The sequence below is a fragment of the Aethalodelphis obliquidens genome, unplaced genomic scaffold, assembly GCF_003676395.1.
Source record: "Aethalodelphis obliquidens isolate GAN/ISIS:26980383/991018 unplaced genomic scaffold, ASM367639v1 scaffold37, whole genome shotgun sequence".
NCBI lineage: Eukaryota > Metazoa > Chordata > Mammalia > Artiodactyla > Delphinidae > Aethalodelphis > Aethalodelphis obliquidens.
In genome coordinates this window covers 14,882,623-15,167,522 of record NW_020837981.1, presented here as the reverse complement: position 1 = coordinate 15,167,522, position 284,900 = coordinate 14,882,623, and the positions used below count along the sequence as shown (strand labels likewise).

At 47.3% G+C, this 284,900-nt stretch overlaps 5 protein-coding genes across 20 annotated transcripts; 4 read left to right on the top strand and 1 right to left on the bottom strand.

Moving 5' to 3' along the window:
• Positions 1-2,724: 2,724 nt before the first annotated feature.
• SUPV3L1 (Suv3 like RNA helicase) lies at positions 2,725-27,336 on the top strand. Of its 4 annotated transcripts, none has more exons than XR_003437907.1 (15): positions 2,725-3,074; positions 8,676-8,753; positions 9,144-9,251; positions 10,604-10,718; positions 11,870-12,038; positions 14,026-14,137; positions 16,234-16,311; positions 17,753-17,844; positions 19,043-19,223; positions 19,995-20,088; positions 20,829-21,048; positions 22,715-22,795; positions 23,228-23,328; positions 25,820-25,968; positions 26,626-27,336. XR_003437907.1 is itself a non-coding variant. In XM_027130060.1 (15 exons), exons 1-15 carry the CDS (start codon positions 2,801-2,803, stop codon positions 27,059-27,061), a joined length of 2,364 nt encoding a protein of 787 aa, XP_026985861.1. In that variant the 5' UTR covers positions 2,725-2,800; the 3' UTR covers positions 27,062-27,336. The 4 variants fall into 4 exon arrangements, 3 of the variants coding, with proteins under 3 accessions (XP_026985861.1, XP_026985862.1, XP_026985863.1); XM_027130060.1 differs by having other exon boundaries at positions 23,152-23,328; XM_027130061.1 differs by lacking the exons at positions 2,725-3,074; positions 10,604-10,718; positions 11,870-12,038 and having other exon boundaries at positions 23,152-23,328.
• A 10,349-nt stretch (positions 27,337-37,685) lies between these two features.
• On the top strand, positions 37,686-82,476 carry HKDC1 (hexokinase domain containing 1). 4 transcript variants are annotated; one of them, XM_027130058.1, is made up of 19 exons: positions 37,686-40,425; positions 41,277-41,440; positions 46,067-46,229; positions 52,606-52,754; positions 52,857-52,976; positions 56,614-56,709; positions 57,825-57,927; positions 60,121-60,304; positions 62,994-63,149; positions 64,477-64,710; positions 65,778-66,082; positions 67,667-67,812; positions 67,906-68,025; positions 74,292-74,387; positions 74,564-74,663; positions 76,054-76,237; positions 78,185-78,340; positions 78,849-79,082; positions 81,533-82,465. In XM_027130058.1, exons 2-19 carry the CDS (start codon positions 41,378-41,380, stop codon positions 81,678-81,680), a joined length of 2,757 nt encoding a protein of 918 aa, XP_026985859.1. In that variant the 5' UTR covers positions 37,686-40,425; positions 41,277-41,377; the 3' UTR covers positions 81,681-82,465. The 4 variants fall into 4 exon arrangements, with proteins under 4 accessions (XP_026985859.1, XP_026985857.1, XP_026985856.1 ...); XM_027130056.1 differs by having other exon boundaries at positions 41,267-41,440; XM_027130055.1 differs by having other exon boundaries at positions 41,260-41,440.
• Positions 82,477-125,380: 42,904 nt separating this feature from the next.
• On the top strand, positions 125,381-196,123 carry HK1 (hexokinase 1). Of its 4 annotated transcripts, XM_027130054.1 has the most exons (19): positions 125,635-125,739; positions 129,064-129,211; positions 145,253-145,415; positions 155,514-155,662; positions 161,430-161,549; positions 163,944-164,039; positions 164,671-164,770; positions 164,884-165,067; positions 172,363-172,518; positions 175,123-175,356; positions 177,554-177,858; positions 179,464-179,612; positions 179,914-180,033; positions 181,395-181,490; positions 183,215-183,314; positions 187,362-187,545; positions 189,425-189,580; positions 193,366-193,599; positions 195,237-196,121. In XM_027130054.1, exons 2-19 carry the CDS (start codon positions 129,185-129,187, stop codon positions 195,379-195,381), a joined length of 2,718 nt encoding a protein of 905 aa, XP_026985855.1. In that variant the 5' UTR covers positions 125,635-125,739; positions 129,064-129,184; the 3' UTR covers positions 195,382-196,121. The 4 variants fall into 4 exon arrangements, with proteins under 4 accessions (XP_026985852.1, XP_026985855.1, XP_026985854.1 ...); XM_027130051.1 differs by lacking the exon at positions 129,064-129,211 and having other exon boundaries at positions 125,381-125,739; positions 195,237-196,123; XM_027130053.1 differs by lacking the exons at positions 125,635-125,739; positions 129,064-129,211 and adding an exon at positions 139,744-139,880.
• Positions 196,124-198,435: 2,312 nt separating this feature from the next.
• Positions 198,436-208,759, bottom strand: TACR2 (tachykinin receptor 2). Its single transcript, XM_027130050.1, is given in 6 exon segments — positions 198,436-198,652; positions 201,524-201,720; positions 202,326-202,476; positions 205,792-205,877; positions 205,879-205,987; positions 207,518-208,759. Coding segments are annotated over 6 exon segments (1,152 nt in total). The 5' UTR covers positions 207,910-208,759.
• On the top strand, positions 204,549-283,617 carry TSPAN15 (tetraspanin 15). Of its 7 annotated transcripts, none has more exons than XM_027130047.1 (8): positions 204,549-204,722; positions 262,658-262,843; positions 264,098-264,172; positions 273,327-273,422; positions 276,006-276,122; positions 280,723-280,766; positions 282,109-282,395; positions 282,791-283,617. In XM_027130047.1, the coding sequence occupies exons 2-8, from the start codon at positions 262,778-262,780 to the stop codon at positions 282,946-282,948; spliced, it is 843 nt and encodes a 280-aa protein (XP_026985848.1). In that variant the 5' UTR covers positions 204,549-204,722; positions 262,658-262,777; the 3' UTR covers positions 282,949-283,617. The 7 variants fall into 7 exon arrangements, with proteins under 7 accessions (XP_026985848.1, XP_026985845.1, XP_026985847.1 ...); XM_027130044.1 differs by lacking the exon at positions 204,549-204,722 and adding an exon at positions 234,015-234,223; XM_027130046.1 differs by lacking the exon at positions 204,549-204,722 and adding an exon at positions 234,030-234,223 and having other exon boundaries at positions 280,719-280,766; positions 282,279-282,395.
• The last annotated feature ends 1,283 nt before the right edge of the window (positions 283,618-284,900 follow it).

The following is a 284,900-nucleotide window of genomic DNA, read 5'->3' as shown; positions in this document are numbered from 1 at the left end:
AGTAAATTCTTAAATTGTTCCTTTTATATTCAGCTGGATCTGTTGAACACATACACAGGCACTCTCCAGGGGGTTTATACTAGCCTGGATTGAAATGTAACACATTTTACAGTTTCAAATCAAAGATACAGTGAGGAAAATGTGCACTCTCAAATATGACAGATCCCTTTTTAGGCTTGGGATCTTCTATGAGCATAATTCTTATGTCACTCCCCTATTTAAAATCTTTCAGTGACTCGATTCCAGGAAAAGCTTAAATTCCCTATTACAAAACACCTTAAGCTCCAGCTATGCCAGACTCCTTGAAGAAGGCGTGCCCTTGTGCTGGCACTTCACTTAAGTTCTTGTAAGACTCTCCGGGCCACTCTTGTCTGACACCATCTCCACCTCTAAGTCAAAGACATGTCCCTTTGTTGTGCTTCCAAGTCATGCTGTGCACACCTCCAGGACTGTTTACCACACTTCTAGAAGACTTTTTAATTGTATGGACTTAATAAGCCTCTTGAGGGCTCAGCCTGTTTTGTTTTGGTATACTTTGTGCTTATCACATAATACATTCAATATCTGAATAAATGGATGAAGCTTATTTTCCTAGTGTTTATAAAATTAAAGGTGTCCTCCTTTAGAAAAAAAAATGTGTCTAAATGTAATAAAATTACGGATAAGAACTGTTATGCAACTTAGTATTGGAATAAAGGAAATAGACTAGGCTCTCTAGGAGTCTTATCAGGCTGGGGAGAGAAAGCAAGACAGCAGAGCAGGACCATGTGGACACTATCTACAAGTTCTACAAATGCATTTGATAGTTGCTCCCTCCCTAGTTCTGGGGAAACTGGACCAGATAATCTCTAAGACCCCTTTCCTGCTCTATTACTCCATGATTCTAAGGGATAAACAATTTGTTATCCAGATCATGATAACCTTACATTAGAAAAATACTCTAGAAATGTCAAATTACAGAATCTGTAGGCAAGATGTGAGGGGGAGAAATCTACTAGAATGTGCTTTTGAGAAAACTTATAAACCAGGTTTTGTTAATAGCAAAGGCAAAGAAGAGAGAACTTAGTTTATTCCCTACTGCCAAGGATATCTTTACTTCTCCCACTTCCTTTCCCTGTCCCCCATTTATTCTCTATTTATGCATTCATTCAGCATTTTCCTGAGTATTTCCTTAGTGCTATTTTATTGCCCTACCCTGAAGGAACTATAACCCAGAGCAGTGGTTCTCAAAGTGTGGTTCCGCAGACCAGCAGGGTCAACATCACCTGGAAACATGTTATAAATTCGTACTCTTGGGCCCCACCCCAGACCCTATGAATCAGAAACTCCAGGATTAGGGCCCCAACAATTTTAACAAACTTGCCAGATGATTCTGATGCACCCTGAAGTTTGAGTACTACTACTCTATAAACACAATTATGATACAGTTTTAGTGGTTTGATAGCAGTTGTACTAGGCACCCAATGTGTTCAGAGGTATGTAGGTGAGAAACGATGACATAACAACCGGCCTGTAGTTCTGGCATGAATAGTTCTTTGAACTCTCATTAGCCTAAGAATAATAAACATTTTCATTAACTTAACGTTAACCGTTAGTATGACCAAAACCAGATCAAAAACTCTTTGAGGGCAAAGGGCCGTCTACTTGAATCCTTGATGTTTAAAAAGTATTCGGTGACGGGCTTCCCTGGTAGCGCGGTGGTAGAGAGTCCGCCTGCCGATGCAGGGGACATGGGTTCGTGCCCCGGTCCGGGATGCAGCGGAGCGGCTAGGCCCATGAACCATGGCCGCTGAGCCTGCGCGTCCGGAGCCTGTGCTCCGCAGCGGGCGGGGCCACAACAGTGAGAAGCCCGCGTACAGCAAAAAAAAAAAAAGTATTCGGTGAATCAAAGGCACAATAGCAAATTGTTACTGAAATCTTATTTGACATGCAATATTACAAATCATATGCCGTGCTCCTTCAAGTTGCAAGACCTTAATGTTTTAAGTATAATAAGAGATATGGAAAATCCAACGGCATATCTTGAATTTAAGATGTTGCAACCTCAAATGAAACAGTATCCAACTAATGCAAAAGAAATTAACCTTTGCCCCGAATACAGGGTACATATTTTTGCTACGCGGCTGTGACATACCAGCTGCTAGGATGATGTATACAAACTGCTCATATTAAAGTATAAGTACCTACACAAGTCATACAAGGGGTGTACCTAAGAACTTGTGGAACAAAATTCCTTAACAACGGTCCTGAAGGGCAGATCAAGTTATGTTCTCTAACGCCTTCCATCAGGAAACGAAAGTTAATAATCTAAGGAACTTTCGGGAAATGCTCTTCAAAGCTTCGAGTCCGCAAGCCACGGTGGCGCCACAACCTAGAAAGTTGCGTCTCTCACCAGTCGCACCCACAAGGCTTGGCCGCACTGACCACGTGCTTCCGAACACTTACCCGCAGGGCCAGCTTGCGTCATGTGACACACCTCGCAGGTCCCGCCTCTCATCTGTGACATCCCCAAAGGTGCCAGATTATTTTTTTAAAGAAAGCTGGCTCCAATCTCCAATAAAAAAGAGAGAGAGAACAAGGACTTGCAAGCACTTATCTTCTGTGATTTTCGCTTCTAAGCTTTTCCTCCCCTTTACGAGCAATCTTCCGGCACTACTTTTTCCTTATTGATCGGGCGTCTTCCTGGGCAGCTCCGCTGTTCTGGGTCTTTGCGGGCTATAGGCACTGGCGCTGTGCGTCACTGCCCGCCGCCGTGTCTGCAGGCTGCTCCAGCCAGCCTCCTCTCGAGTCTGCGGTCTCAATGTCCTTCCCCCGGTGTGCCCTGTTGTGGGCTCGGCTTCCCCCGGGGCGCCAGCCTGGCCCCCGGGCAGCCATCTGCTCTGCCCTTCGCGCCCACACTGGGCCCTTTCCTGGGACTCTGGGGCGCGTTCCTGCCGTTGCCTGCGCCTCTTCCTCTGCCTCAGGAGGCTCCAAATCTCCGAACACGTCCTTGTTCGTGCCGCTGACTGTGAAACCGCAGGGCCGCAGCGCTGACGGCGATGTCGGGGCCGAGCTAACCCGCCCTCTGGACAAGAGTGAGTGCAGGAGCTGGCGAGGGCGGCGCGGGTGGTGTTGCAGGGCCAGCGAAGAAGCTTACCCCCGCCCTTCCCCTGGAGACCCGAGGTCCCCTCGAGCGTTGTCATCGTGCCTGTCACTGTCTGCCTCCCTTACTGGCGTGTGAGCCCTTTCAAGGCTTGGGACTGTGTCTTATTGATCCTTTGATGTGCTGCTCCAGAAGTGGCCTTCTCCCTTTCACTGTTGTCCTGTGAATGGTTTAAGCCCTCTTGTGATGGGACGATTCACCTTTTTCGAGTCGTTAGGTGGACGACTGATTCCTAGCGTACTCTTTCTCCTCCCCCGCTACCCAGAACTATTGCTCCGAGAAGGGACAAGGGAGTGGGGCATTGAAAAGCCAGAGGAAGATTTCTTTCAGGAGTTTTTGTCATTGACTGGGTACCTAGGCAAACCAGACACTGTGTTAGGCTGTATGGTGGTTGCCAAGAGGAACCAGACTCACATCCAGATCTCTTCCGCTCCAGAAACTTACAGTCTCGTGGGGAGGAAGGACATATGAATGGCCAGCTGTAGTACAAGGTAGAACGTAAGGGTGTGCTCACCGAAAGTGGTAGGTTCCCTGGTCATCCGGGGCTCCAGAGGGAAAGGAATCGCTTAGCATCAGCAAGTGGCAAGATCTAATCCTATTGCTCCCTTGCAAAACATTGTTTAATGTTTTTCCATTGTTCCCAGTTTAAAAGGGTCCTCAATCCCTGCCTGATCTGGCGTGGGTACCTGTTGGAGAAGCGTTGTTGCGAGCCACTCTCCTTGTTTCAGTCAAACTGATGAAATGTGCACTTGTGCCCCAGGGCTTTTACACATGCTACTCCCTCTGCCTAGAATACATCTGTAATTCCATCTTCTTCTTCTTTTATGGCTAATACTCAGTGTTTGCTAAAGATAGGTACTGTTTTAAGCATGTGACCTGTTTAATCTTTCCTGTAACTCTTATGAAGTAGACAGTCTTTACCCCTGACACTTATCTAGTCATGCAGTAGCACATACATATACTTATATATTATGTAAACATATATATTATATATATACTTTTTTCTGGTTGATTGTAACACATACATATATGTATATGTGTATTTTTTCTGGTTGATTGTAACACATTTAGCCCTGTGAACATGATTGACTACAAGTAGAAAGATGGTGCATATTTGTGATAGTCATTACAGCACTTAAGTGACTGGCCCGATTTACAGTTTACTTACATTTTCTCCATTTCCCAAATGGTAAAATGAGAGTAATATTTTCTTTGCTTACATCTCTGGATTGTGAAAGTCATGATAAAGAGTTGGGCAAAGCACTTTGAAAAGTGTAAAGGGGTGAACAAATGTAAACTAGTATCACTTGTACTAAACATTTGCTATTTGAAAAATGGAATTACCCTGCAGTAGAATCTGTGATGTGTGGAAACTGGGAAAACTATCACCCTAGGAGCCCAAATAATCTATCCCAACTATATGGCATAGGTTGATGTGAGGATTTAACAAAATACTTATTTTTGGGGTATCGTATAAATAAAGGTTCTAAGCCTCTCTTTCTTTAGGCTGTTAATAGCTGGTGTAAAATTCCTTGGATGTATTTTTACTCATGATCAGCTGGTCTCACCAGATTAGTGTTTTGAAATCTTTGGGGCACTGTTATGAATTTTTAACTGTTTGGAAGTTCTAACAATGAAGTGCAGCTACCTTTGATGGCAGAGTGGCCCTCCCCTTTCTTGGACAGCTGACTAAGCTGGAAGTTTTGGGTGGTCTCAAGTGGAGCAGTGAAGGAGGAAGGTAGCACCCAGGCACTGAGGTAAGCTAGGTGAGCCCTGGCTGACCATGGGTGATTGATGCACCTCACATGATCTCTTTCTGATTTTTGATTGATAACTGGTATGTTTACAGGACGTGACAACAACAAATAATATTCATGGTGAATTTTATTAGCAGTTGTGACTCCTAGGGAAGGTATCAGATTAATTGATTGATTAATCAGATTAATTAATTGATTAATCAGATTAATTAATTAATTAATCAGATTAATTAATTGATACCACAATTGAGGTTGTGGTAGTTTCCTCATAGATGCTAGTAGTTCTAGATGGGTAGATGCAGATTGGAACTTGGATTCGTAGGGTTGAAGCCACTCAGCTCCATATTAGTAAAGTGAACTGGAGTCAGAGTTTTTGGGGAAGCTTGCTTGTCAAAACACCTGGATTGGTATGTTCTGGCGAATCACTCACGAAGTACAGAATTACGGTGTAATGCTAAGGGGATCAAGATTATGGAGACAGTTTCTGCATAGGGTATTAGGCAACACTTTTCTGCCCAGAACACAGCTAGCTTCCTGGATGAGAATCATGCTGTTGGTTACAAGGGGAACCTTAAGAAAGAACAGAAGCCTAACGAAGTCATTGTAATTTGATGTAGGTGTATCAGGTATAGATGCATTTGAGGGTGTAGGGAATAGTCATCTCTCACACCCATCACCTGAGAGAGATGCAGAAGGGTCGGAGGCATTTGGCCTAATGCAACTGTCTGCTGCAATAGGGACAGTTTCAGTAAATCTAGTACTATTTTTTATAATTCCCTTTGTGATGATACAAAAGGTTCATCATGAGTCCAACCACTACTAGAACAATATTTCAGTATTTCTTCATATTCAACAAGAGTGGTAATACTAGTTGTAATATTAAAGGGGTGGAAACTAAATGCCACTACTAGGTGGTCTTTGGTACAGTCTCTTCAGGATTGATTCTCCCTTTCCTTTTTGGATCCTAGAGATGTTCTGATCTATTCTGATCACTTCTCCCCACCTGTGTTTCCACTGTAACTTTGGCATTTCCAATTCTGTTTTGAAGAGGTGGAGTTTTGTACCTTTCCACCTGCTTCTCCAACCCTCAAGTGATCATAGAGCTTTGATGTATTAAGTAATGGGCTTCTAGTTAATTACTGATAAGTACAGTGGAACAAGCAAAGTAAAACATTTTAACAAAATGGGTAAATCATAAGGTTTAAGCAGTCCCAACCATTAGTAGTAGCTACTTCATTCTTCATCGAGATGTACGTGGAGTGAGTAAAGTGGATCATTTTTGTGTAAAGACTCATGTGAGGTACATTTACATTTTAGAAGAGAAGCTGTTATTAAATCCCAAACTCCCACTGTAGGAAGCTGGAAGAAAGCTATTAATTGGTTAAAAGTTGTAGTACTGAGTCATTTCTACTGTGGCTGAAATCTAGAGAGTCTCCTTTAATCACCGTTAATTTAAATGAGAAGTAACTGTGATCCCCAAATCAGGTCATTCTGTTAAGAACAATGAGACAGGGACTTCCCTGGTGGCGCAGTTGTTAAGAACCTGCCTGCCAGTGCAGGGGACATGGGTTCAAGCCCTGGTCCGGAAAGATCCCACATGCCGTGGAGCAGCTAAGCCTGTGTGCCACGACTACTGAGCCTGTGCTCTAGAGCCTGCGAGCTACAACTGCTGAGCCCGTGTGCCACAACTACTGAAGCTTGTGCACCTAGAGCCCATGCTCTGCAACAAGAGAAGCCACCACAATGAGAAGCCCACACACCGCAACGAAGAGTAGCCCTCGCTCGCCACAACTAGAGAAAGCCCGCACACAACACTGAAGACCCAACGCAGCCATAAGTGAATGAATGAATGAATGAATGAATGATTTTTAAAAAGAACAATGAGACAGTTAAAGCTTAATTTTTATGAAAAACAAAACTATGTTTCCATATACTTCTGTAGTAGATTAAATTTTTTTCCGTGCTATTTCCATTGTGTTAATGTTTTTGCAGTTATCTTTTAAATTTTAGATAAAAGAAAGTATTGATACAGAGAAGCTTCACTTTTAGTATGTGGGTAGTATTCATTTTTTAAAACAGCTGTACAGTATGATTTACATATCATAAAGTTTATCCATTTAAAGTGTGTAATTAAATGGTGTATTTGCAGGGTTGTGAAACTATCACCATAATCTAATTTTAGAACATTTTCATGACCCCAAAAGAAGTCCCATACCCAGAAACAGTGACTCCCCATTCCCCTAGCCCCCACTCCCCTCTGCCCAGCCCGTGGCAACCACTAATCCACGTTCCCTTTCTGTTTGGACCTTTCATATAAATAGTATACAATACGTGGGCCTTCCTGACTAGTTTCTTTCACTTAGCATGAGAAACCTCATATTTCTGAAGCATTTTAAATTGAGTGAAGTATCATAATTCTTGCATAACACTGGAGTGTTAGTTACAAAAAATGGATTAATTCTAATAAATGTGATGTCTTCAGTTTGTATTGAGTTTATAGGTCAGCAGAATTTCCCCAAGCAATTGCATGTGCCTTTTTTGTCACTGATTTTTCCACTATTGTAAAGAAACTGTTGGACCCACTGGGTACAAAGTAACAGAAACCCAGAAATATCAGGATAGCTGCCTGTGATAGTAGATATATTTGTATGCATCTTACATTTAGTTGTGGGCAAACCTAATGGCTAAACCAGCGACTTTGAAATTCTCTCATTCTGCAAAACAAAGTTTTGATAGTGAGATGCTTTATTCAGGCTTAATTTCTTCAGTGAGTGTTGTGTGTGTGTTGTGGTTGGATGCAAGTGCAGTTGGTACTCTGGTGGGAGGCAAAAATACAGGCCACCTGGCCTTTCTGTGTTTCATGAGCAAAGACTGTATCAGTTTTGGCCTGCCTTCCCAGAAATGTAGAGGGTGTGGCTGGATTAGTAAAATGTTTATCTCTACAGAATAATGCAGTAGTGTTTTAACATGTGCAATGTTAATACAATCTCAGCTTGATTAAAGTATTTTCCAACGTACCGCAAAAAAAAAATAAAAAAAAAAAGTATTTTCACCTGTAAAATTAGGGACTCTTAGTGGCATGTTATTTCAGCAGGTATCTAATCCAGCCTCCACTATAGCACAGTAATTTCTCTGCTGTCACCCTTGAAATACAGTCATCTAAGCCTTGCTTGAGTACTTTTCAGTGACAACGAGCTGGCACTTTTGTGAGACAACCCCTTTTCCCTGTTCTCATTATTAGGAAATTCTTGTATAAATTACACTGAAATCTGTTTCCTTCACTTTGCACTGACTTTAGTTATGCCATCTAGAACAAAATATGTTCTCCCTAAAATCATCTCCAAGCTAAAGATCATCCCTGGCTCCTTTAGTCATTCACACGAAAGCATAATGATCTGGCCCTCACAGTATTGGTTATCTTTCTAGATACCTTTAGCTGCTCACTATTTGATGTTCAGAATGGTTGTAAGTAAACAAAACAGAACATGGTTATCTAAAAGTGGTCTGATGGAGGCTAGGGGTGATGCTAATCCTGTAGCACCTTGCTTAGTCTTCTGCAGTATTACAGGAATATTGCATTGTTTGACTTTATACTTTTTCTAGACACTATTAAACTATAAAGAGTTTGTGATCAACTAAAACCTTCAAGTTCTTGCAACACTCAGTAGACTGCTGCCTTGAGTGTTATGACTTCAGGTTTCTTTCGCTCTTTGGGTATTTCTCTATCTGGAAAACAAATGTTAAACATATGTTAAATTTTTATATCTTTCTTCCAGATGAAGTAAAGAAGATCTTAGATAAGTTTTACAAGAGAAAAGAAATTCAGAAACTGAGTGCTGATTATGGACTCGATGGTAAGGCTAATAAGATTTCCATTAGAGACATCTTATTACTGCTTAGATTACAGCTTTGTCATTGTTGTGTGGGACCTAGTGTGGCCTGGACATACGTATTAATACATAGTTGTAATCTAGAGAATGTCCCTGACTTTTGCTTCTCTGTAGGCAGGAGATCGGCAGGAGGCACCTGGGGAGCCAGACACACGGCAAGGGAGCTGTGTGTTCAGCTTTCCTTCATGCGCTACTAGAATATCAGTTTTAGCCCAGATCATAACAAACCAGCTGTACTACAAGAAAAGAAAAAGACACTTTGATGAGTTAGGTGTGACGTGTATATGTATTTTTTAAAATGAGAAATTAAATGAAAACTAAGTCCTACCTGTTTTGATTTTGTGTTTCCCACAGCTCGTCTCTTCCACCAGGCTTTCATAAGCTTTCGAAATTATATCATGCAGTCTCATTCCCTGGATGTGGACATTCACATTATTTTGAATGATATTTGCTTCAGTGCAGGCAAGTATTTAGAGACTTTTTAAAATCCTGTTGAGCATACTTTTTATTTCTTCCTATGTTTATTTCTCTAGTTAGGGCGTATTTGCTTTAGAATAAGCCCTGTTAATATCCTCTGTAAATAATTCAGTGCTTTCGTAGGAGGCCTTCTAGGTCCTTTTGCTTTTATAGTGGGTCCCTGAACTGGTTATTAAATCACCTGTATGTCTTAGGCTGGAGGAAGACTGGGGTCTTCATCTGTCATTATCTGCTCTTCACTATGTAGTAATATATAGGCTACAGTGAAATAAACTCTCACACAAGACAGAATTAATACATAACAGATTCCATCTGTTTCTGCCACTGGCTTGTTTCTCCCTCATATTAGGACAAAGCTCTTGCTATAAAAGATAAAAATGTAGGAACATCGGGCTTCCCTGGTGGCGCAGTGGCTGAGAGTCCGCCTGCCGATGCAGGGGACATGGGTTCGTGCCCCGGTCCGGGAAGATCCCACATGCCGCGGAGCGGCTGGGCCCGTAAGCCATGGCCACTGAGCCTGCGCGTCCGGAGCCTGTGCTCTGCAACGGGAGAGGCCACAACAGTGAGGGCCCGGCGTCCCGCAAAAAAAAAAAAAAAAAAAAATGTAGGAACATCATTATTTTGTTCCCATGGGCAGTTTGGCTTTGGTTATATTTTTAAGTATTTGACTATTATGCCCTGGGCCAGGCACTGAGGTAGAACCTGGACACAAAGCAGAATTGGACACAGCCCCACCCTCATCAGAGCCACTAAGGTGTGGAGACTTCTTGCTGAGGCGTCAATTCACTTTCATGTTTTGTCTCTTAGTGGTCTCTGTAGTTTAAAAAATACTTGGCACCTGTATTTCTCTTCAGTAACCACAGGCCTTCTCTCTAATGTATATTCCCAGGTCATTTGTTTTTTGTTGTTGTTTGTTTGTTTGTTTTGACCGTACCATGCCACTTGCGGATCCTAGTTCCCCAACCAGGGATCGAACCCGGGGCCCCCTTGCAATGAGGTGCCGAGTCCTAACCACTGGACTGCCAGGGAATTCCCCCAGGTTCTTTGTTTTTAACTTAACTTTCATCAATGCTGATCTTTACCTGTTTGCATAGAAGAAGTGGAACGTGGTTGTTGAAAGCCAATTTTCTGTTTTCCTGGAAAATATAAGTGAAATGAGGAGGAAAATGTAAGACAAAGCAGGACCTCAGGAAAGGATAGAGTTCCTTGTTTTAGGGTTTTTCTTTTTATTCTGGCAATGCCCCCTTAATTTAGCTAACTAAGAGTAAAGTTCTCATTCAGTGCAGTTATGGATAGCATTTAGATTGCACATATTAATGCAGTGTTTTATTTTCCAGCTCACGTGGATGATTTATTTCCATTTTTCTTGAGACATGCAAAACAGATATTTCCTGTGTTGGAATGTAAGGATGATCTACGTAAAATCAGTGACCTAAGAATACCACCTAACTGGTTAGTTTCTTTATTTGTAGATTTGAAATTTTCAGTTTCTAATCTTGGAAAATTAGTGATCATTATGTACTTTTATTGTATGCTGGATGATAAATCATAAGTCATCTAGATTGTTTTGTTTTCTCTAGAAAAGTGGGCAGTTTTGGCAGGCAGTTAACTGGTATCGCCCCTTGAATCCTAATCAAGTTTGGTTTAAGGTTTTATTAGGGCAGATCTAGAGTAGCCCTTTAGGGTGTCATCCTTACAATTCAGGTGTGGCCTTCCTGGTGTCTCAGCTGAATACGCTATTAATGAGCTCTCCCCACCACCACTGTGGCTGGAACTCCAGCATCTCCTAGCACTTTGCCACCTCTTTGAGACTTTCCACTCAAACTCTTAGCAAGCTGTCCTCTGTTAGGAGGACATGCTCAGCCCAGCCCTTGGCCAAGGACTCAAGGAACTCGCACACAGACTTCAAGGCTCCCCCTTTATTGCACCCTTTTTTCTCTTTCACACGCTGGCTTTCAAATTCCAGCTGCTTCAGCAGCTTTGAACTTGATCTCTACTGCTCAGCTCAGTGGGACTTTTACCTTGCTTGGGTTCCACCTCCCTATGCCCTACTGGGGTACAGCAGGGCTCATCTCAGGTGTTCCTTTCTTTTGGGGCTTGCAGTCCTGCACTGCCTCCTGTCCATGTCCCTAGGCAGCCGCTGTATATATTTTGTCCAGCTTTGTACTTGTTTATGGTGAGAGGGCAAGTGCTCATGGCCAGAAGCAGAAGACTCAGTCATTTTATTGTATATGCTGAAATTCAGAAGCCTAGGAATATTTATTTATAGGGCATATGTAGAGCTGTGGAAATAATGTGGACAAATCTCTGGAGCTGTTAGCAGTTTAAACTTATTTTAGGTAACTCTTGGGGAAGGGGATTTATACAGTGGCAAGAATATCCAATAAATTAATTTGCATTTGGATTTTTCTGTCCTCTAGTTAGTAAATGCTATTCTCGGAAAGCAGTCATTTTAGTGTGGATATGAAGCTCATCATTTAATTTTTCAAAGATGCTATCTTATGAATGTTAAGAGGATGTTTCCTTGGAATTTTTTTCATTTAATACCTTTGCCAGGATTTTGAGGTTAATGGAATTAAGCTGTTTACCTACTCATGTTTTAGGTACCCAGAAGCCAGAGTCTTACAGCGGAAGATAATATTCCATTCAGGTCCCACGAACAGTGGAAAGACTTATCATGCAATCCAGAAATACTTGTCAGCAAAATCTGGAGTATATTGTGGCCCTTTAAAATTACTGGCACATGAGATCTTCGAAAAGAGTAATGCTGCTGTTAGTATATTACCAAATATTCTCTCTTTTTCTTGTTAATTTGGGGGAGAGTAGAGTGAAGGGGGTAGAGGGGGAGGGCGTATGTAGTAATTTACTGTTAACAAAAAGTGCCATCTTGCATTGCATCTAACAAGCCATCAAGTGTAAGATGTACTGTTATTTTATGTAAAACTGAGAAGGAAGATGATGCTGCCGACTGAATTCTGACATGCCATCCATTGTTAAGAGGTATCCTGGTTTCAGAGATACTAAAATGTGAAAAAACGTGTGTATCAGAATGAGTGAAATACAATATTACAGAATATTTCACATATACAGAGGAATGCAGGGAATAACATTCAGATAACCTGAGTCCACTACCCAACTCCCATCAGATTCAAGAAATAAAATATTGTTGGGGAATTCCCTGGCGGTCCAGTGGTTAGGACTTGGTGCTTTCACTGCGGAGGGCCTGGGTTCAATCCCTGGTGGGGGGACTAAGATCCTGTAAGCCACGTGGCACAGCCAAAAAAAAGAAAAAGAAAATATTGATATAGATGAAACGCCCTCTGAACCCCTTCTTTGTCTCCTCAGAGTTACCCACCTACTCTGTTGTATTCAATTTACCTTTTTTTAAGATTAGACCTTTGGTGCTGTCAACTAGAACTAACGATAAAGACTGAGAAAAGGACTGAATGCCCTGTGGTCTGAGGCATCATTTCAGTAAAGGGGCCATATTTTAGTTCATTGTTTTATTATGATTTTATAATGAAAGATTAACCCGTTTTGGTAGGCGATTTGCATTCTCTTTTATTATCTGAATAATTTGTGTAATTTGCATACATAATGCCTCCTTATTCATAAATACTTAAAGTATTTCCACAGAACAAAGACTTTCTTTTACATAACCTCAGGATATTCATCTAAAGTAGGACATTTAATATCGATAGAATACCATTATTTAATCCACAGTCCATATTCAAATTTTGCCAATTGTCCTATAAACACTGCCACCACTCCATTTCCCCATCCCCCCCCACCCCAGCATTCTGTTCAGGGTCTCCCGCTGTGTTTTATTGTCATGTCTCTAGTACAATTCCTCAGTCTTTCTGTCTTTCATAACCTTTACATTTTTTTTTACATCTTTATTGGAGTATAATTGCTTTACAATGGTGTGTTCGTTTCTGCTGTATAACAAAGTGAGTCAGCTATACATATACATATATCCCCATATCTCCTCCCTCTTGCGTCTCCCTCCCACCCTCCCTATCCCACCCCTCTAGGTGGTCACAAAGCACCGAGCTGCTCTCCCTGTGCTATGCGGCTGCTTCCCACTAGCTATCTCTTTTACGTTTGGTAGTGTATATATGTCCATGCCAAACCTTTACATTTTGAAAGACTACAGGTCAGCTGTGTTGTAAGTTGTCACTCAGTTTGGATATGTCTGATGTTTCCTCATTAGTTTCAGGCCACTGTGGAGACCAGCTGTTCCAGTTTGCCTGGACTTTCCCTGATTTAGCACCAAATGTTCTTCATCCTGGGGAACCCCTCAGTCCTGAGTGGACGGGGGTGGTTGGTAACTCAAATACACCATAGCATTGATGTTGGTCCTTCTCAAAGAAATATATTAGGAGGTCTTTATATTCCTAAATTTTATTTATAATATTCTTCTTGAACATAGAAACAATTTCATTTTAATAAACTAAAATGGTACAGAAACTACTGAAATAGTACAGAGGTAAAAAGTGAAACTGCTGCAATTTCTCATGCTTTTGTTACCTGAGAATTTAGCTGATTTGAGATGTTTCCAAGTTTACATAGGTTATATAAGAGAGTGGCTTTTACTTTCTTATTAAAATTTTTTTTAAAGGATTGGGGATATTTTGTTTCAACTATTAGACAAATAAATTTGATGTAATGGAGAGAATACTCTATTAAACATCCAAAACTTCTTTTTGCTATTGCTTTCAAGGTGGAAATAATTCCAATTTTCTTTTTGTCATCTTAGGGTGTGCCATGTGACTTGGTAACAGGTGAAGAACGTGTGACAGTAGAGCCAGATGGGAAACAGGCTGCCCATGTTGCTTGTACTGTTGAGATGTGCAGTGTTACAACTCCTTGTATGTATACACCATTTTAAAAACTGTATGGTTTAGTATTTTTTTATTTTAAAATTCAGATGAACATATGGAATGTGTTTTTTATTGTGAAAAAAATTTTAAATTGAGACAAAGAAAAGAATAGTACAGCAAATACCCAGGACTTACCACTACTTAAAAATGCCAAACTTTCTGTTATGTTTGCTTTTGAATTTCTTTCCCTTTTTCTCATAAAAGAACTGAAATGTCACTAAGTATGAATCTTCCTTTGTGTCACTCCTCAGTTCAATTCCTCTCTCCTCTTTTGATCCAGTTGCTATCAAATATTTGGTATATACCTTTCCTTTTTTTTTTTTTTTTTTTTTTTTTTTAATTTTTTTGTTTTTCCTTTTTTTTTTTTTTTTTTTTTTTTTTTTGGTATCACTGTTATGTATTGCCTATCAATACTGTGGATTGTGTGTTTTAAAACATTTACATGATTATCATATTGCATTATTATTCCACAATTTGCTTTTTATTTTACACATTTTTTAGATCTAGTCTTGTATACATATATATGTATCATGAATATATATCACATTTATTCATTTAAATTGTTATGTAGTATTCCATATTATGACTAAAATTATTCATTCCTCTATTAAAGAATATTTAGGTTGTTTAAAGTTTTTCACTATTACACATAGTACCACAGAAAACTTCTATTTAATTACTGTAGTTTTGAAAGTATTTTAAATGAAAATTACCTTTTTCCTTATTATATAGGCAATCATTTCTTCATTATAGAAAACATAAAAATAAATGCAAAGAGAAGGAAAAAAAAAAAATCTCCCAATTCCACCCATCCAGAACAACAAGTATTAACCTTGTGGTGTATATTTTCTAGACTGTGTTTGTATTGTGTATGCATTATACTTATGTGTGCATCGTGAGTGTGTATATTAAATAAAATAGGGATTATATATTATGTACTATTTGGTAGCTTGCTTTTTTCATTTTAATAATCTTAACTTTCTGAGTAAATGGATAGTTTTCAAAAAAATCCATTTATTCTAAAAGTAATACATTGTAAAAATTAAAATAGCACATATAAATGAAAATTCCTTCTTCTGTGCCCTCTTTTCTAATCTTGTTTGTATACGCTCAGATATGCTAGTAATTTTTAATCCGATGGTTTTTCAGTATAAAATTAGCTTTCTTTTGTTTGCTAAATGTCGTTGTGGGCACATTAAATTTTTCCTTTTTTTAAAATATGCTCCTTGCAACTTCTTGGTATTTTGGGAAGCAAACTAAAATATAATTTATATGACTTAAAAAGAATAAAATAATATGGTTGGAAGCATTTTGGCATTAGAAAATAAAATGAGCCACTATTTTTTTTTTACCATAATAACCTTTAAAACCCCTAAGAATAAGCAGAGCTGGAGCTCAGGGAATTACACGTTCTTCTCTGGTTCTCCTCCTGACACCCATCTGGATTCCTGAGGTGCTTCGTTTTACTGCAGGGTTATCTACTCCTTGGTCCCAGGAGCTACTTCAGTTGCTGTGTGGATGTGTTCTTATTAGGCAGATTCTCCAGGCTGCCTCTGAGATTGCAGAAAATAGGACAACTGAACCTGTTCAGTTTGGGAGGCAGTGCAGTAGAGACGGTCTGGGTTTGAATTTCACGGTTTTAAATCTTACACTAGGGCCAGTGACTTAACTTCTCTGGGTCTCAGTTTATTCTTCTGTAAAATGTAAATGTAGGGGAATTCCCTGGTGGTCCAGTGGTTAGGAGTCCTCACTTTCACTACCTAAGGCATGGGTTCAGTCCCTGGTTGGGGAACTAAGATCCCGCAAGCTTCACGGCGTGGCCAAAGACAATTATTTTTAATTAAAAAAAAAAAAGATGAGATTAAAAAAAAGGAAATGTAAGTAATAATGATACTTACCTAATGGGTTTGTTGTGAGGATTAAATGAGTTGTAAAGCACTTAGAACAAGCCTGCCAGAAACGAAGCACCTAATAAGTAATGATGATGATTATGGTGGTATTGAAAGCTTGAATTTTGGTATTGCGGATTGTTTATAATACTATTGAAGTAGATTGTCTTGCTCATGATAACTTTTTATTTTAAGATGAAGTGGCCGTGATTGATGAAATTCAAATGATTAAAGATCCAGCCAGAGGATGGGCCTGGACCAGAGCACTACTAGGTTGGTGGTCTTATTGCTATAAAACCTGTGCTTTGTGACATCTGCACTGGGATTTATCTGCATTTATCTGCTTGCAGATATATGTATATATGTATATATGTAGATATATGTATATATGTATATGTAGATATGTAGATATGTAGATATATGTATATATGTATATGTATATATATATGCAGATATATCTGCATATATCCGAGTATCTGCTTATTCGGCTCTATTGCCAAATAGAGCCAGCTAGATTCTCTCTTGACACAAATCCATCAAAAAAGTCAGCTAAGTGTGAGCTTTAATTTTCTAAGTATTGTTCTAATAATGGGAAGTCCATTTCTTCTGTCATAAAATTAGCATAATCACTTAATTAAAGTGTTCAAATCTTGCCATATTTACACAACCACTATTAACATTTTGGTGTTTCATGGCAGTCTTTTTTCTCATGTATATGGTGTTTTGTGAATATATAATTTTTATCTTGCTTTTTTTTTCAGTTCTGTTGTTTCATAGACTTTTTTTTCATACCACATATTAATGTTGCATGTTCTCCATTGAAGAACTGTACTACACAGTCGTCCTTTTGGTATTTGTGGGATGTTGGTTCCTGTACCCGCACAGATACCAAAATCTGCAGATGCTCAAATCCTTTACAGTTGGATGGCTTCTGCAGCCATGAATTCAACCAACCACGGATTGAATATGCTCAATCTGCGGTTGGTTGAATCTGCAGATGTGAAACCTGTGGATGTGGGAGACCAGTTGTAATTTGTCCCAAAGAGTTGAACATTTTTCTCTATTATTAATGATGCAGTAAAAATCTTTGTAGGCGTTAACTTTTTATTCATTTTATTACTTCTTTAGGATAGGCTCCTGGAAGCGAGGTCCATAGACATGAATGAACGTTTCTCCTGCTTGATATTGGAGTGAATTTTTGATCAGCGTGTTGTAGGGCAAGTGTTTTCAAATTTAAAAACATAGGTAAACTTTCTGTAAACAAAGAGTATACACTAAAGTCTGTAATATAAAATAGATGAAAGTGGATACACTCAGGGGTAAGGAGCTTGGAGTTTCTTCTACCTACCAGCCCCCAGCCTCTGAGGCACCTCAGTGATTCCATGGAGCCTAATTTGAAAAAAAAAGTATAGGACTAATGTTCAGTATTAACCATCAAAATGCAGGTTCTAGTACAGGCTGGCTTCATCCTCTAGTAGACTCAAAACCTTGGCCAAAGCAATTAAAAAACGCCAAGATTTATAAAAGTGGTGATAATTTTTGCCTACTAGAAGGTTTTGTTTTGAGGTTAGAATCATAGAGACAATATGAAAACACTTGGTGAAGTTGTAAAGCAATAGGTAAGCAAACTTAAAGTATTTTTGGTATGTAGAGTATTGCATATTTAATTTTATATCTTTAAAATTTTAAGAAATGCCAATTTTGCATTTAACAGGACTCTGTGCTGAAGAAATCCATTTGTGTGGAGAATCTGCTGCTATTGACCTGGTTACCGAGCTTATGTACACAACTGGGGAAGATGTGGAGGTACTAGATTATACACTTTTTTTTTTTTTTTTTTGCTGTACACGGGCCTCTCACTGCCGTGGCCTCTCCCGTCACGGAGCACAGGCTCCGGATGCGCAGGCCCAGTGGGCCATGCTCACGGGTCCAGCCGTTCCGCGGCATGTGGGATCCTCCCGGACCGGGTCACGAACCCACGTCCCCCGCATCGGCAGGCGGACCCCCAACCACTGCGCCACCAGGGAAGCCCCTAGATTATACACTTTGTTCTCAAGGTGGCATAGCAAATAGCCCAGAGTACCCAGGCAGTGGCTTCATAGGCCCCAGATGGTGGCAAAATCAGAACTTGAAAGATTAGCATTTCCTCGTAGTTGACTAGATCATACATAGTTGGTTGACCCTCATGAACTAAAGTTCTCACTGCGTGGCTGTCACACCCTAAGTCTCCAAAAGTATAAGGAGATTCCTTATCTTTTCTTGACAAAACCTTTTGGAGTTTAAACAGAACTCTTTAGAATTAAATAAATCAGGAATGTTGGAAGTTGGAGGCTCCAGCAAAAGTTTGTGATTTTCAAAGTCTCAGGTGTCAGATATTGGGGACATTGATATATATCTGATTGGTAGAGATAGTTTGTACCCTTTTTCAAATTCCTAAAGTAGGAAGCCACTCCTTTCCATTTAATCCTACTTTTTGTTTTCTTTACCAGACTTCTGTAATAAAATGAAGAAATATTTTTAAATTGGTCCATTACTTTAGTTTTGTGCTCAGCTTTCAGGGAGAGATAGTGGAATGTAGTGGAAGAAATTCTGGGTTCCAGTCTTGGCTTTGCTGTTATTCACTTTGTGTTTTTAAGCAAATCACAGAAGGCTAGAACTGGAAAAATCCTCATCAGACCTGATCTTTTATTAGACTCTATTTTATTCTTTCATAAAAGGGAAATAATATTAACCTTTCTGAAATTACCACGTTGCCATAAAAATCAAATATGTATGAAAGTGCTTTGAAAATTTATGAAATCCTGTGTAACATTTTGTTAATTTAGAAATACTGGTGAGAATGGATGGTAATATTTGTAATATCAAAATAAATGTTTTTCTGTATTTTCTCCTGAAAAAGTTGGAACTTATCAGTTTCTAGCTACTCTTGATTGTGAGTTTTTCACAATATTAGAAGAAGCTGAGTTAGGTATGTTATTTTACAATATCATATCGTTTATTGTAGGTTCGAACCTATAAGAGGCTTACCCCCATTTTTGTGCTGGATCACGCATTAGAATCTTTAGACAACCTTCGGCCTGGGGACTGCATTGTCTGTTTTAGCAAGAATGATATTTATTCTGTGAGTCGACAGATTGAAATTCGGGGATTGGAATCAGCTGTTATATATGGCAGTCTCCCACCTGGTAATTATTGGCTTTCATCATGACAAGATATGAAATCTCTTGTTTTTGCCATTTATGTTGCGATATGTCTAGAAAACACAGTAAAAGATATGAATTAAGTTGCTTGGTGTGTAATTTAGTATAGGTCATATAAAATAAATATTTCTCTAGTTATCTTTGTGGTGATAGAAGTATTTTAATTATTTATAGCTCTTGTTACTTGCTATTATTAGACTGTATTTTTAAATGTTGAGCTGATGATTTTCTTACAGAAATGTCATTAAAATATGAACTTGGTAATATTCTTAAAATATTACCAGAAGTCTATTGATGAGTGTCCTCAGAAATGATAAGAGGATTGTGTTGCTCTTTGTGGGTATACTTAAAGGAATGGAAATAAAGGATAACTGGCTCCTTGAGAATGTAAAGAAATAAATTTGAAACAATAAGAGTTTTATCCATAAAAATGGAGAGTAAGAGGTAAGGGTTTCCAAGATTTAGTTAGTTACTTAGTTACTTAGTTAGTTAGCGGTACGCGGGCCTCTCACCACTGCGGCCTCTCCCGTTGCGGAGCACAGGCTCCGGACGCGCAGGCTGAGCGGCCACGGCTCACGGGCCCAGCCGCCCTGTGGCATGTGGGATCTTCCTGGACCGGGGCACGAACCCATGTCCCCTGCATCAGCAGGCGGACTCTCAACCACCTGTGCCTCCAGGGAAGCCCCCAAGATATATTTAGTGTGATGTAGTAAAAGATTGAGAATACTGATTTAACATAAACTGTTGCTGTTTTAGGGACCAAACTTGCTCAAGCAAGAAAGTTTAATGATCCTGGTGATCCATGCAAAATCCTGGTTGCTACAGATGCAGTTGGCATGGGACTTAATTTGTAAGTAATCTGTTTTTAATAATCATGGATATTCAGTGGGTTAGATGGAAATTAAAAAAACTTATAATTGGCATTAGAATGACCAAACACTTTGATTTAGGAGAATGGATATTATAGTATAGGTCTGAGATTTATCTTGCTCACACCTGTTGAGGGAATAAAATGAAAATATCACATAACATTTGGACTTTTGAGTGCTGCTTCCTACCACTGCTAACCTATTACATTACCTCACTTGATTTTCACTGTCTGAGTCAACAAGGGTGTGTGCCTGTTGGGTGTGCGGGGCCAGCCACTGTGTTTAGGGGTTAACAATATTAAGCCTGAATATTCCTCTCTGGGGAATGAATGCAACTGTACCTTTATGCATGAAAGAACTATTCAAAGCCATTAACAGCAGTCAGTGTTTAAAAGTAGCCTAAGAAGGCTTTATGTGGTTTATTTGTAAAAAAGTTATTTTCTAGAGGCTTACTGAGGTATAATTTACATATTATACGGTTCATGCATTTTAAATGTACAATTTGATGATGATTTTTAGTAAATGTACACAGTTGTTAAAAAATGCTATTTAAAGGGAAGAAAAAGAATTACCAACAAACCCTTTTACCTTACTTTGTAAATAGTGGGCAATATTGCAAGTAGGCCTAAACTAGAATTAGAGTGAGCATTTCTGTAATGAATCAAATGATGGATGGTTTTTCAGACAGCAGTCCATGACATCAGTTGTATTTCTGTTTCAGGAGCATAAGAAGAATTATTTTTTACTCCCTTATGAAGCCCAGTATCAATGAAAAGGGAGAAAAAGAAATAGAACCAATCACCACCTCTCAAGCCTTGCAGATTGCTGGCAGAGCTGGTAGATTCAGTTCAAAATTTAAAGAAGGAGAGGTTACAACAATGAATCGAGAAGACCTCAGTTTATTAAAGGAAATTTTGAATAGGCCTGTGGATCCTATAAAGGTAAGGTGTAACATAGTAATTGCTACTTCTCTATGGAGGACAGTCATTCCTTCCTTCACTTACTTTCCAGACTTTTGCCTCAGACACCTGGAAACAAATAAGCAAAAGAAAATTTTGTGCCATGAAAATCATGTCAAGAAAACCCTGCTTTGGACTTCCCTGGCAGTGCAGAGGTTAAGAATCCACCTGCCAATGCAGGGAACACGAGCTCGAGCCCTGGTCCGGGAAGATCCCACATGCCGCGGAGCAACTAAGCCCGTGCACCACAACTACTGAGCCTGCGCTCTAGAGCCCGTGAGCCACAACTACTGAGCCTGCGTGCCGCAACTACCGAAGCCTACGTGCCTAGAGCCTGTGCTCCGCAGCAAGAGAAGCCACCACAATGAGAAGCCCGTGCACCACAGCAAAGAGCAGCCCCCACTCACTGCAACTAGAGAAAGCTCGTACACAGCAACAAAGAACCAACGCCGCCAAAAATAAATTAAGTAAATAAATAAAAAAATAAAGAAGAGAAAACCCTGCTTTATTGCTTTTGAGAGGCCTAATAGAGACCCCTTTGTTAGAGAATGGTATGCAAGTGAAAGATTCAGATTTTACAAATGTAGCCATAATATAACAAGTTTAGTAAACCTGATTTTCCTTTAGTTCTTCCCATAATCTAGCAGTGGGTGGGGATAGGGGCACAGTTGCTTCAGGTGGGCACACACTATATCAGCAGACTGAAAATTGTGAGAAGCTCGGAAGTAGAAGAAACCTTTGTGTGGGGGGCAAAAATAGCATTAAGCTATACAACTTCGAACCAGTAAGGACAGGGTTAAATTTTGGTTAGTGTAGTTAATGAGGCAGAAGTGTACATGTTTTAAACAAACTTACAAATTAAAGTTTGCCTGGAAAATTCACTAATTAAGGCTCATCTGATTTTAGTGAACCCAGGTAAAAGGGTATATAAATGAGAGAATGCAAGGAAAAGCTCCTGGAGGAAAGCTGTGGTTGAAATCATTTCTGTAGCTTTTGTTAAGAGTGCAGCTGATAATGGATCTCCCCCACCTCCCTCCTGTGTAGCTCCTTTCTTTTTTTTTTTTTTTTTTTTGTAGCTCCTTTCTTGTGTTCATCGTCTGCCTCCCTCCCATGACTCATCTCTCTCTCCTCCTTTCCTCTTTCTTTTTCCCATTCCTTTTCTCTCTTATTTTCTTGCTTATACTTATTGTGGGCAATTCTTAACATTGTGTAAATATACAGGTAAAGAGATAGCTGACCTTCAATTTAGACATTTTCTCTTTATGTATGTATGTCAGTTTTATTGCCCTGGATAAAGTGATTGGGTTTTCCTTTTTCGTTTTTGTTCAGTGGAGAGAATTGGGACCCTGGAAACTATTTGTGGTACTCTATCAGATCATCATAGATTTTAGAAATATAACTAAAGTATAAGCAAAAGATTAATTACTCAATGGGTATACTTGATTAGTTTTACTAAATCATCTCGTCAGCTTTCCCAGTTGGTAATAAATGGCAAAGTATGATGCTTTTCTCTGTTTTACTTAAATTCTTGTCCCTTAACTCGTTTGGCAATAGCTTAACCTGAATATAGGACTTATCTTGAAATAACTTAAGAAAACTTATCCTTAAAAAAAAAAATAAACTTATGGTCGTTTTTTCTTTACTAAAGGCAGCTGGTCTTCATCCAACTGCTGAACAGATTGAAATGTTTGCCTACCATCTCCCTGACACAACGCTTTCTAATCTCATTGTAAGTAGAAACTCTTACATCGCTTTTCTAAAAAGGTCAGTATGTCAGACAATTACTGGTTAACCTTGTGGACATGAATGGATAGTCTGTTTTTGTGAAGTTGCTGTTTATGAAGTTTATCTTGAAAGCGGAAACTTTCTCTCAAAATCTTTTGGGACTTTTGTCCTGAGTAATTTTCTGAGTATTTTAGGTCGGGAAGGCTATGGGGGAAGTCTGTTAGCTTGAGGAGGCAGTGAATTAAGCAGGCCTTTCTGGAAGTCTGTTAATGGATTAAAGTGATTGTCATTTATAGACTTGAGTACTTTATTCATGCCCAGCTAGGTAGTCCAGTAATTTAATATATTTTTTCCCCCCAGGATATTTTTGTAGACTTTTCACAAGTTGATGGGCAGTATTTTGTCTGCAATATGGATGATTTTAAATTTTCTGCAGAGTTGATCCAGCATATTCCATTAAGTCTACGAGTGAGGTATGTTTTCTGCACAGCCCCTATCAACAAGAAGCAGCCTTTTGTCTGTTCTTCATTGTTACAGGTAAGCCTTTATCTTTGTGATATTTTGAGTTGTTTCAGGTTGATGCATTTTCCCCAAACAACAGTTTGTTATTCAAAATAAAGAAATAAGAGAGTACCCTTTAATATGAGGTACTGTGTACGAACTTAAATAAAAATGGCTCTTTTTTCTTACAGATAATTTTTTGGGGGAAGGAGAAGTCTTGCTTTGTATTTGGGCTTATATGGTAGCCTTTTTGAAGAAGCTAAAACAAAAATAATTAAACAGTTTTTTCGAGGAAAGGGGTCTTTGCCTGATGATATACTTTTTCCTTATTGGTGTTGGGTAATATGTTTTGGAAGGGAGGTGGCTTTGGGGTCAGTAGTGGCCATAGTATTCCGTTTTCTTAACTATCAGGCATTGGGCCGGGGATGGCTGTCTTGTGTGAATTTGGTGCCAAGGTTCCAGCCTCTTTTCTTTTAACTCATTTGGGTAGGGATACAGATCTCTAACTTCTGAGCACAAGATTCACCCAAACAGGGGGACTAGGCAAAGGCAGTAGAAGCTGAACTTCCAGTCTCCTGCCGTGTCTTCTCACATCTCTGGGCCCTTGCTGTCCCTCTTGCTTCTGCTTGGAGCGCCCACCCCGCTAAATCCAAAGGTCTCCTCTTTGCATCTTTTCCTGATTCATTGTTGTAGTTTCACTGCCATCTTCTTAATAGATGTTAGCTTTCTGCATACTAGCTCTGTTTTTACCAAATTTAGTTATAAGCTTATGTTTTAAACTACTTTAAAATTACACAAATAATACATAAGTACTTTTTTTGTGTGAGCAAAATTAAAACATTAGAGAAGGTTAAATTGGGCTACCACCTTCAGTCTCAGTCCTCTGGCATAACTGCTATTATCAGTATTGTGTATCCTTGCAGACCTTTTCCGTTACATTTGCCTACATACCTGTATGAGTAGAAATTCTAGTTTTTGTTGGGTGGGTGTGCTTTCCCATAAATGTTACAATGAATTAGTCTGTAGCTTGCCTTTTTCTTTTTTCCTTAATGTGTCTCAGAGGTGTTCCGTGTCCAGCTATTTACTGTGTCCAGCTATTACCAGCGCTCTGTTTCTTAGAGCTGGTGTTTGTGAGAGAGCTAACTAGCATAAGGTTGAAGTTTATGGAACAAAGTCTTAAACTTAAGAAACTGGCCTGGATGGAGCTGGAGCCCATGGCCCTGACCCCATTTACACCATCCTTCAAGCAGCTACCCTAATAAAGCGGAAGCATATTACTAAGGAGTAAGGAGTCTGGAGCAGTACAGGTCAATAGTTGTTATGTGTTGTGTTTACAGATTGAAATGTGAAATCTAGAGATATTTCTTTTTTCTTGATCTCCATTATTACTGAAGTATAAAGGAGCTCAATCCCACTGATGGTCTCTGATGCCCCTTAGGAAGTTGTTTTGAAACTGTGTTCCATGGCTCCTGCATGGGCCTCTCTCCCTCCCCGTCTCTGAGCAGCTCCGTGCTTAGCTGTTTTACATATGGGCTTCCATTAGTTGTTTGTGGCCAAAAATATTAAAGCCACTGCCTTTATAAGAGAACTTTTTGGCATGTCCTGCTTATTAGTAAGTTAGCGTGGTCACATTTACATTCTTCATGGCTGTCCTACTTGGCATTTATTAAACCTAGAAGAATGCACCAGACTGAAATTAATAAAATTGTGATATTATTTAACCACAATTATTTGAAAACTGCCCTGCCTCTCTAAAGTACTGACCTTGCTTAGGTTAAGTATTTAGAGATAATTTTCCCTAATTAGGAAATGAACCATTTGAAATCACCTTATCCTTGAAGCTAAAGATTTTAAACTTCTGCTTGATAGTTCTTGCATGGTTTTATTTCTGTCTCCTATAGTATATTGTGATGCATAATAATGCCTAGCATTGTCTGGGAGGCGGCATATTCTCCAAGAGTGTCGTGTGGTTCAAGAAGGAGGTATGATGGTCTTATGGTAATGAGGAAGCTGAAGCACAGTGGTGACTTGGCCAAAACTATATAACTAGTAAAGAGGTAGTCTCTTTACTAGTTTGATTGACTCATGACCAACCTTGCACGAAGCCACCTCAAAGAGTTTCTTTATAATAAGTGAGGATATTAAAAAATACAAGCTCACATTTGAAGCTATAGGACTGTTGCATGAAGGAATGAGAGTCTTTGGGTACTGTCTGCCTAGAACTTAGAACATTAATTGTTCATAAAAGTTAATAGACAGTCCCTGGAAAGCTAGTTCATGTATATATTGTTGCCCTGGTTTTGGAAAAAAGAAGGAAATCATGTCTTTTTTTTTTTAAAGTACCTTTATAAGATATTAAATGTTCTCTAAAATACAGAAAAGTATAAAGAAGGAGAGAAACCAGCCTGCCTGTTGAGATATAGCCGCAGTTAACATTTTGTTGTGCTGTTTTTTTTTTTTTTTTCTGGTCACAGACTGAAGTGAATTCTGATTGTTTTACCAAATTCGTTTCTTCTGTTTCTCTCAGTTTGCCAGGCAGTATAGCAGGAATGAGCCCCTGACCTTCTCATGGTTACGACGATATATTAAATGGCCGTTACTTCCACCTAAGAATATTAAAGACCTCATGGATCTTGAAGCTGTCCATGATGTCTTGGATCTTTACCTGTGGCTAAGGTACCAATTTTTTCCTGTATGCACTCTCATTTTTTAAGTAATAGGGTGAATCAAAGGTTTTATGATGGTCTTTTGCACTTTCAAATTAGGGACATATTTGCAGGGTGCTCTATTTTATGTTTATTGTCCATTAAGGCAGTTGAGCCTGGTTTATACCTATTCCAAAAATGACTTAAGGAGTTCTTACGATTCTAGTTAAGATAGGTAGGTGAGAAAGTCCCCTAGATCCTTGTGACGCAAATGGTGATCCCTGGACCAAAAGCATTGTTATCAACTGGGAGCTTGTTAAAAATAGAGAATATCAGACCCACCCAAGGCTTAATCAAATTCTGCATTGTAACAGGATCCTGAGGTGACTCATGTATACAGTGTGATTTGAGAGGTACGGCTGTAGATCAGTGATTATCAAAGGTGGGGCATGTCCCATTAGGGGAGCATATTGGAATCATTTAAGATATGAGCAAGGACCGACTCTCATAACAACATCTTCCTTAGGTGTGTTGGCCGAAATAAAGGTTGAGCAAAGGCACTGGACACAGTTTTGCAAAAGCAGAATATTTGGAATGAGTCAGTGTCAAGATGTAGTTACTTCATTGATATTAGTCCAGTGACTGCGGTAAGAGCTGTTCCTATAATGTAATATGTCTTTTTTTCCAGCTACCGGTTTATAGATATGTTTCCAGATGCCAGCCTTGTTCGAGATCTCCAGAAACAATTAGATGGCATTATCCAAGATGGTGTACATAACATCACCAAACTGATTAAAATTTCAGAGGCACATAAACTGCTGAATTTGCAGAACTCATCAGCAGAAAGCCAGTCCCGTTTGTCAGGAATAGTAAAGAGCCGAACTAGAAGGAATCATGGCACCAAAGCTTTAGGGAGTAAAGCTGCTGAACCACTTGGCTCTGGTGCAGGAGAGAAATCCCTTGCTTCCAGATTGGTGCAGCAAGGACTCCTCACTGCAGACATGCTGAAACAACTAGAAAGAGAGTGGATGACACAACAAACTGAGCATGGCAAAGGAAGAACAGAATCTGGGACTTCCTTAAAAGGGACAAGAAGAAAGAAGAAGGAACCCGATTCAGATTAGTTTTATTTTTATTTTTGCAAATAAAAATCTATTTTAAAATCCTTTTTTTCCTCATATGCATTTACTGCCTGCTATGGTACTGTGGCTATCTTTTACTGGTCTTTTTTTTTTTTTTTTTTTGCTAAGAAAAATTAACTGTTAAGGATAACCAAACTGCTGTTTGTTTTGTGTCTTAGAGGATTTATTTAAAGATTTATTTAATGGCCATTTGTAGTATAGCACTAAGACAATGCACTATAAGGAACTCTGCGTGGGAATAAAATCAGTTTGGTGAATTGTTTTGACCAGTTTCCTATACCTTTGCTGAGGATGTCACAGGTAGAATTCTTTGACAGAGGTTGCTGTCTGTTGTACCCATGTACCAGAGGCTGTTCTAGGTGCTGGAAATACGCAGTAAGTGAGACAGATAATGTTCCTGCCCTTGTGGAGATTATATTTTGGTATGGTGACTGACAGGAATAAGTTAAATAAATAATGTCAGCTCTGTGAGGGCAAATATTGTTGTCTGTGTAATTCACTGCCATATCTATGGTGCCTGGAATATAGTAGAAGCGCAAATGAATGTGAAATTAATAGATGTGATTTCAGAGATAAATGCTAGAAAGAACTAGAATAAGGGAAGAGAGTGGTAGTGGTTGGTGGGCTATTTTACATAGAGTGAGTGGTCTTCCCGTGTCCAAAGGCCAGTCTGATGCATAGTGGCCTTTACTTGTCCAATAAAGATTTTAAGCCTTGGTTAGAGATATAGCTAAAAGGAGCTTAAGGACATAGTCTTTGGAGTTGGATAGATCTTGGTTTAGCTTCTCTCATCACTACCAGTTCAGTAATCTTACCTTCTCTATGACTTGGTCTCCACATCTGAAAAAGATGGACAATAACACCTACTTAGTGTTGTTTGGGAGGTTAAATGTGATGAGGTGCCATATAGCACAGGACTTGGTATACAGGAAGTGTTTTATAAATGAACCTGAAGGTTTGGGTTCATTCTGGGCTGTGAATTGAGCTCTTAGGTCATTCGAAGAACTAAACTAATTTCTTGAGCAACTGCTAAATCGAGGCTGACTTCAGACTAGGGATTAAACTGATTTGGTTGTAGTTGGGTCAAGGAGTAGCCAAGTTTACAGTTAGTCATCTCTCTGACTTTTTCTTCAGTAGTTCAGAGTTCAGATGATATTTAATTGATAGCAGTCTTTATTCTTCTAACCTTTGCCTTCATAAAGATAAAGGCTGAACAGGCAGCACTGACTGTATATCTCCCTTACTTGTGGATAATCAATAGTGAAATGCCTGGAACGGCATATTTCTTTTGATATTTTGCGTTTGAGCAACTTTAACTTCTAGGACTTGCTTTCCGCTGTGAATTAACGTCATGGCAGACATAGTCTATTCTTGCCCAGATGGTCTCAAGAAATACCCATGAACTGAACTGGATAATGGGTTTGGTCTCGTATTTACGTGGTGAGATACATCAATTAAGAGGGTTATTTTTTTTTTCATAAATTTATTTTATTTTTGGCTGCATCGGGTCTTCATTGCTGCTTGCAGGCTTTCTCTAGTTGGCGGCGAGCGGGGGCTACTCTTCATTGCAGTGCGCGGTCTTCTCACTGCAGTGGCTTCTCTTGTTGCGGAGCACGGGCTCTAGGAGCGCGGGCTTCAGTAGTTGTGGCGCACGGGCTTAGTTGCTCCACGGCATGTGGGACCTTCCCAGACCAGGGCTCGAACCCATGTCCCCTGCATTGGCAGGCGGATTCTTAACCACTGTGCCACCAGGGGAAGCCCTTGGAGGGTTATTAATTCTCTCACTTTCTCCAGTTTAGAAGCTAGAATTGGTAAGTCAGAGAGGACACTTAGGCAAGACACTTGCAGGTTAAATGTTAGTGAAGCCTCAGATAAGAGGAGTGGGGGTGGGGTGCTGTCAGAGAGGGGCTGCTTGAACATTGAGCTGCAGAGTGTTTATAAATACTGGTGATAGTTTACTTTTCACCTTTCCCGTGTTTGTGGGGGAGGGAGAGCTCTGTGGTTAGGCAGAAGAAGAGATTAAAAGAAAGATGAAATCAGGTGAAACAAAACAGGAAAAATATAATTGGAATGGCCCTGAATAACTCTGCAGCGTGTTTAAAATTGTCACTGTGAAATCAGGTCTTCCTTCTCTGCTACAAGTTGGACATGTCACTTATCTTTCTTTGTGGGCTTATGGGGCAAGCTAAGTTCAAGGCATACACTTCACTAAGGTCATGTTTTCAATATTTCCAAAACTTCTTTTTTTTCTTGCAGTTTTCTAGCAGGTTTTGAAATACTTGCCTGAAAACCCTCCTTGGACTATTGTGGATTCATCCGAACATCAGCATTGGGTATGGACTGAGGCTTAGATGCCGACCTCAGTTCCATCAGTACAGATCTGGGTAATTTAGTAAAATGTGGTTAGTACGTAAGTGGTTAACAATAATAACCAATGACTTGTAATGCTTTGTACATTGTTTATGGACGAGTGTGAGTATACAAAATGGAATTGGGTCTTTTGAAAAATGACTTATTGTGAATCACAAACAAAACTGTCATCACAAATCACCAAAAATTCTTACACCTCAGACCTGGGAGTCTGTAATTATGATGCAGTCATTCTTTGTGTGTCCAATTGAAAACAAAGCTCTGAGGATATAATGAAAAGTTGTGGTTTGATAAGAGAAGCAAATGGATAAATGAATTAGGCTGTTAACCCTACTCTATTTTCAAAGGTTGTAAAATACATAAACTTGAACAGAGATAACAATGTTTTTAAACATGCTTCGGAGCACTATTATCTAAAAGTCTGTCACTCAACATAGTAGGACAATTCCAACAGAGACGATAAACAGTAGTTGTCTTACTGGGCAGAAAGATGCCGGAGAAGGGGAAAAAAGCTTTTGAAGTAGGATCGGGTCTTGAAGACTGAATTTAAGAAGGTACTTTCGGCAAATTTGGGTTGAGGAGGCGTTTTGAAGTCCTTTAAAGCTACGCTCTTAGAATCTGCCCAGAGATTCAATATCATGTGCTCCTTAACCAGTCCCGGCCTTTGAAAAGCCCTTGGTGCTTATAGAGGCTTGGGAAAGGCTTGTAACCTCAGTGACTACTTTGTTGTTGTTGTTGTTTTAACATCTTTATTGGCGTATAATTGCTTTACAGTGGTGTGTTTCTGCTTTATAACAAAGTGAATCAGTTATACATATATCCCCATATCTCTTCCCTCTTGCGTCTCCCTCCCTCCCACCCACCGTCCCTATCCCACCCCTCTAGGTGGTCACAAAGCACCGAGCTGATCTCCCTGTGCTATTATGCTATGCGGCTGCTTCCCTTTAGCTAGCTATTTTACATTTGGTAGTGTATATATGTACATATGTACATGCCACTCTCTCACTTCGTCCCAGCTTACCCTTCCCCCTCCCCGTGTCAAGTCCATTCTCTGGTAGGTCTGTGTCTCTATTCGCCTCAGTGACTACTTTGAACTGCTATTTGAGACACCTGTAAAGTGCAGTGAAATTGATAATTCCCTGCTGGGAGATCGTTTTTTTTTCAAGTGCTTGTAATTAGGTCGAGATCATATATATTTTTAAAAGTTCCTTAAGTAATTTGTAATGTTCACAAATTGACTTATTCTTTCCTCTTAACAGCTGCATTTTCATTTTCTTAGCATGTTTATCACTCATTGTTATTCTTTAAAAACTGATAAATAGATGTTGATCACATATAATTAAAAGTAGTATATAATATAAATTCAAAACAAAGGTCACTTGGAAATAAGAACTTTCCCCTAAGCACATTAACTTACCTCTAACTCTATATACATAAGCCAAGTAAGCTTAAGCCGTGTTTTAAAAATTAATTTTTGTCAAAGGAATATATACATAGCTTTAAAAACCAGAAACAAGCATTTTCAACTCTATTATCTATTTCTTCTAATATTTACCTCATTGACTCTGCATAATATACATCTCCTACTGTCTCCTGAGTCATCATTTTAAAGCATTAGCTGCTGATTTCCTGTTATAGTAGGTGAGGATTTAGCTTTCTTAAATCACTCCTTAAATCATTCCTTTTCTCCATTTCTCTTTTGATATAGCTATTATTCCTTTTTGTGGTTGTTAAATCAGTAGTTTAAAATTATACTCATGACTTTTCTGCTACTTTCTAGGCAATTTCTCCAACTTTATCTTCTAACCTACTGAAAATTTAATTTTCTCTATGTTAGTTTTCATTTCTTAGAGCTCATTATTTGATAGTTCCTTTTTTCATTTTGAAAATAAGAGGAGTAACAATAAACAGTGTAATGTCTACATCTGAGAAGAGATTCAGATACACATTTGAAAAGAAAGAGAGTTAGAGAATTCAGAAGAATAAAGGGGAGTGTGGCAATATGCGAGAAAGAAGGTAAGACTTGTTGCTTATTATGAGAATGTTGGCATTCTCTCATTTTTTTTAAATTGAAGTATAGTTGATTTACAATGTTTTGTTAGTTTCAGGTGTACAGCAGAGTGATTCAGTTATGTATATATATGTGTGTGTGCCTGTGTATATTCTTTTTCAGATTCATTTCCCTTATAGGTTATTATAAAATATCGAGTATATATAGTTCCTTATGCTATACAGTAGGTCCTTGTTGGTTATCTATTTTGTATATAGTAGTGTGTATATGTTAATCCCAAACTCCTAATTTATCCCTCCCCCCCTCCTTTCCCCTTTGGTAACCATAAGTTTGTTTTCTATGTCTATGGGTCTATTTCTGTTTCGTACTTAAGTGCATCTGTAACATTTTTTTTTTAGATTCTACATATAAGCGATATCATATGATTTGTCTTTCTCTGGCTTACTTCACTTAGTATGATAATCTCTAGGTCCATCCATGTTGCTGCAAATGGCATTCATTCTTTTTTATGGCTGAGTAATATTCCATTGTATGTATTTACCATATCTTCTTCATCCATTCATCTGTCAGTGGACACTTAGGTTGCTTCCATGTCTTGACTATTGTAAACAGTGCTGCAATGAACATTGGGGTGCATGTATCTTTTCAAATTATAGTTTTCTCCAGATATATGCCCCAGAGTGGGATCCCTGGATCATATGGTAATTCTGTTTATATTTTTTTAAGGAACCTCCATACTGTTCTCCATAGTGGCTGTACCAATTTACATTCCTACCAACAGTGTAGGAGGGTTCCTTTGAGAATATTGACATTCTAACAGCTGGCAGTCCTGAGTTCTAAGAAAGTAGATGCTTTCAGCTCTGGCCTTTTCTTGGGGGCTTTCAGCCACTAGAAGAGTCTATCTTGAGATGATAGAAGAAAAACCGCCCATGATTTAGTCTCCTAAGTTCTGCACAGTGATTTAATTTCGTCACCATCTGGTCCATATACTGTGGCTTTTTGCTCAATTATATGTGCAAATTCACATAAATGATTTCCAGCTGAATTATCAATTCTGACTCCTGTTACTTAATTTTTAGTAATATTAGAACTCATATATTTTCACATATTCTTTTAACTATAAATCTTGCCTTGATCTTAAAACTTTTTAGCTTCTCTTATTTTCCTCAGCTAATGCTCTTCTTCCCTTACCAACTTAATACATCATATTGTATTGTTACAGCAAAGTTTGCAATGTATGCATGTGTGTATTATCCTTATTCATTTACAGACAATCCTAGTACAACTGTATGTATTTCTCAGAGGCCATTATCTTATTAGTGGAATTTAAACCACTCAAAGCTAATTAAGAGTGCTGTAAAATGTAACCAGAGAATATGAATGTTTAATACAATAAAAAAATATTGGAAAATGCCTTAGAGAATACACCTTTAAATTATTCCCAGAAGTTTTATTAGGACGTTCCCTATAGATTCATATAAGTTTTTTTATCAGTTATGGCTCAAAGTTAAATTTCTCTTTTTGAGCTTAAAACTCTTGCTAGGAAAAAAGTACTGAATTTTTTTTTTAAGTGTCATATAGTTCCTCTCCCTCCCCCCTGCTCCCACCCTTGTTTGTAGTTATCCTCTTGTTCTTGTTTCATGGATACAATCAATATCTTATTTCCCTAAAGATATTATAGTTTTTGTTTTAAGTTCTTTTCTGTTTCCTACTTTTTTTTTTTTCTTGCTTGGTTTTTGCTTTTACCATTGGAAACTTTTCTTTAGTGTCTAGTAGTCTTTGGCTATGTTCATATTTAAAAGTGAGGAATTATGGGACTTCCCTGGTGGTCCAGTGGTTAAGACTCCATGCTTCCACTGCAGGGGGCACAGGTTCAATCCTTGGTTGGGGAACTAAGATCCCACATGCCTTTCAGTGTGGTCAAAAAAAAAAAAAAGGGAGGAATTAAGCTAATAGGAAGCTCTGTTTACAAGGGTAAGGCTTTTGGGTTTTGATGTAGGTTGATTGGATCGTAAGCTGGCTTTTTTTTAAATTGAGAAATAATTGACATATAACACTGTAATTTTAAGGTATGCAGTGTGTTTATATATTGTAATATGATTACTTCAGGAGCATTAGCTAATACCTTTATCATGTCACATATTTATCATTTCTTTTTATGCTAATAGTAGGTAAGATTTAGTCTCTTAGTAACTTTAAAGTTTATAATACAGTATTATTGACTATAATCACTATATTGTACCTTAGTTCTCCAGAACTTATTTATTTACTAGTTACAAGTTTGTACCTTTAGTATCGCCCCAATTCCCCCATCCCCAGCCCTTGGTAACCGTGTTCCAAGTTTTTACAAGTTCAGTTTTCCAAGTTTTTACAAGTTCAGTTTTCTTAGATTCCACATATAAGTGAGATCATACAGTATTTGTCCTTCTCTGATTTACCTCACTTAGCATAATGCCTTTAAAGTCCATCTATGTTGTTCCAAATGGCAGGATTTCCTTCTTTCTCATGGCTAAATAATATTCCGTTGTATATATATATACACCACATCTTCTTTATCCATTTAGCTGTTGACAGACACTTAGGTTGTTTCCATATCTCGACTATTGTGAATAAAGATGCAATGAACATGGGTATGCAGATACTGCTTTGAGATACTGATTTCAGTTCCTTTGGATGTATACCCAGGAGTGGGATTGTTGGATCATATGGTACTTCAATTTTTAATTTTTTGAGGAACTGCCATACTGTTTTCCGTAAAGGTCAACTCAATTTACCATCCCACCAACTGTGCACAAGGGTCTCCTTTTCTCCATATCCTCACCAATGTTGTTATCTCTTGTCTTCTTGATAAAAGCCATCCTAACAGGTGTGAAGTGAAATCTCACTGTGGTTTTGATTTGCATATCCCTGATGATTAGTGATGTTGACCATCTTTTCATGTATTTTTTGGCCATTTGTATGTCTTCTTTGGAAAAATATCTATTCAGGTCCTTTGCCCATTTTTAATTGGATTATTTTCTTTTTTTTGCTGTTGAGTTGTATGAGTATATATTTTGGATATTAGACCTTTATCGGATATATGGTTTACGAATTCTCCCATTCTGTAGATCGTCTATTCAATTTATTGATGGTTTCCTTTGCTATGCAGAAGCTCTTTAGTTTAATGTAGTCCCAGTTATTTATTTTAGTTTTTGTTTCCTGTGTTTTGGTGACTTATCTAGGAAATCACTGCCTGGACCAATGTCAAGGATCTTTTCCCCTATGTTTTCTTCTGGGAGTTTTATGGCTCAGGTCTTACCTTTGAATCTTTGATTGATTTTGAGTTAATTTTTGTGAATGCTGTAGGGTAAGTTTCATTCTTTTGCATGTGGATATCTAGTTTTCCTAGCACCATTTATTGAAGAAACTGTCCTTTCCCTATTGTGTATTCTTGGCACCCTTGTCAAAAATTAGCTGACTATATATATGGTACTATATATATGCCAGTACCATACTGTTGTTTTTTTTAAATAAATTTATTTTATTTATTTATTTTTGGCTGCAACGGGTCTTCGTTGCTGTGCGTGGGCTTTCTCTAGTTGTGGTGAGTGGGAGCTACTTTTCCTCGAGGTGCGCGGACTTCTCGTTGCGGTGGCTTCTCTTGTCGCGGAGCACGGGCTCTAGCACGCAGGCTCAGTAGTTGTGGCTTGAGGTCTGTAGAGCACAGGCTCAGTAGTTGTGGCGCACAGGCTTAGTTGCTCCGCAGCATGTGGGATCTTCCCAGACCGGTGCATGAACCCGTGTCCCCTGCATCAGCAGGCAGACTCTCAACCACTGCGCCACCAGGGAAGCCCCGCTTTCCTTGCTTTTGATGGCTTTGACAACTTTGAGGAGGACTAGTCACGTATTCTACAGAATGTCCCTCAGTTGGGATTTGTCTGATGTTTTTCTTAGGATTAGACTGGAGTTATGGGTTTTGAGAGGAAGACCACAGAGGTAAAGTGCTGTTCTTATCACACCGTGTCAAAGGTACATACTATCAACATGACCTCCCTGTTGATGTTAACCTTGATCATCTGGCTGACTAGTGTTTATCAGGTTTCTCCACTGTAAAGTACTCTCCCCGACCCCTCCCCACCGCCTTTCCATGTCGTATGCTTTGGAAAGCAGTCACTATGCACAGCCCACACTTCAGGAGTGAGGGGTGTATGCTCCACCTCCTTGGAGGTGGGGGGGTATCTACATAAATTATTTGGAGTTATTCTGCGTGGGAAATTTGTCTTTTCTCCCATATTTATTTATTCATTCAATTTATTTGTATTAGTATGGCTTGATGGGTATTTATTTATTTATTTATTGGGTATTTATTTTATACTTTGGGTTATAATAAAGTAATACTTCATCTTGTTGCTCAAATTGTTCTAGCTTTGGTTACTGCAAACTCTTTCAGTTGGCCTTGTGTCCCTTTGATATATCCTCATCATTTGTTTTTGTTGTTGTTACTGTGTTTCGTTTTTTTAGCATTCTTACTTTTTTTGGCACTACAAGATGCTCAAGACTCATCTTGTATATACTCTGCCTAGTTCTAGAATCAGACATTTCTCCAAGGATCCCTGGATTCTTTTTTTTTTTTTGCTGTGGGGGTGTGGAGAATGATACTAGAAACCAAGATCTGAGTGCTAGGTATTCTTGTTGCTGCTGGGTATCATTGCTTCCAGGGTCTCTCAGCTTGCAGAGCAAGGAAATATATATGAGTATACCAACTTATATATATATATACATATCTACAAGTATTTATGTATATATATATAGTGTGTGTGTGTGTATATATACAACATATCTAACCATCTGTATTTATATTAAGCTAATCGTGAGTTTATACTAATGGCCTCAACTCTAATCCAGAACCTGGATCATTCTAGCCTTCTCTACTCGCTTGTCTGTGGCCTCCCACTCTCGCAGAGAGAAAACAACCTCCTGCCATCCACTCTTCATTTACTTAATTGTCTAATTCCAGTATACATTCGGCCCTCTGTATCTGCAGACTTGAAAGCTGAAAGCTTTTCATATACACTTTTAGCCAATCTTTTTTTTTTTCAGCCTCTTGTTTTTCTGAAGTATCAAGGCCTTCAATTCCTGAGCATTTCTAGAGTTATAGATGTCATTGCTCGTTTCTTGGTGCAGTCACTCTCTGCAGGCACTGAGGTGTCAGTGTTTCCTCTGCTAAGCTGTTACTTCTCTGTCAGCTTTCTGTCTTCCAAAATTATGTTAAGCTCTCTTGTCCTTGTGGGTTTATGCCACACTTATGTATTTTGCAAATATAGCTCTTAATGTACAGTTGTGATAAAAAATAATTGTGTGCAGTTGATGTCTTTCTTTTCCCCCCCTTTTTAAAAAATCAAATTTATTTAGGTATTATTTACATACAGAATAATATGCACCCATTTTTTAAATTATTAAAGATTAATTAATTGATTTTTATTGAACTGTAGTTAACATACATGCTCATTTCTTCATGAGCATTCCCTGACTGCTCTTGGGTCAGGAATAAACCTATAAAAAACTATCAGTAGTATTCTTTTCAAACTTGCTGAAGTTAACATTTCTGCTTCATTTGTGGTTGCTCCCATGGCAACACCATAGTAACTGTAACTGCTGGCAGGGTTTGAAAGTTTCTACTTTGACTTTCTTTTATGGCAGTTTGCTCTTTCACACACACTCTTTCTTATTCTTTTGCAGCATGTGGAATACCAGCAGGGCAGACTGTTTTATATTATGGACAACTAACTTTGGACATATCATTAAAAAAATAGGGGACAGAATTCAAGATCTGTTTTCTTTAGTAACAGGAATAAAATATTTATAAAATTCCTAATTGTTTCTATAATTCCAATAAATGGAACTGGTACCTTCTAATGGTTTACAGTTATGGTTTTTTAAAAAGTTCATTCAAGTTTATTTATTTGCTTATTATTGAGGTATAGTTGATGCACAATATTATATAAATTTCAGGTGTACAACCTAGTGATTCACAATTTTTAAAGGTTATATTCCACTTGTAGTTTTTATAAAATATTGGCTACATTCCCTGTGTTGTACAGTATATCCTTGTAGCTCATTTATTTCATACATGGTAGTCTGTACCTTTTACTCCCCCACCCCTCTCTTGCCCCTCCTCCCTTCCCTCTCCCCACTGGTAACCACTAGTTTATTCTCTATATCTGCGAGTCTGTTTCTTTTTTGTTATATTCACTAATTTATTTTTCAGATTCCGTATATAAGTAATATATATTTTATGTTTTACTGAATGTACTGAAAGGGCTGCATGCGTTTTTTTTATCCTAAGGGTTAAATGGGATGAGATAAAATAGCAATTTTAAGAAGGGGTACTGAACTAGGTGAAGGCTTAGATTAAAGAGATGCTTTTAGTGTGCCCACTATGGGATGCATGACTTCTCTTATGTGATCTCATTTACTTTTATTCTGCAAATGACCACAATGGAGCTATGAACCCTTTACAGATAGGAACTTGGAGCCTTTGTCTTCAGTCAGGGCAGAGCCAAAGTGGGAAGTCAGGGCCTGTGCACTTTCCACTGGGCTTAGGTCCTGTATTTCTCTAGCTTAGGTTTCCCTAGCTTAGGTCCTGTATTTCCCCTGTGCTTTGCTTCCAGGTTAATGAGAGCCAGTGTAGCACAGTGGGTAAGCATGGACTCTGAAGCCACACTGCCTGCATTCAAATATCTATACTACCATGTACCACTTGGGATCTTTGCCTCAGTTTCTCTATCTGTAAAATGGAGAGAATGATAGTTGTGGTGGGAATTAATATTGTAAAACACCTAGTAAACATTATATCAATACAAGTGTTTACTAAATAATAGGTAAATTGTGTTGCACTTCTTGTCCTCCTATTGTGCTCAATACCAAAAGGAAAGCAGATATTGTCTTTAGGTCTTCCCATAAGGGCCAGCTCTGTGGAAACAGAAATGTGTATAGATGTGAGAGAGTTCCTTCTTACATGGACGGTTTGGGCCAGGCAGGTAATACGTTTTAACTAAAATGTCACTTAGCAGCGCTAACCCTCAAATGATGTTCTTAAGCAAAATCTAAGTGCTTATAAGACTTGTATATCGTTGAATAGCTACGTAGAGCTTTAATAAGGGTGAAAAATTCCAGTGGTTGAACTGAAATAATCAGATGAGGAATGGTAAAATGATCTAATTATTTTTTCTTTCTAAAGTGAGGGGGCTGAGCTAGATGACTTCAAATACATGTGATTTTTATAATCATTAAGCTTCTTGGTTTAGTCAGCTAGCTCAGACCTGGAATGTAGATGCTAATGTGCTTAGATTAAAAAATGGAATGATGTAATAGCTGAAAATCCTCTGGTGTCATTTGCCTAATTAAAATCCCCAAAGCTGCCTATCTGGCACATAAAAGCAACCACTAGATTGCAGAGATCTTTGGTTATAACTTTGTGTCCTTTTGTCCATGAGCCATTGTAACCCCTTATCCCTATGTTGAATAAGTCAATGACCTTGGTGCCGTACTGCACCTGAGGTTACTTTTTAAATGAAGGAATTAAGACAATATTGTTATCACCTGTAGGCGGGTGACCTGCCCAGGATGTTATCCAGTGCAGACTCTGGGACGGCACGTCTGTTTCAGAATACCAGTTCCACATGGGGAATTGAATAGTGTCAACAACTAAAGATTAGCCTTTGCTTGTTTGTAGAAACGACAAAGTAAAGGAGCTAGAAGAGTTCATAGTCTGAGGGGTAAACACACTGAAAAGGATAGTGTTTCTCATTCTGGGAGACGGTTTTATATCAGTCTGAGAAAAGCATCTGAGTAGTTTTAATCAAACACCCTGGGCTTAGGCTAGATTTCCAGTGGCTCATCCACATGATGGATGGATAAAGAGCACTGATTGGAGAATCAGTGGCTCCTGAAGAGGCAGCTGTTGAAGGTTCTCGCCAGGCAATTGTCTGGCAATTGTCTTGATAAATGAGACTATGCAGTTGCAAAGCAAACAAAGCCGAGGCCGCTAAGTTGACCAGGAAAAGTCATTTTTTTTTCTGTTTGTATTGTAGCGCAGGTGCCTATAGGAGCAGAGAGACACTGGGGTGCCCAGCTGACCTTCATTAACATCAGATCAGTTGCTAATTTTAGTAAGCATTTGATTAGTATTTGGGATGTTATGGTCAGGAATTTCTTCATTTTCCCCCACTGGGAAGATCCTATTGAAGTGATATCTGTGTGTTTAGTTTTCCAAGTACTATTGACCCTTGAACAACTCAGAGGTTAGGGACGCTGGACCTTCCACACAGTCAAAAATTTACTTATAATTAATAGCCGGCCCTCTGTACAAGTGGTTCCCCCATATCTGTGATTCCACATCTACAGGCAGATTCAACCAACCCTGGATCATGTAGTACTGTATTATTTACTACTGAAAAGAATCCTTATGTAAGTGGACCCATGCAGTTCAAACCTGTGTCGTTCAAGGGTTAACTGGGTTGGAATTCTTGACAATAACCCCACAGAATGCTGCTGCTAGTAGTAGCTATTAACTGAGTATCTATTGCATGGAAAAGGAAGAAAGGCAATACTATGTATTGTTTAAGAGCTGGGCACTGAAATGAAACTCCTGGGTTTCATTCCTCACTGTACTATTTACAGGCTTTGTGATTTTGAGCAAATTAACCTTTCTGGGCCTCAATTTTCTCATTTATAAAATGGAAATAGTAAGTGCTCCATCCACGTTAGCAGCTGTTGTTAACAGCATCGTTGTTGTTGATTTCTTCAGCTGACCAATGACTGCGGGAAGAGTGCAAAGTCTGTTGTACCCATACATTGACCCCTTTCTGGGTCCTTCTCACATCAAGTATGATGGAGGGAGATAAGTGAGTGAACCAAATATCCTGGTGGTCTGAGACATTTCCCGTCTGTGACTTCAGTTTTTCTCTCCAGCAGCAGCTTCCCAGTGAGTACGGGTGAATTCATTCTTTCTCATGGATAATTTTTTTCTGGTTCATTAGCTGGGATATCAAGGTTTTCTGGCTTACCACTGTGAATAGATAAACCTTTATTGATTTTTTTTCCATTACCAATGGCTGTAAGCTAAGACATTTGATTGGTCACAAATTAAGGAGTTTGCCCCAACATTCTTTTTTTGGGGGGGCGGTATGCGGGCCTCTCACTGTTGTGGCCTCTCCCGTTGCGGAGCACAGGCTCCGGACGCGCAGGTTCAGCAGCCATGGCTCACGGGCCCAGCCGCTCCGCGGCATGTGGGATCTTCCCGGACCGGGGCACGAACCCATGTCCCCTGCATCGGCAGGCGGACTCTCAACCACTGCGCCACCAGGGAAGCCCTGCCCCAACATTCTTGAAACCTCTCTGACCAGGGCAATACTTAGTCTTAATTAAGATAGTGCCCTTGAGGAGCAGAGAGTTAGGAGTTATATTCCTGTGCTGAGAAGAAAAGGACTAAAGAGAAAAGCCTGAGACTAGACGTTTGCAGAGCAGCTCAGCTGGTTGAGAGTTGGCTTTGTTTAACGCCCAACTTCTCAGAAGATTTTCCTCGGCTGAGTGGGCTTGGTGGGACATTAGCTTGAGAGTGTTGCTTAGCAACGAGATTTTGTGGGACCCAATTCTCAAAAGAGTCAAGCAACCCGTCCCCTGCCTACCCTCCACCAACCCTCAGCTACCATCCTGAGCCTCCTATTAGACAATCAAGTGTGTGCTGGAGGGAGGGACCAGAGACAGGGGGCAAAGTTTAATCTTTGAACTAAGCAGCCTGGAAGTATTTAATCTGTAGCACCTAGTTCCCCAGAGGGATCCAGCCTGGACTGGAAGTGGGCAGCGCTCCAGAGACGTGGGAGTGAACGCTGCACGGAAATACCTGCTCACCTTAGGAGAAACCAAACTTGGGGAGAATGTTTGCGGTACACTTGATGGCATTTTACTTCACCAAGCTGAAGGAGGACCAGATCAAGAAGGTAAGGACTCACAGAGCTGAGAGATATCTGGTCCAGTCTTCACTGACAGAGTTAATTGATCCCGTGCCTACATGTGAAGAGATTTAAGAGAGCTTATTAGAAAAGGTACAGGGTGCAGAGAGGCAGTAAAAACTCACAGAAGGGGAAGAGGAAGTAAATCTCCCATGGGCTGCACATTGCATACTGTCCTGAGCCTTCAGTTTCACTCGGACTTCAGATACCAGACGGGAAGCGGATGAGGAGAAAGTCTTTAGAAAGCTTGAAGACAATTGTGTTTGATGTGAGGAATGTTTGGGGGAAAGGCTACAAAGAAGAGTCATTTTTAAAGAAAATTTGAGAACTCATTAAAGTAATTCACATGATTCTTCACATGCTTGGAAGGATATAAATACAGATACCAAGAGGGGTGTGAGTTTTTATGTACAATATTCAAAATATATATTGTTGGCACGTGCTGTTGGCCAGTGGTGTGCTCTTAATTATGTGCATTATTTTGCCACTTTGCACAAGAAACCTGTCTACAAAATTGATTCCAAGGTCGGCTGGTTAAAAGTTGCCAAGGCGCAAATGGGGGCCAGCCACCAGCATTCTCTCCTGGCAGCCTAGAATGAGCCCAGCCTGCCCCTCTACCCACACCAGCTGCCAGTGGCAGGGCTCTGGGCACGAGCATCTCTCAATTTATAGATAACAGAAGTCCTCCCAGCAGGTGGATTTAGCCAAGATTACCCAGGTATTTAAAGTGGAGTGAGGATTAAACCCAAACCTCTGAATCCTCCTTCAGCATTCTTTCCATTGTATCATGATGCCTCCTGGCTTTTCAAACTGAAAGAAAGAAAGCATGGCACCTGACAGCCCTCCTGTGCTGGGTGGGATAACCTCCCACTACATTCTGTTCATTAGGGAGTTGGGTTGCAGGTTATAGCAAATCTTAAAATATTGTAAATCAATCAGTTATCTTAATTTTCATTTATTGATTAGATTCAGAGAGCTCTCTACTAGCTTCTTAAGGAGGTGGAAAAGTCCTACAGTACTGCTTAAGAATTCATTTTCTGTTACAACCTCTTAGTAAAGATGTAACCTGCATGGTGTCTCTCCAGCCCTGAAGGGGAGTCTTTGGACCTTTATACCTCTAGTTCTAACAAATTAGTTTCGTTTCCTTGGGCCCCTTTGTGGTGGTTAACCTTTAGTTACACCCAAGAATCAGGCTAGACATGTTTGTCCACCAGCCCAGGTGCAGGCCCAGGAGGTGGGATTGCAGCCTCCACTGATCTGTTCCAGGTCCTTCTGGGAGGAGGGTCAGCGTTTGTCAAGGCCTGGGGTTGACCCCTTTCTCTCTCCCAGGGGAAGGCAAGATAGCTAAGCGTGAGCTGAGCAGGGATAGTCAGGAGCACTTTCCAGCCACCTTGATGAGTGAGCCAGCAGGTGTCTGGGGTAGCAAGGGTGGCCAGTTTATGAGTTGCTGCGTTGAGTCATAGGTTCTGAGAACACCAACTCGTTCACTTCTCCTCGTGGTGACAACACACCTGGTCAAAAGGCATGGGCTCTTCCTCTGTCCCGGTCAGGTAGCCAGTCCCCTCCATAGTTTCTGTGCTTCCTGCTTCTAGAATTGTCAAGATCCTGGGTGCTACTTGCCTCCGAGGCTTACTATTCAGACCCTGGAACAATTTTTTAAAATTTCCTTATACGAACATTAAAACTAAACCAAAACAAAACAGGAAGGAAGGGGAAGGAAGAAGGAAGGAAGGAAAGAAGGAAGAGAAAGAGAAAGGAAGGAAAGAAGGAAGACAGAGAAAGAAAAAGAAAGGAAGGGGGGAGGGGAAGGAAAGGGGGGAGGGGAGAGGAGAGGAGATCTTTTCCAATTCGATGTAGTGACATTATTTGACCTATTGATAACATTGGACTGGGTCTGGTCACTGACCTGCAGATTGTTCATTCATAAAAGAAGAACTGGTTAGGTTTTTCCCTGTGTACTTTTTACAGTTTAGTAAGTCAACATTACGAAAAGTGGAAATGTTACCTTTAATCCCACCCTTCTCACAGACACTGTCACGTTTGCCACGTGGAAGCCCTTGTTGTCTTTTTTCACAGTGGATGTTTTTACAGTTATATTGTGTTTACCACTGTGGATCTGTATAGTTCACTTACTGTTAAAACGTAGCCACTCAAGTACATTTCTCCATAATTATCTTCCTAAAATTCAGTCAAGTTGGATATGCCATAATTTAACCTTTTCCCTCTTGTTGGACATTCAGCCACTTTCATAAACATTTTTTTAATAAATAAAATATTGTTATGATAAACATTGGTGTGTATTTAATGTTCTCCATATTTGGGATTGTTTCCTAAGGATAGATTTCCAGAAGTGACATCACTGGGTTCAAGAGTTGAACCATTTTATGACTCTGGATTCATAATACAGGATCTTTGGACTAAGTGATCTGTAAAGTCCCTTTGGGCTCCCACATCCTGTAATTCAGCAGCTCTGAGCCTGCAGTTTTGAATTTGCTCTTCATATGTTAAATGTGATGCTTGTTGGCTCTTTTGTTTAGAAGATATCTGGTGTCACATGGTTTGTGAGTCACTCCAAGAGTGGGCTTGGCTTTCTGAGCTCAAGTACCCTCCCTTGGTGCCTGCAACGTGTGGCCCTGCTTATACAGGCCTCAAATCACCTGTTTGGATTTAAAATACAGCCTTTTTGTCCCAGCATATGTTTCATTCTTCCCTTCTAACTACTGTACCAGGTGCTGTGGAAGATACAAAGAATAAACAAGAAACTGACACTAAGTTGACATTTGTCTGTGGTAACTTTAACTTACTGAAAGAGCAGGAGTAGTAACCCAAAGTCCTGAATGACTGTTAAACTTCAGCTGGCAAACTACCCCAAAGGGCCTCAAAACCACTACTTACATACAAAGGATGATGCTATAGGGTTACCTGGAGGAGGTCTTTATACTCTGGGGCTGAGCAGAAATGAGCAGTCCGTTCAGGGGCACTGTCTGAAGGGCCTTGGGGTGATAAAGAAGCAAGTTTAGGTTCCGTGTAGTACATCTCACCCTTCCCCAAACCCCAATTACTTGGGTCATGTCCCTTCTGTCGGTTTTCTCCTTGTGTGTTGCTGTGCCAACCAATTAGTCATAAACAGACTAGGGGTGAACAGAAAGCCCTTAATGAAGCATGACCTGATTCCATCCTATCTTCTCAAATATGCTGAAAGCCCAATTGTCCTCTTGTTAGTGGCTCTCTGATGGTTTTCTGGCCTCTCGCTGGGCCCCCAAGCCCCTGGAGTCATGGACCACTTCACTGGCTTAGGACTCCATACTGGCCCTGGACTGAACTGGGATGCCTGCCCTCTAGGGCTGGCTGATGACTGCATACCTGTCTTATGATAAAGGTCATGTGACCCCTGGACTTTGGTATAACTTGTCTGTGGGGCTTGTGGGTCCTGCACAAAGCTGTGAAGCAAAACCAGGCCATGGAGCGAGGAATATGGAGACTGCATTAGAGTCCCAGGGCTGCCACTTACCTGTGGCTCTCCTAATGCTGCTTAATGGCTCTGAGCCTTGGAGTCTCCCCATCTCTCAATTAGGAGCAATAATTTGGCCTTACCTGACTGCCTCCAATGGATGTCTTGGAGGTTAGATGAGGTGACATACATGAAAGCACTTTGTATACTGCAACAAATGTTCTTAGCCTTAGATAAAAGTGTGGGAGAGAAGTTCCTGCAGGAATGTGCCAAGATGAAGCCTCCTTGTGACCTGGATGAATAGAGAGGCTGTTCAGTAGATAAAGCAGGGTGGCAATACAGGGCACCTGTGCCGCTGTCCCTCCTCCTGGTACTCCATCCCAGCGAGCCCTGGGAATCTAGGCTGCCACCACCAAGTGATTAGCGTTAGCACGGGGAGGAAGGTAATATGATGTGACTTACTGCCCTCAGATGGACTGTGCACAGCAATAGTAATTTTTATATCTTCCCTCCACGGGGGTAGTGGTCCTTTGTCCCAGTTTTCTGGTTACTTGAGTGACATGCTCTCGTTTCCAATAGCAATCTGATCTGGCTTTAAAAATTAAACTTCATCTTAGTTAAAACAACCTCAGTTAAAAACAAAATGGAAGTTTAAAGCACTGGACTTTAGAGGTTGCACTTGGAAACTGAATTTAGCTCTGCTCTTCCTAGCGGCCCATAAACAAGGGGAAACGTGTGAATGTATATTGTTACCATTGCACAAAAGAAAGGTTCCATGTTTAGGAATTTGAGGTTCAAGCTATAGCTAGTCTTTTCCAGAAGAGAGGCAGTAGGACAACGGTGAGGGCCTTGAACCGGGAATTAGAAATTGAATCCTCCTTCATTTTTGCCCCTCCATTGTCCCATCAGAGAAATGGGGGAATCATTTTTTCCTCAGAGCTTGTTTTTCAGAGGAATAAGTCCCCACCTCCCTGGCTTTCCATTCCATTCTGTTCTAACTCCCCAGCTTGATGAGTGGTCAGGCAAGGGGCCTTAGGGAATCCACATCGAGAAGCTGTCCCGAGTCAGGAAGGCAGCTTCATGCCTGGAGTGGGAATTTACAGCCTGAATGGTGGACAGGTGTCCCCAGCAGCCAACCCTGATCACTATGCTCTCTGTTCCAGGTGGACAGGTTCCTGTATCACATGCGGCTCTCCGATGAGACCCTTTTGGACATCATGGCTCGGTTCCAGGCTGAAATGCAGAAGGGCCTGGGGAAGGACACCAACCCCACAGCGTCGGTGAAGATGCTGCCCACCTTTGTCAGGGCCATTCCAGATGGCTCAGGTGAGTGGAGCTGGGGGCTGCCAGGTACCCTGATCCCCCTGGTTCCCTCTTGGCTGATGGGTAACTGAAGTTTGCTTCTGTTCCCTGGCTTACCTCTCCCGCCCTCTCTCCACATCCCCCCACCCCACTGACTCTCTATGCTTCAGTCATGCTCAGTACCAAAAGTTTTTTTTTTTTTTTTTATAATAGTGTTTATTTATTTTTACTTGTGGACAGTTTGCTTTATTTATTTATTTATGGCTGTGTTGGGTCTTCATTTCCGTGCGAGGGCTTTCTCTAGTTGTGGCAAGCGGGGGCCACTCTTCATCGCGGTGCGCGGGCTTCTCACTATCGTGGCCTCTCTTGTTGCGGAGCATAGGCTCCAGACGTGCAGGCTCAGTAATTGTGGCTCACGGGCCCAGTTGCTCCGTGGCATGTGGGATCTTCCCAGACCAGGGCTCGAACCCGTGTCCCCTGCATTGGCAGGCAGATTCTCAACCACTGCGCCACCAGGGAAGCCCAGTACCAAAAGTTTTGAGCCAAAGTTCAAATGCACCTTGTTTCTTCCCTGCCTGCCTTAGCCCTACACACTCTGTTCCCTCTCCTGTTGGAGAATCCCAACACTCTTCCCCTTACGGACACCAGTTTGGCTTTTCCATCTCAGTGTAGAGGTTACTGCCTCCATCTGGGAAGCATCCCCATGCTGGATTAGGTTCTTGTCAGAGCGCCTGTCAGCCTGCTGTGTATGAGAGTCTCCCCACGGGACCATCACTCCCTGAGGGCAGGGTCTGTGTCTTCTTCACCACAGCGCTCTGAGCGCTGCGTAGTGCTTGATGCATACTAGGCCTGAAATATTTGTAGAATGCATAGTAAATGGCATTTCACTCCTAGGTATCTAGATTCTAGGCTATAGAGAGGAAGTGGTGGAAGATAGTATGACGTAGTGGCAAAAATATTAAATAATAATTGAAGAAACCTAGGTTCTAGGCCCAGCTCTGTCATATCTCAGTGACCTTTGGCAAAATGTTTAGCCTCAATTTTTCTATCTGTAACATGTGCTTTCTACTGCTGCTGTAATAAGTTAGCACAAACTTAGCAGCTTTAAACAACGCAAATTAATTTTCTTACAGCTCTGGAGGTCAGAAGTTTGCAGTGGGTCTCCCTGGGCTACAATCTAGGTGTTGGCAGAGCTGCATTCCTTCTGGAGGCTCTGGGGAAGAAGCTGTCTGCTTGCCTTTTCCAGCTTCTAGAGGCCACCTGCGTTCCTTGACTCGTGCCCCTTTCCATCTTCAAGCCCCAGTATAGCATTTTCAAATCTCTGACTCTGACCCTTCGGCCTCCCTCTTCCACATTTAAAAACCCTGTGATTACATTAGGCCCACTCAGATAATCCAGCATAATCTCCCAACCTCAAGGTCAACTCATGAGCAATTCTGATTCTATCTGCAACCTTAATTCCCCCTTGTTACATAACCTAACATAGCCATAGGATCTGGGGATTACAGTGTAAACATCTTGGGGGAGCCATTATTTTGCTTACCAGAGCCTAGAGACCTCTAGAGGGAATCTGTGAGGCCCCATCAAACTCCTTCACTCTCAGCCTCTGGGTAAAGCCATAGGAGGGAAAGGAACTGGTATCTACCAGGCACCTATTATGGTCATGCAGTGCTAGGGTCTCACTGTCTCGTACAATCCCTGTAAGAACCCCATGGTGTAACTCTTATCCTCAGGTCAGATGAGTGCAGTGAGGACCATGGGGCTTCCTCAGTGTCAGGGCCCCAGTTCTGCAACCAAGCTCCAGCAGGGGCTTTGGGGCTCTTGAAGGAGCAGGGACCGTTGATCGGATTAGCGGGCTTTGGGCCCCTCTGGGCCAATGCCTGGCCCCAAGTAGCTTGGCTCTGCCGTTTGAGAACTGGGAACTGTGATGGGAAAGACCCGTTCCCTTGCTGGTGGCGGTTGTATGGTGGGCAGTGTACCACCATGGAGGAACACAGGCTGTGGAGAGAGACAGTCCTGCTTTGAAATCTCTGCTGAGTTCTGACACTGCTCTTTGAGAATGCTGTGGGGACTCTGTCCTTGATAGATCATCTGGGGCATTCCGAGGAAGTACCTGAATCATGAGGTGTGTGAGGGAGGGAGCCCCAGGTCAGAGTCCTCCTGGCTTTTGGTGATTTGGTTCCTCTTGTAGAGGTGTGTCCCCAGAAGCAAGGGAAAGTGGCCTTTGATGGTGTGAGGCTACTGGCCAGGTGTGCCTTCCCGACCCTGGCTGCTTCAGGAAGGTTTGGAAGTGAAACTGACCAAGTTTTAGAAATTGCGTCCTCCTCAGGCCAGGAGACACCACCTCCTTTCTTCACTGTCTCCTTAGAGCCTCTCATCACACAATAAATCTCACCAGTGATCCTGCTGCAGTGAGGTCCCTGGGCCCCGAGTCCCTGTGGAGCCAGGCGACCTTGTTAAGTCCCAGAACCACTGTACTCCTGTCCTCATTAGTAAAAGGGACGTGGCCAGTTTGTCCCACCAACTTGTAGGGTCGTTAGGATCAGATGAGGTCGTGTGGAAGGAATGCTCTCAACTATTCAAAATGTCCCAAGTCCTACAGAGCTCCTGGGAGCTGGTGGTATGATTTCATAATTACATCCTAATCTCTTGGGGCCTCCATTTCAGAAATGTATTCAATTTCCAGAGAAATCCTTTTGAGTTTGCCTACTCTCTAGTTTCCCCTCTTTCATCTGAACCTCCCTGAGAGGGGGTAACCTGATTGAGCCTTAGTTACCTCGCAGCCTGTCAGTCAGGGAGCAGTAGTTGACTGTTCTTACGAGTGCCTTAAAAGCATGGTTATTGTTTGTGCCTTCTCTTCTACCAGTCACAAGGGAAGGGGGACAGGAAGTGCCCATCTTGTGATTTGAAGGTGACAGTGGTTCTTCAGGCCCCACCCCAGCTGCCTCTCTTCTTGGCCTGTGTCTCCAGGCAGCCTCCTAGGCCTCCTGGAGGGTGAGCCTTGCAAGTTGATTCCAGGAGCCCCAGTGTTGTCAGCTGATGGGCCCAGGGGTCTGCATTAGGACAGGGGTCCCGCACTTGCCTGAACATAAGACTCACCTGGGACGATTCCTAAACATATGGCTTCTTGGACCTCTCCCCCTGGAGATGGTGAATCTCCAGGAATATACACGTTCAGTCCTCCTGCGCCTTTGGGAGATGCTGCGCTAGGGAGTGGGGAAGGAGCACAAGCCCTGGCAATGGCTTAGGAGAAGGAAACCCCTGGTGTCCACGGCTGCCTGGAGCCACTGAAAGATCACTGGAGTATCATCTACAGCTGGTGGATTCTCAAGGAAACCTCACCTTCTTGAAAGATCATTTCTTTTTTTTTAAATTAGTGTTCTTTTTATTTTTTAAAATTGCGACATAATTGACATATAACATTAGTTTCAGGTGTACAACATACTGATCAGTATTTGTATATATTACGAAAAGATCGCAACAGAAAGTCGAGTTACATCCATCAACACACACGGTTACAAATTTATTTTTCCTGTGATGAGAACTTTTAAGATCGCTCTTAGCAACTTTCCAATATGCAATACAGTATTATTAACTATGGTCACCAAGCTGTACATTACAGCCCCATGATGAGAAGTCATAATGATCTTAATACTCACCGTAAAGATCCTGACGGCCCCCCTGCTGCTGTTGCCCTCTTCTTCTAGGCAGGTCCTCCTTTCCCTGGGGTCCAATGAGTCCTTTCTCTGTGTCAGAGTTACAGAAGGGATCACACCATGTGGTTTTTATTAAAATCCTCCAATCTGGGCTTCCCTGGTGGCGCAGTGGTTGAGAATCTGCCTGCTAATGCAGGGGACACGGGTTCGAGCTCTGGTCTGGGAGGATCCCACATGCCGCGGAGCAACTAGGCCCGTGAACCACAACTACTGAGCCTGTGCGTCTGGAGCCTGTGCTCCGCGACAAGAGAGGCCGCGATAGTGAGGCGCCCGCGCACCGCGATGAAGAGTGGCCCCCGCTCGCCGCAACTAGAGAAAGCCCTCGCACAGAAACGAAGACCCAACACAGCAAAAATAAAATAAATAAATTAATAAACTCCTACCCCCAACATCTTCAAAAAAAAATAATAATAATTATGGGTTTTTTTAAAAAAAAATCCTCCAATCTATCCTGGTTGGTGTCAGAGGCGTTTCCCCAAAATCTCAACCAGGTCTTGGTTAAAATCTTTCTTAAAGTCTTTCTGTGGCTCCCCCTCACCTGGATAAATCCCAGATTTCTTGGAGGTGGGGTGGCTTTTCCAAATCCTTCCTAATTTAACCCGAGACTGCCCGCCAGTCTCATTTCTGTCACACGTCCCTCCCGCTCAGAAGCGCAGACCTTTCCCACCCCAGGCAATCTCATTCCTTTGCTCCTGGCCTCCTCTCCCTGGACCCCTGCTCTCCTCCGTCTGGCTGGCTGACTCGCTCTCTTTCTTCATCACTCAGCTCTGTATCACCTCCTCTGGGGTGGTGACTCCTGCTCTGATTTAGTAGACACTGCTCCCTGTGCTTCCCACAATCAGAGCACGTGCCCTACTGTGTGGAAGTGGTTTATTTACTTGCCTGTATTTCTGATGGGCTTCCCAGGGGGCCCACAGTCTTTCGTCTTTGCATCCCTAGCACCTGGCATGTCACTTGTCACAAAGTCAGTGCTCAGTAAATGTTCATACCTACATGGATCATGTGATCGACCCTCTTTCCTGTGCAACACCTGTGATAACACCTGTGAAAGCGGCTCTTGCTTGGTACATGATGAGTGCTAATAAAGGTGCACAGGATTAGGTCCTTGGAGTCCCTCCCTGAATAAATGGCTCCATCAGGTTCCTTTCAGGGCTGATCTAGGGAGATAAAGAGTCTTGCTTTCCAGAAATCTCCACAAAAGCAAAATATCCAGCTGGCTGGGTCTATAAATGAGGACTCTAAACCTTGTTCCACGGACCTGCAGCAGCAGCTTGTTCAGAAATGTAAAATCTCAGGCCCCACCTCCACTGAATCATAGTCTGCATGTTAACAAAATTCTTGGGCGACTTACATGCACATTAAAGTTTGAAGAGCGGTGCTCCACGCCATTGGGAGGGCTTGCCGCTAGTTCCTTGATTGCTAGGAACAGAGAAACCCAGTCAAGGCAGGTCAGGAAAGGAGGCTTGTAGTACAAGGACACATAAACCCAAAAGGGAGACACACAGGACCTTGTGGGAATCTGAGGGCAGGAACCGTGGTGCACTCAGGCTTCAAGGGAACTGGAACTTAGGAATTTTCCTCCACGGTTTCAGCCTACATACATGTGGCCGCCTTGGCTACCCAGCCTACCTCTGATGTTTGGGATGCTTCCACTTCAGTTTTTACCACCTACTAGCAATTTCCCTCTATGTTTTATTTCACATTTCACGAGGAGTGAATCTGAATGGCCAGCTGGTTCCTTAGATTCATGCAGCTGTGTTTAGGGTCACATGGTACCAAAGAAAGGCCACTTGGGTGACCAGATTTGTGGTCATGGAGTTTCACTTACACGTGCCTTGGCCACATGTCATGAAGCATGCCTGGTACATGCAGCCACTTTTCCAGCACAGATAATTCTATACAAAGACTTGTTGGTTCAAGGGTTTGCACACATGAGTTCCCATCCCATATCTGTGGCTGATGCTGAAGATACTGGCAGGGTCCTAGGCAGGAACTCTGGCTGGAATCTGAGTTGAAGTCATCAGGGTGGGCTGCCTCACCCCAACACATGTGTCATTTCCACCTTTTTATTAATAGTATCTGTCTTATACTGGACTCAGTCAGGTTACATTTTTTCCTTTTGAAGTGGCTCTGGCCCAAAATATTAAGCAGCCTTGCTCCTTAAGGACCAGCATTTGGTTCTTGTCTCCTTTCCCTCCTGGAGTGTCTCCTCTCTGCCCATAAGACTGAGGCTCGTATGGGGCTGCTTTCTCTTCCCTGCACTCCCCCTGCATTTTCTGCCGTATGCCCGTTTTCCGGAGTATCAGCTCTCTCCTCCCTGTTGCCGGGGTTGTGGCGGGCTAGAATAAGCTCCACCGTCAAGGCCCATTTCTAACACCACCTGCGTGAAGGGAGTTCACATTTGCCCTCTCCAGATGAACGCGTTTATTCCCTACTGGATGGCCCGGTGGACAGGGCTGAGGCTTCAGAGGCAGGCAGACTTGGGTCACACCCCAGCTTTGCCCCTTGGAGGGCACAAATCAGCGGCCACACTTCTGGAGTCTTGGCGCGTGGGCATAATGATACCTGGCTCGTGGGGTGGTTGTGAGACTTCGTGACATTTATTACAGTTCCAGCTTCGAACACAGAGCTTGCTATTTAGCAGACCCTCAATAAATAACTTTTTCGGCTTTGTTTTCTAATAGAAAACGGGGAGTTTCTTTCCCTGGATCTTGGAGGATCTAAGTTTCGAGTCTTGAAGGTGCAAGTCTCCGAAGAGGGGAAACGAAATGTCCAGATGGAGAGTCAGTTCTACCCAACACCCAATGAAATTATCCGAGGGAATGGCACAGAGGTAGCAGGGCAGGGGCTCTGTGAAGGTGGGGGAAGGCCTTGGCATCAAGTTCCTGGGTGACCGTGCCTTAGCCCCGTGTCCTGTGCTTTCTCTTCTCTGCAGCTGTTTGAATACATAGCTGACTGTCTGGCAGATTTCATGAAAACCAAAGAGCTGATGCAGAAGAAATTACCTCTTGGCCTCACCTTTTCTTTTCCCTGCAAACAGACTAAATTAGAAGAGGTAAGGCTGGTGCAAGGGAGGGAAGGAGCTGGATAGGATTTGGGTTTGGGGCTGGAGAATGGCACGTGCAGGGGTCAGGCTGGGAACAGGAGAGATCAGCAGGAGTTTTCTTGTTTGTTTTTTCTTTTTTTTTAAACAGTGAGGTGGAATTGTGAGGCAGGGAATATGCTAACATGGCCACCTTGCTTTTACACTTCCTAGGGGCACAGCACAGGGAACAAGATGGTTTTCACCACCAAGCTCAGTGGTTCTCAGACCTTGGTTGCGTCGGAATCCCTGGAGGGTTTGTTAAACACAGATCGCTGGGCCCCATGCAGGAGTTTCTTAATCAGTGGGGCCTTAGATTTGTATTTCTAATAGGTTACCGGGTGATACGAATGCTGCTGGTCTGGCGACCACTCTCAGAAGCATTGGCACAGCTAACTAGAATAAGAGAGGGAAGACTTGGGGAGTCTCCCTCTGTAGTGAGCACTTAGGAGGAGGACTGAGGTGGGGTCACTGGAGTGACAGTGTTACTGGACAGACCCAGCACCTGGGATGTATAGTCTCAGCTGTGCCACTAGCCAGCTGGAGTCTCCGGTAATCCATCTCTGTGTGCCTCAGATTTTCAATTTGTAAACAGGGAGAAGGCAAAGCTGAGCTTATGTGAATCTGTGACAATAAACAAGGGGCCATATAAAAGGACAATGAGCTTTCTGGGGCCAGGGGGTTATTGTCACAAGTCAGGTCTCCGCAGGCTACTCCTGCCTGGGGTGGTGGTCTGTGAGCTCCTGCTGCACAGACTGGTCATGACACCCAGCTCATAATCAATTCATGGACCATCTTGACTTGGGATGTGTTTGATATTGTTGGCTTGAGCCGCTTATTGATAATGGGATAGTGGAAAGGGAATGGGTTTTCATGTTCCACAGACCTGGCTTTGAATCCTGGCTCAGAACAAGTTGCGTCCCCTGGGCAAGTTACTTAACTTCTTGGGTCCCTAGTTTTCTTATCTGTAAAACAAGGATAATATCTACTTGCTGGGCTGAGGTGAAGCTTAGACGAAGCATCTGTAATGCGCTGAGCACTGTGCCTGGTGGATCAATGGTAGCTGCAAGGTTTTGACAATTGTCCCTATACAACTTGTCTCTTCATTCTTTTGTACCTTGTCCTCCAATTCCACAGATGTTTCTGGAGGGCGGGCACTATTTTATATTGTTCTTCCTCTCCATCCCCAGGGTCTCTAGCACAATGTCGTATATTTAATAGCTATTTGATAACTATCTGACAATTGAAAGGTGCAATCAATCATTTATTAGATTCCGTTGAATGGGAATTTGCCATCATCTGTCTATATGGGAGGTGGGCTGAGGTTTACTTTTTAATTATTTTCTTGAGAAAGAATTAGAAAAAAATAGTGTGAAGAAGGTTTCAGGGAATGTTAGAAGAGGCCAGGTGGAGCTTCGCTTGTGTTTGCAGACTGGAAGAGCAGAGTTCCCCTGAGTCAGTAGGGGAAGTGGGAGGAGTCAGGAATCAGGCCTCAATTCACCAAAGTTAAACACCTCTTATTTGAGCTTAGGAGCAGAGACCTCAGGAAGAAGGAAGATGATGATGATGATGGTGATGATGATAGACTGTATCTCAGATTTTGACACTGTGTCTTGCACTCTGATGAACGCTTTATGTGTATAACCTCATTTAAATCCCAAAGCAATCGTATGAGGGAGATATAATTATTTCCACTTTATATTTGAGAAAATGCAGTTCAGAGAGGTTAAGAGACTTACCCAAGGCCACACAGCCAAGAATGGCTCAGCCCAAGCTCGCAAACTCCCTGACCACACTGACTTTCCAAAAAGACACAGGTCTAGAATGTTGTTTAAAATGCCAGCAGGTGCCTGAAAGCATTTTGACCCATTTTGTGTTGTATCCCAATGAGGGTTTTCAGAGGACATTTAAACGAGGCAAGGGTGGCTTGATTATATCGAGGAAGGGAAAAACTTTTTCTCTTCAAAGTCTAGTTGAATTACCTGCATTTTATAAAATTTCCTCCCAAGCTGCCTTTCAGTGAAGTCTAAAGTAGAAAAGCTTCAGCCACAATGAAATGCGTTAGTAATAATAACCGAGAGCGGGCGTAGCTGTTACCGTGATTCTGCTGCCGATGTAGATTTGTGACATGAAAATAAGGGCTTTGGAGAAGGTGGAGTCTGATCAGCCATGTAAGTGCAGAAGGAGGTGGGAAGGGGAAGACTTCTTATGAGGAGGTATGGCTAAGGAGGATTCTTTGTAAAACTAAAAAGTGGTTAAAGATCAGGGCATTGGAATTAAAGCAGGATGTGAGTTTGTCGTTGCTGTTGTTTTGTTTGTTTAAGTGAGGGAACGGAAAAGTCTTAGCCAAAGAGAAATTTCTTTGTGTGTGTGTGTGTGTGTTTCTGATGATAAAATGGTAATATGTTTTCAAGGTAGGAAAAAGAAGAGAGAGGAAAGAGGGTAGGAATTGAAAAGTTTAAAGAAGAAAATAGAAATCTCCTCTAATCTCAACCTTCAGAGATACGCCCTACTAGAATTGTTGGGTTTTCCTTCCAGTCATCTATATTAAATACTGGTGTTATACTGTATGTGTAATTTAAAAATATGTAGCTGTATGTATAGCTCTTTTTTCACTTAACAATATATAACATGCATTTATTCCCCACTCCCCCATATATACTCCCCCCAACAGGTCCCACATTGTCCCTAGCATCCTTTTTGGGGGGACACCACCCTACAATCTCTCACTCCTCTGTCTGGTGGGGCAGGGATGTTACCATAGCCCATGAGGGCAGAATTTAGAGCTACCACTAGGTAGCGCTGTGGTGCAGGGAAAAACCTGGTCACTGGGGGGGTGCGTCAGAGACCTATGTTCCAGTTGGTCTCTGTCCTTCACTCGCTGTGACACCTGGAACAGCTTCCTTCCTCTCTAAAGCTTGGCTGCTTTATCCATAAACTGAGGGGGTGGGGATGGTCAGGGAGTCAGTAAGTTTGGGCTCAGCTCCTCTTGACTATGTGACCTTGGGCAAGTCTCTTAATCTCCAAGTTCTCTTCCAGTCTGAAAAATTCTGTGATTATTTGCTATGTTAGACATGAAACTCTCGAGAAACACCAGTTGTAAGCAGAAAATTGATAATGCAAATAGAGAACTATTTTTCTAAGTTGAAATGAAGTCCCTGAGGGAGTCTTACAAGGTAACACGTCAGTTCTGCTTTGTGGACCTGGCAAACCAGGCATCCTGCACACATCATGCGTCTACCGTATGCCGGTACTTCTATTAGAGCAGTCGTGTGACAGAGGCAGGGAAGTGATGTTTCCATTTTACAGATGAGTAAACTGAGGCTCAGAGAGGTTAAATGACTTGGACAATGTCTTATGAATCTAAGTGTTCTGACTCTGCTGCCGTTGTTCTTTCTGCCCCTATGTATTACGTTTTAAACTGCTCAGATGAGAGTAATAAACATGTCAAAATTATTAGAAAAGGCCTCTGGAGAAATGTTGAAAGGATTGGTGTGATTCAGCTTAAAGAAGAGAAGGCCACAGGGGGATATACTTTAAGCATGAAATTTCTGCAGTTTCAGAACTGAGTGCCTTCCTTATTTTGTCTGGATCTGAAATCTTCCCCCAGGGTGTCCTGCTTTCATGGACAAAGAAGTTTAAGGCGCGGGGAGTTCAGGGCACAGACGTAGTGAGCTCTCTGACCAATGCTATGAGAAAACACAAGGTAAGGAATCCACCTCCGCGTGGGGAGGTCTCCCAGTTCTAGCCCCTTTCTCTTGCGGGGGTGAGGGGAAGATGTGGGGGAGGGTTATCTCCTACATGCCTGCCCTCGAAGGAGAATCAGAGACGGATTTGATCTTAGGGAAGGTCTCACTGTAGCACAGATGCTGCCGATTTGGATGAACCCACCTGTGAGCCTTGGCATGTGGAGAGTGTTCCGATCACTGTTGAAGGGTGACCCGCACTTCCCTGGGGCCTCCCCAGCTGCCACAGCCCCTCGGGGGTCTTGGTTAGACCTGATGCTGTGTGTGATGTTCCAACCGCCACCTTTCCTCTCTGAGGCTTGAAAGGTCACTTTCTCTCCTGTCTGGCTCTTGATCCCACTTTCCACTTCCTACTCATTGCGTATTTCTGTTTGTTGAATACATTTGATGATAATTTAAAGAACTATAAAAGTATAAAAGCAAGACGTGCTCCTTGCAGAGCTGAGAAGTACACAAATAAACCCAAATGACTTGCTACCCTGACAGCATGAGGAATATATTGATGTATACCCTTCCAGTCTTTTTTCTCTTTAAAGTTGCTCTCATGTTCTTTTGTACCCTTTGTTTTTCTCTTATTGTTTCCATTTTACTTTAAAATGCTCCCCCAGACCTTGTGGAACCATGGTGTAATAACCCGCGGTGACTTGGTAGAACGGGAAACCCATGGTGGTGCCCACGGAGTGGACTTGCCTGAGGCTGGTTCAAATGTCCCCATGGGCAAGGACTTCGGTGTTTTCTCCTGGAAGCACTATTGCTCCTAGGATAAACACGCTTTTCTCAGGGTCCCTCAAACATGGGCTGGAGTCCTGGTGATCGGTCCCTCGTATTTTCATTGCTCAGAGGCTTTCACCCGCAGAGCAGGAGCATGAGTTCCACTCTTCAGCTCCCAGCTGCTCTTTCTCTCCCCCGAACCTTGACAAAGGCCTTATTCCTTACAGGCAGACCCAGAAGGCAGGATCTAGAGATTGTCTCAACCAGGCACCTTCACTGCTTTTGCTTCCTCTGTGGGGAAACATAAACGGATAACACCTCCCTCCCTCCCACCCACTGATGCCCTCTGGGACTTGTGTTCCAGCAGGACTTAGATGTGGACATCCTGGCTTTGGTCAATGACACCGTGGGGACCATGATGACGTGCGCCTATGATGATCCCTACTGTGAAGTTGGTGTCATCATTGGTAACTCAATTTGACTTCCTTTGTGGAGGAGGGTGAAAGGGGTTGGTTTGGGGCTTATTTTCGGGGAACTCTGAGTAAATGCTGTGGGAAGGTTATTGGCACTTTCTACTCAGAAGAAGCAACATAGGGAGATGCAAAATTAATATACGCATTCATTCAACAAGTGTTTACTGAGTGCCCGTGTGTGCCGGGCCTCGTGCTCTGCATCAGATTCTCAGTGGTGAGAGTCCCAAAGGTTCCTGTGCTCATGAAGCTTTCAGCGCGGAGGTGGGTGAGAGACCGAAAAGGCCTAAACAAGTAACATAGTTTCAGGTGGTGGTTAGTACGATAAGGAATATAAAGCAGGGTGATGTGACTGAGAGTGACTGTGGTGCGGTGGTCAGGCCGGGCCTTGCTGAGAGGTGACATTCGAGCAGGGACCTCAGTGATGAGGAAGAGGGAGCGAAGCAGAGCTGGTGAGGAAGAGAGTCCCTGTGGCCTCTGAGGTGGGAATGAGTCCAGGGTGCTCGAGAAACCCTAAAAGGCTGAATCAAAGCGAGTGACGCTGAGGGTAGAAGGCCTTTCACGTGAGAGAGTGGACAGGACTGGGCAGGTGGCCTAGGAGCACAGTCGCTGGAAGGTCTTTGGCTTTTACCCCAGGGGAGACAGGGCACGGGAGGACTTTGGGTGGCGGATGGATAAGTGGGGTGTGCATTTTTATTTATTTTTTAATTATAAATTTATTTATGTTTTGGCTGCGTTGGGCCTTCGTTGCTGCGTGTGGGCCTGGACCAGGGAGGCCGCAGTGCAGCGGGGGTGTCTGGTGGGTGGTCCCAACACCTGAGCTGGGAGGGGCTCTCCTGGAGGGGTCCATGAGAAGGCTGTGCAGGGGACAGTAAGGCCAAATGGACCGGGTTTATAGGCTGTTCTCAAACATCCCTGCAGCTTCCCTTTTCCTTTACCACTATTGGGGGAAGTTTTCTGAATTGCTTTTCCTTAATTTCCAACTCACTCTCCTCAGCCTGACTTTCCCAAAGGGCAGGATCTCTACAGCGGAGGGGCTTGATCTGACTTCCTGTTTCTGGAGCCCCACACCTCTGAGTGGGCCTGGCGCTTGTCTGTCATGGCATCTGCTACTGCCCACTGTGTGCGTCTTAGCGACTGTGTCTGGTAACCTGCCAACTGGGTGCCATGCCTAAACAGTGTCTGTGCCTTTCTGAGAAAAGCGTTTTCCAAATATTCTATTACACTCTGATTCTCTACATCTCTTATTTCTCATGTTGGCTTTAAAATTCTGACACCAGAGTATCAGCCAGGGGAAGATACTTTAAAAAAAAATATTTTTTTAAAACAACTTTATTGGGGAATTCCCTGGCAGTCAGTGGTTAAGACTCCGTGTTCCCACTGCTGGGGACCTGGGTTTGATCCCTGGTCGGGGAACTAAGATCCCGTAAGCCACGCGATGTGGCCAAAAACAGAAACAAAAGCTTTACTGAGGCATAAAATCCTCTCATTTAGTTGTATAATTCAGTGATTTTTAGTGAACTTATAGAGTTTTGTAACCATCACCACAATCCGATTAGCACATTTCTATTATCCCAATAGGTCCCAAACCTACTGGCTGCAGATTGTGTCCATCTGCAGCCACTCACCACTACTCAAGTGTCTGAGGTATTTCCTTGCAGTGAGTTTGTGTTTGAATAATGGCATGTTGCTTTCTTATGTGATAGCTCATCACTGTCAAAGATAAGGATGTAGCTTATGCTAGGAACAATTTGTGGCAGGCTATGAGTAAGGAATATTTTTAGTATCAAATAGAGAAGAAGCTAAGTAGCATAGGGAAAGGATTAAAAATATGACTGTGGGTTGGTGATTTTTTTTTTTAATATATTTACGAAGTTTGGTTAACTCATCCTCCTCTTAGTAAATATACTGTCAGCTTTCATACATATTCATCAGGGACTTCTTCACAATTGACTCCACTGATAACAGCAAACCATTAACACCCTGACAAGTGTAGGCTTGGCATGTCAGCTTTATTCCTCATGAACTCCCCAGCTGGCCAAAAGCTGCTTCCCTCAGCGAGAACCAGCCCCCGGAGTGGATCAAAAGCACTTTGTGATGCGTTCAGAGGACTCGGGCAGTTGAGAGTCCCCTCTGTCTTTGTCTAGCTGGGAGCCCTCACGTCTGTTTTCTCCCTGATCCCTCGTCCAGGCACTGGCACCAACGCGTGCTACATGGAGGACATGAGCAACATCGAGCTGGTGGAAGGCGACGAAGGGAGGATGTGCATCAACACCGAGTGGGGGGCCTTCGGGGACGACGGGGCCCTGGAGGACATCCGCACCGAGTTCGACCAGGAGCTGGACCTCGGCTCTCTGAACCCCGGGAAGCAGCTGTGAGTACCCTGCGCTGTAATCTGGGCATCGGCACCAGTAAATGTCCACTTACTCGGGTATGCTGTATCCCTGGGAGGCTTCTTAGCTGGGACTCATTATCCATCACAGGGAGTTTATGAATCAAGGCTTGTATTTCAGTTTCACTGGACAGATGAGGACAGTGAAAGCCAAGGAAATTGAGTGATTCGAATTCAGTCCAGAGGGAGGGGAGATACGGCTGTGAACTAGGTGTCCTGCCTTCTTGGCGCATTTGGATGAGTGGCCACAGAACAAACCAGTGCAGCCTGAGGAAGCACACACTCCTCATTTGTGTTCCCCTTCTGCCCCGCCCCCTCCTTCTCCGAGGCCTAATCATGCAGCACCTGGTGTGAGTCCGTCTCAGTCTCAGGTCTTGCCGAGCCTTTCTCTGCTCTCATCCCACACTCGCCTGTGGTGTAAGTGTTCAGGGTCTGCCTCAGCTCTGCCTGTATGCTGAGCCCCCTGAAGGCGGCTACACCTGTGATTTTCCTTTCCTTTCTACACATAGGGTCTTACACATTATTGCAGTTCATTAAGTGTTTGTTTAAAAAGAAAGTGTTGAATGAAAAAACGCTTAAAATTTTAAAAAATAATTTCAGACTTACAAAAAAGTAGTGAAAATAGTATAAAATTCCCCTTCACTCAAATTCCCTAATAGTGACATTCTCTCTCTGTGTATATGTGTATACACAGACACATAAAATACACATATACATAAAATACACATATGTCTATATAAAATTATTTTTCTGAACATTTGAGACTAAAATCGCAAACATAATATCCCTTCACCCCTAAATACTTCAGAGTGTATTATCTGAAAAGAATTACATTCTCTTATATAATTAAAGTATAATTGTCAAAATTAGGAAATTAACACTTAATCAGTTCTAATCTCTCATTTACAGATCTTATTCAAAACTCACCTGCTGCCCCACTAAGGTCCTTTATAAAAAAAAAATTGTCCTGGTCCAGGTCCAGGATCACACATTACATGTTGCTGCGTGTCTCTTTAGCCTCCTTTAATCTTCTGTAATATCTATTTGGTTTTCATGATCTTCAAGCATGCAAGCCATTTATTTCACAGAATGTCCCTCAACTTGGAGTTGTCTGACGTTTCCTCATGATTAGATTCAGGGGATGTATTTTTGGCAGGACTATCACACAAGTGGTGTGTGTCCTCCCCTGGGCATCGGATCTGGAAGCACATGTTGTTTGTTCCGTTACTGGGGATGCTAACTCAGATCACTTGGTTAAGGGGATATGAAAGAGGTTTCTGCACCATAAGGTTATTATTATTCCCTCTATAATGAATGAGTATCTGGTGAAGAGACACCTTGAGACTATGTAAATATCCTGTTTCTCATTAAACTTTCACTCTCTAGTTTTAGCATCTGTTGATGAATTTCTAGATCCATCATTCCCTGTAGGTTATTAGTTGTTATTCTACTATAAGTAAGAGCTTTCCTATCTCCTCCATTTATCTACTTATACTAATATGGATTCTTTTTTAATTTAATGGGTTATAATTCCTTCCTATTATATTTCTTTTGATATTCAAATTCTTTTCAGATTTAGCCAGTGGAAGCTCCTTCAAGCTAGTCCCTGTGTCCTTTTGACATGATTCCATCACTCTTTAAGTACTTCCTTATTTTCTGGCACAGTAAGATGCTCTAGGCTCACCATGCACTTGCCCAGCCCCAGCCCTGAAATCAACCATTTTCCCCAGAAGCCCTGGTGAATAAATATTTTAAGTACCACCTAGAAACCACTCAACACTAGAAGTGCATACCTGGGGGGCAAATTTCTGCTTTGGATGCACCTGGTCCCCAGCACACACCCATTTCACTGGTGACATAGAGCAGCCACAGCCCAAGGAAGTGGTGCCCTTTTGGGGACTTTATCATCCTCATCCTATCCACTTCACTTAAAATAAATTCCACTCCCCCAAACCCAACCTGGATTTCTTTTGATTGTCTTGTTTCTGCAATGTTCTAAGACTTTATATGAAATAGATAAAGTTGATTAGGAAACAGGTTGCCCTTGATTTTGTATCTTATGTTTGCAGAATAAAAATTATATTTAATAGTTTACTTGGGAAACAATAAGTAATTGCTTGTTGTATGCAGACTGAGAGTCCAGGTGTAGGTAGCCTGGTGGGATATTTCATCCATATTATTGTAGAACCTCTCTGGAGCTATCCAAGCCCATCTTACAGACACAGCATGTTTCTCTCTTGGGCAGAAACATGTGTAGGAGTTGGAAACCTTTGAAATTTGGATTTGTCGTGCTGTGGTTGGTGATCCTGGGAAAGTACCTGAAGTCTCTGAAGTTGAGATTCCTTATGCCTAATATGAGAATGGCACCCCCGTGGCCAAGGGTGATTTGAGATAAAGATTTTTGGAATCAAGCACTTTGTGATCAGGAAAGAATCTTCGGTTTCCTCTAGTTTAGTCCTTGCCTTTTACAGGTGAGAAGAATGTAGCTCAGAGAGGATGAGTGGGCTCCCAAGGGTACCCCAAGCTGGGACAGGGACTGAGGCCTCCTGACCCGTAAAGAGGCCCTTCCACTACTCGTGCTCCAAACCATGGGCTGTGGCTCATGGGCTTTGGGAAAGGATGCTACATAACCAAAGGCATTGCTGCCACTGATCTGTTCACCAAATTGTAGGTTTGAGAAGATGATCAGCGGCCTGTACTTAGGTGAACTCGTCAGGCTCATCTTGCTGAAGATGGCCAAGGCAGGCCTCCTGTTTGGCGGCGAGAAATCCTCCGCTCTCCACATTAAGGGCAAGATTGAAACACGGCACGTGGCTGCCATGGAGAAGTAAGCTGCTGGCAGGGTCCCTTCCACCTTGACTCTGTGGAGGGTTAGGGTGGGCAACCAAGGAGTGGTGTGCTTGTGGTGGTGGTGCACAGAAGGAACCAGATCTTCCTTCTTCACAGGACAATTTCATACCTGGACACAGCTTCAGGTGGATTAGCAATGCCTGCCATGCCTCACATGTGGCTTCTTGTTGGTTTCAGCAGCCAGGGAGTCTGCTGTCGGAGGTCTGCACCCTCCTCATGTTTTGTTACCTTTTTCCTCACTGAAGTGGTGACGTAACTTTTTTTTTTTTTTTTTGGCGGTGTGCTGGCCTCTCACTGTTGTGGCCTCTCCCGTTGCGGAGCACAGGCTCCGGACGCGCAGGCCCAGCAGCCACGGCTCACGGGCCCAGCCGCTCCGCGGCATGTGGGATCTTCCCGGACCGGGGCACAAACCCGTGTCCTCTGCATCAGCAGGCGGACTCTTAACCACTGCGCCACCAGGGAAGCCCGGTGACATAACTCTTTTAGGGTCAAAGACTCCTTTGAGAATCTGATTTAAGTTCTGGACCCTTTACCCCCAAAATGCACATTTGCACGCCATTTTGCTTATAATATCAGGGCATCCTTGGACCCGTTAAAACCCAAGCATGGAATCCAAGTTAAGAATTCCTGCTGTAGCAATAACCTTCTCTACCTGGTGCTGTCAGGGACTGGCTTTGGCTTTGGCTTTGGTGGTTGGGGGGCTCACACAAAGGTGTGCAGTGGGGAGCTGACTGGTGGTGGTGGCTGGCCCCAGTCGACCCAGGATCCTGTTCCTCAGGCTTAGAAACCCTGGCATTACCCTGAGCTTTGCAATCAGCTTGGATTCTGAGTTCAACAGGGTGACATCTGACTTCCAGAGTCTGTGTTTATGCAGAGCTTGGCAGAGACTGAGTTTCTGTCAAAGGCAGTATAGCACAGGATGCTTAAAGGGGTGGGCTCTGTAATCGAACTGCCTGAGTTCAAATCCTGCCCCTTGCACTTACCAGCTTTGTGCCTGTGGACAGGTTACCTACCCTGTCTGTGCCTCAGATCCCTCTTCTGTGCAGTAGGATAATGACAGTACTCCCCCCAGGATTGTTGTGAGGGCTGAGTTAACACATGTCAAGTCCTTAGACAAGCACCTGGCACATAGTGTGCAATAAATAGTGGCTGCCGTGATCACTGGTGAAATCGTCATTATTATCACATGACTATGTGCCAGCCTGTTTATTTTCACAGTCCTGGGAGGTGGGAATGCTGGCTCTCTGAGGGGGACTCCCACGGGATGGAGAAGTGTGGTCCTCTCATTCCTATCCCCTGGCTAGGTATAAAGAAGGCCTGGCTAATACAAGAGAGATCCTGACGGATCTGGGCCTGGAGCCTTCGGAGGCCGACTGCGTCGCGGTCCAGCACGTCTGCACCATCGTTTCCTTCCGCTCAGCCAATCTCTGTGCAGCGGCCCTGGCAGCCATCCTAACACGCCTGCGGGAGAACAAGAAGCTGGTGCGGCTCCGGACCACGGTGGGCATGGATGGCACACTCTACAAGATCCACCCCCAGTGAGTGCTGGCCGCCGGCCACACCCCCTGCAAACGAGTCCAGTCTGTCTGCTTGGAACCGAGTCCAGTTTTGTCTCTAAACTACGCTGCTTCTCTGGGTTGCTGGACCCAACTGCCTTCTGTGGTTCTGAGATTACAGGGGAAGGGGTGAATTCAGAGATTACATTCATCTAGCTGGCTGGGTTGCTTTAGGGGATCATTCTTAAAGGAATATTCTGCTAAAACCAATTGCCCGACTAGCAAAGCCGTGTATTTATCCATCTGTCTATCCATCTGTTCATCTATCTATCCATTATTATTATTATTAAATACTTGCTATGTGGTAGGATTGGAAAGTAAGATACACCCAGTTAAAAATGGGGAAAAATCAGGATGGCAGGGGTTGCCAAGTCCACATGAAAGATACCAGTAGGAAGACAGTATCGTTTGAGTCTACTTGGGGGGAAAACAATAACAGCAGTAAAAGACACTATTCAACTATTCATTCTTTCATCGCTTTTATCCTTTTGCCTTTATTCCTCAAAGTTTCATTAAGCACCTGCTACTTGTCAGGCTCTGTTGTAAGCTCGGTAACAGAGCAGTGAAGAAAACCCAGTCCCTACCCTTATGGAGCCTAAGTTCTGTTGGGTTGGCAGACAGTAAACAAACAGGGAAATGAGAATTTCCCAGAAGGAGGGAGCACAAAAGTCCCTCTGACTAACAGAGGTGTTATTGGAAGTCAGGTGGGTACATCTGGGAAGAGCTAGGGAAAGGACCCTTCCCCCTTGGGCAGAGATGATGTTCAGCCAATACATTACGTGTGGACATGCCCTACTGCTTACAATATTAGTGATAAAATAACCACTTCTTTGAGCCTTCCAAGTGTCCCTTCCACTGTCCCAGCTGCCCTGGTCCCTACCCCTAGTCACCCCCATCTTCCCCCTCCATCCAGCAACTGAAGGGGTGAGCCTTGGCCCAGCAGGGCTCCCCGGGAGCCCGTTCCTCTGCTACACCTGTGTCTGTTCCTATTGGCTGGGCCCGGGCCTTGATGATTTTTACATATTTTGCCATCCCCCCCCCACCTCCAGATACCCAAAACGCCTGCACAAGGTGGTGAGGAAACTGGTCCCGAACTGTGATGTCCGCTTCCTCCTGTCGGAGAGTGGCAGCACCAAGGGGGCCGCCATGGTGACCGCAGTGGCCTCCCGCGTGCAGGCCCAGCGGAAGCAGATTGACAAGGTGCTGGCTTTGTTCCGGCTGACCCGAGAGCAACTTGTGGGCATTCGGGACAAGATGCGGGTTGAGCTCGAGTACGGGCTGAAGAGGGACACCCACCCGCTGGCCACGGTCAAGATGCTGCCCACCTACGTCTGCGGGATGCCAGATGGCACAGGTGGGCCGTGCACAGCTCCCTTCTCTGATGGGCCACCCAGAGCTCGTATCAACACTCCTTAAATCCAGTTAGGTCTTTTGTTTCAAGAGCCTTGGGTTCATGGCTGTAATGGAGGGAGGAGGGTTGGGGTAGAAGGTTAGTACTCTGCTCAATCTGTTTGCTTTGGCTGATCCACGGCACTGGCAGTGAAGATTACCTAAGTTAGGTTCCATGTGTGTGAAGACCCACATGCTGTTCCCAGGGGCTGCCATCTGGACACTTGGAGTGTCTGGCTTGTCTTCCACCCTCTTCTCTGGCTCTCTTCCTCTCCCCTCTCTTCACTTTCTGCCCCTGACTTTTCCGATACTTGATCCTTCTCCTGGTCCTCTGTGCTCGTCTGACGGTAGCCACAAAACAGTGAGGTCAGTTCTTTAGACAGGTTACTCCACCTCTTTGAATCTCATGAGTCTCACCCAGATATAATGACCTTTGTAAAATGCTTCATGGCTTTAATTTGCTTTTGAACGTTTAATTTCATTTTGTGCTCACACCTACTCTGTATGTTATATAAAGAGAATGATTCCCATTTTATGGATGCCAAAACTGAGACTCAGAGAGGTTAGGTGACATACTCAAGGTCACACAGTTGTACTTGGAATCTCTCAACAACAAAGATCTTTTCTAGAGCCAGTATCGTTTGAGTCTACTTGGGGGGAAAACAATAAGAGCAGTAAAAGACGCTATTCAACTATTCATTCTTTCATAGCTTTTATCCTTTTGCCTTTATTCCTCAAAGTTTCATTAAGCACCTGCTACTTGTCAGGCTCTGTTGTAAGCATGGTAACAGAGCAGTGAAGAAAACACAGTCCCTACCCTTATGGAGCCTAAGTTCTGTTGGGCTGGCAGACAGTAGACAAATAAACGCCAGGTGATGCCATGTAATGACAGGGCTATGAAGAAAAATAGACCACCGTCAGGGGTAAGAGAACTGTCTGAGAGTGAGGTCGTTGGCAAATTCAAGGAACAGCAAAATGACCAGTGTGGCTAGAACAGAGTGAATGAGGCAGGGAGAGAGGTGAGGAATCACACAGAACAGACTGACATGCTCTGCAATGTCAGAGAACCGAGAGGCACTGCACTGGGGGGCCCTGGACGGTGATGGACGTCAGACTCAATACAGTTTCTTATTAGTCAGGTGGGGGTGTGAGAATCCAGGGAAGGGGCGAGCAGGACAGAAGAATCATTTCATGCTCAGAATGAACAGCTCCTCTAGGCCATATGACAGGATGGAAGCACCTTCCCGAGTCCATTGTAGTCAGGTAGCCTGGCCTGGATTCACCCTCAGAGCCTCCCTGAGCATAAGTATCATGTGTGGCCTTTACCAGACAGCAAGAAAAGCAGGCTGGCCTCAGATGGGCTCAGGGTGCCTGCCCAGTGCCCTGACACTGTGCTTGGTGACCGCCACACCCCTTTGGCCCATGAGCCCCAGGCAGGCAGGCTCTGGATCTGCTCACTTTCAGCATCACCTCTTCCTCCCAATGCCTGCACACAAGGCCCTGCTCGGTGCGTGCTGGTGGAATGCAGCCCCCACTTTCTCCACCACAGAGAAAGGAAAGTTCCTTGCCCTGGATCTCGGGGGAACCAACTTCCGGGTCCTCCTGGTGAAGATCAGAAGCGGACGGAGGTCAGTGCGAATGTACAACAAGATCTTCACCATCCCCCTGGAGATCATGCAGGGCACTGGCGAAGAGGTAAGTGCCGGGCAGGGGGATCCGCACTCCGAGGTGCCAGCCTGCCACCCTGTACAGTGCAGGCCTGGCATGACTCCCGCTCTCTGCCTGCAGCTGTTTGACCACATTGTGCAGTGCATCGCTGACTTCCTGGACTACATGGGCCTCAAGGGAGCCCAGCTGCCTTTGGGCTTCACATTCTCATTTCCCTGCAGGCAGGCGAGCATTGACAAGGTAAGACGGCCCAGCCTGGTGGGTCCATTTCCTCCTACACCTGGGGAATCTCGAGACAGCTCTGAGTCACTGTTCATTTTATTTCGGGGTCTCAGGTTCAGGGCAGCTGGGGAGACATGATCGAGAATTTGGACCATTTAAGTTTTTTCTATTTACTGTGTCCCCTTTTCATTATTATTGTTTCTTTGATTGAAGTTTACAAAATAATTTAGTGTACTATACAATAAAGGGACACTTGGATAAGGCTACTGTTAAAAGAGAGGTCAAATCATATTATCGAGAGATAAGAAGAGGTAAGGACCAGTTAAGGCCAGTTATAACTCTTAGTCTACAATATTACCTGGGTCTTCCTGTGTAAACAGGGAAATGCAGTAGGTCGTAGGGTTTTTCTTGTCTGATGAACAAAAGCATACCAGTGCCTCAGAAGAAATGCATTTCTTTCCTGATATTAGAATTTCAGGAGTTTATCACATAGGCACTTACCTAGTTGACATTGAAGAACATCCCAGATAATGATTTTAATACATTATTCATAATAATTTAGAAATGTACATCACAAGATTTTTCTTGGAATTCTTGGATAAAAGCACCATTCACCAGCTTATGGAGAACAGAGTACTCTCTCTTGCTCTCTGATAGGCTTATGTCAACCAAACTTACAGGACTGGCATAAAAGCAGAACACCACTCCTCAATTTATAGAGAGAACTCTGGTCAGCACAGCAAGTCAGCCAGAGAGCTCATGACAATAATAAGAATGACACCAAAGATTTGTTAAGATTTTGTCTAATCCAGTCAATGTCCCCATGATGTACACACTAGTTTTGCTTTGTTTATTTTACCATTTCTTATTGTGGTAAAATAGATATAACATTTACCACTTTGACTGTGTTTAAGTGTACACTGGTACACTTAAAAAGTACAAGTGTACTGTGGCGTTAAGTACACTCACATTGTTATGAAACTGTCACCACTACCCATCTTTCGAACTCTTTCATCTTCTCAAACTGAAACTCTATACCCATTAAACAATAACTCCTCACTTGCCTCTCTCCCAGCCCCTGGTAACCTTTATTTTACTCTCTGTCTCTATAAATTTGACTGTTCTAGGTACCTCATATAAGTAGAATCATAACAGTATTTGTTATTTTGTGACTGGCTTATTTCACTTAGCATAATGTTCTCAAGGCTCATCCACGTAGAATTTCCTTCCTTTTTAAAGCTGAGTGATATTTTATTGTATGTATACACACTATTTTTTTTTTTTTTTTGCGGTACGCGGGCCTCTCACTGTTGTGGCCTCTCCCGTTGCGGAGCACAGGCTCCGGACGTGCAGGCTCAGTGGCCATGGCTTATGGGCCCAGCCGCTCCACGGCATGTGGGATCTTCCCGGACCGGGGCACGAACCCATGTCCCCTGCATCAGCAGGCGGACTCTCAACCACTGCGCCACCAGGGAAGCCCAGAAAAAACTTTTGACAAAATTCAACACCCATTTATGATAAAAACTCTCCAGAAAGTAGGCATAGAGGGATCTTACCTCAACATAATAAAGGCCACATATGACAAACCCACAGCAAACATTGTTCTCAGTGGTGAAAAATTGAAACCATTTCCACTAAGATTAGGAACAAGCCAAGGTTGCCCACTGTCACCACTGTTATTCAACATAGTTTTGGAAGTTTTAGCCACAGCAATCAGAGAAGAAAAAGAAATAAAAGGAATCCAAATCAGAAAAGAAGTAAAGCTGTCACTGTCTGCAGATGACATGATACTATACATAGAGAATCCTAAAGATGCTACCAGAAAACTACTAGAGCTAATCAATGAATTTGGTAAAGTAGCAGGATACAAAATAATGCACAGAAATCTCTTGCATTCCTATACACTAATGATGAAAAATCTGAAAGAGAAATTAAGGAAACACTTCCATTTACCATTGCAACAAAAAGAATCAAATACCTAGGAATAAACCTACCTAAGGAGACAAAAGACCTGTATGCAGAAAACTATAAGACACTGATGAAAGAAATTAAAGATGATACAAACAGGGGCTTCCCTGGTGGTGCAGTGGTTGGGAGTCCGCCTGCCGATGCAGGGGACACGGGTTCGTGCCCCGGTCCTGGAAGATCCCACATGCTGTGGAGCGGCTAGGCCCATGGGCTGTGGCTGCTGAGCCCGCGCGTCCGGAGCCTGTGCTCTGCAGCGGGAGATGCCACAACAGTGAGAGGCCCATGTACCGCAAAAAAAAAAAAAAAAAAGATGATACAAACAGATGGAGAGATATACCATGTTCTTGGATTGGAAGAATCAACATTGTGAAAATGACTATACTGCCCAAAGCAATCTGCAGATTCAGTGCATTCCCTATCAAACTACCAATGGCATTTTTCACAGAACTAGAACAAAAACGTTCACAATTTGTAAGGAAACACAAAAGACCCCGAATAGCCAAAGCAATCTTGAGAAAGAAAAACAGAGCTGGAGGAATCAGGCTCCCTGACTTCAGACTATACTACAAAGCTAAAGTGATCAAGACAGTATGATACTGGCACAAAAACAGAAATATAGATCAATGGAATGGATAGAAAGCCCAGAGATAAACCCACACACATATGGTCACCTTATCTTTGATAAAGGAGGCAAGAATATACAATGGAGAAAAGACAGCCTCTTCAATAAGTGGTGCTGGGAAAACTGGGCAGCTACATGTAAAAGAATGAAATTAGAACACTTCCTAACACCATACACAAAAATAAACTCAAAATGGATTAAAGACCTAAATGTAAGGCCAGATGCTGTCAAACTCTTAGAGGAAAACATAGGCAGAACACTCTGTGACATAAATCACAGCAAGATCCTTTTTGACCCACCTCCTAGAGAAAGGGAAATGAAAACAAAAATAAACAAATGGGACCTAATGAAACTTAAAAGCTTTTAGACAGCAAAGGAAACCATAAACAAGATGAAAAGACAACACTCAGAATGAGAGAAAATATTTGCCCATGAAGCAACTGACAAAGGATTAATCTTTCAAATTTATAAGCAGCTCAGGCAGCTCAATATTAAAAACACAACCCAATCCAGAAATGGGCAGAAGACCTTAACAGACATTTCTCCAAAGAAGATACACAGATTGCCAACAAACACATGAAAGGATGCTCAACATCACTAATCATTAGAGAAATGCAAATCAAAACTACAATGAGATATCACCTCACACCAGTCAGAATGGCCATCATCAAAACATCTACAAACAATAAATGCTGGAGAGGGTGTGGAGAAAAGGGAACCCTCTTGCACTGTTGGTGGGAATGTAAATTGATACAGCCACTATGGAGAACGGTATGGAGGTTTCTTAAAAAAGTAGAAACAGAACTACCATATGACCAAGCAATCCCACTACTGGGCGTATACCCTGAGAAAACCGTAATTCAGAAAGAGTCATGTACCACGATGTTCATTGCAGCACCATTTACAATAGCCAGGACATGGAAGCAACCTACGTGACCATCGACAGATGAATGGATAAAGAAGGTGTGGCACATATATACAATGGAATATTACCCAGCCATAAGAAGTGAAGTCATACAGAGTGAAGTAAGACAGAGAAAAACAAACACCGTATGCTAACTCATATATATGGAATCTAAAAAAAAAAAAAAAAGTGGTTTTGAAGAACCTAGGGGCAGGACAGGAATAAAGACGCAGACATAGAGTATGGACTTGAGGACATGGGGAGGGGGAAGGGTAAGCTGGGATGAAGTGAGAGTGGCATGGGCATATATACACTACCAAATGTAAAATAGATAGCTAGTGGGAAGCAGCTGCATAGCACAGGGTGATCAGCTGGGTGCTTTGTGACCACCTAGGGGGGTGGGATAGGGAGGATGGGAGGGAGACGCAAGAGGGAGGAAATATGGGGATATATATATACATATAGCTGATTCACTTTGTTATAAAGCAGAAACTAACACACCATTGTGAAGCAATTATGCCCGAATAAAAATTAAGAAAAACAACAACAACTAGAAATAGAACTACCATGTGACCCAGCAATCCCACTACTGGGCATATACCCTGAGAAAACTATAATTCAGAAAGAGTCATGTACCACAGTGTTCATTGCAGCACTATTTACAGTAGCCAGGACATGGAAGCAACCTAAGTGTCCATCTACAGATGAATGTATAAAGAAGATGTGGCACATATATACAATGGAATATTACTCAGCCATAAAAAGAAACAAAGTTGAGTTATTTGTAGTGAGGTGGATGGACCTAGAGTCTGTCATACAGAGTGAAGTCAGTCGGACAGAGAAAAACAAATACTGTATGCTAACACATATATATGGAGTCTTAAAAAAAAAAATTTCTGAAGAACCTAAGGGCAAGACAGTAATAAAGATGTGGATGTGGAGAGTGGACTTGAGGACACGGGGAGGGGGAGGGATGGGCTGGGACGAGGTGAGAAAGTGGCATGGACATATGTATACTACTAGATGTAGAACGGATGGCTGGTGGGAAGAAGCTGCATAGCACAGGGAGATCAGCTTGGTGCTTTGTGACCACCTAGAGGGGTGGGATAGGTAGGGTAGGAGGGAGATGCAAGAGAGAGGGGGTATGGGGATATATGTATATATATATAGCTGATTCACTTTGTTATATAGCAGAAGCTAATGTACCATTGTAGAGCAATTATACTCCAATAAAGATATTGAAAAAAAAATTAATACACATGGGAAGGAGGAAGCTGTGTGCAGCTGTCCATGGTCCTGAATGATCCAGGGCACAGGTGCACCTCCTGACTCAGGACACTGGGCCTTCAGGCCTCTCTCCCAGCAGTTCTGACAGGTTCATGAAGACACAGCTAAGAAGGAGGGGAGACCAGTGGACAGCTGGGAGCAAAGCCATTGATGGCTGGGGAGAAAAAAGAGAGACTTAAAAATTGAAGTAGAGTTGATTTACAATATTATATTAGTTTCAGGTATAAACATAGTAATTTAATATTTTTATAGCTTATACTCCATACAAGGTTATTACAAAATATTGACTATATTCTCTGTGCTGTACATTACATCCTTGTAACTTATTTATTTTATACCTAGTAGTTTATACCTCTTAATCCCTTTCACCTATTTTGCCCCTCTCCTCACTCCTCACCCTTCTGGTAACCACTAGTTCCCAAAAGAGAGACTTAGGTGTGGTACATATATACAATGGAATATTATTCAGCCATAAAAAAGAATTAAATTGGGTCATTTGCAGAGATGTGGATAGACCTGGAGACTGTCATACAGAGTGAAGTAAGTAGAAAGAGAAAAACAAGTATCGTACATTAACGCATATATATGGAATCTAGAATGAACTGGTTTGCAAGGCAGAAATAGAGACACAGATGTAGATAACAAATGTATGGACACCAAGGAGAGGAAGTGGTGGAGGGGGATGAACTGGGACATTGGGATTGATATATACACTAATATGTATAAAATAGCTAACTAATAAGAACCTGCTGTATTAAAAAAATAAAATTCAAAAAAAAATTAGAAATACTTTTTCTCGGTATTATAAAAATTATACAGGCTAATTTTAGGAAAATTAGAAAATATAGGCAAACAAAAAGGAGAGACTAAAAGGTACCAGTAATCTTGTACACAGAGGGAACCACTGTCAACCCCCTGGTGTGTGCATTGTTCCAGGCCTTTTTCCAGATTTGAGTGTGTGTGAGTTTTAAAATAATAATAGAATAATTCACCATCTATATTTGTTTAATGTGAGTTCACTTAACAGTGTATGGTGAGCATCTTTCTCTAACATCTAACGTCTCTTAAAGCATTATGTTTTTATGGTTGTAGAGCATTTCCTATATTGATGTACAAGATGATAGATCCATATTGTTGGAATGACAGGATGCCTCTAGTTTTTCCTGTGAAACAATGCTTTGATTAACATTTTGCAGCTTTATCACAAAGATGTGATTGATTGGGTAAATTAGAACTGGCCTTTGTTCTGTGCAGTCATGGCCAGGGAACATGCGTTGACCCTTGATAAATATGAATTGCTGCAATTATTCCTCAGCAGTAGACCTTGTCTGAGCATCACGCTCTGTGGCACCTCTGGGCCCAGTGTTAGGGCTACAGATGGAAGCACAGTCAAAAGCATTTGACTACCCGTCAGCTATAGTGTCTTGCGTCTATTTGATGCTGAGATTGTGTAGTGGTCCCAGCAAACTATTGCGCAAATGAATTTGCCCTCCTTTCTTACAGGGAACACTCATTGAGTGGACCAAAGGCTTCAAGGCTACTGACTGTGAAGGGGAAGATGTGGTGGACATGCTCAGGGAAGCCATCAAGAGGAGAAATGTACGTTATGGTGTTAAGGCTCATGCCTGACCTTGCCCCTTCCCCGAGGCCCCTCTGCTCTGCCATCCTATACCCAGCCCTGTGACTCTGGCCTCTGCCCACATCAGGCTGATGTGCCCCTCCTGAGGCTGTTTGGCTTGCACATCCTACTTATAGTAGAGCTGCTTCCTTTGCAGGAGTTTGACCTGGACATAGTCGCAGTTGTGAATGACACAGTGGGGACCATGATGACCTGTGGCTATGAAGATCGTAATTGTGAGGTTGGCCTGATTGCAGGTAAGTGATCAGGCATGTCCTATTGGCCTACTCCCATCTGATCTTTTAGAGGTTCCCTTTTAACATAGTGAAGGGCAGGGGGCCATTGTTCCATTACATAGAGGTTCTGAAGCCAGCTTTCTCCAAAGTAGAGACAGAGTTAAGGTTGGGATTCCAGGTCTCCTAATTCTCAAGTCTTTGCTTAACATCTTTTTCCCTAAGGGTCCTAAGCCAAGGTTTTCTTTTCTGTTGAGGAAGGAGAAAAATGTAGAAAGAGGGGACTTTCAAATTAGTGCCTTGGGGCAGATTATTCTGGGAGGAAGGAGACCCCAGTTGGATCAGGTTGGCACGGGGCTGAGGGAGCTAGATTTTCATGTTGGCTCCAACGTGCACCTCCTCTGTTCTCTGACCTCTTCTGGCTGTCAGGATGCACAGGATGGAGAAGAGTTGGAAAGAAACCTAGGAGAGAAGAAGGGAGTGGCCTGAGGTATGATATAGGCCTTTTAAGGGTCTTTTGGAAAAGTCTGGCAGTGTTTAAGTGCAAGGGTCGATTCCAGGGGGATACTCTAACAGGTGAGGGGACAGGTGGTATTTGAACAGGTGGAGACAGGGGTGATGGGCATTCTCAGTGACAGGCACGGGTTAAGTAATCACAGAATCTGGGAAAGTTGTTCCAGCTGGTTGTCTGGGCTTCCTGCGTTTAAGTAGTACATAGAACAGGAGATGGGGATATATTGAGATGTCTTCAATGCCAACTAAGAGGTTTCATCTCACTCCAACACTTACCTACTTTGTGACCTTGGGCAGGTTGCTTATTCTGTCTGGACTTGAGTTTCCTCATCTGTGGGAAGGGATGGGCTAGATCTAGGAGGACAAAGAGGTAAGATTTGTTTGATTGATGATAATAGTTGCCTGGACTGTTGTGTTGAGAATAGTTCTGAGACCAGGTCATGGACAAAGGAGAAGAGGGTGGCTTTCAGATGCCAGGTGTCTACTTATCCAAGACCAGGTATTCCTCATGGTCCCTTCCAGCTCTGACTGCTAATTCTGTGACTGCTTGGAGCTTACTTGGTGTGCCTGTGGCTTATCAATAATCATGAGGAGAAGGAGGAAGAGGATAATGATATCACAGGTACCAATTCTATGTGGAGGAAACTTACGAACATCGTCTCATTTTTTTTTCTTTATAACAAATCTATAAAGCAGGTATTATTTCCTTTTTACAGATGAAGTAATTGGCTCTCTGAAAGATGAGATGCTTGTCTAGGGTCACCCAGCTATGAGTGTAAAGCTAGAGTCCACACCCAGTTGTATCTGACTCCAAACCTAAATTCCTATCTACTGTACCCTGCTGGCTCTTTAAGACGTAGTGGTGTCTTTTGAAGACTAAAGTCCTATCTTGACCTTTTAGGAACAGGCAGCAACATGTGCTACATGGAGGAGATGAGGAACATTGAACTGGTGGAAGGGGATGAAGGGAAGATGTGCATAAACACAGAGTGGGGAGGATTTGGAGATAATGGCTGCCTAGATGACATCCGGACCCAGTACGACAAGGAGGTGGACGAGGGGTCCTTGAATCCTGGCAAACAGAGGTGAGGAGGGCAGATGTGTGCATTTATGCAGGTTGTGCAGTGTGCGACTTCAGCAGATCTAAGGGGGCGCCATTTTCATGTTACAGACACCATAGTTTGTGTATTTATGACAACTCTCCATCAGATGTTAGTGAAATGTCTTATTTGAACGAAAGCATAAAGTTATGACAAGTTTCCAACAAAGAGAAAGAAGGTGAGCCTCTTTCTAATTACCACAATGTACCATAAGGTCTAGTGGTGGCTTTGGAAGTGAGGCAGAGGTTGTCAAAAAGTCCATTCACTGTGGACTGGGTGTCCCAGAGGTGGGACATGGTGACTTACTGGGCCCTCTCAAGATGGGCTTCTAGTAGGTCCAGTTTAGAAGTCAACATCCTTAGTCTTTCAAGAGCAGGCTGCCAGGGTGGTGATCTCTGTTATTCTGGGGGTGGGGAAGTGGCTGCAGGTGATGGGTGGGAGTCCTGGTTCTCAGCCGTGACGTTGTGTCCCAGCATGGGTCACAGTCACTTTGTGAGGTGTATTGCAATTGATAACCATACTAAAAATACTGAAAATAATGATGGTTTAAAAAAAACACAAAACAGAGTACATGTTCACTTGCATTCTCACATACCTTCTTGAATAGGAGAGAAAGGGGTAGACAGGGATAGAGCTAGCGTGTGGTGGATTGATCATTAGCCTGAGCCCATCCATTACGACAGGGATCGGCAATCTTTTTCTGTAGAGGACCAGATAGTAAATGTTTTACTGTCAGGCCATATGGTCTTTGTCACAACTAAACCCAGTGTCTTACTATATAATATAAGATGAAAATATACATTTATCCTGATGGATGATACCCAAGTGGAAAGTTTGAGCAGATAGGAAATGTAATGGGATGTCTGGGCCACAGGTGCCTCACTGACTGTTGAACTGAGAAAACTCAATAGGAAGAGGCTCGACAAGACCAAGACCAGCCCTGGTGGTCCCTCACCTTCCTTTGGCACTAGTCTTTGTAGGTGGGAGGCAGGTGAATTGTGGTCAGCCCAGCTGAACCAGGGACCAAAACACAAGGGACCTTAACAAAGGGCCTTACCTCTAAATCCCAAGTTGGGGCATCCAAGTTTTATGTCTGAATCCACTGGAAGCTCACGGTTTTGGAGTGAGAGTTTAAGGGGGTAATATACTTGAATTCACCTGCTGTCACCATTATTTGTCTAAGTGTCAGTTCTTTAGACGGATGAGGTCCTGAGCAGTTAAGAGAACACAAGTCCAGCACGTAAGTCTCAGGCACACTCAGATTTCCATGTGACCCTGCAGGCAGTGGCAGTCCAGCTCTGCATCATTGTTACTAATACTGTCACACATACCTGGGCAGCGTGCCTGATCAGTGCCTGTCGATTGCAAAGCTCCTTTTTCTCTTGCACCTTCCGCCTTGGAGCTCACAGCCTGATAGAAAGAGGGAAGGGAGCTAACATTTTGGACCACCCTTGGTGTGTGCATACAGTTTAAATGTGTTATCTCATGGAGCAAAAGCTCTAGTGGAACAGATTTCTTCAAATACAAAGCCAAGGAGAACTAGCTTTGGGGCCAGGAAAGGGACTCACTTTAGCTTAGTGTCTACTGTGCACCAGACGGTTGCCTCCCAACAGTCTTGTGGGGTCAGGGTTTTGCTCCCTGTTTTATAGATGATGGTTTAAAGTGCTTGCTCAGGTCATGCAACTAATGTGTGGCAGAGCTGGGACCTAGTTCTTGCTCAATATGGCTCCAAAGCCTGGTCTTCCCACATCATACTGTCTCCTGCATGCACTTCTCTGGGCCTGCTGCCCACTCTGACCCACTGCAACCCAGGCAGCTGGTGGATGCCAATGGCATGCCTTCCACACTCTGACTTGTGATCCTTTCGGATCACACCACTCACCAGCACTGATTTTCCTGCTCTCGCCAACCTTATCCCTCTTCTCTAAACAGATACGAGAAAATGACCAGTGGGATGTACCTGGGGGAGATTGTGCGGCAGATCCTGATTGACTTGACCAAGCAGGGTCTTCTCTTCAGAGGGCAGATTTCAGAGCGTCTCCGGACCAGGGGCATCTTTGAAACCAAGTTCTTGTCTCAGATTGAAAGGTGACTCGTGATCAATTTCACCTGCTTGGCTTGATGTGACAGGCCCTATGTTGGATGTGCCGCTGTCACACCAGGTTCCGGCAGATTTGAAATTTAAAAATAAAAAGAATAAGGGCCTGGCTGGGCATAGGGTTGCCTCCTGGGGTTGCTCTCTCTCTCCAGCTGTATGAGGACCACAGCACCCAGCTGAGGGTCCAGCAGCCTGTCTGGGCCCCGAGGTTCCTAAATGGTTACACAGGAGTTAACTTAGGCTAAAAAATGATCCTCTTTTGATCCTGAAAAGATGATGTGCTCACACTTTATTCTTTAAAGATGATGGGACTTCCTGGGGGTGGCAGACCTTCTTGAGTCTCAGCTTCTAAGGCATCCTGCTCCAATCTTACGATTGCTTGGATCATTTTCTTCTCCCTCCCGCTTGAGCATCTAGGGATGGGGGCCTGTGAGCCCCGCGGAGCGGGTTCTAGGACCCCAGGAATAGGTCCTGACGTCCTGCTCTGCTTGCCTGCAGCGATCGGCTGGCCCTCCTCCAGGTCAGGAAGATCCTGCAGCAGCTTGGCCTGGACAGCACGTGTGAGGACAGCATCGTGGTGAAGGAGGTGTGCGGAGCTGTGTCCCGGCGGGCGGCCGAGCTCTACGGTGCCAGCCTGGCCGCCGTCGTGGAGAAGAGGAGGGAAGACCAGGGGTTTGAGCACCTGAAGATCACCGTGGGTGTGGATGGCACCCTGTACAAGCTGCACCCGCAGTAAGTGCTCCAGAGAGGCAGGGGTGGGGCTGCTGAGGCTGAGTGTGGACCCTGGGGAATCTGACAGACAAAGTGCAGGCCCTGGGGGCTCTGCTTCCTAGTGCTGTGATGTGGGGTGTTCACCACCCTCTCTGAACCCCAGGCTCCTCATCTGTAACAGGCAGGCAGTAATAATCTCTGCCTCCTAGGCCTGCATCAGGGTTGAGTGAGTTCCTACATGAAAAGTGCTCTACACAGTGCTCAGTAAATACAAGTGATTATTATTAACACAGTCTCACCTGACCTCACAGGGAGCAATGAGAACTGACTATTTTGCACAGTACAGAGCATATGACAAGTGTGAGCTCAGAGTCAGGAGGCAGAAGGATTAAGAGTGAGTTTGAATCCTGGCTTCACCACTTAGAAGCTGGGGGGCCCAGGGCCAGTTTCTTACCCCCTTTGACCCTAATTCTTTATCTCTAAAATGGTGACAAAAATCATACCTACCCCATAGGCTGTCAGGAGAATTAAGTCAAATAGTGTCTGTAGACTACGTGGCACATCGAAAAGATGGCAGTGAAAGCTTTTATTTTTATTTAATGTTTTATATTTTGTTTTGGGGATGAAGCTTATAAAAGCTTATAGAAATTTCCAATCCTGCTGAAATGTATACATGAGCATATTATTACTGTAATCCTTGATTCTTAGCCCTTCCTATGATGCTGACTAATTATCCAGAATAACTGACTAATATCTTTTCTTCATTTTCCCCTTGGGGGTCATATTTTTGGTGTGGTTCCTACAAGCCTCTTCCTTTGAACCAAGACCTGACCAAGGGACAGAAACCACATGACCATTTCAATAGGTGCAGACAAAGCAGTTGATAAAATCTAGCACCTTTCATGATAAGAGCACTCAATGACCTAGGAATAAGGGAGCTGCTTTAATCTGGTAAAAGCATCTATGAAAAACCCACAGCTGACATCATACTTAGGGGCGAGACACTGGATGCTTTTCCCTTAAAATTAGGATGAAGACAAGGATGTCCACTCTTGCCACTGCTGTTCAACATTGTACTGCTTCTAGCACTGCCTCCAGATGGTTGTGTGGTTTTGCCTCTCAGTCAAGTTTTGATTCAAGGGAGAGGCTTATAGGAACCAGACCAAAAATGTGTGACCTCAAGCAGAAAATCAAGGGTGAGTCTACACAAGGCAGTTAGGCAAGAAAAAGAAATAAAAGACATCTATATTGGAAAGGCAAAACTAAAACTGTCTTTGCAGATGACATGATTTTGTATATAGAAATCCTAAGGAATCCACAAAAAGCTATTGGAAGGAGCTGAGAAACAAATTCAGCAAGGTTTCAGGATGCAAGATCAGTGTACAAAAATCATTTGCATTTCTGTGCATTAACAATGAATAATCTGAAAATGAAATTAAGAAAATAGCATCAAAAAGAATAAAATACTTAGTAGTAAATTTAATAAAAGAAGTGTAAGGCTTGTACATTGAAAACTACAAAACATTGTTCAAATAAAGAAAACCTAAATAAATGGAAAAACATCCCATGCTAGTGGATTGTGAAACTTAAGATTGTAAAGAGAGCAACTTCCCAAATCTTTTGTTTCTAATTGAAGTATAGTTGACATGCAATATTATATTAGTTTGAGGTATACAACATAGTTATTTGACATTTATGTGATCACCACAACATCTAGTAACCATCTGTCACTGTATAAAGTTATAGCAATATTATTGACTATGTTCTCTATGCAGTATATTATCCCCCGACTTACTTATTTTATAACTGGAGGTTGGTGCCTCTTAATACCCTTCATCTATTTTGCCCAACCCTCTAGTCCCCTCCCTTGTGACAATCACCAGTAGTTTGTTCTCTGTATCTGTAACGCTGTTTCTGTTTTGTTTGTTCATTTGTTTTGTTTTTTAGATTTCACATATAAATGAAATCATGTAGTATTTGCCTTTCTCTGTCTGACTTATTTCACTTAGCATAATACCCTCTAGGTCCATCCATCTTTTTTGCAAATGGCAAGATTTCATTCTTTTTATGGCTGAGTAATATTCCGTTGTGTATATATGTACCATATCTTCTTTATCCATTCACGTATTGATGGGCACTTGGGTTGCTTCCATATCTTGGCTATTGTAAATAATGCTGCCGTGAACATAGGAATGCATATATCTTTGCTAATTAGTGTTTTTGTTTCCTTTGGATGAACACCCAGGAGTGGAATTAGTGGATCATATGGTAGTTCTATTTTTAATTTTTTGAGAAGCCTCCATACTGTTTTCCATAATGGCTGCACCAATTTACATTCTCACCATCAACTGATGAATGGATAAGCAATCTATTTTCCGTCTATGCAATGGAATATTATTCATAAAAAGGAAGAAGTACTGATACACGCTACAACTAAGTGCTGATGATGCTTCTCTTTTTCTTTCTTATAGCTTTTCTCGGATATTGCAGGAAACTGTGAAAGAACTAGCTCCTCGATGTGATGTGACATTCATGTTGTCAGAAGATGGGAGTGGAAAGGGAGCAGCTCTGATCACTGCTGTGGCCAAGAGGTTACAGCAGGCACGGAGGAAGAACTAGGAACCCCTTGGGGTTGGGCCGCATGTGCCTTGGATACTGACCAGCCTTTCCTCTGGCAGATGAGTTGGTCAGAGACCAGCAGGCAAGCTTCTGGCTGACTTCACCTTCTGGATAGCCAAAAGAGAACCCCAGGTTCTTGGGTACTCTTAGCATTTTGTTACTGGTTTTCAAGGGCATTAAATGACATCTCTGTTTGGCGTGTTTGGACCAAAGATGGGCCAACTTATAAAATCAAAGCATTGGGCCCAAGAGATCCCCTTTCAGCAAGTCTTTCAGTTGAGACCTGAGCTGTTAGTTCCCTATGGCTTTGGGTCCTGTGGCTGCTGGGCTCAGAAACAAATACACGATCTGCCCATGTGGCCTGGCTGGCTGAATTCCCCACTGGGATGCTTCAGCCATTGCTTGTAATAGATTGAGCCATCTACTTGTGGATGCACATTTGAGAGGGATTGGGGCTTAATCAACTGGAGATCGAATCTAACTTGTCATTAACTTGTCATGTTGACTTCAAGCGTGAAGAGAGAACAAAAACTTTGGAGTATTCGGCCCCAGGATGAAGAAGCGTTGATTGCCAGGGAGCCCTGTAGGAAACTTGTCATGCTTAAAGTGAGTTATATCAGCACCCTGTAGGATTTTGTTTCTCAGTAAACGTGTGTGATGGGGAGGGTGCTGTTTGGGGCACCTGTTATCATTTTACATGTGGTTTTTGTCACTGCTGATAATTGTTTTAAGGACTGTTAGGTATATGAAATCCAGTAAATGAATAAAAATATTTGATTTCCCAAGAATCTTTGCATGAGGTTTTAATATTTCATCTGGGAGGCTTGCTTGGTCACTTCACGCTCTGTTGGTGGAATGAGGGACCCATAGAGTCAGAAGTTGCTGACAGCATCTCTCTAGTTCAAACTTCTTACCAACAGGGGAAAAATATATGGAATATCTTCTATAATAACTTTGACAGATTATCCGAATTTCATTTAAATGAATACTGGTTGGGCATTTACCACATGATTCTACAGCTATTGCTTTTTTTTTTTTTTTTTTTTTTTTTTTGCGGTACGCGGGCCTCTCACTGTTGTGGTCTCTCCCGCTGCGGAGCACAGGCTCCGGACGCGCAGGCTCAGCGGCCATGGCTCACGGGCCCAGCCGCTCCACGGCATGTGGGATCTTCCCGGACCAGGGCATGAACCCATGTCCCCTGCATCGGCAGGTGGACTCTCAACCACTGCGCCGCCAGGGAAGCCCAGCTGTCGCTTTTGAACAGCTGGAGTTGACCAGAAGTCCTTTCACCCTCCAAACCTATGCCTCTCTGGAACTTGGCCCCTCCCACATGCCCCATCAGTCTCCATTCTACCCTCCAGGACTAAGAGGAATTGGCCTGTTCCTGACCATTTTCCCAGTGGACATCCTCTCTCTCTTTCTCTTCATTTCATCACCTACCCCACACCTCTCTGCCCTTTATCTGAACCACCCATAACTTTCTACCTTGTCACAGAGTTATCTGTATGCATTTCTTATTTGGCCTGGTAGATTGTAAGATCTTTGTTAGATACGTTTTTGTTTTGCCCCAGTGAACTCAGTGCTGTGCCATTCTTATTAAATACTTACTGGATGGAGGCATGATTGAAATAAAGTGTTCCAGGAAATGTTTCTTAGAAAAAGTGGAGACCATTATCATGGGAAACAAACTGAAAAGAATAATATTCCAGATCATCCAGGTTGATTTACTCTGATTTATGTACTTATTCCTAGTGCTAATTGTCACCATGTGCTGAAGCAGGATGTTCAGACAGACAGAATGGAGGAGGCTGGAGGAGGGTAAGAGAGAGGCCAGCTGAGGCCGGGGACAGATGAGGGGGCTGAGGTTCCCTGGGAAATATTTTTTCATACATTTATGAAACAGGTATGGAGATACTGTTGTGGACAGGTTCTAGATTTACCAAAATGAACTTTTTTGTATTTTAGAGTTATACCTCTCTGCAGAGATGTTGTGTAGATTTGTTAAAATTATGTTTTTGTATTTTGAGGTTATGCTTCCTTGGGGAAATGTTTCACCTTAACAGATTTTGTCTTAGTCAACCCCAAACCTTGTTGTCCTTGTTATCTTTCCCCAGTTCTCCTCTTCCTCAGTAAGACACCCCCAGCTCCAAGTCCCGCTCTCTCCTGGTTCTGCTGCGGGGTCTCTCCCTTTGCCATCCTACCTGGATGGATGATCTGGCCCAGAGATTCAGGGAGTTGCACCACCACATTCTCCTACAACCTGGTCTTTCAGCACATGTTTGGTAGGTTCAAGGTTACCTGGCCTACTTGTTTTTCAGTTTTGGTCTCTTACAAGAAAGAGAAGCCCCAAGGTATCTATCCCAAGGTATGTAGGCAATCTTGTACATTGTGAGTAATTGATAGCATCATAGAATCCTAGAACCAGAACGGAACTGCAGAGAGGGCAGACATCCATTTTGCTGTGTTTGGACAGGCCAGCCCCTGAAACACCCGGGGCAATGGAGGGCTAACTTCTCCTCAAAGTTTACTAGGCAAGACCAGCAACCATGCAACCAGGTAAACTGTCCTCGTGCAAATCCCACGGACATCCTCTTAGGAAGGGCTTCGTGATTATCTACATTTTCTACCCCTGTGGTGACTCTCTGCCAGTAACCTTTTGGCTGGAAAGAGCTGATGAATATAGATTTAAGAACTAGACTTTCCCCACGATTCTGACTCTCCAGAACAAATGACCTCATTCCCACTTGTCTGTCTTCAGACCTCTTGTTTCCTCTTCCTTCCGTTAGCTGGAATGGGCACTCCATGAGAATAAGGACTTGGGTCTCAGTTTTCGTGTTCTCCCCAGAGCCTACCACAGTGGCTGGCATTGAGTAGCCATTGGACAATTCTCTAAATGAATGAATGAATAAATGCTAAAACAAGCATGTGAATGAATTATTGCTCTCCTTTGAATCACTCCATTCTTCTGTCTCAGCCAGTGGCACTTGAGCCTTATACACAGTAGACACTCTATAAATGATAGTTCAACAAATGCTAAGCCCTGTTCTAGGCACTGAGGACCCAATGAAATGTAAGGTACCATTCCTGCTTTGTGAGAACTCGCAGGCTAACAGGGAAGGAAAGACATAAATATATGCTTTACGATATGGTAAACAGGAACAAGATGAACACACAATTCGTGACCATGTCCTGCATCCTTTAGATCGGGAACTCTCAATCTTTGTGTGTGTGCGCGCATGTATGTGTGCACGCACATGTGTGTGCATGTGCACCATAAACCCCTTTGGCAATCTTATGAAACCTATGGATCCTTTCTCAGAATGTTTTTAAATGCATTAAATACCTAGGATTACAAAGGAAGTCAGTGGTAGTGAATTACAGTTATTAGAATATTAAAGTGGTAGTATGGTAATAGATGTGCTTATTTGTTAATGCCTTCTATGACAAGTTCCAGCAGGAACCTAATAACAATCATAATTTTCCTGATGAGTGTAAACAGTATTTTGAGACATTTGTAACAACAGCACGTATATGAAAACTTCCATGGTTCCCACTGGAGACAAAGTTACAGGTGCTGCTAAAACTACTGTGGTTTGCTGCCCACATTCATAATGGATGGAGAGGCTAAATTTCAATTAGAGGTGATTGAAATAAAGTTGAAACTCTTTTCCAGAGAAGTTTATGAACTCCTTGCTTTGAGAGTCCCCCCTCTCCCCCCACACCATGGGGCCCAGGTTAATCATCTCTGATCAAAATGTTCTAATAGAACTGGCACATTTAGGGATAGCATCTTAGATGGCAGAGAGGCAGTATGCTTGGATTCAGAAGAACTAGGTGTGCTATTTAACCTTCCTGAGCTTCAATTTCCTCATGTGCAAGAGGAGACTTTATAACAGCCTAACGTGGTTATGTGAACAATACAAGCTAAACTGTGGACATGTGGATAAGCTATGAGCCGTTTGTACACGTGTGAGGTGGTGTGTTAAGGTCGGTAGCCGTTGTTGGGGGCCCGTCTTATCATGGGTATGATCAACATTAAGGTCCCTGCAAGCCTATTGTCCGAACATATGGCTGGCTAATGACTGGCAACTGGGGGAAATGCATTTCTCACAACCCCTTCCTTCCACCTCTGACATCTTGATATTCCCTCTCTTGCCATTTCACAGTTGAAATTCCTGGTGAACCATATTTTATTAGAGAAAGGAGGAGACTTGGGAGAGGTTGGGTAATAACAGGGGAATCTGGTAGCTCATATCTGGGGTGAAATAGGAGAGATGATTAGAGTAGAAGAGTTGGATTCTTTTCTGGTCCAGCCAGGGAAAGAATGAAGCTGGGGAGAAAGTGAAAATACTAAAAAATCTTCCAGGTTTTGTTTTTGTTTTTCCTAATGAGAAGAAAAGAGATAGGGAGAAAGGTAGGTTATTGACAACTTGGAATCAGCATGGCTTGAGGGATTGACCTAAAGAACAGGGATGGACTAAGCACAAAGGACAGTTCCAGCGTCTACGATTCACATCATGGTCTATTTGTGGCCCAGTTCCTAACAAGTCACCTCTGTGGTAGCTAGCATGGTCTAAAGTGGCCTTTCACAAAATACGTTCACAGTTTAACTGGATGTTCCCAAGTTCACCAGTTCCTGGAGTCAGTCACCCTTTCCTTTAATACTTAAATAAGATGGCTTATTTCTCCATCCCACTTACTACAGAGAGGTCTCTCTCCCACCCTAGTATTTCAGCAATTCCTGGAGGGAATGCTTATATCTTCCCTTTACTCCTCTAATTCCTGTCTCCAGTTTGCTTCCCCCCATCTCAATTGATCCCACACTTCCTGCAGCTACTTCTTCTCTGTTTTGCCGGCTGTGTGGAACTGTCTCTTTTTGATTCCCCAAAACACCGTTAACTCAAGGCCAGTGGCAGGAACAGACTTAGCTAAAGGTTTGGGGATTGTGGAGGGGGACTACATCACACAATAGGAAACTATTTTAGTTTTTAATTTTTTTTTGGCCACGCCACGCGGCTTACGGGGATGTTAGTTCCCCAATCGGGCATTGAACCCGGGCCCTGGCAGTGAGAGCGCCAAGTCCTATCCACTGGACCACCAGGGAATTCCCAGGAAAAAAACTTAAATATGAAATACTAGATATCAAAGTTCTATGACCATCCCTGCCCCAGAGAACTTCTCACTGGCCATCTTTCTCCATAGGCTCTGCTGGCTACATGTTTTATGGATTCTTCCCACTTTCTCTGGAGACTTCTTTCTCCTCTTCTGTGAATTCTGGACTCCTCCATAAAATGAAAACTTCCTATAGTTTTATTTTACAGAGTAAGTGATTCTCCTGTGGTCTCAATCCACTCCTAGGGCAGCCCAAGGGACCACACCTTTCCCAAACAAAAAGGCCTGTTGACGTGTTTGGATGAACACCTTTGAGAGAAATAGAAGGATTTTCTCTCTAAAAGGAATTATTCTGTTCTCTTAGAGTCAAGCTACAACGAGCGTTTTTCCTTGACATATAGTAAATTGCGTATATTTAAAGTGTATAATTTGATACAATTTGATGACATCATTACCACAATCGAGATAATGAACATTAACCACCAAAAGTTTCCTTGTGACCCTTTGTAATCCCTCCTTCCTGCCCCTCTCTTCCTCCTTCATACTTGTGTAACTACTGATTTGCTTTGTTTTTAATATAATTTCTTTTGCACTTTTTAGAATTTTATATAAATGGAAGCATACATTGGTACACTTTTTTGATCTAGCTTCTTTCACTCAGCATACTTATTTTGATACTCACTCATGCTGTTGCAAGTACGAAGTGTCCATTCCTTTTATTGCTGAGTATTCCATTGTGTTAATATACCACAGTTTGTTTATCCATTCACCTTTTCATGGGTATTTGGGTTGTTTCCAATAGCCAATAGTTTTTGGCTATTAAAAATAAAACAGCTATGAACATTGTATACATACAAGTCTTTATATGGATATATACTTTCATTTCTCTTGGGTAAATACCTCAGAATGGAAAAGCTAGGTCATTTGGTTAAATTTTTAGGCAAAAGCCAAATTATTTTCCAAAGTAGTTGAACCATTTTGTTTCTTTAAGCTCCACTCATAAATGAAATCATATAGTATTTGTCATTGTCTGGCTTAGAATGTTGATTTCTTTAAAAGTACCGTAGTAGGTTGTCAGTCTCTTAGGACTGATGTTAAGAAAGAGCTGTTCTGGTAATTGTATTGATGTTGTATTGCATCTGTAGATCAGTTTGGGGAGAATGATCTCTTTAAACTGTTAATTCTTCCTAGTCATTAACATGGGATGTCTCTCTTTTGATTATGTCTTCCCTGATGTTTTCCAAAAAGCTTTGTAATTTCCTATATAGGTCTTGCACTTTTTTTTAATCTTAGGTTTATTTTTAGGTAGTTTGTAGTTTTGTTGTGATTATAAATTAAGTCCTTTAAAAATTTTTTTAGTTCCTGATTGTTTGGTTGCTGATGCAAAGAAATGCAATTGACTTTAAGAGTAAATTGCAAAGATCATGACCCTTTACCCCTAAAAAAGTCATCCTGTATTTATTGGGAACAACAACAATCTCTTACAAAACCACAGTGCAATTATCAAATTTAGGAATATCTTATTATTTCTAGTTATTTAGATTATTTTGAATTTTATGTATTGACAATCATATAATCCACAAATAATATCAGTTTTATTTCTTCTTTTCTACTCTTTTCACTTTTAATTTTCTTCTTGTCTTAATTTACGCCATCTAAATCATACAGTGCAATGTCGAAGTGAAGTGATGTTGGTGAGCATCTTTGTCTTATGCCTGATTTTTATAGGGTATACCCAAACATTTCCTCATTTAGCATAATTTTTGTGTATTTTCTTAGGAGTAACTTTTATCAGAGTAAATAAGTTCTCTTTCGATCATAGTTTGTGAAGACTTTCTTTTCCCATGATCAGGTATTGAAATTTATCAAATTATTTTACTATGTCTATTGATACATCTTAATTTTTTCTCAGTTGCTTACAATAATGAGTACTATCTATTAGTTTAATAATATTAAACCATCCCTGCAGCCCTGAGATAGACCCGTCTTGGTCATGGTTCATTACTGTTTTTATAACTGTTAGATTTGATTTGCTAATATTTTATTTAGAACTTCTGCATCTTTATAAGTGGAATGAGCTTATAAACTTTCTTTTTTGTACTGTCATTGTCTTGTTTTTGTAGGGTTATACTAGCCTCATAGAATGAGTTTTTATTCTCTGGAAGAATTCATTGAAAGTTTTGTGGAACTCACCTATAAAACCATTTGGGCCTTTTATTTTCCTTGGGGTAAGATTTTTAATTACTGCTTCAATTTTTTGAATAATCAGATTATGCAAGCTTTCCATTTTTTCTTAATCAAGTTGGTAGATTGTATTTTTCCCAGAATTTATCCATTTTGTCTTCTTTTTAAAATATATTTGCATACATTTTTTAGATTTCTATATAATTCATGTAACATAACATGCACCACCTTAAAGTATAAAATTCAGTGGTTTTTAGAGCGTTAACAAGTTGTGCAACCATCACTAGTATATAATCCCCGAACATTTTCATCATCCTAAAAACTCCATACCCATTAGCCGGTCACTCCCGTTTCTTCTAACCCCCAGCCCCTGGCAACAACTAATCAACTTTCTGACTCTATGGATTTGCCTGTTTTGAAATTTTCATGTCATGGAATCACACAATATGTGCCCTCTTGTGTCTGACTTCTCTCACTCAGCATAATGTTTTCAAGGTATTCATTCATGTTGTAGCATGTATCAGAACTCATTCCTGTTAAATGCCAAATAATTCCATTGTATGTGTATACAACATTTTGTTTATTCATTCATAAGTCGATGGACATATGCTTGCTTCTACATTTGGCTATTATGAATAATGCTACTATGACTTTTTTTAATAAGTTCTTGTGTGAACATATGATTTTGATTCTCCTGGATGTATATCTAGGGATGCAATTGCTAGGCCAAATGGTAATTCTAAGTTTAAAATTTTTGAGGAACTTTCAAATTGTTTCCCAAAGTGGCTGTATCATTTTACCTTCCCACCACAGCAGTGTGTGTGTGTGTGTGTGTGTGTGTGTGTGTGTGTGTGTGTGTGGTGTGGTGTGGTGTGACATCACACCACCACATCCTCACCAACGCTTATTAGTATCAGTCTTTTTGATTATAGCCATCCTAGTTGGTATGAAGTAATATCTCACTATGGTTTAGATTTTCATTTCCCTAGTGACTAATGATATTGAGCATCTTATTATGTACTTGTTGGCTATTTGTGTATCTTCTTTGGAGACATGTCTACTAAAATCCTTCACACATTTTAAAAAATTAGTTATTCCTCTTTTTATTGTTGAGTTTTAAGTGTTCTTTATATATTCTGAATTCTAGACCATTTTCAGATGTATGGTTTACAAATAATTTCTCCCATTTTGGTGAGTTGTCTTTTCATTTCCTTGATAGTGTCCTTTGAAGCATATAAGGTATAATTTTCACAAAGTCTGATTTATTATTTCTTCTGTTTGTGCTTTTGGTGTTATATCTAGAAAACCACTGCCTAACTCAAGGCCAAGAAGATTTACCCTTATGTTTTCTTCTATGAGTTTTACCTAATTTGCCTTAAGCCTACCCAATGAATTCGTTTTTCTTTCTTTCCTCCCGTTTCTTTCTTTCTTTCTTTCTTTCTTTCTCTCTCTCTTTCTCTCTCTCTTTCTCTCTCACAAAATACTATATGAAAAAGGCATATCACAAGACATGACTAGTGGGAGAGCACAATAAATTATCACTAGCATAGATTAAGAGAAAATGGTTTTTGCTATTTTTTATATTGATTTCCAGTTTTACTGGGTAGTGATAAAAGAGAATGTCTTATATTGTATGACAACATAAAACAAATTGGTATTTTAAAAATTGTTATTGAGATATAATTGACATATAGTATTGTACTGTATTAGTTTCAGGTGTACAACATGACTTAATAGATGTATATATTGCAAAATGATTACCACAATAAGTTTAGTTAACAATTTTTTTCTTGTGATGAGAACTTTAAAAATTTACTCTTAGTAACTTTCAAATATACAATATGGTATTGTTAACTATAGTTGTCGTGGTGTACATTACATCCCCAGGAGTTATTTATCTTATAACTGGAAGTTTGTACCTTTTGACCACCTTCACCCATTTTACCCATCCCTTTGTGCCCCGCCTTTGGTAACCACCAATCTTTTCTCTGTATCTATGAATTTTTAAGATTCTACACATAATTGAGATCATATGGTATTTGTCTGATTTATTTAGCTTAGCATAGTGCCCTCAAGGTCCATCCATGTTGTCACAAATGGCAGGGTTTCCTTCTTTTTATAGCTGAATAATATTTCATTACACATGGATACCACATTTTCTTTATCCATTTATGCACTGATGGGTACTTAGATAGTTTCTGTGTCTTGACTGTGTAAATAATGCTGCAATGAACATGAAAGTGCAGATTATCTTTTCAAGATAGTGAAATGGTAGTTATCCTTCAGATAACTACCCAGGAGTGGAATTGCTGGATCATGTGGTATTTCTATTTTTAATTTTTTGAGGAATCTCCATACTGTTTTCCCTAGTAGCTGAACCAATTTACATTCCCATCAACAATGCACAAAGGTTCCCTTTTCTCCATATCCCTTCCAACACTTGTTATTTCTTGGGTTTTTTGTTTTGTTTTGTTTTTTAATAATAACCGTTCTAATGGGTGTGAGATGGTTTTGTAGTTTTAATTTGCATTTCCCTGATTAGTGTTGTTGAACATCTTTTCATGTATCTGTTGTTGATTTGTTGTTGTATATCTTCTTTGGAAAAATGTCTATTCAGATCCTCGGCCCATTTAAAAAAATTTTTTTTTCTATTGAATAGTATGTGTTCTTTATATATTTGGATATTAACCCCTTATCAATACATGATTTACAAATACTTTCTCCATCCTATAGGTTGCTTTTTCATTTTGTTGATGGTTTTTCCTTTACTATACAGAGCTTTTTAGTTTGATGTAGTCCCACTTGTTTATCTTTGCTTTTTGTTGCCTTTGCTTTTGATGTCAAATCCAAAAAATCATTGCCAAGACCAATGTCAAGGAAATTATACCCTGGTTTCTTCTAGGACTTTTATAGTTTTAGAACTTACATTCAAGTCTTTAATCCATTTTGAATTTTTTGTGTATAGTGTAAGACAGTGGTCCAGTTTCATTCTTTGGCACATGGCTGTCCAGTTTTCTCAGCAGCATTTGTTCAAGAGATTGTCCTTTTCCCACTGTATACTCTTGGCTCCTTTGTTATAAATTAATTGACCATATATATGTGGGTTTATTGGTCTGTTCAAATTCTATATTTCTTTATGATTTAGTCCTGGTAGTTTTATGTTTCTAGGAATTTATCTGTTACTTCTAGGTTGTCCAGTTTGTTGGCATATAATTTTTCATAGTAGAATCTTATGATCCTTTGTATTTCTGTGGTATTAGTTAAAACATCTCTCTCATTCCTGATTTTATTTACTTGAGTTCTCTCTTTTTTTCTTGGTGAGTCTAGCTAAAGGTTTGTTTATTTTGTTTATCTTAAAAAAAAACCCACACAGCTCTTAGTTTCATTGATCTTTTCTATTGTCTTTTTAGTTTCATTTATTTCTGCTCTGATCTTTGTTATTTCCTTCCTTCTATAAACTTCAGGCTTAATTTGATTTTCTTTTTCTAGTTCCTTGAGATGTAAGGTTAGGTTGTTTATTTGAGGTCTTTCTTGTATCTTAATGTAGGCGTTTCTTGCTATGAACTTCCCCCTTAAAACTGCTTTTACTGCATCCCATAAGTTTTGGATTTTTTAAAAATTAATTCATTAATTTTGGCTGTATTGTGTCTTCATTGCTGAGCGCGGGCTTTCTCTAGTTGCAATGAGCAGGGGCTACTCTTCGTTGTGGTGTACGGGCTTCTCGTTGCAGTGTCTTCTCGTTGCAGAGCACAGGCTCTAGGTGCATGGGCTTCAGTAGTTGTGGCACGTGGGCTCAGTAGTTGTGGCTTGCAGGCTCTAGAGTACAGGCTCAGTAGTTGTGGCACAGGGGCTTAGTTGCTCCGCAGCATGTGGGGTCTTCCCGGACCAGGGCTCGAACCCGTGTCCCCTGCATTGGCAGGCAGATTCTTAACCACTGCGCCACCAGGGAAGTTCCCCCATAAGTTTTGGTATATTGAATTTCCATTTTCATTTGTCTCAAGATATTTTTTGATTTGTCTTTTGATTTTTTCTTTGACCCATTGGTTGCTTGGTAGCATGTTGTTTAATCTCCACATATTTGTGAATTTTCCAGTTTTCTTCTTGTAATTGATTTCTAGTTTCATACCACTGTGGATGGACGAGATGCTTGATATGATTTCAGTCTTCTTAAGCTTGTTAAGACTTGTTTTGTGGCCTAATATATGATCTATTCTGGAGAATGTTCCTTATGTGCTTGAGAAGAATATGTATACTGCTGCTTTTGGATGGAATATTCTGTATATGTCTGTTAAATCATTCTTTTTCTTTCTTTTTTCTTTTTGTTCCTCTGATTGGGTGAATTCCACCCCCCTAACTTTGAGTTTGCTAATCCTTTCTTTGCTTCATCTAGTCTGATGTAGAACTCTGCTATTGAATGTTTCAGTTCAGTTATTGTATTCAGCTCTGTGATTTCTGTTTGGTACTTTCTTATATTTTCTTTCTCCTTGTTGAAATTCTCACTTTGTTTGTGCATTGTTCTCCTGACCTTGATGAGCATCTTTAGGACCATTATTAGAACTCTTTATCAGGTAAATAACTTATCTCCATTTCATTAAGATCTTTTTCTGGAGTTTTATCTTGTTCTTTCATTCGGAACATACTCCTCTGTTTCTTCATTTTCTTTGACTTCCTGTGTTGGTTTCTGTGCATTAGATAAAACAGCCACCTCACCCAATCTCGGAAGAGTGGCTTCCTGTAGGAGATGAACTTTATCCTTCAACCCTGCCTTAGTTCTCAGTTGTCTCTCAAGCCTTTCTGATTGTCCAGGCAGCCTTCTTTGTTCTTAGTGGCCCCCAGCAGTTGAGGGTGTGCTATGACCTGTCTGTGACTCAAAGGGGAGGATCTTAGTCAGCACATAGATGTAGGCTGATTGGAAGCCAGACCCCCAGGCAGCAGTTTTTAAAGTATGCAACTCTACGTCTTTCAGGGGAAGACTGGGAGATGGGCATTTCTATGTGCTCCCTTTGCACTGAGCCCTGGGGTAGGGGGGATAGCTAGTTAAGAACTGCTCCTTTGTTTGCTGTTGTCCCGTTGACCTGTGAACACAAGTGCTGCTGGCCACCAGAGCCGAGCTGTCAAGGGATGTCTCCTCTGGGCCACAGCCACAAAAGCCAGGATACCAGACGTGCACACAAGCTCCTTTCAAGGAGACACCAGAAACCTGGGGCTAGGGACTTTCCTGGCGGTCCAGTGGTTAAGACTCTGCACTTCCAATGAAGGGGGTGCAGGTTTGATCCCTGGTCGGGGAACTAAGATCTCACATGCAACGCGGCACGGACAAAAGATGAAGGAAGGAAGGAAGGAAATAAATAAATCTGGGGCTAGGCAGAAGGAGAGTGCAAAGATGGCACCTGCAAGTCTCCTCCAGGCAAGACTTCTCTTTCCCAAATTTATAACATTTCAGAAAAATCTTTCTCTGAATTTCCACTCTAGCCCACAGTCTCCTCTACTGCCCAGCACATAGTAAATATTCTGTGAAGGAACACTGGCAGGTGGGGAAAACCAGCTGTGCATGTTTTGTGACAGGTGCACATGTCTGTGCACCTGTCAGAGCAGGTTGGCCTCTGCTCTGACAAGTCGCATCTCTATCAGCCCATGCCCAGACTCAGCAAATGCCTTCAGAGACAAAAGCAGTCACTCATCTCCACTCACCTTGGAAGAGTTCTTTCTGCTCTGGAATGTAGTTCCACTAGACTTCTTTCTATCCATAGCTTTCCAGTGTCTCTAAAAAGAGATATGATTTTGTTAGTTTATCCATTTGTTTTGTAATTGTTACAGTGAATACAATGGTCTGCTATTACCTTCTACACCCTAACCACTGATTCTAAATATTTTAAATTCCTGTTATGATTTCTTATTTCACTTATTAGTTATTTAAAAGAGATTTTAAGTTTGTACTTTCATAATTTCCAAAACTATGAAGTTTTAAATTTTATCATTTTGTTATTAACTTCTAACTTAATTGTGTGTTGATAACAGAATATGGCCTGTATCAGGGGTTGGCAAACTTTTTCTATAAAGGGCCAGATAATAAATATTTTAGGCTTTGTGGGCCATACAGTTAGTGCCATTGTAGCACAGAAGTAGCCATGGACAATATGTGAATGAATGGGTGTGGCTGTGTTCTAATAAAACTTTATTTACAAAACCAGGTGGCAGGCTGGATTTGGCCTGCAGGCCATAGTTTGCTAACCCCGGGTTTATGTTATATTCAGAAATCTATTAAGGATTGCTTTGTATATATTTTATGTGTGCTTAAAAAGAATATATATTTTCTGATAAAGAGTTATATATATTTATTAAACTTGTTAATTATGTTGTTCAAATCTTCTATATCTTTGTTGATTTTTTTTTTGTTTGCTTGACCTAACAACAAAGAGAAATATATTTAAATTTCCTCTTAAAATATGGATTTGTCAGATTCTTTCGGCAAGTCTAACAATTTTTGCTTTAACTCTCGAAAGGACAAGGTATTAGAATTGGAAATGCCTGAGGCTAGTTAAGCCTCACCTGCTTTGCCAGCTCTTTACCCAAGCAGGGTTTATATGCTGACCTTACTCCATGGACCCCTGTACTGGAGTCTGAGATATTCCTGCCCGTAGTGAAGGAGCAGGAAGCAATTGTCTTAGGTTATATGCAGGGAGAGGCAGGAGCAAATTTTAAATAACTCTTCTCTAATCTTCACTATTTTTCACCTATAAAAATAGACATTTCACATGGTACAGTTGATACACACGGATATGGTTGTTTTGTTTGTTGCAGTGGCAATAAAAATGGGATTCTACTCTACACATTACTCTGTATCTAGCTTTTTTGGCTTAACAATACATCGTGGATAACAATTACGATTTATGTCTTTTTTATAGCTCTTTATAAGCCTAAATAAAATAATAATCACCAGGTACCCCAGTGCTGATAACAACATAGTATGTTTTATAGTGAACTGTGGAGGGACAGAGGACAGGGCTGGGCACAAAAATAAATCTGAGGGGGCAGAGGAAAGGAGATTGACATTTCCCAGAGAAACTGACAGGTTAGCCAATGTCCCAGGTCAAATCCATCTTCTTGGAACAACCTGGCATTTCCTCTGACACCTAAAGCACTTGGCATAAAGCAGGTACTGCTCACATGGTGGCTGCTTGGCTCATTTTCCTCAGGTATGTGTATGCTTAATCTGTGTTCTATCAGCTCTTTGAGGGTTTCATAGTTCTACTCTGCCCCCCCCACTCGCCACTATTCACCCATGCCCTTTGCCTCTTGTGCCTGGTACATAGAAGGCAGCACTTACTGGGTGAAATTGGAAATCCGTCTCTCCTCTCAAAGAGGGCTAGAGCTACTTGGTCAATCTCTGGGCCCCGGATTCTAGTCTACCTAGATTTCTGAGTCAGCTGGTGAGGCCAGCGAATGCTTCTGGGGGGAACACAGGCTGGACTGTCCTGGGATTGAAGCTTGGATCTGAATGGTCAGACAGTGTCTGGAGTTTTGCACAAAAGAGAATTGAATGTGGATCAGCTGGGAGGTTCTTGTGATAGCCCTGGTGCCCTGCGCCTCCAGGGGACTGGAACCCTGTGGGAGCACATAGCTGGCATTTTTTGCTTGAGATTAGGAAGTCTTTTGCTTCCTCTGTGTAGAGGCTTGAATTCAATGGACTGTTGTGGTAGGATGGAGTCTTTTTTTTCAGTATAAATGAGAGATTTGGCTCCAGTTTTTACGAGGTGGTGGGCAAATGAGCTGTCTCTCTGGCGTTGAGTGGAAAGCTGGTTTAAGAGCATGTGGTCACATTTTTGTCCGACATCGTCAAGAGCATAGAGAATCTGTGATTCCAGCCTCAGAAGAGGGAGCTTTTATCTCTGATGTGATTCTCCAAAGACCATCTTTATGCAAGAAGTGTCAGAGCCCCATTTCATAGTAAGTTTCTTTTGATGTTTTATTTTGGTTGAAGATAAATTTCTTATCATCACTCAAGGACTGACATCATCTCCAGATGGTGGTGTCCAGAGAGCCTTCCCAGGCCTGGAAGGTGCTGAGTGGTGGTGGGATGACCAGGCTGAGCGGCAGGTCCCTGTGTTGTATTTCTTCCTGGGCTTCAGTCTGGCTCTCCCTGGGCTAATCATCTCTCTGCCCTCTTCCTTGTGTTGCAAAGGATGTTGGGAGAGCATGAGAGTGCAAGTTCAAAAGAGAATTTAATCTGCTCTTTCACACTCTGCCACAATTTGTTTTCTCTGGGCCTTTTGTTAGCATAGTCTTTGGAGTAGAACTTGCCTAGGGTTTTCTTAGGTTTCTCAATTTTGGGAAGAAATCGTGTAGTGCCCAACTGCAAGTAGACTGAGGAGGGTGGACTGGGATTGGATGTGCAGAGTGGTGAGATGAATGGGTGAATGAACATACAATTGGTTGGATGTGATGAGGAACCTCAGAATGACACAAGAAACATGCTCTGAGGACTGTTTCTTCCAGAAACGAAGTAGATCCTGGCTGTAACGTAGTTACATAAGCATTGATAGTTTAAATGTATAGTCCCAAAACGTCTTCCTAACCAGCCAAGTCATGAATGCACGACCTGAAATAAACCACGTGCTAGAGGTGTCAATGAGTTAGGGAGCATGGGAGGTTTGGGCCAGAGTTAGGAATCAGACCCTGTAACCTTTGTTGAACATTCTCTAGAATGTGGGCCGGTCCGCAAGGCCACCCTCATGTCAACCAGCCCAGCTGAAGGGCATGTGTACTTGAAGTAGTTTCTATCATGTTCACTCTTGCTTTAATAAAAGCATTCATACGTCTGGGGTCTTCTCTTATATTTCGGTCGGTCAGTGATTGTGTCTTCACTAAGAACTCTGGATAAGCATGATTATCATCCTTGGGAGGTCATGGGAAAGAAGATTTTTTTGCAAGAATCCACAGAACTAAGGCTGATGAAAGTCAGAAGGAGGCAGATTTCATCTCAGACATGACCAGCCAACAACGGAAAAGGCTACTTTAAAGGGTGAGATGTCACCTACCCAGATCTTGTCTTGCATGGAGATAGGAATAGGACATGAGGTGCCAGGTTCTTTCCAGTTCCCCAAGATTATGCTTTTACCTCCTGGAGTCTCATACCCGGGGCAGTGAATCTCTGAACTGCTAAAATGTTAGTATCTTGTCCCCTATCCTCAACCCCATCAAGCCACTTGTCCCATTTCTCTCTACAGCTGCAGACCCCTACCAGGCCTACTCTCAGAACATCATCTATGAATTCCTCTATGAGGACCTATCATACTTTTAGTGGGTGAATCCACTTGACTGTAGGCATCTGGAACATGGCTCTCCACTTCAGCAGGTTGCAGAATGGCCAGGAGGACTTGTTAAACACCGATGGTTGGCTCCATCCCCAAAGTTTCCAATTCGATAGTTCTGTGGCAGGGCCTGAGAATGTGCATTTTTAACAAATTCCCAGGTAATGCCCCTACCACTGGTCCAGGGAGCAGACTTTGAGAATCATTGCCCTAGAGACCCAAGCCAGCCCACTCTCAGTAAGGCCCAAATCTGGAGGGATGGATTAGTAAGTGTTAGGGCACATCCTCCTCCTTCATTCTTCTCTCCTGTTCTTTTATCAAGGCTCACTTCTCCCTGGCTCAGGGGCCTCAAAGGAAACTCTGACAGAGGCTGATGCATCCCAGACCCAAAGTCACTTCCCCTGGGAAGCTGTCCATGCACTTCCGGGATCAGGTGTTGTGCTTCCCCTTACTTCCTCCTGATGTGACCACGCCCAGTTCACAGTTTGTAACTATAATTCATGTGACTTCTTTTTATTTTATTTTATTTATTTATGTTTTGGCTGTGCTTTGCAGCTCGTAGGATCTTAGTTCCCCGACCAGGGGATTGAACCTGGGCTCTCAGCAGTGAAAGCACCGAGTCCTAACCACTGGACCACCAGGGAATTTCCTCTTGTGACTTTTTTAAAAAATTAATTAATGTATTTATTTATTTTTGGCTGCATTGGGTCTTTGTTGCTGCACGCGGGCTTTCTCTAGTTGTGGCGAGCAGGGGCTACTCTTCGTTGCAGTGCGCGGGCTTCTTATTGTGGTGGCTTCTCTTGTTGGCGGAGCACGGGCTCTAGGCAGGCGGCCTTGGGTAGTTGTGGCTCGCGGGCTCTAGAGCACAGGCTCAGTAGCTGTGGCACACGGGCTTAGTTGCTCCACGGCATGTGGGATCTTCCTGGACCAGGGCTTGAACCCGTGTCCGCTGCATTGGCAGGTGGATTCTTAACCACTGTGCCACCAGGGAAGCCCCCCTCTTGTGACTTCTTAATTAACCTCCCTCTCCTCCAGAGACTGTAAGCTCCATGAGGGCAGGATTTAAGAACAGTAGGAAAGAGGTGGAGGGACAGTGGTAGATCACCCACAGGACCGTGGAAGAGGGTGGAAGAACAGGGGTATTTTTCCTGAAAGAAGCTCCTAGTGATGGGAGGAGGAAGGAGGTGACCTGGAACAGTCACTAGGACTTTTGGCTAAGGTCTACCCCAGCTCAGTCTGGCACCAACATATGAGGTTTACCTTCTCTATTTTTTCCACCAATCTGGTCATTTAATATCTCCCCAGATTTAAAAACCTGAGTTGGTGTTTGATTCCACTTATACGAGGTACCTAGAATAGTCAAATTAATAGAGTCAGAAAGTACATTGGTAGATGCTAGGTGTCGGGGGGTTGGGGGTGGGTAGGGGGAATGGGGAGTTAGTGTTTAAAGGGGACAGAGTTTCAATTTAGGAAGGTGAAAAATTCGGGAGATGGATGATGGTGAGAATTGCACAACAGTGTGAATGTACTTAGTGCCACTGAACTGTACAGTTAAATAGGATTAAAATAGTATGTCTTATATTATGTAACTTTTACCACAAAAAAACATTAAAACAAAATGAAAGAATGGAATGAATCTTATACAAGTTTCAAAACTTACAGTTCAATTTTTGTGAACTTGTTTAATGAATACGGTATTGAATTTGGGTTAAACATATTCACATATGTGTTTCTCGTGCTTAATTCTGTTATTTACAGGGTGTTTTCCTTCTACATACTTTAGACTATAAATGCTTGACTTAAATAAATAAATAAATAAATAAAATTAAATAAAAATAAAAACCTGAGTTAGTTTTACTAATCCTGAGCTACTTGCCAGCTCTAAGCCTCAGCTACTGCACCCGTAAAATGAAAAAGTAAAGCCCCAAGGTGGGAGAGATCCAAGTTCAAAACCTGGCTCTGCTTCTGCTGCATTTCCATGAGTACCTGACTCAACCTCTCTAAGTTTCAGCTTCCCTGGGCATAAGGAAATAGTTTTCTACTTCCTGACGTTGTTGGGAAGCTTCTGGAGTCAATACACAGGAAGTCTTTAGCACAGTGCCTGGCACGCGTGAGGGCTCAGTGCACACAGGTTGCCGTTGTCATCACCATCTTCACCGTCCTCTTCACCATTGTCACCATTCTTGTCCTCCCCACCCAAAGCTTCTGTTAGGGCCCAGTGGGACAAAGAACTTTATAACCATAAAGCAGCCTCTGAATGTCAAGGACACCAAGGGCCCCAGCCCCTAACCGTGAGGCTGCAGTAACATCCCCTTCATTGGAAACAAGGCCCACACCCTTGCTTCCACAGGATGGTGGAGCAGGCTTCACCCCTTCCAGTCCTTTGGTGACCCTTGATACTGTGACAAATGCATCTTTTGTCCCTTTCTGTTCTCAGGACTCCAACTAACCAACCAAAGAACTGTTACCCAAGAGCATTGTTCCCAAGGAAGAAAAGAGCCAAACACCCACACACACCTGCTTTGTGCCAAGAATCTACATTTGGGTTGCAAGGCAGCATATATTGTCCTTGAAAGTGAGACCAAGTGAAGAGCCAGTAGAGGTGTCTCAAGTCATCCCAAGGCAAGTGAGTAGGCGGCCAAACCCTGGTGGTCTCACTCCTCCCCAAGCCACACCCTCCCTGACCTTTGCATTAGGTACCTTCCTGTCTTTCTCTATAAAACAGGATGAATAAAGAGATACTCAAGTCTCATGATCTCAAAGGGTAGATCCTCGAGTTTAAACCCACTTACTTGACTGAAGAGGCCCAGAGAGGGACAAACACTTTGCCAGGTTACGCAGTGATTTTTAGCTGGACCCAAACTCACTTCAGTTAGGTCTTTCTGTTTGAAATAACTGGGATAATGTTAACTACAGTGTGATTTTTTTTTTAAAGGTAAATGCTGTAGTGGTATTCACCATAGCTTAATAGACTGTAAAAGGCCTCTCTCCCCTGAGTACCATAAGTACCTTCTTATTAACCTCAGTGTCTGAGCTGATGCTCTGCTGTTGAAGAAGAGTATAGTACAGGGGTAGAGAGTGCAGGAGCTGGAGCCAGCTGGATCTCCAATCTCAGCTCTGCTACTTACCTGCTGTGTGAAATTGGGAAGTTACTTGACCTCTTTGAGCCTCAGTTTCCTCATCTGTAAAATGGGATAATATTACATATGATGTGTTCTAGTGAATTAATGTCTTGACTCATCTGTAGCAGTGCCTGACAAATCATATGCCCTCAATAAATGCTAGTTACAATTACCTCCAAGTGAGTTGCTTAAGGGAGAGATGGGAAGTCAATTGATTAGGGGGTTCCTGCTCTCTGATACAGAGCCGAAAACGATTCAAAGAAAGCATAGCTGGAAACCAACAGCCATTGGTAGATGCAAATGAATAGTGGATTTTTCTGTTATTAAAATGCTGGGATATCAGGATCCCTAAATTCAGTTAAATGACACAAGAAAGGAAGCTTTTTCTAAAAAATTGAAGTAGAGTTGATTTATAATGTTGTGAAGCATCTGTTTTGAAATTGTGTCATGTTTGCCAGCTTTTTTGGGAAGGGCAATATTCAGTTTACACAGATGCTTTAAATTCTGAGGAGGGTGTTGTAGGGAGATCTGTGTGAGTCCCAGAGAGAGGGCCGATGGGCTCCCAGGGGAATTGAGTGATAGAAGAATGCTGGCTCCCAGCAGGAAGGAGGGTGTGCAGGCAGAAGGAACCACAGCGGTGGGCCAGTGGAAAAGACACCAATTTCTACATGAACTCTGGGCCAAGCAGTCTTTTGACAAAAAGCAACGCTAGTTTGAATGACCTTCAAACTGAGTGCCCTGGGCCAGTCCCTAGGGTTTCTTTTTCCCCTCACTCCTGTCTCCTGGGTAACAGCAGATAGGAAGCCAGCGAAGAAGAGGATGAGAGCATAATCTTCTCTGCCATACGACAGACCCATGGGGTCTTTAAGAAAGAAATAGCAATGGGAAATATGTAAGTTTATTCTCTGTTAGGTTGCTTTGGTGATCCAGGGCAGCATTTGAACTAGACTTGGGAAGCTGCCCTGGTATCAGAAAGTGTGCGTGTGGAATTTGTTGATGAACAGGTTTGAATGTTAGTGGGCAGCTCAGCTCCTGCAGGCTCTCCTTGTAGAGGGCCTGGAGCTGGGGAGTGTGTGATTCTCCCCACCCCAGCATTCAGGATGCTGAGGCGCGAGGAGGGGTGGATGACATGACATAGACTCTGGAGGAGAGGCAGCCCGTGGAGTGGGAAGAGGGCTCTGGACTCTGTGAGAGCTGCACCCGTGCTTGTTTTCCCATGTCCTGCTGTGTGACCTTGAGCAAGTTACAGCACCCCTCTGAATGTCAGCATCTTCATTTATAACTTAGGATCATATGATCCCCCTTGTAACGATGTTACCAGGATCAAGTGAGAAAATGTATAAGTGCAAAAGCAACTCTTTCTTCTTATGGCATTATCAGTGATTATTGGGCAACAAAGTTTCTTTATGGCCAGCTGCCATTCAGGTCATGCTAATAGCTCCCTTGAGGGATCCAGGTAGCTGTATGTGATCTTCACAATGACCCACTGAGGTAGACAGGAGAGCAGTTGATACCAGGTGACACTCTGAAGCTTGGAGGGGTGAAGCATTTTCCCTGAGACCATTTAGGTAACAGGTGGTGGACCCAGGACTAGAGTGAGCCAGCTCTCTGAATCTTAACTTAGGACTCTTCTACGACAACCTGCTCTTGGAGGGTTCAATCACCTATTGCTGCGTTAAAAAACCACCCCCATGGGGCTTCCCTGGTGGCGCAGTGGTTGAGAGTCCGCCTGCCGATGCAGGGGACACAGGTTCGTGCCCCGGTCCGGGAAGATCCCACATGCCGCGGAGCGGCTAGGCTTGTGAGCCATGGCCACTGAGCCTGCGCGTCCGGAGCCTGTGCTCTGCAACGGGAGAGGCCACGGCAGTGAGAGGCCCGCGTACCACAAAAAAACAAAAACAACAACAACACCCCCATACTTTGTGGCTTAAAACAATAAGCTCATGATTCTGTGTTACAGCAATTTGGGCTGAGCTCAGCTGGGTGGTTGTAAAGGAAGACATTTCACCTGTGTCTCTCCTTTTCCCTACTCACACTGAGCACTTCTGGTCACCAAATGGATGGGGTTTCTTTCCCAAACCAAGCAATTCTGTGACACCAGAATTATAGAATGTCCTCTAATTTAACTCAATTCTGACACCATCTACCGACCCCACAGGTTAAAGGCTCAGTCCCACAAGACTGTCTCCCCACCTCCACTTCAATGCCAGTCACAAATCCAGGTTGTCACCTGTGTTTCTGACCAGTTGACTGTAGATCAGAGTTTCCCACAACCCCCTCCTCAAGTTTGATTAAATTGCTAGAGCAGCTCACAGAACTCAGGGAAACAGTTTACTTACTAGACTACCAGTTTATTATAAAAGGATATAACTCAGGAACAGCCAAATGGGAAGGATTCATAGGGCAAGGTATGTGGGAAGGGGCATGGAGCTTCCATGCCCTCTCTGGGTGCACCTCCCTCCCAGCATCTCCATATATTCATCAACCTGGAAGCTCTCTGAACCCCATCCTTTCGGGTGTTCAAGGAGGCTTCAATACATAGCCATGCTTAATTAAATCCCTGGCCGTTGCTGATTAATTTGTCCTCTAGCCCCTGTCCTTTCCCCATAGGTGGGGTGAGGGTGGGGTGGGGAGGGGGCTGAAATTCCAACCCTCAAACCACAGAATTGGTTCCCCTGGCAACCAGCCCCATCCTCATTAACATAAACTCAGGTGCGGTTGAAAGAGGCTTGTTATGAATAACAAGACGCTCCCCTTTATCACTTGAGCTGTTTCAGGAATTGGAGCTGTTGGAGGACAAAAGACCAAATGTTATAACCAAAGATTCTCCCATAATTTTTTATCACTTAGGAAATTACAAGGGCTTTAGGAGCTATGTGCCAGGAACAGGGTTGAAGACCAAATATATATTTCTTATTGTAAATCACAGTATCACAGTGGTTCTGCAGATCTGAGGCAGATGTGACTGGTCTTGGTCGGGCTCACTCCTGTATGTCAGTCAACTCCCTGGTTGGCTGGGGGCTGGCCTCAGATACCCACCTGGGATGACTGTTTCTGCCCCATTGTAGCCTCTCATCATCCAGTAGGCCAGCAGGGGCTTCTTCCCATGACAGCAGTGGCAGGGCTCCCAAGGGCATCAAGAGAGAGTAAGTCCCTCATGTGTAGGCACTTTTCAAGTTTTTTCCTGTGGCACAGTTGCTATTGGCCAGTCGGCCAAAGCAAGTCATTTGCCAAGCCCGGGTTTTTGTGGATGGGAACTACCCAAGGGCCCGGATACAGAGAGACCTATCCATGGTTGCAACAATCTACCATGTGTACAGTGATGGGGGGAGAAGGTGAGTGCCAGGGCTCTGGTCTTTATCCAACCTAGGATTCTGTGCCATGGGCCAGAGGTTGGTGTCCTTACTCTGAGAAGTCTTTTTGGATTTCTAAGTATATATCGTTCAAAATATAGTTCCCCACTCTTTGCCTGCTACAATGCACTATAATTGCTCTTTAATTGTTATAAGCTCTGCAAGGACAGGGACCATGTCCGTCTTTTCCACTACAGTGCTCCTAATATCTAGTACAAATAAATACTTGGTGAATGGACATTTGTATAAATTCTCTTTTGAGAATTACGGAGAGGTGTTTTCTCATGCTTCATAGTGGGGCTATATCTGGCAGCTTGATATCCCGACCCGGGCTTCTTGGGGTTAGAATGATCTCTGGCCCACTGTGAGTTGGTAAGTGCAGATGAAACAAAACATTGATAATAATAATGGGCATTTATTTAGTACTGATAGTTGTCGCTTATTAAGTACTTACTGTATGCCAGGCTCTCTGCATGACTTCATCTGCAGTGCCCATCAGGAGAGTTCTAGACTCTACTAGACCTCCAGATTCAACGACTGCCACAGGCCACACTCGGCCCCATTCTGCGTGCAAGGCTGTAAGACAGGAACCACAGCCTGCCGGCAGGGCAAGGCGGAGCGCCTCTTTTCTGAGGGAGTCCGTGTAGCAGTGCACAGACAGGAGGAGACAGGATCTCACTGGGCAGGTGCAGGATTCCTCTCTTGCTTAAAAGCCTCCTGCTCCACAGGAACCAAATTCTCTTGTAGCAGCTCCATAGGGACATTTTCCAGAGTCCCTGCAGGGGACAAGTCAAGAGTCACCTCTCTCAGGAAGCCCAAAGCTATGGCATTCCATCTAGTAGTTATAGTTCTTCCAACCCAGAAGCGGTCTACCAACTAGGGGTCATCTTTACCCTAGGAGATGTTGCTCAGAAATATATTTGACATACTACCCTTACCAGGTAAGCAAGGGAACAGAGCTAAAGCACTAACCTAAGGCCACATTCTAATGCAAAAGGGAGAGTTCCCTGGTGGTCTAGTGGTTAGGATTCCTGGCCTTCACAGCTGTGGCCAGGATTCAGTCCCTGGTGAGAGAATTGAGATCCTGCAAGCCGCGTGCCGTGCGGCCAAAAAGAAAAAAACGTAGAAAAGGGTTACTAATTTTCACCTATTGTTACCCCTGCTTTATAGACAAGGAAACTTAGAGAAGCTCAGTAAGTGGCAGAGCAAGGATTGAGCCCAGGTCCCAGGCAGCATTGCTATTTTAACTGTTAGCCTATCTAGCATAATTAGGAGAACATCTTTTTATAAAAACAAAGTTAAATCATAATTTACCAAGCAAAATCTTTGTTATGCTTAGATCATGTTCTACTTTGGACTGTGCCAGCGACTGGAATTTCATTGGCACTGGGTTGAGGGAGCCTGTTACCTCCTGTCAGTGTCTGTGGAGCAAACTAATAGTGGAGCTGGGGATAAAACCAAGCAGGCTTTACACTCCCAGCCAGGTCCCTCCAAACCTTTTTTGGTCATGCCCTCTATCAGTAAAATACTTTTGTAGGCATGTTCCCAAATGCATGTGTTTTAATTATTTTGAGATTATATACATGTATGATTCCATATATGTGGAATGTTCCAAATAGACAAATCCATGGAGAAGAAAGTAGATTAGTGGTTGCCAGGGGCTGGGGACTGCTGATGGGTACAGGATTTCTTTCTCTTTTTTTTTTTGGCCACGCCACTCAGCTTGTGGGATCTTAGTTCCCTGACCAGGGATCGAGCCCTCGCCCCCTGCAGTGGAAGAGACGAGTCCTAACCACTGGACCGCCAGGGAATTCCCTACAGGGTTTCTTTTGGGGTTGATGAAAATGTCCTGGAATTAGATAGTGGTGATGTTTGCACAACCTTACGAATACACTGAAAGCACCAAATTATATACATACTTTGAAATGTAAATCTTCTGATATGTGAATTATAGCTCAATTTTTAAAAAATTATATACATTTAGTAATGTACTAAAAGAATATACACACTATAAAGAATAGCCTAAAAAAGTTATAGAGTGAGATTTAAAAAGTTGTAAATAAAAGTTCTGATAGTGTCTTCCCTCACCCCAACAAATTGCCTTGTGCTCTCCCTGTGGAGTCGCTGCTCTAAACCACCTCTGAACAGGCTGTGCCTCCAATTATAAGCCACTTATGTTCTCAGTAAAAGCCCTTTTGCTTTCACAGCTGTTGTGAATTTCAGTACATTTGCTAATCAACCAACAAGAATGATGGTTAACTAACGTTTTGAATACGTGCTAGGTGCCAAGCACTATTCTAAGTGCTCTGTTTATGTACACACACCTCATTCCTATGTGGCTCTGTTATTACAGTTATTATCCCCATTTTACAGTTGAGGAAACTGAGGTTCAGATAGGCTAAGTAACTTTTCCAGAGTCAAGGCTATTATGTAGCTGAGTAGGGCTCCAGACCAATCAGCATGACCTCGAGGCTGTGTTCAACACCTACTATGTGCCTAGAACTGGGGACCCACAAAGTCCGCGCACCCTGGGAACTTATTCTCTGATGGGAGAGGGCGGCGATTATCAAGTAAATATCAGACAAGTACTGATATTTCTCAGTTCTCTGAAGGATGTACCACAGCCAAGTTCTGTGTCTTTTCTCATCCAGAAATGCTCGGGATGAAGGAATTAAGTATGAACTTTAAATCAAATTTTGTTTTGGTAAACAAATAACAAAGCAGCCTCACAAATTTTGTTTATGCCTCTGAGCTGGGCCACGGAAGCTTCGGGGTGTCAGGGGTGCCAGGTATCCTGCCAAGACCAATTCTGGCAGAATTCACAAACTTTGAATCGGGATTCAGTGGCTGGATGCCCAGCTTACGCCAGTGTTTAGGAGCTTGGACTCTTGGCTTACCCTCTGAGAACTGAAAAAGCCTCAAATAGTAGGGAGGCTTTTGGATTTGCTGCCGCACACTAATTGTTAGGCAAATCACATAATATTGTAAGCTGTTCATGATATGTAGTGACAATAAAATTGGTACGAATTTTCAGTTAGGCTATCTGACATTTATTGAATAAGGATTCTTGAATTAGCCTTTCTGTATATGAACTATAAAATCTTTACCCAGTGTAGCTAATAAAAAATGATGAGATCTTGATTAATTTGACATGAAAAGATTTTCATAATACATTGTTCCTTGGAAAAAAGTAGTTTTTAAAGGTATATTGTAGACAGTGTGTGTAATATGCTCTCACACACAAGAGGGGGACAGTGTATATTAAGGTTTGCTTGTATAGACACAAAATACGCCTGGAAAGATATACCAGAAACTTATACCATTATTTGCCCAGTGAGGGCAACTGGGCGGCTTGGGAACAAAGGTTCAAGGAGGACTTTTCACCATGTGGCTTTTTGCACCTTTTGAATATTAGAGTGAATGTATTGTTTCCAAAATAAAAGAAGAAAAAAACGTATATTATAGCATGGTTCCATTTTTGTGTTGTTATTGGTATGTAGTCATCTGGAAATATAAAGAAGGGATATGTACCAAAATGTTAATAGAGCTTGTTTCTACAGGAGTAAAGGTGATTTAAAATTTTAAACTACTTGCCTGTATTTTCTGGCTTTTTTTTTTTTTGTTTTTGCGGTACGCGGGCCTGTCACTGTGGTGGCCTCTCCCGTTGCGGAGCACAGGCTCCGGACGCGCAGGCTCAGCGGCCATGGCTCACGGGCCCAGCCGCTCCGCGGCATGTGGGATCTTCCCGGACCAGGGCACGAACCCGCGTCCCCTGCATTGGCAGGCGGACTCCCAACCACTGCGCCACCAGGGAAGCCCGCTTTCTAGCTTTTTTTTAATTTATTTTATTTTTGGCTGTGTTGGGTCTTCGTGGCTGTGCGCAGGCTTTCTGTAGTTGCGACTACTGGGGCTACTCTTCGTTGCGGTGTGCGGGCTTCTCATTGTGGTGGCTTGTCTTGTTGTGGAGCACGGGCTCTAGGCGTGCGGGCTTCGACAGTTGTGGCTCGCGGGCTCTAGAGCGCAGGCTCAGTAGTTGTGGCACACGGGCTTAGTTGCTCCGTGGCATGTGGGATCTTCCCGGACCAGGGCTCGAACCCTTGTGCCCTGCATTGGCAGGTGGATTCTTAATCACTGCGCCACCAGGGAAGCCCAGAAAATTACTTTTTTACCCAGAGATCCTCCCTACCGTGTTTAAATTAGGGGAAAAGAGCGACGCCGTGATGATGATCACACCTCTGAAACGCTGGCCTTTGGAAGCTGTCTTGGCTAATTTCCATTCCTACGTGATTTCCTCCCCAGAGCAGCACCCAATTCCAGACCTCTGTGTAAGCAGAGGAGGCTGTAGTTGGGATGAGGCACCACCTGCAGACTAGGTTCCCGGGAATTTCTTCTGGGATGATATCCCGCCAGAAACCTTATGACAGTTTACTTGGGATTACAGACCCTTTTGGAAATAGGGGCCTGCACTCTGCCCCTGGTCCTCAGTATCTGGTGTTTAGCTCCCAGATGGGGAACAGGAGCGAGGCTGGTGCACCCCTGACACTGCCTCCTTTGGGCTTTGCTTTTCTCCAGGCATCACTGCCCCTGCTGCTGAGAGTGGAAGAGAAGAAAGGACCTAGGCACAGCAGGTGTCCTCCCCACCATGGGGCAGGCCTGCCAGCGAGGATGGGTAAGATCTCCTCTAGCTTTTCTCTAGCTTCACATGGTCACAGGCACCCCTGCCCGCTCAGCCCACTCCCTCTGGCAGGTGTTACATCAGGGTCCATTTTATAGGAGGGAAGCCCCAGGCCAAGAGCACTGCAGGGACCTGTGATGGAACAATTCAGGAGCCCCTCAGATCCGGCCTCTAATTCTCTTTGCAGTTTAATTTTCACCGGGGCCAGAAAGGTCCTGACCAAGGGGAGCCCAGAGGATCATTCATGTAAGCCCTCTGCTTGATTGCTTCTTAGACAGTCATGCTGCAGAGTCACAAATGTGTGATGAAAACAAGAGTGTGGCTTTTTCTAAGAGAAACCTTCCTTGGCTGCCTTCTACGTTGCCACGTAAAAGCTGAAGCCCGTTCTTGCCTCTCACAGAGAGCTTTGCTCCTCCTCTGCGTGTTGAAACACACCCTGGAAAACGTTTACTGGACACATTATGTTCTGAGTGGCTGGCTCATTTTAAATTAACCTGTGCTGCAGAATGCCCCTGTGGGCAAGAACTACAATTGCTCCCTTTTTCAGTTAGGGAAGTAGAGGCACAGTGGTGTTTAAGCCCAAGGGACAAACGCAAGGCTAGTGCCCTGGGGACAGAACTCTCTCACAGCAGTGTCTCAATCACTGCCGTGGCCCAGCCTGTTTGCTCTGTGAAGACTTTCCCCAGGTCAGTGCTTGGATGTCAAATTAGTTCCCAAATAGCATCTGAAAGTGGGGAGGAAGTGCTAGCTCAGGAGGGAGCCGCTTTGGCCTCCAGGTGAGAAGCTTGGGCACACAGTGGGTCGGGTGGGGTGGGGGGACTTTCCCTCAGTCCTGCAGGACTGGTTTAAAATGCCCCCTTCATCATCTCTGAGAAGGGCTTTGCAAAGTGTAACCCAGACACATCCTTCCTACCTTACAGGGCATTGAGAGAATTGGACTCGAACCCATTTCTAACCCCCAAGTGGAAGCTCAGTCTCAAGAATCCAAGGCACCTGTTTGGTTATAGTGGGGAGACTCTCTGTGGGTCCCGGGCCTCCGATGCCTCTTCCTTCTCTTCTTCTCCTTTACTCCACAACCAGGGCGAGACAAGTTTTGCTCGCTCTGGGGAAGGAGGAGCACTTCCACACCAGGAGGTTCGTCTGGGATGTCATTGCCACATCTCCTGGTCCCCACTGTCCCCTTCCTGTGCCCCCGCTTGGCTTTGCCAGCCCCAGGCAGAATGCCACCGAGCCTTTAAAGCAGGCCAGGACAGCCTTGGAGAGGTGGCACAAAGCAGCCAGTGTCAGAGGCGCCACGTGGCAGTCAGCAGGCTCGGGCACTGGCACTTGGAGTTCAGGGTCAATCTGTGGGTCTAGGGCTGGTCCTTCATGGTACTTGGGGGTCCAGAGAGAGGAACACGGGCTCTGGGGTCTCAGACACAAGCTGAAAACCTGTGAGTTGGAGCTTGGTTTGACCCCTCAAGCAGGCCGGTGTAAGTTGACGTTGTTGCCCTGTGCCTCCGTATAAATCCATGATCTTTTCTGCAGCTGCTGCCGTTTCAGGAGCAGTACCCCGTGCCAGGACTTCACTTTACATGGTCTCCTTTAATTTTCACAAAGGCCCAATAAAGTAGGTATCATTCCCATTTTACAGATGGGGAAACTGAGGCTTAGAGAGGTTATATTACTTGCCTAGTTTTGCACAGCTGGTCAGTGGCAGATCCAGGACATAAACTCAGGTCTCTCTGACTCCAAGCCTGTACTCTTTCTATCTCCACGTCAAACTCAAGGCTCAGGGCCAGGCCTGCCGCTCAGACCATAACTGCCTTAGGACAGTTATATTTCAAATTGTTCCAAGCTTAGAAATGTTGTGCTTTGAATATTGAATTCCCACTCTTAATCTAAGGAAGGGCTAGAAATTATATGGTCCATTCAGTTTCTTTCTCCTTGGCTCCCTGGCTATTCCAAGCCCCAGACAGTATTTTTCACTGTCGCCTTACTCTCGATTCTAGGGCTGTAAGTATCTGCAAGGCTTCACGAGAGCCCTTTCAGCAAGAAGTTTGCTCTCGCGGGGTATCAGTATAAAGCCTAGACTGTTTGGGCCTTGGGCATGTGGAAAATTTGCCTGGATTGTCCTGGTCATTTTATGCCGATTCTTGCTTTCCTAGCTTCCCTAGGATCGTGATTTCTATGGGGCTTCTTTGATTTGGGGCCCGCTTAGAAGAGGGCATGGCTTTTCAGTTCATGAACAGCAAACATTTACTGAGCACCTATTCTACGCGAGGCAGGACAAGAAGTGCTGAAAAGATAGGGGCTGCCCTTCAGGGAGGATGCGTAGTTTACCGCTGGTTTTCACAGGGACTGGTTGCATGTCTGTGAGCTGCTACGCAACCTTCTAGAAACCTCAGTCTCCTTCCTTGTAAAGTGGGATTTCCTCTTGTGCTCTGTCACTCTGGTTTCCACTCCTTCTCACCCACTGAGAGTGGTTTTGTAAGAGTCCCAAGAACAGCAAGAGAGGGCAAGCCCCAGCACAAGCAATTTTTCAAGCCTCCGCTTTCATCCTGTTGCTGTTGTGCTACTGGCCAAAGCGAGTCACACAGCCAATCCCAGAGTCACTGTGGGAGGAGACAACATGAGAGCATAGATACAGAGAGGTGAACTGCTGTGGCTGTTTTCTGCAAATAATTTACTATATCCTCCTTATCCCTTCAGCTGCCATCATGTAGAAATCCACATGGGCCTGTCTCTTGATTGGCATCAGCTCTCCAAATCTGTGAGGCAGGGCAAGTTGTAAGAAGGTTATGGAAGGGTGGGGTGCCAACTCACCAAGCTGGTCGCTGCTTGTTGCCCACATTCCCTCCATGTTCATCTGGGAAGCATCTCACCCTGCAATTTGGGGGACACGGTGGGGCGGGGCCAGAGGTCCAGCAGAGACAGACCCCTGTGTTCCCATAGCTCCCCTACACGCCTCTCTAGCAGTTCAGCCAGCTGTGCTTTCATTATTGATGAGCACATGCATCTTCTCTAGAGGACTGTGGATTCCCTGAGGTCAGAGCCACTAGCACAGTGCCTGGCACATTTGTAAGTACCTAATAAACGCTGATGTGAATAGATCTGTGAATCGAAGATTTCTGAGCTCTGCTGCATTTCATCCAGAGAATCGTTTGTCATTGTAGAGTTTGCTTAGGTATTTCAATGTTACTTGTAACTACTTTTGCTTTCTGAGCGTGGTTGGTTAACTATAAGCACCAATATGCTGTGAATGCAAGTTGCATGCCTTTATAACACCTTATCTTGTCCTGTCTTGAAGGGTACAGTAACTGGAAGTCCAGTTCAGCCCCCGCTCGCTCAAAGTAAGGTAAGAAACCTAAATGTTCTTTCTGTTTTGTTCTGGAACGTTTTCTGTAAGAGAAACATATTGTACGGCACTTCTCTTTGGGAATTCTGATCATGGTTTTAGTGAGCAGCCCTGCAGTAGATTCTGGGGTGAGGAAGAGCGCTTACCTCTAGTTGCTCCCGCTGGGCCCAGCGCACTGCCACAGGGCAGGGGCTTCCTGAGGGACCTTTGTTACTAGGCTCCCTTCTTAGCCTTTTCTTAGAAGCAAAATGCTAAGCATCAGAACTACACACTCCAGCCTTGGCGCTGCGTGGCACGCCGACTGTGGGAGAGACCCTGGGGGAGGGACTGGAAAGGTCTCTTCCCGCTCTTGTCTGGTCCAAAGTGCAAGGTCAGGGGCTTCCCTGGTGGCGCAGTGGTTGAGAGTCCGCCTGCTGATGCAGGGGACACGGGTTCGTGCCCTGGTCTGGGAAGATCCCACATGCCGCGGAGCGGCTGGGCCTGTGAGCCATGGCCGCTGAGCCTGCGTGTCCGGAGCCTGTGCTCCGCAACAGGAGAGGCCACAACAGTGAGAGGCCCGCGTACCGCAAAAATACAAAACAAAACAAAAAAACCAAGAAAGCTGAAGAACTCACATTCCCTATTTTCAAAGCTTATAAAGACAGTGTGGTACTGGCATAAGGACAGACATATAAATCAATGGAATACAATTGAACGTCCAGAAATAAACCCTTACAACTTCACAGTCATTTGATTTTTGACAGGGATATCAAAACAGTTCAATGGAGTAAGAATAGTCTCTTCAACAAATGGTGCTGAGACAATCAGATATCCACATGCAAAAGAATGAAGTTGAACCCCTACCTCATACCATATGCAAAAATTAATTCAAAATGGATCAAAGACCTACATGCAATAGCTAAAATTATAAAACTCTTAGAAGAAAACATAGGTATGAATCTTTGTGACCTTGGATTTGGCAGTGTTTTCTTAATACAACACCTGTTATGGAGTGAGCTGTATCCCCCCCAAATTCATATGTTGAAGTCTTAGCCTCAGAATGTGATCATATTTGGAGATAGGATCTTCAAAGAGGTAATTAAACTAAAATGAGGTCTTTAGGGTAGACTCTAATCCACTCTGACTGGTATTTCTATGAAGAGGAAATCTGAATACACAGAGACATCAGGGATGTGTGCACACAGAGAGAAGTCCGTGTCAGGAAGGCAGCCATCTGCAAGTCAAGGAGGGAGGCCTCAGAAGAAATCAGACCTGCCAACACCATGCTCTTGGACCTCTAGCCTCCAGAATTGTGAAAAAGTAAATTTCTGTTGCTTAAGCCATCCAGTCTGTGGTATTTTGTTTGGGCAGCCCAACTAATACAATACCAAAAGAATCCCCAAGGTGGAAACAACCAACTGTCTATTAACTGATGAGTGGATAAACCAGCTGTGATATATCCACACAACGGAATATTATTCAGACCTAAAAAAGACTGAAGTTCAGATAGGCACTACAACATGAATGACCCTTAAAAACACTATGCTAAATGAAAGAAGCCAGTCACCAGAGACTGTATGATGCCATTTATACGAAATGTCCAGAATAGGCAAATCTGTAGAGACAGAAAGCAGATTGGTTGTTGCCCAGGGCTAGGGAGCGCGGGAGCTTGGGTGGGAAGTGACAGCTAACGGATATGGGTTTCTTTTGGGGATGATGAAAATATTCTCAAATTGATTGTGGCAAGGATCTCACAACTGTGCAATTGTATTAAAAATCATTGAATTTTATACTTTAAATGGGTGAATTGTATGGTAGTGAATGACACTCAATAAAATTGTTACCCCAGAAAAGCATTCCTTTTTTATAGCTGAGAAGTATGATGTATGGATGTACTACAATTTGTTTAACCACTCGCTTGCTCAGGGACATTTGGGTTGCTTCTAGTTTGGGCTGTTACTAATAAAGTGTTCTGAATATTCGTGTACGAATCTTTGTAGGGACACGTGCCTCAATTTTTCTTGGGTAAATACCCAGCACTGGAATTGCTGCATCATGGGGTCGGTGTATATTGTACTTTATTAGAAACAGCCAAACAGTTCCAAAGTAGTTGTATCACTTTACACTCCCATCTGTCTCATGCATTTTCATGTCGAACATAGACATTTAGGTATGTTTTATAATATACCTAACGAATTAGTACAGTCGTATGCACTGATAGTTGTAAATTAATATACATATCGAGATACATGATCCAAACATTTTTACTACAGGGGTTTCTGAACAGACAAGTTCTGTAGCCTGGGGCTAAGAGAGAGTAGATATTGTGCTAAAGGCATTGTATTTGTTTCCTAGGGCCACAAGAACAAATTACCACAAACTGGGTGGCTTAAAATAACAGAAATGTATTGTCTCACAGTTCTGGAGGCCAGAAGACCAAAATCAAGGTGTCAGCAGGGCTGTGCTCCCACCACAGGCTCTAGGGCACTTCTTCCACATCTGGGGGCTCCAGGCGTTCCTTGGTTTATCTTCACATGGCATCTGCCTCTGCCTTCAAGTGACGATTTCTTTTTTCCTCCCTGTGTGTTCTCTTCTGCCTCTTAATCAGGACAGTCGTTGGATTTAGGGCCCACCGGTAATCCAGGCTGATCTGGAGATCCTTAATTACGCATGCAAAGACTCTTTTTCCAAATAAGGTCACATTCACAGGTTGTGAGGGTTAAGACATATCTTTTGGGGGGTGCTCTTCAACCCACTACAGTCCTGTTGTAGCAGAACGAATCAGAAGGAGAAGATGGATTCAAGAGAGTTTGTAGGTTTGATTTGTGTTGTGTTTGTTCTCAAGACACAAGTATAAGTAGACTTGGTGGGGTTTGGTGACAGATCAGATTAGACTAGATGGGGTTTGGGAGGGGAAGGGGCTCACGGATGGTATTCAGTTTTTCAGCTTGGGTGGCAGGGAGACGGTTCTGCCTGGAACACTCTTTTCCCAAGAGAGAAGAGGAAGCACAGGCACGGCATACTCCCTCATTTTATTCTGGTCTCTGCTCAAATGTCACATCCTCAGAGAAGCCTCTCTTATCCATCCTATCTAAAGTGATACATTCTCTGTTGTTCTTTATTGTAATTTAAATTTTCTCTCTCAAGTTCTAAAAATCTGGAGGTAGTCAATGTGGGGATGATATGGGGCACCTCGGTGACAGTTATCTCATAATCCAAGGTGGTTCCTGGATCTCCAGCCTGTCTGTACTGCAGCCAGCAAGAGGGAAGAAGGAGGGGTGGCCGAGGGAAAGCTGCACAATCTTAGGAATGGCTCTTGGAAGCTCCCATGAGGCCTCACTTTCTTCTTGTTACGTCCTCCCTCCTGATGCACAGCAAAGCCAGTCTACTGACAGCGGGTGGCAGTGCATGAAGTACAGCGTGTACAGCATCTACTGCAGGGCACCAAGGGGCAGCTCGTGCTTGAAAGACTTTCAGGCAAGGGTTTTTTAAAAGGAGCACTAGGGGTGAGGGTTGCAGGGTGTGTGATCAGTTAGCAGACATTCTTCTGATTGGTTGGTGGTGAAGTAACAGGGGGATGTTTCAGGAATCTTATTCATCAGCCTTCTGGTTCCAACCAGTCTGGGGTCTATGTGCTTGTGGTCAGCAAGTCACCACCATCCACTGAGTGGGGGTCTTAATTTCTGCAGAACCACTCAAAGATATGCTTCAGATGTTATCTGTATCCCTTCAGGAGGAACTAGGAAGCCTGTGACTATTGTCCTATTTATTAACTGCTCTTTGGAAATCAGGGAAGGCCAAACAAGAAGGGGGTGAGGGAGCATGGAGGGGCTTGCACCTGGGAAGACCCTGCAGGGGCCTGCTCAGTTTCAGTCCCCCCTTTTCGTTAAATTTTATTTTTATTTATTTTTATTTTTGGCTGTGTTGGGTTTTCATTGTTGCACGAGGGCTTTCTCTAGTTGCGGCCAGTGGGGGCTACTCTTTGTTGCGGTGCCCGGGCTCCTCATTTCAGTGGTTTCTCTTGTTGTGGCACGGGGGCTCAGCTGCTGTGGCTCACGGGCTGTAGAGAACAGGCTCAGCAGTTGTGGCGCACGGGCGTAGTTGCTCCGCGGCATGTGAGATCTTCCTGGACCAGGGCTCGAACCTGTGTCCCCTGCATTGGCAGGTGGATTCTTAACCACTGCACCACAAGGGAAGCCCCCCCGCTACCTTTTCTTTGATATTTCTCAACCCTGTGGGGAACAGGGGTAGGACAACAAAGGGAATAAAGTTTTGGATAGAGAGGTTAATCATAAACTTGGCAGGGGAACTCAGTTTTAGGGGGACTCAGCTTTACTCTCTGGCCAAAACTTGGTCCCCTGGCCACATCTAGTTGCAGGCTGGCTAGCCTTTATTCTGGGGCGCGGGGCCAGGGCACCTAAACATTAGAGCATTTATTAGTTAGGACACAGGGGAAATGGAAATTGTAGGATGCAGCTGTGTCACATACACTCTGATTTATTTTTCCTCCTAGCGCCTGACATAAGGTACATTTAATTTGTGATTTGTTGACTGTCTGTCTCTCTCCACAGAATGTGGGCAGAGACTCTGTTTTGCTCACCTGTGCATTTCTAGTGAACTAGGAAGTGCAGGGCACCTTAAGCGCTTCAGAAATATTTGTTGAGTGAATAAATGACAAGGGGAGGAATCGAGAAGAAGGGAAGTTTAAGAAGAAGAAATAACTGTGATGGGAGACAAATTGAGTTTCAGGTGCCCATGGGATCTAGGAGTTGATATTTACAGGCAGTTGGAAATATGGGTCTGGAGCTCAGGAGAGGGGTGGAGGCCGCAACTCTTGACAAAAGTGATTCTTTGGGTAGGGCACGTTGGGATGGACCTGCAGAAGACTGAGAGAGGAGGAAATAGTCAGCTCAGCTGATCCACCAAACTAGACGCCCCCTCCTCCCCGCCCCTGCACTGGGACGGGCAACTGCTTCCACACCTCCCTTATAGGCCCCTCTGTCACGGGATCAGCCTCACCACTTGGTTTGAGAATGCCCTTTGTAAGAGTGAAACCCCTTGGAGGCGATTCTGGGCGCTCCAAGGAGCTCCAGTCCTTTACGTCTCAGCATAGAAAGAATTCAGCGAGAGGCAAAGTGATAGATAAGGGGTGATTTATTAGAATAGGATGCTTGTGAGGCTTACAAGCAGGTGGACGAGAGGGTGCCACACCCTGAGAACTTACTGGGTTACAGTTTTTTAAAAATTAATTAATTTATTTATTTATTTATTTATTTTTGGCTGCTTTGGGTCTTTGTTGGTGTGCGCGGGCTTTCTCTAGTTGCGGTGAGCGGGGGATACTCTTCGTTGCGGTGCCCGGGCTTCTCATTGCGGTGGCTTCTCTTGTGGCAGAGCACAGGCTCTAGGCGCACGGGCTTCAGTAGTTGTGGCATGCGGGCTCAGTAGTTGTGGCTCGCGGGCTCTAGAGCACAGGCTTAGAAGTTGTGGTGCATGGGCTTCGTTGCTCTGCGGCATGTGGGATCTTCCTGGACCAGGGCTTGAACCTGTGTCCCCTGCATTGGCAGGCAGATTCTTAACCACTGCACCACCAGGGAAGTCCCTGGGCTATAGTTTTACAATCAAAGGAAAAGTGGGGATGGGGAGAAGATCCCCGTGTTCCTCATTCGTTGGTAGATGTCATGCTTCCATCATCAGCTCCTCCTCCAGGTTGGGTGGGGAAGTTTTCTTGTCCCTACGTGGTCAAGCTGGGACTGTCATGGCACTATGGAAAAATTACTTCAGGTCTCAGTACAATGAGGGTCTTTCCCTTTGAAATGTCACCTTTCCATAAATTATTGTTTTTTATGTGTGCAGAGAGCATGTCCTAGGGGTCATTAACTTACTGAGCTCACTGGGCAGGATGTGGGTCTCATGCCACTATTGTTTTATTGTTTGGGGGCATGTCTCATGCTTCTGTTGCATGGTTTTGTTGCTAAGCAAGCCTGCTTGGCTTTGTGGTTAAGAAAACTTGCTTTCTTGAGTGATCCTTAACTTACAGGGGTCTCCCATATTTTTTTCTTTACTTACAATTCCCTAGTGGGATTAACTATTTAATTAACCTGCTTTGTCCCTTTACTCTGTCCCTATCATTAGGGCTCTGCAGAGCCAGGATCCACGTGCCATGTTTTATAAATCTAACCAAGAGTGGCTCAGTACACTAGGGGAGAAGCTCCCCAACTCAGGTGCTTGGACCCATCTGTGACTGAGCCGTCACTGGCCCTGGTTAAATAAAAGAAATAAGGACAATATAGTAAAATGAATATTTCACCTTGTTAGAGCAGCAGGGTGGCCTTGAGTCAGACTGCCTGGGCTCAGATCCCGGCTGTTCCATCAGTAGCCCTGTGACCTTGGAGAAGTCACTTAATCTCCCTGTGACTCGGTGTTCTTGTCTATAAAATGGGGATAAAATTAGTTTTTACCTCATCGGGTTGTTCTGTGGGTCAAGCAAGTTAATGTAAGTAAAGAATTTAGAACAATACCTGGTATGTAGTAAGTCCTACCTAAGCACTAGTATTATTATAAAACCAAAGGATTTTGTTTGAAAACCAGCCCTTATGTTTACTTCTCTGGGTTAAAATAGTTCTTCCTTTAGGAAATTATGGTAGTGGGAGATGGAAATTACAATGAAAAAAAATCCTTTCTTAGCAAAATGAAAAGCCAGTGCCTAGGTTTTGTCTGTATGTTTAATTTGCTGGCCTGTGCAATCCCATAGCCTGGGAACCCTGCCTAAGGGTTGACATGGACTCTCCTATGTGAGCATTTCCCTCCATATTTTGGAGCTAATTCTAAGGGGTAGGATTGAGGAGGACCTTCTGTTGGACCTGTGAGCTTGGCTGTGTGTGGGCACTGGGGAGAACTATCCCAGGAAACTCGGGGTAACCAGCAGGGTGATTTAAGATTGCTCTGTTCCAACACGATATGGGCATCCTTTGGGGCAGGAGCTGGCCTCAGATAAGGAGCAGGGCTGAAGCCAGGCAGGACTCAGCGGTCTGGTTAACCCTTCTTCCTGCGGGCCATTATTCTTTATGCACAGGAGGCTCTCAGGTTCCGAGGCAATGGAATGAGGATGGGATGCCCAGGAATTGACAGGACCAGACTGGGCTTTCCTTTGGCTTCCCTGAGGGACTGTCACCCCTAAAGGGGAGTAGAAGACTTCTTGGGACAGAAGCTGAGCAAGCTGTCTCTAGGGGGTCAGGCCCTTTCTGAGCCAGGTAAATAGGTCAGGGTTGAGCAAGGGGCAGGCAGGCAGGGACCTTAATGAAACCTGAGAGGGTTGGGACTTGGGTGAAGCAAGAGAGGTGCTTAGGGTGCAAGGCCTCTCAGTCCCGGCCCTAATACCTGAGGCCTTCGGTCTACAAATTCCAGTTATCAGTTGAAAGTTGAAGTGCCTACAGGGGCCAGTCAGCTGTGTGTACCAGTGAACAGGTGGGCTGGGTGGGGCCTGGGCAAGCTGCAGCACACCTACCTTGTCTGAAGGGGGCAGTGGTGCTCAGTGCCAGCTGCTTATTGCCAGTGATAACATGGGCTCTGTGTGGCTAGACTTTAGGTGCCAGAAACCTGGATTTTAAAGTGACATGGGCTTCCCTGGTGGCACAGTGGTTGAGAATCTGCCTGCCAATGCAGGGGACGTGGGTTTGAGCCCTGGTCTGGGAAGATCCCACGTGCCGCGGAGCAGCTGGGCCCGTGAGCCACAACTACTGAGCCTGTGCGTCTGGAGCTTGTGCTCCACAACAAGAGAGGCCGCTACAGTGAGAGGCCCGCGCACCGCGATTAAGAGTGGCCCCCGCTCGCCGCAGCTAGAGAAAGCCCTCGCACAGAAACGAAGACCCAGCACAGCCAAAAATAAATAAATAATTTAAACTGACATGTCATTTTCAAGTGTTGGCTCATAAAACATTCGGTGGGCCAAATAAGATGTTTTAGCCTGGTGGTTGTCGATCTATAACTTCTGTTGTGATGTTGTTGGAGGGCAGCACTTCGGGCGAATGCGAGAGGAAAGGAGGCAGGCTGAGGTGATTTTCCAACCCCAGACACTCCTCACAGCCTTCTCACGCAGGAAGCAGAACTGTGCAAAGCTGATGAGAAAGTCACGATGGACTTGCGTCCAATGTGCTCCAGATCTGTAGGACCACTAGGACCCTGGAGGAGCCACTGGTCGGCAGCATCCACGAGAGACTGCTGAAAGTCTCCATGCTGAAATCCATTTCAGTCATTTCCTCCAGACGTCCCCGTAGAAAGTAAGGGTCTAAATCAGTCATTCTCATTCCTGGTAGTCCCTGGGACTCACCTGGGGAACTTTCAAAACGATGTTTGGGGCTTCCCTGGTGGCGCAGTGGTTGAGAGTCCGCCTGCCAATGCAGGGGACACGGGTTCGTGTCCTGGTCTGGGAAGATCCCACGTGCCGCGGAGTGGCTGGGCCCGTGAGCCATGGCCGCTGTGCGTCCGGAGCCTGTGCTCCGCAACGGGAGAGGCCACAGCAGTGAGAGGCCCGCGTAGAGAAAAAAAAAAAAAAAAAAAAAAGGATGTTGGACAGCACGCCAGGTCAATTCAGCCATCATCTCTGGGGCTGGGGCCTGGGTATCAGCATTTGTAAAAGCTCTCCAGGTCATTCTTGTTTTTTTGGCCGCACCACACGGCTTGAGAGGTCTTAGTTCCCTGACCTAAGTGATTGAACCCGGGCCCACGGCAGTGAAAGCACTGAGTCCTAACCACTGGACCACCAGGGAATTCCCAACACCACGGATCTAACTAATATGAACACTGGGTCAGGGTCCCTTCCTGGTGCTTCTTTTCAGAATGTGCTGTGCACAACAGGCCCCCCACTGTGTCAGGAGTCCAAGATGCTGCCCTGGTGTGGGCACTGGCCTTACTCTTTTCTCTTTTTGCTTTCTCTTTCTCTTTGAGACCTTAAACAAGCTCTTTAAATTCCATAACCCTCATCGACTGATTAAGTGGGGATAATGATATTTGCCCTTCTAACGTCACCAGCCTGTTATCAGGAGAAATGAGGCAATAAATGAGAAACTGCTCTGTAAACTGTCAACATTATGCAAGCATTGCTGTTACAGGTGTGCTGCCAGATGCTGGGGTACAGCTTTCATCCGCTGCAGAGAATTTCTGGTATAAAGTTCCTAGTGCCATGGGTCTGATGCAAATTGTTTCATTCTGACTTAGCTGCAGCCCTCATTCTCTTACCAGCAGGGGTGTTTTGTGGGTTGGCAGCCCAGCACTGTCTGACCCTCCACCCGTCATCCCAACTCATACAGGAGGAAGCCCAGTAAATGAACAGAGAAACCCAGGGGACTTCTGGGAGAGGGGAGGGCCATCTCGAGGGTGAGGAGAGACCTGTGGAACTAGGTTTCCCATGGTCCAGGTCTTTGCTGCTTTTCCTCAGGGTCTGTGGAGTAATCAGCAAAGGGATGTGGCTGGGGTCCAAGAGATACGTGACAGCAAGAAAAGAGGCAGAGTAATAAAGAAGTGCAAGGGATGATAACTGGCATGACAGAAAGGGGAGACAGGCCCAGCTCTGAGCCCAGTGTGGGACATAGCAGTGCAGAATGGACTCTGGCCTCAGGAAGCTGTCTGATTGGGGCAGATAAGGCCACCCCCCCAGAAGACAGTCAAAAATATCAGGCAGACTGTTATGACTCAGTGTTACTTATCTGAGAACCAGGCTGCAGTGAGGTAGTGGGGAAGGATGGACAGAGCACTGGCTGGGCAAGATGGCCCACCTGCTGCTTCTCACATTCTTAGTCTGTAAAGAAGAGTCTTGGTCTAGATCTAGATGGACTCTGAGCACAGTCCGAGTTTGCCCTGTGGAGGTGCTGAGGCCTGGGAGACTGCAGTGAGTAGCCGTGGTCAGGGAAGAGTTTACGGGGAGGGTGGGAGAGCTGGGCCTTCGGCGAGAGGGACACCGGTCAGGTGGAGGTGAGTGGAGAGGGCCGAGCAAGCAAGGAGATATGGGCAGGGGCTCCAACAGGATGGACGTGGAGTGGGCCAAGAAGAGTGGGAAGTGGCTTTGCTGTGGCCAACAGTGGAGGAAGAGATAAGCGGGGAAGAGTGGAGTCAGATTACAGAGGGCCTCAGACACCAGGCAGAGATGTTTGAACCACTCCATCAGGAGGGAGGGAGCCACGCAGGGGTTTCGGGCAGGGTTACGCTGTGATTAGGCTGCTTTTTAGCAGGAGTAGTGTGGCCGGGACCTCAGAATGACTTGGATGGTGGGAAGCCAGGAACCAGGAAGTCTTGCAATATTTCTGGCGTGGGCTGCTGAGGACTGAGGGTTGGGAGGAGGCGGTGGGGCAGGCCTAGGGATATTTCTCAGGGAATACTGATAGGTCTTGGGACATGGCTGCATTCAGGGGGTGTGGAGGAGTGAGTCACCTTAAGAAGCAGGTTCTCTCTGGAAGGCAGGGAAGAGAAAGCACTGGCAGCCTCCCTGCCTGCAAACAGAACATCTCCGGGTAGCCGGGCCGTTGGAAGGGTTAGCTTCTCCCTAGCTCCAGTTCAGATAAGACATCTCAGTTGCAGTGGGGGGCTTGGTGATGATGCTGGCTGGGCCTGTGTTAAGGGGTATGTGTGCTCCTGATCGCTGCGCTGGGCTCATTCCACCTTCGAGTGCCAGGCCGTGGGCTGAGTGTGAGACAGAGCAATTAACAAAGCACAGTTCTCGATCCTGCTGAGTCTGGCAGAATCACACTCGCAAGACGCAAACGGCACTTGAGAACAACCAAATTGTTCCCATGCGCCCAATTTTGCTTTATGGCCATGCAGGTGGTATAAGTGTTTGATGGATGCCAGGAAACCTCTCTGTTCCTGGTTTATAATGATACTATCCAGGGGGCAGATCCAGGTTTTGTGAAGCTTTAAAGCTTGAAATAATGTTGGGGAGCCTCTTTGGAAAATAATTCAAAATTACAAATATAAAATTGATAGGCCCTCTGAGGGCCTAGAATTGGGGGAATGCAAGCAAGAACCCCTGAAGTGTAAACCTCATCAGCTTCCCAGTCAATCTTATGATAATACCTACCATTTATTAATTGTATATTATAAGCAGGTATTTTATTTGTAGTATTTCACAGCAACCAAGGGAGGTAGGTGGGCATTAGTATCTCCACGTTATAGATGAGGAAGCAGGCTCAGAGAGGTGACCCTGGATGCCACAGCCATAAAGCTAGGGGGCAGGGGCTGTGCTCTGGACTGAGGGCTCTGGCCTCAAGGGCCACAACTGAGACCCTCTTCAATTGGTGATGTCAAAGCCATGCCCCTGAGGGCCGTTCTGGACCTAAACCACCCCCTCCTGACTCCACTGTACCTTTCTTAGGCCTGGCCAGGGGCCCCCAGGATCCAGGGCTGGGGTAGAGGTTATGGGGTTGGACACTGGCCATCTCAGGGCACCATGTGGTGCAGCCTTGGTTTAAGTATCATGGCCTATTTAGGCAGAGGCTACATACGACTGGGAGGACAGCAAAACCCAGGGGTGCACTCGTTCTGAAAACACACAGACCCAAAGTCTAATCCTGGATCTACAGCTTTCTGGTTGTACAGCAAGACACATGGCCTCAGCGAGCCTCCACTTGCTTACCCGTTGAATCGGAATAGTAACCACTTCTTTGTATTTTGAGCTCATTACATGTCCTTTTGTAAGGCAGTAAAGCTCCTGGTGGTGTTTGGCACACAGAAGCAATTAATCTAAGAATCCTATGTAGCCATCAGTCCTAGTAGCAGCATAAACACCTCTGATTCCTCACTTCCCTTCCCCCCTTTAAAGTCGAATGGTTTTCTAGGGATTCCTCCCAGCCCGGCTAACTTCCTCCGGGAAGTGAGAAAGGTGGCACCTAGGATGGGCGCCCAAACTGTCCCCCAGCCTCCAGCGAGCCTGGGTGCTCAGGGGGCCGGGGCGGGGGGGGCGGGGGATGGGGACAGGCCGGGGCCTGCAGCTCAAGTCCCGCCCAGCGGGCGTACGCCCTTCGGGAGGGCCGGCCGAAAGAACCGGTGACTCAGGGGCGGACGCTGTGGGGCGTCGCTCTTGGTTTAGCAACACAAATCCGCCAGCCGGGGATTAGGCCTGGAGGCGCCGCAGCACTGGCGGGCCAGGGTGGGGCGGGGTGGAGTGGTATGATGCTCCGTCGGTGAGGGCCCAGGTGGGGCTCGGCGCTCGGCCCCTTGGGCCCGCGAGAGCCGGTTGGCGTGGTGACCCGGTGCGAGGACCGCGAAGCCTCCGGGATCTCGCTTCCGCCGCCACAGGCCCCGCTCGCTTTCCACGCCCACTTCTTCGAGCCCCCCTCCGGGCGTCTCTCCTTCCACGGAACTCCCAGGGGCGAGCCCTAATTTCCAAGGAAGAGGACCGCCGCCTCTAGGCTGCCCCGTTCGGCAGCAAACCGGGCTGGGCGATGCCTCCTCTTGCGTCCCGAGCCTCCCCGCCTGCGCCCCGCCCGAGCAGGGCGCCGCCACGCGTGACGGTGCGCGCGCGACAGAACCTCCCGTCCCTGCGCCGGCTCCCTACGTGGGGGACGTGCCGGGAGATGCCGGGCTGTGGGGGATTTCGCGGCGTCGCCCGCCCCCTTTCCGGCACGGGGAGGAGCAGCCACCGAGCCCCCCCCGGCCCTGGCCCGGCCGCGACCGCCCGGCGCTGCAGAGGCGCGCGGCAGCCAATGGGCGCCGAGGAGGTGGGCCGGCTGGAGGCTGTCACCCTCGCGGGGACGGGAGCGCGGAGACTGGGAGCGCGCGAGCCGCCGCCGCGCCCCAGGTCGTGGGGGAGGAGCGGCCGGAGGAGGAGGAGGAGGAGGAGCCGCGGAGCTGCAGCCCGGGGACCACTGCTCACCCAGGCTGCGGAGGACAGACGCCCGCCCCAAGCCTGCCGACCCGCGTCCCCGACCGCCAGCATGATCGCCGCGCAGCTCCTGGCTTATTACTTCACCGAACTGAAGGATGACCAAGTCAAAAAGGTGAGCCCCCGCCGGCGCCGCCGCCCGGCGCTCTGCCCGCAACGTTGCATTCCGGTATCCGCTCGCCGCCGCAGCCGCCTCCATCCTCCCGCGCCCAGCCTCCCCCAGGCCAGCATTGGTTGGACCGCAGGGCGGTGGGGAAGGCTTCGCCCTTTGATTCTTCCCGGGATCGTATGCTGCGTGTGTGTGTGTGTGTGTGTGTGTGTGTGTTGGGGGGTGGGGGGGAGACCCCCGAGACTGGGCTGCCTGCTGCGGTGTCCTTGAAACGGGATGTGGATGTCAAATGGGCCCCCGGGCCGTGCGGGGAGGGTGACCGTGTGGCAACTGGTGGGTTGGTCCACAGGGCCTGTTTGGTACGGTCCAAGCGCCATGGGCGGAGGAGTGATCACAGAGATGCTGGGGAGGTGAGCGCGCAGCAGGCGGGGGTGCTGGCTGGAGGCCATGCATCCCATATTTGGGGTTCCCGGTGGAGGGCGTCGGGTGCCCGGAAAAGCTGTCACCCCGGCTCTCCCAGTTGCGGCTGCTCCTTAATCTGAAGACGGGGCGACCGGCACGGCTTCCTGGAACAAGGAGAAGCGTGGAGGCCACCGGAAACTTTGCTTATAGGCCTCAGGTCTGGAGCGGCATGTCTGAATGGAATTTTTTTATCCCTCTCCGTGACCACTCTGCTCTCTTAAGCTGTAATTTCCAGCCAGCCCAGGGAGCTCAAATAAGAGACTGGTCTTTTGAGTCGGATGGAGGCCTTGACATGTATGCTTGTGGCATGTGTGTACTTGCACAAGGACACATTTCCCTACCCTGAGGTATTGCTGCCTTTAACTTATGTCTAACATAAAATCCTGTCTGCTGGCAGGTGTTAAAGGTGTATCTCTCCCTTATACCAGCTTTGGCGTCAAGTTTTTGAGAAACAGCCTAAGCTGTAGGGAAAGACGCCCATTTTATCATTGCCACGCCTGACAGATCTCCTGACCCATCCACACCCAGAATGGGTGACATTATTGCTGGGATAAGCTGGGGTGGACAGCAAAGTCAACCTGACTTTGGAGTTCAAACAAAGGAGCTGTACCTACAGGTGAGAGGCAGGAGCCACAGGTCTGCAGCCACAGGATGTTCAGTGCTCTTCTTAACCACCCAAGACAGCCCCCTCCTCTGGCACAACAGGAAACGGGCCTGCTAAGGGCAGTGACCTCATCAAGGTCACCCGAGGAGTTAGAGGGAGAGCCAGGGCGGGACCCAGGTCTCCGCCTCCCTCCACTGGGAACTTGACTGAGGCTCCTCCTGGAAGTCAGCTGAGGGGGAGGTGCTGAGACAAAGGCATTGGGGATGCTGCTTGGATCCTGGGTCCTGCGCTGAGTGGGGACCAGAGTTGGGTAGTTAGGAGAGAGGCCTGGGAATCTGCCACGGTCCCTCATGGCTACAAGTGGCAGTGACTATAGAGTTGTCAAACCGTGGGACTCATGCTCACTCCCGTGGAGCACCCTGGAGCCTCCTTCTGACCACTGAGCTTGGGGAGCTCTGCACCTCAACATGTGCATTTCACCAGTTTTCTTCAGTGGTGTTGTGTATCCTTGATGTTCTTCCCATTTCACAGTGGGGGATTTAAGGCATAGATGAGTTCACTGCCCTCTCCCTGCACACGGTGCCCTCTGTAGCTCAAGACAGCGGATCACTGAGGTGGGGACCCGAATGACCTTGTAAGCCTCCAGCATCCACAGCCACCAACGTCTGTGTGGCCGCCAGGGGCCATGCTGGGTTGAGGTTTGGACTGCCCTCAGTGGGGCCTATTTTATCAGGCACGCAGTATCTAGTGTGGCCCCAGAGCCCTCCACTCTCGTGGTGGCCTGATTCACACTCTATCCACCAGGCTCCTGTAGGCATCTGACTGTGTGACTTCTGAATCAATTGATCCTCAAGTCCCTCCTCCGAGACTGGCATTCTGAAATTCCCTCCCCGCCCTCCTCTGGCGTCAGAACCTTGCTGGAGGTGGGTCTTGAGGCCAGAGCTTCCGCCAGATAATATTACTGGTCAAGGAGAGTCTTGAAAACAGGCTGGCTTTCTTGCACCTCGTGGAGGAGTTCTCAGGCTGCTTTCTATGGGGGGAGTATGTGGATTCCTGCCAGGGGGTCACCTCGGCCTTCGTGATGGGCTGTGTGACTCTGCCATCCGTGATGGTGGTTCTCAGGAAGCTTCCTGGGCCTCCTGAGCACATAGTGGGCACTTGTTCTGATGGCCTAGTCAGTTTTCCTGGCCCCTACTCGAGCAGATCCTGGGAGACTCCATGTGCTCTCCTGGGACTCAGGACTTTTTAGAGACCAGCTTTTCCTACCTACCACTTACCCTGGGACTCCAAGGTACGTCCTCCACCTACAGGACTCCAAGCCCTGTTCCTCCTGCGGGTACTGGGCCCTACCTGCAACCTGATGAGGACCCAGTGCAGACAGCCCCCACCCCGCCGCACCTGCCAGCGTGGGCAGCCATGGTGATTCAGCCCTCCAGCCCTAGGTGGCCTCTGGAGCTCTGGAGACAGCGCTGGCATCCCACACTAATCCTCATCCATCTACTTGCCCTCTGGCCTGGGTGTAGAGGGAAGATGGGGATGGTGCCAGGGAAGGTTTGTGGGATTGCTTAGGATACAAAAGTGATCGTGAAGGGGTATCATTTCTCCCCCCGTTGCCTATGAGACACATCAGTAATTCAGCCTCATAAATATATCCTGGGTTGAAACAGGCCAAGCATCTGGCTTCCCAGCCTGGAGTCCCATCTTCCAGACTGCATCTGCATAGTGTTGGATGATGTGGTGCGGTGAAAAGGGTGTCGTGGCATTAGACTGAAGTTAAGTATAAAACATAGATTTCCCTTTTACTCTTCTAGTGCTTTTAGGAGGAAAAGGATGCACATGTGTGCTTGTGAAAGGTTCCGTTCATCAGAATACCAGACATCTGTTAATTCTGCAGCTAGAGCCTGGGTCTTTTTTTTTTTTTTTTAATTATTTATTTTATTTATTTTTGGCTGTGTTGGGTCTTTGTTGCTGCACGCAGGCTTTCTCTAGTTATGTCGATGGGCTTCTCATTGTGGTGGCTTCTCTTGTTGCGGAGCTTGGGCTCTAGGCATGCAGGCTTCAGTAGTTGTGCATGGGCTCGGTAGCTGTGGCTCGCGGGCTCTAGAGCGCAGGCTCAGTGGTTGTAGAGCCTGGGTCTTTTGACCTCCAAGTAACTTTTACTTTTAACTTTTACATGCCTCTCATCTTGCCTGCTTCCTCCACTTGGGTTAGCCATTAAGAGCTCGAAGGAGGGTAAACGATTACGTAGTACTCTGTTCCTTCAGGAAAGGAAGATGGGTCCAGCAAGGTCAGAACTGGGCCTCTAAAGAAAAACTAGACGTCCTTTCCTTCAGGGTTGACAGATGGTGAGCAAATGCCGGTGGATTTTCTCTGGGAGGGATCCCCATGATCCTAAGGAATCCCCCTAAGCAGGTGAGCAACAGGTGTGATTTGTCCAATGGCTGAACCCAGAGTCCTCGAGTGGTTGGCTCAGGAAGGCAGAGGAGAGTATGCTTAGCAGTTAAAAGGCTACCAAGTTCTTTTTCCTGGGAGCCCATGTATTCCAGCGGCAAAAGCAAGCATTTAAAAAATGCCCATTTCCGTATTGCTCGGGGGTGAGAGAGATGAGAGTTAGAAAATTATGAAAACTATCTCATGCACCTTTTGATCTGGTGTTATACAAGCATCCAGTAAGAGCCTCACTCCCTGGGGAATCTTCATTTCATAATCCCTGTCCCCTCTGCCTTGGATGTTCCTTGGAGTTCTCCCCCTAAGAAAATGCCCAGCACTTCATTTGGTTTGATAATTTGGGATTGTCGTGAGGGAATAAACTGGGAAAGTGGGTGGGTATGCAGGACTTTCACATCTGGCCGTGCTGCGCTGTCCTCCCACATTCCTCCTGTTTTCTGGAGAAAAGACTGATTTGTCTCCATGTGTGTCTGCAGTCAGGGGTTCCTGCCTGATAGAATTAGCCACTGGAGTCAGCGCTGAACATGCCTGAGGAGGCCCTGGAGGAGATGCTGGATAGAGAGGCATCCATACAGCTCCGTGTCCAGGAAGCAGTCATGGCTAGACAGCAGGCACCTGCTTATTGATTTGAGGCCCTTTAGAATCAAATCCGATCATGGGAACTCAATCATTTCTTCAGAAAATGTTTGAGTCCTTTATTATGTGCAGAGTATTGTGCTAGGATGGGGTGACAGCTATAAACCTGGTAGAAATAGTCCCTATTCTCATGGAGTATAAATAGTTATTTACTGTCTTATGATAAGTGCAAAACAGAGAATGCTATGAGAGCTATAGGGGCCAGTGGTCAGATCTTGGGTGGGAAATCACTAGCCTAAGAGTTGCTTAAAGCCAGGCTGTAAGGAATTCCCTTGTGGTCCAGTGGTTAGGACTTGGCACTTTCACTGCCGAGGGCCTGAGTTCGATCCCTGGTTGGGGAACTAAGATCCCACAAGCTGTGCAGCACGGCCAAAAAAAAAAAAAGAAAAAAAATCAGGCTCTAAATGTACAAATGGAAATATTATACTTAGAAACTTCGTAAGGGAGAGTCGAATAGATAGTTACCAAAATGTAGCTTTGCTTTCTTTTTTTTTTATTATAAATTTATTTTTATTTATATTATTTACTTTTGGCTGCATTAGGTCTTCGTTGCTGCACTCGGGCTTTCTTTAGTTGCGGCGAGCGGGGGCTACTCTTCGTTGCAGTGCACGGCCTTCTCATTTCAGTGGCTTCTCTTGTTGCGGAGCACAGGCTCTAGGCACGTGGGCTTCAGTAGTTATGGCACACGGGCTCAGTAGTTGTGGCTCACGGGTTCTAGAGCGCAGGCTCAGTAGTTGTGGTACACGGGCTTAGTTGCTCCGCAGCATGTGGGATCTTCCCGTACCAGGGCTTGAACCCGTATCCCCTGCACTGGCAGGCGGATTCTTAACCACTGCGCCACCAGGGAAGTCCCTTGCTTTCTCTTTTTTTTAATGGGTTGTTGTCGCTGAGCATCCCAAGACACCTTCTGGGTGCCATATCAGCTATCAATTGTGTGTGTAGCTATATGTGTGCGTGTATGTATATATGTCTGTCTATACCTAACAATACACATAGACACACTAACGTGCACGTGTGTGTGTGTGTATGCTTTCATCTGATCTTTCAGAAACCTGAGCGATGATGTCACGATAGGAAGTATTATTCCTGAGCTCCCGGGGCAGCTCCCTCCCCCTTGCAGCTCCTCCCCTGGACATCCTGCTGCCTTGTGTACAGTGGACAGAAGGCAGAGATTTTATTCCCCATTTAGAAACAGGGACTGACTGGAGGCCCAGAGGAGATGAATGACTCTCAAGGTCTTAGAAAATCTGGAATGGGATCCATAGGGCCATTCTTGCTCCCCCCACTTCTTTCCTTTAGGAGAAAAACCCATCTTTGTTGATTTGAACAATTTAACTTAGAACCTGTATTTTAATTCTCTCCCCCACAAATCAATACATATGAGTTAATTTTTTATTATGAAATATTTGGGGTGCGTAAAAAATATTGAAATTAACACAACAAACACTTGTGTATCCACTCCTCAGCTTGCGAGGTAACAGACACAATTACAATTACATTACAGACACGACTAAAACCCCTTCTATGCCCGTCTTCAAGTCACATTCATTTCTCCTCCCAGAGATGACCTCTGTCCTGAGTTTGGTGTTTTATCATTTCCTGCATGTTTTAATATTTTTATTACATATCATGTATCTATGAACAGTATGTAGTGTTACTTTATATGGCTTTAACCTTTTGTAAGTGGTGTTATCCTGTTTGTATCCTTCTGCAACTTGCTTTTTTTTAAGCTCAACGTTTTATATTTGACATTCTTCCACGTTGATCTGTATACCTCTGTTTCATCAGTTTAAACTGCCGTATGCCCTTACATTGTGTGAATACACCAAACTAATTTATCTGTTCTTTTGGTAAGCCTTTGAGTTTCTGATTTTTCAAATTACAGACAGTGCCCCCATGATCCTTCTGTACACACGTAAGTTGCTCTAGGCTGTGTTTCTAGGGCTGAAATCGCTCAGTGGAGGAGTGAGTGCATCTTCCCACTTTTAAGATTTTGCCAAATTTCCTCCGTGGTCATGTCAGCTCCCAGTCCAGTCAGAAGTTTGTACAGGTTCATATGGTTCCACAGCCAACCCTTGGTTACAGTAAAACCTTAAAATTTTTTAATAGGTAATTTTGAAAAAAACTGTTTCTTCCCAGCCATTTCCACTCACATACAACATTTGAGCTTGGCTTAAAATTAGCCATTTCCTAGTTTACCTTATGAAGGGGAGCCCTTGCTGCCCAGTGTTACTGAGTGAGGTTGACAGCTCACTGTGAGCAGTGCCCACCCCATTGGCTGCTAACACAGTGCCCAAGTGGTGGCGGGGTAGGGCGTACAGAGAGAGGCTCGTGAAGGCTCTCTGTGTCCCCTTGTGCTCTAGCATGAATTCGTTAAACTTTTCTGGGAATTAAAACAAACAAGTGTGCTTTTGCCTGCACACACTCTCTTCCTGGGTGGATCTGACTGGGGCAGGGCTGGCTTATCTGTCCCCTAAACGTTTCTCTATTACAGAAAGCTCATGCCGGCAGCCTCTCTCAGACTATCTTCCGTAAAAGGAGAGGGTGGCTGTGCGCCACCTGCCCCCCGCCCCCCACCAAGGCACACTGCAGTGTGAGGTCTGCAGCCCAGCCCTTTGCAAATGCGGTCCCTGGGGAGGCAGAAAATGTCAGATCACGTTCATCTGATTGCATGCTTGGTTACAGGCTCTCAGACGCCGAGGCCTTGAGGGGGCCTTGGAGGGAAGGGTGCACTGAATGCCTACTAGGGGCCTCTCTTTCTTAAAATGGGTCTTATTTAATCATCAATAGTAACAATACTAATCGAAGCCAACATATATAATGCCTGTCACATTTGCTGCACCAAAGGCATTACATCCTCACAGGTCCCCCGTGAGGTGGGTACCCTTATGATCGCCACTTTTGGATGAGGACTCTGAGGCTCAGATATAAACAGAAGAGCCAGCATTCAGACGCATTAAGTCTTCTGGCAGAGCCCCTGCTTTTTTTTTTTTTTTAATTAGATATAAGTCACATACCATAAAGCATAGCATTTAAACAATTTTTTTTAAATAAATTCATTTATTTTATCTTTGGCTGCGTTGGGTCTTCGTTGTTGCACACGGGCTTTTTCTAGTTGTGGTGAGTGGAGGCTACTCTTCGTTCTGGCGCGTGGGCTTCTCATTGCGGTGGCTTCTCTTATTGCGGAGCACGGGCTCTAGGCGCGTGGGCTGCAGTAGTTGTGGCATGCAGGCTCAGTAGTTGTGGCTAGCGGGCTCTAGAGCGCAGGCTCAGTAGCTGTGGCACACGGGCATAGTTGCTCTGTGGCATGTGGGATCTTCCCGGACCAGGGCTCGAACCCGTGTCCCCTGCATTGGCAGGCAGATTCTTAACCACTGCGCCACCAGGGAAGCCCAACTTACCATTTTAAAGAGTGCAAGTCTGTGGTGTCTAGTATGTTCACAAGGTTGTACAAACGTCACCACCATCTATTTCCAGAACATTTTCATCACCCCCAAAAGAAACCCCATACCCATTAAGCAGTCACTCCCCATTGCTCCCTCCGCCCTGATATCTACTTTCTTTTTTTAATGGATTTGCTTCTTCTGGACGTTTCATATGAATGGAATTATATAATGTGTGACCTTTGTGTCTGGTTTCTTTCACTTAGCATGTTTTCAAGGTTCATTCATACTATAGCATGTTTGAGTACTTCAGTTCTTTTTATTACTGAATAATATTGAGTTGTTTCTCTATACCACATTTTGTTTATGCATTTGTTAGTTGAGGGACATTTGGGTTGTTTCCACTTTGCGGCTGTTATGATAATGCTGATGTGAACGGTTTTCCCTGTGTGGACATACGTTTTCATTTCTCTTGGGTATGTGTGTAGGAGTGGAATTGCTGGGAGAGCCCCTGCTTCTGTCCACCTGAGGAAGGCATCATCTCCATTTAGAAATGAGGACACTGAGGTCCCCACGTAGTGAACTGACTTGCTGACCACACAGCTCATGAGTGATAGGGACAGAAACACTACCAGGTCCCCTGACTCAGAAACCCATGTTCTTTCCACCATAACACATCCAACTCTGATTTTGCTGTTGAGGGAAACAGATTCAAGGAAGGAAAGAGGCGGGGCCAGGGCAGAGCTGGGCATGAGACCCTCCATACTCCCCCGATTCCCATTCCCCATCCTCCCCTTCCTCCCCATCCTCCCCTTCCTCCCCTTCCTCCCCATCCTCCCCTTCCTCTCCTTCCTCTCCATCCTCCCCTTCCTCCCCATCCTCCTCATCCTCCCCTTCCTCCCCTTCCTCCCCATCCTCCCCATCCTCCCCATCCTCCCCTTCCTCCCCTTCCTCCCCATCCTCTCCATCCTCCTTATCCTCCCCATCCTCCCCAGCATCAGCACACTGGTTTGTGCCTGCCATCCCCACCCCTCCACCCCTCCACCCCCAAGCTGCTCAGTGTTGACCAGCTCCCTCCACTTGGGCAGGAAATTGACCCAACAAAGTCTTTTACAGTGAATGTTAGGGATTTTCTCTGGTTTTCAAATTTTTCTCTGTACCCTTTTCATTTGTCCCCTTCCCTCCATCCTGTCTGCAATTAAAAGAGGACACTTGGGGAGGCCAGTGCTTTCCCTGAAAGACCTCCCCATGCTTCCTATAAGGCATTATTCTAGCTTTCTCTCCCAGCTTCTGCCTGGCCCTACTGTAAGCAGCTGATTTCCTTGATTGATTGACACGTGGGGTTTGCCTTCAGCCTTGTTATTCAGTCTGATCTCATTTCTCTAATGTCCCCTGGTGCCTTCCGGGACCCTCTCTGGGTGGGTGGGGTGAGTTGAGTTGGAGACCTGCAGGCCATCCTTGTAACAAAGACACCAAGTCACGTTTGCAGAGTTCTTTTCCACTCTCAGAATACTTTCACATGCTTGATTTAGTGAAGTCCTTCTGGCAAGCCTGGGTGTAGGTGTTTCTTTCTGCATCTTACATGTGGGGCAGGCAAGCTTCAGGAAGTGGAAGTGATCTGATCTTTGGTGGCCAGAGAACAGAGGGCTGGGATGGAGACACAGGTCTGTCTGACACTAGTAGGCAGCTGTCACTGTCATGCAGATCCAGGACTTCGGTCCAGGGCTTCAGGCTTCTAAAGCAGTGCATTGCAGTGGGCTCCCAGCAGAAATCATCACCCAAGGCTCCCACGATGGGGATGTGATTGGAGTGCTAGAGCCGTGCTGTCCACAACAGTAGCCACCAGCCACATGTGGCTCTTGAGCACCTGAAATGTGGCAAGTCTGGTTTGAGATGTGCTGTTGAACATAAAATACAGGATTTTGAAGACTCTGTATGACAAAGATATATAAAATCGCTCGTTGATCATTTAAAAAATATTACATGTGGGAATAATATGTTGGATGTATTGGGTTAAATGTTATTAAAATTAATTTCACCTGTTTTTAAAAATCTGGCTACTAGAAAATGTTAAATTACATATGTGGCTTGCATTGTATTCCTACTGGAAGCACTCTGCTAGACAGGAAATTTTATGCTTCAGAAGTTCAGGCAGAGGCACTCTGCATTTAAGGCAGTGGGTTCCTGCGGTCCTTGGGCCTCAATTTCCTCATCTATAAAGCCAGGAGCCTGGAATCCTTTATCTCTCAAGGATCCCTCTAGCTTGAGCAGTGTTGTTAGGTGGACATCAAGCTCTCTGGGGCTCAGTTTCCTTACCTGTCAGATGGGGTAAATGATTCCTACCTCACTATCTGCCCATTTATCAAATCAGAGAATGGATATGGAAACACTTGGAAAGCGTACTGAACTGTACAAATGTCAGATGTTATCATCGTTGTTCACCTGGAACACACCTGTAGGCACCTGCCGAGGCATGGTGGGGGAGTGTAGCTTCCTGGATAACAGAGGGTAAGCGGACAGAGCCCTGAGCCGGGGCAGGGATCCTGGGTACCATTCTGCTTTGCCACCATGGGATTTTGAAAAGCCTGTGTTCTGAGGAATCCATGGTGTCATGGAGCTCCTATGCCCACCATATGAAGACGAGAGGGCAGTTTTCATTGTTGCTTTTTTACTGATGGAAAAACACAGAGATGGAAGTGACTTGCCCAAGGTTATAGAAGGAATCTGTATAGCTCGAGGAGGCCTGAAGCCCTTCACTTTCCAGCCCAGTCTGCTCCCATCACTGCAGTATTTGCGAGCCATGGCTCTGGGGTCTGGTTGTCTCATAGTGAAAGCAGAGCTGTCCGTACTTCGGACCCTCTCTTCCCTCTCGTCTGGAGCCACCTGGCACATTGGGAACTGTGAGTCTGGTGCCTGGCCCTGCCAAAGCCATTGACCGTGAGGCCCAGAGCGAAGCCTGTTGTTCTTGCCCCGCCACATTCCAGGGCTGTTCTGTTCCCCTTGAGGGACTGGGTACCTCCTTTATTTTTAGCTAGTTCAGTGTGACAGCTTTGTTCTTGTCTGGGCAAGGGCCTGGTCTCTCACCAGCGGAAAGTGCCTCTTAGCTTGAGCCAAGGTCACCAGGAGGACCTTGGGCATGACCTCATGGCCTTCTGTGGTCCTCCTAGCAAGAGGAGTCTGGGGAAGTAGGGAGGGAGCACCGGGGCTGGGGTCTGAAGCCAGAGCCACCCTGGGTGCTGGATGCTCGGGCCTTTCGCTTGGCTTCACGCCCCGGGTTCCTCCCATGTAAAACAGGGCTGATAGCGCCCACCCTGCAAGTGTGCAGCTTGGATCAGGGCAGGCGGAAGTGCCCAGCAGGGGACCCATCCTTGCTGACCGTTCCATCACAGTTCCCAGAACCTCAGTTTCCTCATCAAGAATGGGGATCCCGTTTTCCTCCTGATTTGCTCTGATTAAACAGAAGTGTTGTATGCGTGAACAGTCCATGGTGCTTCATAGGTGCTGCGTCCATGCTCACTGAAATGGAACTCACTGTTCAGAGGCGTCAATTAAATGATAGATAAGGCACCGAGAGCTGTGTCTGAATTTTGGAAAAGGACTGGAGAAGGGAACCCTCCCCTCATAGTGTGTGAACATGCCGAAGGGACCCTGATGCGCTGGGGATGTTCGCACGCACAGCCTTCACTGAGAAGCCTCTAACGTGGGATTTATTTTCCCAAACACATTTCCTCTTTCAGATATTCCACAGTCTCTGAGAGCCTTGAAGAGTGGAGCCTCCTGATTATCTGTAGAGCGTTTATATGTCCCCTTGGGCCTTGAGGTGCAGATGTCGTGAGGCGAAGCAGGCGTCTGAGAGCGCCTGGAACTCTCCATCACTCAGGGAGGGGCTGTTGGCTCCACGCAGGTCACCCTGAGGCTGAAGTGAGGGGCTGGTGCTGGAGAAGGGCTGGGTCATTCAGGGAACAGGAGTCTCCGGCCTTATCTGAGCCAGCAGACCCTTCGGAGAAGACCTCCCGGGCCAAGCGTCTCCAGAGGCCTTCCTGCCCCTCCAGGAGAGCAGCCACTCAGCCCAGCTGAGAAGCCACCTGAGGGGGTGGGGACACAAGGAAGTTGGAAGCGTGGCCCCTGCACCCCTGGCACTCGCGGTCTAGCTGGAGGCGTGCACCATGCACGTGTTGCTGCGGCGCGGGCAGATCACTCCTACGTAGCACGAGGGCCGAGGGGATGCCGAGGAGAGCGGCAGCTGGTGCTGGGCGGGCGGATCATGGTACCCCCTTCGGAGGAGGTGGGTGTGGAGTGGAGTGCAGAGAGGCAGTTACAGGCCAAGCCAGCCGAGTAATAGAGGGGGATCTGTGAGGAAGGACCGTCGGGGGTGCAGAGGGCAGGAGGGTGCCGGGAGCAGATGATCCTGGTAGGGAACCCACAGGGTCCAAAATGTCTCTCCTTGTGGCCAGTGCCCTCTCTGCTCAGGTACCAGCTGCCAAAAGCAGGATAGAAATGTAGGTTCCTTGCGGCTGACACCCTTGGCAGTGAGGTGGGGCTGGGCAGGCAGGAAGAGGGTTGGACCTGCAGGAGGAGGGCTTGGGATGGGACCCACCACGGCGGAGGGTCCCATCAGGCCAGGACCTTTGGGCTTGCTATGGCCTTTGAACTTCCTTCCCAGGATTGTGTGAAAGGGGAAATGAGCAGTTCAGATCCCTGGTAGCTGCTGGAGGGTGAATGAGGCTTCCAGAATAATCAGGCCGGAGCAGCGTGCTTTCTGCAAGGCAGGGGAGCCATGCTGCTCCTGCAGTGGACGGAGCTGTGGCATTAATGCCACCATGTTCCCACGTCTCGCTGCTCTCGGAAGCCCTGGGCCTGGGTTCGCCCTGGCCTGAGCAAGAAAGGTACTGAGGAGGGACCACAGAACCAGGAACTTGGTGTCTACTCCGGTTTTCTTGCTGACCAGCGGTCACCGTGGCCAGTCGAATAACCTCTCTAGCCTCTAATTTTTCCTTAGGGCATTGAATGTGATGGCACCTGCCCTGCTTCTCTGGACAGGATAGTTTAAGGACCAGCGTGTGAAAGTGCTATGCAAAGTAGAGAGGCCTTCCTAGGTCAGAGTCAGGTGAACACACCCACATTACAGATGGAAAGACTGAGGTGCCTGCAGGATGGCAAAGCTGGAGTCTGGCGCAGGTGTTTGTACTACCCAGTCCATGTCCCATCATTGAGCCAGGTAGGGTCCTGAGAAAATCTAAGTATGGCTGGTAGTGTGAGTCTTAGAGGCAGTTCCCCGAGGAAATAGAGGAGGAGTTAAGGTTTCAAGGGAGAAACTGCTTATAATGTGATTCCATTTTTTGTAAAATGAAATACAAAAAGACCCAAGCCCTGTATGTATGAATGTTTGTTTAGGTAGGAAAACTGTCCTAGAACATAAAGCTCTTTTAGCAGGGATTTCTCTGGGGAGATGGAGGGAAGAACTTAGACTTTTTACTTTTGTGCATTTATGTATTGTTTGAATTTTTTTAATAATGAGTGTATATAACTTATTGTTACTATAATGTACTGTTAGTTTTTTTTTTTTTAAGTAATAAAACAATCCAAATGTTTCAGAGGACTTTTGTGAGAATCTTTTATTTGCTATGGTTTCAGGCAAATGACCACCTACCTTTAGTTTTCTTTTCTACAAAATGGGTCAGTAATATTTGGTAATCAATGCATTTCTCTAGGTATTTAGGTAAAAGGAATTAGGGATATGTGATTATGAGTTAGACAAGGGAGTGAGGGAGATGGATTCCCTTTCTGTCATTTCGTTGGAAGGGTGGGAAGAATCCTTGGTACATAATTAAAATTCTCTGAATAGCTCTCTGAGGTGAAAGTATAATTATCCTCATTTAAAAGTGAGGAAATCAGGACTCAGAGAGGTTAAGTAACTTGTCCAAAGTCACACAGCAAATAAATGGCAGGTCCTAGATTTGAACTCAGTTGTCTTCATCCATAGCCCTGTGTTCTTCCCGCCATGTAAGAAAAGATAGAAATCTGTAAGAAGAAGCCCCAAATGAGGGGTTAGAAGACCTGGAATGTAGATCTAGCTGCCACTGATAAACCATGTGACTTTGTGTGAGTCATGGGGCTCAGTTTCCTCAACTACCGCCTACTTTGCTGGGTTTCTGTGCCGGGAGAAGGGGAGCTAACACATTAGGCACCACTTCATGCCAGACCCCCGGCATCCATGAGCTCATTGCTTCTCTTTGTATGCCGTCCAGGTGGGATAATGTGTGTGAAAATTGTGTGTGTAAATAGCAGAGCCCTCTGCACACGTGAGCTCTTATTAAAATAATATTAACCCCCCTGGACCCATTCGTTCCTGAGTCAGTCTCCTTAAGAAAGAGAAGTGAATCTGATGTTGAAATCTCTGACCTACCCTTAAGCAAGAGTCCTTCTTAACGCTTCGCTGCCAGCTCCCCAATTTCCTTTGCAAGTAAAGTGTCTCACTTGGAACGTTCACTTCGTAGGCCTGTGCCGATCAGCTTCAGTCACACCTGTTGCTCTGCCTCGTTCTTGATCCTCACGGAAGAATGGACGAGAGAGGGAGTGAAAATTTTCCATGGCTGTTCCCCCTCCCACAGGAGGTTAGAGTGCCTGGGTCACCAGTGGTTACGGAGCCTCCTGCCATGACCAGCCTGTCCACTTGGGCATGTACAGTCTTGAATTGTTTTTTTCATACGTGTCTGTTGGGACCAGGAGGTGGGGCTGGGGTCGGGCACAGAAATGTTTGAGTTTAGACCAGTGCGGGGTCGCTGGGCTCTTCCACTGGCCGGACAGCTCTGGGCCAGCGGGGCTTGGTGAGGTTGTGTTCTCTTCTGACATCTCCTCCTGCCTCTGCTGTGTTCCTGCTTCTGGAGCCGATGAGAGCTTCCAGGCCCTCTTGGTCCGCAGGAAGGACAGCCCAGGTATTTGCACAGTAGTAGGGCACCAGTGCCTGCCCTGTGCAGCCTCCTCGGCTCCCACCCTCGGGAGAAGGGCTCTTCCCCTGGTGGTGGGTGGTGGTGGTGGTGGTGGTGGTGGTGGTGATGGTGGCGGCGGCGGCGGCGGCGGTGGTGGTGGCGGTGGCGGTGAAAGATGCCCTGGGGGCTGGACAGGGGCGTCGTCAGTCTGAGCCGAGAGTCTGTAGGACCCAGCTCGCCATGTGGTGTCTGGGACCCTGGGACCTCCCCCATTTCCTTCCCAGTCTGACCGAGTCCTGGATACTTGTGTCAGACACCATGTGTGAAAGGGAGCCCAGGAGGTTCCTATCACAGACTCCTGGAAGCCTCTGTCTCTGTCTGTGACAGACATCCTATGAGAGATGTTCCAAAGGCTTGCAGCTTGAAGCCCACCAGAAGAGGTGCTGTGCCCTCCTGTCACCAAAATGTAGCGCTGGGGGTTGGAGGCACAGGTGGGATTCTTTGGGCACCAGCGTTTGGCCAGAGCAGCAGAGTTTGAGGCAGCGTCCTAAGAGAAGAGCAAGAATTGTGGAAATGTGAAAGGGAGGGAGAGAGAGGGGAGAGGAAAAGATCTGGAGTTGCTATGGAGAGGGGACGGAAAGAGAAATGCTGAAAGGACCACAGACTTTGGCCAAACCTCCCAAAGCCAGAAGTTGTCCTTCTCCGGCCCTGCATCCCTCCTCCATCTCTCCCCTCCTGGGCTTCCGGGCCAACCTCCTATAAGAAAAGCAGCTCTTATACTGGGGTTCTTGCAGAGATCTGGAGCAAATGGGCAGGAGGACACCCTTCCTTTCTACCCCCTTCCACCTACCACCCTTTCCCAGCTTCTTTCCCAGGTGGACAGGGGCAGCCCAGCCAGCTGCGAGGCAGGGCTAGTCTGAATGAGAGGAAAGAGGCCCCTTGTTCAGTGAGGTGCTGGGCACTCTGGGCCCCTGGGAGTATTCTGCAAACGTCTCTTGTTCCAGCGCTTCCTGGGCTGCTTAAAGGGCCACAGTCCATATGGTGTGGTTCTGCTGAGTCCTGCACCAGGTGTCTGCCTGGCTGGGCAGCGTTGGGGGGTACCTGCAGCCCAGCCCCAGGATCTGTGCCGTTCAGAGGCCCCTCCTGAGCTCCTGAGGACCAGAAGGGGTGCCCCTTGGCTTCTTCTCATGCACCTGAGATCCAGGAGGCTTCAAAGTCAGTTCCAGCTCTGCCCTAAGCTATACCCTCTTTCTGGCCCCAATTTCCACATCTCTTCTGAGAAGAGTTGTACCACGTGATGATTCATGAACCTGAACCAGCGGGGGAAACCCTCCTTCCTTCTACGCTGGGGGGCCAGGTCGTCTTCTATATCCCCAGCCTGTTCTCTTGTTTGAGCTTCTTGCCTCTATTCGGGTCTGATTGGCTGTCCTGAAAACGTCTGGCTTCTGGGCTCACTGTCCCTGTGCTGAGCTGTGCCTCGAGTTAGGAGGCAGGCTGGCTGTGGAGCCCTGCTTCTTCTAGAAGTTTCTCCCTGTCCAGCTGGAAAATCTCAGCAGCTTTGCTTGGGCCTGATCTCCACACGGTAGGGGGACTGGCCTTCTCCAAGGGATGGGGACGGTTGTAGGGAGAGTGTTAGGCTCTCAGGTATGGGACTGACTCCCTGGCTGTGTGCTTCGAACTAATCACTTAGCTTCTTGGAGCCTCAGTTTTCACAACTGTAGAATGGGGATTAAGAATGTCCCCCTGGGACTTCCCTGGTGGCGCAGTGGTTAAGAATCCACCTGCCAATGCAGGGGACATGGGTTCGAGCCCACATGCCGCGGAGCAACTAAGCCCGTGCGCCACAACTACTGAAGCCCGTGTGCCTAGAGCCCGTGCGCCGCAACTAGAGAAAGCCTGTGTGCAGCAACGAAGACCCAACGCAGCCAAAAATAAATAAATTTTAAAAAAGAAAAAAAAGAATGTCCCCCTGACAGGGTCGTATTGAAGGTTAAATGACATATTGGATGTGAAAGCACTTGATATAATTATAAAGTATTATTCTAGCATCTGGCATTCACTGAATTCCTCTTTTGTGCCAGGCCACTGGGTAGTTCCACAGGTCTCCTCCGTCTTTCCTTTCCTGGGGAACTCACATGTTATCGGAGGAGATAGGCATGTCAGTAGACAGATAATTGTGATGTAGGGTGAGGAGTGTGGTAGTGGAAACACGTCCACATGCCAGAGCAGCGCCGTGACTGCTGGTACTGCTCACCCGTCCCCGCCCCAGCGCACAGCTGAGCTTTCTGAAACATGTGTCACTGTTGAATACTCAGAGTCACGTTTAGAGTCTGAACCTGCTCGCCCAGTGCACGAGACCCTGCGGGCTTAGCTCCTGGCAGCCTTTCCAGCTGCTTCACTTCTTGCACTGTGTGCTCCGTCATCCCACAGACCACCCTCCCTCCCTCACCTTTGGCCTTCACACACGCTCTTGTCTGTGCCTGGACGCACTCTCTGACATCACCCCCGCCAGCAGCCTTCTCCAGTCTGTGCTTCGTAGCCCCCATGTGCTTCTGCGGCCGCTCGTGCACGTGCGACTGCCTCTCCCGACCAGCACGTGGGCGTGGTGACAGCAAGGGCTGCGGATCAGCGCTGCCAGCCTTGGGGGTAGAACAGAGCATGTCTTCTAGGGCTGTGTTCTGGCCATTTATCTTTCAGCTCCTGGCGGTTTCTGATTGCCCTTCTCCACACGGCTTTCTCACGAAGGGGAAAGGAAAAGGTAGTTGCGGTAGAAGAGATGCGGGTGGGGGCAGGGTTGTCTCTGGCCACAGAGGACACTGGGGGACTCCTGCCAGTGCCCTGATTGTCCCTGAGACAGGAGACAGGCAGGGCCTGGGGGAGCACGAGGCATGGAGTCCAGAGCGAGAAGGCTGCCCAGGACCAAAATATGCAGAAATGACTCTGTGTCCTTGAGTCGGACGTTTCCAGCCACCCTGAAAAGTAAGCATGAGAAGCCATTCTCAGAAGCAAATCACGTCAAAGGTCTTTTCATCCTCATTGGGTCATAAATCTGTCTGTCCATCTGCCAGAAACTTGCCGTGTGTGAGGCTGCTTGTGAGACATGGGGAGGTCAAGGTGAATGGAGCAGACACTGTCCAGGTGACAGGCATAGAAAGTGATGATCCAGGCTGGACCGTGCAGAGAGATCGGTGCTGAGGGAGGCGGTATCTGCACCCCGAGGGTCTCGACGTCTGCAGGAGGGGTGACATTTGATTTGAACCTTGAAGGGGAGGTGAGCTTTGAGTAGCTGGGAAGAGAAGGAAGGGCATTTCAACAGGAGGGCCAGGCACCTCCCAGGAATGGTAGAGGTGGTTTGGCTGGTGTGCAGAGAGCCCGGAGCCACACCCGCAGAGTGTAGGCGCCTCCAATGTGGGGGGCTTTGCAAGGTTTTGAGCAGGGGAGTGAAGTGACCAGGGTCCCAGTTTAAGAAGGTGAAATGTGGGGGACTTCCCTGGTGGTGCAGTGGTTAAGAGTCCGCCTGCCAATGCAGGGGACACGGGTTCGAGCCCTGGTCCGGGAAGATCCCATATGCCACGGAGCAACTAAGCCCGTGCGCCACAACCATTGGGCCTGCGCTCTAGAGCCCGAGAGCCACAACTACTGAGCCTGCGAGCCACAGCTACTGAGCCCGCGAGCCACAACTACTAAAACCTGCGCGCCTAGAGCCCGTGCTCCGCGACAAGAGAAGCCACCGCAGTGAGAAGCCCGCGCACCGCAACGAAGAGTAGCCCCCACTCGCCACAACTAGAGAAAGCCCACGCACAGCAACAAAGACCCAATGCTGCCATAAATAAATAAATAAATAAATTTATAAAGAAAGAAAAAAGAAAAAAAAAAGGTGCAATGTGGCCGTGGTGTAGAGGTTGGGTTGGAAGGGAGAGAAATTGAAGATTGAAAACCATGACACTGATTACGCATCAGGCGTCAGGAATACAGGCACATGGTTGTCAGGGCTTCCTAAGGCAGGGAGTGGCAGAAAGAATGAATGGTGAGACAGAGAGACTTCAGTGAACTCCACAGGATCAGGCACCATGAGGACAGATGTCTAACCAAGAGCCAGACATGTAGTAGGTGCCCAGTAAATAGAGTCAGCGGGAAGATACTATGAAGGAAGAACAACAAATGACAGCAACAGGGCCTGAGGTTAGGAGCCCAGGATCCTTGAGGAGAGTGGGGAGCCCAGGAAGTGGAGCGGGTTGGTTTGGTCCTGTTGGGTCAGGAGCGGTCTGATCAGGAAGTGTGGGCACATGGGCCCTGGCACACGGGCGTGGGAACTTGGTCTGTCTCATACCTGCTGGGGGTAGTGAGGTTAAGGTCTCCGTGCTCTGGGCCTGCAGCCCCATGTCCTGAAGGGCTCCAGCCCTTCGTCCACCATTTCCACCTACCTAGAAGTCGTGCCCAAGGAAACCCACCAGCACCACTGCCTCACAATGCTAATAGCTAATGTTTACTGAGCACTTTCTGTGTTCTAAGTGCTTCTCTGTCTCCTTTGATCTTACAACATTCTGTGAGTTACGTTCTATTTATCATCTCAGTTTTTCAGTTGAGGAAACTGAAGTTCACACAGCTGGTAAGTGATGGAGCTTGGATTTGAACCCCAGGTAGATGGCCCTGGAGCCCTTGTTCTGTGGCACTGTCATCCACGTGAGGATGAGCCAGCCACCTCTCACAGAGGGAAGGAGTCACGTGGAGGCTTAAGGTGCTTTTGGCACGTACCTGGGGATTGAAGGGCAGCTTCCATGTAATAGTCAAGGATTGGAAGGGACCTTGGACGTGTCTGGTTCATTTTACAGGGGGGAACCGGGGCTCAGAGCATTTGCAAGCCTGCTCTGAGTGACATGGTTGATTGCACTTGAATGATGAGCCGGCATGGGTGTTCCAGTGCCCACGGGAGCTGGACTGTCTTAGGCAGGTGGGAACCTCACGCCGCCTGCCCCGTCCTACCCCAGCCAGACTTGAGCTGAAACGACCTTCCCCAGCCTTGGCCTCACTTTCTTTCCTTCTCATCCTTCTTTCAGATCGACAAATATCTCTATGCCATGCGGCTCTCTGATGAAACTTTGTTAGATATCATGGCTCGTTTCAAAAAGGAGATGAAGAATGGCCTCTCCCGGGATTTTAATCCGACAGCCACAGTCAAGATGTTGCCAACGTTTGTAAGGTCCATTCCTGACGGTTCAGGTGAGTCTCTCACCCAGAGATTGGGCTCTGAGGGCTGAAAGCTCTGTGAAGCCACCCTTCGAACTTACATTCGTTTGTTCATTCATTCATCTTTCATTCATTTACTCATTCATCCAGTTATTCATTCATTCACCATTCCATCCATCTGTTCTCCCATCCATCCATCCATCAATCCAATGTATGTCCATTGAGATCCTACCATGTGCTATAGGGGGTACCGTGGTTGGACCATGCTGACCTGCCTTCGTCGGCCTGTCTAGTGACTTATGGTAAGAAAGTGTAGTGTCTATGGATCTTACAGATGCTGTGTGAGTTACTCTTATGCCTTCAGAACATGAATGGCTCCACAGCACATGATTCTCCTTCATGTTAGGAGAATCTCTCCATCAGGGCACCAAGGCTTCCTTTTAGTACCCCAGATAAGTAGCGATCCTAGCGGCCAGGTGCGTCTCAGACTCAGGGGGGAGACTCAAGTCCCCATTTGTACAAATTTCATAGATGCTAAGTCAGGGTAGCCCCTCAAGCAGAGAAATGGTGAGAGGAGTAGGACTGGGAAAAAAAAAATTATCCTGTTGGTCTGCATCGTGTGGCTCATGCCCCACAGTGGGGATCTGGGGGCTCCCTGAGGATTGTCAGTACCCCCTCCCCAGGGACTGGCCTCAGCCCCTGCTCTTGGCAGGGTGGAGGCTGGGAGGGCACAGCCTGGCCTTGGCCTGCTCAGTGGAGGTCGTTCTGTCTGGCTGACCCAGGAGTGGGTGCTGTGCCTGCCCCAGCTTAGCGCACGCACAGGAATCCTCCTCTGAGCCGTGTTCTGTGCTCTAGGCGGGGGCTCGCCTGCTTTGTGAGAGGGAGGGAGAGAGATCATGAAAGTCAGGTTTCTCTTGGGGTTGTGAGTACATAGCCTGAAAGTACGGCCCTTACAACACTGTTGTGTTTCTTCCCTACTCTGGGGACTAGTTTAAAACTGCGATTTGGGGCATCTGATATGGAGCCGACAAAATGGACATCAGGAAAACTGCAGCTGTTGCAGCTGATGTTTATGAAAGGTGGGCGAGCGCACGGCTTGTTGGAGGACTGGCTGCAGTGGGAAGGCCCTGCTGTGCCTGCAGCCGGCCTTTAAAGTCCTGAACAAGATTGGGATGCCTAGGAAGGGCATGTGCTCTGTCTGCCCTGTGGCCACAGTTGGGGTTTACTTCATGCACACACATTGGTACTTACATCTCTGATGTTTCTTGACTGTTTAAAATCTACTCCACTGTTATCCTTTTGTTTTCCTTGAGGTCTTGGTGACCAGCAGTTTAGGTTTTTTTTATGACTGCCGAAGAGATTCTAGTCATCAGAGTGACCAGAGCGTGGTGTCCCCTGGGTTTTGTTCTGATGCCTCCGGCTTTCTAATTCACTCCTGCTTTTTCCCAGCCCCGAATGGCATTCACATCCAGGAGCATTTGTGCCTTTACAGGGTTAGCTGAGTTCTGTAGGAGAGGCGTGGTCAGCTGCTGTCAGCTGAGAAAAGAGGAAGGGGAGGCGAGGTGGGATGGGCAGCCCCCCAGGGCCCCTGCTCTGGCTTTGCTTGGAGAGCTCAGAAGGCTGCCTTATGCCTGGGGAGCACCTGATCCTGTGTGACTGGCCCAGGGCTGGCACATCCCATGAGAGATGCCTTCTCTTTCCTCCTGAACGCGGCTTGCAAGCCAGCTCCCCTTCCCAGGACTGTGTGTCAGCAGGGGGTGCCCTCCTTCACTCTTTCACACACCATTTCCAGGGTTGAGGGGCTCAAAGTGTGATCCACATACACAAATGGCTAGTAATCTAGTCATTTGTCCCCATTAGTTACTCTTTAAAACAGGGCCCAAAGCTCATCCTCATTTGGGAAAGACAACATTCTGCAGCCCCCTCTTAGAGATTCAAAGCAGACACCAACGTATTAAAGGCCCTGAGCAGTTCTGCAGGAGAGAAACCTGTTTAACCCGGCTACCTTCCTTTTCCCCAAACCTGTTTGATCTTTCCCGCCAACATCTATTACTATATTTCATCTATTTTGAGACACCTTTTTGTTTGAGTCCTCTGAAATCAGCAATGCATTGTACAATAGTTGCATCTTTAAATTATTATCGGCAGTATTTTTTCCTCTTTTCGTATTACGTAAAATAATGATGTGTCTGCAATCAGTGGTGTCTTAAATGTGATAACATATGTGGTAATATGCCCACGTTGGGAAACACTGTCCTAGGGTTTGCGGAACTGGAGCCAGCAGCCTGGGCCCCATGCTTCCTTCTGAGCCTCTCATCTCCAGCGTGGTTGGGGCCAAATGTTTAGGGCCTCTTGGGAGCCCAGAACAGTGCTGAGAACAGAAGGAGGAGGGGGGAGGAGGAACCAAAGCCCTGAACCACAAGGACCCGCCCTCCTATGCATGAGGCCCTGGGTCCCCCAGCCTTCCCCTACCCTGCCCACCTCTGTCCTCCCTGGTGACTGTTTCTTCTACCCTGCGTTAGTTTCCAACGCTGCTGTAACAAAGTACCACGAACTGGGTAGCTTTAAATCAGAGTGAATTATCTCACAGTTCTGGAAGCTAGAAGTCCAAAATCAAGGTGCCAGCAGGGCCATGCTCCTTCTGAGACACTGGGTTAAATCTTTCCTTGCCTTTTGCTAGCTTCTGGTGGTGGCTGTCAATCCTTGGCATTCCTTGGCTTGTAGTTTCCAGTCTCTGCCTCTGTTGTCACATGGCATTTTCCTCTTATAAGGATACCAGTCAGATTTAGGACCCACACTCATGACCTCCTCTTAACTTGATGACACCTGCAAAGACCCTATTTCCTAATAAGGCCACATTTACAGGCACCCAGAGTTAGGACTTCTGCATATCTTTGGGGGGGGCCACTGTGCAACCCTAGTAATACACCCTATACTTCTCCCTATGACTGTTGCTAATGTTCATGGGTGGGCTCGGGTCATGTGCCCAGGGGCCCACACTCCCCTTGGAATGGTCACTACAGCCCCACACAGACATTGACATTGATACCAAGGCCTTGGGCCCCTGACCCCAGTGCAGCCCCTGCCCCTTTGTGATGGAAGTGCCTCCAACCAGGAGGTCCCCTGGAGCGGCGGGATGTGGGTCTCCTTCATAGTAAACCATGGTGCTGTTCCCTTTTCGCAATGTTAATTACTGCTTCAACTGTATAATTAGTCAGCGACAGAATCAGTGGTAATCCCAAACCACCAAAGGATAACTTGGACTCACCGAGGTTGACAGATGCCCCTGCCTGTCAAGTGGTGATGTGACTTCCAAGTCAGAGGGAGAAACAAACCTTTCCTTTCCCGCTGACCTTGACCTTCATGACTGGACTCAGAGTTTTGAAACTCTACTGATTTTTCCGAAATGTTATCAGCCCATTTTTATGAATTTTTTTCCCCTTTTGACGATTGTTATGGGCAGTGTTTTTTCTTTAATTGCTCTCCAGTAATCTACACACTAGGTTTAAAAAAACCCCCAAAAACCCTAAAGTGGCTTTTAGCTGCTGCATATCCTTTCTGGAGTGGGAAAGGTATGAATAATATATAAAGAAGAAAGATATTGAAGCCTTTTTACTCCGATGACTTGGCTAAACAGAAACCTCTCTTCAGAGCTGCCCAGTCGGGGATAGGTGCCTAGCTGCGTCCAGCCTCCCTCAGAAGGCCGGGCCAACACTTTGTCTCACTTGTGAAACCTCCCCTTTTTTCTCCTCTTGTCATTTATCACTCAGGATATTGTATCCATAAATAACAATTAGATCGTAAGCTTCTCGAGGATAAATTGAGTTGAACATTTCCTTGTTTCTGTTTCGTGGTTCCTGGCAGGCTCTTTGCTCAAAGGTTAAGTTAAAGATGTTTGATTGGCAGTGTGGTCACAGTTAAATTCTGGGGGCTTAAAATATACTACTTTCCAGCCAAAGGAAGGAAAATATTTCCTTTTTCCGCAGCATTTGGGCTGGTCATTTACCTTTCTCTGCCTGTTTCCTTATCTGGGAAGGTGGTTGGATTGTCTCAGAAATTCTCTCCATTCATGAAATCTGAATGTCTAGCGTTCTGGGTGGGTTTCTGACGAAGGTATAAACTCTCATCAACTAGCTGGATTGCAGACAGGAGGGAAGGCTTTGTGTCTCATGTACAGAATTAATTCACGGAGCAGAGCAAAGGCAGGCATTTCATGAAAGCAGAGTTTTTGTTTGCCCTGTATTCCAGCGCAGGTCTGGACTCAAGAGAGACATCTGTCCCCGTGTTTGTTTTCCATTATTTGCCGGTAATAATGGTTGTCGTTAGAAAGTGGAGAGTTGCCGGGGGCCCTTCAGATGTTTTGTTTAATGAGCCTTCTCTAGAAGAGCAGTTCTTCTGGCTTCAGTGGAAATGGGAAATGTGGGACGAAGTCTCAGCAGCGGCCGGCAGGAAGGTTGAGGCCAAAGATTTGAAGAGGAAGTTAGAGGGAAGCCAACTGCTGCAAAAAGAAGCTGAACTTGAATTTAAAGGAAAAAATAGGCTTCCCTGGTGGCGCAGTGGTTGAGAGTCCGCCTGCCGATGCAGGGGACACGGGTTCGTGCCCCGGTCCGGGAAGATCCCACATGCCGCGGAGCACTGGGCCCATGAGCCATGGCCTCTGAGCCTGTGCGTCCGGAACCTGTGCTCCGCAACGGGAGAGGCCACAGCAGTGAGAGGCCCGCGTACCGCAAAAAAAAAAAAAAAAAAAAAAATCTAACTCAAAGTTATATAAGCAAGAAAGGGAATTCTAGGTTCACATAACTGGGAGATGGAGTTGTAAGTTGGCTTCTGTTGACAGGGACTCATCTGTCTCTTATCCTTTTAGTCTTTGTGTCAGCTTCTTTTGTAGGCCACCTCTCCCTTATGGTGGCAGAGACAGCCCTGGCAGCCCTAGCTGACACCTCACCTAAGAACTAGAGGTCCCAGAGGTGGTCTTGGAGAGGGTAATGATTGGCTGACGTGGATCACGTGCCCATCCTGAACCAATCATGATGGGCAAAGTGGGGGACTCTTTGGAGGGTAGTTATCTAAAGAGATGCTAGACAGCAAACAAAGCTTACCGGAAATCTTGCTGCCCTTTCCAGAAGTTGTTCCTTGGTGTCCTTTGCCTGGCAGAGGATAGGACTGAACAGACCATGCATTTAACCCAGGTAGTTCTTATCAAACTAGCAGCAAACACGTACAGATTTGCAGGACTCAGTACTGGGGGAGGGAAGTAAGCATGTTAAATTGCCCTGGCCTTCAAATTGCTTATCATCCAACTGAGGAAGATAAGACATATATACATAAAAAATTAGGAGCATCCCAGTATTTGCAAGTACATGAGTGACTAAGAAAAGGGAAGGGCCCTGGGCTTGCCACAGGCGTGACTGTGAGCAAGTCATTCACCTGGTTTGGTTGGAGCTTCCTTATCCATAAACCGAGAAGGTAAGTTAATATTTGTCTCACATTTCCTGAGGTGCAAATGTGATTTACAGAAGAGAGGCCAACTGCCATTTCTTTTAGCAATCACAGACACACCCTGGAATCAAGGTCACTGCTCAGGGACAGATCAGGAGCTGCACTGGGCTTAACAGTGACCTCTTGTAAAATGCCTTCAGGGAATGGCCCCCGTCAAACCCATCAACTCCCACTAGCAGATGTGTGGAGTATGCAGTATTTAGCATTGTCGTGACATCTTAAGGTCGCCTTTCTGGTCTCCTTCTCTGACCCTAACTCCTTGGAACCCTACTGACCTGTGTTTGTGTTTTTTTTTTAAAAAAAGGAGCAGTGGAGAGCTAGGGTGGGGCAGGGGTCTTGCAGAGCCACAGAAGTGTGGGCCAGCCCTATGCACCCTAAGGCCAGGTTCCTTCCCGACCTAGAGGCAGCTGAGACAATTTTCACTTACCTTGCTTGAAAACTTCAGGCCTGGGTCCTGCAAAGGTGCTGCGTGAAACCTGATCCCTTTCCGCATGAAGGGCTGAAAGCTCTTACCCGTTGTGTGTTGACACTGACACCAATAAGCAGGAGATGCCCCACCATCACCTGGAACTTGAGCACAAGAACCTGCTTTTACTTAGGCCTTTCATTCAACTGAAAATGAGACCTTTGACTGGGCTGGCAACTGAAAAATTTCCCAAGCTATTGTTTTTAAGTTATGATGAAAGCCAGTGTAAAACATGAAATAAATAAATGGTTTTATTTTTTGAAAACCATTAAAACAGTAAATAAATTAATTAAATTAAAATGTTAACAAAATAAAAAGTACCCATATTTTCATCCTAGCACGGTGTTTGCTTTTGTGCCTAGTATTTCCCTATGCACAGGTGGTTTATAGTTGCTTACGGGAAGGAGTTTTCGTTATCTTCATTAAAGATCAAAGCAAAAGAACAGAGTCAGAAGCTGCGAGGAATCATGGATGTTGACGAGACCCCCAAAGAGAGATGTAGCTGTTCCTGATGTGCTGAAGTATCACTTTGATGCTGACCTTGGGGATCCTTGTCCCCGAGGTCTGTCCGGGAGGCAGTTTTATCCAACGGTTATGAATTTGGGCTTTGGATTCAAATTCTGGCTCTGCCACTTACTGGCCGTGTGCTTTGGCAAGTTACCTAATCTCTCCCAGCCTTTACTTGCTCATCTGTAGAATGGGGATCATAGTAGTACCTATTTCATAGGGTGGAGAGGATTAAAAGTAAAATGAGGCATATGAAGTACTTAGCGACTGGAGTACAGAAAGGCTCAATGAATGATGGTTAAATAAAGTGCTTTTGGTGTTCTAGTAATTCTTCCTCCTGAGAGGAAGCACCTCATACCAAATTCATTTTTTTAACTGAGTAGTAGCGTAAGCACCACAGGGGTTAGGATTCTGATGGGAGCCCAAAGAAAACCCTAAACTGATTTGAGCAACCTGTAACATCAGGGTCAGAATTTCCCACAAAGCTGTGACAGCTGCTTCCCAGTATTCTCCCTTGGTCTCTTTCCTTTGGACCATAGAAGCAGTTTTTTGTTTGTTTGTTTGTTTGTTTGTTTTAACTTATTTATTTATTTTTGGCTGCGTTGGGTCTTCGCAGGCTTTCTGTAGCTGCAGCGAGCGGGGGCTGCTGTTCGTTGCGGTGCGCGGGCTTCTCATTGCAGTGGCTTCTCTTGTTGCAGAGCACAGGCTGTAGGCGCGCAGGCTTCAGTTGTTGTGGCTCGCGGGCTCTAGAGCGCAGGCTCAGTAGTTGTGGCGCATGGGCTTAGTTGCTCTGCGGCATGTGGGATCTTCCTGGACCAGTGCTTGAACCCGTGTCCCCTGCCTTGGCAGGCAGATTCTTAACCACTGCGCCACCAGGGAAGTCACGATAGGAGCAATTTAAAAACAACATCATCATGGGGAATTCCCTGGCGGTCCAGTGGTTAGGACTCCACATTTCCACTGCAGGGGGCACGGGTTTGATCCCTGGTCGGGGAACTAAGGTTCTGCATGACACATGGTGCGGCCAAAAAAAACCCCCCCAAAACATTGGCATCATGTGGTATATCTATACAGTGGAATATAACTCAGTCATTAAAAGGAATGAGGTACTGATACATGCTACAACATAGGTGAGCCTTGAAAACATCATGGCAGATGAAAGAAGCCAACCACAGGGGGCCACATATCGTAGTCCATTGATATGAAATGTCCAAAATAGGGAAATCTCTAGAGACAGACAATGGATTAGTGGTTGTTGGTGAACGAGGGGGTTTGGAAAGAAATGGGGAGTGACTGCAAATGGGTACGGAGTTTTTTTGGGGGACGATGGAAAGTTTCTATAATTAGATAGTGTTGATGGTTGCGCAACTCTGTAAATGTACTAAAACCCACCAAAGTGTGCACTTTAAAATGTGATAGGTGAATTATTTCTCAATAAAGCTATTATTAAAAAAAAAACCAACCAACCAGCGGTATAACTGCTTCCTGCTTTATGAACAACAAGCAAGGCTGCCTTGAATGAATGAATGGGCCACCAACCCTTGAGATCAAGCAGCTACCAAGCATTTATTGAGCTATCCTGGGTGCCAAGGGCAGATGTAAAGAATCCTAAGTTGTGGTTCTTCCCTCACGGAGCTTGAGAGGGTAAGAACAGAAATTCAGTGTGAGAAGACTTTGGTTCATTCATTGATTCCTTTACCATCCTCATTAGTTCAAGTATTTGTTGTGTTCTTACTGTATGCCAGACAACCATTCTAAGTTCCAGAAATAGAGCAGTGTGTCAGAACTTAAAGCTTGGTAGACTCAAATACAAAGATGGCGTCAGCTTTATAAAAGAAAAGCTGTTTTTTTAAAAAAGGCAACCACTACTTAAGAAAAAAATTAAAGAGCTCAAGGGACCCAGAATAGCCAAAACAATCTTGAAAGAGAAGAACAAAGTTGGAGGACTTTCACTTCCCAGTTTCAAATTTCAAAGCAGTAGTAGTCAAGACAATGTGGTACTGCCATAAGGATAGACATATAGATCAGTGGATCAAAACTGAGAGTTCACTATGTCAATTACGTCTCAATAAAACTGGGGAAAAAAGAATGGGGAGTCCAGACATACCCATACTTTATAGTCACTTGATTTTAAACAAGGGTGCCAATGAGGGAAAGAGTAGACTTTTCAACAAATGGTGCTGGAATTTGACAGTGGATATCCACATGCAGAAGAATGAAGTTGGACCTCTACCTCATATCATATACAAAAATTAACTCAAAATGGATCAAATACCTAAATGTATGACCTAAAACCATAAAACTCTTAGAAGGAAACATAGGTGCGAATCTTTGTGACCTCGGATTTGGCAATGGGCTTTTAGATATAACACCAAAAGCACTAACAACAGAAGAAAAAAGTAGATAAGTTGCACTTCATCAAAATTAAAACCTTTTATGCTTCAAAAGTCACCATCAAGAAAATGAAAAGATAGTGAGACAGTGAGAATGTGACATCAGAAGTAAAATTAATAGATTTTAATTGATTCTGGAGGAGAATGTGTGAGGGTAACTGGGGTAAAGAATATTAGATAGTGGCTTAATGGTTTGGAATCTTGCCCATCATGGCCTCCTCCATTGGTGCTGTATCGTGGTCTTGGCATACGGTCCCGTCATCTTTCTCTGTCCCACTGAGGTCCACCCCAATCACCGCACACATTGGTCTTGAGGAATATAACCACATCAAGCCAGTTTACTCCTATCTGACCAAGAGGGACTTCTGTTAAAAACATCCCCCGGGTGGAAACAACACAGGTGTCCAGCAACAGATGAATGGATACACATACAACGGAGTATCATCCAGCCTCAAAAAGGAGTGAACGACTGATACAGGCTGTAACATGGATGAATCTTTGAGACTATGCAAGGTGAAGTAAGCCAGATACAAAAGGACAAATACTGTATGATTCTGCTTACATGAAATATCTAGAATAGGAAAATTCATAGAGATAGAAAGTAGAATCGTGGTTGCCTGGGACTAGGGATAGGGGAAATGGGGAGCTAATGCTCAATGGTTATAGAGGTTCTGTTGAGGATGATGAGAAATTTTGGGAATGGTGGTGATGGTTGTACAACGTTGTGAATGTATTTAGTGTCAGTGGACTCTACACTTAGAAATGGTTGCGGTGGAAAATTTTATGTGATGTATATTTTACCACAATTAAAAAACAAAATCCCCTGGGGAATCAGTGGAGCTCTGGACTAGCTGGAATTGGTGTCTGAGCTGATGGGGAAGGAACCCAAGGCATGGAATGGACCTCAGATGTAGGGTTTTCTCTGACTTGAAATGCTGTTTTTGTCTTTATGGATAACATAGCCATTTGTGAAAAAGAGTAAGAAATTAGAGAAAGATGGGTAGGGCTTGGTACTTAAGTCCATACTTCCATTCTCCTATAGTCAGGAGTGAGCAGGACTGTGTGAAGCCGTCTGTCTAGGGACGCCCGGCTGGGAGAGGGTTTCTCTTCCACTCTTCCAGGCGGGGCAGTGGTCCTATGGGGTCTGAATGACTCTTCTGGCCGAAAGCACAGTGCGGTGGGGCTGGACCCTGTTGAGAAGCGGGCAGAGCATGAGACGTTCCCGGAGTGCTTGAATCTGATGTGATACTGTTTCTCCCTAAACAGAAAAGGGAGATTTCATTGCCCTGGATCTTGGCGGGTCTTCCTTTCGAATTCTGCTGGTGCAAGTGAATCATGAGCAAAAACAGACTGTTCATATGGAGTCCGAGGTTTACGACACCCCGGAGAGCATCATGCACGGCAGTGGAAGCCAGGTGGGTCCCTGCTCCCTTCCGATCAGCCCCTGTGGCCCAGGCATCAGGCCCCAGGGTACCTCCAGGAGCCAGACCCCAAAGCACTGGAAGTCCATCATAGGCACGAGTGGAGGACTCCTGGGTGGAAGAGCGTGACTGCCTGAAGAGACCCCACCATGTGCGTAAACTGGTGGATGGGAGGGGGGCTGCTGGGACTTTCAGGTAAGGGGTGCGAAGAGGAGATAAATGCATCCATTCCCTAAGGATCCAGGGGTTGGTTCCCCAGCAGAGGGGTAGCAGAGCCCTTGGGTGAAAACCCTTCTTCCAAGTCATTGTCCTCACCCAGTTCACCAAAGGCCCAGGCCTCATAGGTTATGGCTGTCACCTAGTGGGGCAGCAGGAATCTGAGCTCACAGCCCCAGGGCTATTATAAAGGGCTCCTGGCTACCCAATTTAATAGTCTTCTACGAGTCCTTGGCCCAGAAAGCACCGAGGGCAGGGCCTTGCCTGGAAAGTCACCGTCCCTTCCTCTCACACTTGTAACCCCTGCCAATGGAGACGCTGCCTTCCTTTGCTGGTCGAGGCTGTGGGCATGCTCAGAAGGGCCTGTCCACCCTCCCTGCTTCCCCATGTGGTCGTGGTGGATGATGGGCCGAAGGCTCACTGAGGACCCTGTGATCAGGGTGTGGGCAGCCCCCAGTCAGGTTTTCAGTCATTTCCGGGTTCTGTTCTACTCCTCACCTTCTCCTGCAGGTGTTCTGGCCACTCCCATTTGAAGCTCGCCTCCCAAGTCCTGGCTGTTGTCAGGATACATATTATTCAGAGCTTGCCAAATATTTGCTTTAGGGAGGGTGTGTTCACGGCAAGGTTCATGACTAAGTTCTCCAGAAAACTTATTGGTTCTGGGCTGGACTTTGAGATGAGACCCAGAGCCTTCTCTTGGCTCCACTTTGTTCCTGAATTAACATGGGTGGGACCTGATGCAAGCTCTCTGCCTTTTCCTTCTACTAGAGAAAAGGGCTAATCCTGGCCTTTAACCTACTGCTGGCGGGTTGGGTTCAGAGCTTTTCAGACCATGTCACAGTGAGCACTGAAGGGGACACTGTCCCTAGGACAGATGGGCCACTTTTCAGTCAGCCACTGAAAGAGTGCCTCACTCATCTGATGGACCTGCCGGGAGGTCCCCCTGCCTATCCCTCCATTACTGGGCTTCAGAGACTGGCTCATTCATCCAGTGTGTGCCTGAAGGCTGCCAGCAAGTAGGTCTCCTCGTCCTGCCCAGTGGTTGCTGCATTGCTCCTTTTTGCAGGTGGCCAGCAGCCTCTGGTTGGCATCCTGCTCTCTCCATTTGCCAAAAGTACTGACCTGTCACTCTGTTCCCCATGGTCTTTGGGTCGAGCCACCTCTGCCTCTTGCTTCACCATTGGGACTCACACCCTGTGCTGCAGACATTCCTGTGTGCTTTGGCCTAACCTTTTAGGAGCAGGGTTTATAAATTAAGGTGATGCCTCCCACCTCAGGTGCACACTTACTGCATCACTTCCACAGTGACTTTCTTCTTCTTTTTTTTTTTGTTTTGGCTGCGTTGGGGCACATGGGATCTTAGTTCCCCAACCAGAGATCGAACCCATGCCCCCTGCAGTGGAAGCGTGGAGCCCTAACCACTTGGCCGCCAGGGAAGTCTTGTGACTTTCTTCTTATTGCTGCCCCTGGGACCTTGACTCTCCCAGCCTCTGTCCCCATCTTCCCAGCCCCAGGATCACTTTGTTTCCTGCTGTTTCTTCCTCTGCCCCTTTCAAGCAGTCTGCAGAGAAAAGATGGTGATGATAATGATGATGATAACGATAATGTTATATTGTCATAGCAAAAACTTACATAGAGCTTGTTATGTATGTCACTGATCTAAGCACTTCATTAGGATTAACTCATTTAATCATCACAACAACCCTATGGGGTAGGTATTATTATTCCCATTTCACAGACGAGAAAGTTGAGGCTTAGATGTTAAGTAACCAGCCCTTTGGGTCACACAGCACATAAGCGATAGAGCTAGGATTTGAACCCAGGCAGTCTGGCTCCAGATGTTACAGTTTTAGCAACATGGGACACTCATAGACTGGCTTTTGTCTTTGTTTTTAATTAATTAATTTATATTTTTATTAAAAATGTTTGATGGTGTGGAAATGTGAGGGCTATGGGTAAGGAGGAAGGTCCAAGTGATTGAGGGAGAAGCTTAGCAGTTGAAAAATAGGGGTGAAACCGTAACCTGTTGTCTAGAAGTTTGGTGTGAGATTAGCAATAAATATTGGTGGTCCATTTTTCTGAGATCTCTTATCGACCTATCGAATATTCTAGTAAACCAAGGGCCCCATTTTGCCCATGAAGCAACTCATACTTACAGACTGTGAATTGTGCTGAATTCTTGGGGTTGTGATCTCGTCTTCTGTAATGTACAGGAATTTTTGCTAGATTTTTAAATCTTTTATTCAAAGTAATTTTAAACTTACAGAAAAGCTTTAAGATAAGCACAAAGAGCTTTTTATACCCTTTATCCAGATTTCCCAGTAAACTATTTGCTTTATCCTTCTTTCTCTCTTTCTCTACACAAGCACACACACACAGACACACACACACACACACGCAGACACACACACACACAGACATACAAGGTATCTTGAAAGTTTCAGTGCAATTTTAAGCTTTAATAATTTCAGAAGCATAAATGCAACCTTCTTAAAACATCATTTATTTAGTTTTGGGAATTTTGAATACTAAATAAATAATTTAAATTTATTTAAATTAAATAAATATACATGTTGTCAGGAAAGAAAAAAAAGTTTTTTAGACACTAAAATTTTGCGTGCCGAGAGGCTGGGTAACTTCCCTTTCTGGCTGGTCACAGACGTGGGTTAGCCTGGGGGAATGCCCCTGGGTTGGGGACATTTCTTTCTTAGCAGAGCACTAAGGGGTGGGTGTGTTTGGCTTGAATGGGGGCGGGGGGCTGCTTCCAGCGCCCCAGCCCTGTGAATCCACTTCTGCGGCTGAGCTCTCCCTGCCTCTTCCTGTCCGCAGCCTGCCTTCCTTCCTTCCGCCCAGTGGGCTCTCTTGAGGGCCTGGGAGCCTGGAGCTTCTGAATGCAGATGACGTGGGGCGAGCTGATGGGCTTAGTAATGGGTTTATATCGCTCAGAAATGAAGGTCGCAGGAAGTTTAGCCGGGCTTCTCCGGGGAAGGTGGTCATGTGTCTCCTTAGTCAGTCGCCGCTGTAGCCATGACCTGAGTAATAGTGACTCAGGGACAGAGACTCCCAAGTCAAAACTGACAATTTTTCATTTACCTTGGCAGGAAAGTCAGACTGTTAGAGCTGGGTCAAGGACACCTGGGGAAGGATGGGGATAGGTCTCTCAAGGAGACCCTGCACAGTGGCTGTGAGGGTGGCAGTGATCCCCCAGGCTGCAGAGGCCCCCGTCCCCCAGCCTGGCCCCGCTCTGGCCCGGCCCTTGGCTGGACTCCTCCTATACAATTTATCTGACGTTTTATTTTAGTTTCCTCTACCCCCTCAATCTGTCAGGGAGCCCCGGCAGATTGGCCAGGAGTGAGTGAACCATGGCCTCGGTGAAGAGGCCTCCTCTTCTCCCTTTGAACTACAGCCCTGGTCCGGGAGAAGGAGTGGGTGCTGCTGTGGTCTAGTTTTGTTTTGTTTTTGAATTCAGGTAGGAATCAGAAAGCTGTGGATTCTGGCAGGTGGTCCTTGTGCCCTTCCCCCCCTCCTCCCTGGGCTGGTCCCTTATTCCTCCATAGCCCTTTATCCGAAACATACCCACACAGACTGGGGACCAGCCCCCGCCCCTGTGTTTCTCCCCAAATCCCTTTAGATGCGGAGGGAAGAGGAGAGGGGAGGGGACCTGCCCCCTCCCCTGGCATCTGGGAGAGGCGTACCACCGTGGGCTTCACTCTTTACTGTGGGCTCTCTCCCTGACACTTTTGTTAAAATCAAGCCTGAATAAAACTATAAGTTTAATATGGGGGGAAAAAAAGGATACCCTGCAAATAAAGCCTTCAGGCAGATGACCTTGTCTGGGAACGTGGGCTGGGGTTGCTTCCTGTGACCGTGCGGTTTGGCTCTGCCAACACTGCCTTCTCTGGGCTTCAAGAAGCTCCATTAGGGCTTCCCTGGTGGCGCAGTGGTTGAGAGTCCACCTGCCGATTCAGGGGACACGGGTTCGTGCCCCGGTCCAGGAAGATCCCACATGCCGTGGAGTGGCTAGGCCCGTGAGCCATGGCCGCTAAGCCTGCGCGTCCGGAGCCTGTGCTCCACAACGGGAGAGACCACAACAGTGAGAGGCCCGCGTACTGCAAAAAAAAGAAGCTCCATTAGCTGTGTCAATCCCATATACAAGGGAGGTCTAGTGGTCTGTGTTAGACGACAGCCATGTGAAAAAAAACCAGAGAGGTTACCTGGACTGTGGCATGGTTGCTGAAAGAGCATATATATGCTTTGGTTACATTAATAGAGGTATAGAGAGAAGGGAAAGGGAGGTTCTTAGTTCAACTAAGCTTTCCTCTTGGTCAGAACACATATAAAATATTATATTCAGTTCTGGATACATTTTAGAGAAGAGGGGAGGTATTGGAGAGATCTAATAGGTTGCCTTAGAGGTGGTGAGCGTCCCGTCATTGACAGTATTCACGCAGAGGCTAGGGAAACAGTGTTCTGGGTTCTTTCTAGTGGAGTCTAAGATATGTATACATATCCCGGCCACATGTTGTGGAGCTGGCAAATTTAAATTGCAATCCACTAAATAAATTGTGGTATAGTCACACCATAGAATACTGTGCAGCAGTGAGAATCAGCAATCTACAGAAATACACAACGTGGATGACACACACATAGTGTAGAGGAAAAGAAGGCAGACACCAATGAGTGCACCCTGTTGTCCCATTTATACGTAGTAGACAACCAGGCAAAACTAATCGAGGGCGGTGGAAGTCAGAGTGGCTGCCGATTGCCCTTGGGTTGGGTGGCAGCAACAGTGGCTGCACGAGGTGGGTGTCTGGGTGCTGATAACATTGTGTTTCTCCATCTGGGTGCTGGTGACACAGGTGGGTGCAGCTTGTGAGAATCCAGTGAACCCTATACTTAGGATGTCTGCACCTTTTTGCATGCATATTATACTTGAGTAAAAATAAAAATTTGTTAACCTGAAGATTCTGAAATCACGCAAGTGGGCTAGAGGCTAGGAGTATATATGTATTCTGCGGAGCTTCTGGAATTGACAGAGTGAGGGAGATAGAGATACAGAGAAGGGGCCAAACGACCCCTCCACCTGGGTGGCTGCTGGTGATCCATGGCCTGTGTGTTATGGAGGATGAGCTGATTTTCTCTTATTTTCACATTTCCTCAGTACCCAGATAATACATCTTAGTGACCACCGAGAGGCCAGTTCTGTGTGAAGCCTTTAAAAGGCTTCCTAAGCCGTGGTGGCCCATGAAGCAGGCTCTTTTCAAGGGACTCTTCTTTGCCAGTCACATACAGCATGGCTTTTCTTTTTTTTTTGGCCGTGCTGTGAGGCATGCAGGACCTTAGTTCCCCCACCAGGGATTGAACCTGTGCCCCCTGCAGTGGAAGTCCCCAGCATGGCTTTTCATGCAGGGCCACTGGGTGCCTTGGGTATGGGCAGCTGGGGTAGCCGTGCTCCTCTCTGTGTGGGGCAGAGAATTGTTCACATTTTTCCTGAAATGCTAAGTCCCCTTCCTCCCTCCTGACTGCTCTCTTGTGCTTCCTCCAGCTTTTTGGTCATGTCGCTGAGTGCCTGGGAGACTTCATGGAGAAAAAAAAAATCAAGGACAAGAAATTACCTGTGGGATTCACGTTTTCTTTCCCTTGTCGGCAATCCAAAATAGACGAGGTAAGACATTCTAGGATTATAATGCTCCACAGAAGCCCCATAGGGGAAATGCTAATGAACCCTTTCTCTTGACTACTTTTCCCTTTTGCTTACAGGATGGCTTGTGTATCTTGTATTTTTTAGAAATATTTGTAGAAATTAATGTAAGGTCATGATAATCATGTTTATTTTTTAATTGCTTTAATTATATATGTATTTTTGGAGACATCTTTTTTTTTTTTTTTGCGGTACACGGGCCTCTCACTGTTGTGGCCTCTCCTGTTGCGGAGCACAGGCTCCGGATGCACAGGCTCAGTGGCCATGGCTCATGGGCCCAGCCGCTCTGTGGCATGTGGGATCATCCCGGACCGGGGCACAAACCCGCGTCCCCTGCATCGGCAGGCGGACTCTCAACCACTGCGCCACCAGGGAAGCCCGAGGGGACCATTTCTTAAACTCAAGCAAGTGAAGGAAACCAAAGTAGGTTTAGTGACCTTTCACAAGGCCTGTTGTTGGTACGAGTTTCCCTTGCTTTTGAGAACTGAGGCTTGATAGCCACACTCCCTGGGCAGAGACAGGGTGAGACACCCCTCCTCCCACAAGGAGAGGTGGGAGATGGCCTGGGAAGCGACAATGCTGGCTGTTTGCTTGTTCATCAGTGGCTGTGGCCCGAGTGCCATCCCTGTGTGGGCTGGGCTAGGCCCTGGGAAAGAGCTGCACGCAGACGTGGCCTGTCCCCCAGAGGTGCAGTCTTTCGGGGAAGGAGGCATTGCAGAAGTGGAGAGGGAACGTCCTCAGGGGCACAAGAGCCCCGCAGGGCAGGGCAGATGTGCCTGGCAGAGAATGAGTCAAAAGTGTGCCCCCCACCTGCCAGCCTTGATTCCCATCCGGAGAGGGCTTCCTAAACTGGGCATGCTGCCTGCCAGGAAGCCAGTGGGTCACAGGCTCTAATTATCCATCTGGAGACCTTTGCCCACTCCTCAAGGCTGCCTGGGACCTTCAAAGTTGTCCAAATCTAGACCAGCTGCCTTTTTCCACAGATGAGCAAAGTGGGCCTCAGAGGAGTTGGGGAAACGGCCCACAAGGAAATGGGCAGAAGTGGTGGGAATAGGATAAATCTCCTGATTTCCAACCCACGTTCTTTCCACAATACCATGTTCTCTGAGGCTTTTGGGGGCCTGAGGGTTGAAGGGAAGAAAACAGAGTATCCAGGGGCTTTTGGAATGCCTGGCTCGGCTGCAGGCTGCTGCTCGCCCTTCCCGGTGCATCCTGCAGGCTGTGTGGCTTTCAGAGCGCGGGGCAGCCCGGTGTGGACAAGCTTCCCATCGCTGTGTCCCCCCGGAGGCTACAGGGCCTGAACTGCAGCCCCTCCCAACCCTGCCGCATTTATAGTGACTTCCTCCATTCGGAGAAAAAGTTAAGTAGAACAATTATTTTTCTTTTCTAGTATCCTTGATTAAAAAAAAAAATACAGGGCTTCCCTGGTGGCGCAGTGGTTGAGAGTCCACCTGCCGATTCAGGGGACACGGGTTCGTGCCCCGGTCTGGGAAGATCCCACATGCCGCGGAGCAGCTGGGCCTGTGAACCATGGCCGCTGAGCCTGTGCATCTGGAGCCTGTGCTCCGCAACGGGAGAGGCCACAACAGTGAGAGGCCCGCGTACCGCAAAAAAAAAAAAAAAAATACAGATGCAATATGTAAAACTATTGAAATAATATAAAGGTGTAAAGCAAAAGGTAAAAATTCCTACCGTTCTACATTCCCAAGTGAATAACCATTGGATGTCTGTCCTTAATGTTTCTCCATTAATATACACACAGAGATGGATCATATTGTATAAATTGTAGTGTCACCGCTTACAAATGGCGGTTAAGTTCCAAACTTGGGGAAGAGGCATGAATCATACATAGTCAGTGTTATCCTTTAATCTCAGGACGTGGCTCTTAGAAGTTCAGTAGCCAAAAATTATCTTAGCATTTTGTTTCTCTTCCCGATTTGCCTCTGACAAAAGTTCCTTGGGGCTGTGGAAACCAAGGTCTGGTTTGAAAGCGCAGAAAGGTGATCAGGTAATAACGGCATTTCTCTTGTTCTCTTTTTAAATGAAGGCTGGCTGTGCAGTTGACATCAGTTAGATTTGTGTGCCATGTGACACCACGGCACTGGCCAGCCACTGGCTGTATTTGAGGATGAGCTGCAGGTTTCTTCCCCATGGCAGCCCCCAGAGAAATCCATTGTGTGGATGGATAAACAGGAGATGGGACAGAGTCTGGCTCTGTTACGCAGTGTGATCTGGAGTGAACCTCTTGTCCCCTCTGGGCCTCCGCTTCTGTCACTGTCCTTGAGCAGACCCCCAAGGGCCCTGGGGGTTCCGGGGGCCTCCCAGCCCTCTTCCAACCCCATCTGCTCTCCTTTGCAGGCCATCCTGATCACCTGGACAAAGAGATTTAAAGCGAGTGGAGTGGAGGGAACGGATGTGGTGAAGCTGCTTGAGAAAGCCATCAAAAAGCACGGGGTAACTTCTCACTGGCCACTTGCCTTGACTACCCGGAGGTGGGGGAGTGTGGGGAGAAGGCTGTGTGACCAAGGCTCTTTCAGGGGACAGTAGTGCATGGCCTGAGCCATCACATGGTGGGGGGGAGGGCAGTGAGTGGTGAGAGTTCACGGTCTGGAAGGTCAGGTGAGTGGTGAGAGTTCACGGTCTGGAAGGTCAGGGCTGGTTCAAAGCAGAGCTGTCCGAGGTGCTACCCCAAAGAGCCAAGCCCTTGGGCAGGGGATGGCCTCCTTCCAACAGGAGGGTAGCTGTGCAGGGAGCTGGCATGGTCGAGTGCAGCCTGCCGGCGTTGCATCAAGTGCAGAAGGAACATGGATGCAGTGGGGTGGTTTGCACAGGGCTGTGGCTCTGTGAGTAAAGTCCATTCTGAGAAGAATCTTAAGCCAGATGATGAAGGGCACCTTGCCGTCTCCACAGCGTGACCACTGCGCTCTAATCCAGTGAATTTGAGTGCCAGCAGTAATGAAAGCAGCACCGCCCACGGGGGCAGTGGCGGCTGTGAAAATAGGAGCCCTCCCCCCAGGCTGTGTTGAAGCTTGTGATCTCTGCTCCACGTGTGTGTGGACGGTGACACCCCCTCTTCTCCCCCAAGGACTATGACGCCAACGTTGTGGCTGTGGTGAACGACACTGTGGGGACCATGATGACCTGTGGCTACGACGACCAGCAGTGTGAAGTCGGCCTCATCATTGGTAACGCCCACCGTGTCCTCGTCCCTTCCTGAAGCCGGTGTTTCCAGACGGCACCGCCTCCTCTCTCATGACTTCGTGAGGTCACAGCTTCTGATCTCGTCTCTCTCTCCAAGGCACGGGCACCAACGCGTGCTACATGGAGGAACTGAGGCACATCGACCTGGTGGAAGGCGACGAAGGGAGGATGTGCATCAACACCGAGTGGGGGGCCTTCGGGGACGACGGGGCCCTGGAGGACATCCGCACCGAGTTTGACCGGGAGATTGACCGGGGCTCACTCAACCCCGGGAAGCAGCTGTGAGTCCCGCCCTTTCTAACTAGTCATATAGAGGACTTAGGGACACTTAACGGAAGATTTGGGGTGGGAAGTGAGAGGGGCAGGAAGCCAGGTGATCAGAATAGGAAAAGCCCATCAAGTGTGTGTTGTCTCTCACTTCTTTGGAGAGATACACAGCTGTGAGGTCTGCAGCTTTAAAAGCGTATTTTATTTTATTTTTATTTTTTAATTTTTTTTGGCCACACGGTGCGGGTTGTGGGGTCTTAGTTCCCCGACCAGGGATCAAAGAGCATATTTTAAATGATTTTCTCTTTGTTTAATTACACTGTTATTGTGTCCTTGTAAAACATTTTGAAAATTAAAAGCACAGAGTCATTAGCACAAAGCTAAGGTTTAAAAGCGTTTCCATATGCTGTCCTCACTAGGGTTGCTGTTCAGGGTGGGAGAGGCCATCCGTTCATTCAGCACACATTTCTTGAACTCTTAGGATGTGCCAGCTCTGTGCTAGGCTCCAGGGATACAAATAGCACCTTCCCTTCTAGGACTTAAGGTCTAGTTGGGGAGGGAAGTCACACATGCAAATACCTGTCATGCAGAGGAGTGGGTGAGAGCCATGTGAGTCGTGCAGACCTTGGTGAGACCTTCTTCCATGTCACGTATAAGCAGATGGGTCAGAGCTGATAAAGAACATCACATCAGACTTCTTGGGCAAGTGGGTTTTGGCCTTGGGGAACTCTGGCTACAGAAGTATGAGAGATATTATTCAGGCTGGTGTGGGCATTGCTTCCTTTGAGCTACTTGTTTCCTGAAGTGCACACTCATATTTCTCTGTGATGCTAGCGTGCTGCCAGCTCTCTTTGATCGACCTCCCAGCAGCCTTGTCCTGGAGTTGGATGCTGTCAGCCCTCTGGGAGGTGTTCATTGACCCTGTTGGCTTAACAGCCCTTATCCTATGTCAGAGAGACGCTGTCAGGGAGTTGATTTGTCATTTGGAAACCTATTTTACCTATTACCCAGGCTGGCGACTGGGCTTTCCGCCTGAGTTAATGGAATTGTATAAATGACCAGCCTCCCTCCACTGGGAGTTGGGGTAGTGAATAAATGAGGTCTCTCACTGAGAGAATCCTGAGTTCTTAGGCGCAGCGTTGAATATCTGCTTTGCATGCTGAAGCACCAACCACCTTGGTAGTAAAGAGCCCCAGCTCCGATAGCCAAAGGTTTTCCCCCTCAATCTATTGACCTAACCCCCAATTCTAAAACTTGACCCCAGCTGACATGAAACTATTTACTGTGCCTGCTTATACATGTCAGTGGAGATCTATGCTTGATTATACTACTGCCTCAGGCCCCTCTGGGTTTACTCTGTACTCTGTGGCATATGTAACATATTACATCTCTAAAATCCTCAAATGTCCACGTTCCCAAGCACATATGACCCCAGGGGTTTCAGATAAGAAATTACGTACCTGTAGTTACTATCAATCACTTAATCAGAAGTCACCCTTCTTAGCAGAGCAGGTAGGGCAGTTACCTGTGATAACTGAGCAGATATGGCCCAGACCCTTGTCTGTTTCCTTAGCCTCAGTGTAGGGATCCTACATGGCTTGGGTGGAAACCTGGATTCTCTGCCCTCCTTTTTTTTTTTTTTTTTTTTTTTTTTTGCGGTACGCGGACTTCTCACTGCTGTGGCCTCTCCCGTTGTGGAGCACAGGCTCCGTACGCGCAGGCTCAGCGGCCATGGCTCACGGACCCAGCCGCTCCGCGGCATGTGGGATCTTCCCGGACCGGGGCACGAACCCGTGTCCCCTGCACCGGCAGGCGGACTCTCAACCACTGCGCCACAGAGAAGCCCCTCTGCCCTCCATTTTGACGTAGTTCTAAATTTCTCTAAAGGGCTGAACCACATCCTCAGGCTGAACTGTGAACTGGGCTCACAGTTGGCTTGCAATAAACATTCTTGGAATGGTGTATGAATAGGGGATGGATGCAAGGACGGGTGGATGGATGGATGGGGGAGTGGAAGATGGATGGTGGATGAGAGATGTGGCTGAGTGACTGGGAAATGGGTGGCTGGCTAAACAGGTAAATGGATAAAACAGTAAGAAGGGTGGGGTAAAGTCCATCTCCAATATGCTTCCCTGCTTACTGATTACCATAGGTCAGGTCTTGGTAGGAACAGTTCCAAAGAGATGACAGATGCTTGAGTTGTATCATCTATTCCTAGAACTAGGCTATTGGCCAGAGAGTGTTTTGCCAAAGTAAATTTACCTGGTCTCTTAGATTTCTGCCTGATTTGGGGGGTCTTCCCTATGTCTTCTGTGCAATGCCAAGTTCTTCAAAGCCCTTTTGTTTTCCAAGGGAAAGGTGTTTGCTTCATTTGACTGATGGGGAAATTAAGGCACTAGGCTACGGGGATAGGGCAAAGCTGGCCCAAGGCTCTTTGTTGAGGTTTAATCTGGGTTAAGTTTGGGGTCTTCTGTCCTGTTGGAAAGTACATGTTTTTCATAGTGAGCTTCCAGAATGTCTAAGAGGCATCTCATCATTTATGAACAAAAATCATCAAGGATGGTCTAGAGGAATGTTTTTCTTTCTTTTTTTTTTTTCAGGAATAGATTTTTTTATTTTAATTTTTTAACAATTTTAAAAACTTATAGTACATGCTTCTTTATGTATTTAGGCTTTCTACTTCTTATGATAGTTTTCTTTATTTATTTTGTAACCCAAGTATATCTTAGGTCCTGGTCTATGTAATTAAGTCTATGTAAGTCTCTAAGTTCAGATTCTGTTTCTATCATACATTTAGTTTTGGCATCTGATGTATTAATTAGCCCCTTTAAGCCTCAGTTCATTTATCTTTAAAATGAATAGAAATAATACGATTATATCATATGGATGTTTGGGGATCAAATCATACAAGGAATGTAAAGCATTTAGCAATACCTGGTATCTGGTAAGCGTTGACAAACTATTACCAAGTTATTGTTACATAAATAGTTTATCCTGAGCCATCTTGATCAATGGCACCACTGCCATTGATAGGCAGGTAACCCCCAAACAGATAATCTATATCAACATCTGTTTCTCTGCCTTTGACATTAATTTAAAAAATATTTACCAAGGGCATACTATCCTCAAGGTTCTGCTCTAGGCACTGTGGATGTGGAAGTGACAAAATAGACTGAAAGGAACGAAAACCAAAACACACATACAATGCGTTTTCATGGAGCTTTCATTCTATTAACCTTTTAGAGAAATGTTTTTCTTTTCTTTCTTTTTTTTTGGCCGTGCCACATGGCATGCAGGATCTTAGTTCCCCGACCAGGGATTGAACCTATGCCCCCCTGCAGTGGAAGCATGGAGTCCTAACCACTGGACTGCTAGGGAAGTCCCCTAGAGGAATGTTTTTCATTAGAATTACATTAAAAAAAAAAAATTTTTTTTAAAAACGGGAATTTCCTGGTGGTCCCGTGGTTAGGATTCTGTGCTTTCACTGCTGGGGCCCCAGGTTCAATCCCTGGTCGTGGAACTAAGATCCCACAAGCCACGTGGTGCGGCCAAAAAAATAAAAATAAAATAAAATAATAAAGAAGAATTACATAGAGCCCTTTAAAAAGCATACTGTTGCCCAGGCATCCTCCCACCCTAGACCTTCCCTCCCAATTCTGATTCATTTGGCCTGGGCTGAGGCCTGTCTTTAGGAGCCTAAAAGTGATTCCAGTTTTTAACCGGGGTTGAAAACATAGGTGTGTTAGTTCTTTGTAAAGGCTCTGCGCCCAGGTGGGCTCTAGCCCACTATGCACCCCCTCATCTGTTTTGACTGAAGTTTGCATTTACTGAGTACTGACCATACATGGCTGACAGGAGGGGTAGTGGCACAGTGGCTCCTACCTTCATTGGTGATTGCTGCTTTAGGACCACGGGGGAACGGCCCTGAGTATTCAGGAACCCCACCCTAGCCCCCAAGCTAGAAGGTCTCTCTCCAAAAAGGATCAGACATGGCCTTCCTCCCTGTCGCCCTCCGTCCTGGGCCTTTGTTGTTTTGGTCCCATACCTATCTCCTATGGTAGATGTCAGCCCTACCTTCTTTCATTTTAAATTCCCTGTCTCCTCTTCCTGTCTTCTTGGGCCTCTGGCTCTTTTTCTCTGTTTTGTCTGGAATTCTGAATCCCATTTCCCTGTGATTCCTTCTCACATCTTTCGAAACAAAGGAGACACCACCCCACAAAACAGCAGTAGCAGTGATCATAACAGCAGGAAGGTTTGGTCTGGAAAATTCTTTGGCCTGAATGGTGGTGGAGTAACGCCACTTCTTTTCAAGTCATCCCCCAAACACCTGCTTACTTACTGTGGCTCTGCCTGCTGCATGGAATCTCTCAGCAGCTCTAATCCTCATTAGGTGGCCACAGACCTCACCCTCCTTCTCTGTCCCTGCGCTGCCTGTCGGGGCAGACCCTGGCTGCCAAGGGAACTCCTGATCGGCGTGCAAGTCCTTGCTCTCCTGTCTGAATGTGGTCCCCCCCCACCTTCCCAGTCTCCCCCAGGCCTGTGCCCACCAGCACGCAGTGAGGTTGCAACACCGTGGTGCTGCCCACCGGCCTGTGGTTGTAGGCACCTGACTGCTGAGAAGCAGATCACGACTTGCTTGGTTTCACTAGAGGCTCATGAGAAGTGCTGTTTCCTCATTCTGCTGCTCTGACAGGGACTCTGGGGACTGAGAAAGGACAGGCTCCTGGCCTCGGGCTTCCTTTATCTGGAAAGGGGGATGGTAGTATCTATGTGTCTAAGAGACCATCGTGTAGAAAGGGGAACAGATCATTCTGAGTGTCTCCAGATGGCAGAGCAAAAAGCAGTGGGTAGAGGGGTGTCAGGCAAGGAGGCTGATTTTTGTTCATCTGAAGGGGGAAGAACCTTCCTATTGTCATACTTGCCCAACAGGGGGGCAGACTACCTAGAGGAAGTGAGCTGGAGGTGGACAAGCACAGACTGGGTTAGGGGTGGGGCTAGTGGCTGCTAGTAATACAGGTAACAATTAATGATACTGTCTATGAGATAGGCAGAACAGCACAGTGGTTAGAGCATAGAATCTGGGGCTGGATTTAACTGGATTAAAAATGTGGATTTGCCACTTATCAGCCCTGTGAAGATGGGCCTCTCTATGCCTCAGTTTTCTTTTTTTTTTGCAGTACGCGGGCCTCTCGCTGTTGTGGCCTCCCCGTTGTGGAGCACAGGCTCCGGACGCGCAGGCTTAGTGGCCGTGGCTCACGGGCCTAGCCGCTCTGCGGCATGTGGGATCTTCCCGGACCGGGGCACAAACCCGTGTCCCCTGCATCGGCAGGCGGACTCTCAACCACTGCACCACCAGGGAAGCCCCCTCAGTTTTCTTTTTTTTTTAATTTTCTGTAAACATGTTATGAATACTTTTTTTTTGAATTGTATTTATCTTTTTATACAGCAGGTTCTTATTAGTTATCTGTTTTATACATATTAATGTATATATGTGTCAATCCCAATCTCCCAATTCATCCTACTATGCCTCAGCTTTCTTATCTGTGGAATGGGGATAATGATAATGTCTACCTCATAGGGTTGTAATGAGGATGAAATAAGTTAATCCTACATATAAGGTGCTTAGTTAAGTATGAAACACAGAGCCAGGGTCACAGCACTCATTATCAGGCACCGTAGCACTTTACCTATTTCAATCCCTCTCCTCCATACAACAACCTTAAGGGTAGGCCCTGCCACGAGGCCCATTAAACAGGTAAAGAAACTGAGGCCCAGAGAGGTAAGTAACACAGTAAGTGTCAGGGCTGGGCTTAAGCCCAGGCAGTCTGGCTCCTTTCTGCTCTGAGTCTCCAGATTAGGCTGCACACAGGCTGTTCCCACAGGTGTTTGGGGCAGCAACTGGGCAGGGCAGCTAGGACTCAGAAGGGTGCTCTCCTGCCAGGGATCCTCAACACAGCTGTGGCTGGGGAGGTCCTGTCTGGTCCTGTCCAGAGCAGAACAATGAGAACCAGTGTTTCTCTGCACCTTGTTTTGGGGCTAGGGAGGGCCGCGTGCTCAGGTCCCAGCAGCATCCCTGGCTCCTGGGCCTGGCTCTGAATGGCACAGATCGTTTTGCTGTGTCACGGCCAGCTCCGGGCGTGCCAGCTGGGCTCCCTCTGAGGAGAGGCTGGCTGCCCGGATGTGGACCTGCCTCTTATCTGTCCTGCTCAGGGCTTCCTCCTTGCCCTTGGTCAGCCAGGATTCGGGACCTGGATCTGGCTCAGATATGTCATCGAGCCCCAGTCCCTGGCGGCCTCTCCCCTGCAGTGTTGGGCTCAAAATGCTGTTGCAGCCACAGAGCCCACACCTCCCACCACACCTCCCAAGGGAGGCGGGAGAGCGGATCCACTGGGACTGGCCTGTGGCTGAATGTGGCCGGAGCGGTAGGATGAGCTGACTGGTTTTAAGCTACTTGGAGCCCTCTCCTGGAGTGTAGGGGCCCATCACTGGGGAAGGAGTGAGTTCCCCAAAGCACGTTCCTGGTCCTTTTGGCTGGAGAAGATCATGGCTGCCAGGGAGGTGACCAGCGACAGAGGTCCCATGGGGAAAGGCTGAATTTCAGCCCTGTCATCTTCCCTTGGGGAAGACATTTTCCCTTTCTGAGCTGGGAAATGGAGAGAATACTTCCTGGCCACCTTCCCACAGGGATTGGAGAGCTCCCTGATAGGGTGATGAAAATGAAAGCCCTTTAAAAAGTACAGCATTGGGAATTCCCTGGTGATCCAGTGGTTAGAACTCTGCGCTTACACTGCTGGGGCCCGTGTTCGATCCCTGGCCGGGGAACTGAGATCCTGAAAGCCGTGTGGAATGGCCAAAAAAAAAAATATATATATATATATATATATATGTATATATATATATATAAATTAAAATAAAATAAAATAAAATAAAAAATAAGGCATAAAGTTTTGTAAGAGATGATCATATTCTGCTCATTTCTGTCTGGGGGCCTTCTCGTCAACCCCAATCTAAATCCTTATGTTTCCCCGCCTCCAGGCAGCCTTCCCTGCCGGCCCCTGCCCCTTGGTGGTCTCCTCCTGTTTCCTACCCTGGGGGTGGGGGTGGGGTCTGGATGACCCCTGTTCCCCCGCTGTGTGCTCGCTGTTTGATCACACAAGTGCGTGGTCTTGCCTGCCAGTGAGAATGTGAGCTTGTGAGGGGTTGGGCCGTGCCTTCCTCTCCTTTTGTGTCTCTCTCACCCTTTAAGAGCTGCCCCACTGGTGGGTACGTAAGAATGACTGACAAGTGTCTGGGCGCTTTTCTCCTGCAGGTTTGAGAAGATGGTCAGTGGCATGTACATGGGCGAGCTGGTCCGATTGATCCTGGTCAAGATGGCCAAGGAGGGCCTTTTATTTGAAGGGCGGATCACCCCGGAGCTGCTCACCAGAGGGAAGTTTAACACCAGTGACGTGTCAGCCATTGAAAAGTAGGTGCCCCCCCTCAAGGCTTTCTGGGGGTGTGGGGCAGAGAAGAACGACAGGCCCCTTGTTACCACTTAAGTCCTGGTTTGCTGGGCTTCTCAAGAGTGTCAGGGCTTTCTGGGCCAGTCTCCCCTCTCTCTTAGCTCACACATCCTGGGCTGCTCTCCCTGCGGGCACCTGGTGGCATTAAAGAGCCGTTTAGTTAGCAGCAAATCCTTTGTGGATGGTTTAGTTATGAAAGTAGCCTCTTCTTCACTCTGCACCCCACACACACACACACACACACACACACATACACACACCTCTACCTGATTAGAATCCTGTTGGTGAACAGGAGCTGACTGAGCCCAGGTTCGGTTAATTCCCCCTTGGGATATCGGGACCTTCTCCGGACAATGTTCCAGGGAAACATAGTGACCTCAAGATCATTAGGTGTTCCCTGAAAAAAGGGTTCTGTAACCAATAGGATTGGAAAATACTTAGAGAAGTACAGTATTCATTAGCATATTAAAGAAAACCCAGTTCACCTTGGTTAACTGGTCATTTCCCAAATTTCCCTTGTGCCTGAAACACCCTCTGCCTCCTCCCTCCCCACTCTGTCTCGGCCCCCACATTCTCTCACTTGTTCACCGCCACAGGTGTTCCCTGGCACAAATTTGAGAAACATTGGTTAACAGATGAGATAGGACAGATAGACATAGAAGGATAGTCCAGCCAGCCCCCTGGCTGCTACCTTTTGGCCTCAACATAAGAAACCCAGACTTCTCTGTCTCAACTGTTATTTGCAGGCCTTGGGTGAACTTGATGCCAGGCAGTTTGGTGTAGTCAGGCGGCTCCACATCTGAAGGGCTCCTGTCCTGTGGCCAGTTCCGTGCGCCACTAGATTCTATTCCTGGTTCAGGAGACTCCACGTAGCCGTGTAAGGCCACCTGTTTTTTTTCTTTTTTTTGCGGTACGCGGGCCTCTCACTGTTGTGGCCTCTTCCGTTGCGGAGCACAGGCTCTGGACGCACAGGCTCAGCGGCCATGGCTCACAGGCCCAGCCGCTCCGCGGCATGTGGGATCTTCCCGGACTGGGGCACGAACCCGTGTTCCCTGCATCGGCAGGCGGATTCTCAACCACTGCACCACCAGGGAAGCCCATGGCCACCTGTTTAAGGATAGGGCTAGCTTGGTGCCAGAAATGCCCTTTCATTTCCACACGAGGTGGTCATCCCACTGCCCCTGCTGTGGTCCTAGAAATTCAGAGCCAGTGGCATCATAGCTCTGGCTATAATGTAAGTGGAGAGGGGTTTATCTGAACTTACTCTTATTTCCCATCCGAGTCCTGGCATTTGTCCTAGGATCTCTCCTTTAGGAGCAATTGGTACAGAGCTACAGTCAATAGGGAGGCACACTACTGAGTTTCCAGTCATCTCTGTTCTCAAGTCACCTGGTCAACTGTTGGGAGGGGAGGGAGAAAGAGGCTCATGGTTTGTCTTCAGAATCATTGACAAAGTCAGGAAATGCCTGCCTTCCTCTGGGCCTGTTTCTGGTGTTGGCTCTTAGGTTACCAAGAAACAAAACCCACTTGAACTAGCTCAAGAAGGCATCTATATTGTAGTAAAGTCTATCTCAAAAAAAAACATCTTACCAGTGCAGATGTTGGAAGCATTCTCTTTAAAATCAGGAGCAAGACAGTATCGCCTGTTTCTATTCCGCATTGTCCTGGAGCCTTAGCCAAATTTTTTTTAGGAAAGAAAAAGAAATTAAAGGCATAAGAATCAAAAACAGAGGAAGTAAAACTGTCATTATTTGCAGATCGTATTTGTTTGTATGGAACACCAAAAATATCTAGACAAGTGATTAGAATAACAGGAGAGGTTAGGAAGATATCTGGAGATAAGATACAAAAATTATATTTCTATATATTGACAGTAATTAAAATATGTATATATTTTAAAATCTTTTATTTTAGAATATTTTTAGACTTACAGAAAAATTACAAAGATAGTACATATCCCTCACCCAGTTTTCCCCACTGTTAACATTTTACCTTAATATGGTATATTTAAAATATGTGTGTGTGTGTGTGTGTGTGTGTGTGTATAAAGAATATATATATCTTCTTTTCTTTTTTAAAGACCACATCTACAATAGTAATAAAACTATACACTGGAGTGAATCCAGCAAAAGATATACAAAGAATGTATGTATGCAGCGAATTAAAATTTGACTGGAAGACATCAAGGAAGAATGTGTAAGAATGCAGGGGCAACTCACAGACCCAAAGAGCAGGAGATTTCCCCCAGGCCTCCTGGGCACTGAGCCCTGGGGTGGAAGCATCTATTTCTCCACCTGTTCAGGGCCCAGGTGGTCTGGCTTGTTCACTTCTCTCCGTTTGTCTGACATGGCATAACCCAGCCTAGTACAGTTTTTCCTCTCGCTGCCTCCTGACTTCTTATGGAGGAGACCCTTTCTCAGGCTCTTCTCAGGCATTTGACTGCCTTCATCCCATGTCGTACACACATGGTGAACGGTGAGTTCACCTCTCCAGGACCTTCAAACCTCAGTGCTTTGCACTGCCTGCTGTGGTCCTTAACTCACAAGTATTGGCCTCTGACCTCACAGGAATAAGGAAGGCCTCCACAACGCCAGAGAAATCCTGACCCGCCTGGGAGTGGAGCCATCTGATGACGACTGTATTTCGGTCCAGCACGTGTGCACCATTGTCTCGTTCCGCTCTGCCAACCTAGTGGCTGCGACGCTGGGCGCCATCCTGAATCGTCTTCGAGATAACAAGAGCACACCCAGGCTGCGGACCACGGTTGGTGTCGACGGGTCTCTTTACAAGACGCACCCACAGTGAGTCTGCCCTTTGCTATAATTGGCACTCAGTACCCGCCTGGGCTAAGGACTTTCTCCAGAGGGCAGACTTTTGCACCCAGTGAAGGTTTCTGGCAGACAAGATAATACGTAGTTCTGGGCAGAAAGGTCAGAGTTGCCCACCTGGGGAAGTATCCAGCCCTCAGCCCTGGTGTTGCTTCTGCACTGCACTGTCATCTCTCCTCATTTCCTAAGTCTTGGTAGAGGTTTCTGTAGCTGCCAGGAGCGCTGGGTGGTATATGTCTGTATCTTGAATTCTCTTGCTTGTCTGCATTTCATCAGGGACCTTCATCCTCACTGTAGCTCGGGTCATAGGTGTAGTGCCCACATTCCTATTTTAGAAGCTCCGATGAGTTTCTAAAGCCCCTCAAACCCTCAGATAGTACTTTTTAAAAATGGGTAACTTGTTGATGCTTTGCATCTGAGAGACAGAGAGGGATTAAGTTGTTAAGTGGTCGCCATTGATGCTGCCTTCTTGTCTGTTGGACGCCTTAGCGTCAAAAGCCTTCTGTGGCCCCTAAGGACATGGCCTGAATCTATTAAAAAGGCTAAAGGTGAATTCTGAGTCTTCATGTTCCGAATTTTAACAAGAACTGCCTGCGACATGATTTTTTTGTACAGGATCTCAGGTATTTCTCCCATTGTATATATATATAATGTGCCTGTGAAGTGGCCTTGCAGATACTGTGCCTTCATACCCAGTTCTAGTAACAGTTAAATAAGGATTGACTTAAACTGAAATAGTTCAGTGTTGCTGAGGGGATAGGGTTTGAGCTAGTTAGCTGCTATTATCTGCCAGGTTCATAATTTTATTTCTTTATATTCTTAGAGTTTTTATCAAATTCTTGATAATGCAATTAGCCATCTTTTTTTTTTTTTTAATTTCTTGGCTAATTTTTGGACAAGACAGCTTAGGGATTTACATCACATTAAAATAATTTTCTACTTGTGGTAAAATACGCATAATATAAAATTTATCATCTTAGCCATTTTTTGAGTGTACAGTTCAGTAAATTTAAGTACCTTCACACTGTTGTGCAGGCATCACCACCAGTCATCTCTAGTATTTGCCTTATGTATTGAGGTGCTCCTGTGTTGGGTGCATAAATATTTACAATTGTTATGTCTTCTTCTTGGATCGATCCCTTAATCCTTACACCAGTCATCTCTAGAACTCTGTCATCTGCAACATCACATTTTAAAAAATAACTTTGATTAAATACTGATTATTTCAGGAATAAAATATTTTTGGTATAGAAACTTCAGATAGTTCAGAAAACTACAAAGAGAATAGAAGTCATTGTTAACCCCATCCCCTGGAGTTGACCGCTGTTAACATTTTGAGGTTCCGGTTTCCCAGTTTCCCATGGCAGGCAGCCTTCCATACTTACAACAGACCTCAGACCTGGAGAAAGTTCTGTGTCTCACTGAGTCCTGTCCTAAAGTCCTCTTCTAACCACTAAAAAATATCCCTAGTTTTGGGGGCTGAGGGAAAGGGCCAAGTGAAAATGGAAAACAAGAGAGATTCTTGCTTGATCGAGCCCTTGCTCAGCGCCAGTTATTCATCAAAGATGTGATGAACTCACTGAGTTCCCACCACATCACTGTCAGCCAGATGCTGTCATCCACATTGACTCCAAGGTTAAGTAACGGAACAAGGTCCCCTGGTACGGAAGTGGGGACACTCACCCTATCTCCTGGTCTGGCTTTTAAACGCTGGGCTCTTTCGGGTTCTTTCTTGACCACTGTGCTGTATTATCTTCTTGTCATGGTAGACAACATTTTTGTGGACCCTGAATTTTCTGTATTTGATATTCTTTTTTTTGTTTGTTTTGGCCTCGTGGCGTGTGGGATCTTAGTTCCCTCACCACAGATCAAACCTGTGGTCCCCTGCAGTGGAAGTGCAGAGTCCTAACCACTGGACCACCAGGGAAGTCCCTCGATACTCATGTAACAATGAGAGCCCTCTCTTTTTATGTGTCACTGTGGGTGATTTCAGTTTCCCCTTTTTACCTGTCTGCGTTTGGTAACTTTTCTACAGTGGATGTGTTGTGTGACTGGAGTAATGCAGAAAGCAAGTGTAGAAAATGGAATTAAGGTGTACAAGAAGAAAGAAAGGGGTCCTGGAGGTCCCTACAGTCCGGCTCAGTCGGCTATTGTGGCCTCCACACCCCAGGTATTCCCGGCGTTTCCACAAGACCCTGAGGCGCTTGGTGCCCGACTGCGATGTGCGTTTCCTCCTCTCGGAGAGTGGCAGCGGCAAGGGGGCTGCCATGGTGACTGCGGTGGCCTACCGCCTGGCTGAGCAGCACCGGCAGATAGAGGAGACCCTGGCCCACTTCAGTCTCACCAAGGATACGCTGCTGGAGGTGAAAAGGAGGATGCGGGCCGAGATGGAATTGGGGCTGGGCAAGCAGACGCATGACAAGGCCGTTGTCAAGATGCTGCCCTCCTTTGTCCGGAGCACTCCCGATGGGACAGGTGAGGACCTCTGTTGGGGGCTGACACGCCCCTCCCGCGTCTCATACCAGTGGCTGAGTCACGGTGGGGCTGCAGGGTGGTTGGCTTCTCCAGTGGATGCTCTACACTGGGGTGGCATGATTTTGGCAAGAGCTACAAACTCACTCAAACCTCTGTCTTCCATTTTTACCACCGACTTGCCGTGTGTGTGACTCAAGGCAGTCTATTTCCCCTGGTCCAGCCTCCCAGGCAGGCGCTGTCTCTAAAACCACAGCCCTGTTCAGAATTAGAAAGTGTTCTTAAGAGAACAGAGCTGGGCAGATCCCGAAGCACTGAGCTTGCTATAGGGCCTCTGATAAACACAGGAAAGTAGAAGAAGGATAAACACTCACTGCCGCTTCCTAGGTCCTGGTGGAGAGGCACACAGAGGCCTGGGCATTGCTACACCCGGGTAGGTTGGAGCTCAGCGTCCAACCCCGTACTGCTGACCTTGCTGGTCCCGTTGGAGCTGAGCACTGGGGGGATGCTGATGACGGTTTGTGATATGAGTGTGTCCTCTGTGTAAGCTACTTACTCTTGCATTATAAACCACCGTGAAACTTAGTGGCTGTAAACAGCAACCACTTATTGTGGCTCAGGGGACCCTGGGTCAGCAACTTATCGTTGCTCCTCTGGGCCAGGCTTGGCTGAACTTTCATTCATGCATCTGCAGCCCCTGGGAGGCTCTCCCTTACATGTCCAGCATTTGTCTGTCAGCTGGGGTGTAGGAGTGCCTGGCCACGTGTCTCATCCTCCAGCGGGCCGCCGGGCTTGTTCACATGGTAACAGCAGGGTCCACGAGGGAGAGGGAGACCTCAAAGCCTCTTGGAGGCCTAGGCTGGGGCTGGCTCAGCTCCGCTTCTGCCACACTCTGTTGGCCAAAGCAAGTTATAAGGCCAGGCCAGATCCAAGGGGAGGCGGAAATAGATTCCATCTTTTTTTTTTTTTTTTTTTTTTTTTGCGGTACACGGGCCTCTCACTGTTGTGGCCTCTCCCGTTGCGGAGCACAGGCTCCGGACGCGCAGGCTCAGCGGCCGCGGCTCACGGGCCCAGCCACTCCACGGCATGTGGGATCTTCCCTGACCGGGGCACGAACCCGTGTCCCCTGCATCGGCAGGTGGACTCTCAACCACTGTGCCACCAGGGAAGCCCAGATTCCATCTTTTGACGGGAAGAACTGCAAAGTCACTTTGCAAAGAAGCCTGCATACAGGGAGGAATGATTGTGGCCATTTTTGTAGCACTCTACACATTGACATATATTATTAATTTTTATATGAGATTCCCTAAGATCAGGTCATTGTTGCCAAGCTTTTTAGTAGCCTGGTAAAATCTATTTGTTTACTGTGACAGGTGCTTCATCTATGGGGCCTTTTGTCCTTCTAGCGTGGCTCAGGGGCTGCGGTGGTCATGAGTTGGTGCCCACCCTCTCTGAGCCTGGGCTGTGTGCTGAGGGAAGACTTAACAGCTTCTCCCCTATATTTAATATGCGGCCTCCTCCCTTGAAAGTCTGACGTCTTGGGGCTACTGGCTGCCAGGAGGCAATACTAACTCTTCTTGACCTTCTTTATGTTCTTGACCACAACAGAGCACGGTGACTTCCTGGCCCTGGATCTTGGAGGAACGAATTTCCGCGTCTTGCTGGTGAAAATTCGTAGTGGGAAAAAGAGAACAGTGGAAATGCACAACAAGATCTACGCCATTCCCACGGAAATCATGCAGGGCACTGGGGAAGAGGTGAGACAGGTTTGCTTTTATACCACCGTGGCATATGTGCGTCACAGACCTGGCCAGTGGCATCGGGCCCCAGAACCTGCATGTGATACATGCTGCTGTGCAGTTGTGTCTGTGTGGCCCGAAAGCATCAGGTACATTCAGCCATGCTGGGCTTAGGATGCTCAGGGGCTGGGAAGATACTAGGGAGGGGGGCTTGCTCTGCATGTGTCGGGGGCGGGTGTGTATGTGTGTGTACTTGTAGGTATGCACTGAAGGTGTGAAACTAGAGGATACATGAGTAAGCCCTTCCTTTCTCCTAAAGCTGTTTGACCACATCGTTTCTTGCATCTCTGACTTCCTGGACTACATGGGCATCAAGGGCCCCAGAATGCCTCTGGGCTTCACGTTTTCGTTTCCCTGCAAGCAGACGAGCTTGGATGCGGTGAGTCTCCTTTTTCCAGGCATCAGACACCGGGCGGTGCTGACTGTCCCTGGCCAGTGTGGGTCAGCTCCTGAAGCCTCCTCCAGCCTCTGTGTCCTCCCTCGATTCTGGGACAGTTTAGCTGTCACAGTGGGTTGACCCAGGTCTTACGCCACACCCTCCAGCACATCTTAAGACTCTACTCTTCTTTTATCTTATCATTTAAAGAATTCACCTCTTCTGGGAAGCCTTCTGGTCCTCCAGGCAAAAAGAATCTCACCCTCGTGAGTGTTCCCTGTTTCCTCTCATGTTGCCTGGTTATAGCACTTCTTACACAGTTTTTAGTGATCTTTGGTGTCTCTCTTTTCTGCGACGTTGTATGCTCCTTGAGCCGAGGACCTGTGTTCCCCACAGGCCCTAGCACAGTGTGCTGTCAGAGAAGATGCTTAATAACTGTTTATTCAATAAATGGAATGAACCAGGGCTCAAGGTCAGGGCTTGAGCACCTGCTGAGGACCACGAGCTGGCCACACAGTTCCTGCCCTCAGGAAGCCGCCAGTCTAGTGGAGCATCTCAGCCTACTCCAACAACACCGGCACCATGCTTAGGGGTGTTGGCAGGCCCGGGGGGACGTTCTGTGTGGAAGGGAGCGGTTGTGCAGAATCATGCAGGCGAGACCCATTCTCTGTGTTTTCACAGGTAGAGGTATGGCCAGGGAGCAGGCCCCGATGTTGGCATCACATCACACGGGACCTTAGGCCAGGGTTTGAGGCACATGATTGGCAGCACTTGGCAAGCTGGGCAGGGCCACCTGCCTCTAGAAGCCAGTTAATCCAGACACGGTGCTGACTTGGGTCTTTTTCCCTCTTAATAACTCCTTCAGATCTCAACGGGTGGATCCATGTAAACTTGGTTTTGCAGTTTTGAAAAGGTCTGGTGGTTTTTACAAGCCGTTCACTTATGCCGTCATCATAGTGAGGACACACCCAGCAAGTGTATACACTACACTCCAATCAAACCTAAAGTTTACTTTAGGTAGTAACAGTGTTACTAAAAATTTGCATTTCTCCACTTATGTTTTTGGCAGACTGTTCTTCAGAGGAGCTAGTTGGTTATACCACGGGCAGCACCATTAACTTTCTATGCCTCAGTTTCTCCATCTGTGAAGTGGGGATTACAGACCAGACCACTGTGAGGACAGTGAGAGGGGGCAAGCCTGCGGAGGACTCTTTGTATTTTATTGGTTTATGCTTAAGATGTTCCAGCATCGTCTCACTATAAATTCTTAGCAGGTGTTTACTCCGGAAGGAGGGGGTGGAATTTTGTATTCTGCCTAGAAGGATTAATGACACAGGACTCTCCCACTACCCTTCCTATTGCAGGGAATCTTGATCACCTGGACGAAAGGTTTTAAGGCAACTGATTGCGTGGGGCAGGATGTAGCGACCTTACTGAGGGATGCAGTAAAAAGGAGAGAGGTAACTATTAAAAGGATGTTTTAAAAAATCTTTCGTGGGCTTCCCTGGTGGCGCAGTGGTTGAGAGTCTGCCTGCCGATGCAGGGGACACGGGTTCATGCCCCGGTCCGGGAGGATCCCACATGCCGCAGAGCGGCTGGGCCCGTGAGCCATGGCCGCTGAGCATGCGCGTCCAGAGCCTGTGCTCCGCAACGGAAGAGGCCACAACAGTGAGAGGCCCGCGTACCGCAAAAATAAAAATATAAAGAATTCATACGATACAGAACCCTGTGACAAGGGTATTAAGGTTTCCCCAACTGATGGCAATAAAAGAGAGCAGAACAGTTTTGTGTTATTAAAGGATAGTTTAAGGAATGTAAAATCATGGCTCTCCTCCAGCTTGAAAAAGGGAAAAGCAGCCCCTGGCCGGGGGGCACAGCTGGGCACTGCCGCAGAGCACAGCCGTCATCACAGCCCCCTTGCGACCGCGATGGAATCAAATGAGCAGGAAGCGCTGCATCATCATGGCAGAACTTGGCACGTGCTCAGAGATGGCCCTGCTTCCTGACAGCATCCAGTCCTGAGCAAAACCCCACTTCTTAGAACCCTCCCTAAAACCACCAGCACAGGCTCAGATCCTATAACTGTGCTTTCTAGTACTTTCTGGCACGCACCATGGGATGTGTTTGCCTGTGTTGCAACCAACCAGTCAGGAAGTGCAAGTTTTTCCACTGTGGGTATGTTTCTGGTGGTCTTTGGCTGGAGGACATTGACTGACAAAATATAAAATGAAAAATTCCGAAGTTTTTATTTAACTCATTAATTAATGAGGGAATCAGAAGTTAAAAAAAAAAAAAAGGTCCGTTCAAGTGTCTCCAGTTCAGAAGAGCAGATTAATTAATATACACAAGCAGTCAGGGAGGCTGAAATGTATGGGTTGGAAGAGGGATCGATTGTTCCTGGAAGAGGGTGCTAGACGACAGCTAATATTTCTTTGAAAAGAAACCTGATGCCCTCTTTTTGCCCATTTCACAACTCTTAATCTCATTGTTCTTCCAAGGTACTTTCCATGCATATACCAACGTACACACATTTAAAAAATGGGAGTCATACCGTGTATACTATATTACAGCTGGCTTTTTTCACTTGCTATGAAATAGGAGTCTTTCGTGTCACTACCTAGAGGCCAGCCTCATTCACTTTCTTGGCTGTGCAGGATTCCAGAGTTTGCCCGAACCGGGCCTTACATGCCCCTTTTGATCTGGATTTGGGTGGTTTCTCCTTCTGGCTCACATAAGTCACGCAGATACCCTTGTATGTGCCTCTGTGTACCTGTATGCTTGTCTCCGAAGAACAGATTCTGAGACATAGATTTGGTACTTCCATTTTGCCCTCTGAAAGGCTATAATACTTTAACCTGCCAAGAGAAAGAGTTACTTGGCCGTTGTCCCTTGTCTCTTCTCCATTCCGCAGTGCCCACTGGGCTGCCTCTTTAGGACTCATGGCCATCTGTGAAATGGGTAGAATACTTCCTTTCTTCAGAGCTCAAGCTTCAGATACATCATTACTAGTAGGTGTTTAGTGAAGAAGCATTTCATTACCTTTCACAGGCTGGTAAGGAAACTATTTCAGATGACGCACCAGCAGCTTTCTGACTGCAGTGCAGCAGAGTGACCCTGCAGAACTCGAGCCGGGCAGCGCTGTCCCTCCCCTAAAGCTAAACCTGTTGTCTCTTTCTTTCCAAAGGAATTTGACTTGGACGTGGTGGCTGTGGTCAATGACACGGTGGGCACCATGATGACCTGTGCTTATGAGGAGCCCACCTGCGAGGTTGGACTCATCGTAGGTGGGTGTCCTGGAAGGTCTTTTTCTGGGGCAGGGTAGGCTGGGTTTTCCTGTTCTGTGGGGCCCTGAGCCAACAGTTCAGCCCTCGGTGTGAGACAGTATATCTGTCAGCACTGTCCCCTTAACCCACCTCCAGAGTTTCATCATGGCCTGAGGCTGCAGGGCTGTCCAGGGGTTTCCCCTCCCAACACCCAGCCCACGAGGCTTCCAGTTGACTGTAAGCAGATTGTCAGCAGGAACGGAGCTCTCCAGGAGTGCTGCCCCCAGGTGGCTCACACGGCCCCGGCCCCCCGGCGGACAGGGTGGGAGTGCTTGGAGCTGGCCTCGTCAGCAGGGCTTGTAGGGAGGGACCCGGGCAGGTGTTGCGGGGCCGGGGCCTGTGGCTGGGAAGAAAGCAAGCCTCCTCTTCTCCTGACTGTGGAGAAGGGCCCGAGGGCAGTCTGGGCGCCATTTGGCCTTTAGCACCAATGATCCCAGCTGCTGAAGTGGGAGGCATATTACTGAGCCAAAACCTGGGTCTGCTCACCTGTGCACAGTAAAGCCAATCTACTGGCACTAGGTTGTGGTGAAGGAAGAGTGCAGCATTTTTTATGTTTTGTTATGTTTTTGGTTTTTTGCTGGGGGGAGCGGGGATAGACAAAGAGGCACAGGACTGAAAGGGCAGCGTTTATTGTGAGGCGCCATACAAGGAGTCCAGGACAGCCAACGCTCAGGAAGCCCGAACTCCTCCATACAGTTCAGCACGGCCTTTTTATTTATTTTTATTTTGGCTGTGCTGGGTCTTCGTTTCTGTGCGAGGGCTTCCTCTAGTTGCGTTGAGCGGGGGCCACTCTTCATCAGGCACAGGCTCCGGACGCGCAGGCTCAGTAGTTGTGGCACACGGGCTTAGTCGCTGCGCGGCATGTGGGATCCTCCCAGACCAGGGCTCGAAACCCGTGTCCCCTGCATTAGCAGGCAGATTCTCAACCGCTGCGCCACCAGGGAAGCCCCCAGCACAGCCTTTTTAAAGGCCAGGTGAGGGAGGGGCGTCTCAGGGTCTGTGATCAGCTCCTGCACAATTCTCTGATTGGTTGATGGTGAGGTAACAGGACGGTGTCACGGGTTAACATTAACAGTCCTTAGGCTCCAGCAGGCCTGGGGCTATGTTCTCAAGGTCATCAAGTAGCTAATATCTTCCATTTGGTGGGGGTTTTAGCATCAGTAAAACAACTTAGGGAATGTGCATCAGACACTATTATCTAGGTACTTCAGAGAGGAGCTAAAGTAGAGGCTATGGGAGAGGGGTCTGTCCCGGGAAGGCCCCATAGGGTCCTGCTCGGTTAGAGGCAGAGGGATTATCTGGCTTTGCAGGTTGTTCCCTTATAATCCAAGCACAGTAGGGGTCTGGGCCTTGAGAGCACAAGATTCCAGAAGCATCTTGATTTTAGGCTACAAGAAAAACATTTGCCTAACTGATGCTGTTCCTAATGCCAGGGATGCTGGGAAAAGGCCCGGTTTCTTAGCTAACACCTGCAGAGCATCCCTGGGCGGAGAGAGTCAGCAAGCAGCCTGCTGCGTGGACCTGGGAGATTGGGCGAAGGCCCCAGCAGGCTGCCTTCCTGGTGCCAGGAAGCCTTTTTCATTTGTTAAACCACTTTTGGCTCCTGTAGAAATTTTAAAAAACTAGGGAGCAGCCCCAGGTAAATGCCGTTTGGGGCCTGGCTTTGGGGCTCTTTGTTTCTTCCTTTCTTTTGCAAAGCTTTCTTTCTCCACCCGGCCCCTCCCTTCCTTCTGCTTATGAATGGGCTTAGGTGTGAAATGCAAAGCTAGAGTGACACAGCACTTTCTCTGCTTGGGCCTGACCTCACCTTCCTGGCCAGAGGTCAGGCCCGCAAATGCCGGGGGTCCGGAGGTGGGGGGTGGGGGTAGGGGGTTCTCCCGCTGCCTTCAAAGTCACTCTTTCCCTCTGTCATCAGTTGATCTCTGCTCAGAACGCCCATGAGCAAGAAGTATAATTTACACGTTTTGGCTTTCTTTGCACCCCTTCCATTTCTGGGGCTCCTCTTCCCTCAGTTTTACACTTTGGGTGAAAGGGAGTCGAGAAAACAAAAATAATCCAGTTATGTTACCCGAAAACTGGGTTGGCTTCTTGGTGGGTGTCGAGCCAAAGGACACAATCAAACCAAAGATCAGAAGGAAGGATTTATTACTTGCAGCAAGTAAAGAGAACACTGGGGATCTTTCCCAAAGCAGTGTCTCCTCAAACAGAAAAATTGGGGAAGTTTTAAGCTAAGGGTACGTGCATATTCATGAAGGGGCTTGGGCGGAGGAGAATTCAGTATAGAATTGGGGCAGAGGTTGACAGAGTCCAGGCTTCAGTTGATTTAAGTCACGAGGGTCAGGAAAGGTCAACATCACCATCCCTTAGGTTACACTTGATCTGGTGGTTGAGTGCCCAGCGGGGGTTTAAATTCTGCAAAACAGCTCAAGAAAGTGCTTCAGGCTAATCTTTACCACTGAAACATAGCTAGGAGTCTTTACAACTGATTTATGATCTTTGCTATTGTTACTTCTCATGCCTGGTAACAGTTGGTCCTTTCGTTCCCTTCAAATCATTATTACTGAGACCTGTTCAAGAGCAAGCATTGTGGCCAGGCTTAGACCACAAAATGGTTTAGGCCAAAATGGCTCCTCTTATATCAAGAGAGTCATGCCTGTTTGTCTTTCTCTGGAGACCCTCTACCCTATCTGCTTACAGTTACACAGTCAGAAGCATCTGTGAATTCTACTTAAGTTTCTTTAAAGGGCATAAAACAGCCAGAGCCCACTTGTCTAGCTGGTAGAGGTGTCCTTGTGTCCCTTAAGGATGTTGAAAATCCATCGACCTCTGTCTCCCACCCAGGGTGTGTCCACGGTGCTCGAGGGCCTTGCGGCTGCAAGTGTAATCCCTGGCCACCTGCGAGTGTGTTAGAAATGCAAGGTCTTAGGCCTCACCCCAGACCTCCTGAATCAGAAAATCCATCTTAACAGCTCCTCAGGGGATTCAGGTGTATGTTAAAGTATCTGTGTGAGAGACTCCTTGGTTAGTTGACTGGTTTTTAAATTTCCCGTCCATTCACTGAGACAAGGCCAGTGACCACAAGTTTGGATGTCTGGCTGTTAAATCTGCTGTGAAAGTTTTAGAACGCTTCCTCTCAGCATCCGTGCCTAACTACTCCTAGTCGAGAACAGCAAACAGTTTGTGGTCTAGCCCTAGTCCTTGGGGGGCCACAGTCTGACTAGCCCTGCCCTGGGGAGGTCAGGGATGGAGATCAGAGGCTCCTGGTCCCCTGGAAGCCGTTTGTCTGTTTGTGTGTATACAGTGTAGGGGTGCACTCAGGGAAACATCCCTCTTCTCAGGAGAATCATCAGAATCTCAAAGAGATCTGTGATACCAAAATGGTGAGGAGCCATTGCTTTAGAAGGGCACCGTTGAGATGCTCAGGACACTGTCCTTCCCTGAACTAACTGTGGGCCTCATTCTGGAACACACAGGAGAGTTCATTCAGGCAGAGTCCACGGCCAAGTTTGATAAGAAAAGATAAGTGGACATGCATGGTGGGATAGTAGACAACCCCTCCATGTAATATTTTATATGTATGTGTGTATATAAATGCAGTATATGTGTGTGTGTGTATATGTGCAGAGAGAAGGAAAGAGAAATAGAGAAATATCCTTCCAGTCTGAACGCTGCCTGAACTTCTACCATTGAAAATACATCCCTTTGTTGTAAGACCATCTTGTATTAAAATAAACAGAGCCCTGTGTGGACAGGTAAACACACGAGGCTCTCGGTGTTGATGTCTTAGTATAAAGTAAGTTAATCAAATGCTCTGGGCAGTTTTAACTCTGATTTTGCCTTTATATTTTGAGATTTTTCCTGGAAGACATTGGGAAAGTGAAGCTATTACTTTGTTCATCTCAAACGTGTGCCCCTCTCTGTGGGGCCCCAGGCCCCACGTCTATCTGCAATCCCCCTACCCACTAAGCATGGTGGTGTGGCCATTCATTCTCTCCTCGTGTATTCCAGGGACGGGCAGCAATGCCTGCTACATGGAAGAAATGAAAAACGTCGAGACGCTAGAAGGAAACGAGGGCCAAATGTGTATCAACATGGAGTGGGGTGCCTTTGGGGACAACGGGTGTCTGGATGATATCAGAACGATCTATGACAAACTGGTGGATGACTATTCTCTAAACGCTGGGAAGCAAAGGTAATCCCACCTGGTGGAGGAGACGGGATGGGAGGGCATTCTGCCTGTTACAACGGAAGAAGTTTCTAGGAGTGGGGTTTGCACAAAGCCTGGAGACTGTGGTCCCTCAGGTTCACTCTTGACCTTGGCTTTTGGCCCAAGGAGAGCAGAGAACTTAGAGGTGGAGGGTGGTGGCAGCACATGGTACAAGATGGCCCAGGGTTGATGTTCTGTGCAGGTGCCTCTGGGGACAGGGTAGCAGTGGCCACACCATTCCTCTCAGTGACCGTGTTTATCCTGCAACATTCTGGCCTTCTCATTGCTCTCTGTTTCTTCCCCATCAGGCTAATAGAAATCTGTTGGTCAGCAGGTTTTTGCCTTGTTTAGCAGGACACATTTGACCTGCAGTTGTTAAAGGGCAAGGGAAATTAGGACGTCGCCAGTGGGAGTTGGGGGCTCCCCATCACTGGTGAGGCAGAGGCCCGCCACCCACCAATTCCTCCTTTTCCCACGGTAGACCTCCTGCACCACCTAGTGGCTGATTGGATCTTTGCAGCTCGGGTGTCAGGGACCCTCCCCAAGATGGCAGTGTCCACCCTTCCCAGCATAGAGACAAATGACCCCTTGTCTCAAGCTCCCAGGGATCAGGCCATCCTCTGCCGTAGCCAAGACGAGGTGGTCTAAGCCGTGCCCCCAGGAGCAGAATGAAGAGCTGGGGGTAATACCTCCCAAACATAGGTGATTCTGCAGCTGACCTCAAGATTTTTGTCTTTTCCAGATACCACCTATGCTTAATGTTTTTCTTTAAATCAGCTTGTATTCTTACATTTAATGAGGGAGGAAAACCAATATTACCATAAAATGGATATAGTGTAGAACAGCGTTATTTCAATCCTAGCTACTGTGCCTACCAACAGCTCTACAGGAAGACCCCCTTTGTTATAAGGGAGCTCAGTAGAGGTTGGAAGTGGTTAGAGCCATATCAGCATCAAACTTATCAACACCAAGGAGATGTCTCCTTGATGGAATGAAAAGGACTAGATGGGAACTGATGATAGGAGTTCTAGTTCGTGTTTTTCCTGTGGACCACCTGAAGCCTTCTGGAGTATCCACATTCCAGTGGAGCCGTGCCAGCTTGGGGACACTGGGATGGGGTGTGTGCATGGAAGCATTTAAAGCCCATGCCATTTCTTGAGGCTCCTGAGCATGGAGAGGACAGGAATTAAAAGCCCCCACGAACAGGTGACCCTCGGGTGTGGTGGCCACCTGGGTCCTCCAGCCCGTGTGGCTTTATCACTCTGTGGGTACTTGACCAGCACTCTGGGTTTTGGCAAAACCTTCCAAAAATCTAGTGGGAACTTTCCCTGTGTTGTCTTGTTCCTTTAAGCCGTTTGCTGGTTCTACAGGTATTGATTGAGCACCTGACTGAGAGCAACACTGAGCTGTGCTGGGCCCTGGGACTCAAAGCTGAGCAAGACACACATTCTCTGTCCCCTCGAGGCTTTCGCTGCAGGGGTGCCAAGGGGCGGAGGACCTGTGTGTGCTGTGAAGAAGGGAGGGTGCATGGGAGCTGAGATAGGCAGGGGGAGGACAGACCTCTTGGAGCCGTGCTGGGCAAGTTGAGAGCTGAGAGCTGGAGTGGGGTTTCGCCAGGCAAAGGCAGGGAGTCAGGTGAGGAAGAGGATGGTCCAGCAGTGAGACAGAGTGCTGGTACTTTTGCGTCTGATCCTGGGAGGGTTGGGGATTCCTCAGTCCTTCCCGGTCTCACGCTCTGCCTCTGCCAGGGAGCACAGGGCTGGGTGCACGGGTCGGTGACGCCGATGAGGCACAGTAAGGCGCCCGGGGTTACTGTGAGACCGCAGGCTTCATATAGACACCCAGTCCCCTCCTCTCGTTCCAGGTATGAGAAGATGATCAGCGGTATGTACCTGGGTGAAATCGTCCGCAACATCTTGATAGATTTCACCAAGAGGGGATTCCTCTTCCGAGGGCAGATCTCTGAGCCGCTGAAGACTCGGGGCATCTTTCAGACCAAGTATCTCTCTCAGATCGAGAGGTGAGTGGGCAGGGCCTTCCCTATTAGAGGTGGACCTGGCCAGGGGGCCGTGATGGGGGCAGTAGGCAACACAGGGGACATTTTGGCCATTTGGGAGGGTTTTGTTCTTCCTCTGGAGTAGTAGGCCCTGAGCAGTTGCATTTTGAAGTTCCATAATTTTACTATAAATCATTTCCTTTTATTCATCCTGTATGTTAGGGCATTATATTGATTTGTTTGAAATCATCCTGTGTGTAAGTAGGTTACATTCCAGGATAGGAAAGGTGCATCACAGATATTTGTATTGAAGGACCATTGAGTCCAGAAGAGCTAAGCACCCCTGGTCTGGCCTCACCCTCTTTTCCTCTGAAAGGCAGCCTAGGATGCATAGCTCACCGCCCACCGTGCCCCCCAGCGAGCTGCTTCTGTCTTCCTCCTGTTTTTCTCATGTAGAGTGAACATTACATCTGTGCCTTTGCCATCTCCCACAGTGAGCTGTGAGAAGAGGTGGAAAAGTGCTCAGCAAAAGCCACCTTCATTTTAGAATGGTCACGATAGCAGCACTGACACTGGCTCGGCTCGGGTCTGCCCCTCGCTTTCGCCGAGGCCTGTGTCTGTAACCTTCAGGTAGAGCTCACTGCCCACCAGAACCCACGCGGTGAAGTGCTAGCTGCAGACAGGGGCCCTGCGGCACTGACCCTGGAGGACTTGGGCACGTGGAGTGATGGCATTTCACAGCTGCAGCGGGGGGGTCACCATGATAGGGAACCAAGCTCCCCACTGCTTTCTCTCCTCATTCTAAGTTCACCCAGGGGCCAAGTGTGGAAAATAGGAGCCAGAGAAGAATGAGAAGAAAATATCAGTGAATATTTCTTTTTTTTTTTTTTTTTTTTTGGCGGTATGTGGGCCTCTCACTGCTGTGGCCTCTCCCGTTGCGGAGCACAGGCTCCAGACGTGCAGGCCCAGCGGCCATGGCTCATGGACCCAGCCGCCCTGCAGCATGTAGGATCCTCCCGGACCGGGGCATGAACCCGTGTCCCCTGCATCGGCAGGCGGACTCTCAACCACTTCGCTACCAGGGAAGCCCCAGTGAATATTTCTTGTTAACATTTTTTTATTGTGGTAGATATATATAACATTAAATTTACCATCGTTACCATTTTGGAAGTGGGCAGTTCAGTGGCATTAAGTACATTCACATTGTTGTTCAGCCATCGTCACCATCCATCTCTAGAACTTTTTCATCATCCCGAACTGAAATTTTGTCCCCATTAAACACTAACTCCCCACTTCCTGCCTCCCCCCAGCCCCTGGCAACCACCTTTCTACCTTCTGTGTCTATGAATTTGACTCCTCTAGTGACTTCATGTAAGTGGAATCATACAGCATTTGTCCTTTCACATCTGGCTTATTGCACTTAGCATAATGTCTCCAAGGTGCATCCATGTGGTAGCATGTGTCAGAATTTCCTTGCTTTTTAAGGCTGAATAATTCTCTGTATGGATACACTACATTTTGTTTATCCATTCATCCATCCGTGGACACTTGGGTTGCTTCCACCTGTTGTCTGTTGTGAATAATGCTGTTGTGAACATGAGTGTACAAATACACAATCAAGTCCCTGCTTTCAATTCTTTGGGATGTATACCCAAAAGTGGAATTGCTGAATCACATAATTATTTTACTTATTTATTTATTTGGAGGAACTGCCATCCTGTTTTCCACAGTGGCTGTACCATTTTAACATCCCACCAACAGTATATACAAGGGCTCCGACTTCTCCACATCTTCGCCAACACTTATTCTCTTCTGTTTTTGTTTTTCTTTTAATAATAGCTATCCTGATGGGTGTGAAGTGCTGGGGAAGGTCCTTTCAAGTGTAATAGCAAAGGAAGAGATCATAAAGAAAAAAATGCCAAATTTAGCTGCATAATTCTATAAGATAAAAACAAAATCAGTCATCAAGCTTAAAAGACAAACAGAAAACTAAGGAAAACATTTGCATTATATATGCAAGATGCAGAGCATGGCATGGTGGGCAAGAGCTTTGGCAGGTCTGGTCTTGACACCTGCTCTACCCCATTGGCTGTGAGCTTTGGGTGAGTTACTCGATCTCTCCGAGCTTCAATTTCCGCATCTTTAAAATGGGAATAATCATACATGGATCAGTTGGCTGTTAGGAGGAGGAATAAGGTGATGTATGTAAAGCACGTGTCACATAGTAAGTCCTCAGAAAAGGCTGACTGTTCTTACCACTGCTGTTGTGTTCATCATCAGTCATTGTCAACTCTTTCAGTTTAATGAGGAGACAAATATCTCAGGAGAACAAAGAGTTTTGGTATAAGGTAGTTCATATGGCCAGTAAACAAAAACAAAAACAGTAATCCTCACTAATAGAGAGGAGCACAGATTAAACCAGTGTGATGCCATTCTTACCAAATTGTCCAGTGTTTTTAATTTTTAAAAAAATTTATTGGGCTTCCCTGGTGGTGCAGTGGTTGAGAGTCCGCCTGCTGATGCAGGGGACACAGGTTCGTGCCCCGGTCTGGGAAGATCCCACATGCCGTGGAGCGGCTGGGCCCGTGAGCCATGGCCGCTGAGCCTGTGCATCTGGAGCCTGTGCTCCGCAACGGGAGAGGCCACAGCAGTGAGAGGCCCACGTACATACAAAAAAAAAAAAAAATTTACTTCTTTTATTTATTTTTATTTTTGGCTGTGTTGGGTCTTCGTTGCTGTGCACGGGCTTTCTCTAGTTGAGGCGAGCGGGGGCTACTCTTCGTTGTGGTGCGCGGGCTTCTCGTTGCAGTGGCTTCTCCTGTTGCGGAGGACGGGCTCTAGGTGTGTGGGCTTCAGTAGTTGTGGCACGTGGGCTCAGTAGTGGCTCGCGGGCTCTAGAGCACAGGCTCAGTTGTTGTGGCGCATGGGCTTAGTTGCTCCGCGGCATGTGGGATCTTCCCTGACCAGGGCTCGAACCCGTGTCGTCTGCATTGGCAGGCGGATTCTTAACCACTGTGCCACCAGGGAAGCCCCTTTCCACTGGGGACAAGTAAGGCCAAATACTCTGTTAGAGACAGTAAATTGATATAACTTTCAGAAAGGCACTTGGCAATATGTATCAAAAACCCTTTGACCGAGAAATGTATCCTAAGGGGAAAACCTGACTTGCACCAACAGGAACAGCATCAGAGTGTTACTTTATATTAGCAGAAAATTGCAAACAACTTAAATTTCTCTAGACTGGCTAAATAAATTATGGTCATCCCCAGAATAGACTACTATGGCAGCTTTTACCAATCTTGGTCTCAGATAAGGAGGTGGGAACTTGCTCAGATGTATGAAGCATGAAAAACAGCAAGAAAGAAAACCATATATAAAGGACAAGCCTGCAACATTGTTAATCAACTACACTGCAATATAAAACAAAAATTTTAAAATAAATAAAGAACAAGCCTATTCACATATCAGGACAAAGACATTGTTTAATGATATCCAAGAAAAATAGATTGGAAGGAAATATATTTAAACGTTAATAGTGTTTTCCCCAGTGTTGGGATTGTAGATGGTTTTAATTTTCCAATTTTTATTTTTCTAGATTTGCTAGTTTTTCTACAACTTAACATGTAATACTTTGGGGATCATTAAAAAACATAGACAAGTAAATGTTATTTTCAAGGGGAGAGAAAACCCCACGACCCTTTTCGTGGATAAGTGCAGTGATTTGGGGCCGGCTCCTTTGGAGTCGGTGGCTTCTGTGCTGCTCTCGTGGGTCCTGCTTCATCCAGCCTCCTGGCTTTTGTCCCCCTCAGCGACCGATTAGCGCTGCTGCAGGTCCGGGCCATCCTCCAGCAGCTTGGCCTGAACAGCACATGCGACGACAGCATCCTTGTGAAGACCGTGTGCGGGGTAGTGTCCAAGAGGGCCGCACAGCTGTGTGGCGCGGGCATGGCTGCCGTGGTGGACAAGATCCGTGAGAACAGGGGGCTGGACCACCTCAACGTGACTGTGGGCGTGGACGGGACGCTCTACAAGCTTCATCCGCAGTGAGTGGGGCTTCCGGTGGGGATGGGCAGAGCTTCCTGGGCAGGCAAGGCCCCTTTATGGCTATGGGACATCAGGATGTGATTCCCACCAGGAAAATTCCTCACCAGGACACAGCCAGCCTGCAGGCTGTGTGGTCAGGGTGGGGCTTGTCTGGGACGAGGAAATGAGCTGCTCTGAAATTTACCTGGGATGCCTGGGGAGGTGGAGAAGCGGCTTCACTTGGCCAGCTCACACCTGTGGCCTGGCATTTCCTGCTTTCCCCTCCTCCTGGGCCTCTCTCATCCAGGTGGGGAGCAGGAAAGGAGGTAAGGGTGGGTGTCCACTTACCCATCAGCCTGGCCGGGAGGCTGTGTTTGGTAAGCGGGAAGAGGGAGTGAAGGAAAGGGGAAGGGGCCCACTGTCTTGTCCACCTGCTAAATCAGTTTGTCAAGAGCCTTGGAAGGCAGGAGCGGTTTTGGCCCTGGGCTTTGTAGCAGGGAGGCGGGTGGGATGTGACCTCCCTGACGTTTTGGTCGGGTGTCCAGCACCCCATATGCTGGAGGAGGAGAAGTGAGCCCATCTGCTCTTTGATCTACCACACATCCCAAAGCTTGGCTCTTATGAATAGAGCGACCATATTATTGTCGAAATGGAGGTACTTTTGCCAATCAAGAGAGTGCTACTAATAATCACACTGGGACTGTCCCCAGTAAACTGGGCCGCTCACTCCACTTAAAAGCAACCTCACCCAACTCAGTGTAGGCGTTGCCTGCCTACGTCATGGCCGTGGCTTGGGATGAAAGCATCTGTTGGGCTCCACCCCAACCTCTGTCTCTCCACCTTCATAGCTGTCCTCGTCCCTGTGGTTTAGATCTAGGCTTTGGAGCTGCACGTGGACATGCTTGGTTTTAATCTTGGTACCACCGTGTAGGAGCTGTGCTCAGTGGCTTCATCTCTGCCCAGTCTCCTCTTCATGGGAAAATGACCACCGGCAGGCCGGACATCACATGTATAAAGTGTGGGACACCTAGGAGGAATTCAGCAAAGGGCAGTCAGTATTTCCTCTAGGAGCGCCACTGCCCTGAGCATCCGCGGCCTGGCGCTATCGCATTTTCAGCACAAAATGCAAGAACCCAGAGTCACCTCTCATTTACAGATTATAGTTCATGGGGGTGGGGGGCTCCCTCTCTTAGCTTCAGGTGCTGGGTTGGGGGTGGAGTCCTCTCAGAGGACTGCAGCTGGGGGTGGGTGACTTTCGTTTCCATGCAGCCTGCTGAGCTGACCCAGTGCCGGACCAGCTTGGCCCACCTCAGTGGTCCACACCCAGGTCCCAGCACCCCTTCTTGGTTTTCGGTCCCGTCGGAGCCTCAGGCTTTGAGGATGGGAGCCGTCTGGGTGTGTTACTCATGCCTTAGCCCTCAGAAGGTGTACAGAGCAGCTGGTTTCGGATTCTCCGGCCTCCCTGCTGCAAATTGTAACAGGACTGGCTGTAAACCCACTTTCTCCCAGACGTTCTCAATAAGCCGCAGCTGCTTCCAAGCAGCCCCTCCCAGCTCGCTTCCCTCCTCATTGTTAGGGTGCTTCAGCGTCTTCAGGTGGGTCCGGCGTCTCTCCTCATATTCCTCTACCTACCCTTCTCTACTTTTGTCCTTTTTAGTTTCTCCAGAATCATGCACCAAACCGTGAAGGAACTGTCACCAAAGTGTAACGTGTCCTTCCTCTTATCCGAAGACGGTAGCGGCAAGGGAGCCGCCCTCATCACGGCAGTGGGCGTTCGGCTCCGGCAAGAAACGAGCAGCTAAGAGTCCTGGACCCCCCAGCCTGCTGCCCTTCCAGCACTTCTCTCTTCAAGCAGCGCCCCCCTGTTCTGCCCAGTGAGCTGTGCTGGGAGACGCCGGCACCAAAGCCCGCCAGCACCACCGCGGGGAGGAAAACAGAAGCCAAGTAATGGCGCGTAACGTAGGGTACAAAATAGAGTGTGTGCTGTTGGTAATCTCCCTGACCTCCAGATCCCTCCTCACCTGCCCTGCCACCTTGCATGATTTGACTTCAACCTGGTCGTACGTTCCCCACATGTGAAGTTTAGTGGCGTCCGTTTCTAACTTATGCATTAGTCCAACAGTTATTTATTGGCTCAAAATGAAAAGTCACACCATCTGACAGGCCTTATGGGCCTCCGCAGCCCGTCCTTGGGGATGTGTCCCCCGTGTGCAATGTATTTTCACCAGCAGACACTGCCGGGACTCCTCCCACGGGTGCATCAGCCGCCGCTTCCTCCCGGCCCCGCACCCATCGCTGTCTGGTGTCCCATCAGGGCGTGTCAATGCCACTGAACTGTGTGTCCGTGGAACTGGTCCTAGCCACATTGTGACAGTCTTGCATCCTGTCTGTCTTGGGGAGGGGAGGTGGGCAGTCCTGCGGGAAAGTGTCTTGTCTCCGTTTGGGTAAAACGAACCAATCAAGAAACAGTACGCTCATTGGAATTTCCCATCGCTTTTGTGAGCCATGTTGTATGACCTAGTAAACTTTGTACCAATTCAAAGACCCGAGTGACGCTTAATGGCTGAGGAGTGGGGAGGACATCAGGGGATGTGGCAGAAACCAAACCCTGGGGGGTCTCGTGGCCTTCTGGGTCAGGGCAGAGTTTGAAATGAAGGCTGTGTTCTTCAGCGTGCAGCCTTCTTTTGGCTTGAGGACTTCTATACTCTCCCTGCAGAGGGTCAAGAAGTAGCCTCTCCCCTTCTTCTAGCACCTGCCCTTCCACTTCCCTGCTCCAGCCCCGGGGGCCTACCGCAGGGAGGGACTCCTGCAGCCCCCGCCTCGACACCTCTCAGAAGGTAAAGGGATGGAAGGCCCCCGTCTTCCAATAGCCTGGCTTCCTCACTTGTAGTTGGAACAAAGGAAAAGTCAGCTTGGCTTGTGGGGGCTGTTGGAAGCCCCATGAGAGGACAGGGCAATACTGGCCCTCCCTCCTGCTGTGCTAGCGTGGGTCCTGCCCTCATCACCCTCTCTGCCAACTCCAGGACGATGGATGAAGAGATCCCCTTCCCTGAGCAGATGAGGCCTTGTAGCAGCCCAGGGTAGCAGGGTTGCTGTCCTCTCCCCAACCCCCATCATAGACGAACCCCTTCTGTGGGCCTTTGTCTGACCCTGTCATCCCTGCCCCACCGCAGTCTTGAGGTGCTCTTCCACTCTGTGGCTGCCGTTTGGGGTTCTCCCCCAGCCTGTCTGTGGACCCCACATCAGTCCCCATTCTGGTACCGTGTGATTGAGGTGCGATGTGAGTCTCCCAGGCCATGACCACACCTCTGGTGGCTTTTCTCAGGACTGACTGCATGCTCCCTTGGTGTGGTGAGACCAGAGTCCCGTTATTTGTCACTGCCGGTGCCTATGACACGGTGATCTTGTGGAGAACACAGATAACATTGAACTCCAGGTGTGCACTTACAGTGTTACGTGATGCTTCTGGAGGGGCCGTGAGGTGGGAAGGGTGAGTCAGCAAGCAGGGTGAGGTGTGGACTGGGCTGGGCCTGGAGCTTTCTGGGAGATGGGATGGTGGGTGTTCTCTGCCTGGCACCTCCTTGAGCAGAAGTAAGGGTGAGGGCTGTGTTGCTGACTTGCGGAATTCAGGTCAAACGGCTGCCCTGGTGGTAATAAAAGTCCCAGCTGCTGTTTATGAAGCACTTAACCTGTGTTGGGCCTGCCAGTTTATAGACATCACTCCCATCGTCCTCACAGCATCCCTGTGAGGTAGTTTTGCCATTGAAAGGGAAAGGAGCTGAAGGTCGTTGTGACTTGTCTGAGGCCACCCAGCGGAGGCTCCTTTTTTAAAATTAATTAATTAATTTTTTTGGCTGTGTTGGGTCTTCGTTTCTGTGCGAGGGCTTTCTCTAGTTGCGGCAAGCGGGGGCCACTCTTCATCGCGGTGCACGGGCCTCTCACTGTCGCGGCCTCTCGTTGCGGAGCACAGGCTCTAGACACGCAGGCTCAGTAGTTGTGGCTCACGGGCCTAGTTGCTCCGCGGCATGTGGGATCTTCCCAGACCAGGGCTCAAACCCGTGTCCCCTGCATTGGCAGGCAGATTCTCAACCGCTGCGCCACCAGGGAAGCCCCCTGAGGCTCCTTTTAACCACCGTCTACACTAGGGTGGATCTGGGTTCTTAGATGCTAAGGCAGAGAAGCCCTGGATTGGCTCACAGGTTAGGGGCTTTGCAAAACAAGAAGCTTCTTTCCGTGTGTCTTTAGCCTAAGAATAGGTCAGTGTCATGGTTGGGTGCTGCCCACGGGTGTGTTTTGTTTGGTTTATGCAACATTTATAAAAACGGGAGCTCAATTGAACAAACCTGGAAGTTTCACAGGTTTGGATTTCTGGCTTCTCTCGAAAGGTTTGGAGGATCTGGCAACACTGGGCTCCCAGCCACGTGGCAGCATCTGTCCAGAGCTGATCGGCTGTCGTCCCCTTTGCATTCCTGTGCTCTCCAGTTTGCCACAGTCCCCACCCTTCCTTTTGCCCCAACACCGGAAGTCACTTACCTTTTATCATTATATCTACAGTTTTTCTTTTATACTGGATTCGGTTTACTCATGTTGTATGCCCCAGGGAGGCATTCGAGCTTGCAACTCCCGGATTAGATAAATGTTAGCTCACACTGTCTTCTTTGACTTATTGGACGCCCTGAAGCACTGTCAGAGGGGCGGCTGGGAGAGTCAGCACCCACTGCAGAGTTCCTGGCCCCATCTTGTTTTTCCATTGATGTACTGAAGGGTGAGGCATGGGCCAAACTCTCTGATGTAGAGAGTCTCTCTGGCTACTTCTCCAGGGTGCTAAGCCTCCCCCTGCAGCCAGGCACAAGGGTTCAGGGGTCAGCAGACCCTTCAGCTTGCAGACTTCCAGCCTGCCCATTGGCAGCCCCAGAGGGGGCCACATCCCCAGCCATGAACAAAGTCTCTTTAGTGTGACACCTGTTGACCCTCGTGGAAAGGGATGAGGTGTGAGTCAGCTCAATCTTGTCCTCCTCAGTTGGCGTGACCCGTGGGTAGCCACGGTAAGCAGGCCGGAATCCAGAGCGAAACCTGGGGGATGGAGGGTCATCTTGAGCAACGGAGTGAGGGCGGCAGTTATGGGAACTGTCCTGTGGCTGCTCCCACCTCCAGCAGCCGATCTCTCCTCCAGAGGAAAGTCGCTGCCTCGCTCCTAAGAGCTCAGGGTCTCTGGGGAGGCACGTTCTTTAGTGGATTTGGTTTTGGGAAACAACCAGAAGTAATCTGGGGCTAAGTCCGAGGACTGAAGTGAGCCGAATGAGACCGTTTGTTATTACAAACAAACAAAAATAAACCAAGTTCGGTCATAAAGACAACAGATTTTCTTGTTCCATTTGTTAACTGGCTTCTAAGGGAGTATGCAGAGAGGAGTCTTAGAGACTTGGGGCTTTGGCAATGTTGGGTGGAATACGGATGCTTTGAAAGAAAATATACACATGGAACTACCAAGTTTTAGTACATTTGCTTAAAAAATAGACAACTTTCCCCAAGGCAGCAAAGAGGGTCCACCTGTAACTTGGAGATCAGAGGAAGCAGAGAGTGACTGGAAGAAGTGAGAAAGAGCCGGCGGAAACAGATGAGACCCTGTGTGATGCGGAGGGAGGGAAAGAACTATATGGTCTGTTTCCGGAGACGCAGGGTTCCGAGTTTCAGAAGAGCAGGCCCGATTTTGGTTCCTCCCGCTGTAGCTCTGAAGGTTCCGTGGTGCAGCCCAATAAATGCCTTTATTATGGGAGCTTCATGGCCTCTGCCCACACTCAGCATGTCCCAACCCGAGCTCCCCACCCTTTTCCCCCCACACCCCCCCCAGTTGTCCTCGTCTCAGTTCCTGACAACCGACCACTCTGTCCTTCCACTAGTTCAGGCCAGACACCTGGGGTCATCCTTGACTCCCTCCCCATCAAATTCTGTTGGCTCTACCTTAGCAATCTCCGGACTCTGACCACTTGTCACATGTCTAAACCCACCATCTCTCGCCTGGCTTATTGCACCTGCCTAACCATCTCCCTGCCTCCCCCACCTTGCCCCTCTGTGGTCCAGTTCCAACACAGCTGCAAGACTGATTCTTTTCAAAGGGAATCAGAGCATGTGTTTCCCCCGCTCAGAACACTGCAGGGCTCCTCATGTCAGAGAACCAGCCCAGGTCCTTACCTCGACCGCAGGGCCCTTACTTTGGCTGTTCCCTCTGCCTGGAATTCTTGTGCAGACACCTACAGGGCCCACTCAGTCCTCAAGTCTGCTCAAAAGACCCCTCAGTAAAGCCTACCCTGACCATCCCGTAAAATCACAACCCTGATGCCCATTACTTCCCCCGGCGCCTCCTGTCCTCTCTTACCCAGCTCTACTTTTTCTTTTTTCTATAGGATGTATCACCTAATACACAATGTATATTTACTCATTACATTTGCTTATTGTCTATCTCCACCTCCCCACTAGAGGGTCAGCTCCCCGAGGATAGTGATCACTGTTTTTGTTCCCCAGGGTGTCCCAAGGGGCCTGGAACAGTGCCGGGCACACAGAGCCACTGGTGAACGTTTTGCGGAAGAATGAAAATTCCGCCAGGAACACCAGTCTTCAGAGCTATTGTCATCAAATACTGAATGATTCAGAAGTTGTAAAGCCCTGGGATGTTCAGACTCCCAGGGACTGTGTCTTTGGGTAGCGGGAGAGTGACCAGTGCACAGGCACAGAAGGCTGGGAGCCCCCTCCCTGATGTGACAGTCCCTGTCTCCAAGTTCGCACTCCTACAACCGCATGCAAGAGAAATGTGTGATGCGGGGATGAGATTACAGGCCTTGGAGACACATGGAATTCCTGCTTTATGAGTTTAGGAGAGTCTTCCTTTTGGAGGCTCAGTTTCCTCATCTGTAAAATGGGGATAACACCTCCCTCCCATTATATATTTGCCTCTCAGGAGACAAATGGAGGGTTCTGGCAGCCATTAAATAGTCAAAAAAAAAAAAAAAAAAGTACAGTCTCTTACTTCCTTCTGGCCTGCCCCGGGTGGGATGTCTGAGCAACAAAGATCCTACTGGCATTATGAGTGGTGTGGACATGTGGGCAGGGAGGTGATAAAAGATGCCCAGGGCCAACCTCACCCACATCATTGCCTCGTTAAGGCCAGGACTCAGTGTCCACCTCTCATCTCCTCTTACCTGGCTCCACCGTCAAGGCTTTCTGAGAGGCTGAACGACTTGCTCTGCAAGCAGGACTCCTGGGCTGGGGCTCCTGCCTGGCCCAGCACCTCCTCACCTGTGCAAGTGCCCCTGAGCAAATGCCAGCCCCTCTCTGGGACTACACTTCTCTAGAACTACAAGGGTTGGGGGGAAGTGAGAACTTGGCTCCTTCCTTTCTGGCAGTGTCTGCCAAGGTCACTTCCTAGCTGCCCTGAAAGCCCCTTCTGTGATCTTCCAGGGAGCAACCTGCTCCCCCTCTAGTCTTGGCCCCGGGCCTCAGGTTGGGTGCTTCGTTCTGCTGCGGTTGGCGCTGTTCTCCTCGCCCAGGGACAGTCCTCAGTTCTTCCTCAGTGTAGGAAGCTGTTAAAACCATCAGTCCCTCCCTCCTTTACCTGGCTCCTTCCTTCCGCCCTCTCTGCTGTCCTTCTCCCTCTCTCCCCTCCCTCCATCTCTCTGTTCCTCCCTCCGTTCTTCTCCTTGTCCCAGATGCAGCCCCCAGAAGAAAGAGCAGGGGCAGGCCAACGTGAGAGCTGTGGCCCGGGCAACGGGGCAAAGCTTTGGGGAGGAGGTGGGGCGCGAGCTAGGCCTGGACCCGAGGGAGGACTGTGCTGGGGGCTCCCTGGGAGGATGGTAATCCCATGGTGGCGGGGATGGACAGGCACAGGCTCGAGCTGTGCAGGGGAGTCCAGATGGGGCCAGGATGAGAGGGGTTGGGGTGAGGGCTCACTTGTGGTTGAGGCAGCAATAAGTGATGGGATTGTACATGGTGGAGCTCATGGCCATCCAGAAGAGCACCAGGTAGACCTGCTGGATGAACTTGTGGCAGTAGATGTCCTCCTGGAAGCCGCCCAGGATGAAGTAGAGGTGGTAGGGCAGCCAGCAGATGGCAAATGTCACCACCACCAGCACCATGGTCTTCACAAACTGGTCCAGGAGAGACTCAGGTCACTCCTCAGCCTGGAAGCCCCAAGCCCCAGTTTTCCCGAGGGGAAGCACGAGGCACGTCTCATGCCAGCCTGAGAAGCCCTCAGTAAGCAGGCCCTGTCTACCTCCACAGGCTCAGGCCGGTAGAGCTTCTGCTACCCAGACACTCCTGGGCCTTCCACCTCGGGGCTTTTGCTCAGGCTGCTCTCTCTGTTCACACTGCTGTCTTTCCTTTGAAGTCCTCACTCCTCAAAGCCCAGCTCGGTGGCCACCTCCTCTAAAAGGCGTCTTGGATCCCCCTTAGAGCAGAGCAGCTCCCCTCCCTGGAGAGTGGATGAGCTCTCGTTCCTAACCACATCCTTAGAGGAGACCATGCCTGCTACGGGTTCCGAGGTCTCCCTCTCCCTGCAATCTGTGTCTGCCACAGCCCAAAGACCAAAGCAAGTCCGCCCGCCCGGGAAGAAGGAGTGAATGTTCTGGCCAGGGACTTGGGACAAGGGCAAGTTACAGGTGGAGTCTATCCTCCGCGGCGCCCTCTAGGGGACGTGCCCGGAATGGCTGATCCGAGGCGGGGCCAAACTTCCGGCCCCGCTCCCGGAGTTCACCTTCTCGGCCTGCAGGTGGCGCAAGTTGGCGCCATGCACCTCGTACCCTGGGACAGTGCGTCTCCAGAGCGTGAGACCGATGACACTGTGGGCGACGAACATCACCACGAGAGGCAGGAAGTAAATGAGGGCGATCACCTCGAGGTGGTACCTGGAAGGAGAGTCAAGGGACTGGGCACGGGGCGACCTGGGGGCGACTCCAGCATCCGCCAGCACTCAATCCCCAGGACCTTGCTGACGCCCCTGAGCTGTCCCTGGCGGGCTACCCTGGGCCACCTCCCAAGGGCTTGGTTTGAAAAAAAAAAAAAAAAAAAGTAAAAAAAAAAAAGAAGGGCAGACTGGCTAGCACATGTGCCCAATGAGAGTTTCCCCTGCTGCAAAAGGGACACCTGTGTTAGCTCTGAGTCCTTCCAAGTGACAGACAAGTTACCAAACAAGGAAATAAATAGGAACGAAAAAATTAACCAAGTAATACATTTGTTTAAAATTTAAAATGCCGTTAAGCACAAAGGAGGAAGTAAAATTATGTATCTCACCTCCACCAATGTTAATGGTTTGGAATATTTCTTCCAGAATCATGTAATATATGTGTATATGTATATGCACATATGTATTAGATAGATTATGTGTATCTTCTATATCTGCATCTGTCTGTCTAGGTAGATTTCCTAGAGTTGATATGGTTCTATCCTGCACCAACATCCCTAGCAGGGAAGGGGCAGTGGAGACAGGCCACACTGTACGTGCTAGTGGAGCATCTCTTCCTGACTGTGCGCATTTGGTTGGGAACATGGCTCACATCTGCAGATACTCTTTCACACCACCTGTGAGCAAGTGGCCCGGAGCACCATTGATGGCGCTCATCCAGTCCCCGTGGAGGACACCCGGGGCTGTGTTGAGACCTTCTCATTTCCTTTTGGAAAGATGCGTGCTGCCCATTCTGGTTTCTGAGCGATGCTGTAGCCTCTCTCTGACAAGGCCCAAGCAGGAGCATCCGGTGAATGGAACCAAGACCCCTGGCCCTGTCATGTGACCTTTTTCTAGGAGAACAGAGGTGTACCCAAGCCCCTCCTTTCCTCCCCGTGTGCCAGCCTTGCTGGGTTCCTTTCAAGAGGTACTGACACCTGGAGGGAGGGGAGTAGATGGCTCCAGCAAATGTCTTCCCTAAAGCCCGAGTTTAGAATTCGGCTTGCTTACTCTTTTGGCAAGCATGCTAATTACAAAAGGTTTGGGGGCTCCTAGACTCCCCGATCATCATCTGTCCTACTGTGGAGCAGGTGAGGGCAGAGCAGCAGCCAGGTGCCAGGCCCTTGTACCTTACCTTCATTGTGACGTCGCAGAGTGTCTGAGATAGATAGACCTTGAGGATCAGCGGGGCCACCTGTCTCAGCACCCAGAGCGGGAAAATGAGGCTCATAGGGGCACAGGAAGTCTGTGTCCTGTGAAACAGCTCTATACGGACTTAACACACAAATGATTTGCCTTCCACTGAGGGTCAGCCCTGTGGAGTCGGAAGAACTGGGTTCTTGCCTAGCCTCTAATTTAAAGCATGACCTTGGGCAAGTCAGATCTCTCCCTCAGTCTGTTTCCCCATTTGTAAAACAAGGAGTTAATCTCTACCATCCTTCCCAAGTATGAGCGACGCCTTTCTGTTGCCTCATTCTTTCGTGGGTCGGTTCAGGATAGGAATTCACTCTGGGCTAGGTTCCCACACAAAAGGGAGTGCCAAGGAGCTTTGGGAACCATCTTCCAGGGCCTGCCAGAATCTCATAGCCTGGACTGCCTTTTTTGTATTTTGATTTGGGGAGCGCATGTGCATTTTCCTAGATTCCTACACACACAGGATGTGAGCCTGTACGGATGGAGTCCCCAGTCTAAATCTCAGAAGCTCCCCAACCCAAGAACAAATAGTATATTCTTACACACGAGAAACCAGGCTTTCCCCCAAATCCTCTCAGAATTCGAAGTAGCACCAAAGTATAGCCTTCCTAGCCCACCTCTGCCCTCCTGTTTTCCCCTGTTGCCTGGAGCAGAGTCGGAAATCACCATCCCCAGAAAGGTGGTGGTTGGTACCCTAAATTCTTACTGGTCCGCACCTCAGAGAGAAAAGCTCACTGTTAAGGTGGAGAAACACCGCCCCGCAGTGGCCAGTCAGGAAATGTTCAGCTCTCTGCCCCTTCCCAAAGCCAAAAAGGGGGCGGGTCCCTACGTAGACTCCGCCCCTGGAGCCGTGAGTCCTGAGAGCGTGGGCTACGGAACGAGGGCAGACACGCAGGGCAGCAGTTTCCCGGGAAACTCAGCAGTTGCCAGGAACAGGCTTCTCAGAGGAATGGCGCCTTCCGCGAAGGCCGCAGCGCGGCGCTCTTCTGTCTGGTGCTCGGGACGGGAGGAGACCAGGTAGGGGCGGGCGTTGGGGGAGGAGTGTTAAAGGAGGCGGGAGAGGGAGTTGAGCTGTCGCTGTGCTCTGGCGGCTCTGGGCTCAGAGCGTGCACATCCTCAGGCTTGGGGCAGCTGGGCTTTTCTTGGACTAAATCTGCCAGGTTTGTTTTCGTTTGTTCCCCGTTTAAACTGCCACCTACTGGGCGCCGGTTCTGTGCCAGGCACCGTGCTAAGTTGCGTCAGGTACATTTTCTCTTCTGTGTTCGCAACAACCCCTGAGCAAGGTTCTCTTACTAATCCCCTTTAAGAGAGAAGGAGCCAAAGGGTCAGAGAGGTTAAGTGACTACAAAGGGTCCTCGGCCAGCAGGGGACAGCGCAGGACTCCAACTCGACTACTGTCTCCAGAACCTCAACCAATTCTTTATCCTCTACTACCAACCCCCGCGCCCCCCCCCCCGCGGTGCTTGGGGATGACAAAGCCACACCCGCTGTGAGAACTGGGCAAAGTGACTCCCAGAAAGGGAAAGGACTTACCCAGTGTCACACAGCAGCTGCACCACGCCTGAGTTCTGTTTTCTCCCCCATCCCCCAGCCCACGGTGCCTGCCTCAGGTCAAGTCCACTCCAGGCTCCTCCTGAAAACATCCCAGGCTCTGGCACCTGCCCTTTCTTTCTGTCTCGGTACCCTGACATGTCCCTTATTTAAGTAAGAGTGGTGAGGAGATTGGGCTCTGAAGCAGGACTGCCTGGATTTAAATCTTCGATTTACCACTTACTAGCTGTGTGGTCTTAGGCACATTACTTAGGTTTTTTTTAGTGCCTCAGTTTCCTCATCTGAAAAATGGGAATAATAATACATACATACCCATATTGTTAGGAGGATCCAATGGGTTCATATATGTAAAGTACTTAGACCAAACCTGACATATAGTAAGTGCTCCTTTTAGTTGATACTGTACTCACATAATCCCCAGTTCACTCACAGACACATGTGCACACCCACGCATACACACTGCACATGTGTACGTGCACATATGTGCATGCACACGTGCACACACACACCATGCTCCCCCACCCCCAGGCCTTACAAAAGGTGCATCTTGCCGCCGCTGTCTTCGGGCCAGGCCAACACGCACTTGGTGGTACCCCGGTCCATGATGATGGGGCAGTAGAAGGCAGTGGGGGAAGGCGAGGGCCGGGGCCACTGGCCAGATGCCAGCAATTACTGCTCTGGTGCTGGGGACCGAGAGCCGTGGCTGGAAGGGGTGGACGATGGCCATGTACCTGTGAGCAGAGGGCAGTGTGAGTGGTGGGTGCCCTCCCGTCAGACCAGCCCAGATTCGCTAGTCCCATTCCCCGCACCCTGGCTGACCACCTGCAGAGAGCCAGCTGGGCTGGTGCTCTCCCACAGCCATGTGGGACACTAGCACCCTACACGCCAGCCCACCCCACCCCGTTCCACCACATGGCCTCCCTCTGAGCGCGGATGTGCTCTCGATGGCCACAAGAGGGCGGTGTGGCCACACTGGCAGTCCATCTGGGGCCTTGTCCTGAAGCTCAGCCCTGCCGAGTTCCCCAGCCACACAGCCTGTCTTCTGTTCAGAAACCTTAACAGAGCCCAACGGCCTCCTGGACAAAGCCCAAAGCAGCTGCCCACCAGCTTTCTGCCGTGGAGGAACTGCTCTACATACACCGAGACGGCTTTGGTCCTAGATGACCCCCGGGCCTTCCTCCCTGGGATTAATCTGAACCCTGAGACCAGGCCAGAACGATAGGACGCAGCTCAAATCCCACTCTCACAATAGAGCTGATCCTGACGCCCATCTAACACTACGACCTGCCCTACCCCAGCACACATACCCTAGTGCCTCGGATCCCCTTCCTGATATTTTTCCATAGCACTCATGACCTCAAAATACAACATATCATTTATTTAGTCTCGTGTTTATTATTTAAATTCTCACTAGGGCAGGCATCTTTGTCTGCTGCTTCCCCCAGTGCCCAGAACAGTATCTGTACATAGTAGGCATTGAACATAAGAATGAATGAAGAAATGAATGGACGAGTCACCATTATTACCATCCTGACCTGAGCCACCATCCTTCCTCACCTGGGTTATTATTCAATGTCCTCCTGCCTGGTCTCCTGGCTCCTACCCTGCCCTCTACAGTCCGTACTACCCCCCCTCCACCCAGCCTTTAAAATGTAAGTTCCATGAGACCATGATTCCGGGACTCTTTTCCCACTGGTGTTTATTCCCCAGTGCCTGAAACAGTGCCTCAAATACCTGAGTGAATGAAAAGAAAGTCTTAGGGGACTTTCAGATCACTCCTCCACCCCTCCTGCCCCCACCCCATCCCCGTCAGAACGTCACAGTCTGCAGCCCCAGAGAGCAGCATCAGGGAAGTAACTGGCCCCATCTTAATTATATAGTAACTGCGTGCAGTGTTGAAATTTCCCCTCATATAATATATCTAGGAATAGGATGACAATATAAGCAATTTCCTTTCAGTAAAACAAAGATCAACTCCAGAGAAGAACACTTCAGAAGGTCCCTAAAACACCGTTGGTCTTCCCCTGTAGCCTTGAACAGCCATCTAGTGCAAAGTTCTTCCTTGTGTCTAACCTGAACCTTACTTGCTTCGGTTCCACAGTCCCCTGTCTTCCAGATGCATAGTTTAGGATCATGATCAGGTTAGGAGGCAACTAATTCCCTGCGTTCTACCCTTAACTTGCTGTGTGACTGTGGGCAAGTTACCAGCCCTGTGTGAACCCAGAAAAGTGAGCTGACTCCCCGCAGCTGCCCCCTTTTGCCTGTCGGCGGCGATGGTGGTCATGGAGTAGATGCTGACAAACATGGCTGTGATGGGGAAGAGGTTCTGGAAGTAGCAGAAGGCACGGCCAAAGTACCAGATGTTGTGGCTGGCGTAGACGAAGTTGAAGGCGGCATTGAAGGCGGCCATGCAGAGGTCGGCCAGGGCCATGTCGACAGTGAAGTAGTTGGTGACCATGCGCATCCTCCAACGGGCCAGGATTATCCAGATAACCGCAGCATTGCCCATCACAGCCACCAGCAGCGGGGCCAGGTAGGCTGCTGCCCACAATGCCAGATGCCAACCAGGCATGGAGAAGGCTGTGATGCCCATGGTGTTGCTCTCAAGGCCAGATGAGATGTTGGTGTCAGTCACCATGGCACAGGCTCCCATGGCTGCCTCTGGGTCTGGGACAACAGTCTAGCTCCTTGGCTCCTTCCAGGCCCTGGTGCCCTGCCGGATATGCTGTAGAAGACAAATCCTTTTGTGTGCATGAGTATGGGGGAGCGAGGGAAGCACTCCTGTGCAAAGCCAGGCACATCTGGGGAGCTGGGGGGCACTCCCAAGTCTCAAGCAAAGATGAGTTAGGCTGAGCAGAGAGCCAGGTCCAGAGCCGTTGGCATTTTACACTTCCATGTCCTGGCCAGGCTTCTCCAATGTCATGTGGACATCTAGAATCCAAGACATGCTTTCAGAGCAAGAAACATCCTTATAAATCATCAGTCAACCCCTTCACTGCAGAAATGGAAAAACAGATTCCAAGAGGGGACCAGCCCAGGTCACACAGTAAGTTGGTGATAAAGCCAGGACTCAAACCCAGGTCCCTCCTAATGCAATTCAGGGAACATTCTGGATCAGACGCACACACAGCAGCCGTCTTTGGATTCCACAGGTCAACTGCACAGCAGGCTCTCTCTCCAGGCGTTGGGGTGCAGGCAGGGCTGCCAGCCCGTGGTTGCCGCCCTGCTGCTCTCCGGGCGGGGCGTGCTGGGTGGTGAGGGCCTTGGCGGAGGTGTTTTCTGCTCACGAGGTAGGGCTGCCTTCTGCCCTTCGTCCCACCCCTGCGTGGAGGGCCCGGCCTTGTATCTTGAGGGAAGATTTAGGACTGGCTGCTGAGGCAGGGAGAGACCCAGGGGAAATGGGAGGTGGCAGCGGTGGGGCCAGGCATGCGGGGCACAGTCCTTGGTAGGGCGTTTACATTCAGCGGCGCTGGAGCTACATCTAGAATGTGATCAGGGGCATGGGCTTGGGAGCCCCAGGACTCCAGGCAAGTCTTTTCACCTTTCCCAGCTTCGACTTTCCCATCTGAAAACAATAGGAACAGTACGGTGCCCGTCTCACAAGATATTGGTGAGTTTTAATGAGACAACGTACGTAAAGTCTATTTAACACAGGAGCTGGCAGGTAAAAAAAACATGTCAAGGAGTTGTAGCCCTGCGGGAGGCCCCCAGACAGCTCAGGGCTCTGCTGGCCGAGGCAGGACGCAAAGCATTTCTAACACGTTCTCAGGTGATTCTGGTGCTGCTGGTCCAGGGACCTCACTTTGAGAACCACTGTCTCAAAGGGCAAGGACAAGGGCAGGGCTCGCTGCCTCTTCTGTGAGCTCCAGAAAACCCCGAGGGGCTGCCCACAGACTCTGCTCTTGGTCATTGACTGTGTGCATGTGTGTCGGGTGCTGCCTGAAGCTGCAATGCTGTGTCTGTGTGTGTGACAGACGTGTGTAAGCACACACACACTCGTGCACCTGGGCACACCTGTGGGTGTGTGGACCCTCGAGGCCGGGCAGGCTCAGAAGGGCAGGGCGTGTCCCTCGTTAAAGCCGAGGAGGGCTTCTCAGTCGCCAGCATTGGTGGCCCTGCTGGGCTGCTGGGCTAAGTGTGTGCTTGGTCTCCTGGGAAGCCAGCCCCGTTCCTTGAGGAGGGGCTGCTTGCAGGGGCCCCGCTCCTCCCGTGGGTATGTGTATCGTGGGGCCCCGGGCCTCACCTCGCCCAGAGTCAGCTTCAGACACAACTGGCTCCAGCCCTGGCCAGGCCGTGGGGCAGAGGCCTGTTCCTTGTCTGGATCGGGCCACCGGCCTCTGTTTGGATGTCTGCCCTTTGCTGAAGGGCCTCTGCCTTTGACGCCTTTTGGTAGCAGCGGTAGCCACTCAACTTTAGGGCTTGTTTGTCTCATGCTCCACTGACCAGGGTTTTGGAGGTAGAATGTATAGAAATAAGGACGTAACCGCAGGGCAGTCTTCTCTGTTTGCGGTTCTGCCTCCTACTCCAGGCAGCCAGAATTTGTTGAGTTTCAGGTGCAAGCCCAGTGCAGGGCTGGGACACCCAAGACTGTGTCACCTGCCCGAGAAGCCCCAAATAGCACCCTTTCTTCCTCCCCCCAGCGTCCCGCCACCTCCACTGTGTATGTGAGGATTATGTTTTGGAGCTGTGGAATCCAAGAGTTTTATTTCCCCCTTAAATCATGTGCTCTCGCGGCTTTCCAACTATGTGCTTGTGGCCTCGTGGAAGGAGAGGGTGGGGGCCGCCCCGCCCCGGACAAAGAGTTTACCAATCAGCCTTGCCGCTCAGAGCTGGCCGGCTGAGTTCATCGCTAAACAATGTCCTTGAAGGCTGCTCTTTGTCAAAACAGAAAAACATTCTAAATTCCTTTAGCTCCTGTGGACGCGTCAAGACTCCAGTTTGCTCTTCGAGCGTGTATGGGGGAAGTTCCCTCCGCCAGGAAGTGGAGGGGAAGGCCGCCCGTGGGTTCTGGCTGGCTGGGCTGAGGTGATGGCGCAGGTTGGGTACCCTTGGGAGATGACTCTGGTTCAGACTTTAGAGTGCAGGATGTTTATTAAGGAGCGCATGGGATCAACCCCTGGCGAAGGGAGGGGAAAGAAGCAGGTGTGGGCGGAAGGGGAAGTTGAGCGGTGATGGTGAGACGGCGGCCTTGGACAGCCCCGGGTTGACTCACTCTGAGCTAGAATGGCCTGTTAGAGTTACCCTCGTGGTTTGTGCTATTGTGATCTTGAAGCGAGCATCCTGGAGACCAGAGTCGGAAGTGATCTGTGTTTCAGGGAGTTTGGAGGAGAAGAAGGTGGGAGCTGCTGCAGGGATGAGGGAAGGGAGGGAAAAGGGGCTCCGGGAAGCGTTGTGGCCTGGGTGCCCCTCAGCAGTGTCCCAGAGATGCCTTTGGAAGTCGCCTGACCGTGTCTCTGGCTGGGCTTGGGCCCTTGGTCCTGGCTTCGGCGGGTCACATGCAGCTGTGGGTCATCTAGTCACCACGAAGTTCACAGGGCTGTGGGCAAAATGAGGGTGAGGACAGCGCACTGAGCTTTTTATTCCGGGGAGTGAATCCCGTTGGAAGGCTCAGCCTTCATTCTGAGACCATGCCCTTCTTGCTCTTTGGGTTAAAGTGGCCTTCCTGTCATGAAATAATGGTGACGGCAGATGGTAGCTGTGTTCCTGGTTTTTCTTTTTCTCTAATATTTCTTACTCAGTGGAATAACATTCTGGTGAGCTGTGTGGTTCCTTCAATTAGGTTTATGATATTTTATTGGTCTGTGAAATTCAGAGACTCAGGAGCCCTGATCTAGTTCCTCATTTGGAGAAGAGAGGGGGAGCCCCCGAGAGGGGAAGGCTTGCCCTGGGTCCTCTGGCCCTGGAGGGGGGCCGCTTCCTGAGGGCTTCCCTCGTCCTGCACTGGCCTGTCTGCCTCTGCTCGCTTGAGGCCCGTCAAACCCCCCTCCCGGTTACTTCCCTGTCACACAGGCAGGGAGCTCCTCAGGACCTGGATTGTGTCTTATTTATGTCTGGTGTCTAGGAGAGTAGTCAGTATATCAGGTGCACTATAAATGTTGATTGAATCAAAATGTTGATGAATAAAATTTAAAATATGACTCAGGGGTGAGGGATGATAAATTATATATATAACATATATCATCTATCTGTATCTAATATATATATCTGAAAGCCTTATACTGATGGCACTGGCACTAATGGTGGGATTTTCGGGAACTTTGAGTGGGCAGGGCAGTATAAAGCCTGGTACGTGGCACACAGTAGGTGCTCAGTAAATGCCAGATGAATAAATGAATAACAAATAATGAATAAAGTTGAAAACATCACCCTGTCAGGGATGATGGGAGTAGCATTCTTATTTTCACAGAATCTAAAGCTTAAACTAAAAGAACATGTCCATGTAGGTCGGGCAGAGCTTTTGGAGGATGTTGGGGTCTCTGCAGCATTCCAGGATTTATTCCTCACAGATAGCCCACCCCCCCCGCCTTGTCCACAGACTAGAGGGTCCCAGGCTGGCCCCTTTAGCAGATGGGCTCTGGGCCCTCCACCTGCTGGCCCAGAGTCTGGGACTTCAGCTGGGAGAGGGAGAGTTGCCGTCTGCCAAGACCATGGGCTGCAGCTGACACCTTTTTTAAACACTGTGAGTGTGCTGCGGCAGTGCCTCCCTCTGAAAGCCTGAAGTTTATCTAGCTGGAGAAGAGAGGCCGCGAGTGTTTACATCTGCTGTAGTCCTGGTGTACACAGAGCTCAGAAGCTCTTAACACAAAACGGGTTCGTTTCTCCACATCAGGCTTCTGCAAAATCTGCCCATTTATGGCAGGCAGAGGAGGAACTGGGTGCGGCTTGCCCTAGGAGGGGACACCCTAACACCCGCTTGCTGGTTGCATGACTGGGGTCATCCCAGAGGCAGCCTGGGTGTTGCAGGCAGAGGGGACTTGGTGTCTGCCCCAGGTGCTGGCAGATGCGGCAGCAAGTGCTGTGGCGAGGAAAGGGGGGATGAGGTAAGGAAAGGGGGGGTGACAAAGGGTCAGTGCTTCTGAAAGGGCTGAGTCTTGGGCCCTGCAGCGGGTCTCTCGACTGGGCAGGTGGTCTGATGGTCAGCCCAGAGTTAGGAGAAAATGTCATGTCTCTACCTTCATGAAGTTCCCAGCCAAGCTGGGGAGCCGGGTCCTGGAATAGCAGAGAGAACTCACTACCCCCTGTATTATCTGTCCCCCTCCACTCCATCCTCTGCCACCATATGATCTTTTAAAAACACCGATCTACCATGCATTTCCTGCTTGAAACCCTTCAATGACTTCCCATTGCTCTCTGGGTTAAGAGAAAAATAGCCCTATTCCTTTACCAGGTGTGACTGCTAACTCTCCCTCAGGACCACTTTCCCCTTGTTTCTTTTAGCAGCAGAGCCTCCCCAGATGTTACCTGTCACCCGGCTGCCCCGCTAAGGACTACCCTTCCAAGCCTCCCTTCCAACCCAGGTGTGGTCACACGATTAAGATCTGGCCCATAGGATGTGGGCAGGAGCGATTTATATGTGTATACGGACAACCTCAAGGTCTCGTTTTTTTTTTTTTAATTTATTTTTAATTAAAGTGTAGTTGAGGGCTTCCCTGGTGGCGCAGTGGTTGAGAGTCCGCCTGCCGTTGCAGGGGACACGGGTTCGCGCCCCGGTCTGGGAAGATCCCACATGCCGCGGAGCGGCTGGGCCCGTGAGCCATGGCCGCTGAGCCTGCGCGTCCGGAGCCTGTGCTCCGCAACGGGAGAGGCCACGACAGTGAGAGGCCCGCGTACCGATAAAAAAAAAAAAAAAAAAAGTATAGTTGAGTTACAATGTTGTGTTAATTACTGCTGTACAGCAAAGTGACTCAGTTATACATATATATATATATATATATACATTCTTTTTCATATTCTTTTACATTATGGTTTATCACAGGATATTGAATATAGTTCCCTGTGCTATACAGTAGGAACCTTGTTGTTTATCCATTCTATATATACCAATTTGCATCTGCTAATTCAAAACTCCCAATTCATCCCTCTCCCACTCCTCTCCCCCTTGGCAACCACCAGTCTATTCTGTATGTCCCTGATTCTGTTTCTGTTTCATAGATAGGTTAATTTGTGTCATATTTTAGATTTCACATATAAGTGACATCATATGGTATTTGTCTTTCTCTTTCTGACTTAACTTAGTAAGATAATCTCTAGTTGCATCCATGTTGCTGCAAACGGCATTATTTCGTTCTTCTTTATGGCTGAGTAGTATTCCATTGTATATATGTACCACATCTTCTTTATCCATTCATCTGGGGTTCTTTTCGTTTTTTTGCTAGTTTTTAAAAATTTATTTGTTTATTTATTTATTTATTTTTGGCTGCGTTGGGTCTTCATTGCTGTGCGCGGGCTTTCTCTAGTTGCAGCGAGCGGGGGCTACTCTTTGTTGTGGTGCGCGGGCTTCTCATTGTGGTGGCTTCTCTTGCTGCGGAGCACAGTCTCTAGGTGTGCGGGATTCAGTAGTCGTGGCTTGTGGTCTCTAGAACACAGGGTCAGTAGTTGTGGCCTAGGGGCTTAATTGCTCCACGGCATGTGGGACCTTCCCAGATCAGGGCTCAAACCCATGTCCCCTGCTTTGGCAGGCGGATTCTTAACCACTGCACCACCAGGGAAGCCACATTCATCTGTAGATGGACATTTAGCTTGTTTCCATGTCTTGGCTATTGTGAATAGTGCTACTATGAACATAGGGGTGCATGTATCTTTTTGAATTATACTTTTGTCTGGATATATGCCCAGGAGTGGGATTGCTGCATCATATGGTAATTCTACTTTTAGTTTTCTGAGAAACCTGCATACTGTTTTCCATAGTGGCCACACCAACTTACATTCCCACAGTGTAGGAGGGTTCCCTTTTCTTCATACCCTCTCCAGCATTTGTTATTTGTAGACTTTTTAAGGATGGTCATTCTGAAGGTCTCATCTTTAAAGAGGGAGCTGGTTGCCTTTCACTTCCACTCCCCTCTTCCCACTGCCTGGAAAATGGCAACAACAGGACCTGCCATCTTGAATCCAGAGAGGGCAGCCCTGTCTTCTGGCTGGCAGAGCCCAGGGCTGTTACATGAAAAAGGAAAAGAAAAGAAAGCAAACTTCTTTCTTATCTAAGGCACTGCATGTTGGGCTCTATTATAGCACTTAACCCTTCATAATACAGTATCCTTCAAGAACTTCCTTGGTGCTCACTCAGGTTAACTGTCTTTGTTCTGTACTCCAGTAGTATTTCTGTGCTTTCCTTCTTGTTAACACCCTGACCCATCACATCTGTTCAGCGTGGGTTTTCTCTGCTAAGCTAAGAAGTTCATGAGGCCAGGAATCATGTCTGTCTTGATTATGGCCATATCTTCCCTTCCCTCCATTGTGATGGGCACATTTGTATATGCTCAAGGGTATTTGCTGATTAAGTAAGTGAATGAATACAGTGAAACAACTTGGGTGTAATATTAGGAATACTTTTTGCTATAAGCAACAGTGACTTAAACAAATGGGGGCTTATTTTTCTCACATAACCAGAAGTCTGGAGGTCAGTGATTCCATGCTAAACAGCTCAATGGTTTCAAAGCTCTTTGGGAATTTTGATTTTTCTTGGCCTTTACCTCATGGCTTCAAGATGGCTGCAACAGCTCCAAATATCATGTCCTTACGTGACAGCATTCCCATCCCAGGAAGGGAGCAGGAAGGAAAAGAACTCCCCTTCCAGGTCTTTCTCTTTTGTCAGGGAGGGAAATCTTTCCCAGGACCCTCCCAGTAGATGTCCCTTATATCTTATTGGCCAGAACAAGGTCACATGACCACTCTTAGCTACATGGGAAGTTGGGAGAGGAAGTGTCTTCCTTCTTCAGGACGCAACTGGGTTTTGGCACTGTGGGACTCACTGGGGCTGGTGGGAAGAAGCCAGTTCTAAGAGCCCTTGCCTTTTCCTTACCCATGTGGTACCATATTCAGGAAGTCCCAGGGACCATGGGGTATCATGATGTGGTCACAAATCATGCGTTGCTCTTATGCTTGCTGGAGAATGTCACTTTCTATCTCTTGAAATTCTCTTCTGGACACTGGCCTGTTCCAGTACAGTCCATCAACTATCATCTCTGTGGTCACAGCAGTAGCTGTGCACCACACACGTGCCCATGTGCCTGGTGATTGAACAAGTTATATAACCTCTTCATGCCTCATCTTCCTCATTTGTCAAGTGGGACTAGTTGTCCTATCTCATGGGACTGTTTTTGTGCCAGTAACTGGCACATAGGGCTAAATAAGAGTTTGCTGTTGTTATTTCATTATATCCCCATTTCACACATGGGAATATATGCTCAGAAGAGTTAAAGAACTTGCCCAAGGTCATGCAGTTGGGGGAGCCAACAGTCAAAGCCTGATCTGTCTGACTCCAGAGCCCACACACTTTCTTCTCCTACCACAGGGCTTCTCTGAGATGACAAATTTGTACTGAATGTTCCAAGGGTGGGGTGTCTTGCCACAGACACTATGTATGAATCCTTTTAGGGCCCGGATGGAATGCTGCCTCCTCCTGGAAGCCTCCCTGGATACTTGCTCTCTACTCCTCACTGGCACATGGAAGCTTTTCTGGAGGACATGGGAGCTGCCCCTTGTCTCTTCCTTGGAGGGCAGAGAATGTCAGTCTTGGCCACTGTTGTGGTCATCAACACAGATACAGTCTTAGCCCTCCGGGGCACCTAGTCCTGATAAGGACACTGATGCCCAGGTAAGGCACTCACTCCACGTCAGACAGCCAGTACTAACAGAGCTGTGTCTGGAGCTCCAGCCTCCAAATTCCCCATGCAGTGCTGTTTCCTCAGGGCTCCCTCCATGACGTGAGCACTTTGCAGAAACAGCAGCTCATCCGAAGGACACCCTCATTCAGGTTGGACTGAGCATGGGGATCACTGGAGATCCTGGCCTGAGACTAAGGGAGATCATCTCTGATCTTTCGCCTCCACCCCCGTTCCTACCTGGGCCAAGGTCCTGGGTCCGTCCCCTGCACATGTGTCAACTGCTGCCTGAGTGTCTGTAATACACAGATGGCGACACTGAGGACAACATCATTGCTTTAATCCTTGTGAGCACAAGGGCTTCAAGCAGCCTCTCAGTCTCAGATGATGATTGATGAGGATGATAATGATAACCATGGCCAGGGTTAAGATTTATTGAGCCAAACCTCCTTGTAATAAGTGTGCATAATCTCTAATCAGCAGGTCTTCCCGCACACACTCCTTTCTCCTGCTGTGTTCTGCATCTCAGAAAACTGACCACATCCACCCAGTTCCCCAAGCCTGAAACCGGGGCATCACCATCAGCAACTTCTGCCCTCGCTCTCTCCCCACTATCACCTACTCCCATCCATTCTGCATCCTGAATCTTAACCCATCCACTTCTCTCCATTCCTACTGTTTGTCCTCCCCCCTCCAATTCCCTGTTCAATCTACTGAGAGCCACAGGCTCTTGCCTCAAGTCTTGTGGTTCCCAAACTTTGCTGCACGTTAGAATCACCTGGGGAGCTTTGAAAACGCCTGATGCCATGTCACACCTCAGACCAATTAAGCAGGAGGTATGGGGGTGGGAGGCAGGCATCAGTGCTTTTCATTTTATTTATTTTTCATTTTTTTGCGGTACGCGGGCCTCTCACCGCTGTGGCCTCTCCCGTTGTGGAGCACAGGCTCTGGACGCCCAGGCTCAGCGGCCATGGCTCACGGGCCCAGCCGCTCCACGGCATGTGGGATCTTCCTGGACCAGGGCACGAACCCGTATCCCCTGCATCGGCAGGCGGACTCTCAACCACTGTGCCACCAGGGAAGCCCCATCAGTGCTTTTTAGAAATCCCCAGGTGGTTCCAGTTTGCAGCCAAGTTTGGGAACTACTCTTCCCTTGTTCTGAGACCCTCTTCCACACACTTTCACTTGGGCAGCTTCCACTTAATCTGGCAGGTCTCTCTTTCTTTTTTAAAAATTTATTTATTTGGTTGCACTGAGTCTTAGTTGTGGCAGGCGGGCTCCTTAGTTGCAGCTCGCTGGCTCCTTAGTTGCAGCCCGTGGGTCCTTAGTTGTGGCAGGCGGGCTCCTTAGTTGTGGCTCCAGGGCTCCTTAGTTGCGGCTCACCAGCTCCTTAGTTGTGGCATGTGAACTCTCAGTAGCGGCATGCATGTGGGATCTAGTTCCCTGACCAGGGATCGAAACAGGCCCCCTGCATTGGGAGCACAGAGTCTTATCCACTGTGCCACCAGGGAAGTCCCTGGCAGGCCTCTCTTTAACATTGCTGCCTCCTGGAAGCCTTTCTGGAACAGACAGATCTAAGCAACTGCTCCCCTCGACACTTAACCACTCTGTGTTGCTATTGCTTTTTGAAATGTCTGCCTTCCCTCCCTATCACCACCCCCTTCCTCACTGAGTGGAAACATTAATGGAACCAATCCTCACAACAACACGAGAGGTAAGTTTTATTAATCTTATGATTTTGAATATTGCCCCAGGTTTTTATTTTTGCAGTTTATCTGTTTACAGTGTTTGAAGCATAAAGAAAAGCATTTTCTCTTTAAATGTGGATGTAGATATAAAGATGTTTGTTCTTAATACTCTTAAAGCCAGTGTTTTCCTGTTTTCTGTTTGAAATGCCCAAGCCATAGCTAATAATTCCTGAGGGACCTTGAGACTATGGAAAATACCCCATATTTAAAGCTGATCATAGATTATGGTTATTTCCTCTCAATCATCTACCGATGTTGCTTTTCCGTGGTCTAGATTCAAGAGCTAAAAATGAAGAATCTAATGTTTGCTTGATACTCTTTTTTTTTTTGTGGTGCGCGGGCCTCTCACTGTTGTGGCCTCTCCCGTTGTGGAGCAAAGGCTCCAGACATGCAGGCTCAGCGGCCATGGCTCACGGGCCCAGCTGCTCCGCAGCATGTGGGATCTTCCCAGACCGGGGCACAAACCCGTGTCCCCTGCATCGGCAGGCGGACTCTCAACCACTGCGCCACCAGGGAAGCCCTGCTTGATACTCTTTTAAGGAACCTATTCTCTCTGCTGGAAGATTGTAGCTTTTTCTCTTTTCTCTGTGGAATTCAGGAATTTGCCAATTTATACCCTGTGTATAAAAGAGTATCAGTTTTAAATATGGTACTCAGTGAGTCCTTTCAGTTTGAAAGCACAAGTTTTTCTTCACAGGGAACTTTTCTTCTATAATTTCTCTATTTTCATATTATGTAAGAATGTTTTCAGGTATAAGTAGCAGAACATTTGAGTAAAGAATGACTTGAATAAATAGTTGCTTATTTTCCTCACTTCACAAGGCACTGGGTAGGCAGCTGCTGGCTTGGGTTCTGTCGTTTGACAACATCAGGGTTTGGGCTGGTATCTCCTCAATTCTCTTGGCCTCTCTCTTGTGGTCACAGGACGGTTGCCGCAGCTCCAGGCACTGTGTTTGCAGTCAAGTTAGGAAGAAAGGAGAAAAAAGTGCGGCACTAATTGCATATGCATTTTATATCAGAAAAGACGAAAGTGTTTCTGGATGCTTATGTCTCATGGGCTGGAACAGTGTCATATAGCAAGGGAAGCTGGTAGTAAGTGTCCAGCCTCCATAGTGGAGTCAGAGGAGGGAGGAGGAGGTTGGGCACGGGGTTCAGCTAGTCAGCCAGCGGCATCTGCTACATTTCTTCATCCTGGATCTGGCCTCCACATCTCTTATCTTTTTCTTCTGATTTCCACTTCTTTGTGTTTTTTGCTCTGAATTGTGAGGTACTTCTCTCCCTTTGTCTTCCAGACTCAATTCCCATCCCTGACTGTCTCTATAAATTGTTATATTGGAAAGTCATACTTTTTAGGGAATTACCTGGCGGTCCAGTGGTTAGGACTGTGCCGTCTCACTGCCGAGGGCCCGGGTTCAATCCCTGGTCGGGAACTAGGATCCCGCAAGCTGCGCAGCGCGGCCGAAAGAAACAACAAAAAAAGAAAGTCATATTTTTTAGTTAGCAGGAATTTTTTTGTGTGTCCTCCAACTGCATCTTCCCATAACCAATTTATCTTTATTTGAAGTCCTCTCTTTCTTGCTACTTCTACTTAACGCGCTCACCTAGGGCTTCCTCCCGTATGTTACTGAGTCCTTTTAAATAGGTGTGATTTTTCTTTCCTTCCTCATATTTTTTCCCCCTTGGTCCCCATAGAGGCCAGGCTGTTGACATGTTTAGAACAGGGACCAAGCCAGTAAGCGGTGGAAGACACAGCAGTTTATGCTCTCCTGGGCCTTTGGTGAAGGAAAGGTCTGGCAAACAGTCACTCCTTCGCCTCTGTCCACTCTAGGCATCCCTGGAGGCTCGCTGGCCACCTGCAACCCATCAGTCCACCAGTGCCGCCCCCCACTCCGTGGTGGTCAGCTGGGCGGCGCAGGCCCCCAGGACCACACGTGGCCTGCAGGCAGAAGCAACCCCTCCCTGAGAAGAGTTAGGGTTCCATGGGGGTGGGGGCAGGTCACCTCTGGGAACCAGAAAGTTCCTTCTACCTGGTGCCGAAAGGAGGCTGTGCCCCTTCTCCCACCTCTGGCCCTTCAGCTGTAGCTCAGGAGGGTGGAGCCCCAAACCTGCTCTTGCCCTTGGAGATGTGGGGGCTCCCTGCGGCCTCAGGTACTCCCTCCTGGCTTCCGGGTTATGTCACGCAGAGAGTGGGTGGCAGGCAGGGGGAGGGGGTAAGGGATGTGCAATCCCTGCTCAATCAAGGCAATCTCAGGATTCACTTGAGCCCAGTTTATAAAGGTTTGGCTTTTGCTTAATACTCTGTACAAACAAATGTTATAAATCCAGGTGCGACTTACCTGTTTGCTAAAACAGGCCTGGTAGGGCTTCTCTGGAGGCATTTTGTCAAGAGTTTGAATTAGTGATTTCAAACAGTGGGTTATGACTAGTTTTAAAAGGGACAGTATAGAAAATATAAGAATGCATCCTGCGGCAAGGGTGAGTTTGTTTCATGCAACTTTTGCTCAGTTTTGTGTTTTGTATGTACATTGGGCTGTAACGTAAACTACAGTTCTGGATCATGTTAAAAAAAAATGTATAAGCAGGGGAATTCTTTGGTGGTCCAGTGGTTAGGACTCTGCACTTTCACTGCTGTGGCCCGGTTCAATCCCTGGTTGGGAAATTAAGAGCCCACGAGCCATGCAGCGCAGCCAAAAAAAAGTATAAGCGGTATTGAATTGGAGGATGTTCTGGGGACAGTTGTTTTGGCTTCACAAGAGAATAAAATTAGAGGAAGATGAGATCCTTTACTAGAAGAATTCCATAACTCCCTCCACCCCAGCTGACTTTATTTATTTATTAAAAAAATTTTTTTTTTAATTTATCTTTGGCTGTGTTGGGTCTTCGTTGCTGTGCGCGGGCTTTTCTCTAGTTGCGGTGAGCGGGGGCTACTCTTCGTTGTGGTACTTGGGCTTCTCATCGTGGTGGCTTCTCTTGTTGCGGAGCACAGGTTCTGGGCACACAGGCTTCAGTTGTTGTGGCTCGCGGGCTCTAGAGCGCAGGCTCAGTAGTTGCGGCACACGGGCTTAGTTGCTCCACGGCATGTGGGATCTTCCCGGACCAGGGCTCGAACCCACGTCCCCTGCATTGGCAGGCGGATTCTTAACCACTGCGCTACCAGGGAAGCCCCCCCAGCTGACTTTAAATGCAGGTTCCTATGGCATTTATGATGCACTAGAACTAACTACTGTTTAGCAGCCTAAACTCATGGTGTTTTTCCCCAGCCCCTACTTGACCCTCCAGAAGTCAGACCAGCCTGCTTTCTCTGCAGTCCTCGTGAAATCTCAGGGAATTTGCTGGGGCAGAGAGGCAGCCAGCATTGCTCCAGGGTTTGGAGGGAAGCTTGAGGAGGCTGAGCAGGAGGTGGAAACCAGCCCCGGGTCCGAGTTCCTGCGCGGACCCTGAAGGGCTGTGTGACTTTGGGCGCACACTCCGAGACTGTGTCTCCTCGTGAGTGAAGCAAGAAGTATCCTCCTCGTCTTGTTTCCCACACAGAGCGATTCTGATGACCCACAGAAAAGGAAAAAAACCACATTTCAGTCAACACATGTTTGTAACAGAAAATGGCATTTTGCTAGTGGAAGGCCTTTTGTTTTCTCTGAGCCGGGCAGAGGGGGACTTGGGAATTTACGACAGAATGTAGGTGCTGCAGCCGAGGTGAATTTGCTGAGCAAACAAGAAAGAGGAAGCTGAAATGGCCTGAGGGGAAATACCGGAAGTAGGAGAAAGGAGGCGGCGTTTCTGGGAGAAGAGAACTGGCTCCTCCCGGGACAAGTTTTTCCTCAAATGTCTGTGTGACTGGCTTTCTGGTGGGAGCCCGGGGTAGGACGGAACCTGCAGTCGGAACGGGGCTGCAGGCAGAGCCGGCCCGCGCTGCGAGAGACAGTTGACCTGTGGCTTCCGTGTTTAATGAGCAGCTACGTGTGCCCAGCACCCCCCCCAGGTCCCCAGATACCAGGTGGTGAGATGGCCCCTGCCGACAACCGAGTGGGGAGGGGGGCGATATCCAAGTAAATCTGGGGGTGATGAGGGTTCTAATAAGTGGGTGAAAGCACTTAGTCAGCTGTAAACTGGGCAGTCTACCTGTAATGGGGTCCCCTAGCAACCAGCACAGGGCAGGATGCTGTGGCCTGTTAACCTTCCTGGCATAGGCCAGCAGATCCATGTACGTTTTCTGAGTGTAAAACCTTACACCCCTTCCTCAGTAGCTGCAAGATCAAGTCCAGACCCCACTTCTGTGTCCCCCAAGGCCTATTCCTGGTACCTTCTGACCACCCTGGGGGCCCAGCCACCTCCTCTGAGACTCCCCTTCCCCAGCAGCACCCAGCCTTCCAGAAGCAGGTGCCCTGCCCTCCCGAGTGACAGGTGGAGCTATTGCTGCCGCCCTGATGGCTGGCACTCACCACTCCCAGTGAGTCACGCAGGCCTGGCCCAGCAGCCATTGTTCCCACGGTGCTTTCCCAGAACGCCTGGCTGGGCCCCAGTGAGACCAACCCCTACAGGTGGCCGGCTGCGAGACTCCTCCTCTGTCAAAGCTCTGTGAGGCCAGCTTGGAATCTCCTCCAGAAAGGCCCCTCCCTTATGAGGAGAAGAGATGGGAATGGCGTTTTCTCAGTCTGTCAGCCCTTGGCATTGCCCACTTAAAAGAATCTATTACTTAATTTAAAAATGTACAAAGGATAAAAACAGAAAATTTATAGAACCACCAATGGCTGATCAACATGTAAAAATACACTTGACCTCACTAATTATCAGGGAAATGCAAAATAAAAGGGAACATTTTTCTTTTTAAAAAACATTTATTGTGCAATATAGCACACATGTAGAAAAGGGCATAAAACATAAATAGGTAGCTGTAAGCAGGATTCTGGCCTTCTTTGAGCTTGAGTTCCTCTGTCCGTTTATGAGGCAGGTGGACCTAATGATATCTGAAGATCCTCCCAGCTCGGGTACTCCTTGAATCACCACTGTCAGCCTTGGTTTACTGCTAATTCCCTCTGTGACCAGGGGAAATATCCTAACCTCCCTGTTTTCTCATTTGTAATTGGGCATACAAACACCTATCCAGCCTACCTCCCAGCGCTGGCAGGTGGCTCCAAAAATTTTGAAGGAGAAAACCAGCCAGAGGATAAATGTCCTAGGAGGGTGGATGCTAGGCTCAGGGCCAGCACCTGGGCTGTGAAGAGATGGAAGGGGTTCTGGTGGTCTCCGAGGCCTGGCCCCCTCCATGTCTACTGGTCCCCATTGGACTGCACAGAGGCAACCCAGCTGTGGGCAGATTTGACTCAGTTCTTTAGGAGCTGTTTTGTTCTAGGTACAGTGCTTGATAATTTCATTTGGTTACCTTGAAGCATCCCATTTCACAGATGGCATTGGTGTCCCAGGAGGGTAACGAAAGTTCCCAGTATCCTCATTCAGAGTTGGCTTGCACGTGGTAGGTCTGGCATGTAACCTGCCCCCTGACTGTGAATCAAATGTTTTTCACGAAGCTGTGCTGCTTCAGGGAGCTTGACTCACCTTCAGCAGGTCCCCTTCGTTCCACTCCTATCCCAAGGAATCCCTTAGAATGAGTTTTCCTCTTTCCCCCATGATAACCTTCAGATAGCTGAAGTCACTGGTCCTATCCCCTGAGTCTTCCCTTCCCCTTTCTCTGACTTTTCCTCTGAGGGCACAGTTTGAAGCCCTCACACCACTGGCTAGTCCCTTCTGAACATCTGTGAGATCATGGGAAGGGTAGAAAGAAATAGGATGACCATCTTGTCCTGGTTTTGCACAGGACTCTTTTAGCACCAAAACTCCTAGATCCCAGGAAACCCCTCAGTCCCAGGTGAACTGTTACGGTTTCTAGGGACTGTCCCAGTTTTAAAACTGAATGTGCCATGTGCCCCAAGCCACTGATAGATACTAGTTATTGAGATGTTAACAGCTGTTGTCTGGGGGAAATAGGATTGTGCAGTCAAATATAGTTGGGAAAAGCTGCATCCCCATCTTTCCTCCTGGAGAGAAACAATATCCATTCTCATGTTAAAGGATATGAAAAAGTCCTGCAGCATTTCCCAGACTTTTTTGATAGATTCTTTTTAAGGAAACACGTAAAAGCTCAGAACTACCATCTTGCAGAAACACACAATAACACTGTGTAAAGTTTCAGCTCTGATCAGTATTGAACTCTTAATGTTTGCGCTGTTGTGTATTATTTCTCTTTGCTTTTTAAGGCACATAGTTAACACATTTCATTCTAGTGTAGCTGGGGCCACAACTGCATTCAGTAGAAAGCACATCATTTGCTGGCTCAGAGTATTTGAACTTCCCACTGGAGAAAAGTCAGTTTACTTCTCTGAAACTCAGTTTCCTCATCTGTAAAGTGAGATTCATCACATCAAATTCCATGGGTGGTGGGGAATTAAGAGGTGATTATGTGAGGGACTTCCCTGGTGGTGCAGCAGTTAAGAATCTGCCTGCCAGAGGGAGGAACACTCCCAAGCTCATTCTACGAGGCCACCATCACTCTGATACCAAAACCAAAGATGTCACAAAGAAAGAAAAGTACAGGCCAATATCACTGATGAACACAGATGCAAAAATCCTCAACAAAGTACTAGCAAACAGAATCCAACAGCACATTAAAAGGATCATACACCATGATCAAGTGGGGTTTATCCCAGGAAAGCAAGGATTCTTCAATATACACCAATCAATCAACGTGTTACACCATATTAACAAATTGAAGGAGAAAAACCATATGATCATCTCAATAGATGCAGAGAAAGCTTTCGACAAAATTCAACACCCATTCATGATAAAAACTCCAGAAAGTAGGCATAGAGGGAACTTTCCTCAACGTAATAAAGGCCGTATATGACAGACCCACAGCCAACATCGTTCTCAGTGGTGAGAAACTGAAACCATTTCCACTAAGATCAGGGACAAGACAAGGTTGTCCACTCTCACCACTATTATTCAACATAGTTTTGGAATTTTTAGCCACAGCAATCAGAGAAGAAAAAGAAATAAAAGGAATCCAAATCGGAAAAGAAGAAGTAAAGCTGTCACTGTTTGCAGATGACATGATACTATACATAGAGAATCCTAAAGGTGTTACCAGAAAACTACTAGAGCTAATCAATAAATTTGGTAAAGTAGCAGGATACAAAATTAATGCACAGAAATCTCTTGCATTCCTATACACTAATGATGAAAAATCTGAAAGTGAAATTAAGAAAACACTCCCATTTACCATTGCAACAAAAAGAATAAAATATCTAGGAATAAATCTACCTAAGGAGACAAAAGACCTGTATGCAGAAAATAATAAGACACTGATGAAAGAAATGAAAGATGATACAAATAGATGGAGAGATATAGCATGTTCTTGGATTGGAAGAATCAACATTGTGAAAATGACTCTACTATCCAAAGCAATCTACAGATTCAATGCAATCCCTATCAAACTACCACTGGCATTTTTCACAGAACTAGAACAAAAAAATTTCACAATTTGTATGGAAACACAAAAGACCCCGAATAGTCAAAGCAATCTTGAGAAAGAAAAACGGAGCTGGAGGAATCAGGCTGCCTGACTTCAGACTATATACTACAAAGCTACAGTAATCAAGACAGTATGTTACTGGCACAGAAACAGAAATATAGATCAATGGGACAGGATAGAAAGCCCACAGATAAACCCACACACATATGGTCACCTTATCTTTGATAAAGGAGGCAAGAATATACAGTGGAGAAAAGACAGCCTCTTCAATAAGTGGTGCTGGGAAAACTGGACAGCTACATGTAAAAGAATGAAATTAGAACACTCCCTAACACATACACAAAAATAAACTCTAAATGGATTTTGAATGTAAGGCCAGACACCATCAAACTCTTAGAGGAAAACATAGGCAGAAAACTCTATGACATAAATCACAGCAAGATCCTAGAGAAATGGAAATAAAAACAAAAATAAATGGGACCAGAGGAAACTTCAAAGCTTTTGCACAGCAAAGGAAACCATAAACAAGATGAAAAGGCAACCCTCAGAATGGGAGAAAATATTTGCAAATGAAGCAACTGACAAAGGATTAATCTCCAAAGCATACAAGCAACTCATGCAGCTCAATATCAAAGAAACAACCCAATCCAGAAATGGGCAGAAGACCTTAATAGACATTTCTCCAAAGAAAATATACAGATTGCTAACAAACACATGAAAGAATGCTCAATGTCATTAATCATTAGAGAAATGCAAATCAAAACTACAATGAAATATCATCTCACACCGGTCAGAATGGCCATCATCAAAAAATCTACAAACAATAAATGCTGGAGAGGGTGTGGAGAAAAGGGAACCCTCTTGCATTGTTGGTGGGAATGTAAATTGATACAGCCACTATGGAGAACAGTATGGAGGTTCCTTAAAAAACTACAAATAGAACTACCATACGACCCAGCAATCCCACTACTGGGCATATACCATGAGAAAACCATAATTCAAAAAGAGTCATGTACCACAATGTTCATTGCAGCTCTATTTACAATAGTCAGGACATGGAAGCAACCTAAGTGTCCATCAACAGATGAATGGATAAAGAAGATGTGGCACATATATACAATGGAATATTACTCAGCCATAAAAAGGAACGAAACTGAGTTATTTGTAGTGAGGTGGATGGACCTAGAGACTGTCATACAGAGTGAAGTATGTCAGAAAGAGAAAAACAAATACTGTATGCTAACACATATATATAGAATCTAAAAAAAAAAGAAAGAAAATGGTCAGAAGAACCTAGGGGCAAGACGGGAATAAAGATGCAGACCTACTAGAGAATGGACTTGAGGATACAGGGAGGGGGAAGGGTAAGCTGGGACAAAGTGAGAGAGTGGCATGGACATATATACACTACCAGACATAAAATAGATAGCTAGTTGGAAGCAGCCACATAGCAGAGGGAGATCAGCTTGGTGCTTTCTGACCACCTAGAGTGGTGGGATAGGGAGGGTGGGAGGGAGGGAGATGCAAGAGGGAAGAGATATGGGGACATATGTATATGTATAACTGATTCACTTTGTTATAAAGCAGAAACTAACACACCATTGTAAAGCAATTATACTCTAATAAAGATGTTAAAAGAAAAAAAAGAATCTGCCTGCCAATGCAGGGGACACAGGTTCGAGCCCTGGTCCAGGAAGATCCCACATGCTGCGGAGCAGCTAAGCCCGTGCGCCACAACTAATGAGCCTGCGATCTAGAGCCCGCGAGCCACAACTACTGAGCCCGCGCGCCACAACTACTGAAGCCCGTGTGCCTAGAGCCCATGTTCTGCAACAAGAGAAGCCACCGCAATGAGAAGCCCGTGTACTGCAACGAAGAGTAGCCCCCGCTCACCACAACTAGAGAAAGCCCACACGCAGCAACGAAAACCCAATACAGCCACACACACACACACACAAAAAATACAAAAGAGGTGATTATGTGAAGTCCCACAGCTCAGTGCCTGATGCTAAATAAATAACTGGTCAAGAATAAATGGAGATCCTTGAGAGTTAAGATGGGATGGGAAGGAGAAGTGGCCTAAATTCTGAGCCACGAGATGGCACTAAAAGGAGTCAAGGAGAACCTGAAGGACAACAAAAGTCTCTCCTCAAGAAGAAATATATGGACTCAAAAATGCAGTACTTTGGGGGAAGAATTGGAGGAAGAGGAAAAAAGGAGATGGGTGTTTGAGTTTAAAGATTTTTTTTGCCTCTAAGAATGTACCAGTTATCGTCTGCTGTATAACAAACCATGCCAGAATTTAGTGCCTTAAAACAACAGTCTCTAAATTGGTTCTCTAAGTTGGCACATTTAGGCTGGGTTCAGCTGCTGGTGCCTGGGTTCCTTCACATAGATACAGTCAGATGTGGCATGGATGGGCTGGATGGTCTAAGATGGTTTCACACACATGTCTGGTGGTTGGGGACTGCCAGCCAGGAACCTTGCTTCTATCTCATGTGGTTTCTCCAGCTAGCTCATACTTGTTCCCATGGCAGTGTCGTTCCAAGAGGGCCCAAAGCAGGAGCTGCAAGGCTCTTGATTCCTAGGCTTGGAACTCAACCAACCTCACTTTTGTCACATTCTATTGGTGAAAGCAAGTCAGAATGCCAGCATAGATTCAAGAGGCAAGGAAACAGATTCTATCTCTTGATGAAGAAGCTGCTGAAATTCCTGACCATTGAAACTCTTCCACATAGGTGCTAACTCATGCATATTTGGCCTGGGAGGCTGTTTGGTGGGTTGGGAAGAAGTCCATATATGCACTCCCATGTGAACGGCTTTGTACACCTGCCTGCTAGTGTATACTTCCCCGTGTTGTCTGCACTTACCGCCTCCATTTCTTCGCTTCCTTTCTCTCCTCCATCCACTCCAATCAGGATTTTGTTCCTATTGTTCCATTGAAAGAGCTCTTATCAAAGTCACCAGTGACCCACATCTTGCAAAGCTGATGGTCAGTTCTCTGCTCTGTGCCACCCATCCCCCGCCGCCCTCTCAGAACATAGTTGAAGCCTCAGCGTATTAAGGGGGGTTCCCAGGACATTAAGTGCTGTTGAGCATCTCTTAACTTCTTTTTTTTTTTTAACATCTTTATTGGAGTATAATTGCTTTACAATGGTGTGTCTCTTAACTTCTTGAAGCCCTTTCTTCTCTAGGCATCCCTGTCACCTTTCTGGCCTCATTTTCCTTCTACCTCACTGGCTGTACCTTTTCTGTTTTCTTTGCCAGCCTCTCTTCCTCTCAAAGGAAGGGGCCCCAGCGTCTGTCTTTGTCCCTCTACTTTTGCTACATTTTCTCCCTAGATGATCTCACATAGGCCCATGATTTAAATTGACCTGATGACTCTCAAATTTATATCATCCAGCTTAAACCTCACCTCTGAGTTCCCTGGACAATTCCACCTGGATTTTGAAAAGATAGTTCAAAAAGTTAAATGGCCAAAGTAATTGATTTTTTTTTTAAAGGAAAGCTTTTTTCTTTTTTTTTGGCCGCACCATGCGGCCTGTGGGATCTTAGTTCCCCGACCAGGGATTGAACCCGTGCCCCCTGTAGTGGAAGTGCAGAGTCTTAACCACTGGACTGCCATGGAATTCCAGTAATTGATTTTTTTAAAAAATTTACTTATTTTATTTATTTTTGGCTGCGTTGGGTCTTCTTTGCTGCGTGCGGGCTTTCTCTGTTTGCAGCGAGTGGGGGCTACTCTTTGTTGCAGTGCACGGGCTTCTCATTGTGGTGGCTTCTTTTGTTGTGGAGCACAGGCTCTAGGCATGCGGGCTTCAGTAGTTGTGGCACGTGGGCTCACTAGTTGTGGCTTACGGGCTCTAGAGCACAGGCTCAGTAGTTGTGGTGCATGGGCTTAGTTGCTCCGTGGCATGTGGGATCTTCCCGAACCAGGGGTCGAACCCATGTCCCCTGCATTGGCAGGCAGATTCTGCGCCACCAGGAATCTGCCTTCACTGCGCCACCAGGGAAGTCCCCAGTAATTGATTTTTGACCCACTTCCCCCCAGCAGCATTCTTTGTGACCTCCCTCACCTTTATAAATGACAGCAACATTTACCTAGTTGCTCAAGGCAAAAGCACTTGGGAGCATCTTGATTTCTCTTTTCCTCACATTCTACACCCAATCTGTCAGTAAGCTCTGTTGGTTCTATCACCAAGATATATCCCCAGTGCAGCCACTTGTCATTCTTCCCAGTGCTGTACCCCTAGTCCACAGCCTTTTGCACTGAGACTGTGCAAGGGCTTCCTAACCAGCCTTCCTCACCCCCAGCCCTGTCTCCCGTCTGTCCTCCATGCTGCAAACTTCTTATTTATTTATTTATTTTGTGGCCACCACGCGGCCTGTGGGATCTTAGTTCCCTGACCAGGGATCGAACCTGTGCCCCCTGCGGTGGAAGCTCAGAGTCTTAACCACTGGACCACCAGGGAAGTCCCAGCTGCAACCTTCTAAAGCTTAAATCACATTCAGTATCACGTCGCTGCTTAAAACCTACCAGTGGCCCTCACTAAAACTGGAAACAAATCTACACTGTTTACGAAAGCTGTGAGGCTTCTTCCTATGCCTCTGATCTCTCCCTGTTCTACTCTCCCGAGGTCCTTGCATGAGCCACATGGACCCTCTCAAAGCTGCTGCTTCTCTCATGGCCTTTGTACCTGCTGCTTCTTCCACTAGAAGCTCTTCTCCCGCATCTTTAGCACATATCAGTACCTGAAATTACCCTTTTCATGTAGTAGTTGTCATGTGTGTTGCATGTCCCCACCCCCCCGCCCCCTCCCCCCTTCCCATGCCCCAGTAGAAGAGAATAGAAGCTCTTGTCTATCTTGTTTACAGCTGTATCCCCAGAGCCTGGGGCAGGGCCTGAGTCATAGTAGAAGCTCAGTGTACATTTGCTGACTGATTTGTCTGTGAGGACTATAGCTAAGATTGTTAGAACTAGGTAGAAGAAAAACAGTCCAGCCTCATGGTTTCACAGATGGGGAAGCAGAGGCAGGGATGCAAACTTATGAGAGCCAAGTTGATTGTGTACAATCCGTAGGTTTCATTTTCATAAGCAGTAGTAGCCGCTAAAGGTGAAGGTTAGTTATTTCCTCCTACAATCTCCCTGCCAGGATTATCATGACAATAGATCTCAGAACAAATTCTGCTACCCATACAAATCTGTATATAACAAGCATTTACTAGCAGGAAGCCACAAAACCGGTTCATACAGTCTGTTCTGTAAAGTCAGTGAAGGCTCAGCCCTCTGTCCTTTTAGGTGCTCTGTCACCTTGCATGAAGGGTCCACTCAAGAAAGATACAACGTTCTAGATGCAGGATTCAGCTAGACAGATGGTCACATCAGGCAACCAGAATCCCTCAGGATTTGGGATGCCTCAAGGATTTAGCCCAGTGCCTCATCCTTAAGTGAGATTTTTTTTTTTTTTTACTCTGAAGAAGGAATGGATGGTGCCCCTCGTCATTTTAGCCAATCTACGTATCTCGAATGCTGCAGGCACACCTTGTTTTATTGCACTTCGCTTTATTGTGCTTTGAAGATACTGCGTTGTTTTACAAATTGGTTTGTGGGAGCCCTGTGTCAAGTCCAACAGCATTTGCTCACTTCATGTCTCTGTGTCACATTTTGGTAATTCTTGCAATATTTCAAATTTTTTCATTATTATATTTGTTGTGGTGATCAGTGACCTTCAATGTTACTATTGCAGAAAGATTATGACTCGATGAAGGCTCAGATGATGATTAGCATTTTTTAGCAATGAAGTATTTTTATTTATTTTGTATTTTTTAAAAGTTTATATTTTTATTTTTTAAAAGTTTACTTATTCTTGGCTGTGTTGGGTCTTCGTTGCTGGGTCTTCTAGTTGTGGCGAGCGGGGGCCATTCTTCGTGGCGGTGCGCGGGCTTTTCATTGTGGTGGCTTCTCTTGTAGTGTAGTACAGGCTCTAGGCGCTTGGGCTTCAGTAGTTGCAGCACGCGGGCTCAGTAGTTGTGGCTTGTGGGCTTAGTTGCTCCATGGCATGTGGGATCTTCCTGGACCAGGGACTGAACCCATGTCCTCTGCGTTGGCAGGCAGATTCTTAACCACTGCGCCACCGGGAAGTCCAGCAGTGGACTGTTTTTAAATTAGGCATGTATATTGCTTTTTTAGACATAATGCTATTGCACACTTAGTAGACAGTGGTATAGTATAAATGTATCTTTTATATGCACTGGGTAACAAAAATTCCTGTCGCTCACTTTATTGCGATATTGGCTTTATTGTAGTGGTCTGGAACCCAGCCTACGATATCTCCAAGGTATGCCGGCAGTAATTTCACCAAAAGATAGCTTATTTCTAATACCTGTTGTGCTAATTAATAAGCCATGAATTTCACTGATACATTCATTATGGCGCTCTCTATGCTAATCATTATTGAGAGAGGGAGAGCTGCAGGGCTGTGCTGAGCTGATTGGGTGTGATTGTGTACATCTCAGACATGGCGGAAGTATTTACACTATGGAAAGTGGCAACAGGGTCTCCCTGCCCACCCCACCAACCAGAGAGCCAGTTATTAAACATTGACCAGCGCACCACTGGATAGCTTAGAGCCCTCTGGACTGTGGCCTTTCTGATAAATTCTGGCCAACCACCTCACCCTCATGACTACCTCTAGACTTGGTGATAGTCATAGCTGCACTTCAGAAATTACCTGGCACCTTTACAACAATATTGATTCCCAGGCCCCGGTCGGTGGAGATTCTGACTTAACTGGACTGGGGTGGGGCTTGGATATCAGGATACATTTGAAGATCACCACGTGGTTCGAAGCTGCAGCCAGGGTCACACTCCCACCTCTGTGTCATACTATTTATGCCACATATTCTAACAAAGTTAATGGCAAAGCCAGGCTTGGCACCAGGCCTGCTGACCCCCAGCCCAGAGGTCCTGGCAAAAGGAGAGAAAAATTGAAAATAGGTCATTACTTCTTCTGAGATTTCAGTATTTGCAGATGTGTCTGAGGAGCAGCCCATAGTGCTTGGGGTCAGGTTGGGGGTGGGAGGAACAACGAAGTTGCCCAGGAGCCCAGGAAAGGCTGTGCTAGCCCCAAAGAGCTCCAGGCTCCCTCTGCGGGGGTGTCTCAGCCTCATCCCTCAGGGCGTCATCGTTTAGGGGCTCAGGGAGAGCTGAGAGGGACCACTCAGATGTGTGTGTGTCACTAGGGAAGATTTGAAAGAGGAGAGCGTGCAGCTAGCTAGAGAGGTCAGGACTAAGGCGGGGGCAACTGAAAGAAAACCGGAGTGGGGAAGGAGGCTAGGAGGCGAACCCCCAGGGAGAGGGAGACAGACAACCCCTCCTGGGGATGGAGATGAGCACCTCCATGAGTGGGTGTAAGCCTGGCTCTGTGGGGCTGGTGAGGGAAGGTAGTCCTGCAAAGAGGGGTAAAGATTTAATTTCTTCCTCCTTAAAGGACAGAGAGGATGACTTCTAACCTTGGGGTAGGATGCCTTCTTAGCCCCTGGTTATTCATTTGAAGGTGACCCTCAGCAGTTCCTGGTTCCAAGTCTCCACCCAACCTTGCAAGGCTCGCTTGCTTCCTAGTACCAGGAAACTGGCTTCCTTTTAACTCCCTGGGCAGGGCATTGCCTCCCTCCCCACCCCCACCTTACTTTCTTCTTTCTATGGCAGAGCCCTGAGGGCTGGGACAGCCTGGTCTCTGTTTCTCTCTGGGAGGCTTGGGAGTCCAGGGCAGGGGACTGGGACAAGTGTGCCATTCCTGCAGTCACCACCAGGGACCCCACCTAGCGCTGCCGTGAGCTCACAACCTCTGGGCCACACATTTAATTCCTGAATGGCACAAACACTGATTGCCGGCCTGCCAAGTCCCAGGCTGAGCTAGGCCTGCAGGGAAAGGAAATAGCAGTGAGTCAAGCAGGGGCCGTGGGAGACAGACTCACAGACAGGAAGACAGATTCTGACCCCGGGCAGGGGAAAGGCTGGGTGCGAAGAAGCTGGGTCAGAGCTGGGCTGAGTGTGTGCAAGGGAGGGGGCTCCTGAGTTGAGGTGAGGGGGTGAGGGCTTCTCAGAGGAGGAGGCCACTGGGGCAGGGTTGGGATCTTACCTGGCTGCAGAGAAGGGGAATCTCAGAGACCTGGGGAAAAGCCTCCAAACTGTTACAAGAGGAAACTGCGGGCCTCAGCTCCACGAGGGCCCCTACCCGCACCCTCGTCCGCAGCACCTTCCTAGATGCGGCTCTCCCACCCCCCTTAGGCTGAGGAACTCCACTTCCTTATTCCATTCATGCCTTGCACACTCATTTGCACACTTTAACACCTTAGCCATAAATTCCTGCTCTTTTCCCATAGTCTTCTCTCTTGACAACAGTGGAAAGCGAGCATTTCTGTGTACCCCGAATGAAGCACTCTAGCTGTCTCCCTAGCGCCCCTCTGCACACACTCTCCCACGGCCCCCAAAGTGCCTGAGCATAGGCGCTTCCACAGCTGCACGCGACCTCTTTCGCAAAACCCTCGCCCCTGCCCCTCCCTCGGCCTCCTCTGGGTCCAGGCCGCTGCCCCGCCCCAGGCCCGCCCCCTCCCAGAGCGCCCATTGGCCCTGGGGCTGGGTGGGCCCGGGCCGGGGCTGTGATTGCGGCTCGCCGGTGTCAGTCCCCGAGTGAGCGCCGGTGGCGGGGCGGGGAGCCGGGCAGGCAGCCTCAGGTGGGGCTGCTGGCAGCGAGGGACCCAGCCCGGGAGCCCCCCAGGATGCCCCGCGGAGACTCGGAGCAGGTGCGCTACTGCGCGCGCCTCTCCTATCTCTGGCTCAAGTTCTCGCTCGTCATCTACTCCACGGTGTTCTGGGTGAGTGACCCCAGTCGGGCCCCGGCATGGGAGGGGGAGTCGGCACTCCCTTGTTCACCCACACGCTGAGCCGGCGGTGGGGGTGGGCTGGGTCCAGGCTTGTCTGCTCCAGGGAGGGGCAGAAGCGCACTCCTGGATTCTCGTCCCACTCTCCTTGTGAACTAGGAAATTATGGTTGCTCCAGCTCCGCCTGAGTTTCAGCCGCTCGGTGCGGAGCCTTAGAGCTTGGTGGCAACGTCTCAGACGAAGGAGCTCCCACGAAGGAGCTCCGCCTGGCTCACCTGTGTGCACCTGACCAGCAGTTTGGTTCTGCGAGTCCGCTGCGCTTCCGCTGGTGCCGTAGGCTGTGGTTACCACGTTTGGCCGCGCTCACCCCACCTGCCGGGTATTACTGAGTTCGTCTCTCTATCCGTCTGCGGAGAAGTGGTCGGGCTTTGTTGTCCGGAGTCGGGAGACCTGAACTCCTTATGCTGTCCCCACTATTTACTTGCCCATGCCCCTGAGCAAGATGCTTTTCCAGGTGCCTTGATTTCCTCTTTGGTGAAAGGAGGATTCCACCAGACGTGTGGTCTCCGGCTGCTCCCAGGTGCTCAGTAACTTAAAAACGCCCCTGCACTTAACCTTCTCTCTCTCTTGTTGGGGGCAGGGTGGTAGTGGCTGGACATGAACCAGCCTTCGAATCCTGCCACTACCTCTTTCCAGCGGCGTGATCTCGGGGAAGTTACTTCAACTCTCTAGGCCATAGTTTCCCGGTCTGCAAATGGAGACAGTAATTATACTCAACTTTCAGAATGGTTGTGGAGATTAAATGAAACAGGTCAAGTACATTGCTTAGCACAGGGACCAGTGAAGAGCTTAAGAGGTGTCAGCCATTATTATTATGGGCAAGGGAGCTGGGCCCTCCTGGTAAGCTGCCCCAATAGCCTGCATTTCTTTATGGAGATTTCAGACTAGGCTGGGCCCCCTTGTAGAAATGAGGACACCTTTCTACAGGCCAGTGCCAGCCCTGCCACTCTAGAATAGCCCCCTACCCCCAGTATGCCACAGGGCAGACTTGCCCAGGTACCTGACACTCCTCTGCCTCAAAACACATGCACACTCCTGGTCTTCTCCTCAGCCCTCATTGGGTCTGTTCTGCTGGCAGGACCTGTTAGATCTGCCATCAAGCCTGGCTTTCCTTGTGACCCCTCTGTGTATGTGACCTTACCTGGTAGTCAAGAGATCCAGATTCTAGTCTTGTTCTGTTTTGAATCACTGGGAGAGCTTAGGCAAGTCATTTCCATGTTTGGGGCCTCAGAGCTGTTAATTGACTTGCCCAGCTCCCAGTCCAATTCTCTGACTCTATGTAGTGTGGAAGAGAGAAGAGCAGTATGGGTGGGGGCCGGAGGATGGAGCACAGACCCATTGATGGAGGCTTCAGGGAGGCAGAAGGTTTTATGTGGAACTGGATGGGGGTGATTTGAGCTGTCATTCAGTGGTTCTTAAAGTTGCATCAGAATCAACTACAGAATTTTAAAAACACTACAGTTACCTGGGCCCTGGCCTGTGTATTTATTTAAACTTATTTAAGCTCCCCAGGTAATTCTACTGTGTGGTCAGGGTTAAAAACGGTTGAGTTAGATGGTCTCGTAGGCCCTTTGATTCTGATTCTGGGTTTTTCTTGCCTTCTCCTTGTTTGTCTGGCCTCAGAAGCTCATTCTCTGTAGGTCAGAGTTGAAAGAAAGAAGGGTAAGGTTGATGGGTGGGGAGGTGAGAAAATAGGGGAAGACCAGGAGTCAGAAGGTGGGGATTACTTTTTTGGCTTCACCCCTTCTCTTGATATATAATCACTGACCAGTCTCTTAACCTCTTCGCGCCTCCATTTTTCCACCTGTAAAATGGATAACTGATACCCTGCCCCACACTTCATTGGATTGTTTTTGGGGTTAGTGATGTGGGGAAACAGTGACATGTGGGGAAACCAAGGACTATAAAAAAGAAAGTTGCACAGTTAAAACGGAACTCGAATTTTCAAGGCCTGTCCTGTCACTGTCCCCTGCAGCCCTGAGAAAAGAGCACTCTGTGACCTTTGCTTTGTCTCTCTTGGAGCAGGGTGGGACTCAGAACTCAGAATCTTTCCTTTCCAGCCACCTGAGGTTGCCTTACCAAATCGTTAACTTCCCATCCCTGCAGGTATTTGTGCTTAAAAGTCTCCCTAGGCATGCCAAGAGCTCAGCCACCTGCCAGGGCAACTCCAGGTGCCAGAATTTGACTGCAGGGTGGAGGCCCAGTTTAAGTAATTTGTCCTAGACTGGGTTTGCTGTTAATTGGAAGCCATTACAGGAGAGCCTATCGTCTCCGTCCCTTGGGAGGAGGAGTAGGGCCAAGGGTTCCTTGCTTTGTAAGCCCAAAGTGCCAACACTTTCATCTCAGTATTTAAGGAGCCATACGTTTTACCATAGCCATGCACCTTCCATAGGGCTTTTTGCTTTAAAACTTACTATCAAATAGGAAATGCAAGGAGACTGTACAACATTTAAAAGTATAGAAGAATCGTCATCAGTGATAAGCCTTCCTCCTATCCCTCTCTCCTGGCCTGCCCTGTCCAGAGGAGGCCTCTGTTATGAGTTTCTTATGATTCTTTTCTGAGATGCAATCCTAGGCACAGGATGTCCTAGGCACAAACATGTGCATATGTCATATATTCCTTTTTGTTCCCCCTGCATAAAGTAGCACACTACACAGCTCTGCCCTTACCTTTTCACTTAAATTTAAATCTGTGTAAAATTTGGAGCTTTGCTAGGGGCTGCCTCATTCTGTTTGATGGCTGCATAGAATTCACTGTAGGCTAGGCCAAAATAGACTTAATCAGTCTCCAGCTGGGGAACTCAGGTTGTTTCCAATCTTTCGTTACTGCAGACAGTGCCGCAGTGAGCATCTTCGAACGTGTCATTTTGCACATATGTGTGTATGTCTTCAGGGTAATTTCTAAAAGTGGAATTGCTGGGTTAGAGGGTATATGAATATATAATATACATACAAGAATACACTCATAATAAGTGTGTACAACTTGATTAATTTTTACAAAGTGAACACCACTGTATAATCAGCCCCCAGGTCAACCAGCAGAATGGACAGAAGAAGCCAGCAACTCCCATTGTGTCCACTGCCAGTCGCTACCCCTTCTCGCCAGTAGTAATCACTATAGGGATGTCTAATAGCACAGAACAGCTTCACCTGTTTTTGTATGTGCATTAAAAATTTTGATAGATGTTGTTCAAATAGCCATACGTAGAGGCTGTAACTATTATAATATTGTTTACATGTAATATTATATTACTTTAAGCTGATTCACTTTTTAAACTTAAGTTTATTTTTAAAAGGAGGCTTTATATCACCACTGCCATTGGGGAACCAATATTCCTCATCAAAAATAGCAGGTAGAAATGCAGATCAAAACTACAATGAGGTATCACCTAACACCAGTCGGAATGGCCATGATCAAAAAATCTACAAACAGGGACTTCCCTGGTGGCGCAGTGGTTAAGAATCCGCCTGCTAATTTAGGGGACACGGGTTCGAGCCCTGGTCCGGGAAGATCCCACATGCTGTGGAGCGAGTAAGCCTGTGCACCACAATTACTGAGCCTGTGCTCTAGAGCCCGCGAGCCACAACTCCTGAGCCCACACGCCGCAACTACCGAAGCCCGCGCGCCTAGAGCCCATGCTCCGCAACAAGAGAAGCCACCGCAGTGAGAACCCTGGGCACCGCAACAAAGAGTAGACCCTGCTCGCCACAACTAGAGAAAGCCTGCGTGAAGTAATGAAGACCCAACACAGGCATAAATAAATAAATAAATAAACAAACAAACTTAAAAACAAATCTACAAACAATAAATGCTGGAGAGGGTGTGGAGAAAATGGAACCCTCCTGCACTGTTGGTGGGAATGTAGACTGATACAGCCACTATGTAGAACAGTATGGAGGTCCCTTAAAAAACTGAAACTAGAACTACCATATGACCCAGCAATCCCACTACTGGACATATACCCTGAGAAAACCATAATTCAGAAAGAGTCATGTACCACCATGTTCATTGCAGCACTATTTACAATAGCCAGGACATGGAAGCAACCTAAGTGTCCATCAACAGATGAATGGATAAAGAAGATGTGGCACATATATACAATGGAATATTACTCAGCCATAAAAAGAAACGAAAGTGAGTTATTTGTAGTGAGGTGGATGGACCTAGAGTCTGTCATACAGAGTGAAGTAAGTCAGAAAGAGAAAAACAAATACCATATGCTAACACATATATATGGAATCTAAAAAAAAAAGAAAAATTGTTATGACGAACCTAGGGGCAGGACAGGAATAAAGATGCAGATGTAGAGAATGGACTTGAGGACACGGGGAGGGGGAAGGTTAAGCTGGGATGAAGTGAGAGAGTGGCATGGACATATATACACTGCCAAATATAAAATAGATAGCTAGTGGGAAACAGCCACATAGCACAGGGAGATCAGCTCGGTGCTTTGTGACCACCTAGAGGGGTGGGATAGGGAGGGTGGGAGGGAGACGCAAGAGGGAGGAGATATGAGGATATATATATACATATAGCTGATTCACTTTGTTATACAGCAGAAACTAACAAAACTTTGTAAAGCAGTTATACTCCAATAAAGATGTTAAAAAATATAGTAGGTAAATATGACAGTAAATATAGTGCAGGGAAGATAAAACAAGTTATTTAATCCTAGCTAGATACTGTGGGTGCTGTAGGCTGCAAACCTGAGGCTTGCCCTGGTTGTTCAAAAGCAGTTTGGCAAGTGTTTGAGAGGCGTAAAGACAAACTGACACCGAAGCTGAGATTTGCTCCTTGATGAGATTGGAAAGATCAGAAGGGAAATGAACAATGAAAACTTCTCAGTCTATGAGTCAATATGAACATGACCTTGAACCCCTTACAGTGACCTCTTGTCCCACACTTGGGGGCCCTCTCATTTTTAGAGGGTGACCTCGGGGCTCAGAGGGGGTGTGTCTCAAGGTCACTGAGCAGAGCTGGCACTAGCCCCCACGTCTCCTCATTCCCAGTTCAGTGAGAAAGGAGCTCACCCAGAGGCTCTTGGAGCCTCCTCTTCCCACCTCATGGGTGAATCACTCTGACACATGTGCCCTTAGCCCACTGGGGACACATCTCTAATTATAGCACCAACCACAGGGTATCCTAGAGATCCGTTTACATGACTGTTTTTCCTCACTGGACTGTGGGCTCCTGGAGGTCAGGGGTGTAGCTCATTCGTATCCTCTTCCAAATGCTGGTCTTGGAGCCGGGCACACAGTAGGTCCTCAGGGAAAGCTTGTTGCATTGGGGCAGTTGAGTCCCAACCTGCATCTTGGAAGCAAGGATTGGAGATATGGGTACCTGGATCAGAGGCTGAACTGGGTGTATAGCCAGCAGTGGTCAGGTTTGCTGATGCCTTGAATTTGCAAAGTGGGCTTTACTGGTCGTGGAGACACTGGCTCTCTGGCAAGCACCTGTTGTCTTGACAATGAGGTAGGGTTTTCAGTTGGGTAATGGTGTCAGGGCTGAGGGGTGTTGATGATTGAGAAGGAAGTGGGTGTGGATAGGTGATGAAGGTTATAAATGCCAGAGGCAATATTAACTCTTCTTGCCCTCTCCAAGGATGGGCCCCGTTATCATAGTTTGATCTGTGATGCTTTATTTTTCCCTAAAGTTTAATGGTGAAGAGTGTGGACTCTGTACCAAGCTATCTGGGTTCAAATCCCAACTCTGACACTTATAGGTTGAGTGACATAGGCACTAACTTCCATCTGCCTCAGTTGTCTTATCTGTAAAGTGGGTGACACCAGAACCTACCTGAGAGTTGCTGAGACCATTAAATGGATTAATTATAGGAAGAGCTTAGAGCAATGCCTAGCACATGGTAAACACTACACCAGCTACTTAAGGATTAGCCGTTCTTTCCCAACCTTCCTCTCTATTCTTCTTGGTACTCACTGAGAATTAGAAGGGCCCTTGAAGGAACCTCTAGTGTGACCTCTTTGTTTTACTGAGGAGAAAACAGGCCTGGAGAGAGGAAGCAAGTATCTGAGACCCCACAGCAAGTTAGTGACAGACCCAGACCAGGACCCGGTTGCCTGACTTCACTTTCTTCATGGGGTCACTGTGACCTTTACCAGCCATTGTACCCCCAGCCCCTACCCCGTGGTAGTCCCTCCACATGTCAGGGCTCAAGGTGTAGGTGGAAGACAGCATTTCTGGAAGGAGCCAAATACCTGGCCTCTCACTTAAGCACAGAAGGAATTTCCTTTTTTTTTTTTTTTTGGCTGCATTGGGTCTTCGGTGCTGTGCGCGGGCTTTCTTTAGTTGTGGCGAGCAGAGGCTACTCTTCGTTGCGGTGCGCGGGCTTCTCATTGCGGTGGCTTCTCTTGTTGCGGAGCATGGGCTCTAGGTGCGCGGGCTTCAGTAGTAGCAGCACGTGGGCTCAGTAGTTGCGGCGCGCGGGCTCTAGGGTGCATGGGCTTCAGTAGTTGGGGCTTGCGGGCTCCAGAGCACAGGCTCAGTAGTTGTGGCACACGGGCTTAGTTGCTCCGTGGCATGTGGGATCTTCCCGGACCAGTGATCGGACCTTTGTCCCCTGCATTGGCAGGCGGATTCTTAACCACTACGCCACCAGGGAAGTCCATAGCAGGAATTTCTAAGTTTTGAAAAGAGCTTTGTTTGTGTGAAAATAATATGTGCACATAGTTTAAAAAGAATTCCAAGCAATTCAGGTAGGTACACAGATGAAAGTAAAAGTCACCTTCGATTCTACCACTGAGCGAGAACTCATTGTTGGGGTTACTACCCATTTGGACATGTCCTTGTACATATATGTACATATTTAACTTTTTTTTATTGTGTTTGATTGATCGGGCAGGTCTATTTCCCTCTTGTTCTAGGCAAGCATTTCAAAGAGAAAATAGTGAAACTCAAGTAGAAAGTGAGGCAGCCTTCATACTGGAGAAGCGGTTACCATGCCTCATGGGCTGTCAGAGATGACCTGGCGCTGGGCTCAGGCCTCAGGCCCATAGAGGTCCTCCCTTCCCCCAGCTTGGCCATGGGACCTTTAAAATCCAGAGAATCAGGAAGACAGTCCCGGAAGGGATTTGGAGAACCTTCTAATGAACTCATTTTCCATATGAGCAAGTAAGGCCCCGAGAAAGTTTCTTTGTGCTTAGTCGAGGCTTCTGTGCATGAACCTGCCCCCTCCTGTAAGAGAGGGGTTGCTTTAAGTTGTAGGAGTGGGTTGGGACCTCGCTACCTTTGGTTGTTCGTTCCTGAGCAGGAGTAACTACCTGCCCTTCTCCTTTCCCCTGCCCGGTGCCTCCTCTCTCTCCGTGAGTCACAATGCCAACCTGGGGTGGGGCTTAGAGTCAACCAGATTAGGGACTGATAATGCAATTTCCATACCAGTTGGCTGCATATACAGGGGAATGATGTCTTCTGGGTAAGCCCGGACACAGGAGATTGAGAAGATAAACCTTTCCCAGAGAGCACCTCTGGATGTGAGTGGGCTGGAATCGACATCTTCTGGAAGTCACGAGATTCCAGTCTTGATCTGCCATTCCCTCCAGGGTGGGACCGTTTGCTTATTCAGTCAACAAAATAGTTATTTAATGCCTACTGTGTATACCAGGCATTGTGATAGTTACCAGGAAACAACTATGAATGAGACAGGTTAGTCAGACAAACCAGTAAATAAACATAGCTGTGATAGGTGCTAAGGAGGAAATTAGGGAGGAAGTGGGAAGAGATGGGAGTTCCTACTTTAAATGGGGTGGTCAAAGAAGGCCTTTATGAGGAGGTCAAAGTCTGAGAAGGACCCAGCCACAAAAAAGGCCTGTAGAGAGCATCTCAGACGGAGGGAGCAGTAAGTGCACAGGCCCGAGGTAGGCAAGTATGGCTGCAGCAGATGAGGAAGCCTAAGGGCCAAATTGTGGGTGGAGAGACTCTGGTCATATGAGGAGTCTGGGGTCTAAGTGGCCCAGAGGGGAGGTTTAATTGTCAGGACCTGATGGCAGTGCCATTTGGAGACATGGATCAAGTGCTGGTTCTGCTGTGACGCTGGGTGAAGGACCAACTCTCTGATTCTCCTGGACGCTTCATCTGCGGATACCCTGGAGGGCTGTGGGGAGGACCCTGCAAGATGAGAGATGTGGAAGCACCCAGCACACTATAGGCCCGGTGTCCCTGGGGGGGATGGAGACTTATCTGGGGAGCCTTCCAGAGCTCAGGGGGAGCTGAGACGTAAGATGTGATGAGAAGTTCTGGAATTTGTCTTATCAGAGGAAGCTGCTTTCTGCTGGGGATTCTCTGCCTGCTTAGAGTGGATGGCTGTGGCCTTGCCCTTGGGCGGAGAAGTCTGCCCCCTTGGGAGCACATTCAGCCTCTTCTGGGGCCTGAGTTCTTCCCACCCTTTTGTTCCTAGGCTTTAGTGGTGTACCAGCAGAGGTTGTGTGCCACATGATGGGCACGTGGGTCTAGGGAGGCCAAACTAGAAGTATCCTCAATGCTCTGAGAGCACCTGGAGAAGGAGGTATGGGGGAGCCCAGGGGCAGGGTCTGCCCTTGCCAGGGAATGTCACACAGGTGTACTGTTCAGCTCCAGGCTGGGCCTTCCCAGCTGGGCCTGTGGGAGGGGAGACAGAGAAGACTAGGAGTTCAGCCCACGAGGGAGCTGGTGAAAGAGAGAGAGAAGGTGAAATCCCACGAGGGAGCTGGTGAAAGAGAGGGAGAAGGTGAAATCAGGCGGCAGCAGCCAGTTGGAGGCAGCGTGTGGTTTCCTGCGGGGCTGCCTGGCCGTGACTGCAGAGGAGCCCTGGGGAGGACTTCCAGGAGGTGGCAGCCGGGCTTGAAGGGCATGGATGCCAGGCTGAGAGGAGTGGAGATGAGCTTTGGGAGGGGGGGGGGTCACTGCAGAATGGGATATTTGTTGGGCCTGGATGTTGAGGTCAGTAACGCCCTTTTTTTTTTTTTTTTTTTTGCGGTGCATGGGCCTCTCACTGTTGTGGCCTCTCCCGTTGCGGAGCACAGGCTCCGGACGCGCAGGCTCAGCGGCCATGGCTCACGGGCCCAGCCGCTCTGCAGCATGTGGGATCTTCCTGGACCAGGGCATGAACCCGTGTACCCTGCATCGGCAGGTGGACTCCCAACCACTGTGCCACCAGGGAAGCCCCCAGAAACGCCCTTTGAGGGGACCAGTCCTGGAGGCGCAGCTCTACCACGCAGCAGGTTAGGAGAACGAGCACTTCTTGGTTGATGGGTGAGGAGCAGGTCTGATTGGCTATGTGACAAGTCACGGACAACTCTCTGTGCCTCAGTTTCCCTGTCTGTGGAAATGGGTAACCGTTGTACCTCACAGGGGGCCAGGCTTGGATGGGGCCATGCCTCCAGGGCTCTTAGCCGGGCGTCTTGTGCGGTAAGCATCAGCGCGGGATGCCGGGAGAAGCATCGCTGGGCGCGAGCCCGGTGGCAGCTCGCTGTGTGTTGGTGAGAAGGGCTGGAGGGCGGGAGGAGCCTCCGCTTTGCGCTTGCATCACCATACATCGCTTCACTTCTCTGGGTCCTCAGAACAACCCTGTGAGCTGGGCACTTTCCCCTTTCACAGCTGCGGAGACTGAGGCCTAGAGAGGGCGACGTGACTGGCACAACCCACCATTTGCATCCATCCCTGAGACCGGAGCTGTTTCACTGTGAAAGTGGTGCTTGTTGTGTTTTGTTTAATTCTTTCCAGAGTAGACTTTCTCACCAGTGGAGGCGTTTGCATCTTGGCCTGCAGGGAAGTAAATATTTGCCCAGAGGGTAGAAGGAAAACAGCCTTGGCCTGGTCATTCTCAGAGCCCTCCCCCTTCCTGCTGGAGAGCCCCTCCCAGGATGCAGCGTGTGGCCTTGGACAAGTCACAAGACTCCTTGTGCTGTTTCCCGTCCCTACCAGAGGACGGGCTGTGCTGGGTGCAGTGTGGGGGGCCGCAGAGGTGCTTGGGGTCAGGCGGTCAGTTCCCGTGCACCCTCTGTGGGCTGGGCACTGGGCCCAGAGATGGGTGCAGCCCCCAGCCCGCCCTGTCACAGATCGAGGCCAAGTCGCCCGGCTGGAGTGGAGTGGGGTGCTGGCTTCCGAGGCTGGCACCGAATTCGGAGACTGGGTCACTTCCTGAGGTCAAAAGACAGGACCTTCTGGGCCTTGGGCCTCTGAGGCCTCCCATCTTGAGGATTTCACAAGGGCATGTGTCCAAGCCCCATCTTCAGAGCTGACTGCATGGGTCTAGGGTGGGGCCCAGGCACCTATAAGTTTTAAACTTCCCCGGGTGATTCTAACGTGCAGCTGGAGTAGAAACTGCAGCTCATGGTGGTGTCTGTGAGGGAATTCTGATGGGAGTGGCCCGGTTTCCAAGCTGACTTTCTCTCTACCTGAATCCTGACTGCCCTGCTGAACCTTTTCCCAACCTCGCTGCCAATCTGGACAGTGTCCGTGGGCTGGGAAGTCACTGTGCACATTTGGGAGAGGCTCACCGTGAGGGAGCCGTCCTGGAAGGGGAGGGTGCGCTAGCCAGGGGTGGAGGAGCGGGGGTGTTGGGTGGGGTATTGGCGGGGCTAGTCTAGGCTGACGGAGGTGTGTGGAGACCACCAGCCTGGGGATGGGGGTGACCGTGCGGGAGGCTGGGCTTCTTCCGGGGACCCAGATGTATCCGGGTTGGGGGGTGTCCATGGTTCTAGAATTTTGTTTTCCTTTTGGTTATCTTTATAGCATCCTTTAATCTGCTCTAAAGGCAACACGTCTCTGTAGTTAACTTTGTAATTTGAAGAAGTTTCTATAGAACCAGACTTGAGTTTCTTGAGTCAGGGATTCACACACTTAGGGGGTGAGCTGTGATAATTTCTGCCCCCCTGAAATTATGTCTCCAGTTTGAGAACTGCTGATGTGTAGGCATCATGTTGGAAAGCTGGTTGTGATCTATTGAGTGTCAGCGACCTGCAGTTCTGACTCTGTAGGGGAGGTACAGCAGGTGGTGGGGAAGCAGAGTTCCAGGTAGGTGTGATGAACTTGCTTGGGGTCACAGTGATGAGCTAGTGGCCAGTTCGTGGAAGGATAGGGACTTGACTTCTGACTCTGACCAGTGAGCTCTGTAGTGGGTTGGATGGTGCCCCCCCACCCCACAAAAAGATGTGTTCATGTCCCAGAACCTGTGAATGTGGCCTTATTTGGAAAAAGCATCTTTGCAGATATAATTACGTTCAGAATCTTGAGATGAAATCATCCTGGATCGCCTGAGCTGCCTTAAATTGAATGACAAGTATTCTTGTAAGAGAAAGGCAGAGGGAGCTTTGAGACAGAAGAGAAGACACAAACACACCTAGGGGAGAGCCGTGTGAATGCAAAGGCAGACGAACCAAGGAATGCCTGGAGCCACCAGAAGCTGGACGAGGCGAGGAGCCTCTGGAAGAAGCATGGCCCAGCAGCACCTTGGTTTCAGACTTCTCGCCTCCAGAATTTTGAGAGAATACGTTTATGTTTTAAGCCGTTTGTGGTCATTTGTTGCAGCAACCCAGAAAACCAATGCAAGCCCTTTCCGCTTCACCAGATTGCCTCGCTAGGGAGGGGTCCAATTGAGCAGGTCCCTGAATATCCCTTTCCTTTCTGCGGGTGCTGAAGACAGAGGACAAGGGGTGGGGATGGGGAGAGGAGCCGGGCTGGCAGAGGGTAAGGCCCATAGTCCCACCCCTGCTGGTGGCCCCGCCCCTCCTGCAGCCCCACCCCCAAGCGGCCTGCCCCACACAGGCCCCGCCCCTTCCCAGCAACTGTCTGCCCACACAGCTCAAAGGCTGTGCTCTACAACTGGTTTCTGCAAGGAAAGCCTGATAGTAAGAGGTTAAAGCATGAGAAGGGAATATAAGTTAGCTCTCAGGCAGCACTTCCTGATTCTGAAAAGAGTTAAATTGAAACCGCTTTCTAAGTGGGGCTGTAAAATATCTGTGATTCCCTTACAACCTTTCTGAAGAGGCGTATCACCCATCACTTGGGGCAGTTAGTTGGGTGGGGTTCCAGTTGGGCAAACTTCAAAGGGCAGTGGAGGGCATCTGGTGTAGCAATGCCTTCCTCTCAGAGGGGCGGAAACTGAGACCAGGCCACACGGCAAGTGCCTCTGGTTCTAATACCTCCATCGTTCAGAGGGGACAGTGGGCACTGCTCAGTGATTTCACCCCAGTGGCATGCTCTCCAGCTGGGATTATTGGTGTCCCTACTGTAAACGGGCCTGCTGCTGCACCTGGGGACAGAGGCCTGATGTGTGACTTATCACAGACTGGTCTTCTCTGCAGAGCCAGAAAGAACTCAGGCAGCGGGAACGCTTGTGCGTGCCACCGGGGAGCACTGTTTGCCTGGCCCTGTGCTGGGTTGGTGGGGACAGATGAGCCAGCCCCGTCCCTTGAGAAGCCGGCACTCACTGAGTCCTAGCAGTGTGCTCAGGACAGCTGCAGATGTTCTGTGATTGGAGTGGGGAGGGGTAGCGGCTCCCAGGAGGCTCCGGTGGGTGGGGAGGCTTAGTCAGCAGTGGAGACTTGGGCTCTGGGCTCCCCACAGGGGTGGCAGCAGCCACTTGACTCTTTCCATCTTCAAGGGGGCGTGGACTCAGGATCAGAGCAGAAAGAAGGCGAGGACAGGAATTGTTCAGGGACCCGCAGTCCTGAGACAGGAGCGGCCCTGTTTGTTTGTGTCTTGGTTCTCCACTGCAGTCTCCTCTGGTGCTCACCTCACTTAGAATTAAACGTTCCCCTTTGCAGTGAGAAAATCTCCCCTGGCTGCCCTCTGTCTAGCCTGGTTGTGCCTTCTGCTTCCTCCTCTTTTGTCTTTTTAATTTTTTTCTTTCAGTTTTATTGAGATATAATGGACATACAGCACTGTATACACTTAAGGTGTACAGCATAGTGATTTGACTTACATCATGAAATGATTATCACAAGTTTAGTGAACATCCATCATCTCATACAGATATAACATTAAAGAAGTAGAAAATAAAAAGTTTTCTTTGTCATGAGAGCTCTTAGGATTTACTCTGTTACGAATTCTCAGGGACTTCCCTGGTAGTGCAGTGGTTGAGACTGCGCACTCCCAATGCAGGGGCTCGCGTTTGATCCCCAGTCGGGGAACTAGATCCCATGTGCATGCTGCAACTAAGAGTTCGCATGCTACAACTAAGGAGCCCTCGAGCCACAACTAAGGAGCCAGCGAGCCACAACTAAGCAGCCCTCGAGCCACAACTAAGGAGCCCGGCTGCTGCAACTAAGACCCGATGCAACCAAAAATATAAATAAATATTTTAAAAAAGAACTTTCATATGTAACATACAGCAGTGTTAATTATATTTATCATATAGTACATTACATCTCTAACATTAATTTACCTTATAACTGGACTCTTTGTCTTTTTAAAGCTAACAATTAATGAGCCCTTCCTGTGTGCTGGACTGAGTTGTCTCCTAGACATTCTCTCCTTAATCCTCCAGCAACCCTCAGAGGCAGTTTTAGGGTTATTGCCCCATTCTACACTGAGGTAAAGAGAGGCTCAGAGAGGTTAGGGAACTTGCAAATAAATGCAAAGCCTTATCCCCTCTCTTCTGGCAGACTTCTCGATGCCTTCCTATCCCAGGTGTTTGTCCTTAAGAGAAGGATGCTTTTAAGGGAGGTGGGCTGTTTGGGGATGGGTTGTTTGTTCATTGGTTTGGTCCTTTAGTCACTCATCTAACATTTCCCAGGCATCCGGGAGCCCTCTGGTTCTCCCTGAGGTGCTGCTAGAGGAGCAGGGGCCCTGGAGTGGGGACCAGCTTCCTGGGGCCAGGGCCCCAGGGAGGTGGGCTGACTGTCAGACTCTGTGGGAAGGACGGGAGCAGACCTGAAGTGGCACAAGGCACCTGGGCCAGGTCCCCAGCGGGCTCTCTGAAGCTGCAGGAAGTCAGAAATGGAGCCTCTATCACCGTCCTTCAGAAGCAGGTTTTTTGTTTTTCTTTTATGAGAGGATATGCCAGGGCGTGAGAACATTTTTTTCCCGATGAGGGAGGGCAGCTTGCAGTGGAGAGAGCACTGGACTGTGTGACCTTATGGGAGTGACTGCCTCTCTCTGGGCCTCAGATTCCCATCTGCAAAATAAGGGGGTGGGGCCAGAACAGCATCCATCTCCTTAGTTCTGGTGGGTCCACAAGACGATTTTAGGTGGTTCCTGGGGGAACATTTTAAAATGTAATACGTGTGCATTAGGTGTAATGTGTATTACAGAAAATAACTAATACCTCAGATCTATGATTTCATAGATGTTGATTAGGTTAGGCCAAGACCATATTTATTTTAGTAAGAAAAGTCAGTCAATTTAAAGAAAAATAGTGGCACCTCCTGGTCAGGTATAGGCACTTAACAGTCTTTGTATCTGCTGGCTTTTAAAGAAAGAATGGGGATTCTCATTATGTGTTACAGCACCTTAACAGTTTACAAAGGAGTTTCCCCATCTCCCCAGGTCCTTTGAGTGACCATTAGGCAGGTGTTATCATTCCTGTTTAACAGCAGAGGCAGCTGACCCTCAGAGAGGGAAGTGATCTGTCCAAGGTCACACAGCTCCCAAGTGCAGAGGGCCTCAGCTGGCACATGCTCTTTGCCAGTCCCACCAGCCCAGCCTCAGGAAGCGCTGGGTCACTCGGCCTTACCTCCTCCCACAGCTGGCACCGGCTGTCATCATATTGTTGCTTTGTCGTATGCATCTTCTCTTGTCCTGATTTCCTTAAAGCAGAGAAGGATGGGATTGAAGGTGACGAGTGACCCTCTGTGTCCCTTCCTGCAGGCCTCTAACCTGTGCACAAGGAGGAACGTGTCCTACAGGCCCCCCGGGGTGCTGTTTTCTAGTGAGCTCGCTGGATGGATAATAGGTAGGTTCCCATCACAGCTGATCTTTAGCCCCAGTTGGCAGTTAGCGAAACATCTGGTGAGGGCATTAATTCCAGGCCAGAGGAGGCTGCCTGCCCTGAGCCTCTGGTGAGCGAGCCCCTGGCTGTGGCCACTGAGACTTCCCAGGCCAAAGGGAGACTCAGACTGTGAACAGATCTCCTCTTACAAGACATGGAACTTGGATCTTGCTTGCTGCTTCAACGTTTTTATTGTTAAAAAATAAAACATAAAACATAAAAAAGGTTAAAGAATGATTCAGTGAACACCCATATGCCCACTAACCAGAATCAGTAATTTTGACATTTGGCCGTGTCAGAGGAAGTTGCAGACATCATGACAATTCACCCCAACTATCCTCAGATGCATCTCCTTAAACAAAATTGTCCTTGGATACAACCACAACACCTCTATATACCAAGTCCATGTTAAAACTTCTCCAGTTATCCTTAAGGTATTTCTCATAGTGCATTTAAAAAAAAAAAAATCAGGATGCAGAATTATAGTTCATGCATTATAATGGATCTCATTTTGACAGAAAAGGTCCCAGTGCCTCTGAAACATGAGGGGTGACCTCTGAGGCCTTGAATGTTATAGGTTCTGGAGTCCCAGGGAAGACAGTCATGTGTCACTTGCCTGCATTTGTCTGATCCACCAAGACCTACTGGGGTCTTGCCCTCTCGTTGCTTAGGAAAATTCAGAAAGCATTCAGCTTGCTGGGCCTGGATATCCATGTGGAGCTGCTGGCCCACCCTGCATGAGCCCTCTTCCCATTGGAAGGAGAACTGCTGAGTGGCCGGAAGCCAGACCCAGGACTCCCTGAGTGCCCACTGTCAGTCACCAACGGCATGTGCTGGGCCCTGTGCTAGGCACTGTGGGGAGATGCTCTAAAGAGCTTCGAGACCCGGGGCCCACTGCCCACGGTCTGCTTGGGGACACCCAGCACGCCCTGGTGTTATCTGTTCAGAGACGCTCTGTTTGCAGACAACCAGCTTGTCTGGGATGTGTGGGGCGGAGCCTCTGTTCCTTGGGGAAGGGGAGGCGGGAGAGGCCCTTCTTTCGCGGGACAGGGAGCGCTAAATAAGTAGTGCCTAATCAAGCTGTGATGGGGAAATGAACTTAAGAAAAATTTTTTAAACCCACAGAAAAGTTGAAAGAAGAGTTCAAGAAATACAACACTTTTTTTTTTTTGTAGCCATTGTGACCTCACCCTTTCGTACCCCAGCATCCAGCTTTCCGAAAAGGGGGTTCTCCCATGTGCTGCCATTGTCCATCTGAAAACAAATCACCATTAAATAGAACATCATCTGTGCTGTCCATTTCCAGATTTCACCAGTTGTTTCCCAAGTGTCCTTTGTAGTGGACATTTTATCCAATCAGGGTCCACCCATTGTTTTCACTGTGACATGGCTCTTTCATCTCCTCCAACCTAGACTATCCTCACTGCTTTGGATTCCTTTGAAGCCTCCAGGCCTTTGATCTGCAGAACATCAGCGTCCTGGATTTGCTCTATGGTTTCCTTGTAATTAGGTTCAGGCCACACATTTCCTGCACGAACGCTGTGTGGGGAGGCGGTGAGGGGGTACAGGAGGCCACGTTAGGAGGTATGTGATGCCCGGCCTCCCGGCTGCTGACCATGCCAAGCTGGACCGCCAGCCCTGTGATAACAAATGCGTAAACCGTGGGTGACACTTGCGGCTGTGTGCATATTCTGTTTGGTAAACAACTTTTGAAAGCAAATCTGAGCATGTGACTCCCTGCTTAAATTATTTCAGTGATTTCCCTAATTTCAACTTCAAAATATATCCAGTCTGCCTGCTTCTTGCTACCTTCACGTGCCCACCCTGATCCAGGCCACTCTCACCTAGCATCTAGGTTACTGCAGTGGATTCCTGACCGTTCCACCTCCATGCCTCCATCCCCCAGTTCTCAGCACAGCAGTCAGAGTAACTCATTTAAAAATCAAAGTCATATCAGATCACTCCTCTGCAAACTCGTACTGCCTTCCACTCAGAGCAAAAGTCAGAGTCCCCTCAATAGCTTCAAAGGGTCCATCTGCTCTGCAGCCCACACCCCTGCCCTCTCCCCTCCTCCCCTCCACTCTAACCCCATCAGGCTGTAGCAGCTGTTCCTTGAACACATGGGCACATTCCAAGGTCTTGGAAGCTGCTTGGATGTTCGGCTGTGTATCCACGTGGATGCTACAGAGCTACGCCCACCCCTCCCCACTTCAAGTCTTCACTCCAGTGTCACTTTCCCTGGCTGTGCTATTTAAAGTGACAGCCCCCTCTACCAGCCTCCCTGGCTTCCTTTTCTGTTTTTGTCTTCATAGCACTTACAACCAAGATATACCGTATACTTTTCTTATTTATTTGTTTCTCCCCGACTAGAACGTGAGCTCCACCAAAGCTGAGACTTTTGTGTTTGGTTGGTTCACTGCTAGCTGGGCCCCACTCACCACCCCGCAGCCCATTCCTAACAGCTGCTCCCAAAGTGTGCTCCAGGGATCCTTGGTGGGGGGACTCTTTTGAGGGGTCTGTGAAGTCAAAACCATTTTCATGATAATACTAGGATACTATTTGCTTTCCTGCTCTCATTCTCTCAGGAGTGCCCCAGGGAGTATTTCAGGGGCACGTGACGGTGATGTGGCAGCAAACTGAGTGAGGAGCAGCTTCAAGAATCCACCAGTTCTTCTCATCAGCCAGACATTAACATTTGCAAGAATGTAAAGCCCATGCCACTCTTCCCCCTCAATTTTTTGGGGAAAATTTTTAACAAAAAATATTTATGTTAACATGTAAATCTATTACTGTTATTTCTAAATGAGTTAATAAATATTTAAAATACGTCTTAATTTCTTATGTAGTAAATAATTGCTAGATATAATCCCCCAAAACAAAAACTCTAGGGTCCTCAAAAGTTTTTAAGAGTGAAAAGGAATCCTGAGACCAAAAACTTGGAGAACCGCTGGCTTACACAACCTCTCAGTAAAGAGATGTCAAATGAATGAATGAACTTTCTGGTTTAACCTGAGAGACCTTGCCTTGGTGGTCTGGCTTCTGCAAGCTTCCCTGGCCTCCTCCCCTCCCCCATCTGCCTGTCCTTGGCTCTAGCTATGCTGACCTGCTGTCCCCATGGCACCTTCATGGGCATCTGAAACCCCTTGTCCATTTCAGAAATTCTTACTTATCCATGACGTGCATCAAATGGACTCAGTTCAAACTCACCTCCTCCAGGAAGCCTTCCTTGCCCATGATTTAACGTTTCCTATCTCTAGTGCCTCTGCACAATTACCTCTACCCCAGTGTTTCCCTAACTCCACTGCATTTGTTGGTGTGCAGGTGTGTCTTACCAGACTGAGCTCCTTGAGGGCAGGAACTAGGTCTTACCTTTTTATTCCCAGTGCCTGGTACATACTAGGCACTTACTAAATATATGTTGAATCAGTGAATGTTGCCTTAGAATTCAGAATAGGGACTCTCTTTCCCCTGATTTATCCTTGGACCAAAGTGCCTCTAAAGGGGAAATGGTTTCTGGCATCTGATTTGAGTCTTGAAATGTCAGGGTTACAACAGTACTGCATCTTTACTGGGAAAGGAGAAGTAACATTTATTGAGCACCTGCTGGGTGCCAGGAACTTTTGCATGGTATCTTGCTTCAGGGGCATTGTGGTTCATTAGGCCGCTGTGAACCGACTTGGGCTCCAACCACTTTCCATATGGCTTCTGTGGGGAGAATGTGGTCTGGGAGCTAAGCTAAACTTCCTGTGAACTTTTGGGACTAATGCATTTGCATCATGTATGCAGACTGTGAAGTTGTTGAGGTCAGAGATGGTATGGTATATGTGTTGCTGGGTCCTGCCACCTCGCTCTGCATGCAGTGGGGAGTAAATACCCAGAATGATCTGTTCAGTGGGCATAGTTAGTATTGTAAATAGCAGTACCAGTGAGGGCTTCCCATTGGTGATTTCATAGGTGATCACAAGTGGAGAAAGATCTCTATAGCTGGGGTGATCCAGGAAGGCTTTCCAGGGGAGGAGGCTTTGAGCTGAGCTTTGGGGGATGGGCATTAGCCTCTTTCAGCTTTGTTATTTCCAAAAAACAGTTGGTCTCCTTCCCACAGCTGCTGTGGGAGGCTGGGAGGTGTGTGCCTTGATCAGGGCGGAAAGGGCATCTCTGTCCCCTGTAGGACCTTTCTCATGCAGGAGTGTGACGTCTCCAGGCCAGGTGGGAAAGCAGGGGTAGACCCATGGAGAAGGACTCAGTAGAGGAGAGGACTTTGGACCACCCACGGTCTGCTCATGGCCAGGGTTCTAACAAGGGCTGTCTGGGCATGAGTTGCCATGGGCTCCCGGTGCAGTGAAGGGATTCTAGGGCTTGTGGCCAAACATCTCCCTTTTGGAGCAGGGAAATTGAGGCCCAGAGACGGGAAGGGAGACTTACCCAAGGTTGCATGGGAGTTAGCGACAGAGCTGGGATTAAAGTTCAGGGCTCCCCTCTCATCCTCCCCCCCGCCCCCCAGTTCTCCTTCCAATGTGTCATGCTGCCTCCTTTTCCCTTTTGCCCTCTGACCTCTTTGGAGTCTTGAGCCTTTGGAGTGGGGGCAATTTATATTCTTTAAGTGTCATGCCAGGCATTGACACTTGTGGTCTGATTGCCTCCTCTGCCTTCCAGCCTTCGTTCAGGGACAGAGGGCCCTGTTCAGATGTGGGATTTTGTGCAAAGAATGAACCAAGGGCCATATATTTATATATATAATCAATTCGCTTTATTTTTTTCTTAGCTATAAAACTACATCTAACATTAAAAACAAGAAACACAAAACAGTAAGCTCTGTCATTGCCAAAATTGTGTGGAGACAGCTCTTAGTTCATATCTGCCCAGCGCAGCCAGGTGTCCCCCGGGAAAAGGCAGCCCTGGCTGTGGGGCCTCACTGCCTTCTGCACCTGCTGCTGGAATTTCCTTCACCCCCACCCCGCACCCCCCATGTCTCCTCCCCAAACTCCTGTTCTCTTTGGTGCAGGTCCCTTCTTTTTTGTTTTTGTTTTTTGCGGTACGCGGGCCTCTCACTGTTGTGGCCTCTCCTGTTGCGGAGCACAGGCTCCGGACGCGCAGGCTCAGCGGCCATGGCTCACAAGCCTAGCGCCTCCGCGGCATGTGGGATCCTCCCGGACCAGGGCACGAACCCGTGTCACCTGCATCGGCAGGCGGACTCTCAACCACTGCGCCACCAGGGAAGCTCAGCTCCCTTCTTTATTGTGGCTTCTCTCAGTAGCCCGGAGGGTCAGGGAGAGTTGAGATCATGGGGGACTCCACCTTCCTGCCCCCTTCCCTGAAATTCCTCTTGCTGCCACTTTGGAAAGAATGGGGGATGCCTGGCCCAGTTCCTGGTGGGCAGCTGGGGGTTTTGAAAGGCTGCTGGGACCTGAACTGGAGGCTGTCTAGGACAAAGCCCCCTTGTCACCTGTGTGAGCCTGTGTCTGCTTTTAGAGGGTCTGAGGGAAGGGGAGGCCTGGGCCATCTTATTCACTCCTGCCAGTGGCCTGCAGCTCTGAGCAGGGGAGCCTTAGCCAGCCCTGCTAGAGAAAGAAGGGAGGGGAGACCAGCAGTGGTTTGGCACAGGGTGTACTGCTGAGTGTACCCCAGCAGGGGGTGCCCTACCTGGGCTGAGATCTGGGAAGATAATCACCCAGGCACCGTGGGAATACAGCCCTGGGAGGTGGGCTCTGACTCTCGTGGTTCAGACACATGGAAGGTGGAGAGAAGGAAAGGGATCCAGAGACAGACGGGAAAAGAAAACCAGGGAGAAGAGTGTGTTGGGTGGAGGTGATATGCTCTTGACTCTCCTTTGCCCCTTGGCTGTTTCTGTGGTTTTCAGATTAACCAGATAAGTCATCTTATCCTTAAGCCTCCGGGGCTCTACTCTGGAATGGCATCACTAGTTTCTTCTTTGGGCTCATGGGCATCTGAAGCAATAGCATTTCTGATTCATTCCGCCGACAGATCTATCGGGCCAGTCCCTGTGCTGATGGAGCGTCCAGTGGTGTGAAGTCAAACTCCTGTGCATCCCTCAAGGCTCAGTTCCAATAGGCCTGCTCTGATTTCCCAGGAGGAAGTGGCTGCCAGGCCTCTTGTCTCAGAAGATTTTTACCACTTGTTTGTTACACCACTCCCCATCTGCCTGCCCCTAAACTCTTCCCAAAGAGAGTCCGGGCTCTGTCAGCTCCTACCCACAGTGTTTTATATGTTTGTGCTGGTTTGTGATTAGAAATTCCACTCTGCCCTGGCTGGGTTGAGTAGCTGGGGCTTGCAAACCTCCCAGTTTAGCTCTTTCACAGCCTGGAATGAGCTGTGTGCATGTGGGAGCCTTTTTTTTTTTTTTTTTTTCCCCAGCTGTAAGAATGTGGACGATCATCTAGTGATAGAGAAAGTGACAAGGCAGACCTCTAAAAAACTTCACAATGTAGAGAACAGACAACGTGTGGGAGTCTTTTATTTTTTTAATTTAATTATTTTATTTTGGGAATATAGTTGATTTACAAAGTTGTGTTAGTTTCAGGTGTATGGCAAAGTGATTCAGCTATACATATACATATATCCATTCTTTTTCAGATTTTTTTCTATTATAGGTTATTACAGAATATTGAGTAGAGTTCTGTGTACTATACAGTAAGTCCTTGTTGATTATCTATTTTGTATATAGTAATGTGTATATGTTAATCCCAAACTCCTAATTTATCATGTGGGAGTCTTTTAAATCAAGTGTTTGTAACTGTTGGTGACAGGAGGGTAGCAAAACAGACTGGTGTGTCCACTTTGCTTCTTAGAGAGATTTGTTTTCCAAAGGCCATGTTTCCCACCCTGGGCCTAGCTGGAGGGGCAGCTTGGGAAAGACTTCCGCAAGTCTCTCCCCAGATCTGCCTAGACAGCCACAGAAAAGCTTGAGGGAGGTGGAGAGCACTGTTATTAGAGAGGTCATAATAAAGGTGATGTAAATGAAGAAGGAATAAATCATGCTTTTGGGCAGGAAGGCCTGATAAAGATGTCAATTCTCCCCGAAGGGATCTATAGATTCAATGCGGTTCTAGTTAAACCTTAGCAGGTTTTTTCATGGAACTTGATACAATGATTCTAAAATATCTACACAAGAGTCAAGGTCTAAGAGTATCCAGGACACTTCGGAAGAAGACAGGAAGGAGGGATGTGGCCTAGCAGATGCCATGGTGTGTTATAAAACTGTATCACTACACTAGGGGGGTTCGTTTCGGGACCGAGTGACCCCTGGGAGAGTCAGTGTGTGACAGCAGAGTCGTAGCACATCAGCGAGGACAGGAGGACCGGTTAATATGTGGTGCTTCTTACGTTCCAAACAAAAGCAGACTGTCAGCGGATGTCATGGACCAAGTGTTGCAGTTAACCAAGTTCTCTGCATTGATGTCCAGGTTTTTAAAAAGAAAGAAGTCCAGGGTGAAGGCAGAGTTGACAGCAGAGTATCAGTGACAAAGACCAGAGGCTGGCTTTTTTGCTGGCGTAAGAGGCAGTCTTTGCTGTTTCCTCCAGGGCTGGCTTTCCTTTGGGGTTGGGAGGAACCCCTTTCCTCAGGCACAGGCTGCCTGGACTTAGTGCTGAGGTCCAGGGCCCCAGAGCTTAGAATACTGCCCTGTAGTCCTAGATATGGGTCTGGCACCTTCCCAGGAGACAGAATAGGCCCTATATCAGTTTGGGTTGGGGATGCTGGATCTGGTGTGTCCTGCTTTCCTTAGGCGCAAGAAGGATGGGATAATAGGAACTGAGCTTTCTTGGGGAAAGTGGGAAACGAGGTTGCTTTCTCCTGAATGAAGTCAGTGAGTATGAATTGAACTTCCTCTACCTAGTGGCAGGATGGTTAGGGCACGTGACTCTTTAATAAGGGTGGTCTGTACTATCAGAAAGGAGCAAGGTGAGAATGGTAAAGGGCAGCGTCCAATGAGAGCTGCTCTGGAGCTGTGCTGTCCAATACGGTGGCCACCAGCTACACGTGATCAAATCTAAACTACTTTAAAGGAAGTAAAATTAAAAATTCAGCTCCCCAGGCACACAAGCCACATTTCAAGAGCTTACTAGCCATACATGGCTAGTGGCTACCGTATTAGACGTTACTGTCATCACAGAACATTCTCTTGGGAGCACTGCTCTGCTACTGGAACCTTTGTATTTTGCAGAGACATTTCAGACCAGTTATCTCCCAGATCTAAGTGAAAGGCCCATCTGGTAGCCTTAGTGGCAGGCCAGACAGGTTTTGCCCACACATCCTGGCTCTGCCTCTCCTAAGTTCTGTGACACTTAGCCTCACTGAGACTGGTCTGTAAAATGTGATTGGCTGTTTCTTAGACGTGTAAGGATGTGTGATGGTCAAGGGAGATCATGCTGGTATAGCACTTTGCAGGATGCTGGCACAGCATAATCACTCTGTACATAGCAGCAGGTGAAAGGTGAGGGTCAAAGAGGCGAAGTGACATGGCCAAGGGCACTGAACTAATAAAGGAAGGTCCAGAATGCCAACTCCCATCTCTTATCCTGCCTTTACTGCTCCTTCCAGACCTAATCTGTGCGTGAGAGAAGCTGATACAGAGTGTGCTGAGGAGGAGGTGGCTGTCTGCAGGGTGGGCTCTGCCTAGGGCCAGGCAGGATCGTCCTGGGGCAGAAGAGCTGATGGATGTGAAGTCCGGGGTTTCTTGGCTGGATGCCGGGGACCTGCTAGCCCCATCTTATTTAAAATCTCTCTCAGGCCTTGGATTTTAGCTACTCCCCACATCCTTTCAAGCTCAAAACTCAGAAAAGTGCTTTGTTTGGGCCACACAGAACCCTGGAGCCTTGAGTGACCCATGAGATGGTTTCAGAGTGAAACAGTTCTTGGGACCTTCCAGGAAACGCTGGCTCCTCCAGGAAGCCCACCTTGATTTTCTGATGTTTCCTTTTTCCCCCTCAGTTTTGTTCAAATTCCCAGAGCCTTCCCCATGGGAGGGATTGCAGCATGCTTCCCGTAGACCTGAGGTTCTTCCTGTTTTTTCGTGACAGGAACATTTCAGTTAAAAGCTAATGAAAGTAAAGACCCCTGAATTCCATCCGTCAGGCCATAGAGATCATTTCTAGCCTCTTAATCTCCCCTCCTCCAGACTTAGCCCATTGTCTAGTCTTGGGACCCCTTGTGACCCCCAGGGTCTGGAACACAATAGGTGCCTGGCATGTGCCTTTGTGGGTAAAAATAGGCCTTGCAGGTCCCCTCAAAGTGCAGACCTGCCCCAGCTGGGGGTAAGCCAGCTGGGACCAGATGCTTCCTGAAGGAGGGGACGACGCAGGTGCTGGAATGCCTCACACGGCCTCCTGCTTCCCAGCAGCTGCGTGAAGCTGGGCCTCAACCTGCAGAGGAAGAAGCCGGTTCCAGGCTGCAGGGCTCAGAGGGGACCTTTGGGCCTGGTTCACAATGGACGACAGGGCTCCCATGCAGCCTGTTGAAGATGCCATGTGGCTTGCAAAGTCTGGGGCTCTGGTCCTGGCCCGTGGGCTACCAGCAGCATGTTCTTTGCCTCTTTGGCCCCAAATGGGCATGGCCGTGTGCCCCTCATCCCCAGCCATGTTTAGCTGAAGCTGTCCTGCTTGACAAATGGGCCATTTACTTCCTGCGCTGGAGCTGGAGTGGCCGGCCCCCAAAGAGAGACTATAATTAGCAGAGAAGAGTGGATGGGATTGCACGCTAGCATCAACAGTTAATTTTATACTCACATGGAAACATAAACTGATGTCCTCGGAGATGTACATATCATTTGGAAATCTTGAAGTGCCTGGGAGGGGTATGCCGGCCTCTCCCCGTGCCTACTGCCCCTGGAACCCTTGAATGAGGAGCCCAGATCAGCATGTGCTGTGTGCGAAGCCGCCCTGGGGACTGCCTGCTGGCCGCTGGGAGGGCTGGACCAGGAGACACGAACCTGTGACAGCTCAGCACACAGTGGTGCGGGAGTCCAGAAGTTTGGGTCTGCGTTTGCCACAGTAGCTTTCCTATGGCTTTAGTGGTCTGGAAATGTTGCAAGGCTGACTAGCAAGGAAAATGTGATCTTTTGTAACAGGAGGGAGATCAGACCAAAGGAAGTTTTGTTTCCTCCCGGCAAGGCTGTTCTGGAGTTTCCGGGGAGCTTATAAAAATAGAAGAAGCCACTGACTGGCCTTTACAAAGAGGGCTGGGATCAATTCTGCTCAGAATGGAGGCCAATGACAGCTTTGGTGTTTTGGAGATGGTTTACGGTACTTTAATCCAAAAGCATAGCCTCAAGCGGGAAGGAGGGAGGGGGACAGGCTAGGGCACTGGGAAGATGTCAGGGCCTGTGTCCATCCTGCCCAAGAAGAGCTTTTTTTGTTTCACAACAGGAAACATAGAACTCTCAAAAGTATATGGAATCAATCCTGAAAATATTAAGATGTTATCTTGTTGGTTCAGTGACAACCTGAGAATCATACTTTCCACCAAGATAGAGGGTGAAGCCCCACCTCTGTTGCCCCCATGGCCTTGCATGTTGGCTGCACTCCTGCCTGGGCTCTGAAGATGTCACCTCTTTGTGGGGTTCTTCTTTAACCGTCATCCCCAGGGTGAAGGGGTGGAAGGATCCCCGGGGTGGAAGGATCTCTGGGCTCTGTGTCTGGTTCAGGGTTAGGGTTGAGTGAGTGATTTCTTATAATTGCACTAATTCGGAAGGGGAGGATTTGGCTCTCTAAAGCTGCTTGCCCTTGTTCTCAGAGGACCCGCAGGGCTTAGGCCAGCCTTGAACAATGATTTCACCATGTTCTGGGGTTTGGAGCATGAACTGACCAAATAACTCTGGTTAATCTTTCCCTATCAAAGGTAGGTTTTATTTCCTGTGGTCCCCATTTTCCTATAGAGGGCTGTGTGTGTGTGTGTGTGTGTATCCTGTCTTATAAATTAAAAAATTTACCCAACTGGGTAATTTGGATGACATCATTTCACTCACAGTTTTCCTGATATGGCCAACTTGTTAATAAGTGGCTCATGGCCAAGTTTGTCAATGCCTTTCGCACCTATTGGCCCATGTGTGTTGGGAAGGCATTCCTTTTAGACCAGGGGAGTGGGTCTCAGTAGTCCCAGATTATCCTTTCAAACTAAGGGGAATGGCACTTAGCTGAGAAATACAGCAGAACCCTGGACCCGAGGGAGATGGCTTCCCAGTAATCCCCTGTTACCCAGTGTTTCTAAGTAAGGTTGGTCTGTTTGACTTTCGGCATCCCCGCCACTTGTCAAAGCTTAGGAGAAGCAGGCACTTCCCTTTACCCAGGACAGTCTTGGCGCTCTTTAGAAGGCAGTCAAGGGGATCTACTTTGACGGCACATTGTAGCCAATTTAAGGCGGGGGTAGACCAGGAGTAACTTGAGGAGTTCCAGATGTTGACTCTAGGGTAGCTGTGCTCATGGCACATCTGGCCCACATCTTGTCTGTATTATCCCTCATTTCCTTTACTCAGACCTTTGCTGACAGCACCATGGCTTCCAGCTCCTCTCCCACACTGCCTTCTGCTCTGTGAAGTCCAGGGTATCTGCTCTCAGGAATGTGTGGCCCGGAAAGCCAGAATCCTTGGACGGGAAGGAGGCTGGGTAGACAGCGGCAGACTCAAACCCAAGGGGGTCTCTTGGGAAGCCTGGCTTGCATCCATTCGACAGACATTGATTGTAAATGCCTGTTGTACTTCCTAAATGTCAGGGCTGTTGTGGGTGCTGACGATGTCTGAAATGGTCGAAAATCCCTCCTAGCATGGAGCTTATGTTCTTGTGGGCAAGACAAACAATTAAAAACTAGAGCAAAAAATGTAGTATGTTAAGTACTTGCAATTACAAAGGAAAAACATAAAACAGGAAAATGGGATCGGGAGTTTCAAGGAGAGGGATTTTCTACATTTAAACAAGATGACCCCAAAGGCCTCACTGAGCAGGAAACGATTGAGCAAAGACGGAAAGGAGGTGAGGGAGGGAGCCATAGAGCCGTATGGAGATCAGGAGGAAGAGCATTCCAGGCAGTGGGAACAGCCTGTGCAAAGGCCCTGGGGTGGCACACTTCGTGTGTTTGACCAGCAGTGAGGAGCCCCGTGCAGTTAAAGCAGAGTGAGGAAGTGGGGGGAGTGAGAAGTGAGCTCAGACAGGCTGCGTAGGCTGTGATTAGGGTTGTGGCGTTTACTCTTGGCGCACAGAGTACCAGCCTGCCCTGATTAGGTTTCGCCTGTCACTGTTGTGGAGAACAGGCTGAAGGGGGCCAGTTAGAACACTATTGCGGGTCCCAGTGCAATGTGGCGGCGCAGCCACAGACTCATCTGAGGGTTCGGGGTGATGTCAGCTGATCAGTCTCCCTGAAGATTTAGTATGAGAGTTTTCAGGCTGAGAGCAAACAAGGGGTCCCCCAAGGGCTTTTTTTTGCCTGTTTTTTTCTGATGGGTTGTTACAGTGATCACCTTTCCACCCTTAGGAAAGTTGATGATGAAGAATTCACCGGAAAAGCCCTCCTGCTCCGACTTTCGGCCTTCCCGATAGTCTTTCTGAAGATAAATTCCATGTTTATGGTGCTGAGTGAAATGCCCATCTCCCCGAGCAGTTCTGAAATTTCCCTTGGTGACCTGCCTGTGTAATACGCATCCCAGGGGCCCCAGGCTTTCAGACTTACAGTGTTTCCAGTTTCCTTATCTCACAAAAGCCTTGCAAAAACCTGTGGGGTGAGCAGGGCAGAAATGATAAACTTCAGCCATTTTTCAGATGAGAGCACAGACTCATGTGGTCCAAGGCCTATCCAACGCCCAGGGTTAGCAAGTGGCACAGCTGGGACTCGAACCCAGGTTCTCTGACCCTCTAGCCAGTGGATTTTCCCTGACTCACCAGTACCTTCTTCTAAAGCAGCATTTCCAAATAGGGTCTGTGTTAGTTTGCTAGGGCTGCCATAACAAAGTGCCACAGACTGGGTGGCGTAAACAACAGAGATCTGTTGTCTTGCAGCTCTGGAGACCAGAAGTCCAAGACGAAGGTGTGGGCAGAGTTGGTTTTCTCTGAGGCCTCTCTCTTTGGGTCTGTAGATGGCTGTCTTCTCCCTGTGTCTTCACATGGTCTTCTCTCTGTGTGTGTCTGTATCCTCATCTCCTCTTCTTCTAAGGACGACATTTGTATTGGATTAAGGCCTAGTCATAAGACCTCATTTTAACTTAATTACCTCTTTAAAGCCTCAATCTCCAAGTACAGTCCCATTCTGAGGTCCTGGGGGTTAGGGCTTCAGCATGTGAATTTGGGGGGACACAGTTGAGCCCATAACAGTTTCCCTCGCATCCAGTCACCTGGGGTGAGCCCCTCTAACGGCAGACACCGCAGCCCTCAGACGAGCCCTTTGTAGGAAAATCACGCGACTGCCAGTTCTTCTCCTCTCTCACTCCTTGCTTTCTTGCCGCAGCTGATCGGGGGCCTGGTCCTGTCAGTGGGGATCTATGCAGAGGTCGAGAGGCAGAAATACAAAACCCTGGAAAGTGCCTTTCTGGCCCCGGCCATCATCCTCATCCTCCTGGGGGTTGTCATGTTCATCGTGTCCTTCATCGGCGTGCTGGCTTCCCTTCGCGACAACCTGTGCCTTCTCCAAGCGGTGAGTCCGCCCCACGCACCCCTCAGCCACTGGTGGTGGTGGGGTCCTTGGCATCCCCAGGAGAGCTGGGGAGAGCACCCCTGGGCCCTTGGGCATCCCAGTTATTCAGTCCTTGCCTCAAACCAGCTCTTTTAGAGGGTTTCCTGGGTCAGCCTGTCTGTGCACGTTGGCCCAAGAGTGCCCAGCCTCCTCCACTTCTGCGTAGAAAGGCTGATTTGAATACTGTTCTTCTTACTTAAACCCTGTGTTGGTCTGGACTGTCGGTTGGAGGTGGGAGAAAGCACACTCAAATGAGAGCAAGCAAAACCAAGAAGAGTTGTTGTTGGTGAGTCAGTAGCTCATGTAACCTGCAAGCCCACACTGGGTCCGGGGGTACAGACGGTGCCCTCAGGCTCTCTCTCTCGCCACCTCCCAGCTGGACGCCTGATGCTGTCCTCAGGCTCTCTTTGCAGTGGTGGCCAGCAGCCTCAGGCCAACAGTCCTTATGGTTCTTGATTCCGGGGAATCTTTCCTGGTAACTCTGGCCAAGGTCCTAGGACTCTGATGGGCCTGCTTGGCCAAGTGCCTGCCCTGGGGTCAGGGGAGGTCAACTCCCCTACTCCGCTTACTGGCAGGAGATGGATGGCTCCCCAGAGTGGGGGGTGCCGGGTAGGAGGATCTGTTTTCTCTGCAACCACATGTGTGTTTGACCTCATTGTCCCCCTCACACGGGAAGCCCCTAAAAGCCCCTATGAGGATAGTCTCGGTGCTGCCTGAGCCTGGAAGTTATTGACATCAGTTTGGACAATGCCCGTTTCTGTGATAAAGGGGGGTGTATCCTCTAAGCCTCAGGCATCCCCTCACCCACCCTGGGGGTCTGGGAAGCCACTGTGGAGAGCCTCTGCAGGCAGAGCTGGAAATGCTGCGCAGCCTGTCCCCTCTGGGTCAGCCAGAGCGAGGACCAGCTCTGCTTGTGGTCGGGGGTGGGTGGAGGGGATTGTGTTTCTCCACCTAGACCCTGCTGAGGACCCCTGGGACAAACCTCGATAACAGTCTGGCTGGGACAGCTGAGTCCCTTTTCCTGACCACTAGCTCCAGCGACAGGCTTTCCCGGGAATGTGTGTCCACATCCTGTGTCCTCACAGGAGGAAGGGACGAAAGGCCCAGGAGCTGCTAAGAGCTCCGACAGAGGTGATTCTCTTTATTGCGCTTGAGCTCGGCGCAGATGGCACTTCCGCTTCCCCTCTAGGTGAATCTCTGAATTTTGTTTTCCAGTTTATGTACATCCTTGGGATTTGCCTCATAATCGAGCTCGTTGGTGGCGTGGTGGCCCTGATCTTCCGGAACCAGGTGGGCCTCTGGCGCAGTTATCAGCCATGTGTATGCTAGTCACGCACTGTGTGTGCGCCCAGGGCTGCAAACTGGGGGTGCAGCAGAGAGCTGGGCAGATAATCCCTCGTGGAACATCCACTGGGCTGGGGCGATGGGCACTGAACAGGTAAACCGGAGAACAAGAAAACAAAACAGGCTGATAACAGAGTGCCTGGGGTGGAGGTGGGGAGGATGCTGCTGAAAAGGAGCCAACCAGCTAAGGCTCAGAGGGAACAGAGGTCCAGGCGGAGGGAGCCACTGAGGCAGAAGGGAGCTTGGCGGGTTTGTGCACAGTGTGGAGGCCGCTTGGCTGAAACAGGTGAGTGATGGGCAGGGGGCAGAAGATGAAGATCTAGGGCAGATCAGGTAGGGCCTTGGATTTTTGTTTTAAAGGCAGTAGGAAGCCTTTGGAGAGTTTTATGCTGGGAAGTGATGTGGTCTGATTCACATTTTACTTGCTGCTGAATGGAGAGTGGACAGTAGGGAGACCAGCTGGATGGGCCTTAACCACAGGCATGTCTACACCCTTGGAATCCAGGGGTCTTCTTCCTGTTTTGTGATGGAAGGGGAGATTCCCATCATATTGATGGAGTCCTTGAGGCACAGAGAGGTTAAGAAGCCCTCCTAAGAGCACACAGGAAGATGGAGGCAGCTCAGGGATGCTTTCCAATCTTTTTTTCAGTTCTTTTTTTCTCCCCTGCCCTAGCTTTATGGGGAATAATTGACAAATAAAGTTGTGATATATTTAAACTGTACAGTGTGATGATTTGAGATATGTATACATTGTGAAAGGATTACCACAATCAAGTTAATTAATACATCCATCACCTCAAATAGTTAACTTTTTTTTTTTTTTTTGGTGAGAATACTTAAGATCTGTTCCCTTTGCAAATTTCAAATGTATAATACAGTATTATTATTATTATTATTATTTTTTTTTTTTTTTGGCGGTATGCGGGCCTCTCCCTGCCGTGGCCTCTCCCGCTGCAGAGCACAGGCTCCGGACGCACAGGCCCAGCGGCCATGGCCCACGGGCCCAGCCGCTCCACGGCATGTGGGATCTTCCCGGACCGGGGCACGAACCCGTGTCCCCTGCATCGGCAGGCGGACTCTCAACCACTGTGCCACCAGGGGAGCCCTATAATACAGTATTATTAACTATAGTCAGCATGCTATACATTAGATCCTCAGAGCTTATTCATCTTATAACTGGAAGTTTGTACCATTGACCAACATCTCCGTATTTCGCCCGCCTCCTATCGTCTGGCAACCACTTTTCTACTCGCTGGTTCTATGAGTTTGACTTTTTTTTTTTAGGCTCCACATATAAGTGACTCCATATAGTGTTTGTCTTTCTCTGTCTGACTTACTTCACCTAGTATAACCCACTCGAGGTTCACCCATGTTGTCACAAGTGGCAGGTTTTCCTTCTTTTTTATGGCTGAATAATATTCCATTATATACACACACACACACACACACACACACACACACACACACACACATATACACACACACACACACACACAATGGAGAATATACGTATATCTATATATCTACATAACTGTATCTCTCTCTGTATCTCTCATATCTTTATCCATTCATCTGGCAACAGACACGTTGTTTCCATATCTTGGCAATTGTGAATTATACTGCAATGAACATGAGAGTTCTTTTCCTGGCAGATAACTCTTTGAGATAGTAATTTCATTTCCTTTGGATATATACCTGCAAGTGGGATTGTACCACATATGGTAGTTCTATTTTTAATTTTTTGAGGAATCATCATACTGTTTTCCATAATGATTGTACCAATTTACACTCCCATCAACAGTGTACAAAGGTTCCCTTTTCTCCTCACCAACATTTGTCTCTCGTTTTTTGATAATAGACATTCCAACAGGAGTGAGATAACATCTCACTGTGGTTTCAGTTTGCGTTTCCCTGATGTTTAGTGATGTTGAGCATCTTTTCATATACCTGTTGGCCATTTGTATGTCTTCTCTGGAAAAATATCTATTCAGGTTCTCTGCCTGTTTTTTACTCAGATTACAGTTGACCCTTGAACAACATGGATTTGAAATGTGTATGTCCACTTACACACAGAGTTTTTTCAATAAATATAGTACCTGTATTTCATTTTACAGATCCTTAAATAACTAAGTGTGAGGAAAAGTTTATGTTCGGTTAGAGATTACAATATGTGGAGTCAAAAGATCTAGGGTTTGAGTCCTGACTCTATTTAAGCTGTTTTAGCTTCCTGCCCTTGGGTGAGTTATTTATCATTTCCTTTGCTTTTGAGGCAGACATAGCAGTACGCAGATTTTCAACTGTGTTGGATGTTGGCATCCCTAATCCCTACAGTGTTCAAGGGTCAACTGTATTTGGGTTTTTTGCTATTCAGTTGTAAGTGTTCCTTGTATATTTTGGATATTAACCTCTTATCAGATATATGGTTTACAGATATTTTCATAGTTTGCCTTTTTACTTTTTTGATTATTTTGCCGTGAAGAAACTTTTTTGTTTGATGTAGTCCCACTTATTTATTTTTGCTATAGGCGACATTGCCTATAATGTTTGATGTCAGATCCAAAAAATCACTGCTAAGACCAATGTCAAGGAGTTTTTCCCTATATTTTCTTCTAGGAGTTAGTTCTACAATTTCAGATCTTATATTTAAGTCTTTCATTCGTCTTGAGTTGATTTTTGTCTATGGTATAAGATAAGGGTCTAATTTCATTCTTTAGCACATGGATTTCCAGTTTTCTCAACACCATTTATTAAAGAGATTGTCCTTTCCCTGTTGTATATTCTTGGCATCTTTGCTGGAAATCAGTTGACCATATATGTGTGGGTGTATTTCCAGGCTCTCTATTCTGTTCCATTGACCTGTGTGTCTATTTTTATGTCAACACCATACTATTTTGGTAACTATAGCTTTGCAATATTGAAATCATGAAGAGTGATGCCTCCAGCTTTGTTCCTCTTGCTCAAGATTGCTTTGGCTATTGGGGTTTGTTGTGGTTCCATATGAATTTGAGGATTTTTTTTTCTATTTCTGTGAAAGATGCCATCTGAATTTTGATAGGGGATCACATTGAATCTGTAGATTGCCTTGTCCCACTGGTTGTCTTCCCAATCTAGTTTTGCTACCTGTTCCTCCCTTTTTCTCTTTTCTGCTTTTCAGACCATCTGCTCTGGGCTGGCAGTTCCAGGGTATTGGTTCATTTTTCAGCAGCCCTGAGGGGAGAGAGATGTTTATTCCATTTGCGAATGGGGATGCATTTTTGTGCAGTCAGCAGGGCTCCTGGCCAGCCCACAGCTTTCCAGAGTTATGAGTGCTTTACTGACTAAAGCCCAGGTCCAGGCCAGGGTTAGCAGCATCAGTGGTTTAATAAACAATCCCCTAAGTGAACAGCAGTTCTGGTTTCCCAGGTGCTTTCACAAAGGCGGTTGACTTATTTCCCAGTGCCGGGTAGGTCAACAGGGGCTGTGACACCACTCTTTTCCAGGGAGAGAACTAAGACGAAACCTCCAGGGACCCTTAGCTCTTACAGCTGAGGATGCCGTGGGCCTGAGGTCAGGGGTGAGAGTTTCCATTATCCCCAAACCCTGAGGGCACCACGGGGTGAAGTGTGTTCCTTCCCCTTGGGTGGGTTGTCCCCTTCATGGGGCCCTGTCGGGAAGGTCTCAGCGTGCAACCCAGGAAGGACCTTCACCTTCAGGGATCTCAGCTCTTTGGAGGCTCATGATGGGCTGTGCTGTCATATGCCCGTGATACATAATTCAAAAAATTAAAAAATGAGATACAAAACTAAGTGCAGTAAGATCTCCACAATGAAAAACATAGGCCTGGAAAAACCTGGAAGGAAATAGAAATATTAACATATTAATTCATATCTCCTCTGAGGGATGGGACTCTTTTTTTCCCTAGCTCCCAAATTTTCTTTTTCTTTTTTTATAATCAAGGGGGAAAATACCATATAAAGAAAAATGATGTCCCTGCCAACTGTAATGCCATGCGATTTTGTAAAACAAGAAATGGGCCAATGGCGAGGATAGGGAAGGAGCAGCCTGGCTGTTGATGGTGGCAGAAAGGGGCAGCATATGATGGAGGAAGAGGTGAGGCACAGTCAAGGTCAGGTTCCAGGAGGAGGTGAGTTCCCAACTCCAGTTTTTCTTCACCAAGAGGAGAAGACAGATTTCTCTGAATCACAATGTAATAAGTTCAGTCTCCAGCCCTGCAGGCTACCTCTTAACTCTAAGAATCCACTTGTGGTGACAAATGAGGACAAGTCATCAGGCTAATAACTTCATACAGGGTTCTCAGGAAGGTGCACAGACCATGGTCACTGCCAGGCAGCGAAAGATAAACAGACTCCAGAGTGTAAGGAAGAAACTCTCCATCAACCGCTGCCCCTGGATGAGGCTTCTGCTGCCAGGCATGACCCAGTAGTTGGACTGAAGCAGCTTTTCTGCTTGTGCAGGGTCGAGTGGCCGTGCGTTGGGTGCAGAGCTGTTGGCCCCAAGGGCCCGGGCATTAGAAGCAGAAGTGCAGCACCTTGAACCCAGTGGGGGGCAGAGAACCTGAATGACCTCCACAGCTGTCTGGGTCTCACCGCTCTTGACCTGCCATCACCCCAGCTTGTCCCGAGCCTCTCTGGAGGGTGTCGGGGGTTTTGGAGGTGGGCAGCTCCTGACCGTATGTTCCCAGTGAGGCAGGGCTGAGCAGGGACACCCAGAGGGCACTGGGCTGTAGCTGGTACGTCTTTACCCATCCCCGACCTCCTTCCCTCTACCACCAGAACAGTCAGGGGAGCGACCACTTTCCTGGCCTTGATCAGAGGGTGCTGTGGTCACACCTAACACCAGGCCATGGAATGATGGGCAGCACCCAGCCTGTTTATCATGGCACTGCCACGAGCGGGCTCTGGGTGTGACCGTGAGGTCAGGGCAGGGAGAAAGGAGACAGCATGGCCTGCCTGGCTGAGCACCTGAGCATATATATCCTTCCCACCCAGAAGAAAGTAGAGAAAGTTCTGCACTGTTGTGGACAGATTCCCATAGCTGGTGCCTCCCACTGTGGGAGTGAGAGCTGGAGCCCCAAACACCTGGGAGACCAAAGCATAACCCTCTCCCACCATGGGGATTAATCCTGTGACCTCCAGCCGGGTATTCAGAGAACCTTGCAGAGTTTGCACCTCTTTCCTTCTCACTCCCTGGGTTCCTCTCAACCCTTGGTTGTCTGATGGGGCCCATCTCAGGGCTGGAGCAGAGGCTGGGGTCTGGAGGCAACGAGGATGGATCCCCACCTTCTGAGGGTACTGTGGGGAGCCCAGAGATGCTGGCTCAGCCCAGGCACTAAGGGAGGAAGGCAGTCCTAGGCTGAGCACCCGACTCTGCGTTATGAGAGCTGAGCTGCCAGGTGTTGGGCCTCCCCAGCATGGGCCTCAGAAGCGGACACGAAGTGATGGAAGCCGGCTGGCAGCCTGTAGGAAACTAGGACAGCTGCGTCCCCAGAGGCCTGGTGGGAGGCTCCGGCTGCCAGCCAGCCCTTCCACCCCTGCCGTCCTGGGGGAGCTGCTGCCCCATGTCCCCCACCCCTCCAGTTCCTCATTTATTTAGGCTAAAAAAAAAAAGGCTTTATTGATATTTAATTCACATGCCATACAATTCGCTCATTTAAAGTGTGCATTCAGATATGTGCAACCAACACCACTCTCGATTTGAGAACATTTTCATGACCTCCAGAAGAAATCCGACATCCCTTCGCTCTTCTCCTCATTCATTTAAAAACTCTCCAAGTGCCTCCACTGAGAGCAGTGATGCAGAGGCTTCAGATATCTTTAAAACTAGATTAAAAGAAAGAACTAGAAAGGGCAGCTCTTTGTAGCTTGAGTCTGGTGGCTTGAACAATGTGCTCTGAAAATCCCATGGCCTTTGATGCTTGCTCACTCTCTGCTTAATTTAGCCCGGGCCACGTGCCTCTGAGGCCATGCCAGCCGTTTGTGAAAGGTGGTTTTCTAGTCCTCATTGGAGCTGCCCCTGCTGTGTGACCTGGTTTAGAGCAGGGTGGGGCTGGCACTGTGTGCGTTTGGCCTCTGGACGCAGCAGAGGAAGCCAGAATTCTCTTTTCCCTTCCATGCTCCCACAGAGCGCGTCCTCTCAGCGGCTCCCCCAGTCCCTCAGGACGTTGTGGGATATAAGCACCGTGCTTTACACTTAATTAGAGTTAATTAATGACCTGTATGCCCTCCACCCCCACAGGAACCACCCAAGCATTCTACGCACGTCTCTGGCATGGGCATGCACGCGCACACGCACACGCACGGTGCCAAAGGCAGTGCACACGTGCAAGAACCGGCACAACCTAAAGAGCTCTCTGATGGGAACTGGGGGCAGCTGCCGCCTGTGGAGCCTGGGACCATCTGTTCCTCCTGTCCATCCCGAGAGGCCTCCAGCGCGGCCTCCCTTCCCCACAGGGTCCCAGTTCAGCTAACCAGATGGAAGGCCTGATTTGCACAAAGAGGGCTCTTTTGGAGTCCGTGCCTTTGGAAAATGCTCAGAGACTGAGCTGGTTTGGGGAGGGAGGTCAGGGCTGCTCACCAAAGAGGGAGGGAGAGCCTTTCCCCTTTGGGCCACTGAGCGTCCCCTCTGCCGCCTGTCTTCCTCCCTGCCCTGGGCCTCCTGCCCTCATCCCACCCTGTTTCCTAACAGCATGTGACCCAGTGGGAGGGCTGAGGGGTGAGCCGATGGGCTGGGGTAGGTGGACCAGGACGGTCCGCAGTGCCTTGAGAGTGGAAGGAAGCCACCCCGCCTCCCATGAGTGGTCCTAGACATGTCCCTGACCTTGGACATCAGCCCCTGCACCTCACTTCAGCCAAGGGCCCCTTACACCATGCCATTGAACGCTGCGAGCTCATTCCCTTGCCCTGCCCTGGGTGACAGACTGATCCTGCCTGGTGTCCTGTTTTCTTCGACACCCCCAACCATGCTCCAGCTGGCTAGCCTGTCCCTTCATCACCCAGAGGAGCAGGTACCCAAGGTCGGAAAGGCTGCAGGACCTGGGAGCCTCTGGGAAGGGTGGCCTGAGGCCAGACAGCCTCCTGCTCTGCCCAGGTCGAGTGGCCAGCAAGCAGCTCTTCCACTGAGCCCCTGCCCTGGGTGGGATCCAGTGCCAGACCTGGGCAGGGCTGAGGGCTGGTGACTGCAGAGCCTCTCACACGGGAAGGGGCCTGGCCCTGTGCCTCCCGAGGCCTGCAGCTCCCAGGTCTGCTCCTGAGCGGCTGATTTTCATCAGCAGAGGGTTTTCCTTCTGGCCACAGAGATAGGTTTCCCTGAGCCAGTCTCCTCTGTCACCTTGGCTTTGAGCAGTGTCTGAGTTTCAGGAAGGAGATGGCTGTCACATCCTTCATTCCTCTCTTTTTGATACTGGAGATGGTTTGGGGAGATGGCCCCAATCTGAACCTTGGGTTCTGTTCTTGGCTTCTTTTTTTCCTGTTTTCCGTATTCGCTTTAATCATCGGTAACACATGATCTTTTATGAGTCTAAGACTGTTAACATTGTTTCTCATTTTACAGAGGAGTTACCTTGGATAACCTATCCCCACACAGAGTTTTTGTTTTTAATTTTTATTGGAGTATATAGTTGATTTACAATGTTGTGTTAGTTTCTGGTATAAAGCAAAGTGAATCAGTTATACAGATACTTATCTTGGCTTCTTAAAGTGTATCAGGCCGGGAGTTTGATGCTTTGGTTCCAGCATCTCTCTGTCAGTGATCAGCAGGGTGACCTTGGACACGTCACATCACCACTTTGGGCTGCAGGGTGTTTGTGAGGGGTCCCAGGCTAGGGCCCAGCTCTTGGACAAGACTTAGGGCCTTAATTTCTTCTGGGATTAGCCATTTTCCACTGATGACGTAATGGGTATGAAGTGATACCACAGGGTATCTGTCTCCTGGAAGAAGAAAGACCTATCACAATAGCAGCAGGGCTTACTACGTGCCTGGCATCCTGCTAAGCACTTTTGTAGATTTAGTTTATTTGAATCTCCAACCCCTCCCAGGCAGAGGGTTCTCCCCCACCGCCAGCCCCCATTCCGTAGAGGAAGAAATGGAGGCCCGGAAGTTAAAGGAAGTGCCCGAGGCCTGCGTGGCTGCAGGGACCATGAGGCCTGATGGCCCCTCGCAGCCTAGTCTTTGATCTTCAGAGCTCGGAGGTGTCTTAAACATAGGCCTGCAGGGTTGGTTCACAAGTGGGAAACTGAGGCCCAGAGAGGAGGAGTAGCTGTGATGGGGCCTGCAGTCCCAGGCTGGGGCCTGGAACCCAGGGCCCTGCTGTCCCCATGTACCCTGAGGGCACCTCCCGCGGGAATCGTCCGGCTCCAGAGCTGAGAATGCACCCTTTGTGCCAGCACAATCTCTGATGAGACACGGGCCTTCCTGCTCTGAAAGCCCCGATTGTCGCTGCCAGTGTGGAGCTAGGCTGCCCACGCTCCCGCCCCATCCCTTCCTGCTGTGGGGCCTTTTGTACTCCTGGATCCCAGTACAACAGCCGGGCTGTTGATCCAGAAGGCCCAGTGTGACTGGGACAGGGCGGCCTGCCAGCGCCCTTCCCGGTGGGGATTGTCCCAGCCCGAGAGGGAGGTGGGCCCTGTCATCTCCCTGCAGTGACAGAGAGAGGCCCGGAGGAGAGTCAGGAGACCTGGCCGGGCCCCTAACCAGAGTTGAGACCTGCTCGGTGATCTGGGGAGAATCAAGCTCCCTCTCTGGGCCTCCTTATCTGTAGAACAAGAGCTTGGATAGGAGAGAAGAGTGGAGAGAAGGCCTGGAGGGCAAAGGGAAGGTTCCAGCACAGGCCTGTCTTTGGCAGTAGAAGGAGCGCCAGGCCAGGAACCTGAGCAGCTGAGTCCCAGCCCTGGCCTGGATGGGTTGTTTGATCTGTAAAGGAATGGGGTGCACCATTCCTGCATCCGATGGGCACTGGGGGCGTGGAAGGGGTGCTTTGTGCAGGTAGGGGCAGGGGCCACCTGGGCATGTGGGCACTCTGGTTCAATCCCGACTTTTGGGAAATCTCGGGTGGGACTCTGGGGATGTGTGCTCTTCTTCCTTTGTAATTTCTCTGTCTAAATAGACCATCGACTTTCTGAATGACAACATTCGAAGAGGAATCGAGAACTACTATGACGATCTGGACTTCAAAAACATCATGGACTTTGTTCAGAAGGAGGTGAGCCAGGCGCTTTGGGTCAGACATCTGCCTCCCATGCCCTTTGTCCCCTACAGGGGACCCTGCTCAAGAGGGTCGGGGTGAGGGTCACATGGCTTATCCATTCCCAAAGCAGGTGGCTGGCCACGTTGGGAGGCAAGGGTGGGCCATGGATGGCCGCCAAGGGTAGGGATGCCAGGGCCTGACCTTCTCAACCAGCTCTCTACCCGTGTGCTTCCCCCACAATATACTTGCCCTACCTGTTCCTCTCCAGGTACACGGGCCCTCCCCTCCTGGAAAAAAAAAAAAAGAACAAGGTCAGGGGTAGCTACAAGCCACCTGGCAGTGCCTCAGGGTGCCCCATCTCCAGTGGGTAAAGATCCTCCTTCTTTGAGGTGGGAGTGACCTCCAAGCCACCCAGTTCGAAGTTCCCCCTGCCAGGACCCTTTAGTGATGGGGAGCTCACTGCCTTGCCAAGTCCAGGACAGCCCCGACGGGGAGAGAGCTCTTCCCCGACTCCACTTCCCCCTGCATGGGGGACCAGCACAAGACTTCTCCTTTTCCTTGATGACGCTTCTTTGAATGTGATAATTGTCCTTTGGGGATGTCATCCCTCTTCCCAAGGTCCACCCGAATCTGTGGGTGTAATAATAATAGCAGTTGCAGGGCAAGCTGCTGCCCTCGGGGGGCTTCTACACATCAACCTCACTTAGTCCTCCTGCGCCTTAGCCTCCTCATCTGCCTCAAGGGGCTACTAATGGTCCCTTCCTCTTGGCGTCGTTGCGAGATTGCCTCGACCTGTTTCAGAGGTGGTTAGAGCAGTGCCAGGCAAATGATGAGACCTAGGTCCGTGTCAGCTGCAGTGGTCATCATCCTCATGTCCTACTAGGGGAGGACAAGCAGAGTTTGAGGGCCGAGGGCCTGCTCAGCCCTGGCAGCGCTTCTTTGGATGTGACCTTGGGGGCGTCAGCTGGCCTGATCCCCGTGCTAGCCCTCAGTGGGGACAAATGTCTCACCGCGCCCAGGGCCACCCGTAGTGGCCACACCCTTGGCTCAGGCCTTCCATGTAGTCACAACAGGTGCAGCCTCCGGGAGGCCCTTCTTTGCCAGGGATGTGCCTGCCAGCTCTGGCCATCAAGTGGAGCAAAATGCTTTTATTGGAACCAACCTTCAGCTGGCTCGCAATTTTCATTTCTTCCAGGGTGGAATGGCGGGATGACTCATGCTCACTGGGCACCCTGCTTGGTGCTGAATGCCTCATGCATGGCTTCCCTTTGTAATTCTCAGCTCAGCTGTGCAAAGCTGACGTTGCTCTTCCTGCTTTACGGTTGAGGATCTGAGGCACAGAGAGGGTCACTGACTTGCCCAAAGTCACACAGCATGGAGTTACCGGTAGTGTGAGGATTTGAACTCTGGCCTGTCTGATGGCAAAGCAAATGCCCTTTGCACTGTACCCCAAAGAGGCACTTCCAGATCCCTCAAACTGATAACCTAAAAGGCTCTATGGGGACTCTGAAAGGGTATCTGCTTTGTGTTTTTACTAAGACCTTGGATCATATCACTCCCCTGGTTAATAAACCCTGCAGTGACTTTCCGTCACTCAGAATACCATCCCAGCTCCCTGCTGGTTCTGGCTGACAGGGCTTTCATGGTCTGGCCTCATGTCCTCCATTCTTGCTGGCTCTGCTCCAGGCACACCTGCTGCTGAAATATAACCACCTCGTCTCTGCGTGGGGTCTTTGCATGTCTTGACCGGCTTTTTCCTGTTCCTATTTCAGATTAAATGACATCTCCTCAGGCCTTTCCCGACCTCCCCGCTCCTTCCCCTGTTTGCCGTATCCCTGGTACCCAGCACTACCTCACTGTCCTTTTCACAACGCTGATTCCTCTCTGTCTCCCTCTGCAGATGTGTCCCATATGGGCAGGGCTGTGGTGCTTTGGCTGCCCCTTGTCTCTCTGGCACACAGAACAATGCCCGGCACACACCAGCATCTCAGTGGAGTAACTGCTTCCCCCAGGCGTTGGCATCTGTACAGGGGGAGATGCAGGGAGGGGCTAAGCTAAGGGGAAAATGATGCCAGCTGTGCCATCGCTTCAGTCCTGAGCCCAGGCCAGGGTGTGAGGTGTGTGCCCCTTTGCTAAGGGCAGGACAGGCAGAGCTGGGGCAGGTGAGGAGAAGGTCAGTGTGGTTCAGGGACCCCTGGGTTGTGGGGCTTGCCTAGAATCCTGTTCTCCGGGACCTTAAAGGCCAGCTCCTCGGGTTGAGCACCTGCCCTGGGGATGTGAAGATGGAGTCCGGTTGTCAAGGAAGGATGTTCCCTCCAGTGTTTAGTCACCACCCCGCTATCCCACCAAAAGGCTACCCAGCCTTGGCTTGCATGCCTCTCCAGTGACGGGGCGCTCACTACCTGTTGGGCAGCCATGCCGCTTTTGGCGAACTCTGACCCCACAACGGATGCCTCATTTGCTGCCTGTAGCTCCCCCTACCAGGGTGACCCCCATGATAAATCACATCGTTCATCCCCCGGCAGGGCCCCTCCCTGCCGTCTGCCCGGGGCCCCGGCGGTGATGGCAGCTCTCTTCCCCGCTTGTTTCATCCCTCAGTTTAAGTGCTGTGGCGGAGAAGACTACCGAGATTGGAGCAAAAACCAGTACCACGACTGCAGTGCCCCCGGACCCCTGGCCTGCGGGGTGCCCTACACCTGCTGCTTCAGAAACACGGTACCCACTGCTCCTGGGGCTTGCCGGCTGGTCAGACACTTCTCTCACCTTTCAGGACGGGTGGTGGGGATGGTTGGGTGCGGCAGGCAGGAGGTGGTGGTCATTGTCGAGGCTTCCTGAGCCTCGAGGGCTACTAAAGGGGGTGAATCTGGGAAGGGGGGCGGGGAAGTCTTGTCTTATTAGTAGCGGTCGTTAACATCTACTGAGCACTTACCATGTGCTGGCCTTTTCTAGGTTCTTTAGTTGTATTAACTCATTTAGTCTTTTCAACAACCCTGTGAGGTAGGTACCGTTATTTCACCCACTGTACAGATGAGAAAACTGAGGAATCAAAAGGTTAGGTGCTTTGCCCAAGGTTGATGGGGCTGGGATGAAATTCAGGCAGCCATTGTCAGAGCTGCACCCTGGACTCCTGTGCAAGCCAGGCAAGGAGTAGGAGAGGGTCCAGGCCGGGGGGCTTAGCAGGGTGGCTGGCTTGACAGCCGTAGCCAAAGGACCAGAGCAGGGCCTGCACTGTGGGCATTGCTGGTGGACTTTGGGCTTGACGTCCTGGTCACCATCAGCAACAGGGTATTTGGAAGGGGTCTGGTGATGTAACCGTCAGCCTCCGCCTCTCCCCAGTGGGATCCTCTCAGCTCTGTTGCCTCCTTGGCCACTTGGGAGGCTGCCCTGTGCTGTCACTGCTAATAAATGAGAGGCTTGGTCAATCCTGTGTTTGACTAATGTGTCCCAAAACTGCATGGCTTCTGGGTTGGAATGAGGCGGAGAGCTTTGCAATTACTCACACCCTGAAGAGTCATGGAAAATTTCTCTTCTGATGCTCCACCATTCTGTGCCCACTTCCGGATTCTGTAAACCACGCAGCTGCTGGTAGGGGTGGGGGCCTCACCCAGTGAGTCAGGGAGCCAGTGCCAAGTGCATTAGCCCTAAAAAGGCTGGGCCAGGAGGGGAGGTTTGTTTGGAAATTGTAGCTGCCATTTTAGGGTAGCTTTCTGTGCAAGGGGAGTGCTGGGGAAGAGCCTGGGATTTTTAGGGAGGCCTACAGGGGGGTGACCCTGAACTTCATCACCCAAGGCAGTGGCACCTGAAGGTCCAGGTTGAAATGTGGAAGCCCAGCTTGTATTCATTCATTCATTCAACGAGTATTTATTGAGGACCTGCCAGATGTGGTTCTACATTCTGAGGATACAGAAAACACACAGAGAACTTTTGCCTGCATGGAGCTGACATTCTTTCTAGTGGGTAGAACTGACAAGAAAAATAAATAAGTAAAAGAGATAGTATGCTAGAAGATGATAAATGCTAAGGAGAAAAATAAAGCAGGGGCGTGGAGGATTGCAATTTTAGATACTGAGAATGTAGGTTCTCAGTAAAACCCTGAAGGAAGTGAGGGAGTGAGCCATGTGTATCTGGGGATGGGAACTCCTGGCAGAGAGAACAGCAAGTGCAAAGGCCCTGAGGTGGGAGTTGCCCTGGTGAGTTTGAGAAACAGTGCAGAGATCAGTGTGGCTGGAGCAGAGTACGTGTGGGGGAGGAGAGTGGCAGACAAAGTCAGGGAGGTCATGGGTGCCCTGATGGCCGTGGTCAGGACTTAGGTTCCCTTGAGTGACAAGCAGTCAAGTGACAGGGCTTTAGTAGCTGAGTAGCAGATCTTACTTAGGCTTTACCAGGACCACCCTGTCTGCTGTGGGAGCAGAGGTGACGTGGGGAGTCTGGTTAGGGGCTAGTGCAGTGGTCCAGGTGTCACAGCTAAGGCTGTCCGGGAAGTGGGCTCTGACACGCTGGTTAGTGAGCAGGAGGTTTAGTAGGAGGTGCGCTCAGGATTGACACCTGTAAGGGAGGTGACAGAAGCTGGGCTGGACAGAGGGAGAGGTTGAGCAATGATGCAGGCTCAATGGGGGCCTCAGCTGCCTCTCCAGGAATGTCCTGGGATGATCCTTCAGAATTGTCCCATATTGGGGCAAGGGGAACAGGTCTTCATACCCTCCACATGCACCAGGCACTACATGAGGAGTGTCCCACTCGGAAGGGACTTGCTGGCTTGTTCAGCAGAGAAACAGAACCAATAGGATGTGTGTGTGTGTGTAAAGAGATTTATTATAGGAAACTGACTCACGGAATTATGGAGGCAGGCAAGTCCCAAGATCTGCAGGGTGAGTCGGCGAGCGAGAGCCCCAGGAGAGCCAATGGTTTAGTTCCAGTCTGAGTGCACAGGCCTGAGAACCAGGAGAGCTGATGATGTAGTTCCTGTTTTAAGGCTGGCAGACTCAAGGCCCAGGAAGACCCAGTGTTTCAGTTCAGGTTTGAAGTCAGGCAGGAAGAATTCTCCCTTACTTGGGGGAAGGGCTGCCCTTTTTTTCTATTCAGGCCATCGACTGATTGGATGAGGCCCGCCCACGTTAGGGAGGGCAATCTGCTTTACTCAGGCTACTGATTTAAATGTTAATCTCATTGGGGGCTTCCCTGGTGGCGCAGTGGTTAAGAATCTGCCTGCCAGTGCAGGGGACACGGGTTCGAGCCCTGGTCCGCGAAGATCCCACATGCCGCAGAGCAACTAAGCCCGTGCGCCACAACTGCTGAGCCTGCGCTGTAGAGCCCATGAGCCACAACTACTGAGCCTGTGCGCCACAACTACTGGAGCCCAAGCGCCTAGAGCCTGTGCTCCACAACAAGAGAAGCCACCGCAGTGAGAAGCCCGCGCACCACAATGAAAAGTAGCCTCCGCTCACTGCAACTAGAGAAAGCCCGCATGCAGCAACGAATACCCAACGCAGGCAAAAATAAATAAACTAAATAAATTAATTAAAACAAAAACAAAAAATGTTAATCTCATTAAAAAACCACCCAGAATTAATGTTTGCATAGATATCTAGGTGAGTCACCCTGGGGCCTAGAGAAGAGTTCTGGGCTCTAGGGTTAGGGAGGCCTCTGCTGCTGCATGTCTGTTCCCTGAAGGGCAGGAGCTGTGGTTCTACCTCCAGGGCTGGAAGCGCAGTGAAGAGTAAGTTTATTCCTGTCATCTTCTTATATACCATATAGCTTACTTATTTATTATGTTCATTGTCTGTCTCCTTCCCTAGAATAAAAGTTCCATGAAGGCAAGGACGCTTTTTTGTTCTTCTATATTCCCAACACCTAGAACAGAGAATGGTACATAATGAGTGCTCAGTATTTGTTCAGTAATGACTGAATGAATGAACAAATGAGGTAGGAAGCACCTGTTCCCATCATGCCCTCGTGCACTTGCTCCCCAGGCCTGACCTTCTCCCTGGGGGTCATGTTCTTGGCCTGGGGGGCCACAAATGCCAACTGACATGAAGTGGATGCTCGGTGTTTTGGGGTCTGAGGGCTCCTGGGGGACAGTCTAGACTGAGAGAGGTTATTTTGCCCACACATCAGGCCCTGACATTTAGACAGATCTAGATGACGCCTGAGGTTCAACCCACTCTTTTGGAAAGAGAGCAGACAGCCCTCCTTGCCTTCCAGGGCCTGGGATCGTGTCCAAAGTCACTCCAGCCAGCGTGTCTGTGTTCTGCCATGTGCCCAGCCCTGGGATAAGCCCTTTACGTGTATATCTCACTTTATATTCAAAATAGCTCCGTGGGGTACATTCTTAGATCACCATTGCTTTATGGAAGAGACCAGGGAAGCTATTCATCATTCATTCATTCAACAAATCCTTATTGAGTGCCTGCATGTGCTAGTCCCTCAGCAGCCCACCTAAGGTTGGTCACAGAGCTCCTAAGTGGCAGAGCAGGACCTGGACCAGGTAACATGATGCCAGAGACCACACTGGCCACTCTGCTGTCCTGCATTACTGCTGGAACCTGTGGCACCCTGGTCCCACAGCAGCTTTCACTTAGATGTGAAGGGATGGGACCGGGACATCGAGCTTTCTCTCACCTTCTAGAAAATAGAGGAAACTATACAAGGGCTCAGGCAGTGATGGGAAGTGCCCCTGCCAGTCCTGTGTTATAGGTCTGCTGGGAAGAGATTTGATGGGTCTAGGGCCGACCACGGCTTCCCCTGCGCCTAGATTAGTCAGCCGCTGGGAGTTCCTGAGAGCAGCTCTCTTCCCAGGAAGGAGGTTGGGCGGTCCTTCCACTGGTGGGTGGCTGTCTGCAGGAACAGGGAAGTGTGGTCAGAGGCCTGGCTTTGCCGTCAGGTAATCCCCAGCTGGCCAGGGCCCTGGCTGTGGTCTGGGATTTTCTTTCATAAGAGCCAGCGTAGTGGGAGCAGCCCAGCCCTGACCTCAGACAACCCATAACCATATCAGCAAAGCTTGGGCTCTGGGGCAGCTGCACTAAGGGAGCCTGGGGCAGTGCCCTTTCCTCTGGGTTCCTAGGCTGCCACGGGTGGAGCAGTGGGCCTCCCACCAAAGCGCCATGGAACTGGCCTTCCTGCCTGTCCTCCCTGTGCATTTCTTGGAGGCGGGAGGTTAAGATGCAGACTTGAGCCAGCCGGGGTGGGAATCTCAGCTCCATCCATACTAGGCAGTGCAACTCTCTGTGCACTATAAAATGGGGGTCAGGGGGAATAAATGTCTTCTACGGTAAACACTATGTAAGTGTTAGCTAATACACATTTCTGTTTCAGACAGAAGTTGTCAACACCATGTGCGGCTACAGAACTATTGACAAGGAGGTAACGTCTTTGAAATCTCTTTCCTCCAGAAAGGTTGCCCTTCCTGTCCCATCTCCAGGGTGATCAGAGGGGCTACCAGGGGTGAGGCTCCTGGCTGCTGAGATTTCCCAACATTCCTGGCTGTGAAAAGGAGCCAGGGACTGCCCAGGTTTTCTGCCTTACCCAGAACAGGACTCGGGGAGCCAAGAATCCCCCCAGGCTGGGAAAGGCTGGCTGCCAGGATGTGCCGAGCACCTAACGTGTGAGGCCACCGAGGCCACCGTGCCCCTGCCAGTGCCCCCAGCATGTCCCTGTGCCCGGCCGCGCTCAGCACCCGCTTGCCTCTGCCCTTGGAGCTGCCCATTTGCAGACGACGCACGCTGGCTTCCTCAGCCTGGGACCCAGGAGTCCCTTGGGGAAGAGAGCCTCTGGAAGGTCCCTCCTGGCTCAGCTTCCTGGGCATTTCTCCTGGACTTGGAGACAAGCTGGGGTGGTGCTGAGAAGGAAGCTGAAAATAGTGACGACTTGAGATGCCTCTGAGCAGTGGTTCTCACAGTGAGGTCCCCCGACCAGCAGCAACAGCAGCGCCTTCCACCCCCCCGCCCCCGACCTGGGAACTTCTTAGAAACGGGCATTCTTGGGGTGGCGCCGGCAGGTGATTCTGACACACGTTTAACATGCAGAGCCACAGACCAGCAGTGATTCTCCAGCCATCAAACCCAATGGCCAGTTTTTACATTAAACACTTGGTAATGCCCTATTTATTATTCCAAAGTGAAATTCACAGATAATATAACCTACCTACACACGTAATTCCAAAACAGGTAACGTAATGATTTGAGATAAAAGGAGAAATAAGATAAAACAATTTACAACCATATACCATATTTCAACACGTACGTGCTCAGGCACTAGATAGAGAAAGCGAAGTGGTTGGGTGTTTACACTGCCAGGGGCTTCTGATACTTGGCAGGGGTGTTGTGTGGACAACTTGCATTACCATGGGCGTATTTTTGCCATTGACATGGTTTTTCAAAATGGTGAACAATTCTTGATAAAGTTGCAAACAAAATAAAGTATAATTATCCCTTACTTTATCTAATATTCTTTCTACAGAATTCAGTGCATAGTAAAAACATGCAGAAAACACTTTGGTTTTTATGTCCCTGGAGTTAGGCTTTGGGCTCAGATAATTATGGATGGGTTTTCACCCATCCAGATGCCCAGGGGACATCTAAGAGGCAGGTAGTCTGGGAAGTTGTCCGTGGAGTAGGATTGCCCTGAGCTCTACAGTCCCTCAGCCCCCAGCCCCGATCGCAGTGATAACCGGAAGTGCCACCACAATGTCCGCAGTGCTCTCTAGGGAGCGGTACCGCCTGCTGAGACCCAGTGATCTAGAGCCACCTTCTCATCACATTGCATACAAGAAACTGAGGCCCAGAGAGGCTGAGGGACTCGCCTGGACCTGGGGTGAGTGGCAGAGTTGGGACCAGGGCTTCCAGGCGAGTGCTCAGCCAGGCTCCTCCCCGGCAGCGCCTCAGCGTGCAGAATGTCATCTACGTGCGGGGCTGCACCAACGCCGTGCTCATCTGGTTCATGGACAACTACACCATCATGGCGGGCCTCCTGCTAGGCATCCTGCTCCCCCAGGTGTGCTGGTCCCCCCCCCCCGGCCCCCAGGGAGGGGAGCTAAACGTGGGGATGGTGTGGGCAGGCTGTGGCTTCAGATGATGTGTGGCTTGGTGATTACAGAGTGCAGAGTAGGCACAAAGGGCTGGGGTGAAGAGAGCTCTTGGACCAGCCACCTGGGCTCACCCTGGGAGGGCTGGAGGGCTGGAAGGAGGGGGTGAATGGCCTAGAAAGTGAGTGACATAGCTGGGGGGGGGGGGGAATAGGAGTCGCAGAATGGAGGGTCTCTGGGATTTCCCGGCAGGCGCAGAGGAGGGCCCAGGCTGGGGCCATTGGGGTAGTGGGGGCTCGGGACTGCCGGAGAGGGCCACCCAGATGGCCAGCAGGCTCTCACCCGCCCTGCCCGTTCTCCTCAGTTCCTGGGGGTGCTGCTGACATTCCTGTACATCACCCGGGTGGAGGACATCATCACGGAGCACTCTGTCACCGATGGGCTCCTGGGACCCAGCACCAAACCCAGCGTGGACGCAGCAGGCACGGGGTGCTGCATGTGCTACCCCAATTAAGGCCGTAGCCTGGGGCGGCAGCTCCAGAAGGACCGTGACAGGACATCTCTGCGCAGGCCACGTCGTGGGGGCCAGATAGGACTGTGGCCCCTCTCTCCACATTCAGCACTGACCAAAGCCATGGCTGTGTTTGCTCAGGGCTCCCAGGCCACCGCCTGTCTGGGGGGCGGAGCCCCTCCCCAGCTGCGGAATTCTGTGCGTGCCCACCCTGCTGGGCGTGGGGAACAGGGCACCCCTCCTCCATGCTCCGGCTGCTGGGGAAGGGGGAGCTTGGCGCTGGGCTCCGAACCCATTTCATTTCTGGTAGTGCCTTGGCCTTGGTGTTTGTGCCCCTTTGAGGGCAGTTTTGTAGTGATTTGTAATCGGGGAGGGAGGAGAGCATGTGTGCCCCGAGGTGAAGGAGCAGAGGGGTGGGGTGCAGACCCCAGGCCCCAGTCCTTCGGCCTCACCCTGAGGCCACGTTGGGTCCGTTTCTCAGCCTCCCGGGTACCTTGAGACCACCCCAGGGCTGCTGCTTTGTTGACCCTGTTTTGTACCTGATTTTATAACATTCATTTTGTACACAGTTAACAGGAGTTTCCGACTAATCAAAGCTAGCTGTTCCCCCATTCCTCTTCCCCCTCCAAGCCAGTTTATTAATCAGACAATAAAGACATGATTTTTTTTTTTTCTGGTTTTTTGTTTGTGCCGTTTGGGTCGAGAGTGAGGAAGACCCCAAGTTGGGCTTGGAAACCCCTTGTTGGTGCAAAGATTGAAGGGGAGCCACCCTGAGACCAAGATTTGGGAGAGTTTGGGACACTGAGGCCCAGGAGGATCAACCGAGGCTGCCCGTTCCCAGCTTGGAATGGCCTCTCTCACCCTTTGGTTTGTGGACTGGGCCTGGAGCCTCCGGTGCCCATCCTTCCTGCCAGGAATTCACTTGCGGGAAACCTCAGGGAAAGAGGCAGAGATGACAACCTATTTTACAGACTGGGAAACTGAGGCCAAGCCACACTGGCATGAGTCTTCTCTTCCGGGAAGTGGGGTAGATGGGAACTAGGAAAGTCAGGGGTCCGGGAAGGAGCAGTGCCCACAGATCCACCCTTGACCTTTGGGCTATAGAACTGGAGTGACTCTTTTTTTTTTTAACCAAACAAAACGTGCTTTATTTAGTAAAAACTGGTGAGTGTGGGCAGGACATGGCAGAAGTACACAGGGGCTGGGGATGGGAGGGTCAGGGGTCAGCACCAGGGGGACATGACTCAGGATGGAGGAGCCAGAGGTCAGAAGACTTGGAGGTGGGTGGGTCTTTGGTAACTTATCACCTGCTCCTCCAGAGGCTACACGTGGCTCAAAAGCCCCTGGGGGTTCCAGAGGCCTGACCAGCAAGGGTCTCTGCAGGTCAGGGAGGCCCTACCCCCAACATCAGCAGGAACTCTCGGGGAGAGGATGAAAGCACCTGGATAGCATCGGACTGTAAACAGCCCATTGTTCCAGGGCCTGGGGTGGGGCTGGACGGTGGTCACTGCCTAGCAAAGGATGGTGCTGGTCGCCCCCTGCTGGAGACGGCAGGACCTGCGTGGATCAGTCCACCCAAGCCTTCCTGCCCCAAGAGTTGAGTTCTAGATTTGCTGTGAGGTTCTTGGTAGCCAGGGCAATAGAAATAAACAGCATGAGCCCCAAACCTGAAGAATTCAATTTAAGAGTGTTAAAGGAACTGCCCATCTCACCCACAAGAGGTGGGAGGCCTGGTTGGCCATATGTACAAGCCTGCATTTTCTGATGTGTAGGAAAGGGCAGAAGAGGGATTTTTTTTTTTTTAAAGGATAGAATAATGCAACAATAGCAAGCACATCACTGAGCACACTCTGTCTCAGAAACTTGTCTAAACATAGATATTAACTCCTTTAATCCTTACAACTGTATGTGGTAAATCCTGTTATCTCCATTTTATTGAGGAGAGACTGAGGCATATTGTGGT

What these genes read in the sequence shown, in the direction of transcription:
- HK1 (XM_027130051.1), top strand. Translation starts at nt 125,446, where the DNA reads ATGGGCGCCGAGGAGGTGGGCCGGCTGGAGGCTGTCACCCTCGCGGGG. An exon ending in GGCAATCCAAAATAGACGAG is followed by an intron (nt 161,550 to 163,943) that starts GTAAGACATTCT and finishes TCTCCTTTGCAG; the next exon opens with GCCATCCTGATCACCTGGAC. An exon ending in CTCAACCCCGGGAAGCAGCT is followed by an intron (nt 165,068 to 172,362) that starts GTGAGTCCCGCC and finishes TTTCTCCTGCAG; the next exon opens with GTTTGAGAAGATGGTCAGTG.
- HKDC1 (XM_027130058.1), top strand. Translation starts at nt 41,378, where the DNA reads ATGTTTGCGGTACACTTGATGGCATTTTACTTCACCAAGCTGAAGGAG. An exon ending in GGCAGGCGAGCATTGACAAG is followed by an intron (nt 68,026 to 74,291) that starts GTAAGACGGCCC and finishes CCTTTCTTACAG; the next exon opens with GGAACACTCATTGAGTGGAC. An exon ending in TTGAATCCTGGCAAACAGAG is followed by an intron (nt 76,238 to 78,184) that starts GTGAGGAGGGCA and finishes TTCTCTAAACAG; the next exon opens with ATACGAGAAAATGACCAGTG.
- TSPAN15 (XM_027130042.1), top strand. Translation starts at nt 261,951, where the DNA reads ATGATAAACTTCAGCCATTTTTCAGATGAGAGCACAGACTCATGTGGT. An exon ending in CAGCTGGGACTCGAACCCAG is followed by an intron (nt 262,056 to 262,657) that starts GTTCTCTGACCC and finishes TTCTTGCCGCAG; the next exon opens with CTGATCGGGGGCCTGGTCCT. An exon ending in CCTGCTGCTTCAGAAACACG is followed by an intron (nt 276,123 to 280,722) that starts GTACCCACTGCT and finishes TGTTTCAGACAG; the next exon opens with AAGTTGTCAACACCATGTGC.
- SUPV3L1 (XM_027130060.1), top strand. Translation starts at nt 2,801, where the DNA reads ATGTCCTTCCCCCGGTGTGCCCTGTTGTGGGCTCGGCTTCCCCCGGGG. An exon ending in TGCTGATTATGGACTCGATG is followed by an intron (nt 8,754 to 9,143) that starts GTAAGGCTAATA and finishes TGTTTCCCACAG; the next exon opens with CTCGTCTCTTCCACCAGGCT. An exon ending in CAACTGGGGAAGATGTGGAG is followed by an intron (nt 17,845 to 19,042) that starts GTACTAGATTAT and finishes CGTTTATTGTAG; the next exon opens with GTTCGAACCTATAAGAGGCT.